The sequence below is a fragment of the Falco biarmicus genome, chromosome 7 (genome assembly GCF_023638135.1).
Source record: "Falco biarmicus isolate bFalBia1 chromosome 7, bFalBia1.pri, whole genome shotgun sequence".
In the NCBI taxonomy this organism is placed as follows: domain Eukaryota; kingdom Metazoa; phylum Chordata; class Aves; order Falconiformes; family Falconidae; genus Falco; species Falco biarmicus.
Window position 1 is genome coordinate 72,062,178 of NC_079294.1, and position 288,358 is coordinate 72,350,535.

The 288,358-nt window shown below is 42.4% G+C and overlaps 1 protein-coding gene and 1 long non-coding RNA gene across 10 annotated transcripts in view; both read right to left on the reverse strand.

The window, feature by feature from the left end:
• Positions 1-10,240: 10,240 nt before the first annotated feature.
• On the reverse strand, positions 10,241-222,359 carry NEO1 (neogenin 1). 9 transcript variants are annotated; one of them, XM_056345733.1, is made up of 29 exons: positions 221,942-222,359; positions 155,661-155,978; positions 134,909-135,184; positions 130,950-131,103; positions 121,550-121,686; positions 88,092-88,246; positions 87,131-87,251; positions 62,941-63,100; positions 56,956-57,110; positions 56,267-56,415; positions 55,110-55,248; positions 51,000-51,049; positions 49,971-50,115; positions 48,458-48,568; positions 44,215-44,409; positions 43,321-43,416; positions 42,026-42,201; positions 38,206-38,344; positions 35,372-35,479; positions 31,912-32,106; positions 31,155-31,187; positions 26,524-26,592; positions 25,553-25,700; positions 23,525-23,763; positions 22,755-22,847; positions 17,002-17,160; positions 15,426-15,680; positions 14,955-15,076; positions 10,241-12,267 (listed from the first exon to the last, which is right to left on the reverse strand). In XM_056345733.1, the coding sequence occupies exons 1-29, from the start codon at positions 222,054-222,056 to the stop codon at positions 12,184-12,186; spliced, it is 4,296 nt and encodes a 1,431-aa protein (XP_056201708.1). In that variant the 5' UTR covers positions 222,057-222,359; the 3' UTR covers positions 10,241-12,183. The 9 variants fall into 9 exon arrangements, with proteins under 9 accessions (XP_056201708.1, XP_056201705.1, XP_056201704.1 ...); XM_056345730.1 differs by having other exon boundaries at positions 42,026-42,249; XM_056345729.1 differs by having other exon boundaries at positions 62,941-63,160.
• A 39,632-nt stretch (positions 222,360-261,991) lies between these two features.
• The window catches only part of LOC130152672 (uncharacterized), a 75,650-nt gene continuing 49,283 nt past the window's right edge, over positions 261,992-288,358 (reverse strand). Inside the window, exons 6-9 of the long non-coding RNA XR_008823075.1 lie at positions 281,393-281,514; positions 269,796-269,872; positions 263,649-263,751; positions 261,992-263,042 (exon numbers count right to left, since the gene is read on the reverse strand). This is a non-coding gene — a long non-coding RNA (uncharacterized LOC130152672). The remainder of the gene's footprint in view (positions 263,043-263,648; positions 263,752-269,795; positions 269,873-281,392; positions 281,515-288,358) is intronic.

Below are 288,358 nucleotides of genomic sequence, written 5' to 3' on the forward strand. Positions count from 1 at the left end.
GGAGGCAACAGCTACTCTACAAAGTACTCCACTGAATGTCCAAAAGGGATTTGCACCTTTCTTCTCCTTGCTTAAGGGAGACAGTAAGTTAGGAATCACCACTTAAAAGATATGAATACATCATAGTGTATATTTCATTTAAAATAAGTTAATGGCAGCTTTCACTAATTCACTCCACCCAGCTCCATGGGCCAAGGTTGTACCTGCCAGCTAAAGGCACTAGTGTGGCAGTGGGACATGAGCTGCTGTGTGAGCCAGACTCTGCATCCCTGTTATCTTGTGGAAGAGGATCACTTTGGGATGTGGAAGGTAAGATCTGCACAAGGCAATGCCACCATTTGTGTGCAAACCACAGCATGTAAAAAGCAAATGAGAGTTACTCTAGGTCTGGCATGGCCTGTGCAGGGTCACCCACTGCTGCTCCTCCACCTGCAGGCAGAAGCAGGAGTAAATGGTGTTCAGGCAAAGAGGTGACATCTCACTGCTTACAGCCCTGTAGGACAGCAGAAGGCTTTTTCAACACCTTGTGGGTACCCTGCTGCCAAACCCGCAGCAGGTCACCTACGTGAGCTGCTCTACAGCCACCTCTGGCCAGACTGCCCATTACATCACACGTCACTGCAGAGAACATGAGTGCCTGAAGGGGCCCCAAAACCTCCCTGTGGGACTGGAGACATGGTGAGGGGGGAGGAAGGTGAGGGCACAGATAATAAGTTCATATTGTTCATATGTTCGTATTTTTCATATGTTCTGATGATGGGGTGCACAGAAATCCTTCCAGCCCAGCCCATGTCTGCCAGCAGGCCATGTGCCTCGCGGGGACAGCAGTACAGATCCCGGGGGAGGCACCAGGGTGGGAGCAAAGTCCTGCAGCTGAGAGAGCTGGAGCCCAGGGGGGGAAAGGAGAGGGGCCAGAGTTGGCTTCTCATCAGCCCTGACAGTGAGGTGCTGGGGAGCATGCTTGGGCTGAAAGGTTGACTGGGAGTTTCTGCTTCCTATAGGCAAGGGCAGTGTTACAGCTTCACCGCTACAGAACCAGACACAGCAGCTGGTGGCACCAGCCTGGGCCCAGCACCTGATGAGGCAGGATCCTTCTCCTTGAAGGTAGTTCTCCCTGCCCAGCATTGGTGAGTGGCAGCCACCTCTCCAAGCCCCTGAGAGGTTCAGCTGGGGCATCAGTACCATGTGAGTCCCAGGAGAAGGGAGGAAAGAGGCCAGCTCATGCCAGGACTCTGAGAACCCTGTGCTGGTGCTCTGCTCCAGTACTGACACCCTCTGCCAGGCTGGTGGGGCAGTGCTGCCGAAGAGCTGGACTACGGTGATGGCTGCAGGGATAAAAGCTCAGGATCTGGGATGTACTAGCACAAACAATCAGTCCATTTTTGCTGGTGGCACTTTTTAACACCATAGACTCCCTCCCCATCCACCATTACTCCCTTGCAGCCAGTATCCTGCCTCCCCATCCCTGGCTGAGGTGACTGATGGGGATGGTCTGTGAGCAGGGAAGTGGGTGGTCATTTCCACTACTGAACTAAAGCTGGGCTAAATAATCCCCCTCAGTGGGGAAGAGAAGCAGGGCAGGGAAAGATGCTGTTTGGGTTTGCCCTCAGTAGTCGGACGTGGTTTTGCAGCTCTTTCATCAGCTGTGCAGTTCCTTGGTCACATTTCTCCCTTTCCCCACAGAGAGAAATGCCCAGTTTCTGATGGCAGGTTTTGTGTGTGCATGTGGCCCCCCAGCCAGGGTGAGACTGGCAGCCAGTTTGGTTTCTAAGCTCAAGCCTCTGCTGAGACATCTGCAGAAATTAAATGGAGCCGCTTAGGCACATTGTGAGCTATACTCACCCGCTCCTTGCAGAGGCATAGGCTTGGCTGAACACTGCTTTTCTAGAACAAAGTGGAGAAGCTGGGACACACCAAAGTCTGGCTCCAAGTCACAGCTGAGAACCACCTAATTTTTCAATGCAGACCATCAGTGCTGAAGTCTGAGGTCCCAGATGTTTTCCCTCTTTAAGGAGTTGGGCTAGGAGACCTCACCGGACATGCAGGACCTTGTACATGAGCTGTGTGCTGTCGGTGCCACCCTCCCTGATGACCCTGTTAGCAACACCTCAGTGAATCTGTGGGGGAGCTGAGGGTCTGGCCTGCCCAGGGCTGTGCTGTGATCAGAGCCAGCACAGTGCTGGAATCTTTCCAATGTCCCTGGCCCTGGTCTGTCAGGCACTGTCCCTGTCCCTGCCTGTCTCTGCTCCCAGCAATCTGAGGGGACTGCTGTCTGGATTGGCAAGGTGTCTTCAAACAAAACCCCTCACTGCCTGCTTTCTCCCTGTTGATAAAAACGGGGTGAAATTTAACACATGAGTATATGCACATCAGTTTTGTCACATCATTTGCAGAGGCCTCAGACATTTTGTCTCACTAATTACAGCAACCTGAGCCTGTTCCTAAGCCCCACTTTGACTTCAGGCTCTGATTTTTTAATGGAGGTGAATATGGTACCATCTACTATTGGTAAATTAAGGGAAGAAAATCCTAACTTGCTTCTGCCACTTACAGTTGCAGGAAAGTAGATTGATTTTCTTTTAAGCAGGCATTGCAAAACAGCTGCTTTTCAGCCTCCAGCTACCAGCTGACCCTAATCACCAGCAGTGACTGTTCTGCTCAAGTCCACCTTTTAGCAGACACCTGATTAGAAAAGACATTGACTGAAGCCTTTCAGAAGATGTAGATGTTCATTTGTTTTAACAGAGGAGAAACAAGAGCTTGGTAGGTTAAAATTGAGCTTGGTAGGTTAAAATCGGAGCTTTAGCCCAGCAAATGCCAGGCCCTTTGTAGGACTTCCTCTGAGTGACCTTTTGTTGGCACGGATGCTGCAGAACCCAGCTCTCCTGCCCGGGGGAAGGGGGCAGCCACCTCCTCCAGAAATGCCCCCACCAAGGCAGCCATGCTGTGTGTGCCCTGCCCTGTCAGCTGGGCAGGGAATGGGAGCTCCCTGAAGCTGTCCTGCAGTGCTAGGCAGGAAGGTGTTAACAGCATCTCCCAGTGCCACATGTCTAAATGCCTTCACCTCTCTGGGAAGCTGACATTCCTGACTGTGCTGCAAATTAGAGAGCTCTTCAGGGTCATTTTTCCCCTCTTCCCTTTTATTTTGTTTTTATACACCCCCTTTCTTCAGATGTGATGGGAATGGCTGGGGCTCATCCACACACAGCTCACAGCAGCCTCTCTGGGGTCCACTTGTGCTTTCCCCCTCCAGCTCTGTCTGTGACAGCATGCAGGGCTAGTGGGGGTGGTCCATGGGAGGGCATGGCCAGCTGCCCTCCCCAGACCAGGTGCTGGCTTTCAGGTGTCCCATCTACCCACGCTGGCCGCCTGCTGTGGCCAAAGGATGCTGTCAGCTCTTGGCCTTGTGCATGCCCATCACTGTCAAATCCTCTCTGCAGAGGCTGAGTGCTGACATGCTCCTCTGCTGCGCTGTGTGGGCCACTACAGCCCCTGGGGTGGCTCACCAGAGAGTGGGGGAGCTGGAGATGGGAGCTGCTCTTTGCTGTTGCTGATGCTCCAGTTGGCCCAGCTGCCTCACCATCCTGGAAACAGCTGTCTAGGACAGAGGAGCTCACCCCTACTACCCAGCATGGGGTGGGGGGTACAGCACATCCTGGTGTTGCTGGAGCAAACCCACCAGAGTCAGAAGGGCCTAGCAGACTTGGGAGTGACTTCTTGCTTTTAGCAATGGAGGAAAGATGAAGGACAGGGCTTCAGTGCCGCTCCTTTATAAGCATTTCTACTTCCCTCCCTGGGATCAGCCTGAATGTGTAGCCAGGAGCACAGGACTCCCGGCCAGCCCGGGGAGGGAGGGTGTACTGTGTTGGAGGAAGGACATTGCTGACCAGCACGGCTGCACTGCCAGGCAGGAACACTGTCCCTGATTGATAGATTATTAACCTTTCCCTGGTGTCTCAGGCCCCTCTTGCAGCTCATGGTTTGTGGCAAAGATCATGTCTTTTTTACTTCATGTCACTGTAAGTCTTATGCTCCTGAAAAGGCTGTGGTGACTGAAGACATACATACTTGGCTCTAGAAAGATGCTTAACATGTAGCTTTTAATCAGCTCTACCATGAAGGCTTGAATGTCGCCCCAAGGGCCCCTGTAGGAGCTGCAGATACCCCGGGGATGAACAGGAAGACCTGGAGGCATTTGTGCATGGGCACAACATACACATTTTTTCCTCCCTGCCTCCAGCAAAATGGTCTCTAGAATCACAGGGTTTTGTTCAAGTAGTATGAAAACAGGCAGACACTAATCTTGGAGACTCAGGAATATCCTCCAAGAGCCCATCAATCACAGGCACTGGGGCCTCAGCATCCAGCTCTAGTTTGTCATGATGCTGTTGTTTTCGTGCTGGATTTGACTAGATCTCAATGGCTCATAGTATGTCTCACACAGCACCTAAAGCAGCCCTGGCTGGAAAAGGCTGTAAACCAGCCGGCTTGGCCTGCAAAACAAAGCCCAAACAGGTGGCCAGAACAAGCCCACAGCGAGGAGCAGCAGTTCAGTTGGGTACTCAGACTAATGCCCTACAGCTGGGAGGGGGCCCTGGCCCTGGGGTTGGAGATGAGACACACCTGAGGGGGGAGGGAGGGGCAGGTTCCACACGGTCCCTGGCTCACTCATAGTGAGCTTTTCCAGGTCTAGGTAAGAGGGGTGGTGGGGATTTTGGGGTGGTTTGCTGTCTGTGAGCTCATATTTTGTGGGATGCTGGTGGTCCTAATTTCCTGGTTTCTGGGAGCAACTGCTGGGGAAAGGTTGGCTCTGAGTCTGCACTGGGGACCCTGGCTGTGACTGCCCTTTGCTTAGAGGTGGGCCTGGCGTGGTTGGAACAAAAGGGTCTGGCAGGTGCCACATGCTGCAGCGTGTTGGTACCTGGGCTGTGTGCTCTGTCTTTAGGGTCCCCTCAGTGCTACCGGGTTTGGAGCTGGGACTGGGCAGCATTACCCCCCACTTCTGTGTTTAGGGGTGCCTTGTCCTTTCGGCTTCGCTGCCTTCCCCGTGCACCCAGCCCTGCTCCACCAGTACCAGCTGCAGCAGCATGTTTTTTCCCCTTCCAGCCATGGCTGATCCCACGTGGGGATGTGGTGGCCTCAGCTCAGTAACCCTGTACATTACAGCCCATCACAGCCTTTGGCTGCTGGAGCTTGCTGAAAAGGCAGCGCTAGGGGCTGGGTGAAATGCTGCAAGCCAGGTATTAGCTGCTTGGGGAGCCTGGGCAGGCTGGGCTGGGAAGAACCACCCTGGTTATCTGTGCTGGTGCCCAGAGCTGGGCACGGGAGGACAGCAAATGCTGTAGGGGTCTGGGGGGGATGCAGCCAAGGGAGCCCCTGTGAAGCAGCTCCTGGTGCTTCTGTGCCTCTAGCCTGGTCTCTAGGCAGGGGGATGTTGCAAGGGCTATCTCCTCCTCAGAAGAGGACAGGGAAACACCAGAACTTTTGGTTTGCTCCAGAGGAGCAAGAGCAGCTGGGTAGAGGCAGAGGGAGATGAAAGGGAGAGGGCCCAGGCTGGGGAGGGTAAGATATGGCCCAGCTGCTGGATGGATCCTGCTCCCTGGGCCTGGTAGGGTGGCTCTTCCTGGGGCACAGCAGTGACACCCCCACACAGGATAACACCAGAGCAGCCCTGGAGGTTGCGGGGTGCTGTCAGAGGGTTTACAGATGGCACTGGGGAAGCAGAGAGCCCCTGGGGAAGGTTTCCCTGGCAGCTGCTTACTGCCCATACCTCAGTGCCCTTCTGCAGTGATGGGGGGTTTTGGTCACAAGGCTCCAAATCTTCATGACAGTGACGAGATCGATAGGAGCAATGTGGGACTGGGGCTGTGCCTCATAGAACAGCAGAGCTGCTGGGGAAACCCCTGTGCAGGAGGGAAGCCTCCCCAGCCTCGCCATCCTCAGCAGCACAGAGCTTGGCCAGATTAAGTGGATGCTGTTACCATGGTGACGGTGCCCACAGAGGAGAAATGGGGTCTGGTGTTTTCCTCGCATACAAGGATGCGGGGACTGGGGATGATGCTGGCTGGGACAGAGCTGTCGGGGATGCAGCCATCCACAGTTCCCCTGTTCCACTGGGGAAACCCCTCTCCAAGCTCTCCCTGGCCAGGGCACATGTCTGATCACAGCCAGGCTCTGCTGAGCCAAAGGACAAACTTCCATGTCCTGCAACCCCCCCAGATTGTGCTGGGTCCCCAGAGTCCAGTGCCCCCACCCCGGTCCCCTGTCCTGCTACAAGAAGGGACCTGGATGTCTGTATTAGCAGTGCCCTTGGGAGGCTGAGGTCCCTCAGCAGTCTCATGCTCCTTGTGAAAGGGTCCTAAGAGGGGCCTGAATTCACATCAGAGCTTTCCAACACACACGAATGTCCCAGCTCTGTCTGCAAGGGCCCTGCCAGCCAGGGACAGTGACTGAGGTTACAAAGGGGTTGCTTCTCCTTTTCCTCTCAGGTTTGCAGCCCAGGACAGAAGACCTCAAGACCTCACCCCCTCTTCACAGAATGATGAAATCATAGGAGGTGGAGGCACTGACAGCCATCCTGAAATGAAAGAAAGCAAGGGACACAGCAAAGCCTCCAGGTAGAAGAGCTTGTGGCAGTCCAGTCTTCCCTTGCCTGGAGCCTGCTAAGCGTGAGTAATACTGATTTGGACTAAGTTAATGTGTGATGAGTTTATTGCTGCACCTCTAGCATGTCTCATTTAACTCTCCCAGCCTTCGCAGTGATGGGGTTGCTGCAGGATATTGTAAGCAGGGCTGTCTTGTGTCTGGTTCGGGTGGTGAGGGTTTGCAGGTACTAGAGCAGCACTACATGATGTTTGCAGGCCAGCAGCAGTGTTACTGGTGCACTTGTGTGCTGAACAAAAGGGTCGTGGTTAAACTGCTGTCGTGACCAACCTCCTACGGGCAGAGCATGCTGCAGCATCCCCTTAGCCAGTGGCCACCTGGCAGCTGACTGAAGGTGGGATGTTCTGAGACAGCCGGGTTGGGGAACAGAATTTCCTCCTAAGAGATTACCAAAGAAAAATGGTGTCTGCTCTAAATTGCAGCCCTATGGGAGCCAGCCGTTTGGGCCACTGTCCCTAAAGAGAGGAAGGCCTGGAGGAAAGGCAGTGTGTGGTAGGAGAAGGTTGGGGAAACAGGATCTGAAATTGGGAAGAACTGGAAAAAGTTGATTCTCAATTACTAAAAAACAGGGAATAGGTTATTGTCCTAGTGTAAGTGCTGCAGCCCCACCTGTGGAAATGAGTTGGGCACCTGTGCATGGAGGGAGTCCTGATCAGAGAATCTCTCTCAGCTGGTGGGGAATGCTCCCCCCGCAGCCAGGTGGCCCAGTAGCACTCAGAGTAGGCTGAATCCTTCTTTTGTCCCACTCATGGCATTTTAGTTTGTCTCCTGGCACTCTACCACACTCAGGCTTTTCCAAAGGGAGGTGTACAGTCTGGATCTGTGGGTGTTTGCCACCCTTTCACTCTTATGCTCATGTTCTTCTTGCCACTTCTACACATTGTGCCTGCCAAGGGTTGGCTTTCCTTTTCCGAACCCACTGGTGCTGTCTGCTGCCTCTGCCCTGTCAGCTCTGCATGTTTGCTTGCTAGGCTGATTGTCCCCTTGACTTCCAGGGTGTCCCATCACACTGAAGAGCTGGCACGCTTTTTTGGAGGCAGGAATTTTGCTGTGTCTGCTTATGGAAGGTTCTAGAGAGTCACACAGCAGTTCAAGATTTGGCTTTTAAGAGTCACAGGCTGCAGGGGTGTGAACTCACATGTAGTAAAGGGAGACATAACCTGGCTGAAGCCTATGCTGGATTAGGGGAGACCTGGCCCCACAGAAGAGCTGTAATGGTTGAATGTTTTAGGCAAGGGTAGTTTAGTTAAATCCAGCTGAGCCCCTACAGGAATGCTTTTGTTTGAGATGAACAGTCATTTGCTGTGAGTTAGTTTAAATCCAGTCTCAATTTGTCTTAAGACAGGCAGCTGTTCTTAATGGGAAAAAGCCTGGTAGTGTTGCGTTTGGGGCATCCTCTTGCTTCTGTGTCGGAAGCCAAAGTGCTCTCAAGGCAAGCCACGCTAGGCATGAAAACCCGCGAGTCTGCAGCTCGAGTTATTTACTGAGCTGCTACTAGCAAGGAAGCATCACTGATGTTAGTCTCTTTAACAGAGGCTGAAGAGAAACAATTTACTCGCTTCCAGGAGGATGCAAAGCTGGTGGCTGTGGGTTTGCGGTGCCGCTTGCCTTGCGGCGGGTCACCGCTGCCCTCTAGTGTCCCCGTCCCGCACTGCCCCCGCGCAGGGTGCGCGGCTCTCGGCAGGGGTTACTTCTGCCTGTCTTAAAATGGGCTACCCGATGAACACCTCGTTACACCCTCGCTTCCTCATCTGTCTTGATGTGCAAAGCAAGTAGCGCAGCAAATTATCTGGGCTAGCCTAGTAAGAAATGCTCCCTTTTCACGCTAGAGGTTAGTAAGCAGAGGGTAGGGTTTGGGTGTTTTCTGTATCCACTCTGCCTGTCTGCGTCTTGGATGTGCCTCGTGTGCCTTGTGACACTCTCAGCTTCATGGTTAACGCCCTGGTTCCCTACTTCTCTCCTGTATGCAGATGCATGTGCAGCCCAGTTCTAGCATGGCTAGGAAGTCCCTGAGCAGCCGCAGGGTCACGGCACTCCCTCAGGGTTCCCACCCCAGACCTCGGTGTGGCTGCAACAGGAGGATCTGACCAGCAAAATAGGGGGTGGGGGTGGAGCAGGGGCTGTAAGACAATGCAAGATCTTGTACTCCTGTTAGTAGAGGTCAGGACAGGACAAGGAGTGATCTAATGCACCCAAGAACATGGGACATAAGTAACTGGGGAAAGTGATGAAGAGGCTGATGACCAGTGTGAATCTCTAGTATTGAAAGTGTTTGGAGTTAGCATGAGGGTAACAGTAAGGGTATCAATTACTGCACTTTAAAATCCATACACAGAAAGGGCTATATTCAAAGAATGATAATATTATTTTTTTGTGATTTTACTGGTTTACTAAGGCTGTATTTCAGTGATTAAAAACCTTTCCTTCTGATGCTTGCTTGTTAGAAGGTGATACTTTTGCTACTGAGCTTTGAAATGGGAGGTGTTAGCCAGAAAGATACTGCATGCTCAGTGGTTGCGCAAGGGCAAGGTGGGCCAGACTCCCAAACCACAACAAAAAAGGAGCAAGTAAAATTCCAAGCCTGGTCACCATAGTGACTGGGGGGCGGGCAGGCCCCAAAAAGTATAGGATTAATTAAAAACAGAACAAACTCTCCAAGCAGACCAGAATTTGATTGGATTAAAAAAAGTGTATTGGATGTCCAATACAAAATAATAAACATGAAGGTATTAAAAAAAGCCATAGAGTATACAGCAAATACTACAGAAAAGCAAAAAAATTTGTACAGAAAGGTAGACATCTACAGCAGTCCTCAAAATTATTCTACATGAGAATCATAAAACAATATACAAGTTTGGTTTTTTCCCCAAAGGTCTCTGAGGGAAGCTGTCACTTAACAGCTTGACTATGACACTACAAGGATACACAATGTTCCAAATTTAAAATCACAGGATATGTAAGAAAACGTAGCATTAAAATGTGAAAAAGTGCAATACAGATTGTACACTGAATTGAATAAATGTTTTTTCTTTTAGTTTAACCTTAAAAAACCAACTTTGAACAGTTGTTTTATCATTAAAAATATTCCCCCTCCCCAATTTCAATGACAATATTAACATTCATGGTGTTATACATAAGTAATATTCACAAAGACCCACCAGTTAAGAATACTGTGTATGTATGATGGTATTTCTTTGGGTATAGGTAAAAAATAGGCAAAGGAAAACATGCACTCCCTCCTTTCAGGACAGGGTGCGTACTTTATTATTTAAATACATATTCTGTAGCTTATTTTGTCCTGAATTGTATTGATTAAAAGTCCAAACATCAATTATCCAGGTGGCCCACAGTGCTCCAATTCATTTGATTCCCTCCCCCCCTCAAATAAATAAACCCAGCAAATGTCCTAGAAATGACAACACAAAGAGTCCAGGAAAAGAAAGGAAGTAAAGCTACAACATAAACCCCTGCTGCTCTCCAGGATGATTCATCAGCTCTCCTTTCTCTCAGTGACAGGGACTACGAAAATGGGCTGAGCTCTAGTTTTAGTCAAATGGATAAAAGAAAATACATGAAGCAAAGTTTCTGGGTTTTTATTTAAATTTAAGAAGGTTACAGTATTTTCTCTTAATGTTCCTACAGGTACAGCCACCTAGCAGAGGCACTGTGGGCTACAGCAGCAGCGCCCCGCACCTGAAGTGCTTGGTACCTGCGTGTCCCCCATCGGTATCACTGAGCATCTGAGATCACAAACCCGACTGCTCAGAAGGAACAGATTCTCCATCTGAATCATCAGTAAGGTTTGAGTTTCCTTTCATCTTAAAAATGGAATTGCACACAAGTTTGTTAGGCAGCTGGGTACTGGGGGTTTTTTTCCTTCCTTTTTTTTCTTAAAATACTGTCCCTCTTTCTATGCCTTTCTATTCCTCCTTGTGGCGTTTGGCAGAACCAGGCAATCATACAAGGGGAAAAGAAAAAACCCTTTTCCTTCCCCTTCTATGGGAGCTCCCTTTTAACTTTCCTTCCTTTTTAGTCAGATATGTGATCAGCACCCGAGTCGCTAATACTGGTTTTCTTTTCAAATGGTTTCAAAAGTGTAAAAAATACATTTTTGCCTTGCTTACATCTCCGAAGAATCCTTAAGAGAAGGATTCTTGTTTAAATGGCCTGGGATACAGAAATTGCACTGGGGTTGGACTTGCGGCTGAAGGATCCTGTGGACATGTAGTGTTCTCAGAAGTAAGATATGGTATGTGCTGATGAGAAGAGGTTCACAGTTCTCTGCTTCTGGGAGGTCCAGGTAGCTCAAACCCAAGCACCACCAGCAGGGAAGTGTTGTGCACTGCTGTCTGTGCTAAGCTCTCCATGCTGAATGAGCGCTCAATCTGCACTTGAAAGTTTCATGATGTGATCTTTAAATTAACAACAAAATAGAGCACTGTTGCCAAAAGAAGCTGTAGTGTCATCTAAACATAAGGAACCCTACTTTACAGGAGGAATTTTTTAATGTTTCTAAATGAGACTCTCACTGCAATTCAGTAACCAGAGACACAGTATGCTGAAGTTACAAGGAAGGATGTTACAGAAGATGCTTTCATTTTCTTCAGTCTTTCAAATCAATGTAGAAAGACAGGAAAACAACAATTATGAAACCTCCCACTGGATCCCCTCCCCTTCCCCATCTACTTTTCCCCACTCAAAATATTGAAACTGCACAAAAAGCGACAAACAAGCCTTTCAAATTACATTTCAATTCAATTCAAACAGACTGGTAATCTCACAGTGATGAGAGGAGAAAGTCAGGCTTTTAATAATTATAATATAAAAAAATAAAAAAAAAAGCTTACAAATAGCAGTGCAGCATCCCAAAAGGCCATGGATTAACTGCCAGAAGGGGACATAATTATACGCAGAATAAAAAACAAAAACAGAACAACCCACGCTGGCAATGATTTTTCATACACAATAGAACAAGCAGTCAAACGTCAGTCTAGGCTGTGGAAAAACAACAGTTTCTCTTTTTTTTTAACAATATTTTTTTCTTTTTTATAAAAAAAGATAAAATAAAAACACAAATAAAATTGTACATAAATGCGAATGTCCAACACTGAAAAGGCAGGGCAATCACACCACTGAGACAAAACCTGATCAGAAAAAAAAAAAACCCAAACCAGTGAAGTCCACTTTTTTTCCTTTTATCTGGATGCTGGATTTCAGGCTGATGCGTCCCATCCTGCATGGTCTCAGCAGGTAAATGGAATTCCACTTGGCAATGACTTCATTGCAGGACAATGACAAGAAAGGTCATCTCTCTTTGACCAGCTGTAGCACAGATGCACTGGTTGGTTCGTTTGCTTTCTGTGTATGTTCTCATGTGCTGTCCCTCTTTCTGTTTTTTTGTTTGGTTTTTTTTGTTTGTTTTTTCTTTATTTTTTTTCTCCCTCTGTACAATTCCTTGTGTTCCAAGGCTGAGTCCTAAGACTTGTGAAGCTGTCTGGAGTCATGTCCTGGTGAAGGTGGTCATGCTGTAGTGATGGCATTAAGGTCCTTCATAAGTCCTTCCAGGTGGGCCATCTCTTTGGTCAGCTCATCCGGTTCATAATTCTGTGGCAGATGTAAAGAATTATTGACAAGATTACTTGCTTCCTTTAATAGACGGACAGAATAAGAAGAAATTGTCAGTGATTCTAGTGTAACTGTGACCCTGGCACATAAATAAGCAGAAGCAGATTTAGCAACAGTTGCAGGAATTAATAACTTGACTCTTATTTTAAGTGCAGACCTTTTTCATAGAATAGTTTGGTTGGAAGAGACCCTTAAGATCACAGAGTCCAACTGTTAACCTAATGCCGCCAAGTTACTTACGTCGGGTCACCCACTGACATCCCCACTTGGCCCCGGGGCAGCCCCCCAGCCTGGGTGCAGTGCTGCTGCAGGCCCCCACCTCCCCAGCCACACTGCCTGGTCCTGCCCACACTCCTTTGCAAGCTGAATGTCTTTGTTTCAGGTGTTTTGTTTTTTTTTTTTTTTTCCCCAATAGTGATTCATGATTTCACTGAAATTTAAGACTGTGATCATCTTATCTGTTTTCCTTGTATCAATTCCTGCTTCAAGATAACAGCCTCCTTTGAACAAAAGGAAGATATTTTTAAAAAACCTTCCCAATTTAATTGGAAAAAAGGTCAAAGCAAGCACTTCAGTAAAATGGTTTTGATAATCATTATGCTTGCTAAATTCATACTCCCTTTTCTAGCTCAACTGTCTGGCTTCAGCTACAGTGAACAGCTATCACTCTTATCTGTGCATCTACGTAGATAGATCACCATGGATTAGTTAATCTTAAAACATTTTCTAAGATGACCAAGTCTTTCCCAGTACTGTGCAGTTCCTGGAGCATTTCTCCAAACCCTCTTTGCTCTTCCAATGCCATTTTCACTGAAGGCAAGCTGGGCTGCCTGTGGTATTCCTGTACCAGCTCTGCTAATGCCGAATCAGAAGCAACACAACTCCTCTCCTGCTTGATAGTTTCTGCTCTATGTATTTAAGGTCCATTATTAGACCTTCTAGTACTGAAGCTACTGCTCAGCTGCCTGCGTACCATACACCTGAAGTCCTTCCCAGAGTAGAGCCCTCGACCCTGACTGCAATCTCACTTCCTTTGCTTTCAGATACAAACTTTTTTCTTTAATTTAAATAGAAATGAATGCAGCAGGCACTTTCCAGTTTACCAAGCAATCTAGACTGTACTAGAAAATTCATCTCTGTCCTGTGTCTAACACATTATCTGCCAACTACTGACAATGATAAATAGCAGCGAGCTGGAAGTACTCAGACTCATTCCTACAGGCTCTCATAAAACCAGAATCAATTCAAATCACTACCTCATCCTGATTTTTAAAACTCATACTTATAACTAATATTTAGTATACTGTGATGACTTTATCTTATAACAACTTATTAATGCCTATAATTAAATATTCCAGATTTGTTGATGAACAAACTAGTGACTGTATCTTTTGTACCAAGCAAAAGAAAGAATAAAGTAGAAGTGACAACCAGACAGAAGGGCAAAAGTGCACCAAATCAAGCATGCATACAGTTTCTAGACCAGCGCATACAGAAATAAAACCAAGAGGGTAACAAAACCAAAGGACAGTAAGGAAACAAGAAAAAAAGGAAAAAATAATTAAAACCAAGCATTTCCTGTAGCAGTAATACAATAGCTAATACAGTACTTCTTGGCTTGCAATTTGAAAGGAAAACAGCTCTTCCAGCATCTGACACCCAAAACATCCTTGCTTCTTAAAAGCTATTTCTAAAAGACCAACAGTTGGTTGTATTTTTCCCCCAGTCAGAACACTTTCATATGAGTATCTAAAAACATGTTTGGGATGATAGCTTTAAACATTTTGGCATTCGTGCTAAATTTCCATCTGCAATGACACTCTGGATGCTCTGCAGCAGCACAGGAAGCTGCAGCTGCGTGACTTTAATGGGATCCAAGCACAGTACGCTTGCAAAACAGACGGCAATAAATGACATCTCAACACGAGCATGAACACATCTTAAGCTGCACAGAAGAGCAAAAGGCACTGTTGGAGGCCTTCAGCTCCATGAACAAAGATGCTCTTTACATCAAGATAAGCAGGCAAAAAACAGATGTGCAGGGCACTTCTACAGCTCCAGTACGGAGGCCTGCATATAGAAGCCCAAGTCACAAACCAAAGCTCCATTAGGCACTATGTACTGCAGAGAACGAAAAGACTAGGGCTAGAGACGGCATCTGTCTTTCCTCTTGTAATTGCGAAAGGCTCACAGAAACCAGAGCAGTGAGCACGAGTCAAGAAAGGAGGTCCCAGAGAACATTACTCTGTGTTCAGCTAGTGGCATCAGCTCAGCCAAAATACTGTCAGAGGTTTTTCAGTGTTTGACTGAATGGGCTTTGTGGACTGGAATAGGTGGAAGCACTGCATCTGTTTTAGTGTTGTGTAATTAGGAAGGAAGGTACTGCTCTTCAGTAATTTTCAGATTTAGAAAGTACTACTAGTACTTGCCATTTAAGTGCTTATTCTCTGAATTTACTGCCTTGTGTAGAAGGTATTTGCACTAGATTTTTTTAATATCGGTTAACAGGCAATGGCACTTGGTGGAAGTCAGCAGCCTCATTATCCTCTGCCTTCGCAAGTCTCATGCAGACATTACTAAAGATTACAGGTATCACACAAGGAGAGATTTGCCACAGTTTGATAAGCACTGCCAAAGAAAGCCCCTGGCAGTGTAAGAGTACCTACGCTTTCTGAGTCCTCAAGCATCCTGGTGGTCTCCTGCACATCAGGGGCACTGGGGACTACCACTGGCATAGGAGGTCGGGTTCTTCCTAAAGTCCCAATCGATGCAGTCTTCACCGAGTGAACTGGATGGTTAGAAGCATAAAATAAATTGTTATATAGTCATGCCTCAGTTAATTAGTTCTTTTGCCTATTCAGAAAGCTCTTGAAAGTAGGAGAATAAAAAGGATTCTATTAGATGAAAAATAACACTTCAGATTACAGAGTGCTGAATTTGAATCTTTGCCTGGTTTATCTGTGTACATAAAAGGAAAGGGTCTTGAAAATTATACCAGCAAAATTCACTCCAGCCTCTGACATTTCCTTTGATGCCGAAGTCTACCCCCTGCCCCTTATGCAGCTTCTCTCATTTTCCTCTAAAATTGCCTTTTTCTCTTTTTGGCAAGTGTGTCTTGCCAGTTTTCCCCTGCTCACCTTGCTGAGTCAATAATGGTGTGCTTGGCAATGCAGGGTCGTACGTGGAACCAGCTGGTGGAACTGCTGGCACTGCAAAACTCTTCAGCGGGTGGGAAGGACGGACATGTGCCGTGGGGAGGTTCTGAGCCGAGTCCTCCTCTTGTGCATTAGCCAGGTAAGACCCTGTGGTGCCTTCAGGATCCTGGTGGTCAGCACAGGTCTGAGACGAGGAAGCTGGCATGGTGTCTGTGCTAGGTGTATTTCGAACAGATTCTACAAGAGACCAACAAATCAACAACAACAACAAAAAAGTTGTTTAACAGAAACTTTCTCTGTGGTCAGACGGAAACAAAACAGTAGTGTTTGCAAGCACCTTTTCCATAAGCCAAGAAGTGAATTCACAGATTCTGTTTTAAGTGAATTCACTGTCCTGTTTTAAGGTGAACGGCAACAGCTGTCTAATAACAAAATAAGCTTGAGCACTGAACGACTCCACAGGCATAATACCAAATCTATAGTTTTGCAATGAAACAGGTACATGTACTAAGACCCAGATAAACAGCATGGAACATAAATCTTCATTCTTCACTTCACCCTTGAGTATTTCACAGTATTGACATTCTTAAATAGGTATACATTAAGCATATATCACTGTAGTGCATACAGAAGAACCAAATTTTTTTCCCAGGTATGAGTTGAAATCCCTTTATTTGCTGAATGCTAAAATGAAACCACAGGGTTCATTTGTTTGTCTGCAGCAGGCTCCGCCCTGATCTCAGAGAACAATAAGACAGTATCTTGAGTTTAGGGCACTGTGACCCTACTTGGACAATATTCAGGAAAAGATCTGGCTTGTGAGATCTGTCACTTCAGCAGTATAAACAGAACAAGGGAAACCTCTGCCTCGAACATATCATCTGCCTGTGTAATTGCAGCCTTGTGAGTTGTTTTCATAAGAAAACAGGAAACAACGCTGTTGGCTGTGGCACCTCAATTAAAACATAGACCTTCAATTGGACAAGCTCAGAATTCACTTAATCTCAAGATGTTACCTACATGCAATTTAGCAATACTGTGCTCTGGAATTTTTCAGAGCACTGGAGACATTAAGAAACTATTGCAAATGATTGTGCTTCAAGCCTGAAAACACTGCACAGAAATCACTGCAATTTTCTGGGTGCTTCAGGAAGATTAACTAATGTCAGCTCTCAGTAGCAAAGTCTGGACTTTTGTCCTCTCTTGGTTTTAAACAAAACTGATTAGGGAAAAAGTTAGTTACCGTATTAAGTAGCTCAAATTAGATTAATTCTCATGTTTCAGGCTCCAGGGCTGAAGATTTCAGAACAAGAAATCTTGGTATTTTAAGTTGTATACAAAACATTAAACCTCCTTCTCCAAGGACATTGTCATGGATCTCAAAATCTGATCTACAGAAAACTCAACCTATCAAGGATTCTGCTGGTATTTAAACTGATCACTGCCTCTCATGGAACACACAATGGTGACTGACCAAGTTAAGCTTCAGGCTTTGATTTCACATGTTTCACTCATTGTTCCATTATAAGCAAAATCTATCTGATCATTTATATCTCACCTGTGGAATTGGCCCTGTCTGAATGGGACATGGATGTGCCAATCGGCCACGGGTTGACCTGGTGATGGAGATAGCTGCGAGTTGGAGAAGCGAGGCTGCCGGAGTGGAAATGATGGTGAGGGTTATCGAGTGAATGGATGGGATGAGCACTAATCACAGCTGTGAATGAACATAAGACAGAAAAATGCTTAACATACAGACAAGCATGCACATGTACTGAAATGCACCATATCCCTCCCTTCTCCCACAAAGCCACCGAACAGGGGAGCCAATGGCCCAGCAGGTTTACAGTGACACCAAGATGATGTATTTTAATATCAGTTTTCCAACTCTGCTCCAGCACTTTAGCTCCCTCCATACCAAGACACAAAACCCCCAAAAGAGGCAAGGCTCTCCGTTTTCCTGTGCAGAAAGTGCATCTCTCTTGGCTGTATCTTGCAGACACTTTCTGTTACACTTGAGAAAAATAAAATTAAGCTCCCTTTATAATTTCCATGTATTTCACACTGTGCCATAAATGTCAGAACTAAGGCAGAAGATAAAGGAGCTCACATTCCAAAATAATTTCTGGTTGTCTTTGAATTTCTTAACATTATAACCAGATGTGGCGTATTTAGTTAATTAAACAATGCAAGACAAACAATAAGAGTAGGGAAGACACCAAAGGCTCCACTTATTCCCTCTGTGCGGACTTTGTAAAGCTCTGCTCCAGTGTGCTCAAACCTAAAGCCTCTTTTTCTCCCCCCCCCCCCCCCCCCCCTTTTTTTTAAAATCTTTCTGTTTTCTTTTTCCTGTTTGAGACACATGAATTTTATACTTAATGTAAATCATCCTTTGCCCTCACAGCCAAACAAAACCTCACTACTCCCCAGCTGGGAGGAAAAACGTGCGCAGAATTTAGTTCATATGACTGACTAAAACACTGAACTGCTTAAAATCATACAGAAGAGTCACAACACAAAAAAGTCAGGACGGGAACACCGCCACTAGCACCATAAAAAACAAAAAGGTTGTGGTTGGTTATTTTCTTTTGAACCTTTTCTGGAAATTCTCCAGATGTGCTGCCTATGAAAGTTACTTTCTATGAATGACATGATGCAGAAATCCATCATTATAATCGCGAGTGCAGTTAAGACTTCTTGCACTGATGCATGCGGTCTGAACTCAGAGGCTGACTAAACAAATATGAACCCTCTGACTTCCTCGCTTCCTGGAAAACAGCCTGTCAGCAGGACAGGATATGTGAATTGATCAGTGGCAGCAATATACTTAGAGATTTTCAGCTATTGGTAATAAACAATTTCTCTCTCCCATTAAGTTACACCAACAGAAAGCTAATGCCATTACCTACCTCTTGTAAACAAAGAGCAACTTAACTCTAATACTGAGTAATCAGTAGGTTCTAGATTTAAGTCCTGTGAGACAGCTGTCAAGGGGATGTGAAAAGTCAGGTATTCTCACTAAGAGCTTCCAGCAAAATTAAACCACCACTTTGTCTTGCAGGGAACTGACATGGCAAAATAACCCATAAAAGCTTGGCAATCAGAAATCCAGAGGCAACAGTCAGAGACACTAGGAGCTCTTTTATGTGCCAGCAAGGTAGGAGGCGTAAAGATTGTAACGCATAAAATTTTACAGGCATAAACATTTTCATTACTTTATTTGTAGAAACCACTGGTCTACACCTGTGTTTTAGCCAGCATTTGAATCACTTTGAAATATAACGTACGTTAGTACAAAAGACTGCCTATATGCTTTTGCAACCTCAATAAAAAGTCATGCACATATACTAAACCTTTCAAGAAATTTCCTAAAAGCTTGGAGATGAGGAGAAAACCACAAAATCATAGTAGCTCTGAAACATGATCAAAGCAGCATCCAGTGAACAAGTGGGGAAAACCAATCCAGTGAGAATGCCAGAAGGTTTACCCTGCCACCTAGCCAGCCACCTTCCACTGCTGCATTTTGCTGACAGTTTGCTGGGTTATGAGACCTAAATCATGTATAGCTTTACAGGTCAAAAAGCAGCATGTTGTATCACCAGTTCTTAATGAAGATCATGGTGCATTATTTACTTCCAAGGAAGAGAAAAGTTCAGGTGAAGAACTGGATAAAGAGAAATTGTTAAAAAAGAAACAGCCCTTTGCTTCCCAATGTCCTTCCAGCATTTTTGTATTCCAGTTGTCAAAGAAGGAAACAACTAGGCACACCCCATTACTGTAAATTGTACTAAAATTGAACATACTAAATTATCCTAGTTTAGTATTTAAGAGGTAAATAACTAGGCTTGAATGCTACAGTGGGCAGAGGGAGAAAAAAGCCATAGGAAGGTGTCTGCAGGCACAGGCTTAAACACACTAAATGGCCCTGCCTTCTGCGTTGCTCACTGCAAAAGGGCCTCACACACCAGTGTCAGTTTTTCTGTGCAGCTTCTTCAAAAAGGTATCTAAAGACATTACATTAATGTTTCCACTTACTATAAAATAGAAGACTACAGCTGGAGGCCCTTAGAGCTTTTGCAAACAGGATGAAAAGTCAAACAAAGTCACAAAAACAATCTCAATCCCTAAGGCACCAGATGACCTTGCATATCCTTCCTGACATTTAGTGCATCATGCTAACCTGTCACACTGAGCCAGCTGTGTGTCTGGTTCATTCTTTCTGGGCAAGGCAATATCTAATAAAGAGAGGGAAAACAGAGAAGCTTTTCAAGTGAACACAGCAGGACTGGTATCAAAAAGAGATGTCAAAGCTGGGTTTAGTGCTGCCAGGAAATACCATATCCACAACTGTATCTGCTAGCATTATCACATCAGCTTGAATACAATCAAAAGGCAGAACTGGAATATACTACCTCCCTAAAATATGCATCACCGCTGTATGGCTTGTGTGGCCTGCATACCTTTTAGTCCTCTGTGGGACTGATCACATAAGTTGCTAAGTATCTTTCTCACTGAATGACACAGGACAAGGGATACTTCACTGCGCTCTTTCTGTGAGGCACCCTGCACAATTCAGCAGGGGCTCCTATACGAGTTTATCTTATGTGTGTCCAATACTGCGTTCCATTTAGAGAAAAAGCACTTAGAACTGAGTGCAAGGTACGACTTACTGTAGTGTGAATTTGTTACAGGGTCACACAAGTCTGAATTCATCACGTTCTAGCACTTGCCATGGGACATCATCAGGCAATCCTCAGAATCCAATAGCTGCAATGTCCCTTGCTAGACACCCATATATGACAGCATGCAAACTTCTAAGAAACTAATCAAGAGTAAAGATTATTAATATAAAACTATCCTCCACTCCTTCCTCATATGCGTAAAACTGGAGAAAACAAGGAGCATCAGGCTACTTACTTTAAAACCAAGAAAAAAGATACTGTCTTTTAAGAAGGTAGTAATACAAGGAAACAGTTGAAAATTCACAAACAGAGCCAATCAGGTTGTCAGGACACTTGAAAAAGCGCGTAAGGGGCCAAGAAAACCAAGCACTTGTTTCAGGTAAATAAAGTAAACAGTTAGAAAGTTGAAACGTAACTGACTAGTCTGAATTCGTTCCATAAAACACAGGAGGCTGTGGCAGCAATTACCTGGCTGCAGAGTGCTCAGGAAAGCCTACATCCCAGCCCCGGCAAGCACTGTAATTTTGCCTCACAGTTCTCACTGCATGTTGCCTTTTGTACTTTTTACTTAGGTTCTCAAGTCAGGGTTTCTGCCTAGTTGTTCAGAGGTTTAGCCAAGTCCCTTTCCATCTCAGAGTCATCGTTTGAAAACCTGATATATTAATTCTTAAAGTATTTTGTAATAGTAATTAAAACATATTACTACTGCCTCAACAAAATCTCAGTTCAGCACTATTGCTCAAATCGTCATTAACTAATAGTGAGATACACAGATAAGAAGCAACAAACCAGACATTCTCCTCATTTAGGAGTCTGCTCTGCCAGACTCGCGAAACCTCACCCTCTGTCAGTGGTCTGTCCACCTTCTGATAAATTTGTATAAAGGCCCATTGTGGAGGAAAGCTTCTCATGTACTGCAGGCTTTTGGTATCCTTTCCAAAAGATTCCAGTGTTGCTCCTTCAGGGCCATTCTGCTCAGTAAATCACGGGACAAGTTGGCACATGGGGACATCTTGCACTGAGACCTGTGGTGACCTTTTGCCCCAGCTCCCTAATTCTCTCCTACTGGAAGAGCAGCTGAGTTGTTTCTGAAGCTGCTTCTGAGCCACTACCATATTTTAGCATAAATCCATACTGATTTTGGTTTGCCATAGGAGGGTGGATTGTAAACTGCAGCTTGTCAAGAGCTGCTTCACAGAGCTGCCCATGCAGTGGGGACAGCAGTTACGGTTAGCGCTGTGGCAGAAGAGTACGATCACTGCAGATATGGGTGAACATGGTTGTTTAGAAAAGATTAAGCATGAGTCCTGTAAAAATAAATCCTGCCTCACTAATCTCAGAGCTTAAAGACAGTAAATATGTCAATAAAGGGAACCAGCAAATATAATACAGATAAATTTTTAAAAAGGCTCTGACAAGACTCCACTCCAAAGTTAAAACACTAAGTTGCTGCTGAGGGAAAGCTCTTTTATGGATTGAAAGATGGTTACAGATATGAAGCTAAGAGGGGCTTGACAGTCAATTTTCAAGACAGAGGAGAGGAAGCAGGAGATTCCCCAGGTATCAGTGCTGGGACTGGTTTTAACCAATTATCTTTTTCAGTGACCCAGACAAGGAAGCAATCAAAGACATCTTCAAGTTTGTCAATAATATTAAGGCCTTTGGGGTAGTCAAATGCTATTCTGATGTCAAGGAACTCCAGAAGGGCTTCACAAGAGTGCATGAGCGGGCAAAGAGGTGGCAGGTAAACTTCCACATCACCTGAATATACAGTAATACACTGAGGGATAAATAAATCCAAACAGTACTTATATGATGCGGGACCTCAGAGCTGCCAGTTACAATTCAGCAAAGAGATTTTGGAAATAGGGTTGACAGATCATTAGCTCAATATGCAACGGCAGTGAAAAAAGCCAACAGAATGTAGTACCTCACTGGGCAAGGAAGGTATTGAGAACAAGGCCTCTGCCTTATCATTCTGCTCTCTCATTCATCGTTCCCTGCTCCGTAAGAACTTGGTGGTACTGTGTGCAGCTCTGGCCTCTCTGAACCTCAAGCAGTTTAGCAAAGCTAGAGAAGGTTCTGAGAATGGTGACTAAAGTGATAAAGGGGATGATGAAGTAGTTGCCTCATGACGGGAGGCTAAAAAGGCTATGACTGTTTGGTCTAGGTAGGAGAAAACTAATAGTGGAGAAGAACGTGACAGATTTACCAGCTCTCTACAGTTCCTACGTAACAGCTGGATACTGGCAAGAGTGAAAAGGGCACGGACTATAACCAGCAGCCAGGCTCACAGGCTTGTCCTGGAAAGCACGTGCAGTTGCCACTGCTGGGGGCTGGGACAGACAGACTGCTGGGCACAGCCCCGACGTCCCCACTTCCACAGTGCGCCTCCTGCTCGCTCCGATACAGCTGCTCAGTTTTTCCTTTTAACTTGATCTAACTCTGCCTTCACGATAAGAAATTCAGGACGCCTTCTTTGAACTGTCTGCACTGCATGTATGACAGAATTACTTAGGAAAAGTAAGTAGGAAGGCAGCAAGTGTGTGCGCCTGTGCATACAGTATCAACATGGCTTGTTTGGGTGCTCCCAATTTCAAGCCAGCTAGTACGTGGGCTGTTGACTTACGCTGAGGTGGTTGAGAATCAAAAGGCATCATCATCTTGGGCCTCATCCCCCTTCTTCCTGCCAGGGTGGACATGCTATCCTCTGACTCATGCCCTGAAGGAAAAATACTGAAGGTTATTCACTACTGCAGCAAGCCTTGTGTGATACCATACCAGACTATTTCAGTCCTCAGTATTTCTGGGCTGTCCTGTTTGTAAGCAGTTCTGTGACTCGTAACTGATAAAACTAGCACTCTCATCCCTCACTAGAAGGCAGAAAAGACAGTTAGGGTAAAGATTATCAGGCACTGTAGAAACTCTTCCAGACCATCATGCAAAGACACACCTCTGGCAGTGCAGCTCTGGGCAGTGAGGGGCAGGCACGAAGAGTCACACGTGTGGGTCAGACATGCTGGACTAACGAGTTACCCACTCGCCAAATGAAAACTCACCCACACCAAAACCTGACTGTGTCTGTCCGCTGAAAGAATGTCATAAACATCTCTCAGCGGTTTCATGTGAAACACTTGTTGATCTTCTGATTACTAATCAGTATTTACCCAAGGGAAACGCATGCCTTAACTCCTGGGCACTCAATTTTCTCACTAAAACGTGTGATCCAGCCTTTTCAGAGAATCTTACAAACTAGGCACAAACCCCAATTCATTACTTGGAAAACAAGAACAAAAAAAGGTTAAGGGTAACTAAATAAAAGGTCAATAAAGCAATTTCACCAGAGTAAAATGCATTTGGTTTTAAACATCACAGTCAAAGTACTCGTTGATAGCTCACCTCTGTAGGAATTGCGCCTTTGATGGATATTGCTGTCCATGGAATTATCAACGGGGGTGATGTCTTGGGAGTTGCGAGGGATTGGGGTATCTGTCATGATTGGGTTGGGATCTGGAGATTTATCAATGGGTTTTAGCTCCAGTCTTTCATGATGGATCCACAGGTCAGGAGGCTTGACGTCTTTCGAGTTTCCTTTGTACTTATGGGACCCGTTCACTGATTTGCAGGCAGCTCGTTTCCTTGGGAAGGAAAACAAATGAAATGCTCTTAGATGTAGGCTTCCTTTCACTTGTTGAAGGAGGCAAATTTTCACTGAGATTTCCTTCAGATCTTGTATCCAGCTGAGCAAAAGCTACCCACTGGGCAGGAAGCTTTGAATTTTACATATAAGCACATCTGACATCTCAAAGCATATTCTGCAATTCTGACGCCATGAAATTTGTCTCAAATGCTACCACATGCTGTAGAACTGTGCTCTACAGTCTAGGCTTTCATTAACAAAAATTAAGTTTTCAGTACTTACGGTTATTAAGAGAATATTCTAAACATGAAGTGTACATACATCGTGCTGTGCCCTTACTCCAGGGCTTACAAACAGCCGCAAACAATAGCTGTAGGAGGAGTGTACAAATAGCCACTTATCCCCATAGGATGGTTAACTCTACAGATTAATGACATGAGCATTCATTTTCCCACCGCTCAGGTCAGACACATCTGATGATGGGCTTTTTCATCACTGCTGAACAGCAGCAGCCCGATTTTAAGGCAGACATTTGACATGACGGAATTTTGGAAAAGTAAACCGCAGAGTTCCGACACTGCCCTCCACACGTGCTCCAAGCTTTGGACCCTGGCAATGACGGAGGAAGGTGTCCTTTCTAGGTGGCAAGTTTCCTAGAACCGGCTAAGATATGACTAAATATGATTTTGAAAATACCAACGAACAGAACAGAGCTGTCTGATGTCGGTGATTCACAGCCAGACGTGCCCCCAGCATCCTGCCTGGAGCACTGTAGCTGAACCAGCACAACAGATCAGGTTATTCACTGGCTGTGGGTTGCTGCATGTAAGAGGTGGCATTTAGAAACTGGGAAAACAAAGGCAAGATTTCACAGGCTTATTTCTGCTCTTTGAAAATAAAATGTATCTCTTGGGTGCAGGCCCATGTATTTTGCCCTCTCCCAAGCACACCCCCAGCTGCTAGACCATATATCCTTGCTTGCCTCTCCTGAAGGACTTGCATTTTTACAGGATGGTTCAGCTTCAGCAAAACAAGTGCAAATTATCTTCTACGCCTGACTTTTAATAACTTTCTTAAAACTCTGTTTTGCATAACAGAGTCTTTTCAAATGTTAAAAAAAAGCTTTCAGCTCTGTTCAGTTCTTTCAAAGGACATGCAGGAACAACCTTCAGGAGCCTATAAATGGAAGCATGTAGTCTTAATTCAGATGGTCTAAATGAGGAAAGAATTCAGATACACACCTGTACTTTGAATTTTGGAGCACTTTTCTAAGGAGCCCAGCACCAGATTCAGATTCCACTCCAGTAATCTATCTAAAAATTGGATATTACCACGCACAGCTTGTAAACATACTCCACACAGTGAAGTACATGCTAAGAACAGAAGTGAGAATCTGCCTGAGCTGCTGAGCTCTCACAGCTCTAAACAGATGTATTGGCTCAGGTTTGGCAACAATTATTTAAACAATGAAAGGGGCAAGTGCAGGTATACATGAAAGCATTGCCACAGTTTGCCTGTAAACTCTGGACAGCTTGTAAACTCTGAAACACTGATTAAGAAAAACAGCACCTCATCACCACTGCAGGTAGGATCACGTAGCTGCACTGATGCATGTAGTCTTCTGAACACAGGAATCCAAACTGCATTACCCATCTGTTGTCAGGACGAGTATTTCTACAGCCCACAAGACTTAAAAGCAATAAACTTAAGCATCATAAAGAAAAGATTAAATCACAGAATTACACGAGAAAGGTAGGACAGGGCAAAGTGCCACCTGGACATCTTACTTTTTTTGGTGAGAAGTTGTACGACGAGTGCAGAAGACGGCGACTATCACCACTATCACAACGGTGATCACTCCAACAGACACTATGATTACAAGCAGCATGTTGCTGTCCAAGGGAGAAGTAGGACTTCCATGGGGACTGTTACTGCCTGTTGGAGATGGAAGAAAGGGGTTATTTATTATACAGAAAAAAACCCACCTAAAGCAAGCAGTGCCCATCAAAGGCTTCTAAAATCACTCCGATTAGCAGAATGAGAAAGATATTTGTCTGCTAGGACTTCAAGTGAAGTGCTTGCTTATGTTCTTGTCATTTGCTAACTGTGTTTCTGTACAACTACTAAATCTATAAAACGCTTTATAGATCCATTTCCAACTAACGGTCTATGAAAATGTATGTTCATCCTACTCAAATAGTTATCATAAAAAAAAGTTCAATAGTTTAGACTCTAAGGGGAGTTAACTTGGGACTTTGCTACAACTTTAGTACCACGGGCACTCCCTTGGACCCAATAATCACACGGGTCAGCATCAGTATTCTGTAGTGGTCACTCTCCTTCAAAAGAAACACACTTGCTGTAACACTAATGAGTGTTACCTTAGGGAAAGGCTTCCAGAATGCACAGTGCTAATAAGGAGGAGTTAGGATGATTTTTTTTTCCTTCCTAATATGTTCTTATGAATTAATTTTACACTTGTGCACTATAGCAGCCATTTAAACTGGGAACAAGATCTGCTTATCAAGACTGAAATGCAAATGCACACATTGATTATTTTTTCCATATACCCCACACAGCAGGCAAGAACGCTGTGACAGAAGTATGATACTATTTCTTGAGTGGAAAGAACTATCATCATGAAGAGAAAAGGTCACTGGAACAGATGTAATTGGTATTTTCAGTCGGATACAGCATCACTCTGTGAAACACCAAACGACTTTGCATTTAAATTGAAAAGCTTTGTAACACCACTTACCACCGAGAGGCGGTTTGTAATCCGGCCCTATGTCCACTGGGCGGCTGCCTTTCCCTGCAGATCCTGAAGCTGGAAAGGTCGTATATGTGGTAATTTTACATACATATATATACACACATAAACACACACTTTAGCATTTCTAAGGTAGCTCTTTTAGAATTTCTCTGACCCACTGTGTGCATTTTCCCCCTCCTTGTCTCTCCCCTACATCTATTTGGCTTTGAACAGCAACTGTGTATCTCCAAGAAGAGAACAACTTCTTCAAAAGACCTATTTAATAATTAGTTTATTGTGTTAGTATTTTCCTAAGTAAGCTTAGGAGCCTCTACTAGTATTAATTTTAAAAAAATACAATAAAAATTATTTGCAGTAATGCACAGATATATATTGAAGAAAATGGCTTTGCCACACTTGTACAGACAGTTAATCACCTTGAAACAGTGATTATACAGGTTTTTTTCCCTTCATACCTAATCACAGTAGGTGTGGAAGGCTAGAAGTGAAGGATCAAAAGCAGAGTAGACACCATACTAAGTCCCTGCCTATCCATAAAAAACTTGCTTTCAGCTTCTCCCTGTTCTTTTTCCATTTGTTTCACCTTCGCCGGAAGTGACATTGAAGTATTGCAAAAAACTTTTTGGTGAAACCTGGGATTCATTAGTTTCAAAGCTTTATAGGCTGACAATGGAAGTTAACGTATCTGTACCCCAGTCATCACCAACTGAGGCCAATGACACAGCCCTCCTGAACCTGGGCTGCTCCAGGGGGCTCCTAGGTGCTGAATGCCAGAGCCAACACCAGCTGCAATGCTGTCCTCCTTCCACTTAAAAAGTATTTCCCCTTGCATAATTCAGGTCTAATTTAGATTACTTGCTGCCAGAGCAAGACACATGAAGTCACAAGTTCACCTCTAATGTTAAGACCTCTCCTGAGTTAGCAGAATGCTTCCTGCAGATAAAGATACACAAAATCCTCGTTCTTTCACTTCTGTATTTTCATTAAAATGCACTAGTGCAATATGACCATGAATGATAAAAATACTATAGTAGGGGAAACATAAAGCAAGATGCAAAGAACATCCCTATTGGTACCCAAAATACTCCGCACATTTTTACCCGTTACGCACAAAAAGCCAAAACCACAAAAATCAGAAGTCTGCAAGTTCGGCAGTTTCACCGTCGGGAGAAGGATTTTCTCAGTTAAAAATCTACTCTAATCAAGAGGTAGTAAGCGTTAAAGGATGTGTAACAAATGGAAATTGTGAACTTGAAGTCAAAGTCTGTAAATTAATCACTGTGAAATAAAGACAACTGGTAAACCCAGCAGAAGTTTCCAGCAAAACTACTGATTTATGCCCCAAAAAGAAAATAAGAAGGAACGTTACATGTAATCAGTGAGGATTTAGATGCAGTCTGAAATTGCAGGAAAGATGTATTGCAGGACAAATCTATAATGAAAAAGACACACTGCCCCTGCAAGTCTAGAAAGGACACTGCAATCAGTGAAAACGTGTCCTTTTCTGGAAATACTGGACTACTAACTTTGCAGCCGCCATGAAATAATTTAACAGAATTTTAAACAGCTTGTATTTGATACATTTGTATCTGCATGACCAGATAACTTGCACTGGAAATATGTGAAAAAAAAAACAACCCAACCCGAGATGAATTGTCTGAATCACTGAATGTAGTGCAGAAGATGCACTGAAGCACCAGAGAAGCTGGGGGTGGTGGTGGTGGTTGTGGGAATAAAGGTGACTGACAGTATTTTAAAAGGACAACTAGACACCCTACACATTGTTAGTGCAGCAGCTGCAGCCTTAACATAGGCAGGATCACGGAAAAGGCGACAGACAGGCGATGGTGGCATACTTAATGCCCACCTTTCTGTTTTATTGAAAACAGGTATTTTCAAACAAACTAAATGTCAGACTATAAATTTGGTTGGCAACAGTCAGACATACTGAATTTAGACTTCCATAACACATTTTACCAAGTACTTTACAATGCTTTGTTAAAAATAACATCATAAAAAAAGCAATGTGGCACATATTAACAAGATTAACAACAAATTAACTTATAAGAATGAGAATTATAGTTGCCGAATCATTATTCACAAGGCATATTTCTAATGAGTTCTGCAAAGACTTGTGCTTGGCCAAGTGTAATTCAATATCCTTAATAACACCATGAATGAAAATTAAAATAATTGCTACTGAAGGTAGCAGGTGACATAAAATAATGGTGTAGATAAGATATACAAAATCACCTGCGCAGACCGACGGGGTCATGTGGTACATGTGAGCGTAATGCAGTGGTTTGCGGGGTGTGTGCGCTCCCTGAATGATGTATATACTCACACTGCCAACTGCAGATTTTATATACCCCCCCATACGTGTGTGGGTAAGTGACAAAGAGTATAAATCACATTTAGATGACAAAAAACATGGGAAGGCAGTGACACGGAGGAAGCAGTATTCTGGCAAGCTGCTCTAGAGGACGTAGCCATCCTTGGGAATAACTACCTACGCACGACCCCCACAGCGCGCGGCAGCTCAGGGACACCTGATACTGGCACTGACTGCGGTGACAGTGTCTGTACATTTCCAAAAATGCAAAGGTAACTAACTACAAGATGCAAAGTCCAGTTTTCAAAATAGTGTAATTTAGATACTTAACCAAGACGCTTCTCAGTATCTAATTCCTGAAACCAGGGATCAACAGTTCAGGCTCTAAACCCCGGGGAGTTCCTCTCTGAGGCAGTGCCTCGGGCTGACCCTCCGCTGCCGTTTATGCGGCCGTAAGGACTGTCCCTCACTGCCCCCCTTGGAAGCAGCGAGTCGTCCCCTCCGGAGCACACACCTTGCTTCTACCCCGCATGCTCTGAACAAGCACACACACGTGCTGCACCAGCTGTATAGACACTGGCCTGTTTTCCAGGATCTCATAAAGTTTGTTGTTGAGGTTTCCTGTTTCCTTCCATACGAAGGAACAGTTTAAGGTAACGTTTACTTGAAATTGTTATTTTATTGTTGAATTCTTTTTAGCTTGTCGGTCCCCATGTTACCCATTAGGTGTCTGCAGCCAGACCACACATTCTGTGTCACTTCAGGACAGTTTCACCGGGGTCAGACACCTCAACCTCTGCTTCTGTACTCGGCTGGTGCAGCTCCCTGAGGCCTGACAGCGACGGCCACTAACTTCTCATCCAAGCTCTGTGCTGTGGAAGTGTGTGGAAGAACGCTACAGTGTGCTTAATACAGAAGAAAAACATTAAATTGGGGGTCAGAACCAACCAGACAGAACCACCAAGGCCCGCTGCCCCTGTAGCTCTGTTCCTTCCCCGTGCCAAACAACTTGCCCACCATTTCCTGAAAGACGGCCTGCAGCTCAGGGACAGTCACAGCGGGCTGTCCTGCTCTTCTTCCTCTGCTCCCCTTCTACATTTAACGTACTGCCATGATTTTATGATCTCCGAGTGTTCTTATAGGAATTCTGAAACAAAACTCTCAGCTTTTATGATTTATAAATTATATAATTTGGTAAAAATTAATCAAATTGTTACTGGAAGAATGTGTTACTTTAGGGTGATAAGAACGGATGAGAAGATTTAGTTTTCTGCTGAAATGAGGTCAGAATAGTGCAGAACAGAAACCAGCAACTTTTACATTGCACCTGTTAATCTCCCCCTATTCCCTTCCACTTGCAGTTGAGCGCTGATGATGACACGTGAGCATCTGCTTACCCACAGACATCTCAGCTAGCATCTCTGTTACACAAGTCTGGATATGAATTTACTCCAGAGCCATCTATACCAGCATTATTTGGTACACAGAAGGTAAAAGCATATTTAATAAATTACTTCTAAGTAACAAGTTGAAAAGCAACCCCCCACCCCCCTCATTCTCAACCCCTTTAGGATCTATTTAATTGTATGTCTAAGCTGCTTGCCAATGTCCTTTTAAACTCATCCCTTTAGATTAATTCTTTCCCTTTTTATTGGGCTTGTAGGTTATTTGGAAGAAAGCAAAAATAGCCCTGGGACATCCACCTTATAATTCAATGTAGTAGACTCAAAGCTATCATTTTTCAAGCTAGTGTTTTAAAACCTTAAGGCTTTTAGTAGCTATTGCTGTGCTCTTCAGGAGTGTCTGGAGTCTAAATGAGCTGACGAGCAGAATCTCTCTTGCAAAAAAGCTATCTAGAGCAGGCATACTTCCCTTTATTATGAAAATAATTACCCTTTATTATGAAAATAATTATAGATGTAGAGCTCACAAAATGGTAACTGTTTGATCTTCCACCTCTATGTACTGAGATCTTGGATCAGTGGTCAGAGCCTGGCTGGAGTATCAATTAATCCAAACTCGTTCTGACAGAATGATTCAGCTCTGGCACAACCCGCTTGTCCCTTCATGCGACATCTGACTACAGAGATCACTTTATATTCCTAACACCCAAACCACAAATAGGGCTTCCAGTTCTTCCACTATTAAAAGCACAAGAAGAACCCACTCATTTACAGTTAGAGCAGCAGATACTGTTTCATTTAGGAAATGCAACAGCACATGGACAGGAAAAACAAAATGTGTGAAGGATGGAATAAAAGAGAAAGCATGGCTATTAATTTACCTTGATCATTAGGCATTTTATCTGAGGATTCAGCTAGCGAGACAAGCAAAGGGAAGGAAAAAACAAGAGAAAGATCACAAGGATTGAAGGAGTGAGAGACGGAATTTTAAGTTGCACATAGCGTAAGCAGACTAGCTAGAGCTCTCATTTCTAACCACCAATACTCACATGGAAAAAGTAACGTTAAAAACAGCTGCTCATAAATTTTTGTTTTTCACCACTCCTTACAGTACTTTTTTCCAGGCTATCATGCATTTGTGCTATTTCACTAGTTCCCCACCACTAAGCAGTTCTTTATATTTAAGAGCCTGTTGTGTCACAGTAGTTCCCATTATATCATCCAAGTCGCTGGCAAGCAGCTGTGCCGCTGGCTACCACCTCCAGAGCCTGCTGCCTGCTGCTGTTTCATCACGAGCAGCCGCGATGCACAAGACCCTGAATCTTAAAGCAACTAAAACCTGGTTTTCTAAAAAGCACATTTAGGACCCGGACCCACAGCATTAATAACTAGATGACCCGAGTGCCCACCACTAACTTTGAAACAACACAATTAATCAAACAGCTGAGCAACGTCTGTGTATGTATTAATATATATAACACAAGAGCAACCCAACAGAAAATTTTGTTCTAGTCAGACTCCACTGTCTTCTTGTCTTTTCCAGTTTAAATGTAATATTCACGCTACTGGTACCTTATCCTTGCAGGGGCTGCATTAAGAAAACAAGAGGAAGACATTTAGATACACGTGCTAGTTCACCTTTTGGGGTTCTGAACTGGACCGCCTCAGACATGGGCCCCATGCCCTTCGAGTTGCGGGCCTGAATTTTGAAATAATATGGTGTATCAAGGGTTAGTTCTTGTATTTGATGGGTCAGTCTGTTTCCCACGACGGGCTCAATAACCCAGTCATGTATTTCAGCATTCACATCCGTACTGTAGTAAATGATGTATCCTGTCCAAAGGAAAAAGCAAAAGAACTTCATACATAAAAGAACAGGATAGTCATAAGATCTCACAGAAAATGTTCTATTGACTTTTAATGACATTTGCACAGTTAAATGACTATGGCTTTTCTGAAAGTGTATTTTTTCTCTTTCAAAGACTAATTATTCAATTATTCAATTGCATTAAATTATTAGGCAGCCTTCCCATCTTAAATTTTAAGCTGATCAAAAGTGGATGTTAAGAGGAAAAAAGCAATTTAAAATATCAACATTATTTCCGACCACCATTCACTGAGTATGAAGAAACTCCTCATTTCCATCTCGTTACTGTTCACAGTCCAAATAATATAAAATAACATAAAGCTGTTATCAAAGCGTTGTCAAAGTATTAACATTTATAGAAAATAGATAACATTAAAACAACAGAACACTCCCATGCACAGCTAAAGAACATGTTCAGTAGTTTGTAATTATTTTATATTTTTCAGTTTATTAACAAAGATGACAATAATCTGAAGAGAACTGAAGTTATCTTGCACGTAATAGAAAAAAAGGCATGGGAAGAGTTTATGTTCTGTTACTAAAATATACTGCAATTACAAACCAATATGGAGTAAAAGCTTTATAACTTTTTTATATAAGAAACACAGAGCCCCAGCATGAAGTAAATACTTGTACCAAAGTAAAGCCCTGTACAGGGCTGGGTCATCAGCTGGTTCATGCACAAATTGCTTCTTCCCTTGTCCCACGGACCACCAGCCTGGGGGTAACAGTAAGGAAGGGGAGATGTTCCCCAGAGTGATTTCTACTTCCTTATAGCAATTGAAAATATTGCTGGTACCCCATATTCACAGAATTCACAGTAACCAGTACGGCACGGAGGGTGATGCTTGACAGGCCAATGCTTAATTTCTTCCCTTGATGGCACAGTTAACTGCTGGGGAGGAGACTGAATAATTTGCCACTTGTACAGGTCACAAAGCAACAGTATATATATGGTGACAGCTGAAAGCACTATATATAGTCTAGTGGCACAAGACTACTGTGTTAACTTACGACTGTACTAATTAGTCAGCAACTGCAATGATACACAAGCATCTGGAACCCAGACTAGCACGGCTCAGTACTCCGTATCCCTCCTGTGCTCTCAAAAGATTAGGGCTGAAAAGCCGAGTACTCCACAGACACGCCAGCCAGTGCATGGAATTACATCATCACTTTTTACTGCATGACTTAATACACAGAATGAACTGAGCCAAGTTAATGAGTAATTACTGGAGGATGAAGCTGCCCCTCCGGTGGGCAGGGGCTGGCCCAGCAGACAGCACTCGGCTGTGTGAGCTGCCCCTTCCCGGGCACGGGGCCGGCAGGAGAGGAGCCGCCAGGAGAGCGTGTGGCATCTCCCAGCACCTCACTGGGCACAGGCTGCTGGAGGGGGGCTCTGTGTAAAGGCCTCAGTGACAGGACAAAGGGGAACGACTCTAAGCTGGAAGAGGGTACATTTCGATTTATTAGGAGGAAATCCTTCCCCGTGCGGGCGGCGAGGCGCTGGCACAGGCTGCCCGGAGAGGCTGTGGGTGCCCCATCCCTGGCAGTGCCCAAGGCCAGGCTGGACGGGGCTGGGGGCAGCCTGGGCTGGGGGGGGTGTCCCTGCCCCTGGCACGGGTGGGACTGGGTGATCATTACGGTCCCCGACGACCCAAACCCTTCTGTGGTTCCTATGACACTGAACCTAACATGTTAGACTCAGACTTACCACAGAATGATTTATTTTATTTTATCTTTTAGCTGTTAACTGCTACATATGCAAAAGCTAATAAATACTATGTGTATTTACATTCAACATGTGTGAATGAATGTAAGATCCTCCTTCACACTTTAGACACTGCAAGGAGATTTTTTTTTTTTACCTGGAAAATTGAACATGTGCGATGATTTTGCTAACCACATTGTGTAAATGCCGATCTCATTGTACACTGTCTCCCCTTCTCATGGATACACCCAATTTAAGAGGACAGGCTTCTCTTTTCAGGAGCAGATATAACCTGGGCATACTCGTGCCTGTCTGAACGCCCCCCCTGACTGCTAGCAACCATGTCCTTTCACCTGCAGTTAAGATAAAGGCTCTTGTTTCTCCAGTCAAACCTTCTTTCCCACATAGAGGAAACATCTTGCTGATAATAAACTAATACAGAATTGGCTTTATAGTCAATATAAAAAAACATACAACATACAAAGAGCTGTGTGCATGCAGAGGCACACGTTCTGGTGCAGAGCAGGCTGTCCATGGCACCCTTACAGCCCCACCTCTGCGCCACACCTGGCACCCACCCACCCCTGCTGCCCTCCCTTCAGCACCCACAGCAGACAAAGACCTGGTGGAGCCTCTGGGCTGCGTGCTTAGCGCCTCTTTGCCTTGCAGGGGTCTTTCTTATGGCTTACTTAAAAGTTGACTGTAATTACTGAAGGTTAAGAGTCTGCACTATTCTGCCTTTTCAGAGGGATCTCAGTTTTATCTCCTGTCTGAAGCTGGCCGCAGCACTGCCTAGTCAGACGCCAGCTGGAGGTTTGATTCTGCACCATAGTTAATTCTGAGAACAAAAGCAGAATCGAACACTGCAAACTACACCCCAATAAAATCTGCTTTAAGCTTAAAGCTTGGTGTGAAAAAAGGAAAATTTAAGAGAATTATTTCAGAAAACCTTTAGAAATGGGCATCCATACAGAAATTATAGAAGGGACACAGTAGTTACTATTTGATGTAAAATGATTTATCCAACTTGGAAGTGATGCAATTACAAAGGCAAATAACAGTTTACTCCTAATGGTTATGTCAGGGGACTTAATAAACTGACTTTAAGTCTGTTCTGTGCCACAAAACTGACACAAAGATGACAAAGGGCACTGGGATGAACCCTTCTAAATAAAATACTGATGGGCCAGAGGCATTACAGACCTATTTCTGGAGGCATGCTATTAAAATAGCACAAGCTGATGAAGGCAAAGGTTATTGAGATATTTAAACTTTCAATTATATTTCTGGTTAGACTCCAATTTCACACTGCAGTTAGTTTGTATCTTACTACATTTTTACTAGGTACAGAAGTAAATAATTAATCTGGGCTACTAAAAAGATTGACAAAGAAGATAACAGACCTCTTGGCTAGCTCTAGGCTAAATGAAGCATGGAACACATTCACATAGTTATGCAGATTATATTCTGTTGTTAACCAGCCATCTTATATCTGCCTTTATTGCTCATGCAAACTGCACCTGTAATTTTGCCATTGGCTTCGGATGGAGGCTGCCAGTTAACAATTATTGTCCGAGGTTTTCCCTCCTTGCTCACCACAGTCACGTCTTTGGGAGGAGAAGTGGGAACTGCAAACAAACAAAAAACAGACTATCAGGAACAGGTCGCCCTGTTTCAGTGCACGTACAAGTAACCTCAGCACATTTGCTCTATTTGTTGTACCGCTGAAAAAGAGCATGTACAGTAACAAAACCGCTGAATATTCGATCTTCAAAGAAATCCGCCACCCCAGTGGTAGTGGTCTTACTGATTTACTTCATTCAACTGGTAAATGCCATCTGGTGTGCAGCATCTCCTTTCCATGAGGAGTTACCTGTTTCTAAAGCACTTCTGGCACCAGGTGCTGTGGTTCATGACTGAACGAGCCCACCTGTCTCCAAAACCACGGCATCTTTGTACAGCTCTTACAGCGGGGGTCAATGCCTTCTAACCTCTTCAGTCATCATAAAGATGACATGAACTTGTGAAATAAACACATTCTATATGCACAGGCATGTGAAATGTCTCTGCATTTTCAGGTTTATGGTGGGACTGAGACCTGGTAATGCCAATTAGCCATTTAAATCCAAGTTAGCAAAGTAAATCTTCCAGAGATTTCGAATCATAACCCATAGTTGCCGATTTACTTTACTAGAAGAATTATTTGTAATTTGCAAGGAAATCTGCACCACAGAAGCATTTGAAATCCAGAAACAGTTGCTGAACACAATTTTCCAGCCTTTTTCCTTGGGTTGCCAGAAGGCAAGAAAGGAGGAGAGAAAAAGAAAGGAGCAGAGAACACTTCCTTCTCCCATCAGCCTCCTCCTGGCCTAAAATTCAGGAAATGGCATAATTCGCTCCAGTGAAGGCCTGAAATCTGAGACCTCACTCCCGAGAACTAAAATAGCCAGCTGGGGCTTAGATTAATGGCTTTCAAATGCACAGAGCCAGCGTCTCCGAAGGTGCGTTAACCAGCCACAGCTTGCAATGCCACATTATGAAAAACATGAGACTTCTAATTAGGTAACTTTTAGCAAAGTAAATCCGCCTTGGATATTTAATACTATAATAGTAACATTTAGTGCTTTCTACATTTAAAGAGCTTTATGTATATTACCTATTAGAAATTAATCTGTACATCCTCCGAGATGGCTACCTATTAACCCTGGGCAGAATAGCTGGAAACCAGGGAAAGCAAAAGCTCAAAAGTTACTGGAACTGTTATCCCAAATACTCAAAAACAAGCTCAACAGAAATGTACAGATGTAAAGCACGATTCAAGGCCCTACAGCAAGCTTCAGAGAAAAAAAACAACCATTAAACCAGAACTAGCCCACAAGAAATTACTAATTCACAGACCAACACTGAACCCAGCATCCTGTATTTTTCTTCAGCATTAGCTGAGGAGCAAGTCCTATACAACGCTGCTACTCAAGAGTATTTGTAAATAATGAGTCGAACACTCAGGAATTTGGCGAGTAATATAAATCACAAGATCTGTTATGAGAAAATATATTTAGCCTTTTTTGTTCCTTTTCATTTGCTTCTTAGTTCCCAAGCTTTTAGGTCGTATCTGCAAATATTCTTTACAAGGAGCCTGACTAGAAATTTACTTTCTGTTTAAATGAAATGAGACCTCCTGTATCTCGCTCTTGCTCCTGTACTTTCTTGAGTTCCAAATTCTCTTTTAAGAATTTTATTTACGCAACTTTCACAGTCCCCACTTAGTGCAGAACTGTATGTGTGCCAGCAAAAATACCAAATTAAGTGTTTTAACGTGGGATGGGCAGAGTAATTGGGAAGGGAAAAGAGCCTTGGTCCAGACCTGTGCTGTCAGAAGGGTAGCTGGCTCCACATCATGGAATTCCCACCGAAAACTACAACAATGTTTTCAAAAGCAGCTGAAGCTCACTAAGGGTTTATGGGATTCAGAGTAAGCTTGGAGATTTCTGATTTTACTCTGGCTTTGCTTTTTCTTATGCCTCGTTATAGAATATTTGGATGATTTCACTAATTCTTTGCATGCTTTATTTTTCTGTTGCATTTTTATCTAGCATAAGAACTACGGGGTGATTTGGATAGGCTCTTTTTGGTCCTTACAGTTCATATAAAGGGAAACCTAAGCATAATAAGCAGTAAATTTAATTGCTCAAAAATCATTTAACACTGCAGGACAAAAAGAGCTAATGAGGGACAGGTCAGGGGGAAGAGAGGTTCTGAACCTCAAAGTTTCTCAGGGGGCTCAAGTTCCTCCCAGCAGCTACAAACACTTTTCTGTCCTGTATTCTGAGAGTGCATCCTTTCTACAGCACTGAGGACTGCAGTGGCAACTCCTGTGGAAGAACAAAAATTTAGGGCTAATTTGAATGTCTTAGTTTCCGCTAGGATTTTTTTTATTCATTTGCCTCACACACTTCCTCACTCTGTAATAATTATCATCATAATTATAGCAAAATTTAATTATTAATTGCTGAAGCATTTTCTTTGTATTTGCTATTAATGTACTCTTTCTGAGATGTTTCAGGCATACACTTCTTTATCCTCTCCTGTCCATGAGCCGTGGTACATTATTCATTACTTTTCTGTAATGTGATGTAAATTTTTCTGCATGCAATCATCCCTTTGAATTTTGAAGTATGTCGTTGTTTTTTAATCAGAATTTCTGACTAAACTATAAAGAAAAGAACCCCCCAGCAAGTATTCATCAGCATAAGCATTTTAAATACATGCTTTCCCTCCTCCAGAATTCTGACAGACTCTGCTTTATTAATCTTATCAGGAATGTTGGCCCTTCCAGAAAGCCACCAAGGAGTACCTAATTCAAAAGTTGTTCCATGTGCTGTCATACTCCAAGTACTTGATCTTCGACCTTTAGTCACCATCACGGAGAATTCATACAAGGTATTTGGTTTTAACCCAGTCACTAAATAGCTCAAAGTGGTTGCATTTGCAGTCTGAAAGAAAAACAAAGAGTCAGTAACTTCTGAACTGCAAACCATCAATCAGCTCTCAAACACCCGTGTCTCAGGTGTCTAATATATTTTAGCACTGCTACATTTTCACAACCACTGTCATTAATTCTGTAACATTTCTGCTCTGTCATGCAAATTCATTAATCAAGTATTAATGTGCAGTTGTTTTATCCTCAGCTAGAAGTTCTTTCTGCAATCAGCAAGACCATTTAGTAGTAATTATATTTTTTTTAAAAAAAGCAAGCAGTAATACAAGGTCCAAGGCACACCTGTTATGCAGCAGGCTAAATCACTTTATGGGGAGGGGTGGAGGTGGTTAATTTACAGCATCTCATTAAATGATCTGGCTAGGGGAAACAACGAAGCACAGCTAACAGTAACAGTCCTTCTTGAAATCTGTATCTGCCTTCCAAATTCTTGTTGGAGTTTTCAGTAAATTTTTAATATCCTTCAAAAAAAAAAAACCAACTGAAGGTACAGGTGCTGAGACTTGAAGATAATGAAGCTTTACCAATATGTAGATTTTTTTCAGAACAAATGGTTACCTAGGATTGCACTCTGAAACTACATATGGCTTACAGTGGAATTTGTAACTCAGACATTTAGCTAGAATTTTCAACCTTTTGGTTAAAATATCTGGTATTTGTTATACATGACTTGAATGTGAACAGAAGGTACTGGAGGCCTATGAAAACCACAAGAAGGATGTGTCTACACATGCGTATATTCCCTGCCTTGACCTACAGCAATCTAGAGCACAGAATCGGTTCTGTCAGTATTTGATGGCCATACAGCAACCGTATACAACCACTGCCTTCAGAAAACAGCTATTTTCAGCTAATTACAAAGAAAATGCACATTTCTTGAAGACTTTATGAACAATACAGTTCAAATTTGCTGCAAAGGAACCCCCTTATTTCTGAAGTATCAGTGACATCTTTTTTTCTTACACCAGGTGAAAGTGCAGAAAACTGTTAGCCAAGTGATACTTAGACTTGTACAACATTTTTTGCTTGTTCACATATGTGCTTTGCCCATTAAGACATCACAGGGGTGGACAAACAACGAAGACATCATAAAGCTAATTAAAATAAAATCCTCTGTTAACTTTAAACCTTTACCTGACACAAACTCAGTGTAGTTTCAAAGTAAATGCGATTGTGGAAAAATAGTTCAAACATTTAAGTGTAAAGCAGGACAGTTCTTACACTAGTTCAGTGACAAAGCTCAACTGAGCACAACCTCCCTGTAATGACACATCCAAAGGAGAAATCCTCTCCTGGCATCTTGCATCACAAGCTGACTTACCCCTGGAAACGCACACCATTTCTTCCTCTCCAGAATACCTATAGAAATTCCTTAACAGCATTTAGGCAATTGATTCTGTTTATATCACTTTACAGTACTTCTTAGCTCCTAGCTGCAGTCGTACGTGACAGTCCTTTTCACAGGTTAAAGTTGTATTTTTCGTTTATGGCTTTGAAACTTGGTATCTTTTCATCTCACTGCACATTATATTGAATGGAAATGACACATGAAAGGCTAAACTGGAGTGTTAGACTTCACTACTTTCTTCATTTTTTAACACCACTTACTGTTTTTAAGATCACAGCATATCCCATGGTACTAAAACCTGCTCACCTACTAGAAATAAACTTCATAAATTTTACCCTGTAAAAATCTATTTGCCTTTTATACAGCCCTGAAAGATCTAAGTTAAGATTTCATATTTTAGCTTATGCTTGAGAGCACACTCATAAGTCACGGGTAGCCCGCGAGTAGGACAACTCTGCTCCACCAACAAAGATTCTTTGAGAAACGCTCTCTGATCTGCGTTAGTGGAACTACACTGTTCAAAGCACAGTGGAGTCTTTTAGCTTCAGGAACTGTATCATATCTGTTCCTCTGGTTATATGCTCTAGATTGACACAACTCCTATACAAATCTAAGAAAAGAAGACTCCTTCAAGTAGAACCTCTTAACTTGTATTTACAGAGTGCAGCTTCTTCTTTAATAACAGTTTGTGACTGTCAGCATAGAAGCGGGGAGCAAATGTAGAAACTATGAATGAACTGTATCAACATCCAATTTACTGACGAGAGGGATGGACGGAACAATGCTGTGTTGAACAGATGCAGCTTTGGATGCTAGAGACCTGCCACAAAGATAAAGTTTCTGTGTGCAAGGCTGCGTACCGGAGAAGCTTCAATGCAACTGGGTGAACAGCCTCAAAACACGCAATAAATAACAAAGCTGCTAGAGATAGCAATTATCCTAGCTCATACTTAATAAAGTTACCAAAGACCTGACTGAAAGGCAGCAGCCTATTGAACAGCACGGCTGAAAAGAGGCTTCGCCTTTCTTAAAATTAGCAATTGTTATTGTCTGACAGAGTAGTACAGAGTTTATGATTGAAACAAAGAAGAGCAGGATGTGAGCTCCTCAGACATTATGGGCTAAAAATGATTAGAGCAAATGTTCTCAAAGTTACAACCTTTCAGGCAAATGCTTTTTACAATGAGTAATTTTTAACTATATTCCATCACCACATATTACTTTTGGTCCACAATAAAACTTCTTGACCACTGGCCGCCAGCACTGAGAACGGTGGGAGTATCTCATTTACCACTGAGGGTGGGTTTTTTAAAGCATTTAACTAATGAAACTGCAGCATTATATAAATCACTCCCAAGACATCCTCTGCACATGACTCAGGAATGTGGGTTCATAAATAACTTGTCTTTATAGAAAAAACACACACATATACAACTTTTCATTTCAATAATAAAAAAATATATCTGGTTTGTAACAAGATTGCTCTGCAAGAGCATAAAGGGAGCTCCACTAGCTGGATAGTTTAACAACCATTTCCTTTGAGTCTCATTTCAAATGCGAAATTTGCAGTCAGCATTTCTGAGGCCTTCAGATAACTCTGAAAATTAAAAAAAAAAATAATCCCACCAATCAACTAAAAAAATCCAAACCAATAAACTGGACCCCAAATCTAGTCTAAATCAAAACAGTAGATGAAAATCAAGGAAGGCAGGGATATCATAAAGTTGTTGCTGTATATTTTGCACCCATTCAGTTCCCAAAGGAAACGTTCACTATCAAGTTCAGATGAACAGAAAAGGTTGTAAAAGGAAACTTAAAACTGTCAGGGTAAATATTTTCCTTGCATGACTCACCCCAAAAGATTCAGATTCTTCTGCTAACTGGAGAGAAGCCAATAGTAACACACACCTTATTAAAGCATTATTGGCTCCTCTAAAGGGGAGCCCACATCTGTCGTACACAGCGAGTGTGTTGGGGTGAAGTACAGCATATAAAGCTGTCACCGTGCCCACGGTTGCACAGCAGCATGGATCTCTGGACGTGCTCGCCTGCCTGCCCCAGCCAGCCCTTCCAGCCACTCACACAGACACGGAAGAGACACAAAACCAACTACTTCACTGAGTCTAGAAGGATCTTTCAAGCAATGATTTAACGGAGCAGTACTGATCTGAACTCAGTCCAGGCAGCTCAAACAAAACCGGGCACACCTCTACACCACTTTCTAAGCACTTGTCGTTACTTTCGGCTTCCACTTAACCCTGGCTCGAACATGAAACATCTTCTTACTGAAGTAACGCAGCTGTGTTAGTGTTGTGGAAACTCCAATACCTTGTACTTCGTATTTGCGGGGATATTGGTTTTCCAGCGAACCGTGTAGTAGCGAGCGTCTGTGATCTTCTGGTTCTTCGGCAGAGAGTTGTCTGCCCAAGTGATCCGTATGGTGTCATGGCTCAGAATGGAAGCCTGAACCCCCACCGGTGGCATCATGGGAGACGGATCTGGCACTGGAGTGTATGGAGCATTAATAACAAACAAATCAACCTCGGAAGTGTCTAGGGAATTGATGGGTAAAATAGTGTATTATAATTAAAAAGGGAGAAGGTGGCATTTTAATGTAAACAAAAACAAAAAAGGGGAAATGCAGGGTAGTACAATGAAATGAAAGGTGAGAAATGGAGAAAGAGAGAGAAAAGCCAGAGTTAATAGGTGACATAAGACCGGCTAATCAAATTAATCTCGCATTGCGTTCTTCTTAAGACAGTAAGACAACATATATATGCCAATATATATCCACCTCATCATATTGGTGTCCAGCACATTCAACCATGGCCTAAGAACCCCAGACATACAGTAATTTTAACTTTGACTTCATCTGCCTCAGAATGTCCACTGATTCCTTTCCAGAACACAACAAGGAGGAAAAAGAGCAGGACTTCCTCTAGATGGGTAAATGCCACTTCGTAAAAATTACAGGGAACTCCCAGCACCTTTTAAAGAATGTTAATGGCAATCACGTTCCAAGTACCACACAAATTTGCAGTAACAGAAGAAACTGCAGTTCCAATGTCCCCTATAAAATCTATACGAATTCCTGCTCTTCAGAAGACTAGAACAAAGCGTTAACATCTACACACAACAACTAACATCAACAGTCTAGTAGTGAGCACGGTGAGCCATAGCACAGCAACAGCTCACTTGGAAACAAGTGTCTCTGCTTAAAATCTTCTATTAATGTATTACAAGACCAAAAAAAAACAACTGCCAAGAACTTGTGTAAGTGACAGCAGATTGAGACTTAGACAAAGAAAATGCAGGCATCATGTTCAAGATGTCAGGGTAGAAGACCAAAAAGAAATAAACTATACTTGTCCGTAAAAAACAAGGTAAGGGCCACGCCTTTAGAACTGCATCACACAGCCTGGCTCATGTAATGGCAACTGTTTGAATAAGAGCATCTCTAAGTAGTAGAAAGTTTTGTCATTTAAAAATGAAACTAGTTCTAGGTGGTTTAATAACTGGGTGAAACAGGCGAGGCCAGCCAGCTCAGAGGTGGAGTGTGCTTGATGCCACAGGTGAACACGGCCCCAGGTCCTCCCACCCCAGAGGCAGCCGCGGGCCTGTACCTGAGTGTGGCCTGGTCACCGCACTCTCGTAGAGGGGGATCCCTTCCCCCACGTTGTTAAATGCCTTCAGGGTTATCACGTAGTGGGAGCTTGGGTCTGAAGGGAAAAACAAACATCCTTTTAGGGCAAGCCGTTCGTGAATCCGATTTTCTGCTTTTCCATATTCTTTGTTCAGTATTTTGTTTTTTAACAGAAATACATGAAATAAGTAAACTAAACTGGAATTGCAAAGGTCTCCACACAGACCTGGTAGCGCTCAATAGCTCTCGTACAGCGGCAGTCCAGTCATAGAGCTACATTACGTACAGGCAAAAAAGCAGTGAGGAATTAAAGGAATGTTTTAAGCTGCTCTACTATAAAATTACTCAGAAGTTCCATTTAATGGAACTTCTCAGTAGGCTGGTACAGCAATATTTATTTTGCTGTCAGGATATTTTACCTGCCACAGAGAATTCTGTGGAGGGGTGAATCTGTATTTTTCTTTTAAAGCAGATGCCACTGCACCTTGGTAACATTTTAGTTTCTTTTTTGCCTGAAGCCAACTGTTCTGCAGCTCCAGCAGAAGAACAAGGGAATGCTACTCAGCGTGAAAGTTTTTGTGATAAGCACTGAAGGGAAAGCATTGGATCAAAGTGCTCTATGCTTCAAACTTGGGGACTGTAGGATTCTGGGTTTGGGGCTTTTTTTTTTTTTATTCCTCTGCCTCTTTCTCTATCATCAGAAAATTGAGTTTATTTGAAATTTATCAACAGTTTGGCATCCCGCATAATATCTGAATTAAGGAAAAATCCAAAAACTTGCATGTAGTTTCGTTTATTTGCAATACCATGATTAGCAAACAGTAACATAAATGAGAGGTAAAACTTGGCACTGATGTTAATTTGCTTTCCTTACCTAAGTTTTCAATGGTGTAGTATCTCTGTTTATAGTCCACCTTGATGGTCTGTGCATGAGGACTGCCAATGCCGTACCCTATCGCATAGCCTCTCACCACGATGTTCTGGTTTTCAGGTGGAGTCCAGCTCACTACAATACTGGTGACCAGCGGACGGACATGTAAGGAACTTGGAACTTCAGGAACACGAGTTTCTGTTAAAGAAAAATGATGGATTTAAAGGTCTTCTCTTAAATAAAGGTAATTACAAGAAGAGCTGTGAGCTAGTAAGGTCAAACGTAGCACTTCCACTCTGCGTCTGTATTCAAATGAGTACGCTGCGCAGGAGGGAGCTTTACTGTAAAGAGAGCACAAAGAATTCTAATAAGCAGAAGAAAATTAACATAGATTCATATACTAATATATTTTAATAGATCCTCTCTTTAAAAGAAAGGATAGTCGTACTGAGGAAAAGATCAAACCTGCTTCAAGGCAGACTCTTCTGATGCTTGTGCATGTTTTAACCAATTTGTAATTTTTCAAAATACGCACTACATTTATCACGTCCTTCACCTCCACAAAGAAATCTCCTTTTAGTTCCACCATATTACTTACTTGTGGGCATTAAAATAATTATAACTGAAAACACACTGATGATGAAAGAAAGGCTCCTGAGCTGCTTGTAGGATTAAAGAGAATATTCCAAATCTCTAAGAATTGTCAGTAAACTGTGCTGCAAAGTTTTCTTCTGATTTGTCCTACATTTGTTGCTATTTAAATCCTTGGGTTTCTTTAACTTAATTCACAAAATATATGCAGGGACTATACAACCATACCACAAGATAAAGAAATACTCAAAGAGTCCATATGAACTATTCAAACCCTACCCCACAAGCAACACAAATCTCATCACAACCCAACAGAGAAATGGAGCGTGGGTCCTTAGTAACAGCAGGACTTCCACAGCGTGTCCACTGATTCCACTGTAACGCCCTGATATTTTTACTGAAAGGTTTTTTCCCCACCGTTGATTAGAATTTAAAAGCAATCTAAAAGCACAACTGTAGTACCTACTAGTGTCCGTACCTTTGTTTTAACTTCTCAAAAATTAAATAAGTACTTTTGTCAGGCCACTGGAGCCTGCCATATGTTGACAGATTATAAATAATTCTATGCAATAGTAAGCTGAGTTCCCCAGTCTAAAATAAAATCAGCTCAGTGTTCTGCTTCCTGCAGGGATTTCATTTTAATGAAACATGCTACATTTATCTAAAAACATTTAATAAAGCACCACAACAGGATTATTTGGATCATAATATGCCACTGGCCTGCTAGCCCGGGGAGTTTATAGTCTCCAGCTGACACAGCTGATCAATTAAAGTTCACAACTATTAAATACAGAAAAGCTACATAATTGCAATAAGAAATGACATTTTTAACTGCACAGAAGTTAGTGCACTGGGGGATAAACTTTGTACAACTGGTTAACGCCTCTTGCATATGTGCTGCTGGGGAGACTTGCACCGACTCTGCAAAATGACACAGCCCTCCCAACATTAAGTTGTAACAGTCTGGCTCCTGTTTACCTTGATGACACTATAAAGTAAATTGTCTATTTAAATTCAAAAAGCAGCCATGGAATAAAAAGGAATGCCTTACATGTCTGTTGAACCAGAGAAACTGAAGAGTAGCTGTAAATACTTTTGCATGGTATTAAAATTACCCACGAGCTTACTAAAGAAAGAAAAGCATGGTTTTCTGTGATTGATATGAAGATGGCATGAATATCATGCCTGATCACACCAGGATTTATAGATTTTCAGGTCTGTGTTCCTGGAGGGGCTGGGGGTGCTCAGCCTGGAGAGGAGGGGGCTCGGGGGGACCTTCCCGCTCCCTGCAGCTGCCTGGCAGGGGCTGTAGGCAGGGGGGTCGGTCTCTGCTCCCAAGGAACAAGCAACAGGATGGGAGGGAGCGGCCCCAAGTTGCACCAGGGGAGGGTTAGATTGGATCTCAGGAAAAACTTCTTCCCCGACAGGGTTGTGAGCACTGGAACAGCCGCCCAGGGAAGCGGTTGGGTCACGTATCTCTGGAGGGATTTAAAAGACACGCAGCTGCGGTGCTCAGGGACATGGTTTAGTGTTGGGCTTGGCAGCGCTGGGTTAACGGCTGGGCTTGATGATCTCGGAGGTCTTCTCCAACCTAAACAATTCTATGATTCTATGTTCCACTGTCTTAGCTGTGAATTTTTATTACTTTATTAATTGTAAAGAATATGCATAAAGAAAAATTGCCTGCAAGGACTGCAACAGTCCAATTTGAAAAAAATTCAAATGAAAAAATCAACACAGAATGAAAAGGTTCTTTTCTTCTGCCCACTTCTGCCCTATTTAAATTTAATCCTGATGGTACCCTCCAGCCAAGTGTTGTTAACTCCAGCAATTCAAAAGCAATTCAAAATTCAAAAGCAGAGTTACATTTTCATTACCTTGTGTAAGTGCTGCCTATTTCACAGAGCTCTACTTCAGACTGGGGAACTAGTGGTTTCTTAAAGCTGCAAGGTTGTGTCATATCCAGTTAGAGGAAGACAGACACACAGATGAAAGTAATTTCAACTCTAAAATGTAATTTTAAATAACTACAAAACTGAACCCTACTGTTAACGCTGGGATTTTTGCTGTTCTTAAGCAATGGAGAGTAAGCAGTAAGAGGGCAAGTATTAAGTTGAGCATCAACTTCGCATAACACAAAGACTGAAGCACGGGCTCTCAAGGGCTTTGATCAGCTGACTGTTGAAGCAATCTTCCAGCAGTGTAGAACAAATACTGAAGCTGTTTCATTATTCTGTCTCCCAGCTGCCAGTACAACCGAATCTCAAGCCACACAGATGTGAAAGACATTACTGGGTCCTGTGGCATTAAGCTAGAATGCCCCTCCAGCGACTTTTAACACAGCCAAGAGGGAGACCAGCCTCCAAAAAGCATAAGGTAGGTGTGTGCAACAGCACCAATTAAATGCTCTTCTGAAATAGCAACAGTTCACCCAGAATCACTAGCTCCTTGTAGGCACTTCCAAAGGAGTCACCCCAGCCATCCTTCTAGAAAAAGCACTTTTCCCCCATTTTAGCTGCTCTCAGTCAGGTTCTGGGAGATGCTCACAAATTTGCTCATTTGAATTCTGCAAGCATCAGGCCCCTACTTACCAAACATCTGGACCAACTATGAAAGGTCAAAATTTTTCACAGAACACTTTCTACTGTTATTGTTGAACTCTGCATTGGAAAAACAAGATGCTAACATGGTTCTGTGTACCACACATCATGAATCTATGGATTTGGTGGAAGGGACTTAATTTCTGATGAAAGATAAGGTCCATACTAGTCTACCACTTCTGAAAATACAATGTATCCCCCTTTTCTTTTACAATGGCAAAATAACAATTACTTTAGACTCTTTAGAAAGAGTCTAAGCAAAAAACAAATTCCCCAAACCAACACCCAAACCCAATCAATTCAAAAAAGCCACAAAAACAAACAAACAAAAACCCACAAAAAAACCCAAGAAAAATATTTTATGAAAGCATGGCACCAGTTAAACACAGTGGAAAGATTGCAAAGGTCTACGGGCAACATTTCCCACTGTTTCTTTCCTGCTGTGGCATCTCTCTTGCACTTGGCAAAGTTTACAACTCAGAGGCTGCAGCCAGACCGCGTACTGCAGCCCGCAGGACTACACTCAGCCCGCCAGCACACAGAGAAGCCACCCTGAGCACACTGGGGTACACATCAGGGGCTTCATTAGCATAACTTAGGTGCTACAGAAATACATAATCACTATTTTACCTCCCCAAAGGAAAACAGTCCTCCTATCTCAGTTTCGTAGCACGTAACCCCCTGCATGATTAACCAGAGGAATTTTATCACAATATAAAAATTGAACCATTATTATTATGCCCTTTATGAAGTACTGAATCACTGACATTGGCATTCATGACTGGGTATTTCTTAGCAGAAAAAACATAGTGCCAACATACAGTACTAGAAAGTGTAAAAGCAGGGTTTAATTTCAAGCCACTTGGCAAGAATTTTATGTCGAAATAGAAATTAATTTCGCTTAATCATAAAGCAGATTGTACTATTAGAATACAGTAGAAACAACTGAAAACAATCAGGTTTGCCTTTAAAAAAGACAAATCAACTTTAGTGTGCCCTGCCCACAAAATCTAATGTTTTTGATGTCACAAATATGGTCACACTTGTGATCTTACCATCTAGATCACTCTCAAAGGTTTCTGCTGATACCCAGTCGGTAGCTGGTCCGGTACCATTAACAGTCAAGGCAGCTACTCGGAAGCTGTACTCTGTACCTCGTTCAAGACCTAAGAGACAAAGAGTACCCAAGATATCAAACCGGGAATTCCAGCTGTGATCCCAGGAGTCACAGCTCCTAATTAAAAGCCAGGTCTAACCTGACAGGAAGAAGCCTTTCACCCCACACTGCCCCTGGGCGTAACACGGGTCAGGAATGGAAGCAGCACCCACAGCGCAGCACCGTGAGGAAGCTGACGCCAATTAGGATGCAACAGCCAAACTGGGACCGGAGACAGCCGGGGCTGTGACACTCTGCAGGCTGTCCCTGTGGGCCACTGGAGGAGATTGTGAGGCACTCTTTGCAGCCAGCTCTAATTTCTGGCTATTAATTAGCTTTAAGTGCAGAAGCACCCGCATCCATAACTAAAGCTAGGTATAGACAGCAAGTGATCAAACTGTGCAAACAATTTGTTTACTGTATAGAAAACTGTACAATCAATAATCAAAGCACTATGAAAATGCACTCAAAATTTGATATATGGAACTTCTGTTGCTGGTAAAAACACACTCCGGTTCCAGGCACATATCAACTCCTGCTCTGTGAGAAACGGAAACTTACGGAGTCACAGCTGGAGTTTCAGAGCACAAATCAAAACATCTTGTTAAAAAGTGCATATTCATTTTCCAGAGAGGCACAATTTCTTCTCTTTTGACCAACTGTTCATTTACAGAGAGTTAAAGAAAATGAACAAAACATAGTCTTGCTCCTGTTCTCATGTACTCTTCATTTCTGCTAAAGCAAATTCTAGTTCTGGTAACAATATATAATCTATACTAAGTAATGTACTAGTCTGCATCTTTCAAGTGTACAAATAAAGAGAGAATGTAACACATTCATGCCAGAGAGAAGGAAAAAAGGCTGATGTCAGTGAAACTAGGAGGGATGGTTTGCACAGATGCCTGAGGCAAGAAGTCCACAGGACGCTGAGCTGGGCTTGGCGGTGAGCACTGCAGGGCAGAGCGTGCCTCCCGCGCACCCACACGCAGGCAGCGCAGTCTGCAGGACGCCTGCCCAGACTGCAGGGCTCGGGCATCCTTCTCCATACAGTTCTGACATTTGGGCAGACACCAGGAGCTCAGGACCACCTTCTGCATGCAACCCTGTGCCTTTTACAAAAGATTTTAAAAGGACTTGTCCAGTCCGCTTTGCAAACCAATGGCAAAACTAGGGCTAAACACCAGGTCACTGAACTCCAATTACCACCAGCCAGCCCAGAGTTACCGCCAGCCAGCCCAGAGTTACCGCCAGCCAGCCCAGAGTATCTCATTACCTACAAACACTCCTTTTAAGGGTTTTCATTTTTTCTTCCAAGGCAAGAACCCCACATAAACATGCCTCTGAGCCTGAGCCCACTAAAAGCACCTAAAAAACGCCCTTCTGATAACAAATGCTTGCAAATAATAGCTCACCTTCAATTAGCTGCAAGAGCTGGGTGCCACCGATGCTCTCTGTCACATCACTCTTGCGGGACACTTTACGGTAGCGAATTTTGTAGCCAGTGATTTGTCCACTGTGTGTCCCCGCAGGGGGAGGCTGCCAGTGCAGCATGATGCTCTGTGGAAGGCAGAAGGTCAGTACAAAGTCATCGCCACCCACACAGCCAGAAACTACTCTAGTGCTAATACTTCATGAAACAAGACAGAAAAACGCACATACAGAAAATACCGCATTTTTGTACAGTAAATCATAGGCTATTTGTAAAAAAATACCCCCCCTGTGATTCAGCAGCAGCCCAGGTCATACATGTGCCTACAGTTCATCTCTAAGCACTTCGATCTTATTAGCCCTTCTGATTCCAATCTCACAAATGGCCCCTGGGGTTTCCCTTTCCATTTCCTTCAAGTTATCTTGAGGTATGGTTTACCTGAGGATCTATCTTTAAGAACTGGTATTTTCTCTAAAGGGTACAAGTTATCTGAACTGTATGTAGTTTATGTGCATTTATTTTTAATCATACAAGTAGCAGAAGAAGGTAATCTGGAAAAGAGTTTTTGGAAAAGGCTTTTAAAAAATCTCCAATCGTAATCACTGAAGTCACAATGACGGAGTATATAATTTTCTCTTTTAAAGTGCCTGGGACACTATAAATGTGCGTATGTGTGCACACACACTGTAAACAATAGTTAATCAACAGGAACACATTCAAGCTCTGGCGCTTCAGGCCTTTGTGCCTGATTAAACCTCTTCCATAATTAGCCTCCATGCTTGTCATTGTCACAGTCTTTGCTGCATTCCATGATGTACGATCCACAACGGGCTGGAGCTTCTAATGCTTCGAGCCCCACATTCAGATACTCTCCTGCTGCGCAACTCATACACAAATAGCTGAAAAGCAGCATGGTAGAAAAGAGACCCAAAGCAGCTCTAAAATCTGATCGTTCTAAGACCTGCCAGCCTTTTATTTACCCATTAGGAACAGGAAATTCTCCACATCTTACCTTGGAATTCCGTACCTCCAGCGTTAGATTCTGTGGTGGAGCACTGGGGACTAGAAACGTTGAAGGAATTACAACTCCAAAATTTCCATATACTGTATCACACACTGTATTTCCATACACACCTACTCTCTGCTATCGTTCCGTCATGAAAGTACAAACCGTTCTGGTTTAAGGCACTATATAACTACGAAATTCTACCAGTGGTACTTTATGACATACAGTGACTAGCTTAGGAGTTTTACATATTTTTCATCACAAAGAACAAACTCACTTTTTATTCAGGTCTTATCACAGATACCTAAATAAAAAAATGTTCTATTTAAAGGTTCTTGCCATAAAATCTAAGAAGAGAGATCACATTCAGTAGTTTTCAAAAATCAGATCTTTAATTTATATTTTTGATTCTGGGAACCCACATTTAAAATTCTAGCCATGGTTTTTATTACCATGTTTTTCTGTAACAGAAAGACCCCTGAGTCAACATGTCTCTGTGCTACCGAAGAGGTGAAGTCCATCACAAAGTAAGTTTCTGCTTCTAAACTTCGTTCTTCATTAGTTCTTTACTACCTGTAGTAACCTGCTGGTCATGACTGAAACTCCATTAGACAAAAGGGCAAAGTAAGAGAGAACCCGAGACCAAGGAAACCCTGTCCAGCACTTCAGGCTCACACACGTCACCTGAGGGCAGAGATAAGGGTTCCCTGGCAGGAAGGTGAGGCCCCAGCAAAGCAGGAGGACAGAGAGGTAGCAGACTGGGGTAAAGATTGTTCCAGCCCAAATAATGTGTTTTCCAAGTAACTCCCAGGAGCCACAACAATAACTAAGAGAACAATCCTGAGTGCGTAAAGTGAAAGTAGCCCTGTGGTAAGCAGAAGGTACACCGGGGTGTGGTTAAATAAACACCCCTCTCCCACTATCCCACAACAGCAACGGAGACAAGCAGGATTTGGTTTTCCTTCTCTCTTGCCAGCTGAGCGAAGCCCGAAATCACCAGACCTAGGCATTACGTGCTAGGTCCCTTAAAAAGCCACAAGAGGAGGAAATGAAATGAAGCTTTTTTTGCTGTTTGTTTTACACAGTTGTTGCCTACTTTCAGAACAACCTGAAAAAGTAGTCTTGGGTTTCACATGGAGTGGTTAATAATTAATGCACATATTGCAAACTTGGTGAAAGACAATCAGCAGAACACAGGAGACACGCACGTAAATATGTCCATACGTACGTCTCACCACATGCACAGTTCATTTTACGTCAAGGTAAGCTCAGGCTCAGACCAGATTAAGAATTACCCAGGCCAACAAATACAATGGATTTCCCATGGGCCGATATTCCACGCTTTGATAGGAAAGGCACAGCCTACATCCACCTGCACCATACAGTAACCCCCGCAGGCAGGAGGCCCGCGACATGCCGATGGTTCAGAGCGGTGCCAGGAGCAGGGAAGGGAGCTGCCCTCCATCGGAGTGTGATGCAGAGCTGCATTCCTAGCTGTAGTACACCACTGCTTTCTGTGGATCAGGAAGGACCACGAGGAGAGAAACAATCCTTATGAGCAGCCCATAAACCTTGGTTCAAATAGTAACACCAGCAGAGCTATCCTGCAACAAACCACCGGAACAGATTAGGAGCAAAGATCCACATAAAAATGCAGAAGCTTGTTAAATAGAAGCTAAAGGAAGCTTAGAAAAAATCCCTGCAGGAAGCATGGAGATTGCTTCCAGATAGCACAATAAGCAAATGTGTATCGTTCATCCAGAAAAATTTGAGAGACTGAAGGGAGAGAACAGGTGTTAAGCACCAGCGTTATAAGATTGTAAGAAGCAAGGCAACATCCTTCAGAAAGCTTTAGAAAATAAATTTCTGTAGGTTAAATGTGAAAATATAAGTTGGGCCACAAAGAACTTCAGGAAAACTTGAAAATGACATTACAACTAATAGTAAATTCTTCCAGAAAATGAGCTGGAAGCCCTTTGGAGATGCTGTAGAGCTAGACAACGGTCAGGGTATGCCAGAACATGAAAATGGTAAGGACCACACAACGGTCTTCAACTTTGTGTCTGTGCTGAGGAAGGAAGAGGAGAGGCTTCCATAGCACCCTTTACACGGGACTTACGGGATCTCTCAAATGGAAACGTCAGTGTAGGGGATTATGGAAGAGTCAGACACAACAAACAGCAGCTTGCTGCCAGTCAGATGCCACTGATCCAGGGTTTCTCAAGGAACTTGGGAATGAAACGGTTGCATGACTTGACTTATAAGTAACTGGGAGATGGTAAAGTTGATGCCAGTATTTAGAAGGAGTTCCATTTGAGAAACTTCAAGTAGGAAATCAGAAACCTGTATTAGGCAAATTAACTGAAGCTACAAAAAGCACAAAATCCATAGATCCATGAAGTTATAAATATGTATTTGTCACTTTTTAAAGGGAAATCCCACATTGCAAACCTGCTGGAGAGCTCTTAAGAAACAAAGTGATGAGGGGAAAGAAATCCTTGCCTGAGAAAACAACTGGTTAAAAGAAAGAGAAGGTAGGAAGGTGGGTATGCACTGGGAGATGACCTGTGGAGCTCCACCCTGGCATGTGCTGTGACCCGTTTTGTTCAACACATTCCTAAGTGATGATAGGGGGATGAGCAGCGAGGTGACAAAAGTTAGTACAGACAAGATCTGATGGTGAAGAAGCACAGGAAGACCTCGGGACATTTTGTGCCTGGATATTAAAGGGGCAGATGAAATTCACAGTAGATAAATTTACACGCATGGGGAAAACGATCCTTCCTTTACATGCAAAATGGTGGCTCTAAGCAGACCAATGCCACCAAGATCTGTATATCCCAAAAATGTCACCTCAGTGTTCAGAATGAGCCAAACATGTCAGTCAAATGCTGGCGATTACACACTTGCATCTTCGATACAGTTTCAGTCCCTTCTACCTCCACTGTTAGAAGGATATAGGAGAAAAGAAACAGAAAAAAGTTCAGCAAAGGGCACTGAAGGTTGAAACAGCTTTCACAAAACAAACAGCTAACCATTTCTGTGGCTTTGGAACCTGGAAAAGCTGAATGAGGGAGAATGCAGCAAAGGGCTATAAAATGAGCAGTGGGACAGAGAGGGCTGGTGGACACTGGTTATTCCCTCTTCCAGGCAGTACAGCCATAGGCAACAAATGACACTGGCACACAGCAGCTTCAGAACAGAGAAAAAGGGGTGATTTTTCCACAGAAAACGTATTTGTAGAATCTCTGTCAACTTGATGCGGTGGATGATGAAAGCTGACATGGGTTTAAGAGGATGCCGGCAGGGTTTTATGGAAAAGAAACTGAACTAGTAAACACACAGAAACCACTGCAGAGTCAAGAAGTCCCACAGAAGCAAACTTGTGAACACTGAGAGCATTTAGGACAATACTCCTCTCTGCTCATCTGTTCCACTTTTGGTCACTCCTGGAGAGAGGATTCCAGGCTAGGCTCATTTTGGTCTGGCTGTTCTTTTATGTAAACAAACTTCTCTATAAAAAATAACAGTTAACATTAACTGGTCATTCTACAATTGTTTATATATCCATAGCTGCTCACATTACCAATTTATTTGCTTTATACAAAATACCATTACCACTTCCTGCTTTCATTATTATATGCAATTGATTTAGTAGTATCTGTGCTGGAGCCCAAAGACACGCACCGTTTTCCCATACGACCACAATGAAAATAAAAAGCTCCAAAAGCAAAAGTCTGCTTTATGTAAAATTAGTATAGAACCTAAAAAATAATTTGGAGTTGTTGCATTCAATATAGTTGTTTTTCTGTCTGCTCTTAATACTTTGTAAACTCAATAACCCATGAAGTAAACTCCTGACATTGAAATGAAGGACACTGTTGTTTCATAATCAGAATCCCAGGTACTTCTGCAGGTACAGTAATTTTCCTTCACCCAATCTGGAAAGCCTCCGGGGGAACATGCACCATGTGTGGCCATAGGCAACAACAACGTTATCAGTAAAATAGTGCAACAATGAGCAAAACCCAAGTCTGGTTAAAAATTCACTTTGAAGAAAATTACCAGATAATTCCTAACAAAAAAAAAAAAAAAAAATGGAATAAAGCAGCTCACCATCTGACAACGTTCGTACAACAACATCTTGGGTTGAGACACCAGGACCATGTTTATTGTAAGCTACCACTCGGAAACTATACTCTGTGTATTTCTTTAATCCATTAATGGTATAGGAGAGTCCTCCTACATCAACATCCTGTTCATAAAGAAACATACATACAAGCCAAGGTCAGAATCAGGTCTGCAACTATTATACATGTCTTAAGAATTTCAGTACAGTAATACTCAAAGCAGGAATGACATCTTTCTGTAGCACCTGTGGATCAAACCCACAGTTTATACAGCAAGGTCTTGTAAAGATGCTAACAGTGAGCTTGCAAGGGAAAATCCTACCTATCTGATTTAAATTGTAACATGGACTCTGGTTCTGTAAATGAAAAGAGATCTGGCCTATATAGTAAAAATTACTACTATATTTTGAACACTGGGATGCAGAATTAGAAAAGGTAATTTTACCTGAGCAATACAACATTCCTATTTAAAAACTGATGGAAGAATTATTTTGAAAGCTCACGAAGATATTCTTCCCTTAGCTTTTTACAGCTTGAATCGTATGTAATCAGATGGGAAATTAAATGATTGGGATTAATCCTCTCAAAGCTGTGATTATTCTCAAGTGGCAGCCTATACTTCTACAGAACATACTGGATTCTTCCAGTAAACTCCTAAGAAAATGTAATCAATTAGACACTCAGCAGTATCAAAAAACCAATCACTGGATCAAAGAACTCAAGTAACAACAGCTCAGATAAGGGATCTTGCTAAGATCAGTAGTTAGACTGCTTTACTGAAAAACAGCCAACCTATAAAACCTATGCCAGTCCGTTACATTACGTGAAGCAGAACTGTTAAATAATGACACAGCTGTTAAGTGCACTCTCTCGTTAGCACGATATAACAGACTTCCCCAAAAGGTACTTGATACTGATAAGTATCTAAATAAGCCATCACAAAAAACCCCTGTTTTAATTCTAGGATACATGCATTTCATGCTGTATCTTTAATTTTAAGTATTTTTTAGGCTAATGGATTCAGTCTATCAGAAAAATGAACACTTCACAAGGTGTTTCTAGAAATTTAAGGTAAAACCCTAATAAAAGAAAAAAGGCCATTACTGGCATTGTATCTGACATGGGAAGAGCCAAGCTCTGTACCTGCTCAGTGTCCTGCCCCTTCTCCATGTAATAGAGCTTGTAGTTCTGGATCTCTCCATTGCCAGACAAGGGTGTCTCCCAGGTGACAGTAACGGAGGTGGGTGAACTGGCGAACGCTCGGATATTGGGTGCTGGACCAGGAAGCTGAACTAAAATGTAAGCACAAAACTGCTCGTCACCAGGCCTAACCAACAGCGCTTTCAGCAGCTGATTATTGTAGCATCAACTTCACTATAAATCAACTCCGGTTAAAAGATGGGTATTTGGTCACATTTCAGCCTCTCACATGGATTCACTGGGGAGTATAAAAGTGGGACCAAATTTCTGGAGGAGCTCCTGCTCCCTGCTCCTTTTGTCCTGAATGATCCTACAAATGACAGACTTCACATTTTCTTGAAGTTCTCCTTTTTTCCTCTTTCAGTTAATGACAAATTAAAAGTACTCCTCTTACAATGGCAAGTTCAGAAAATTTAACAAGGAGTGTCTTATCAGTATTTCTTAATGGCAAAAATAAATCATGTAAGTTCACCAACTTGGAAAATAATTCTGAAACTATGGTCTGCAAGTGCAACTTCTAAGAGTATTGACTTCTTCTGGGAAAGGTCATGAATGGGGAAAAAAAAAAAAAAAAAAAAAAAAAGAATAAATCGATCCGAAAGTCAAGAAGACTCAAAATATTTACAGCTTACCCTCAGGCTGGGTGGCCACCTTGAGCGGCGCTGAGCTATCTCCAGGGCCGTGCCTGTTCTGAGCCACAACTCGAAACACATAAACTGTTTCTGGCATCAGGTTTTGGATTGTCACTTGTGTCTCTCCAGGACGACTCGTATTTTCAACGCGTTCCCTTTAGGAAACAAAAGGTTTGGGCACAGAAACAATCACCGATTAGTAACGGAGTTTTTCAGGGGTAAATAAAGGAATAGTTGCTACTAAGATGTGTCCCATCTGAATATATCCAGTGTGTTAATGACGTGGTTATTTATACTGTGATGACTACACAACAGAGCAATAATATGCCAAAATTGATGGTGATAAACAGCTTGTGCTTTTGTAACTTTTCTTCCGAAAAAAACCATGCACTGAAGTAGAAGAATAAGAGATACTCAACATCACAAAATTCAGAGTTGTTTCTTTGTTATTCTTGTAACAGCACATGGTAATTTGTAGTGACAGTTTGTCCTACTACTCTGAAGCCAGAGAAAAAAAAATATTTAAGCAGCATACAGAGAGTCTGGCAAGATTCAAGCCATTTTTGTTAATATTGTGGGGCTGGTTCTGCAGTATTTTTCAAAGAAACTGTTTTAATATAGTATTCTACCTCCAAACGGTACTTAGTTCCTCCCTAATATTTACACTTTTTGAGAACACCCACCAGCTCTGACGCCGCAGCCAGGCCGACAGCTGTGGCGCTTACACTACCATCGCACGAGGACTCGCGCCAACACAAGGCAGCGCCTGCCCGCGCTGCCTGCACTGCCCCCGCACCGCACGCTGGGAGCAGGCGCCGGGGGCTCAGCCGCACCCACGGGACATGACGCCACGCCAAGGGGGCACAACTGGGGCCCGGCCGGCTGCCAGCCCCTGAAGATTGGGCACACTCTGCGAAGCAGCACTGCTGGCAGGCTCAGCAAAAAGGGTAACATTTTGCAAGCTGAAAGCTGTGATCAAGTTGGAAGGATCCACTTTGTGTGCCGAGGCAACAGGAAGGATCACCGCCACTGCCGGCAGAGCCGGGGAACTCAGCCCTCCTCATCCGCCGGGTGCAAGCACATGAGAAGATTAATCATCAACTAACGCAGCCTTTATTTCCAAGACAATTGCTGCTGTCACGCAAAGGTTCACAGAGCTGCCCCTGGGTAATGACATCTACACCCTGTCCTTTCCCGAAAAAAAGCTCCCTACACCCTGCAAATACAAATACAAACAGTGTTACAAAAGAAGAAATCAAAAACTTCCCCACTGAGAAAATAAAGGGAAAATGCAACTGCTTACAACGCAATCGTCTCCCTTTTGTCTGCTAGACTTTGTTGAGCTGCACAGCAGAGGGCAGACAATTCTCATCCTGACGATTAGCTGCTATTAAATCATTTTTAATGCAGAAGCCCAAGCAAAATTATTTCAGTGTCCCCTTTCCTACCTTCCAGCCATTCGACTTCAGTCTATACCACAGAAGTATGATGCTAAAATTCCCATTTTTAATTTATTTCTTTTTAAATCAACTGATACAGATGATTTAGCATAACTTAGTTGAAAAACATTTTGAAATCCCTGTTTATTTCTTCACTATTACATTGTATCTATAGAGAGGGAAACAATACACTTACTGTAACTACAGACCTATTTAGATACATTTTCTAGAATGTTCTCCTTCATGAAAGTTGAGCTAAAATGGCATTCTGTAAACGGCTTATTTCAGATTATTAACTTCCATCATTACATGAGGAGCATCATTACAGCATATCTGAATCTAAAATGTTTACAGAAGATTTTTCTTCTTTTAATGTTTATAAAATATTTTTTTAAAGAAGGAAGCTGACAGAGAAGCGAGACACACACTAAACAAATATCACAGCCAATACAGAATGAAACTGGAAGGCGAGGGAAGAGATAGATACTCTCCCTCACTAACTTTTCCAGTTACAGCTAGTGCAAAATATCTGGTTGAAAATGCATTTTCAAATGGACAGTTTCCTTTAAGATGTGCCTTTGCTACCACAACGGTAACTGAAAACGCAGAATAAGCGCCAACTGATTCACAGCTGTGGAATAACATTCGTCTCCCACTGACATGCAAAATATATTGCATTTTCTGCCTCAAGTTTAAATGCACTCACTGATTTTTATCTAGAGAAAAACCCTCAGCAATCCAAGATTATTATTTAAATTTTTTTTAAAAAATAATAATCAGAATTATTTTAATGGAAAGACAACATTTCTCAAAAAATAGACATGTCAAAGTATTACAATTTTCAGTAATAACCAGGAACTGTGCCTGCCTTCCCTTGCAACAGTATGTTAAAAATATGTTGAGATTAATCTAATTAAGCGCTACATGAATCTCTCATTTATGCCCTTTCTAAGGGAGCCTTGAGCACCTTTTATGAGCTGTGATGTGTTTAGGTAGGCGTAATAGGTAACAAAACAGATGGTCTATATGAATAACTATATTACCCTACAGAACATTATGACTATTCTAACTCATTCCAGTTTAATCCCCAATTAAAGAGCTTTGTAAACTAGAGTTAAAGTTTAAAATAGCTATCAAGTACTTAAGGGAAAAAGCCTACAGTTCAAACCCAGAAACAAGCATTAATCTGGAAATGCGAAGTTTAAAGTTACACTTATACATGAAAATCAACCTACAGGGAATTATTAAGAAGTGAGTATCATCCGTGCCAGCCACGTCAGCTGCAGAGCCTGGCGGTGTGCTCAGAGAGGCGTTCCTGATTGTGATTACACACAACTGAACTCCATTCTGTGCTCGAAGTGCAGTGTTGAACTGAGGGTTTCATATTATTTGAATATCTCACAAGCGTAATTTACCCTCTTGGTAATCCCGGTTCATAGAATTACACCTCCCTTTGCCGCCCCAACACATCTGAATTTTCATACCTTTTTCAGGGCAACTGTCTTCAGTTTGGAACGCAAGGATGAAATAACTACGTAACTATACGATCTATAAGGAAGGCAGTAGTTTCCATCTGATGAGATTACTTTGTTTTTTCTAGAGGTGCAACAACAAAGCCATGAGGCACACACTCCATTTCACATGACTGCCTCAGTGGCACCTCTGACATCAGGACAGCATGGAGACGTGCCGCAGCCAGGGGCATCCCGCAGCCAGTGAAAGCAGCAGAAACAAGCTGCCCTCACGGCGGATTTCCATGCTTTGAAATGCTCCTCTTCCACGGATAGTTTTGATTTCTGTGGTGAGAGTAACCCCCAGGCTCTTCAGATCTCTATTGTCACTCACTCCTCAGCGGACCCTACGTACCATCAAACCCAGCTTTCATCATCTCAGAAGCAGTAAAAGCGGCCACTGCAACTTTGGCAGCACTTGCATTTTTGCTGTAATTCCTTGTTTGCTGCCACTTCCAACTCTGCCGGTACATTCAGCTCGGGGGCCAATGTTCTGCAAGCAGACAGCGAGTCCAAAACGTGCAGCCCAGGACTTCAGGGGGGCAGGCAACACCCTCCGGGCAGCTGAGGAGTCGGTGGCACGACGCTGCCATGGGGCACGGGAAGAGCCTTTCGCAGGGGCGCCCCGCGGTGACGGGGGAGTCGCGCTCCCACCCCCTTGCAGTACCCTACATTCCAGGGCACAGTTAAGGAAACCTCGTGTTTCTCTGTGCATCTCCTTTCCCTGCACAGGTACAGGGGGTGTAAATCAGCGGTGGCAGAGGCAGCCGGTCCCTCAGGAACCACACGGCTCACATACTGCAGTTAAGTGCTGCTGCAGTTCACGGTATGAAGATGACTCCCTACAGCCCTTTAAAAATGGTTCAGCAAGGTCAGAATATCCAGCTAACCCATGCCATACGATACGTCATTTTTTTTTTTTCATTTTTCACAAGCCTGATTTAACTTAAATAAATCAAATACCTGGTTTGATGACTGTTCAAATACAAGCGAGGAAGAGACAACAGTTAGGTTACTAAAGATCCAGTAATGCAGGCAATGAAAACGGTACATGTAGGCAAAAATATAACAGGATGAGAAGATGGCACATACGCACTTAAAACTGCAGCAAAGATATAGGATCATGCATAATTCAAGGGCGACAAAGCGATCCTTTAAGCAGTGTTTTACAATGCTGAGAAAGGAAGGAAGGTTGCACATCCAGCCATGACTTCCAAACTGACTGATCTCCAACGGCCTAGGTGTGCGACACGCTCATCTACGGTTTTATTCAGTAACCAAGCAGCATTTCCACAAGGCCACATTTGACCAACCCGTCAAAAAGTACCACATAACTGTTTGTTGGTTTGGGTTTTTTTTTTTTTTTTTTAATTGTATTGTTCTCATTCTTTAAATCCAGGTTGAAAGGCGTGATTTCACAGTATTTGAAAACCAGTCTGTGAGATGTGTTATATCAACTGTCTTTGTAAGACATTAAAAAAAAACAAACACTCAAAAAACAACAAAAAACCCACCAAAAAAAGGAAACACAAAACCCCCTTCAAAAATCCAAAGGAGTGGTAAAGTTGAGAAAATGGCGAGTATGTGCTAATGCAGGGCTTTCAGAGCCTGCTTTGAACCCTGATCCAGAAGGGGCTTAAGCAAACAAAGATCTCACTGAAGTCAGTGAAACCACCTGCTTACATATAAGCACCAGCTTAAGTGCTTTGCTGTGTAAACTTTCTGTGGACTGCATTAACCCCAGCCCGGAGCGCTGCGCTGCCAGAACTGAAAACAGCCGTTTCTGCAGATTGTCCTATAATTTCCTAATTTATTCACCACAAATTATGTGATTCCTCTTACCCTTTGTTCTGCTAATGCTTTTGGCCCAAGCGGAATGTTTTCTAGATTTCGATACTCTGGTACGTAGTGGAAAGGGATGCATTTTGTTCCCTCCAAAGCAGCACAGGGAGAGGCATGAAGCCGTCTCCAGCAAATCACTTTTTAAAAACCAGCGGGCAGAGTGGTTACAACCAGGAACGTGGAGGAGAAGCAGCACAAAGCAAGAGTGCCTGGCAAGATCCCACCTTTTCTCCTGTCTCACTTAAAATATTGCCAATATGAATGAATATTACCAAAGGAAAGAGAAAAACAACATTTGTGAGGCAAAGAATTTTATTAATTGCCTCAGCTAATCCTCGTGAGCCTGGACAAGATGTCTACCCACAGAATTAAGAAAGAGTGGCAATTCACCATACACAGTAGTGCGTTTTATGTTCTCTTCAAATGACTTTGAGTCTTACACTCTAGTCAGTAAGTAGATAGATAATTTTCTCTTGAGTAATAAATCTGATAAGCAAGCTAATTTGCAATTAATTAAGCATTGCTTAAAATTATTGTTAGCTTCAACTTCTTCCAACTTATCACAACAATTTGAAACTGCAGTTGCGAGTGGTAGATCCCATCAGCAAGAAAAAGGGGTAGATTGAACTAAACCTTTGGGATAATCTGTCAGAAACTTATGAATGCTTCACACTCAAGAATGCTTCACACTCATGAAATTTCAATTTATAGGGATTACTAGGAAAGAATCAACATTTAACTGACACCTACCACACGGTTCTCTCTAGAACAAGACTGCACTTACAGGGTTTTAAAGCAGGAGGTGACTGCTTGCTCTCAACAGCACATGGTTTGACTGGAGGACGTTTCCATGCCTGCTGTGGATGGCATTTATAGCAGTGTCAGTGCCCCTGAAGAGGTGTTACCTTCTGTGCTTGCTCTTACTTTCTAAGCAGCCTGCTGAAAGCAGGTAGCAACTGTCTCCAGTCAAAAACACGCACAACCATTGCCCCTACGAATACACATTATGCAGCAACAAAGCAAATCAAACTGCACTTCCTCTGATCAGGGTGCCGGAGGGAAGGGAACCCCTCGGACTCCACAGCCTGTACGACTGAGCATTAAAGCCTGAAGGTTTATAGTGCTTTAAGCAAAGCTAGCATGAAGAAGAGTCATGAAATAGCACGACCCATTTTGCACATCGAGATCTTTACCTGTTTATACCTTCCTTGGTGTAGAAGATTGAATAGGTGAGGTTGTCTCCTTGAGGGTCTGATACAGGTGTCCGCCACGTCAGTCTGATGAAGCGGGTGGAGACGAGGGTGGCCACGACGTCCCGCGGGGCTGAAGGCAGTGGTCCTGTTGTAGCTGGTGCTAGATGGTCATTAGTGGCACTGGTCAGTGAAGTGGGAGGTAATGTTGGGATGGCAACATCTTGTCATGTGCAAACATTGGGGAATATGAAGGGCAAACATCACCACGGTTTTAAAAAAAGAAAACAGAAAAAAACACAAAAGAAATAAACAAAACCACGATGGGAAACAAAAGAAAATGAACACACACAAAAAAGGCCATTAAACTGAAGGCTGACATGCAGGCAAAGGTAACTACTGAAAACTAATGGGAAGTATTAAAGGACACGTCACTTTCGAGCAAGCAGACCAGGTCTCCATTGTAATGGAAGTGGCAAGGGAACGGGAAGGGTGAAAACTGAGGATAAAATATGACCTCCTAAGAGGACATACCAGCAGCAAACAATATTTTCATTTCTTTGTAAAACAGATGCAATACCAAACGTTTACCAATCAAACCCCCCCAACTTATATTATTTATGCAAAAATACATCCGGACCCAATTTTCTACTTTATTTCAGTAACATGCAGAATTAATTTATAGTCTTCTCAATCATAAAAAAATGACAGACAGATACACAAAATTTACTTAAGAAGTGCAAACTCATCCAGGCTGTGCAATTAAGCACTGAAGTCAATTCACGCGGTAAGTGGTTTCTGAACTGGTTGGGTTCTACCACTGCCAATGGTAATGTGGTGACAAACTCGGCATGGCAGTGGAAATACGGACTTTTTCCTGACTTTCGCTAAGGTCACTGTTTTCTTTCCGTCAATGCTTCTCCTCCCTGTCGTAACATATATTACATCATTTCACAAAGACACTAACAAGCATAAACAAGTCTTGCTTTGTATTATATGAAGACTTTACAAACTTTTTTGTGGCAAGTCATGTATGTCTTCCCGTATTACTACTTTAAAGCGAGGACAAATCCCTGGGATTATTGCATTAAAAGGTTGGCATGTTAACAGCGCAAGCTGTAACGTACAAATAGCTGTTCTCCAAATCCTATTAAAGCAATCCATCCAGTAAATCTAACAGTAATATTCTGAGCAGCTGGACCCCAATTACCACAGAATATTACTGGAAGCACAGTTAGTAACAAAACCCTAAAGCTCAGGATGCCCTGAATTTGTCAGGATGCCCTGGATTCTGAACTATTTCCCAAGATTAAGCCATCCAATGCCATTTTCCACATGGGAATCTATGCTGCCAAATATATTTATTCGTTTATTAATTAGGGAAACTAACTCAAATGGCTCAGACTTTCCCCAGAATGAAGTTCAGGACTAGTACACTTTTTGGTGAGAGCAGCAGCATCTCCACCTAACGTACCAGCAGAACACAAGAACTTGTGCCTTGATAGACGAGGAGAAAACTGCGCACAAAAAACCTAAATAAACCAGAAATCTTTATCTGGATGACCACACCTTCAAGCAGACACACTAAGAACATCTCAGCCACACTGAGAAGTTCATCATCCACAACCAACCTGATTTTAAATTCTAAAAAAACCCTTGTCAAGCAAAGAATCATCTCACGTGCAGGTCTTGAATGGGCAGAACTGTCTCTTTTTCTGTTTCTATTTCTTAAGCAGCTGCTGACAGCGGTGGAAGAACATACCATTGGCTTTGATCAGATTTGCAGAATGCAGTGAAGCGTGTGGGCAGACATGTGAGACCCTCCATTGCTCCACGTGACCAGTACCGCCCCCAGCACCACAGGGACCAGGGGACTTCTTGGAACCAGCGACCACCACAGACGAGGCCCAGCTCCACAGGGACACTGGCCGCGTCCTCCCACCCTTCCCACGTCCCGGTGTGCCCATCACTGCTCTATCGCACCTTCCACCTTTCCTGAAGCTCTCGTTCACGTCTTGTCTCCTCTCCAAGATACTGTCCATGCTGTCAGCTGGGAAAGTTACACTCCCCCAACAAGTACACACAATCGTCAGTTTTATTTTAATTACACATTTCTTCTTGCTTTCATACTAACATCAAGACTTTTTACTTCAATACCCGTATCTTTATAGGACTCTGCAAGACTACCAGAGCCAGGTACATACATATTTTGGTCCTGAAATACAGATCACAGGAAGAGAAGTACTCAAGCATATCTTCCTAATTATCCTTTCCACGCTGTAATAGCCACAGACCACAATTAAGTATTCACCAGCACCACGCTCCTGATAAATAGACTACACCATTAATTTCACATTCACTGCAAAATCTGAACTATTTTTATGTTCCCTAATTAGATTTGCTGCAGAAATGCACCGCATTTTAGCTCTTCTGGCCGCAGACCGGGCCCCTGTGCCCCCAGGAACAGCCCCACTACTGCAGCCCGCTCAGCACAGGGCATGCACTGCGCAGCTCCATCCCTGCTCCCTGCTACAGGACAACATCCCAAGGAGCAGCAGCAGCAGCTCGGGGCAGAAACCGCTCTAGCTAGTCATCGGCACTTACAGTTACCACTATAACCTTACTCCAACCTGCAACATCACCATTTCTCCAAGCTTTGTGGACAACTTCTCAGCACCAGCACTGGGTGACCCAGCAGAAGGGATGCTCTCCTACGTTTGCTATTCATAAATAAGGAAAATGTCTTCAGAGATTTGACAGTCAGTGGCATCCGTAGCTGAAATGACCCTCAGATGGTAGAATCCAAGACCGTGAGGAACCTGAGGAAGGCATTTGGCTTAATCAAGACACTGAACTACAGGAAAAGAAAACTGAGCATGGTCACAGGACACATGCAATCCCGTGGGTGGCTGCACTCATGGATGACAAAGGTCAGGAGAGCTCGCTGGTCTTGAGGGGCAAAGCACTCACAACCCCAGAATGACCTGCTTCCCTGCATGCAAGAAAACAAATGGGCATGGCCAGACGGCAGCAGGTCTGCGAACTGCTGGCCTGGCTTAAGCACAGAAAACGTAAAGGAACCAAAGCCCGAGACCAGCGTGGCTGACCTAATGAAACACAGAAACGATCCAGGCATGCAGGCGTGGAATTGGGAAGGCTAAATCTGGGCTGGAGGGCGGGCGGTGGGGGTGAGCAGGGCGGGCCGGCCCAGCAGGCTCCCAGTGGTGCTGGTGGGGGGGCAGCCCAGTAACGGGTGGCACCACCTGGGGCTTCATGCTGCGACGGGAGGGGTCCTATCTTCATCGGTGACCGGGACGACAGGACAGAGATTATTCGTGGTGAGTTTGCGGGTTGTACTGGATCGGGAGGAGCAGCAGCTACACTGCGGAGAGAGGGACCCGGCGGGCTGGAGAAGCCGGTGGGAAGCTCAGAGCGCAGCCCTGGCAGACGTGCATTCCGGCACCAGGGTCATGGGATCTTCCCAACTATCGGCCCTCTGCCCCTAGATGACAATTAGTGCCAACTCAGTATCGCGTTTATGGTCCCAGTTACACCAGCCAGGCTTCTCGCGTTTTTCAATTTGAGCCCATGTCAACAGTTCCTTTGGACTGGAGATGTACTCGCTGCACCTATGGTTACTGCTCCCACATCACGCTTTCACTGAGGAACAAGGTACGGTATTCTGCACAAACCTCCTTGGTGCCTATGGTTCCCAGCATCTTTCTCAGAGTGTCTGCTTGATTGACTTCCATTTCATTTCAAATTTGTGTTCGCTTTACACTTCAACTGAATATTTTTCCCTTGCAGAGAGCTTTAATTTCCTACCCTTCTGTTAACTAATTACATTCATAAGATTATTTAAAACCATGAAACAGTTTGAGGAATAATCTGTAGGGAGGCTGTTATAAAAACAAACTTGTGTTTTACAGCTGCATCAGCCAAATGTCTTCTGAAGTAACATCTTCTGAACCATTCTGGTGAACTCTTTGATTGATTGCTTCACACATTTATTAAAACTACTTAACATATGAAGCGCCTCCATTTCTTAAAAAGACAGTTAATAAGACACTTCATATCCAGCACAACAGGCAGTTGCTACTTCAATACACAAATTCCTTATAACCATGTTACGTGTGTGTATATATATACACACACACACACACGTAACAATTCAGTTGTTTGTGTTAACTCCAGGAAGACTGCAGGAGACTGATTTCTACTGTATGGACTTAGAGAGAACCAAAGTCCAAAGAACAGCATCAGACTGCCATTCTTAGGTACAGTAGCAGAATTTTTAGAGCTTGAAATGCAAACCACATCTTCCATCACCTTACATTAATACTTTGCCTTCTCTCAAGTGTCTTGGTTATGTTGTCAGGTGATCTGCTTCAAATTACATGTTCTTGATGCAAAATTTGTACCTTTAACTATCTCTAAAAATCATTCTGTTTAGTTCAAGTGTAATTTTAAAAATATTTGTATTATTAAATCTAACAAAATGCTGAAATTTCTCTAAGGAAAAATACTCACCTGAAAAATTTTAAAAATTCATCTGCTTAATCTAATACACACCCCACATACTCCTGCATTTGTCTTCCCATACAATGAGACAGATCCACCTTTCACGTAAGTGGTCAGCACACACACAGTGCTTGAAGAACCGGCAGGCATCAAGATGAGGAGTCTGGAAGAGTTGCCAAGGTTTCCTAGGTTAACAGAAACCCAGTTCTATCCTCACACAAGACTCAAAACCAGAAATATTCCTTCTGACAGCATTATAAGTAGATTGGTCAAACAACAAAAAACTAGTGGTGTCTGAAAAATAAACTGTGAACCCAATGAAAGCACAAAGGACTTGTAAATCGTACAAGTAGGGTAAGCAATGAATAGGCAAGAAAACTCACCCACTGAAAGCTGCAATTAAATACCAGCTTGGTAGCAATTTGGTACTGCTGATAGCTGTGGATTGTATTTAGAAGACTAGGTTATTTCCTTTCCTTTCCCCCCATTCTTCCTCAAAATGCCTGGAGTGCCATTACAAACTGATTCGTACACAGCCATGTGAGCAGAATGCTCAGCAGTGCAGAGCTGTGTTAATGAGTAATTACACTAAAATTAGTTTTAATGCCAATAAGGGAGCAGCTTTATTACTTCAAGCTTTTAAGCATGATGTAACAAGTAACATGGAAAACAAGTCTCTTCCTTCTAACATATATTTAATGACTTTTTAAAAAGTAACTATACTCTGGAACATTCTTTGCAGGCCTACTCCTACACAGTTTCACATTAATCTTATTTAAAAAAAATATAAAATACGCGTACTCAGCAAATGACATGCTAAGAACATGGAAAAAGAATGACGTTGTTGCATGCCAGACACATATACAACAGATTTATCTTTTCAACTGCTGCTGATATATCGGGTTTTCTGAGCTTGTGTTTTTCTAAGGTCCTTGCTCAGTTTGGCATTACACAAAGGCTGTACAGTCGAGATAGAGCACATTGTCTTAAACAGCATTTGAAAGAAATCATTCAGCAAAACAGCTGACACAAAATTAATCACTCCTTAAACAGTGGCTCCACTGCAGTCAGGGGCTGAGAGGGGGAGGCCGAGGTTAAGTAAATGCTGCCAAGAGGAGACATGAAAACTGTCGCAATACGATTTCAATTCTGAATCAATAGACAAGGAAAGTCACTTGATTTATCTGTCTGCATCTAACAAAGTTAAAAGCTAATGAAAATCAGTTAAAAACAAAGGAAAATATTTCAAGCAGTCCTTTTTCTGCTTCGCACAATACTTTTTCTAATGCTTATGTAGTAACCCGGGCAACAGAATGTTGTCTCAGCTACTAAACAAACCCAGGTTGTGTTCACCTACTGAAACCCAGGCACTGCAGGACATCCAGCAATCCACCAACAGGATGAGGCAGGCAGAAAAAGTGAGAAAGTAGGATTTTCTTAACCTTCCACTAGAAGTCATTTTGACCCACGTTACATATACCTTATATGGGATTCCAACACATAACACTGCATTTGTGCTACTCAGGTGCAACACCGAGACTTCCAGCTAAGACAACCCTAAATCCCACTGATCCAGTGTAAGAGAAGACTCCTCCCTCTAGACCTGTGTTTTACAAACCGCTGAGATTCCCAGCTCATTTTGCTGTGCAGGACGAAGATCTGAGGACACATGTCTGGATTGCTAATTTCTCAAATCCCTTCTGTCAAAAGCTGCTCTTTCAAGGGTTTCTTCTGAGCAGACATCACCTATGGCAACAATTTTATCAAAATGTTATGTCAAGTATACAAACACCCACAAGGAGCTGGACTCAGACGAATGAATAACCATCAATGACTTCTATGAGTCCTTCACTGGCAAAAGCACAATGCTTTAATTTTACCAACATTAGGCTGGTAACATCAAAGAGGCAAAGGCTTACAGATGCCTATCAGTTTGATACGCTAATGTGATACCCAGCTTTTAATCGTGTAGGAAAAATGACCCCCACTGCTATTAGCGTAATTCACTGCGGCGAGGCAACAAACAATTTGAGTTTGTCTGTGGTGCTATTCTATCACCACCATTTCATGAGGCTGATGTGATCTTTTAAAAACAACTCTGTAAAATATTCCACACCTGAAAACCAGTAATTGAAATGCTCTCTTTGTTACCTAATTATTAAAAATATTTTCCATGTTGTCCAGCCCCTCCGGTTTAGATTTCCTTCTTCCTGCTTTTTTCCTCCTGTGGCACATTATTGGCATATTCACAGCTTCCTCCTGTTTCAGGCAATAACATTCCAATTATGCCATCGGACATACCACACAGGAATATTATCTGCTTTGGCTCTGCTGCTGTTATCTGAACAACCGAGGACAAGTCCAATTCCCTTGGCTACCTGGTACATATAATGAGAACGCCACTGCCACAACCTACCAGGTAGATACAAGGGAGTATTGAAATGTATGACATGAAGACGTGTAAACACTTTAAGAACTAGTTAGTGGCCACATTTAGACTATTCCTGGCCACATTCAAGTGCTCGCAAAGTCACAGTTACAACACCTGTCAAACAGGGGTGTCGGGGATTGCTGACCACGCTGGAAGGCAGTAGGAGAGGCACTGGTGAGTGAACCAGCTGTTCCCGAGAGCCCAGCACCTGCACTGTATGGACTCTACAGGTTTCACTTTGGACTAGCTCTTACTCTGAACAACCAACAGGGACCGGGGTGCATCTTCCAGCTCAATTTCATTCCAAAGACATTGCTATCCGAGACTACTCTGAAATGCAACTCAGCGCGCGAGGAGCAGGCAGGGGCCGGCAGTTTCGGGCGTGTGCTCCGGACGCGTAGAGATGCACCTCAGAGGACACAGATAATGCAGCAACTGGAGAACACAAGACAGACCTGGCCAACAGGAATCAGCTGTGGGGACAACTGAAGAGTCTGGGGCATCAGAGAGTGGTTAATCTATACTATTGCAGAAGAAAAGAAAGTCCTCTTTATAAGAACTTCAGAGTGGACTTTAAATGCTTTTAAACGTAAATAAATCCTTGATTTCATCAACAGAGACCTACTGCAACTAAAACCAGCAGATTACTATTTTGTCAAAAAAAGAACTGCTGGAAAAAACATGACCTAGGACATTCAGATCTCTAAACACCCCTAACATTTTAACTGTATCTTGTAAGAAAAAATACCTCAGAGGTACTGATAGGTTTAATTTTGACTTGGGGTATTTGGATAAAACTGTTTACTTGATAAATAATATTTGTCACATAAATCACAATTTAACTGATTCCAGAAAGGCAATAAAGACTTTTTTCTTACTTTTACCTAATGCACTGTTTTCCTAAAGTTGAGCTTGAGTGTGTGATACAACTGCTCCTGCTTTGGAACAGAATCAGAACGGTCAGGGTTGGAAGGGACCTCTGGAGATCATCTAGTCCAAACCAGAAGGATTCAAATCAGGATTAAGAAGCTGTGATACTTCAAAGAGTCATAGTCAAAAAAACACTGACTTTCTTTCGTATGCTTCCCCTCGTAGTATTAAAAAAATACAGCGGTATCTGGTTGCAATGTAGCAAGAAATAGTGTGTAAGTCCAAAGCTATATAGCTACCCTTTAAAATTTTGCTTTCTTTCCTATTTTTCCCCCGTGTTTTTACTCTTACCAAATTGTCATCCTTCTTCAAATGCACAACTCACAGACTTATGACAGAAGGGACCTCATCTTGTTATTCCTGGTAGTTCCCTGCATGATACCATAATCAAAGAAAAACACATTAACTGGCCCTAGTAAGTTCTTACAGGAGAAATGGCCACCATGCTGAAGTGGTACTTCATCTCAATAGATGAGTTGTAACAACTGAATTACTTCCTTCCCTTGGAAAAACTAATTAAAAGAAATCTATCAGACTGCTATTCTTCTACTAAGAGGCGCTTTCATGCGAAACTGAAAAAGTGAATAAGCAAACATGGAAAGAAGAGTGTATTAAACTAACTTCTGCTGCATATAATGAACATACATTTCCTGAATCTTTGGCAGTTCATAACAACGGTGACCAGCACTTCCATTTACCTGGTGTAAGACAGATCCATGTCTGCTTGACATGGCCACAAAAAGGTAACAAAATTTAGTAGTTCAGAGAAAATTCAGAATTATCTCAATAGTTGTATACAAAATTGCACTTGTTAAAGTAATTTAAAATGCAGAACTTTGTGTGTGACTTTTTTTTTTCTTATAGGAAATTTGTCAGGAAAAGAACACACATGAGAACACTTAGACCAACACCTACAAGAAAGCACAACTGTGGCCAGCTGGACATAAAGCCCACTAACCTTGAAATTACTCCTAGGATTAAAATTGCACAAACCATTCAGAAATGCGAAGCACATCTGAGGAGCTGACCCCATAAAGGCTGCCTCATGCCCAAACTGTGGGACGGTGGTATGTTACAGAGCAGGGACAACGGGCTCAGAAATTAAAACACAGATTTTTACATTTATATTTCAGTTTTATACAGTACTTGCTGTGATTAACTGTAAATCTGTTAGTAAAGCTTACCATTGTATATTAAAGACATTTGGTACCAAACCAGACAGAAAAATAGTAGAATCTTTGATGATGTTTTTTCCCAGTGACCTTAGTGTCTCTTTGTTTCACCACTCTACGTGGCCAAGGAAACATCCAGGTTGTCAACAGTTTCCAACCCCAGGCATTTTTTCTACGCACTTATATACCAGTGTTACTAAAGCCAGCGCTTTTAATTTCTGTAGTAGTTTAACTACTTTTGACTATAACAGATGATCACTGGCTGGTGGGAAAACGAGGTGATGCTGTCTGGGAGTTTGTCTGCCCCGTGGGAGAGTCCCCTCCCATGCTGCAGAACCGGCTGTACCTACATATACACACACATCCAGCCCCGTACCAGCTTTACAGCCAGACCCCAAAGCCAATGTGCCTTGTTAGTCCAGAAAAAAAGAGCGTACACCTTTCTGGGCAGGCTACAAGGTAGCTGAAGATATTGAAAGGGCATGACAGACACCAGAACTGTTCAAAGGAGGTGGCAGAGATACGGACCTTCCCTTTGGGGTGGTCTCAGCTGCACATGAAGCTGCTGCCTGAAACAAGGACGAGTGTCAGTGAGCTGCCCAGGGGCGCCCAGGCATCATCACCACCATGGGTACAGCTGGAGGACCGAGCCGGGCTAAGAGGAGCACCCAGCTCCCACCAGAGCATCTCTCACTCCTGCCTCGGTAGGTGGGCATTCACCTGAGCCTATGGGAAACCCACTTCATGGAGTTAAACCTGGACTTAACAACCCTCTTCTTCTCAGTACTATGAAACTTTCTGCTGCTTTATCATCCTGAATCAACTAACTGCTTTTTTCATACAAAAAAGTACGAAAACTTTTCATTAAAAAAAAGTATGAAATACACTCCCCTAGATGATCCTAAGGAAAGAAGATGACCGAGGACAAGAACCCTACACAGCTCTCTGAATCAGTTTGTCTCTAGCAGACTTAAAAAACCAAATGCAATCCTGCACCTGATGAACAGGCCCACCCCCAAACCAAAGCAACCCTCATTTTCTTCCTAAAATGAAATGGAGATGCCTCATTTATCTCTCAGTGGTGGCATCTTTTGCTAAAGCAGGCAGGCAAAATGTGCGGCCATTCCCACCCCCCCCACCCCTTGCCCCTTTTTAAAACTCCTTAGATTAATTTACAAGTACCACTGGGAATGAGAACGGTTATTCTTCACTGAATGCATACTACTTGCAAAAAGCTCAGCAAAAATACCTAAAAGCAAATGCCTAATACCCAGCGATTATGATTTTTAAGCATTTGGTTCTACATTCTAATGTAAAATTGACACTGATGGGCACTGAATAAATTGGGACTACATAAATATACTGATAAACACGTTCTGACCACGAGTCTGTTTTTTAAAGGAAGTCATAAAATCCATTCCGATAAAGAACACTCCTCCCATTTTCATTTCACGATGAAATGCTTTGGTGTAGAGGAAACAATTTATTTTTTTCCTGTCTCACAAAACAGCCATTAAAAAGGCGTGACAGTCCTCGCTGACGCATCACACAGAGGTGAGCCGGCAGAGCACAGCAGCCTCTCCTACAGACCTGAGCAGGAACCCCGCGGTTTAGATCAGATACCACAGTTTCAGGGGAGGATGTAAAGAAAAAAAGCCCGGCATGCATTCTGATCATGAGACTCACATAAAAAAGAAGGGAAAAAAGTCAAATATGTCTCTCCCTATCCCCGAGGAGTTTTAAACGGCTTTTAAACAGATTTTGTTATCGGAAAGAAATACTAACTGTAACTACATATGGCAAAATGATGGACATAATCTTAAAATTCAGTAGTGAATATTTCATCGTGCAAAAATATTTATTTTTTTAAAATGGACACTCCTTGAGAAAGGAGACTCGAACACACAGAGAGAACCCAAGGCAGTAAAAATGCATGTAAATGCACTGAAAGAGCCCTATACAGTTTATCCCCTTAATATAAATATTCATAAATTGAACTCTTAATGCAGAATAAAAAAAAAATATCTCTCGAGAACAGTAGAGCCTGCAACAATGTGTTGTAATTTGACTTTAATAATAACAGGAAAGCAATTATTTTATTTCAAAAGCAAATGTGTTATACTTGTGCAATACTCTTTATGGAGTAGTTCCTAATAAAAATACTGTGTATTTTTGGAAAGTGTTCATTTTTACAGCAGCCATTTGCATATTTGAAGAGCCAGGCAAGATTGCTCCCTCAGCCCAAAATTTCACTGGGACTCTGCCAATAACTCATTTTATCACCTTGAGCAAGTCACTTCCCCACGCCTTCATTTCCAATCTCACCTTTTGTGTTTTTCGCAGCGCTGTTCAGTTTTCCCTCACTGTTTGCATACGCGAGGTAACAGGGCCACAGTTGCTGTCAGCTCTGTACATGCTACAAATAATTAACAATAACAATTTCAACCAGCCAGGTTTAGGACTACATCACCGCTTTGATGGCAGAGCAGTACCAATACAGCACTACCATGATCAAACCACACCACTTGACTACTAAAGGATGTATTTTCAAAGGAACGCCGCAGGGTAATTCCTGTCTCTCCCTCTTTTCTCAGTAACAGCCTGAACTGAAATAAATTAACCCACCCCCAAGCTGCAGTTGTTTGTCCACCAGATGCAACTCCTGCTACTGTTCAACGCTGCTTCTTGTTGATAACTTTCATAATCCTTGATTTTAAGCTGAAATACTTTATTTAAATGATCATAATGCTCCCCAAATTTCCCTCTGGATAAAACATCCAACTCCCTGTGCAGCACACCTGCAGCCGATGTGTGCCACGCAGGGGCGGCTGCAGTGTGCGCAGGATTTCTCTGAGCGTTAGCCCACACTGTTTTCTCTGAGAAGTAACTTGGAAGTAAAAGATGATTTTGCTCAGTCTGGGATCTATTGAGACTTGAAACAACCCTGCAGCAAGAACTCTGGCAAGCTGAAGTTGCAACAGATGAGACTGAACAAGCTGTTTTTATGTCGAATTGTACTAATTTCTGCTAATCTCTTTATCAAACATCTACTTAACTTACATATCTATTTGTCTGTTATAGATACCTAGTGCACTCTTTTTTTCTTTTTTTTTAGCTTGAGACATGCAATGTTGTTTGGGTTTTTTCAAGAGAGAGAAGATCCCAGGCAAGCCCCAGCTCTCCTCTTTTCAGCCCCCACCGCGTACAAAGCAGCACTACTAGCTGTGGCACTGGGCTCGCACAGCCATTTCAGCGGCATTTGTGTTACCGATCCCACGTACCTGCCGCTCGCTGACCACTGACAGGCAACAGGAGAGAGGAAACAATCAAGAAAACGTGAAAATATCACCCCAGGACATTTCTAATGCAGTAAGAACAGTGACAATTTGCAGCTAGTTTCAACCCTGAATGCACATTATTAAAAATGAAATTTAATTTCTTTGTTAGATTAATTTTATTTCCTTATGGTATAAAACCAGCAGCATATTCAGGTTATCCTGGCAAGACTGCTGGGAAAATAATTGACATCAGAACTAAGACAGTCTTCTCCTAGATTCAGATATTCAGCTGTATGAATCCTATTACATATGCAACCAAACTGTAAACCAATCCTTTTTCCTTTTTCTCCAAATGGCATTTGGCTGTCTCTGGTATTACTGTATAATTTAGCAACTTTGAAATATAAGCAACCAATTAAAACCATATCCACACGTTTGTTCTCCCCTCTGGTGTGAGACTGACAAAATCTGATATTTTCCTTTACAACATGAGGCTAGGATCAATTACAAATTAAGGTTACTTCTGTCAATCTCCACAACCCTGTTTATGAATAATAAAGGCAGAGGAAATGCCTTCAGCAGTCACGACAGATATCAAGCTAAAGCTAATCCTGCCGCTATACTCTTCATCTAAACAAGAAAAAAAACAAACCACTGAAAACAAACACCCACTGTGATACAATGAATGCATCCTATACCCACAGCTAACGCTCTCCACCCTTATTTTTATTTTCACCTCTATCCAGAAGCTGTGTTTGGGCAGAGAAACAACCAACCGTCAACTCAACAACTGCAGCTGGTCACACCGAACACATTTGCATTTGCTTACTACTGTTCCACAGATGCACAGTTTGGGTTCCTGGTAACAGGCATTGCTGACCACGTATTGACTAGTAAGGCAGTAGCCAAACTGCCAGAAACAACAATTATAGAAAATATAAGAGGATAAATGGAAGGTGTAATTGGTGGATTTGGAAGTGATATTACAGTAAGCGTATGGGCTTTGATTAGCCTTCCTTGTGGCAGAGGGACTTCTATGGGACGGAGAAACTCTATTGGGAATCCAGGGTAATGCAGAAGGGATGACATAAAACAGGGACCCAAAGCCTTTGGGACTGTTTCACGGTCCTCGCACAGCGTATGCACATCCTAGTTCTTCTCACTTTTGCTATGGTACCACAAATATAGACTAAATATAGGTGAAGGATAGAAAACATGAATTAATGCATGCTGAAAGTTTCCTAAAATACATTGAAGCTTTTTGCTCCCACTGGTTCTTTCTATGCCTCCACCTAACATTCCTTATGTCTTATTCCTCTGTAAAATAAATAAGACATATAATTTCTTCAAATGCAAGTATCTCTAAACCATTAATTTCACTCACGAAAACCAAAATCAAACAGGTAACACAGTCCAAGTGTTTCAAAGTGTAACTGCAAAAGTAGAAATCACCGTAATGCATATTTGCTCTGAGCAGACTTAAAATCACGGTGCATGCAATCTGATATAAATACCTTCATGAGGTTTCAAATTTCTTTGCCAAGTCAACTGTAAATACAGTCATAAAACAAGAAATGAAAACTAATAAGCAAAATCAAAGCATCCTATAAATTTCGTTATGCCTTCCTGCAATTCACCGCACGCTGGCAAACATTAATCTATTACTAATTTTATCTAAATTAGAGCAATTTATTTAAAGTGCATGCCAACTTTAAACATGAATAGTCTATTGAATACAGAATATGAGAACTGTTTAGCTCCCAATTTCACAAAGTTAAAATTCTAGAAGTTTGAGATCTAGTGTGGCTTCGTTTAATCAGTTTGACTTCTCAGTAAGACTATATATAAAACAGGGGCCATAAAAAGGGAATAAATAAAGGCCATTTTTTAAACAGGCACTGAGTCAAGAAATGAAACTCACTGAATTAAAACAGCTTTCTGGCAATTTTGAACATACAAGCAGCCATGAGAAATACAAATGCTGACTTTCACTGATGAATAATAGCTAAGTAATGTAAATTAAAAAAAAAAAAGTCTTTCAGCATTAAAGAGCACACACTGTTATGTTTACAGAAAATTAGCAATGAAGTGTATACAACCAGTAACAAAATATTCACAGAGTTTGGCTTTGGTTTTACAAAACACTGTTTGAAGTCAGTTTGTGATTTCAGATGCTGTTTATGTTCCTAAAACACAATTTCCAAATGAGACCTACAAGCTGTTCATCTATCATTCATATGAAGCCGTTTTGATAAGTTTAAGACAGTGATTGAGACAGCAAGTCTGGAAAAGCTCTTGCCTACATGTAACAAAGCGCTGCCATTATTTTTTAAAAACTTCATTATGCCATCAGTATTAAGGTTGTATTTGTTACATTTGTTGCTTTTAAATTTTTTTGCAGAATTGTGGCATCTACAGCATCCTGAACGCTTTCATTTAAAAAGATGAGCATTTATGCACACAAAGCTTTTTATACATGTGAATATGTACAGAAGAGCACAAAGCTTATGTGCATGTACAGCAGTCAATGAGGAAATTACCTTGATTTTATAACACAGTAACTGCCCCAAACAGCCAAACTATTTTAAATGGCACGTATCATATAGAAGATACGTGGCTCAAACATCACAGTCCCATAACCTTCAATATTATTCCAAATCTCAGAAACAGTTTTGACATGAACTGTGACAAACACTGTATGAATAGCACGGTTTAATACAGCAACTGGTTGCTTACATTAAACAAAGCCTTAAGTCTGCTTAGTAAAAACCCCACGTGTTGATATACGACAGACAAAGGGGGGGAGATTTCTCAAGGGAAGAGGAAATTCCCCTGCTAGTCCTGTCTCTGAAGATACTTGTCATAGCAGATTTTCCATCTTCCCACTTTTGGATCCTCTGCCCGTATCAGACCAGATGGGATCTCTCACATGTCCCCAGGTTTTCAAATCCTAGCAGAGCTGGTGCCCCTTTGCACAGACCTGCTGTCAGGTTCATTACTATTCCTGCTCCCTTGAGATCCACCATTCATTTCTTTCGAGTATTTTTTCCTCTGTACAGATAATTTGAATTCTTGGCTGCAAGGGTTTGCAGCCTTACTAGTCAGTCTTAATCTACAGATCATTTTTTCTCTAGTAGACACTAAGACTTCTTGTGTCCTTTTCTGATTTTCCTTAAGACACATGAAATTGTATAAGACAGAAAGAATGCGAAGACACTTCTGTTTGAGTGAGGAAACAGAACAGTCTTCAGGAGGAATACCCAACAGAATCCTCTTTTAGTCATTTTTTTTTTTCATCTTGCTCTGACATTTCATCCGCAACACTGCATATTTTTCAAGTACTTCTATAGTGTCCAAGAACTCCATAGAATTCCATGAACTGAGAAAATATTTGCTTTATTACCTCAACACCACCACTAAATGTGCTTGATTCGCAGTATGTGACTGCACGCAAAATACTCTAAAAAAATTACCTCTCTAAGATGTGAGCGCCTGAGAAATTACATTTGATATCTGTGAAACTATCCAGAATAGGTCCTGGAGTATGAGTTGTCTGCCTCTCAGCTTAAACCAGACAAGGGTACAAGTTAAATTTATGTAATTCTTTACATATGGAAAATGCTCAAAAGTCCAACAGTTTTTTTCAAACCAGAGCACAAGCCTCTTGGTGCCAACTTTTGGATTTCTTTCAACAGAAGCCAAAATCTGTCAAAAATAACTCATATTTGCCTCCTACAACAGAATAATGGAACTTACAGATACAGAAAACACAAAGTATTTCATATATGTTGATTTAAATAAAGCTTTTGACAAGGCATGACATTTTCAAAAGCAAGCAAATATCTTCCAGACAAGGCTACTACAAAAGTGGATTCATAACTGGCTGAGTGAAGGCAATATTGAACTGGGGGACACTGGAGGGGATGCTGAGTTCTGTACGATTCTATGTATTTTTTTAACAATCCAGATGATGGAGCGGAGAAAAGGCTCGTGAAGTTTAAAACAAAAGCAACGTTAGGAGGGCTGCAAGCACACCAAAGGGTGCATTTAGAATTTCAGAGTGGGTTGTCAAAGTGGAGAAAAAGCCTGAAAAAAAGCAAAGGTTCGGCACTCTACAAGTTAAGCAAAAAGGGTCCAAGGTTTGACTAACAAGAAGTTGGAAACCCAGCTACATCTGGGAATTGTTTTGACTGGCGTCGGTCTAGGGGTGCTCAAATAGCTTCTAAGAGTGGGATCTGATCCGCTGAAATCTCCAAGTCTGTGTCAGCCTGAAGTAACCTCCAACAATTGAATACCACTTGCAATATAGAAATGACAGATTTTCATCACATTCTTAGCTGAAACGGGCTGACCCCAGAAAACTTTGATCAGGCTTCTGATGTTTCCCACCCTACCCTACCAGGAGTCCTGTCCACCTCATTTCCCTGCTCTAAGACCTGAGATACAGCTCACGGCCAAACTCTGGCAGAGAAGTACCAACATAAAATGAAATTATTCATGCAGCAATGGTCCTTGACAGTATTCAATTACACAAAGAAAGCCACAATTTAGGTCAATAAATGATGTCTTTAAAACTCGCTCAGATTTAGGATTCACATAATGCAATTCAGCAGAGGAATTAATACTGTACAGTGCAACTGAAGTGGTGTTATACTTTAATCAAATTTGGTTTGTAATGTCAAACTACCACTGATACCAGACATTTATGTTTCTCCTAAGGAGATCAGCAGGAAAATACACACCACAAGATTGTCATAATTTGACTGTTACTTTAAGACTATACACAAAGAGATAAATAAGGTCAATTCACACCTCTCAGGCCAACAGTCCTTCAGATTCCTGGAATACTGCCAGTTCAGAGGTATCTCTGGGGCTCATCTGTGCAACCCCTCACTTGTGCAGAGCCACCTCTGACCAGGCTGCTCAGGGCCTTGCCTAGGCGCATCTTGAGTTGCTCCAAGATTAACAGAGATTTCACAACCTCCCTGGACAGCCTGTTGCAACTCCAACTACCCTCACTGTGTAACTGCTTTCTCTTATCTGATCGGAAATTATCATAGAACCATGGAGCGGTTTGGGTTGGCAGGGACCTTAAAGATCACCCAGTCCCACCCGTGCCAGGGGCAGGGACACCCCCCCCAGCCCAGGCTGCCCCCAGCCCCGTCCAGCCTGGCCTTGGGCACTGCCAGGGATGGGGCACCCACAGCCTCTCCGGGCAGCCTGTGCCAGCGCCTCGCCGCCCGCACGGGGAAGGATTTCCTCCTAATACCTACCCTAAATCTACCCTCCTTTTCCTGTTACCTCCATCGGCTCTATGCTGTCCTGCTGGTTGAGCAGTAAGATATTGCTAGGCTTCCATTCGTCAGGATTAATCGAACGCATTTCTCTCACAGTCGCAGCACATCTCTCACCACGGGCTCCAGCTCCCTCATTACCTTGCTATGTCTCCACTGCAGTCCCACCATGCCAATGTCTTTCTTGTGTTGTGATGCTTGAAACTGTCTTAACGTGGTCTCCCCAGCGACAAGGAGGGGGAAACAATCCCATCCCCCGACCTCCTGCCTATCCCACCAAGGCTCTCTCTGCAAAGCTCCTTGCCTGTTTGGCAGGCAGCCTCTGCGCCGCATGGCGTCACCCTGACCCTGGTGCCGGAATGCACGTCTGCCAGGGCTGCGCTCTGAGCTTCCCACCGGCTTCTCCAGCCCGCCGGGTCCCTCTCTCCGCAGTGTAGCTGCTGCTCCTCCCGATCCAGTACAACCCGCAAACTCACCACGAATAATCTCTGTCCTGTCGTCCCGGTCACCGATGAAGATAGGACCCCTCCCGTCGCAGCATGAAGCCCCAGGTGGTGCCACCCGTTACTGGGCTGCCCCCCCACCAGCACCACTGGGAGCCTGCTGGGCCGGCCCGCCCTGCTCACCCCCACCGCCCGCCCTCCAGCCCAGATTTCCCCACTTCAGCTTCAGGGAAACTACTGCAGGTGGTGTCAAAGGCCTTGTAACAGGCAAGTAAACAATATCCACTTCTCTTCCCTCCTCTGGACCGCAGGGCCAACCATTTAATCTTAGAAGGCTACTGGGATAGCTGGACACAATTTGCCATTGGTGAATCCATGGCGGATTTTCCCCGTCATCATCACCCCTTTCATGTACCCATCACTTCGTTTCCAGGGGGCTTTGGTCCATAATTTTCCCCAAAAGGGTTCCAGCTCCGGCTGAGCTTTGTCTTCCCAAGCTCCATCCCTGCACATCCTGGCAACATCCCTCATACTTTCTTTTTGTGTTTGAGCCCAGTTAGGAGCACCTTCTTTACCCCTGCTGGTCTCCTGGACACACGTGCTCAAATTCCTGCACTCTGGAATAGACCACTCTTGTGCTTTGGGAAGACTGTCCTTCAGGATCAAATGGTTTGCCTCCTGCCCGTTAACACAATCTCCCATGGGAACCTGCCAAAAAGATCCCTGAACGAGTCAATCTCCTGTCTTGAAGTTCAAGGCTGTAATTCTGCTGTTTGTTTTGCTCAGTTCTCTTCGAAGCCTAAATTCAAGCATCTCACGATCACTGCTGCCGAAGCTGCTTTGACCCTTACCTGTCCTTGTTTGTTCCCGAACAGCAGGTCCAGCACACCTCCTCCACGAGACGTCCAGCCAGACACAGCCAGCCTGTGTCAAGACGTTCCCTGCAGCCCACCGCAGCACCTCACGGTATGAGCTCCCGCACCACACGGCCGCCATTCCAGCTCACACAGGTGGTTAAACCCCCACACAAATACCAGGGCCTGCAACCTCCAGCCCTGTGCAGAAAGCTTCATTGCTTCTCCCCCTCGGTTAGTTGGTCTCTAGCAGACACGCACGATCTCCATCCTCATGCATAAGCAAGCTCTCAGCTGGCTCATCACCCTTCCCAGGGTAAAGCTACAGACACTCGAGCCAGCCCCCTCATACAGCCTGACCCTCCTTCCCTGCCCCACTCCTCCAAAACGGCCTGTCCATCTCTTGCGCTATCCCGAGATGTCTTTGCAATCCCAAAGGATCTGCAACTACATGCAAGCTTCTAATTCCTCCTCCTTGGTTCCCATGCTGGTGATATCAATTCACATGCAGGATATCCCTGCTTGGATATAGACTATTTTCCATGAAAAAATTAAGTTTAAAGAAACAGATATTTCCACTACAAGAGATCTCGACGTGGTGTACTGCTTATACCTGCAGCACAGTCAATTCATTCCCACGAGGATCTCACTCCTGTACAACTCGCAGACACGGCACGGAAAGGCAGACACTAACTTCTGCAGTATAAAATTACAACCCTCATGCAGTATACACACCTACTGTGGAATTTTGAAGGTGATACAGTGCATCTCAAATAACATTTGGAAATTGTTCTCTAAATAATGTGGCATATTTGTTTACAGTCTACAATTTTTCTTTATACAGCATTCAAGAATCACTTTTTTTTTTTATGCCTGAGTACTTGTCAGATGCCTATCACACAGGGGTGACAGGGAACCATCTGCCTCGCTCCCCCAAAGGCACCTCCTTTCGCTCATTACCACCTGTTCTTTTTTCAGTCCCCAAATGGCAATTCTGAGCAACGCTAGATACACTGGAAAAGGCCAGGTTACAGGTCCTGGCTGAATTTTTCAGTCTTGTCACTAGCATTTAACCTCCATGAAGAAAACCCAAATGCATCCATTACAGAGGTTTTCAGAGACCACACAAAATAATGCTGTAAAAATGATTACAATAAACAGGTTTGTTGTAATTAAGCATATTATCTCTCTGATCCATAACTGAAACAGGCAGAGGCTGACCAATCAGGATCAAATTTTAAGTAAAAATGGTTGGTTTTGTGTAAAAAAGGAGGGCGCAAGATTTGAGGTTGCCAAGAAAGTCATTCCCAAGGCATGACTAAGGTTCTTCCTTCTCACTGGGATACGTCGGAGTCCTCCATGGTGGCATTTGCAGGACACAAGAAAAGACCACCCACGTCTTCTTCAATGAGGCAGAGAGGACCAGTGGGAGTGCCAAACGTGAGCAGAGGGCAAGTGCAGAGGAAGGTGGTAACTGAGGTACTTCCCTTTCTTTAGGCAGTTCTTAAACTCTCCCCCAAAGGCAGACCAGGCAGCAGAGCCACAACTACAGTGACATTCCCAAAGGTTCCTGGCCTCCAGGGGAAGGTCAGTATCTGAGAAACAGGGGCACAATTTCAAATCTCAAGGCATCTGGAAAGCAGATGGGATGCTTTAGAACTCTCTTGCAGAATTCTACACCTGAAGTTAAGTACAGGGGATATCGGTAGGAGAAGAGTATTTAACTCAGACCATTCACCTGAATCCTACTCCCTCTCCTGTTGTCAACCTTCTCAATTACAAAGAGTTCTCCTAAAAATCTCCTCTCTCAATACCACAATTCTTCTGTCTATCCAGAAAAAGCAAAACTTGGTGACTCTGTACAAACAATCCAAGTACAGTCTTCTTTTCTAAAGGTATACAGATAATTAGAATTGAAAATAAAAAGCCACTCCAATAAGCCTTCAAATTACCCTAACATTTTTAGCCAGTCAATTCTTTAAATGTTTTCCATAAATAACTTCTGTATATACTGCAAGCTTTTCAGAATTCTGTCCAAATACAAAAGAGACCAACCCAAAAGAAACTTATGTCTGATCGACAATTATTTTAAGCTTATTCCAGCAGACGAGAGCCTACATATACACTGGTCTGTAGGGCTAGGCACAGCGTACACTCACATACATTCATGCATCAAAACTGTCGTGCAGCAAAGTGAATCACCAAAATACTGCTACCTGCAAAGTCAGAAATCTATGTCCAAATACAAAACCCCTTTTGTTGTAGCACATAATGACATTGTATACTTTATGCCTATTGTATTTAATTAAAAATTATGCTGCCTTCTAAGACTGAAGAAAATACAGATGTGGTCTTTCACTTTCAGACCAGTCAGAAACCCTTACAGTACACACCTCAACAGAATTCTGGATGGAACAGTATCGTTCCAGGCAGCAAAACCCAACACACTGGAAAATTTCTATACAAAGGGTTTAGGTTGAAACAAGTTAGTGTACAGAAGAGCCAACCAAGTGCTGACATAATATGCAAAGTAGAGTTTTATTGGTTTATTTCTCTTTAACCTTTCTCAGTGTATCTCCCTCAAAGCCTGAGTAACTATGTCTTTTCCAACCACCCAAACTCATCTCTGACGGCAGCCAACTACCTCCTTCCTTGCTGTCAACTACCACAACCAGTGCTGTAGCCCATTTACAGATGCCCACAAAATAGTCTTGGTCCATTTCTTCAACACTGGCCCATAAAAAAATGTGTGTGCCCCCTCTGAGAAACTCATAGAGTCTTCTCAGAGAGAAACTCATAGAGTCTTCTCAGAGAGAAACTCATAGAGTCTTCTCAGAGAGAAACTCATAGAGTCTTCTCAGAGAGAAACTCATAGAGTCTTCTCAGAGAGAAACTCAGAGGCTTCTACTTTATAATTTAAATTTAATTTATTAAAGATCAATTTGATATGATAAGCAAAGGAGTTAATGGGAAATTGTTTGTAAATAGCCAGATGTTTGCCAGTTCCATTCAGGAAGGAGAAAACAGAACAGCAAGGGAAGGGACACACTGCTAACTGGGAAGAACTTTGATGAACACTTGACATTTTTTCACTGAAATTACTCTTCCAGTTGGCAAAGTAGGTATTTCTCATCAACAGGTATGAAATGGAAAAAAAAAAAAAAAAAGCTTTCTGAATTAATGTTCAGTGTTCAGAATAGGTTTTGCTCAAATTAGCATTTTTAAATTTTCATACCAAGTCAGATGTCATGAAAGAACTACTATATATGGTCACTTTTGCCCTCTTTCCCTGAATAGTTTCCTTCTTCACCGTCCATATAGTGTGAGAAGGTATCAAAATATCAATTATCTGTATTTTCTTCAACTGTGTATACCAGTTTTCATATATCACAACTAAAATAGAGCACATTCATTCCTAATTGCACTAGTTGTTATGCCACTACTCAACAATAACAAAAAAATGAAATGTACTTTCAGATGTACCATGTGGTTATCTTTACTGTTGGAAAATAACAACTAAAATGCATCAGTGTTACACAGGGAGTGCATTGTTAAAAACACTGCAGGCCATGTAACAGAACGATACGACTTCGGGGGTGTATCTTTACACCCGAAATGAGACTCCACCAACACTGCATCCACAATCCTTTGGCAGCATGCAAAAAAAAAAAAAAAAAAGGACAGCATTATAAGGCAAAGTCCTTTAGCATAACAGGACAGGTTGCCAGAGAAGAGCAGGAAGGAGAAACCACTGGGCAAACAACAGGGGAGGGAAAGGAAGAAGAGTGAGACCACAGGAACTAAAATAATAACAGTACTAGCAATTAATAAACCACTACTGGGAACTGGGTGAAAGTACAAACTTGGACAGGGCTTCAAAACCCAAATGCATTAATTATTCAGTATTTTTCAAACGTGGAAAACAAGGAATAATGCTTCCGCTTGAGAGATTTGGAAACTACTCAGGAGATTCATGCATATAGCAGAAATAAAATTACTTTTAATAATTTTTCTGGCAACCTGATGACAGTAGGCCATTGCTGGATCCAGGTGCTGAGGAGGCTGAAATCCTACAGCTCTGTAGTATTAAAGGTACTGAATCCAGTAGAGGGCACCTTCCATTCCCCATGTAATTCTAGGAAGCACATGCATCTCTTCAGCCAGCAATGAAACGTACCCATATCCAAACGAGAATTCAGAAGAATTTATAAGTGCACAACTACTCTACAAAACAATCAGAAAAGAAATGGGAAATCTCTCTCTTTAGAGCACGCTTGTAACAGTGTACCCTCTGTACAATGAACACCAAAACCAGGTCTAGCAGATTCACATCTGTTAAATGCAAGTGGGAAGTTACATCATGCCTCTGATCATACGTAAGACTGCTTCCCCTAAATTCTTTCCATCCAAATAAAAAAAAGATATTAGAATTTTGAAGCAATACCCCCCAAACAGACAGGCAACACAAAAGCCCCCAAAAGCACAGAACTAATATTTTCTTGTCTGACTTGTCTCTCTCCCTCATCTTTCTTACTATTGGTTTTCTTCCTTGTGCTCTTAGAAATTTTTTTTTAAGAACTGTGTGACCTGAGAGAGCAAAACAAGCTGATGCCTTAGTAACGATATTTGTACTACCTCTTTTTCAGGAAGATACTAAGTCTTTAATTGTACCACTAATTATTCTCTTTTAACATCCAAAATATGCAATGCAGGACATTGCAAGAAGGTGAGCATTGTTAGTAATTCCACTGACTGAAGCACAGGAACAAATATTTATCTTAAACTGCAGCTGTAACTAAAAAAAAAAATTTTACAGTTGCTGTTTGCAGAAATTACATAGCTTACTAGTTTTTAAATAGCAGAAAAAAAGCTTCTCACACAGGAATGACTTCAGTGTAAAATACTTCATTTGTGGTGCAATTCCTAAGTTCTTATTTTTCAGTTTTGTAATTTCAGTGATTGTTTTCATTTTGGCTATCCTGTTTTTTTAAAACTTCAGCATGCAACAGTATTTCAGATTTCTGCCTATGGTTTATTATTGCACTAAATATCTTCAAAATATTTTCCAGAATACAAGGTGAAACCTATAGAATTCCTTACTTTCCCCTAAGTAACTTTCAGTGTACAGAAGACAACACTGAATCACGCATATGATTTTAAAAACACATCCCACTCTAGCAGAGTTAAAGCTATAACACATGTGGTGGAAAAGGTCCCTTGAAATTGTTCCTCCCCATCTTTTGGCACTCTGCTGTCACAGTTTATCTTACCAAGGTCAAGTATTATCAGCTGGGCTCCAGCCTGTGCATTTCCAACATCATTTTCTGCAATGCACTGATAGAATCCTTCATCTGATTTCACCAGACCCAAAACTTGCAGATTATGTTCTTTCTGAAGAGTGAAGGAAAAACACAACACTGAAAAATGGGTTGCAACTGCAAAAACAATGGTGGTGTTATGGGACATTACTGTGACCGGAGAAACTTCTGAACAGTAACATGGAAAAGTGCATTTGGAGTTCCCATCAGCTTGCATCTCTCCCGCACTAAATCCTCCAATTATATGGTTTCAAAAAGCAGCAGCAGCTCTTACCAACGGCTATCATTTTCTAGCATCATGTATCACTGGCAAATCATAGAATTTCCACAGCCATTTTTACAATATTTTAAGCACAGAGTATAACTACACAGCTCATCGCTGCAATCCTACAACCTCAGGTATACCCAATTATACAACCATTAAGTTCTCAACCGTGTCTCAACAACAACTTCCCCTACATCTAGAATTTCCCTCTAGAAGTACTGCTGTGCCAAAACTCATGATCCACAACTCAGTTATGTTTATATTTCAGCTCCTGTTTGAAACAGTCATTTGCAAGACGGCTGCTGAAGACACAGCCCGGCAGTGCTCACGGCGAGCCCGCGCATTCACAGATTCAGCCAACAAAGTGCTTTTTGTCAGTGTTTGTGCCTCTGTCCCTTACGGAAAATCTAAGCTATAAAGAAATCAACTCATACCACATAAGCAACACGCGTTAGTGTTTCAGTAAAATGACTGAATTATGGAGCATTAAGGGTTTCAAGAAACCATTTCTCTCCCAGGGCCCGAAAATCAATAGTACAAAAATAGGAAGCTGGTCCTATAAAAGAACCTAGCTTCCATGCGTATGTGTCAGAGGATTAACAGACAGGCCAACAGCTTAAAAAATTGTGAAACGGACAATGTACTTACAACGATTTTGAAATAGTCACTTGGTATCACCATGTCTCCATTCTTGACCCATTTCACAGTAGGAGTAGGTTTGCCAGTCACCTCACACTCAAACACAATGTCCACAGACTCATGAGCGTAAATATTTGCAGGCCGCTTCAGAAATTCAGGAGGAACTTCAAATAAAATGGAAGAAAGACAAAAGATGGTGTCAGCATCCACAAAACCACATCAGTTGTGCTCATACTCCAACACGCAGTGAGACTCAACACAGACAAGCTGCCTGCAAGGGCTCACGCGCCCGCACAGTGATGTCGGCAGACGTTCTCAGATCAGGGTTTGACAGAAGCCGATACGAGCTCGGCACCGTTTCAACATGATATTTGGGCCAGTTAAACAGCCAGCCATTTTAACTTGAAACAACCTCTGGAGAATATGTGAAAGAAAAAATTGAACCGGGATGTATAAAGTGTAAAGTTAAGAAGTATTTTAAAACCAAGAGACATAGATATCATTTGGAAAAAAGAAATATTTCCATGGTCAAAGAACACGTTGCACTCTTATCTGCCATAGGCATGTTGCTGCACGCTGCAGTCCACAGCAGGCAGTGGATTTCAGACACCATTCACACTCTTCCTTCACCAACTCACAAGTTCATCTGAGCAAATCATTTAGTGCTTAGTTGTCCAACAGTTTTATGCCCCTTCCACAAATACAGAATCTTGTGGGCTAAGCTGCCCAGCAAGACCATGAAAGGTTATACAAATGCTTTCACCCCCTCCTGCAGCAAAGTTTATTAGTTTGTTAAATGGAAAGACTGTAACTTAGATTTGAAATTAAAAAACCAGGCTACGATGAAAAAGGCTATGTACAACTTTTTCTAAAAAGCTACACGTCGACGTATGGTAAGTCCAGCTGGAGCGCTGTAATCGGTGGTCATGCAGTCAGGCACTTAGAGCATGTAAGGGTGCACCATGATCAGCAACCAGTTACTTATTAGATAAAATCCTTCGGCTGATACACCATAGATTTTTCATGGAGTTCTTTGTACTCAATACTTAAGTCAGTAGGTAAACGAAAAGCTAAAATTGTATTAAAAAAGACTTCTTAAAAAATGAATGGACACAAAACTAAGATGAAAGTTTCCTAGGGTACCATTGCCTTGTGTTCCCCTGAAGAAATTCTGTTTATCAAATAGACAGTGATGTACTGACCCAAAGATTTTCTTCTCTGGTTTGTGTAAGCCCAAGAAACACTATGTACAGGACTACACACACCTTTCGTATTACAGGTATGTACACAAAGATGTGTATTTCATTGCACAGTAAGACAGACAGGTTCTTCATTTAAGACATGTACCGAAAGTGTTACCTCTGGGTCTTGGCCGCTTTTTTAAAAATGTCATGTCCTTAGAGTAAGATTAATTAAATTAAAGATATTTCAAATATGTAAAAACTCAGAAATAAAGATTTTTTTGGTAATACAAGCCACGAAATGTTCAATGCACAGACATATTAAAAAACTTCTGTGAGCAAATGTGCCACCAAGAAGCATCACGCTGCGTAAAAGGACTCTCCGCTTCTTCAGCTCAGTGCCAGGAAGAAGAGCTGCTCACAGGCACATACTATTTGAATATATTCTATTATGAGGAGCATTCACCTATTTATTTGTTTTTACTACACTCACCAACATAAGGGCAATTTACTTATGTTGGCAGGTCTGATTATTCAAGTTCCAGGAAATCAAAAGCAGCCTTTTGCCCTTTAATATTTATCCAAGAAAGTCAATATGGAAGGGATACAGAGTTTAGACAAACATCTTACACGCTTCACCTATCAATGGGATTTACCTCATGCTAGAGCATAAGGAATACTAAACCATGTTTTTACTTCTTCCTGTGAAATGACTGTACACATTTGTAGGTGGATTTAATATTTTTAAAACCAGACAGCTGGAGACAAGCAGCTCTCTAACACACCCCACACACACCCCAATTTTCTGATTATAAGTTAAATAAGAGAACATTAACTTATGGAAATATTTATTTATAGAGTAGGAGGATGGCTTAACTCACAGATAAGCCTGCAAATCTATACCAGAAACTACATAAACATGTACATAATATTAACTGCTCAAACTGTCTCACTTAGGAGCAAAAATCAGGATGGGGCTGAGTCCAGTTGCCTACGACTTCAGACATCCATTTCACATCAACTTTCCATAAATTTACTAAACACACCGTAAACTCCACATTAAAATGATTTAGAAATTTTTGTACTTACTATCTATATTAGATGACTATAATAACTGTATATAACTCTGACATTTGAAAACTGTCTTCTGTATTTATTTGTGGCCAAATTGCTATTACTTATTCTTTATGAAAACAGTGCCTTTCATTTTAGATTTGTATTCCTCCCTGGCATTTATCCTCAGCATTTCTATCTATTGTGAGCTGCACTATTTCTCCACTCCTTTCCCATATCCCAGCCTTGGTTTTGGCAGGCACACGTCATGTTTGCTTAGTTCTGGTATGTCAAGTCGCCCACACCCTCCTTGCAGACTCTCTGTATTTGCTCTAGTTTGAATTAATCTTTGCAGCCACTAGAGTTTCAATTATTTACATGCAATTTCAGATGTGTCTCACCACTGACTTGAAAAATGGCATAAATACAGTGTTATCACCACAGCAAATATCTTGCCCAATTCATTCTACTACCGTATTTGCCCTTCCCTAGATGCAACATCCTGATGTCAGCCTGTGATAGATCATTGCTCTCTCATCATTAGCCATTTTTAACTAATGACTGATTTTGTTCCAGTCTCCTTGCTCAATAGTGTATGTTCTCACTCCCTTTTAGTCTCTTTCTCCACATGTATACATATACACACACACACTGATACTTAGAAAGGTTACATAGTTGAAAAAAGGGAATGTAAAAATTTGAAACATGAAAGATTAGTTTTTCCATGACTGTACAATATTCCTATTTCCGTAACATTCATTACAGCCCAACATTTAATCCCTTAGCCACATACTACACAGGAATCTTAATAAACACAACCCAATAATATTCACTGTCAAAAGCACAAACCTTGTCTAAAAAAAATCATCTGATGACCTCAAGAATACATGCAAATTGCCATACTGAGTAGCTACACTGGAAAACTCAAGGATGAGAAACAGGATCTGTAAGAAAATTTCAGTAAAATCACAAGTGGCTCTTACAAAAAACCCAGCTGCTCTGGGGTTAAGACTGCCTTTGCCAAAGTTAGTTACTTTATCAAAAGAAGTATTATGATATGATTTACCTTTATTTAAACCACATTTTTATCCAGTTTTCTATTTCCTTCAATGTGTTCAATGCTTACCTCTTTCAAAAACATATTGAGACACCCTTTAATCTCTGAAACGATGAGCATAAAGCTCACGGAGGCAACACAGCAGCCCTTCCCTCAGGAAGAGGAGCATCAGAAAGGGCAAGCCCCTGCTCTCGGTATGCACACGCTGTCTGCCCAGCACAGACGGTACGGTGGGAGGATCCCATCACAAATTCTTGAAGACAGACATCTCTAGCAGTACTCTGTATTTTCCTCATTGAATACATTGCCAGCACTTTAGACCTCCCTCAACATCCACCTACCAAGAGACTTCCATCATACCTAGCAGAAAACAGGTATGTTTTTAAAAGCAAACCCAAAACTGAACACAGAAGAACGAACAGTAGTAGCCTGGGAACGGCCATCGCTAATCTGAAAGGTTGATGGACAAGGAGAGGGCAACAAGGAGGGAGCAGCACCATAAGGGAACAGATGGATCATCACATCTGAAACAAAATTAGTACAAAGTAAAGTTCTGGAATTATTTCCGTTTTCTCCACTAATGTTTAACTTGTAACAAAGACATTTGGAAAGTACTCAAGTATCATTAGCAACTTTACAGCTTTAACTTGCAGCATCATCCACCAGCAGGCATTAATATTGAATCATAAGATTCAGTATCTTTTTGCCACAAAAATGAAGGTTGAACTAGATACCCTATTATCTGCTCTCAAATATTTTTGATTTAGGAGATTAAGAATTTGAAACATACTCTTTTTTCAAAGTGACTTTGCTTTTCTGGGTTTTGGAGCAAATGCCAAACTGCTTACAAAGGGATAATAATACGAGAAGTGCTCACTTTATTATCAATTACATTCCAGTTAATGAATAAAAACCACTTTTAAAATACACTTTTATAGTTTAACTATGTCAGTGTTTAGCATTCACACAGATTAACACAATGCAAGTACAGATGTTTGTGGTAGAAAAGTTAAATTGATAACCAGAAAGCAAATGAACCAATTACCATATAAAATAAGATTTGTAATGGAAGATTATGTGTTCCGTTACCAAACAGACAATTAAACTTCAAAGAAGACTTGGCAGCTCAGCCCACTCTTCTATTCCTCTTAACGTTAGCACGCAAGTAACTATTTAAATTGCAAGATTCTTGCACAGAATTCCACATGCACTGTGGCACCATTAGAGAGTCCCTGTCCAAGAGTATCTTCCACCCTTTTGTAGATTTAAAAACAAAGTATTTTGATCATAACAGTGATAAAAAAAAGAAAACCCAGCAATCTACATCAGCAGTTGATTCAAACTTCTAAACTAAATCCCAGTAAAGATGAAATATTTGAAAAATATGTTTTTTTAAGCCAACAGCTGTAAAATAATGGAAAGAGCTGAGGAACGACACATATGCAAGAGGAATTGCACCAAGTTGAAGTGGAAATGGGAATGGATGCTGGGCACAGACCCCATTCCACTAGTTGAGGTGATCAGGAGGGAATGGAAACGAACTACCCCAACTCTGCAGCACAGTGCCATATGGGACCGAAGCAGAAAGCTCTGCTCTTCGTCCTCACACCTCAGCACAATCCAGTAGAGCAGATTCACAAGGAACAATGTCGGCTTAAGGACCCACATTGTCTGTGTGTTATGTTTTAAAAAGTCAAGGATTAGAAACCTTTGGATAGCTACGTGGAGAGTATTAAAGAGCACCATTTATTCTGAACTTTACAGAACAATTGTTTCTTCAAATGTCTTTTCAGTGGTCAGTAGCTCTTGCCTGTTCTCATTAAGAAAGAAATTTCGTGGCCTTCAGGGGCACAGTCGACAGAATATATTTTCCATTCAGCCATCTGTACTGCTTCAAATGAGAGAGAAATTAATTACATTCAATCCTCCTCTCCATCTCTTGAAGAGGAGCTTTCCTTCAATCTCACAATCACTGATGTAAGGACAAAGGTTTCTGGGTCCGCAATCCCATTTCCAACCTGAAACATCAAGCCAAGCTATAACTACACAAGAAAAGGAAAAAATCAAGTTCTGCACAATTAACTAATCAGAACTCTCTTGGTTACAAGCACAACGAACCTTCTCCCACAGTAACCCAATCAAAATGCTGCTATTCTAGCTAAGATCTCATTTTTATGCACATTAACCTCGCCCAAAAGTCAAATTTCCTCCACGTTGCTCCCCAGAAAGATGAAGAAAACCATAATGGTGGCAAAGCAGCGATTCCTGATAATCAGACTTGAGCGACAAAGAAAAACCTGCAGAGGCAGAAAAGCGACCTCAAGCAGGCAGGCCATTTAGACCACTGTAATGAGAAAAAAAATCTAAAATTAGTTTTAAAAAACATATCCAAAAGAGAAGTAGGCATTATGTCCAGTACTCCTCAAAGGTCAGGCAGCTGCAGCTGCACCATTAGCTCACTTCCTAATACATTTAAAACAGTGTCTGTCATACATGAAGCGCATAAAAATAATCTTATTTTGATGCAACAGAAACATAGACTGCAAACTGTACCTTAAAAAGATTTACTCTCTTTTTAAAAAGCATTAATAAATATACTGATGGTCCAAGCATAGCATCAGGCAAAAATAACATAAACGTGATCCACAGTAAAAGGTAGATATCATCTCTGTTACACTGTTCGGTTGTTTCCCCATGTCCTCTATCACCTTCCTCGTTCCGTGCAGATGAATTACTGTCTTTGCTCCCATCAATTCACCAAACTCCTGCAGACATGACTCTGCTGTTAACTCCAAGTCCCTCCAGCGATGTGACTATACAAGCATCCCATATGTATAACATGCTGGCTCACAGCACAGGTGCAACACCCACTTTGTGGTCCTCCCTACCCATAAGTTAAAACTCATCAGTACCATTAACTGAAGGAGCTTTTGACTAGTCTAAACAGGCCTCTGGTAAGTCTGGAGTGGTGAAAAGCATCACCTCTAAGACAGGAGAACTTCTTCCACCTGTTATTGCTGTCGTAGCCACGAGCAACTTGAAGCAAACCCCAAGATCTCACTCAGCATCGCAGCATCACAAACTGACAAAACAGCTCACACCAGGATTAAATTTCCTGATTAAGTATGATGCATTTTGTCACCTGCTGTTTTCTACAGCATGAACAAAGAATATGCATTAAACCCACTGCAGGCCCATTCCCTTTGCACACTGAATCAGTGTTATAATTTCCCCAACAGTCTAAGACAGCCAAAGGACTGAAATGCAATAACTGAATTTCTGAATAGAAATTATCTAAGACAAGACTGAAGTAGTCATTTCTGCTGCCTCAGCCACCTACAAATGCCCTCAATCCCCAAAAATTAGGAATGTGTTTTCTGAAGTCACACAATTAAATCATAGTTCTTGTCAACATCCCTTCATCCCCTTCCTTCCATACTTTTGTCCATGACAAATATTTCTTTAGCAATCAATGCTTACCATTCAAATACAAAAGTGTTTTCCAATTCCAAAAGTCCTCACGCACACCAAATAGCAGATATAAAACCTAAGCAGACCGCATACACTTTCATAGCATATCTCCAACTAATCGTGACTTAAGCATACTTGGTCAAATGACTTCTTCCACTTTATAACTACATTTCTGATGGACACTATGGGTAGAACCCCTACCTTGTATTTCAGTTAACAACCAGGATTACCAGTATTTAAACCGAGCATTTTACTATAAAAATCCTTCCACATCAGCCTAAAATGGTAAGCCCAGAAGATTTATTTTCTCCTCCATGGAGAACAAGATATTCCATTAGGATATGCTACAAATCCTATTAGAATCCTCATAAAGTTAAAAATTTTAACAACTGCAAGTTTGTTTCTAAGAAGGATGTAACTCCGCAGTATGATGATCACCCTGTTAATCCATTCCATCGCACCCTGAGTCAGTATTAACACATGCAGTGGTATCACTGCAACACATAAGACCTTCTCTAAATCTACCTGTCAAGTGACAAACTGTTCTATTTTAATAAGATGTTTGACAGGATTTAAAAATCTTCGAACTTTTTTTGTAAATCTGCCAAAGCGAAGGGTGTTTTCGTGGATAGTTGCATGGCCAAATCCCAGCACAGGACATAATTCTATTGCCTGGGATGAGCTCGCTTTTCAGTGCTCACTCCAGAGAAGACTGCATCACCTACGGCGTGCATTTTTATTTAAACTAAGAGTGATTTCCTTGCTCAGTTAGCCAAAACCAACTCATTTCTGTCAGGCAGCTAGCACAACACATAGGGCAGACTGATGAAAATGTTTGAAATTATTTGTGTTATCACAGGGGTCCCACGGAGCAGACCCACTAAGTGTTCAAGTACTGCAAGGCGGACAATGAAATCAAACAAAATCAGGATAAATTATAACATTGAACCATTAAGGTGAGAGCAACAGTTGCCAAATGTCACAGTTATGTCTGATATTCACCTAAGTCTATGAAAATGTTTTCTGCTTCATGGTATCAGTGTAATAACAAACTAGTCAGGAAGCTTACTTGCCTTCTGAAAACATGTTTTCCCAAATTTTTGCTTCTGCTTCAAAATGACATGACATCCTTCACCTCCTACCATTTGCACCAAAACACAGATAAAACACATAGATTGATGTTTGACAGCAGAACTTGCAAGTATCTTTTATTTCCATGCTATAGTTGTACAAATTAGCAGGTTTTCTTCAAATGTACCTTGGAAGAAAAGAAATGGAAATTACATTTGAAATGGAAATGGGGAATTAGAATGTTCTTCCTTAAAAATGGCAAAGGTATATGGATAAGTACTCTGAAAAAAAGAGATTTAAAAACCAAAACTATGTCGCAGGCAAGTCAAAAGTCTTCCCAACATCTGAGCAGGGCTGTCATGTCCTTAAAACACACTTAATATGCAGCTAGAAAATTTGCACAGCAAACAAAAGCTGACAAAAAGGAGTCTTTTTAGAAAAATATACACGGAATAGAAAACTGTCAAATAAAAGAAAAAAATCAGTGTACCAAGACACAAAAAGGTTATAAAAATGTAAACTACGACATGCACAGGATTTTTTATTGCACAAAAAGCAAAGTTCCAGTTTATGAACAGAAGCTGCAGATGAAAGTTTCAGTGCTAGTGACACTGTATCATTTTTCTTACCTAGTAAGGTAATGACTGCAGGTGTCTGTTTTTAACAAATAAATGACTTTTTTTTACATTTTAGAAAATCAAAAGCTAACGTGCCTATAGATAAATGGTTCCCTGTCTATGGCATCCTGACCAGCAGGAATGCTTCCCCACTTCTTTACCAGATGGAGCAGAGAAAGGGGCTAGTCTTGTGTCCTACTAGTGCTCTCTGGTAGCCTACGTCACACTCTGCTCACCAGGCAAAGGCCGAACGAGCACTTCATGTTCTGTGCTTTTGCTTCTGTGGACTGTCTGGCGCTTTACAGCTTCCCCCACAAATGCTGAAACATCTACACAGAGCTATTACTATTTCAGTGGTGGGAGAAGGGCAGGGGGTGACCAGAATGCATTCGAGTTGGTTTGAAAACAAATATTTTATATTTGCATTGAAAAACTTTCATTCAGCAACTGAAGTATGAACTATCTTTCAGAGGGCAGCCCCTAAATATGCATTTCAGAAGCAGAAAGGTCAAAAACCCCTAAACATTCAATGATACTACAACTACCAAGAAACCAGGTAAGGATGAATAGTACAGAACAATAATAACACATAATAATTAGAAAGATAGAATAAAAATGCCAGGATATAATTCAATGAAGGTGCATTTCTTTTTCAGGGAGCAATAATAAACTGCCCATTTACATAACAGGAAGGAATAGTGATAAACTTTGCAGAAAAAGGTCTGAAAAACAAGGACTTTATCAGAGATCAGAAATACAACCATGAATTAAACATGACTCCCAGTATCATACTGTTATGGAAAGAAGTGATCATATGAGGGAGGTGTAACAGTAGCTCCTGAGACTCCTCTTCCATCCAACACGCACTAATGCCTCAGCTGACCATGTTATTTGAGCACAACATTTCAAGGAAAACATGAACCCTGATTCACAAGAAAGCAATGAAAGTGATCAATGACTCAGAAAATTGGCTCCAAAAGAAAAAAAGGAAGTCCTGGATTCAGTTATTTGAGCAAAGGCAAGATTAAGCAGGCATGCAATCAGACACCTCAAATAGGTAAGAGAGCTTAATACAGAAATACTGCAATAGATAGAAAAACAGTGTGTGTGTGTGCATGTGTATATATATCTATCTCCACATATCATTCTTGCACAGGAAGAACTCCTACACAGGAGTAACATCTAGATTCTTGCCCTGTTCTTGAAAATATAATACTCTAAACAATTAATTTCTCACTCCTCATCTTTGATAAAGAAAATGGGTTCTTCTTTTCAGTACAAGCTTTAGTGAAACAAACCCCGTTTTCTAAAGCAACGGTTATGAACTACTAAATATGCAGGAGACTACATATTCAGCAAAAACTCTCATTAAAAGCTGTGAGCCATTAGTTTGGCACATGGATTTGGACTGCAGATAATTGGAGGTCATGTATGCATACCCACAAATTGAATTGTCTGGGAAGTTTTCCAGGTGCAGAAACATACAGCAAGTTCTCCGAGCACCCTATACACTAGCAGTATTTTTCTTTTCGTTTTTCATTTGTGGGGCACCTTAGCAGTTGCAGCCCAATTCAGTACACTAATTGCACACTGACATTAAGCCTTTGGCAAGATTGCAACATCATCCACACTGCCCTTAATCCTATCTATACAAAGGTAAGCGTAAATAATGTCCATTCTTGTCAGCCGATCTGTTCGGCAATAGTGAGAAGTGTTTAGAGAAACTACCTTATCTAACCAGTATCTGCTGAAGATGTAGTGTCTGCTTCACACGCTTTCACAGTAACACTACCCTGATAACTGGTGAACAAAGGTTGCTTATCAGCAGGACACATCCAGGAACATAAAAACACAGTGACAGTTGCACAGTGCCACACAGCAGCCAACTGCAGGTATCAAGGATAGAATGAAAAAAGCACAAAGCAATATGTCTCTATACATTCTCCCAGCGTCAAGCAATCACCGGACAAGGGACTTCCCAAGAAAGATAATATAGCTTCACATCTACTCATTCTGGTTAGATTTGGCTTTTAAAAACCAGTTCAGGCTGCTTTCTGGATCCAGGTAAGCCTGCAACATCCATAATGCTCACAGCAGTAAGATCCATGCATTGGTCCCCGAGAAAATTTACCATTTTTTGCATGTCTTTGAGTCAATCAACCACATGATGTCTCTTGGTTCTTGCAAGAGAAGAGGAACAAGCATTCATTTCCTATTTGCGTTCCCCATAGCACTCATGATTTTACAGAAAAGTACCATTTTCAACATTCTATACGTCTTCTATCATCCTTGTTAAAGTCTACAACTTCTTCGGCTTTACTACACCTAAGAGCTTTACTGCATTTAGGAGGGGAGGGAGCAAGAACTGCTCACAGCATTTGATGTATAGGACCATCACAATTTTGACAGTGCCATAATGATTTTTCTGTTTTGGTGCCTATTCCTTTCCTAAAAATTCTTAACATTTAATTTGGGTTTTTAAGATCTTGCATTTTCCAAAGACCTACGAATTATAACTTCAATATTTTATGCCCGTGCAAAACCTGGCAGCTCAGAGGCCACTACTATATAAATTTATAGAACTATGTTTAACTTTATATACCAATTTACAGTACATTGAACTTCACCTGTCATTTACCTGCTTAATTGTTTCTTGCACAACAAGGTGTTTCTGAAGCTCTTCCCAGACAGCAGTCAAACTCGCAGCCCCACTCAGCTCAGCAGCAAAGCAAACCGTCCCCTTACAATCCCCTTCTCCAGATAACCTAAAAATGCTGAGCAGTGCAGACTCTGCTCCATTTCTTAGTTCCACTCTAATTTTCTATCTGTTAAACAACTTATTTACTCTTTTTTATCTCCACAAGGTCACTCCCTCTGACTCCACAGCACCATCATTTGAGGCTCTTAGTGAGAGAAACAGCTAGAAATGTTCCGGGAATGGAAGAGTCCTCAACATTCTTCAAAAGGTTCTCAACAGTCAAGTGTGTTTTATTTCCCCACAAAACATACACAAACGGATTCCATACATGGTATTTCCCAAATGTCTAACACCACTATATTTTAAAGTAATTTCTGTCAATTCAGCTGGTCCAGACACCAGATTAACTCATGCACAGTTTCCCAGATTTCCCCCAAAAGACTTCTAAAAAACCTCATGTCACATTGACCAACTATCTTTAGTCTCATTTTTTTTATTGGATTAGCCAGTTGAAGTGATAGGTAACACACCACACTTGGTAACTCAGGATTTCACACTTAAACTCGTTGAGAAATTCTAAGTGAATACCATCTGGTCCTGATGAATACTTACTGTTCACTTTATGGATTTGTTTTGAAATACATTTTACTAGCTCTACAATTTCAGGTAGTACCCCCCCACCAACTCCCTCTATTTTAAGAAGGAAAATATATTTTTTTTTAAAAAAGAAGCCTCCAATTTTGCAGACAACATTGATATCAAGAATTCACTTTTCTGCTTCAGGCCATCTTCTCACCCCTTTCTCTTTATGTTCAATCATCTGCCAACCCTACAGTTTCTCCAACAGGCTTGGAAAAAAAATATTAGAAGACTATTATGTTATTAGCAAATGATTGAAAGCTTTGTATTATTTTATTTGCATATAAACATGAGAAAAATTTTCTTGACCTTGTTGTTAGGAGATTTTTGGTGGGGTTCTGGGGGTGGTGGTTTTTTTGTATTTCCAATATAACTTTTCACAGGTGTTAGGCATTTACTGTGATAGTTCCTTAAGCACCACACCACTTGCCAAGTATTTAACCATTTTGGCTGTGCCTTTGCATTTTCAGTAAGCTTTCTCCACATTATGTAATCCTCCTTTTAAAAGACTAAATGCTGATGGTGATGCTCAATGTCACCACCCTGGAGAGACCACCAGTTGTACAGCCCTAATGCTGTGGTTTTCAAATTTAAGTCTGGAATCTCAGTTTAAAGACATTCTATATTAAAAATTTCAAATATACACACTATACCACCACCTTCATGGAAACAAGGCATTATCTCCTCTGATCTGTGTGAACCTCTAGAATTTGGTCATGGGGGGAAGAATGAACACTCAGCAACATGATACAGCTAAGCTCAATTTCTTATGCAGAAGCAGCGGGAGAGAGGCTGTGGCTGGGAAACAGCAATGCTCATGCACACACCTACCACCTGCCCCAACCCACCCCGCTGAGTGGCTGCAGCAGAGCTCAGGGGAAACCCAGCTCTCCCTTGGACCAGTTTGTCTTGGGTTCTTCAGCAGCAGTTCAGCTCCAACACATACTGGCTGCTGCTTTGGCACTCCACTCTTCCCAGGCTCAACCGTACCACCTCAGTAGGCTGGTATTTGGAGTATGACTCAGCTGACAAGAAGCACATGCGAGTGCACATGAAATGCCTCCCCCAACATGGCCTACTCCTCATTTGGTCTGCTTAATAAATGGAGCTTGGCTGTATCACATTGTCTGGTGTTAGCTCCCCATCACCATCCATGATACAAATGGCTTAAAGCTGGTAAGCCTCGGAAGACTGTTGGGAGAGCCCCGCTGGAAGGATGCAAGTTAAGTGTGCTCATGGTGTCACGAGAGAACAGAAAGCACTGGTTTTCTTACAGGAAGAAGCGCTCGCTTATCCCTTGCTTGGTCCACTTAAAAAATCCAGCTTAGCAATATCATGCTGTTTGGTGTTCCTCCTTCTAACACAAAAATTGTTTCAAATTTTATGTACCTGTTTCAGACCAATACCGATGGGTTAGATTTTTATTTTTTTCCCTTCCTCCTATTTGAGTTTTGCACATTTCTGTTTCCTTTTATATGAGGACATGGAGGTTTTGCCTCAATACCTGCTGCATGTGTCATCTCCCCTCCACTGCTTGTAGTAAAACTCCCCTATTTATTTCCTTTTTATTAAGACGGAGCCCGCCCTTTATGTATGGACACTCTCTGTGAAAACTTCTGAAGGCACAGTCTGGGATTAACATGCTCTTATCGGGGTGAACTCCGCAATTAAGGAAGAACTCATGATACAGAACAGATGACAAAACACATTTCTGTATTAAAATGAGAAAACCAGATCATATGTAAAAACTTATCAGTCATAATAAACTAAAACAGAGCTCACTCACAACACTTATCAGTGAATATTACTGATTATTATTCAAAGCAAGCCTTTAAGCAATGTCTAGGATGAATTTTAGAAGGAAAAACCTTACTCTAAGCATCAGTAATGTAAAAATGTTACATTTATTATTTCTGTTTTACTAAGCCCTCCTTCCCCAGTCCTTCCAGGAGAAATCAAGCCTGTCTGACCCTGAGTCTACTCCAAGTACCATGGAAACATCTGAATAACAAGAACGCTCATCAAAATTTAAACTTCTTACAGCAGTGCCAAAGGCAATGAAAATTTTATTGGATTCCAGAGCCCTAATTCCCTACACAAAGAACACATGGTGAAGAGGCAGCAGCCACAGCCCTCCGCGAGGCACAGCCCCACAGCCTTTAGGCCCTTGTTTCCAATTTTCAGCACAAAGCTCCTTCCAACTGAACACCCCAGTTCCAGGTACTGCCCCACCACCTCTCGGAAGCAAAACTGCAAGAGCAGCCTGGGAGACAATTCTGTTTAGATCCCCTCTGCCGCTTCTAAAACACCACTGTATAAAGCAAAACACTAACACGGGTCCCTCATCTATACTGAGACGGTTTAATGACAGGATCTGCAGCACTGCTGCAATCACTGTGGAAAATAAAAAAAACATTACTTCTGGCATTTATGGATATTTATTCTAGATACAGAGATTTTTTCCTGGAAGGTACATCTAAAGCAACTGCCAGCACAGCAGGCATGTGTCATGACATACAAGTTCAAACATACCCACCAAAAAGTTTTAGTCCTCAGTAAAATATGCTATCACATTGTTTATCATCACTCATCTGTTATTGTATAAAGACTTTTTAAAGATGATTACCATGATTAATGCATTTGTAAACACTGCAGTGTTACCATGAAGCTGGTAAATCAGTTATGACAGCTAAGGATGAGCCTTTCCAGCAGACTAAAACAAAGGTTTAGTTATTTTCTGAATTACTTTTATAGGTAAGTCTGAGGCCTCCATCTACAGTGAATGACACCCAAGTGCACTGTTACAAAGAAGTTCATAACTTGCCAAAGTGGGAATATGGCAAATTTTCCACGTGTATTTTCTTCCTTGAATTGCGTTTTTCAGAAACTCAAATCATAAGTTTACAATTGTTCAGATCTTTTTGATCAGTGAAGAAAACACTGGGGTTTATTTTTAAATTTTTCATTTTGTCAAAGATGCATAAGAGAAGGAAGATGCCTGGAGAAAGGAGAGGGGACGGGAGAACAGCAGGACGGGGTGAGGAGGCTGGGACAAGAGGGGTAAATTCAGGCACAGGCAGATAGAGGTGGAGGGAGCAGCACAGTCAGGGGCATGGCACAGCCGGGCAAGGACGGTGAGAGTGCAGGGAGCGCTGACAGCACTACCATTCGCAGAAGATCTCAGGAAGGTAGAGGGACTAAGGAGACAAAAATGGCAAGAGATGGCAAAGGAAAAAGGGTAAAAAGGCATGAACTGACAGAACAGGCAGAGTAACAGGGATCAACTGAGCAAAGAGTAGGCATCTGAAGGGACCCGCAACCCAAAGAGTAGGATTTAGTAGGACACTAGAGAGAACAAGTACAGTAGAAAAAGACACTGATGAACGTGGCGTGTAAGTAGGCCAGGGCAGGCTGGAACATCAGAGAAGAGGACAACAGTGGAAGAAATTCTCCAAGTGCTGCCCCTTTAGAGGCTGGAGGCGCCTGGGAAGGCCAGCTGCCCACTCCCATGTCCTCAGCAAATGGACACAACCTTCCACTTCCATCTGCTCCCCACCCCGGCCCAGGGAAGACCCCCTCACAGCTGGGCACACCGGAGGGTGGCTGGTACCCAGCTCGAGAGGCAGAAATCAGCATGAAAGCCCTTGACTACAACACATCCACCGCCGGAGGCAAGCAGAGGCTGGTGAAGAAACCACAAAAAGGGAATGAACAGCCCTGTCTCTAACAGGGCCCTAGAAAATCAGATGCCTTCCCTGCCTCTGCCTCACTGCGGGGCCTGGGGAGGGTATTTAAAAAGCAAATCCAGTTTTTGACAGGTGACTGCAACCTGTCAGCCTGTGATCTGGGTCAACAGCCAGACAGAGCAGCAGAGCCGCTCACCCTTCTCCAATGCGTAACGCCAATCACAGCTCCAAAGGGACATATTAAGAGATGCATATTCTGAAAAATCAATGTTTAAGTGTCTCACACTGGGCACTAAAGCAGCTGGATACATTTCATCTTAATTTTTCCATGTCTCAGTCAATTTTTTAAATGGATTCAATACCACTTCATTTCAGCACAGTGCAAAAATACATTCATTAGTGTTTATGAATGATTCAGATTCCATGGTGCTGAATAGCAGAACAGAAATAAATATGGATTTGAACTGGGTATGATAAATAAGTCATGGTACTATCCCCTGAACAAGAAAAAAAAATACCAAATATCGAACATTTTTTCAATAAAGTAGTACCATGAAATTTGTGCACTGCACAAGGCAGTAAGATCCTGTGGAGAAACAGCAGAACATGTATTTTAAGATTTCTGTAACTTCATCCCATAACAACGGGGAAGTGACAAATTAAAGACAACTACCTTTGAAATTTCTTTATTTTGAATATTTGCCCGTGCAGCCTTTGCAACAGGGCAGTGCATTTTTATGCTGGAGACTGAGAAGCCACCAAAGGCCAAAAAGGGCACAGATTTTAAGATAATTCCAAATATCAAACCGTTTGTTCACTAAATACAGCTTGCCTCAGATCACTTGGGAATGAAACGAACTACGTCTGCAAACAGTAAAAGTAATTGATTGGATCCACTGCTCCACTAAGCCCCTCTCATCTTCACCAAAGCATGATGCGAACTTCCAACGGCACGCTACAGCAGAAACGAGGCATATCCCTACAGTCATCACCCGCTAGGAAAAAAACCATTTTTTCTGATCAACTCAAAAAAAGAGAGATGGAGAGTTTATGCTTTTCCATTTTTTTTTGGCTGTAATGACACAAATTCTGTAGGCTTGTTTTATGCATCAGTTAAGAGTTACCCAATCACTTTTATTTCCTGATCAATGAATGCAGGCCTATCTTCACATCAAAGTCCCTTCTAATTTACAAATCCCCAGAACAACTTTAATTACAATCCACTTGAGTAACAGCTTCCGTATAAGAAACAAGCAAACAAGCTAAGATTGCGCAGTCTAAAAAGAAACAACTGAAGAGGGGACAATAAAGGCCTATCAAATGGTGTCTGGTACAGTGGGGGAAAAAGGACGGCTTGCTTCAGCCTTTTCCCACACAAGCTAGTTAAAGAAAAGAAAAATCAAATCAATTTAAGAGAGATTGGGTCAAAACAAACAAAAAGGAGGTGCTGTTCCCCCCAGTGTCACGGGATGCTGCGAACACAAGATGTTTACATGGCGGGGGGAGGGGGACAGGAGCAGAAGACGGATTAATAGGAAAGAAATCTATTGAGGATTGCTAAATAATGTAGGAACTACATGTAGCTCAGAAAATCCCCAGTCTGCAAATGGCTGGAGAATGAGACATTACTCAAGGGAAGCAACAAATATTCTTGCCCCTTACTTACATTCTCTGAACCATCTGCTTTTGGACAAGACACCAAACATATGAGCCTTTTGCTTGGTCCAGCACAGCTACTGCTGCATTGCTGTGTTCGATTCACTCACAAAAATATGTGCATAGTAAGACCGAACTGTCACACACCTTTCTTTGCACAGCGTTATTGTTAAAATAAGAGGACTTCAAATGGAAAGCTGTCTTCTGACCCTGACAGCAGAGACTTGCTCAGCCTTCAGAGCCCCGTGACCAAAAGCCCCCATTCCTGCCCATCCCATGGGCTGCTCCACCACTTACCCCTTTCCTGGTCCTGCGTCAGCCGCGCTCCTTTATATCAGGACAACTCGGGAATCAGACCCGGTAGCAGCCACATCTTACAATAGGTGGTTTAACACACATATACAATACTGACGAAGGCACCAGCTGGTTAAGGCAAAGACTATGGTGCCTCCATCAGCAGGTTTTTACCACGGGAGTGCACTAGGAGAGCTCTTCAAGTGGCATTACAGTACACACGCTCCTAAAGTTAGTCTGTCACTAAAGGGAATAGGCCCTTTTGCATCTTGGACGGCCTGCATTATATTTGAGCTGGCGTGGCAAACCTTAAAAAACATTTCCCTGTGCTGAAAGATCAAAGGTCTTAAAAATTTAAATACAAGTTGAGTTAGAGGCAGGATGGATTTGGAATATACTTCCACTTCTCTGTGGCTGAACAGAAACACCACGCCACGAGAACCTTGCACTGTACCAAAATATGTTCGTTCTTCCTTTTAAAAAAATCTAAAAATTTAAAAAAAAATAAAATCATCATAGTAACTTAAATATATAAAGACACAAAATGAACTTAAGGAAATCTTTGTAAATTGTATGGCAAGTTGCACAAAAGCACAACTTCTAATTAATCCTTCAGCTTTCTAGAATGACTGAAGTTGGAATTTCAGGATGTGTTTCTCACCACACTGCACGAATCAGTCTCAAACTGGCAGCTTAAGTGAATATAGAGAAGTTCTACTGTGCGTTACAGCGCTTCCCTGCCCTGCCAGGGGTTAGCTGAGAGATGGCCACAGCTTGCATCAAGTCCTCTACTAAGCCTGCAGTCTGTTAGGCTTAAACTTAAACAAAAATAACTAAGTCACTTGCTCTGTTTCTGCAGTCTAAGGAACAACAAAAACAAAACACCACAAAAGTAAAGCAGAAAACCAGCATGATTTCCAAGCACAGTTACAAATTTGCCAGGCTGTTTTGCCTTTACAGGTTGCTTATCTTGAAATACTACCTGGTGCAAGAGTCATTGCTTTTCAGTTACAGGAGCTCACAGGAAGCAACTGGAATTCAGGGAAACACATACCTCAGCCAAGTTCTTTTTTCTTAAGGTAGATAAATCAAGGCAGATATTATGGACAAGGAGCATATCTCAAATCCATCAAATAAACTTTCTAAGTTTGCAATAGTTTAGAAAATAATTCTTCCTAGCAAACAGAAAAAACAGACCATGGAGCATTCCCACAATACTGATACAAACTAATGACTGTTAATAGATTAGGAAGAGATTTCAACTTAGTATATTAAACAGCAACCACTTTCACATAAATACAGCACTAGAACTCCAGAAAAAAGCTGGCATATAATTCTAAAGAATATCTCACAACAACACTTACTATTTTTGTAAGGTGGTACAATAATGGATCACTTGTTTAATAAAAAGGGAAGAATGTTCTTTCAAATAAAGTTTTACATATCTGAGCTACTGTAGGCAAAGAAAAAAATTAAAACTATTCTTCATATGTAACATTTTTCTGTACCTTAAAGAAAATTCTTTTACTTTGAAAACAATGATCAACAATTATAATCCAATGTCAAACTAAAGAAACCAAGTTTAAGTTTTGCAAGAGAACCAGCTTAGGATTTGAAGCCACAGTATTTTGCCAAAGTACTCAAAATACTTATTTAACATTACCATAAGATTAACATGATGATGCAGAGCAGTGATACAGAGAAAACTGTCAACGGAAACGATATAAGAGGCTTCATAAAAGCTTTACTCCTTGTGTTCTATTGCACTTGCTTACAATCCAGCTAAATTTTACGTAAATTAATAGGTTTATTATTTAATTCCTCAGTTCTCTTGCTTGTAACCCTCGGAGTTGATGTCTATACTATTCCAGTTATAATCAAAACATAATCAAAAGTAGCAGGGACTCTTTGCAACTCTGCAAAGAGTAGCAGATTAGCAACTCTGAAAATCACTCCTATAATGGATAATTACACTAATGATAATTTAAGCAAATTAGTAGAGCAATAACCATGCAACATTCAAATTAAGTATATGACTGGAAGGAAATGTACAGTCAGTGCCATGGATAGATACACTACACTTCATGAAACCTCAGAAGCCTGATCTTGCATAACAAAATGTCCTTTTTCTCTCACAAAGCCTCCAGTGGCTATTTTCCCTTCCCACTCCATGCAAATTCTTGGACAGCTGTCCAAAACAAGTTTTCAACTAATTATTTAAAGGACAATGACTTGGGCCTCATGGTTTTTTCTGCATCAAAGAGAACATAACAAGGTAGTGCTCACGCACTCTGCTTTTCTATTATCTCAACAAAACCACCTTCATAAGAAACGGTTTATTCTGTCTATGGCATTTCATGATGTGCTAGACAGGAAGTAAACAAGCAAAAGATAAATGCTGTAAATCAGAGCTATGTTATTTTTGACACTGTCAGTAAACAAAGTTATTAATTTTAAGTGTACTAAAAAAGCAGAAGAAAAATTATTTGCCCAAAGGGGATAGGAAAGGCAAAAATTAATTTCAAAAATTCTCCCCAAAGCATCACTCATAGCTTAGAGTAAAACATTTGAATTTACTAAAATGTATGCTTAACAGCATCAACTTAACTCTCAGAAGCTATGAGCTGCTAAACTCATCTCAAAAGAGATTTTCATTACCGAAGACTGACATATTTCAAATTGCACTTCTGGCCTCTTTGCTTCATCGCTATGCGCAACACCTGCCTTCAGCTTCTCAAAAGACAGTATGCAGACTTGCAAACCTGAAGGGCTTCAACCATTTCATAGAATCACAGAAGGGTTTGGGTTGGTGGGGACCGTAATGATCACCCAGTCCCACCCGTGCCAGGGGCAGGGACACCCCCCCCAGCCCAGGCTGCCCCCAGCCCCGTCCAGCCTGGCCTTGGGCACTGCCAGGGATGGGGCACCCACAGCCTCTCCGGGCAGCCTGTGCCAGCGCCTCGCCGCCCGCACGGGGAAGGATTTCTTCCTGATATCTAATCGAAATCCATCCTCTCTCAGCTGAAAGCCATTCCCCCCTGTCCTATCACTACCCTTGTAAAACACCCCCCTCCAGCTTTCCCGTCGCCCCCCTTGGGTGCTGGAAGGTGCTGGAAGGTCTCCCGGAGCCTTCCCTTCTCCAGGCTGAACAGCCCCAGCTCCCTCAGCCTGGAGAGGCAGATGGCATCCCGGTCCTCCAGTGTCGACCACACCACTTGGCATCGCTGGGCAACTTGCTGAGGGTGCACTCAATCCCACAGTCCACATCCCTGACAAAGACATTAAACAGTGCTAGGCCCAGCATGGACCCCTGAGGAATGCCACCCATCACCGGTCTGCACTTGGACGTTGAGCTGTTGACTGCAACTCTTCGAGTGCGACCACCCAGACAATTCCTTCTCCACTAAGTGGTCCAGCTGTCAAATCCATGCCCTTCCAATCCAGAGACACGGATGTCGTGTGGGACAGTGCCAAATGCTTGCACAAGACCAGGCAGATGACATCAGTTGCTTCTCCCATACCCACCAAGGCTGTACCCCCATCCATCACAGAGGGCCACCAAACTGGTCAGGCACGATCTGCCCTTAGTGAAGCCATGTTGGCTGTCACCAACCACCTCCTTATTTTCCATGTGCCTTAGCACAGTTTCCAGGAGGATCTGCTCCATGATCTTGTTGGGCACAGAGGTGAGACTGACTGGCCTGTAGTGCTCTGGGTATTTTGTGAAAGGTATTGCATTAAAATAAAAAAAAGAAAGTTAATTTGAAGTTGAAGCTCCAAAATACTATTGAGCTTGATGAGTTATACAGTGTGAAGCATGATTATTTTTGAAGACTGCTAAAACTTTCATATCTCCTTCAAATACAATTCCACACTGCAACATGCCTATGCAAGAAATACCTTGTCCTACTTAAGTGAACTGCTCCTTGTGTTTACAGATCCAGAGCTTTACTGATAAAAAGTACTTTCGGGTAAGATTTCGCAACTTGCATGCCTACCATCACTGCAGGCAATACATTTATTCTTTCATAAAGAGAAATATTTAGTAAGCCTACATTGTGTGTATTAGCTTAATAGTGATGGCAAGGTTACAGTAGGCCTTTCAAGGCCCCCTACCTTGGACCTTTCAAGTATTGTAACTTACGAGGAACAAAACAAAAAAACCCTTGTACTGAACTTGTATTTACAGAACAAAATACTTTACTGAAACTAAAACCATCTGATGTGAGTCAGAGGCACGTAACCTGTGGAATGCCACTTCTAGAGCACAAGGGTGCTTTGAATTACCATACAGTAGAGCAATTTATGTCCTCACTTGTAAAATGCTTTGTTTAACACTATACTGAGGCTATATCCAACCTCCTGAGAATGCAAAAAAGAAAAAACATAGAATAAATCTTTGAGTTAGCACTTGAAAACAAGCAAGCCTAGCAGAGATGCAGAAATCAGGACTGTTTAGAAAAATATTCAATTAAAAAAATTATCTTTCTGCCATTTACTAACCATCAACTAGCCTCCTGTGAGCCCAGTTTCCTTTATCTATTTTCAGTTCACATTTTCTTATAGGCCTCCTTCCAACACATTTCTGAAGAGAGAGCCTCAGAACTGTCACTGAGGAGCATATAACAACTTTATCACGCAGATCACACCTGTCTCAAAGTTCTTTGCTACTACAAAACAGTACATTGAACTTAAACTGACACTGTAACTAAAGAAACTGTTTACTTCAGGAATCAAAACTCCATGGTGTTTTTCTTTTCAATTATTCTCATCATGAAGACTAATTAACTGCAAGACTGCGTAGGGAGTAAGTCACTACAGATAACGGACCACCTTCTTACAACAAATTACTGAATTGTTCATCTTTTTAACTTTGGAATAAACTTCCCTGCCAAGGACTACAGTTTTTATAATGAGACACCTAGCAACTGCAATAATCTAGCTCCCATTAGAGAAATAAATCATCTGGTGGCGTAAGAGTCAGCTTAACTACCATAAAAATTTAACTTGAAAGAAAGTATATGTATACTTTATGGTACGGTCTCTCTCTCGAGACATTTTAAGTAATGCATGGTGTTCTTCAGCATTTCCATTTTAACATCACCCTCAGATTTCATCACAAATTTGATGGTGCAAAAACAAAGCAAAAGTCTCTGTTGAAATGGAAAAAAACTTAAACCCCATAAATCCAAGAATCAAACTTAAAGCTTGATTCAACCAATTAAACATGGAAGGATGACCCTGATATATAGAGAAAAATACTTGCCATTTAGGGCACAATTTCTATAAAAAGAGTTCTCACTTCAAGGAAGAAGGCATTTTAATGAGCTTCTGAGTTCACACATTCACATTTCTTGGAAGTCACTGGCATATGCAACTTAAAAATCACTACTGAATCTTTCAGCTTTTTTTTTAAAAAAAATATTTTTAATTGAAATTCTGTCATCTCTTTTTTATAGGGACTAAAATCAATAATGAAAAACCTATAGCCTATCTGTAGTTAACGACTGTATCTACCATGCCCTTCACTCTTTAACAATTACTCAAGAGCACCTGGAGCAATGAACCAGCTGGGCTACCCGACCAGCTTACCTTTCCTACAGCACTGCATGAAAACCAGGGGCCATTTATAATATCATGTCAGTTGTGCAGAGGATGAACTGTCCACCCAGAAATAAGTATACCTCCTGCCTAACTCACAAGGAACCTAATGGAATGCTTCATATAACGTACCATGTATATTCACGCATAACATAGATGGTATGACAAAATTCATGGAATTGGTGTTTTGTTCCAAACAATCTAAAGGAAAACACACTATCAAGAAACAAGCTGAAACTAGGTATAGAAAACAGGATGGCAGGCATCATTGCATGTCTTCCCAAAACTAGAAAATCATTTCAACAGTATTAGTTCAGATGAGCATTTTAGCTCAAGGAAGCAGCGCAATGAAAGGAAACCTGGGAAAGGGGTGGAAGCCTGACTGGTGCAGGACTGACCGCCCCACACTGCAGCATGCCTCTCCTTCCCTATCTGCAGCGCTACGTACTTCATCAGGTAACTGACTTCAGAATCAAGGTAGTAAGTCCCGTGTCAGGCAAACCCTGCTCCAACTAAAAAGTACATTTTTAGTTTGGAGACTAGACAAATACATCTAAATATGAGACTTGGGCAAAACCGTGCATTTTCTGTAACTGACTGTCTAGGCCAAAGGTATTGATAGCAACCACAGCTTATTGTTTTAAAAACCATTTGGTGGGAAAAAGTATTTCTTTCCATAAAGCAGCAGCTGGTTCAAAACCCCATTAATATGATCTTAATTTATTAGAAATTCTAGCTGAAAGAGAAAACAGCTTTTACAATTCCCTTAGTTCAATATCAGTTTCTACACTGTAGATATTTAAGACACTGCTGCTTAATTTAGTAACATTTTCATTATCCCCAAGGATTACTCAAGAACATTTACAAGGAAAACCATTTGCATGAATTGTACAGGTTACTGATAATTTGGTTTTGTCTTTCTTAATGGTATTTTTTATATGTGTGTGTAAAATAAATCACAAAGCTTTTTTTAAATTGAAAGTGTATCTCATCTTCCTTGCACGTACAGCTCTGGAGACACTACCCCCCAACCCCAGTGCAATTCAGTTACGGGCACTTAGCCAAAAGGATCTAATCTTTGTCCTCATTAACATCTAACCATTTCAGGCTTTTGCAATCCATTTTTTGGCACCAAAAAAATGTGTTTGAAAACTATGCAGCACCTACATGACACAAAAAACTTTTCCAAATACAATCAAACTGTTGAGTGAATTACAGATGGTTCACATAAAAGAACCTCATGGTTAATGGTTGTCAGGTACTCAGGAAAGAGACTCTGAAGGGGAAAAGCCTGCCTTGCAACACTATTGTCTACAGACCACTGCAGCTTCACCTGCATTGCTCTGTTACCGCCCGTCGGTTGCTCCAGACAGCTTGCCCCCAGGACGGTGTCCAAACCCAGAGAACTGCCACATCCATGGTCCTTCCTGCCGGTTAGCGGGAAGTCACCACTGCTGGAAAGAGCACGTGCTGTGAGCCGATGTTTCTGGATGCAGCAGGGGCATAACATTTGCAGTCACAGCACGATCAAAGAGTGGGATTGATTTCAGTTGACAAATGTAGCTTTTCACATCCTGTGCCAGAAGCTTCAGAGACACAGTACACCCATTTCCAGTTCCTCACCCCAGTCTGTCAGTGGGTGAATATCACGCTCTGACAGTTGAACGTACCACACTCATACCTCTGCAGCACAGTTCAAACCAAACCACATCTGTTATTGTAATGAGTGCCTGGTCTGTGAAGCCTCCACACCACCTTGTCGACCTGTGGATGGCTCATACCAAAGGGGATGCACCTCTACGAGGCACACACATAACCCTTGTCTTCACTATCAGGTTTCAATAATCATCCTGTACTTGCCCTGACCACAGAAGTTGAGACCCTGCTCACATGTGCAGCACAAGGCACAGACAGCAGCTGTCTCTGCTCAGCCCTGACCCCAGGAAAGGTCAGCAAACCATCCCAGCCCTAAGCTTCACGGAGGGTTTGCACACTTTGAACACTGAAAACCAGGAGTATGCAGCAAGGCAGAGATCATTGCTTGTGAAGGCTCCCCAATGCTTCTTGTTACAACATTCAGTTCTCATTGTTCTGTAATACCGCTGAATTTTAAACATTTGCGCTGCTACAAGGGAATCCTCCTTCAAAGTTCTAGAAAAGCTCATTCATAATTTTTGGAAACACAATTAAAGAAAACAAATTTTTGTGCCCCTATTAATAATTGTGGCAAGCTTTCTTCAAGAAGCTTTACTGTCCTGTGCTTCTGAAATATGGCAAGAACTGGACAAATGTTCCTTGTGGTCTTAGAAAAACATTAAGACATAAAAAAAATTTACAATGGTTCACCAACTACAGAGCAAGACTTGGAAAGTGAGTAGGTACAGGCAGAGGCAATCTGAGGTTCTGCTGAGCCCAAGTCCGCGTGACAGTAGCGGGCAACAGAAATCAGATCACAGTATCTTTAAACACAACAGAAGTGTGATGTTCTGCATGATGCAAAGAACGATTCATTTTTGTGGAAGTTTACATTTAGTATTAAAAATTATGCATCTCACACAGATGGGCATTCTTGGTCTCCAGGTAAAGCCTGAGCAAGTGAGGTCTTAAAATAATGCTACCATCTCCTCCCTCCCCATTCCATGTGTGCTTCTGAGTATTTGTTCGCAACTTTATCACTAGTAACATTGTCTTTGAACACGATTGTGACAGAGACAAAAATTACTCAAATGGTATCTCTAGACATATTTAATTGAATTCACAACTAAATTATACAACTGCATAAACATTAAACTATACTTAAGAGCAGCAGCAAGGAATTTTTTTTTTTTTAAATTTTCAGATAATCAAGTACAATGCTACTGACCAAAATTACAGTGAGTTCTGCTTATACATCCTCCCCACATCAGACTTCTCTGACTTACTGCGTTTCTTTTGTATCATGGAACAAAGATCATTAATGGAAGTCACATTAGTTTCAAGGGAAAGAAAAAACATGCATGAAGCAGAGATATTCTTTTTATCATTAACAGCTTCCCCCAACCAGAGTAGTTCCAATATAACCTAAAAAACTGGTACTTTGTCTCAAGTACAAGCCTTTGACAGTACCAGGTTTAGTGTACTATCTTCTGAATCTAAAATTGAAGTGCAGTCTATTATCAAGATACAGCACTGAGCATAATTAGAGACAGAAATCGATAAAGATAATCTAGAAGGTATGAGAAAGTTTTTAGCAATTTTCAGTGTTGGTTCAAATTTCTTCCCTAGAATTGCTTTCAGTAATAATGAAAGCTAAGTGCAAAAATAAGAGTTACCCAGACATATTATTCTGTTGCTGCAGGATTTAATAGTCTTTTCAAACTTCTACAATTTTTTGAGAAGGATGGCATTATCTTTTATCAAAGCATTTGCCACAGATGAAGAACTGGTCATATGTACCCTTGGAAGAGAAGTCTAAGATTCTTTACATTAGGGCTCTTCCTTCTACAACTGTTTTGTTTTGATTTTAAAGAAAGTCTTTACAAGTTTAACTCAGGTTAGTTAGTAAAACAAAGTGAATAAAACAGCTCTTTGTGCAAGACAAGGAAACCAAACAGACAGACAGGAGTGAATGCTCCCTCTTTGCAGCTGCAATGGTAAATAAGACAACTGTCACCAATAGCCCATTTCCTATGCAATAAGTTTAGAAACAATTCTTTTTCAACAGTTTTTGAGATATTAAAAAAAAACCAAACCAAACACATTTAAAATTACATGTTTAAAATAAAGCTATGGGGAAAGAGCCACACATTTTGACTTACCTCACACTTCCCGGTACATTTTCATCTTATTTTAATGACACGAGGGGAGCTATTTGACCAAAGTCTTGTTTCTCAATAAGTGTAAATGGGAGCAATTTTTCAAGCTATTTTTAAAGCCTCATCAACAGCCTTAGACTATGCAATTCCCAAATATAAAGAGCAGTAAACAAAAATAGAGAATTCTTATTAACACAAGTATAATCACAGCTAGTTTTTAAGCCAGTATCTTCAAATACAAAACCTTAAAATAACTACCTGCCATCAATAACAATGTGTTTCCTGTACTAGAAACACTATTACACCAACAGCAAATACAACCGCTGTATGAAAAGTAAAGCAGAACCACAGAGGTGATAGATTGCTTCTCAGAAAGCCTGACCTACGCACCCTTGCACAGATTTGTGAAAGCCAAGTTTCTTTCCTTTCGAGCGTGCCAAACCTTGCTCCAAGTGTTCACGATCCTAAATTTCACTATCTCAAACGTTTTTGCATGTGACAATGCTACACTAACAAAGGAGTGTTTTAGTTGGTTTAGTCTTGACTCCCAATCAACTACAGTTCAGCTGTGTTGTAATAACATCATCTTTTCAAATCTGATTTGTGTCACGGACTATTAATTGAAAATCTATTGGGTAGACAAAATATCACTACCGAACTCTTGCATAGAAAGCAAAAATATCGTTTTCTTACACTGCAGGACCAACATTGCAATACACATATCTTTTGCTAGAATAAGGATTTTCCATTAGCATAATGCTTTTCAGCTATACTGAAAATATTTCCAGCATTTCCTCCCAAAGCACAAAACTGCTAATTCTATCAAAACACTTCTGCATTTGTTTTTTCCGTACAATTTGCTCTGGCAGCACAAATGAGGTATTGATCAGCCTATTGCCATGTGCAACCTCTAATTTATCACTACAGATACCCAAAAATAAACTTTCCTTTTTTGATGTTTAATTTTAGTACGTTAACACAGCAAAGTATTTAATGCCTAGATGTAAGATATGTTATCAGACACTGAATGCTGTCCTAGATGACTCAAGTCAACCGTCTGCTATCCCAAAAAACCCACTGAAAGGTAATAACACAGACAACTAAAAAAAAAAGAGCATTTCTGACTTCTCTCACACAAATGCAGTGATTCATTTATTTTAAAGACATCAGACCTGTTATATCAATTTTACAAGGAAAATGAAAATGGAATTTGTTTAGTTTATTATTTTCTGGTTCATTATTAACTGCAGTAAATATTTCAACAGAAAGAGAAAACTCCCTCTAAACTCGTTATCTACAGCATAAGTACCAAGACAGGCGACAGGAAGCTCATGCAGTGATCTAACTCGAGTCACAGTATTTGCAGAAATCCCAGGGGTGCTGGGCACAGTAATAAATTTGAAATATTTCCCAGATGAAGAATGAACTTATAACCTTCTCAGTATTTAACTGCCACTATGGGTCTTCCAGGCCACAGGTTTTAGACTGAACAGAAGCCAGCCAACTGCATTTTAAATACATTTACTACTTGTTTCCCCAGCTTTACTTTCATCACTTTCCACTCTTATCTCATAGAAATACTACAGATTCTTTCATTGCTGGTGAGAGCAAAACAAATTTTTCCAGTGCTCTCAATTCATTACATGTGATGTAAATAAATCTGGTACCCAGCACCATTCCTCCTGCTGACAGTAAGGGGAAGAACACTGTCAACACGGCTAAAAGATATTTGACTTTCTATCAAAGATTTTCGGACACCAAATTATCACCTCCCTTCATGGGAGGTAATCTGCCCTGGGAATGGCACCTTCTAGGTGCTGGCTTGAGACCGCGCTGACATACGCTTTTTACACCCAAGGTTAACTCAGGGAAAAGTGAGCAGGTACAAAGCTGTACACACATTTATCCATCAGATACTTTTCCCTAAAGACTATCTTAAATGTGGATGGGATTCAGAAATGTTAAGCTTTAGGGGCTGGAACCCTCTCAGTTGCAGGTCTTCCCCCAGGAAATTTCGTGTTCTCTTCCACACTCAAACCACTTCTCGAACTTGCAAGTCAAAAATTTGGTGCGTGACACAAGGACACGTGAAATCTCTAATTTGCACACACATTACTAGAAACTTTTATTTTCTGTAACTCCTTGATGCAGAGCAGTCTTCTGAGTTTGCTTCCAAGTGTCTCCTCACTTTGTGGCAAAGTGCATCTTCCCTTTTTCAAGGAAAAGGCCTGAAAATTGCACTTCCAACAGAGCCACCGCTGAGCTGTTCAGGCAGCTGCTCCCCCACCCATTTTGACTGAAATGATCTAACACAGCTCAAACCAGTCTGAAAAAGCCTGGTTTAACTGGTTTAAGTTAACTAAAGTGCCTTAGAGCTCACAAAAAGCAGCTGGGCCTACAGACAAGAGGGGCTGTGGGGATAAGTGGGGACAGTGCCCACCCTTCCAGTGGGCACAGCCACACTGAGAGGAGGGCAGGAACAGCTGTGTCACCCAGCACTACGGACAGAATTAAATCCAGGTGGTTGATAGAACCTACACCAAAAATCATTGTCTTCCAAGATGTACTCCAGATTTTTAGCATTTTCAATTCCCTGTGAATTTTGCAAAAAAATCCCCTGGTACCATATCAAAGAATAACAAGGCTTCACAAAGGGCTGGAATTCAGATGTTTCACGAGTAAAGGTACAAAGAATGTTACTAATGGCAAAACAGGTATTATTTTATAATAATTGATGATTCTTTCGTCTTCCTCAAAAATGCAGGCTACTTAAAAAACACTTTCTTCTCTCCAAACCCACCTAAAATTTAAATTTCTCAAGTAAACACTTTTAACACTGCTATTTACCTTCATCAGTACTGAAATAGCACTTTTCCTGTACTCTCAGGATCTGTACGTGCATACTCTTAGAACCGCCTTCACCAAAATATTCCATTAATTTTCCATCATCCTCTGAATAAAATGAAATTCTTGTAACTCTAGCTTCAAGATACGTGTTGTAGACAAAGAGACTGAGGAAACAAATTTGTGTAATATTCTTCTGGACCCTCGAGTACCTTTCTAGTCAAGAACTTCTTTATAGCTCAAGTCATTTTTCCAGATTCAGTCCTCCTGTAATGTATGTAGGGAAATGAAATAATTTTTTAAAACCAAGCATTAAGGACAACAGAAGGCTCCTCTAACATACTTTTTTTAAAAAAATGACACAGGGTAGCCTATGTCTACTTCTGCTACAGACTACTTCCAGGTATCTGAAACAGATGATATCTTTAAGCGCCACCTATAGCATCTCAGTAAACTGCATTAGTTTAAGGTACTGTTGATCTGAACTGAAAATAGAGCCAAATTTCACAGAAAAAAAACGCACCAACTCCCAAGGCTTGACCACTTTATATGCTGTATGCAGCTGGAATAAGCTATCTTCAATTACCTCCCATGTACCTTACACATACACAGCAGCAGCACAGCAAAATGTCGGCATTTCTTGCCAGCTGAGCACAGCACACACCTCAGGGTGGGACACTTCACAGCACCCTGCCCTTTAATGATGAAGGTCAGCAATTCCATCCTTACCGCCATGGAAGGACAAGCTTCCAGTGATCAGCCCAGTGCAGCAGATGCATGGCAGCTTGCTGCCACTGGTATCACATCACAGAGAAAGCATGCTAGCTTCCAGGTTTTTATATCCCTGTTAAAGGATATAGAAAAGCTGGTCTTGGAGCAAAGCAATGCTTAATGAGCATTCTTTTTATTCTGTGCACAATTTAAGCTTACAACTGGATAAACCCGGTTGCTTCTAACTACCTGCGAATTTCAGTCAATTCCTACCTGGTGCTGCAGGGAAATCTCAGTTAAGAGGCATCAACAGGAACACCTTTTCACTTTAACTGTCCTAACACTGTCAAACAATGCCATCTTAACCACACTTCAGCAGAGATTCACAAATGTCTCACTGAATTGCCATCATGAAATGTTAATACAAGAAAAAAAGACTGATTGCCTTGGAACAATGACTAGTATGCTACTGAAATCTCCAAACAAAAAACCTCAGGTGCTTCAAGAGGTGCAGAAAACAGATGAGACATAGAAATCAAATAAAAAATAAAAAAAAATTAAAAATAAGGATTTCTTGTAAGAATTTCTGCCAGGCTAATTTCTAAGAATGACAGAAGCAGCTTAAATTAAGCAAAATCATGCAGTTATTAGGTGGGATGAGATGACAATTTTTCTACTGTGATACAATAGAAATGATACAGTGATCAGATAACAGTTACTCAAACTATTCAAACCTTCACCAAATTATAGTAATGCAGAAATACAATTACTCTCTACAGTGACCCCTCAAAGGAAAGTAGAATTAAGATTAGAACCAAGTAAAATCATAAATTCAGCTTTCCAAAATGCATTCTGTATAATCTTTAATATATTTTAATACTCAAGCCTTGCAAGAAATCTTCTTTTTTTTTTTCCCTTGGTGGTGCCAGGCATCTATGTAAAATTCAGCATAAAAGAACTGGCAGAACATATTCTAAATTTTTACAAGCAAATAAAGAAATAATTGACATTAGTTTAGATAAAGAGCAAAAGAGTTATCTCAAGATCACTTTCATCCCTGAAGTGACCTGGCTGTATATCCTATATTAAGGCTATAATTTCAGTCTTCTCTATGGCATGTTTAGCTTAATTGCATATCATTAATATTATTAATTTCTGTCATTGCCCATGAAACTCAAAGCCTCATGCCAATTCTGCAAAATATATAGGTTGGAACTGAATTAAACACAGCACACAGTGGGTTGCATAAAACCATCGTAAAGTGCTATGAAGCATCAAGCATGTAAGTATTTCAAAAGACAGGGTGCAATCTTTATCCTTTTGGCCCAAGAAATAAGGTAAGAAAGATGTGAGGGATTTTGTGCATGACCAGAATTTGTTGGTTTTCAAAATACTTCGAGCCAAAGTAGAGCTATACTGCACTTCAACAGGCCTTGCAGAAAATGCATTTTTCAGATCTTCTTCCCCAACTTTTAACAAAGGGCAGAGAAGCTAAAATGTCTCTGTACCAGTAATGTGCTGAAAGCAAAAGACACGCTCAGAAAGCTAGTGCCAAGACCAGCAGAGAATAAAACGCGACATGAAGCATAAGGTACCGGTGGGCAGGTAACAGGGCAAAGTGAGCACTGACAACGTAGTCTCAGGAGCATATTCCCCCCATATGTTCATTAACAAGGTACAGCATTGTTTATGTTCAGTTTTACATAGACAAGGTTAAATACAGCTGCGGCATCAAGCAGAAATGCTGCAGATGCCAGTATAAACCTTCTTTCATACTCCACTTCCTGAAGAGAAAGACTTTAGCTGTTAATATTAATATTATTATGTTAATAATAATATGTTTATAATGTTTATATGTTAATTATATAATATATAGTATATTAACAATTGAATGTTAATAATAAATACTGAGCAACTCTTGTTGTCCCTTGTCATACATAATTTTTTAAAACTCAACTGATCTTCTGTAGCTCTTCTATACCAGAATCACAGCCGTGTTTCAGATGTTCCAAGAGACAGACTGCATCACCTTAAATACACATGCCTTGAGTACTAAAATTTGTCCAACTTGCATGCATTTTGTTGATAGAGAAGCAAGAACTCTGCTCACATGCCCTTACATAACATTTCATGGTACAAGAATAATTATCACACAATGTAAAACAATTTTTTTTGGTCATAAAGGTTTCACCTATAGATAAACCTTCCTTTAGGGCTGTTCAGTGATTAAATGTATCCCATCAAACATGCTTTTAAGACAAACTTTCTACTGCTACAATCCATTGTAAAACAAAGTCAGTTAAGCTTTTACAAGGATATTGCATATATGAACCACTCTTACATATCATTACCTCCTAGCAGGAGAATTTTAAACCAATATTAAGATCAAATTAATAAAAGATATCCCTGAAAAATGTAAGAAAGGTGAAAAAGCCAAACTTCTTTTCCTGCTCCTTAACAAGTGTACTTCATTTGCACAGGTTATGTCAGATGTTTTTAAAACAACATTAACATTTCAGTGCCGTTTCTAGTAAAAATAGCTTTCCAGAATAAGCAAGGAAGTTATATGCACGTTAAATGAAGAGCATTACTAAATACGTATCTCAGCTTTTACCTACTGTCAAGCTTCTTGAAAACAACAAAATATTTAAAGGATTATGAAAAACACTTTATATATTTCCTTTTCAAAGTAGACCGTAGTAGTAGTAGTATAGGCCAATTTTCAGATGTGATTATCCACAGTGACCTTTGTCCTCCATTTAAAAAGTATGGCACTGACCATGTTGAATAATATCTGAGCATGTACAACAGCTTTTAACCACGCTCAAGATGCATTATATAAGCAAATTAATCATTTCAATATTTACAAAATTATGAGCAGTTTGAACAACAAATCAGAGTAACACGTAACACAGTATTTATAACAGAATTGTGGGGGTGGTAGGCTTTTTTTTGTTGGGGGGTTGTTTGTTTTTTTTTTTTTTCCCAAACAGGGCACAAAACACAACCAGGTTTTTAACTATTCACACAATATAGGTCTTGTGAAAAGTCATTTGGAGATACATTCTCTCTGAAAATTAAGTGCTTGACCTACCTTGAACTGTAAGTTCTGCTTGAGCTTCAATCGTCTCATTTCCATTATCTGCTGTGCAGGTGTATGTGCCAGCGTCCTCCTCCGTAACCTCGCTGACCTCCAGACTGCCCCCCGCAAGCAGCAGCAATCTCCCATGGCTGTGCAAAACAGGACACACAGGTGACTCGATGGACACACAGAATTAAGCGGAGTGTCACCAGAGAAGTGCTGCCCTGGTTTCACCTGGGACAGTTCATTTTCTTCTTAGCAGCTGGTGCAGCACTGAGTTTGGGATTTGGTGTGATGACAGTGCTGATAGCACACTGATGGTTGTACTTGTTGCTGGGTAAATTTTATACTAAAGTCAAGGACTTTTCAGTTTCCCAGGCCGTGCCAGCAAGAAGGTGAAAGGGCACAAGAAATTGGGAGGAGGGACAGCCGGCCCGAACTAGCCAAAGGGATATTCCATACCATAAGGATGTCATGCTCAGTGTATGAATGGGGTGGGGTGGGGAGTGTTGGCTGGGGCCTCTCGATCCCTGCTTGGGGACTGGCAGGGCATTGATCAGTGGATGGTGAGCAAATGTATCATGCATCAACCTGTTTTCTTTTCTCCCTTCCCTTTGGATTTCATTCCTCTCCTCTTCTCCCTCTTTTTCATTGTTTTTGTTATTATTATCATTACTGTTTATATTGTTACTGTTGTCATTATTATTATTGTTGTTATTATTAATTTAATTTCATTTTATTGCATTTTTATTGTTTTTGTTGTTATCATTACTGTTTATATTGTTATTGTAATTATTATTATTGTTGTTATTAATTTCATTTCATTTCATTTCAATTATTAAATTGTTCTTATCTCAACCCTCTGGTTTTACATTCCTCCTGATTCTTCTCTCCATCCCTTGCGGGGGGTTGCGGGGAGTGAGCAAGCAGCTGCGTGGGGTACTTAGGTTACCACCTGGGGTTAAACCACAACCAACGCTCACAAGTCCTCTGCCTAAAATGTCTACATAAACTAAAGAAGTGTTTACACATAATGCTTCTGAGTGCCATTTACAGGGAACCATGTTAGAGAGAGGAATTTTTCAATAGATGACCAAATTCCATATTGTGGCTTTACATTTAAAATTAAGTTCAACTATATCAAATCCACAAGTGTAGCTCATCTTCCTGCACTTTCAGCTTCAGTTGTTCTTAATTAAATATGATTCAAGGTATTGAGACAATAGCAACTAGAACTTAAGAATGAAAATGAAATAACCTAACCACATCATTAAAAAAAAACAAACCAACCCACGCTTGCAGATACAGCTGGAATGACTTACTGCTTGAAAAGTTAAGTGAACCATAAAATGACAGACTTACGCCTGTACAACATAAGGAACAGTAACGTACATTTCATAATGTGTAGCAATTGGATCTTTGTAAAAAGATGGCCATTTCTGTCAGATGTAAGAATTCAGGATGGGAAAGCAGTTAAAAAAAAAAACTTCAAACACAAATCCATTGAAGTGACAAAGTTTTGGTACAGAATTTTCCCCCTCTGACTTGTAAAGGGGGTGTGTGTGTGTGTGTGTGTGTGTGTGTGTTTGTAATTCAGCCCATATAAACTAGCTGCTTTTTATGCCAAATGCAGTAGATGAACATAGCATTTTATGCTAAATGTAGTACCCCCAGCCTCCAGCCACATTCTCCTCCCATTGCAACCAGCGTTCCCCTTTATGTGATACAGGTTTGTACAAGAGGTTTCCAAGGTCCTTCATCACTCCAAGCGTCCACAACAAAATGCCAGTACCAGTACCAAAACCCCCAAGCTGAGACAACAAATCATGACTGGGTGCTGATCCAGCACCATTCTTATTCACAGCTGAAAAAAGAAAAGAAAAAAAAAAGTATACCTGATGGCTTCCTTTCTGGCATTACCAAGCAATGGCTTAGCAGGCAGGAACGGATTGCATTCTTTCAAAATATTAACTAAAAAGCACATTACAACAATTAACTTTTTTGGTCTCTACAGAGTGGCCAAGGTACAAAAATCAACCTAATTCCTTTCTCCACTTGAAATCTTAAGAGTAATTATGTTAGTAGAACCAATGCTTTTACCTGTTTAGAAAGGTAAATTGTTAGGACACAAACACTTTTGACTCACCTAATTACCACTAACATTGATTTACGATACTACTATAATTGTTGATCAAATTTCGGATGCAATACATTTAAAAGCAGAGCAAACAAAATCATTATTGGAATTAAGTGAAACAAACTAGTCTTAAAAGCATTCAGAGAGATGGTATCCAGGTATACCATAAGGAAAGGCATCCTGTTTCCATGATCTAGTAAAAGGAAGACTACAAAAACTTTGTTTTGCAAGAAGTGTAGGGAATCTGAGTGAAGATAGCAGTAAGTTTGAAAAAATGTATTAGGTACTTTAAAAGGAGGAATGCCTGAAAAAATAGTAGAGGAGTATGTGGACAGCACTGCCAACAGGTTCTAGGCTAAGAGAAAAACAACAAGAAGTTTGTCATTATAATCTGATTTAGAAACACGTAATAGTGGTTCAAGGACAGAAAGTAAGGCAACAAGAAAATACATCTCGGATTATCTAGATATGTATTTTATTGTCACTGCAGCCAAAAAAAGGCAGAAGCCTCTTATCACGGATAAGATAAAAATTAGTATGTAGAAAAAATAGGAGCTTTAGTAGTAACCAAAGATAGTGAAGGATGATCCACCTCCTATCTTCAGCAAGAAAAATTTGTACTAAGATGTGAACAGGACCTGCCAAAATTGTATCACTCTCCCCCTGCCTTGTATTCTACTTACCTGTATTCCGTCCAGGTAAATTAATTACATTTAAACCACACAAGTCTGTTGAAGTTAGCACAAAGAAACGGAACCTAGAAGCGTTGGACTATACCACCTCCAAGGCAAATCTGACCATCTGAGAAAGTTCTAAGACCATGTAACAAGATCTAAGAAAACGATGCTCTTCCCGAGTCTTGAACCTCTGTGACTGCACCTGGACACCGACAGCCCACGAACAAAGCAGAGCTTCACAAACACCGGCAAAGCAAACAGGAACAATGTCACTGAAGCGTATTTGTGAGAACGGCGTGTTAAATGTGTTAAGGCTGCACTAAAACCAGTCTGGAACTTGACACATCCATATATGCAGTTCCGTGTCTTCTTTTATTATGTAAAATAGCTTCTTTGATTATTTTTTGAGCATTCATGGTGAATTAAATTAATCTGAGTAGCATATAATCTGCTGAAGGCTAAGATGAAAGCAGAAAGAAATGGAGCCTATTCATGAATGTGCTAGAGCTATGAGAGACAGTCAGGGTACAGAACGGGGAGGAAGGCTGTGCAGGAAGAACTGACTGGATGCAAGAGGCCGAGACAAACAAAACTGCAGAGGAATGACAGAAGGCTATACACAGAATGTTGGTGTCATTTTGATGACATATAGTGCCTTTTTCTGGATATCCACCAGCTTCCATCATTAACCTTTTAAAAGCCACACGTGCCTTATTGATGCTCTTTTTCCCATTGCCAACCTCTGGGGAAGTGAAGCAACATCTGCATGGCCAGGCAGCAGACTATTATGGTTATTAACTAGCAATTAAGATGTTTACTAAAACTATTAAAAATTACTGGACATTGTCAAATTAGGCAACAAGAGTTTGTCATAAAGGATCTCACAAACTACTTGCAACATGGTAGCATTTGCATGAATTCTCCTTTTTGTCAAGAAACAAGGTTATACAGTTTTCAGCCATCTAAACTGTGTGCCGTGCTTTTATTCTCTTTGATTCTTTTCCTTAAGAAAACCTAGAGTTGAGTCCAGAGTTTACCAATATGTGATCCAACACAAGCTCATCACAGTTAAAAACATGGAAGAAAACAATCTGTCAGACTCCTTGGCGATTGCTTCTGTATGCATTAGCTGTGAAAGAGGTCTGGGCTTAAAGCAACAACTGCTTCTGTGATAAAGTAAAAACATCTTATTTTTGGAAGGACAATGAAGCACTGCCACATGAGTGAAGCAATCAGATTTCAGACACTGGAGACAAAGAATCAGCTTAATGTAAAAGGGATAACATAATTTAAAGTGTCATTAAAAACAAGAAAGATTGATCATTCAAATGTCAGGGAACAGGAAAATCAAATTCAAGCCTTTTATATGCATTCCATACAGCCCTCAGTTACACACTCATAATATACAATTACTTCAGCTACTTTGGATACCTAACTCGCATGCTTTTTTGTGTTTCATTATCACAAAATATAGCGAGCCTTTATTAATTTACTGCATTCAAACAGCCAGTTATACCCTGAGGTTTTGGCTTTTTCTTTCTCTTCTAAATTACTCTTCCCAAAACATCTTATAATCTATTTGCAGTCTTGGTAAAGTAAAGCAGATAAAATCAGACACTAAATTAGATTATTTTGTGGAATCTATTACCAGAAAAATCTCCATAATTACTCTGCTATGTTTAACCTTTACAGAATTGGGCAAGTGTAATTCACTTAATACAAATCGCTCAGACTGCCTTACAAACAGCAATATGCAATAATGAAAAATATCACACATTTGTGCAAAGTATTAAAGAAAAAACCCCCGCACTAAGAGTATGCATGTGATTGTACAATTAAGGACTTCATTTGAACGCATACAGCAACAGCATAAAATTAATGCTGCACATGCAGCCTCAGCTTTATGATCTCCTCACTTTAGAAAATGAATAGCCATACAACCACAATAGTTTTCAGTAGGTGTTTTTCAATGGCATAAAACTCTGCTATATGGAACAGCCCAAACGCACGAAGTTAGCTGTACTTCAATAGCCTTATTAAAATATAATGTTATCATTCAGAATCCTTTCAATTGTTTTTCAGATTTAGAATTTTTACAGATTTACTGTAGCTTTTTAAAGAATTTGTGGTACATGTATTTGTAACTTCTTCCATCTAAGTGTCCAAATAGAAATTGAGGTACAGAATATATGCTGTTTGAGCACATACTGATCCACACACTGGAAAGGTTTCAAAGCAGGACATCATCTTCCAAACATTTGAAACTGTACCTCCCCCCCTAAGCTCTTGAAAATCCATCTTGGCAGCCACCTCACCTGAAACTTCACTTTTCAATTTCAGAATTATCAAAAGCACAAAATTACTCCTGCGTTTGCTAAACAACAGACTCTCATGCAGTAGGATCCTTAGCCAGACAAGGCATTAAAAAAAAAAAAAAGAAAAAAAAAGTATGAAAGGCTCTAAGTTAGCAAAACCATTCAACCTGTATATAACATTTCCATTATAGCCTTTTATATCAGGTAATATTGACAATACAGTAGATTTTACTTTATAAGGTTTTCTGTAAAGGACATAAGATTTATTCCAATAGCTTCATACTTCAGTGGCTTTCCCCACTTCCTTCGATTTCTCTCAGTATTTCCTACATTCCTGGCAGAGATATTACTCATTGTGAGTTTACAGAGGAAATCCAGCTGAAAAAGTAGAATGTATATTCGCATTGCTGAACCACGTGTATGACGGGGTGGGTGTCCGTTCAGAGAGCCAGTCTTAAAGAACTGTATGAGCAGAGCAGTACACCCTGTATCACAAGATTGTACACACAAACACGTATGAGCCTAGGGGCTTGCCTCCTATTTGAAGTTCTAGTTTGGAGCTATAAGAACAGGCATCATAAATCTCATCCTAGAACAGGGTTTAAGCCTTTTCCTTCCTTTTCAAACAACGTATTTCTGAGAAAACTATTATATATCATAGAGATTACCAGCTTGACTAGTAAGCTGATCCAATGAAATGCTTTCATCATAAGTCAAATGTTTCTCTCAGTGACAGGCTATCGGGTCCAATTTTCAACTTTGAGATTTTTTTTTTAATCTCTGAAATTGTGAATATGCTAAAAAGGCATCAAAGGAGCAGACCGAAGCCAGGCAGCAATGCCGAAAGAAGGGCAGACCCATGGTGGAAGCGTGCAGAGACACTTTCCTCCAAACACTCTTACTCTTCGCAGGACTGAGACTTCCCCAAGTTCTGGTAGAACCTGGGTATTCATAGTCTTTGATGGACGACTTTATAACAAAAAAAAAAGTCAGCAGCGTAACTATCACATTTCTTCAAAATCTTTAACTTAACAACTCTGAAAGGATTCCTTCAAGTTCTAACAGTTTTACTATAATGGAAACATTTAGCATTGCATTAATGTCACCATTTTCTCACTCAACAATCAAAGCTCCCTGCTCTTTCACTCAAATTAGTTTGGAAAATATTTTATCACAGCAAACTGATTTCACAACATATTGCATTACAGGTTGCTTGTTTCAACAACTGCCAAGACTGCCACCATTAAAGTTTATTCATATTTATCTATTAACATAAATTTATTGCAGACTTTGACAAATACTCCATCAAATTTAAACACCTTCCCTTTTTTCAGGTCTTACAACAAACATTTAATTCCAAAACTCCACCAATCCCAATCCTTAATAATAATCTATTTTTCCTATAAATACAGATTCCTATACATATTCTCCTTTGCAATACGGCCTGAAAGGAAAATACTTAATTTTGTATTAGATTAATTGCCACAGTTAAAAAGACAAAAGTAAAAATAAGGTTGCATGCCTAAATCACTTAACAAGGGGTAAAAATTAGAGACCCACCTGACCATGCTATCTGAGTTTTGTTTCCTAACCCCATACATACACACAGCCATGTATCAATACATATGTATATACATGTGTGTACATCTACACATATGTATGTTACTGTCTGCAGTGTGTGCACAGAGACAAAACCCATGACATTTAAGAGCTTTTCCCAGGCACAAGGTACATTAAAACCTGTTCAGTTGAAAGGATCATTGGGGGGGGTGGGGGGGTTTAAAAGAAAAGCCATGCTAATAAGAGAAGTCTTACTTTTATATCAAAAAGGGATTTTAAAACAAATTAAATGTGATTTAATTTGTAATTACATTAACAGACCATGCATAACAAGCTGAGGCACTTATTTTGGAACAGTCTAACTGCAGGCTTTACTCCAACAAAGAATCTTAATTTTTAGTTCTAGAGATTTTCCAGTTCCTATTCAAAAGAATAATATGATAGGTGTCAAGGTAAAAGGAGTTTAAGAACTTTTTCTTGCCTGCTGCTTGAATCTCTTCTCTGTTAAGTCATAGTCATGAGCAGCAGACAGATTTTGGTGATTTAACAACAATGAAGGAATATTACTCTTACATAGTGAAAAAGAAATCAGATTTTCTCCTTTACCTACGTTAAAATTAAACTCTATAATGAGCACACATTTCACTAAGAAATCCATTTCATCAGCAAGGTAACTTTACTCACTCATCTTCAGCCAGACCAGAAAGGTTCTGTACTGTAGTAAGTCAAAACAAATAAAATTTTCATTGTTCAAAACTCTTACCTACTCCTTTTTGGTCTGCTTTTGAGCAGAAGAAAACAGTTATTTCAAATGGAAGAGGAATATTTCTTTGTCTTTTCAACTTTATCCTCCCTAGTGAATACACACCCAGAGGGTGCAACAACCAGCCAACTCCAGGACCAGAGGCCCCTGCAGCCCCACGCTGGCGAGAGGCTTTCCTGGGCTCGGCAGAGAACACGCACAGCTCATTTGGTGCCAGAGCAGAGAAGTGTTTACTAAAACGATGTTTGGGGACAACTGTCAGCCTTTTGGCTCCTGCTGCTGCCTCAGCGCAGTGTCCATGTGATGACAGAACGATGCTCAAGTAAGAGTGGCTTCAAGCAAGGAGCTGGTGACAGCAGAGAGGAACCGCTCAGAGCTCTGACTGCCCACACAGACACCCCGGCACGCGGCTCACAGAGCGAGTTGTACAGCTGGAACCCCTTCTTGTAACAAAGGGACGTACTGCTAAAAACTAATGTTAAATATTCTGAAAAATCAGGTCTACATGGTTCAAACTGTGCACATAAAAATATCAAATATGTTTACTAATGTTATGCCTCAGGTCCCCAATAAAATTTCTCACTCTGAATTTTGAAATGAAAAATATTTGTGAAGTCCTCTGAGATTATCACGACAGCCTGCACAGCTGTATTCAGAGCAGGATTTGAAAATTTACGGTCTATATATATTAAAAAAAAAAAAAAAAAAAAAAGAAACAAATAAAAAGGAGACCTCTTTAGTAACTAAGCTTAAAGCCCACATAAAGCACTGAATGGGACATAACCTACAGAAGGATGGAGCAAGGGGGGGCAAAGCAGCAAAAATGTATAAAAATATGGACATGACATCATTTTACATACAAGAAAAACAAATTAGGATCTTACCAGGCACATTTATTCTGACATTTCTTCAGATTTGATTGTGCAACTCTAATGAGTCTGTACCATCCTTTGTATGTGAGCGATTTCTTATATTTACAAAATAATATGAATCTAAATCATATGCCATCAGATTGACATCAACACAATTTCTCAGTGGTATTAGAACTGTTAGTCATTACCCACGGAAGTTTGTATTCTCAAAAAAAGACAGTTCAAATTACAAGCCCCTAGATTTCTTTAATTTAAGAACTGACAAAAGAAAGATATATTACTATTACTGGTCCTGTTGAGAGACCTGCACATTCCTTTAGCCGTTTTCTGTTTCAGCCATGCCACAATATAATTTACCTCTCATTGCTTCACAATTAACTTCTTCCTGCATTAATCTCACCACTGACTTTGAGGGACATTGAGAACATTCAAGTATCTGTTTGTAGCTGGACCAAAATTTTCTTGGTAAGATTTGTTCTGCTTTCTTATACATACCATCTACCACACTATTTTGAATTAATACACAATGACAATGTGTGATAGAGCAGTTTTCACTTAATGCATTCCTGAAAGACCACAATTTTTTTTTAATCATGCCTAACACTTTAATATTTTCTTTTAATGACAAATTATGAAATTCTGCTTTAAACACTTATTATTAAATTCTTATGGAACACTTAGACTCATACTGGCCATTTTCATTGCAGAAAGAGTAATACAAGTGCAGGGCTTTGGACACGTAATATGCCAACATGAAGAAGTCTTAGCTTTTCTGCAGCGTCCTTATTCCCTTAATTGCTTCTTTTACTCCAGCAGCAATCTAAAACTAGTACATTTTTAATAACCCTTCTGCTTCAAATAAGATTTCTTGGTTTCAATGTCTGCAAAAAAAAAATACGAGATTGTTCCGCAAGTGTCATGAGCTAGCATACGTGTCATAACAGTCTAGAAGCTCTCCAGCATTTGAAAACTAGCTTCTATTTTCCTGGTTTAAAATTCAGTAGAAAGCAAGTTCTGCACCGATCTGAAATCATAACTGGCTGGATTCCTGCCATTATATTAAGATATATGTGTTAGCCATTACTCACCCTTCTGTTACAAGCTCTTCTTCGTTTCTTGTCCACTTGATATATGGAGCTGGAAATCCTACAGCAACACATGGAAAAACTGCACTTTGCCCAGTCAGTTTAGTGAGTGAAGAGGGCTGCCTCACAAACATCAAGTTCTGTGGCACCTCTGGATCTGCAAATATTTTGTAAAGGACAAAGTTGTTACCAGACGCAAAATCAGAAGGTGATCATATTAATAAAAAAAACCCTCACACATGAAACATCCAATTTCTTTCCTGCTTCTTCACAGGACTGAGTCACCATCTTACCTACACAAATGGTTTTCTGTAAGAGACTCTCCCAGCCTCCCGCATGAACAGCTTTTTATCATTTCCTCCAGACATGCCAAATGGTACACCACCATCAGGATTCTGACTCTTCAAACTCCCTGGGAAACAATTTTTGCTAAAAGCTACAGCCCTGAAACTGGAACTTCCACCAGCTAGTAAAGACTTATAAAAGAAAGGTACAGGCTTGACTTTGTCTAGCCAACCTCGGGCAATCTCCTGACTTCATCAGGTAGCTGCCTGAGAAAGTGCTTTTACACACTGGAAAATGAAATTAATGCAGCAGAAAGCCAACACAAAGCGAAATAAAGTTAACTAGATAACTTGCTTGCTGAAGCAACAACACAAGCTTTATATTAAAACAAAAATCCACTACTGTCTTTAAACCTTATGGAAACAGTGAACCCTCTGAATTAGTTTTGGTTTTGCTTTGAATGGACGCTTTTGTTTCTTTGTTCCTCCCTTAAGAACAAGCACCACCAAAGTGCATATTTACTCATTTATTTACTACAAGAAAAGGCCATTTTGATTGTGAGAATTGAAAACATATACCCACCCAGTAAAGGCTGTCCAGCAATCTACTCTGAACTACCACAAGTAAACACTCAGAAAGGGCTATTTTTCTACTTTCCTAAAAATATCCATGACTCTTCAAAAAGTAACATTGGGAAAAAGGTTCTAAAATCAATTTTAACTAGAACTGTGAGCAATTCATCAAGGGGCCTCAGCAACAGCTGGACAAAAGATGCAGTTTGTACCCTTTGTCACTGCAGTAACTTCAGCATGTGCTTTGCACCATAACTGGAGTAAATGAGTTCCTACATACCAGCTACAGCCTTTCTGCTGTTAGTTATCCCAACTCTTTCTGCCAACTTCTCAAAACACCCCACTGTTTACATTGCATTAATTGCTGTCTTCTCTGTACTCAGATGTGCACTTACACGTTTGATGACAGCTAAGCTCTAGAACTGGACAAGCGCTCAAACTATTTTTGGCCACCTCATCAGGGCAGGCTATTCTGTACCTACGCAATTTTTGCTCTCTGAGGCTCATTTGGTGTCTTATCACAGACATATCTGGCCCCTGTCTCACCCAGGACCTATGCAATAGTTGCAGGAATTTCTGAAAATTGTTGGGTTTGGTTTTCTTCAGCTCAAAATGCTAAAAATAATAACCAAGCATTTATGGCAATAAGCTAAGGGCATGCACATGCCCCAAGGTGTAACACGATGAGGTTGCCAAGGTATTTGTGAGAACCAGGCCTGGAGACAACCTTAGAGCGATCCTGGATCCCGCCATCTGCCTCAGGCCCACACACAAACGATCACAGCGGCCCTGCCCATATTCCCTGTTAGAAGGAACTCGTCTGCTTGCTCCAGAAATAAGACCATGTGTGAACAACAGGTGGGTAACGCAGTGGGAGTGACCTGGAGTAGCATATGGAGCAAGCCAAGTTGCAAAAAATGGGTAACAGATTGCCAGCAAGCAATCATTACACTAGGGAGAGGAGTCAGTATGAATCACTTGAACTCATTAATGCTCTATAGCTCCCCAAAACACGCTCGGTTTTCAGGTCAACAGGAACTGGATTCAAAAATTAAGTGATTTTCTTCCTTGCATTCCTGTATGTGAAAGTACCTGCTATTAAATAGCAGGGCTCAGAAATGCATCCTCCTGCTCGGGGGCAGATGAAGGGCAGACTGAACACTCTATGGAAGCTTGCTATCAGAGAAAGTAAAGCATTGTCTGTGGACACAAATCTGTGCGATGCAAACGCACATTGGGTGTATTTCAAACATTTAGAGGCAGAGCAGTGGGGTCGCTGTTCGACACACTATTTAAAAAGGGAATAAAATGAATGAAGAACAGATTAATTCAAATCCTTCCTTCAAAACCATCTCAGACCAAACAATCAATTATGGGGCCACTCAAGATTAATACAGCTTTCTGTTCAACAGTTTAATCCCACTTAAAAAAAAAAAATGCCTGCTGGGAGGGATTTCAGAAAACTTCACTATCGACACTTTCAGACTCATGACCAAGCAAGAAAACAGCATTACTTGTACTCCCTAATAGAGTTATATTTAATTACTTTTAGCAAAACATTACAAAAGCAAGTAAGCTATATCTAGAGCCAAAAGAATTTGAAATATCAACACAATATGGAAGTTTATCAGGAAATCTTCAATTGCCAAAAATCAGAAAAGTCTTAAGTGTTCACCTGAGAGGCCACAAAAACACGAAGGCAAACCAAAATAAAATAATTCAATTAAGTATCTTTTCCAAAAGCGCTATTCTTCAAAAAACACATCTTTAGTTGAAGAAAATATAAGGCTTTCATTTCAGAAAGGCTATAGAACTCAATGAAACAAATTTCTACTTTAAGCAGGATTAATTTGTAAAGATAGCAAACACATCAGTTTCAAAGAGCATTGCCATTGTAGAATTTGGGTATTTAAAAGTATATTTTGGCATTTTAAGTAGAAATGTGACATAGTCATGAAAAACAGAAATACTCATTGATAGAGATCTCTGAAGAAGCCACCACCTGCTTGAAGTTGCCAACACTAGGTCAGGCCAACCATGACATTGCCCAACCTAGCCCTGAAAGCCTCCAAAGGTGAAAGTTCAGCAGCCCTCTCTGGCAGTTCTCCAAGCAGTAAAAATTGAATCAGAATTCCAACATGAAGACTAATTCAGAGAGACAGCATAAAGTTCTGCAAATAATTAAGAAAACCCATACAAAACACAGGTCATATTTCCCTAGTTTGGGAAAGTGCAATTCACATTCTTGTTGGCTTCTTGGTCAATTTCCAAAAAATTTTGTTAGAACATCTGGTGACCACGGCTCTGTGCAATAGTGTCATTTGAAACAGAACACACCAAATGTACAAACAGTTTACATCAGGACTGATCTTTTCTTACTAAAAAAAATCTAAACATTTCAGAACAATAGGCATAGCTAAACCTTTCAGAATAAAGTCATTCCCCTTTTGAGGGTCTGGAGACTTCCCAAAAGGGTCCAGTGCTTAAGGACTCAGAACTTCCTAAATATTGGGACAATTTAAAGTGCCTCAGCTTAAGCATCCCAAGAACAACAGACTAAGCAACAATTTATTTTGTAAATTTCAACAGTATTTTAAATATAGGATTCAAGCCTGAGAAACTTCAAAATCCCCAAACGTTTGTAATCAAAGAAACAGGCAATTCCCTCTTCATAACATGTCACAATGGAAGCGTATTACTAGTGACTTTTTAAAAGCAGTCTTTTCCAGAAAGTCCTTAAAAGCTACATTATTAAGTATGGCAAAAAACTATGTGCATGTCTCCGACCTATCTCCAACCACTGCAAAAACCTCAGACACTGGTAACCAATTTTGCTTTTGTTTGCCAAGTGCAAGATACAGGCTGGTCTTCCCAAGGGCCAAAATCCTTTAGCTGAAGTGCCTACACTCATTTTAAGCTACTTTGAAAAAAACCCAACCACTAGCTTCCACAACACACATCATGCTTAGTTCAACAAAAAGTACACAAAAATGCAACAGCGCGGATTCTCACATGTTCCCATTTGTAAGTACTCATTAGGTTTTTCCTCCTATCGGTCAATTAATTTTTTAATTATTAATTTTAAAAAGAAAAATAGCTCAACACCTGGAAGAATTTTGAGCTCTGCTTCGTCACTGTATTTGGGGGTCCCACCACTTTCAATGATGCAGCGATAGAGTCCTCCATCTGTATCAGTAGCATTGCTAATAATTAGAGCTCCACTTGGTAACTTAAATACACGGTCATCCAGAAAGACTGGCTGGCGATCCTGCTCCCACCTCACGAACGGTGCAAGGTCAACATTGACTTCACAGTTAAGGATTGCACTGTTGCCTTTATAGACAGATGATGATTCTGGCTGACTGGTGAACCTGGGAAGGCCTGCAAATACAAAATAGAAAAGTTAAATAAGTACTGAATTAGAGATATTCTGAAGTTGACACCAAAGCTGTGAAGTCCAAGTCAAGATTTATGAATGTAGCTTAAAAACAATTAAGCTGTTCTCCAACTCTAAAAATCTTAACATTTGATAGTACAATGCTAAACACAGCTGGTGTAAAGGCAAATAAAGCCAATACTAAAAGTACTGATTTAAAAACAGAAGTCATTTTAGAAGCAAGCAATTGTTGACAACGAAACAAAAGTCCTCTAAATTGGGAGGAGACATGCAAGTAACCTCTGCTGCCTTCGCCAGTGCTGCTGCTATCCTTATGGAGTGTATCGCACAGAAGTGGCAAAACCCAGGCGCGTGCCTGCCTGGTACCCCCAGTAAGCACCCTCGGAACTGCATCCTGCGACTGCTGCTGATCCACCGCAGCGGCATGCAGATGCCCTCTAGCACTCACTCAGCAGACAGGAACAAGGAGAGAGCTCGGATGGCTACAGTCACCCAGCTTACCACCCACAGCTACACAACGCCTTAAGGTAAAGCTGCATTTGTTTGTGTGCTAATACTTATCCTTCTCCTGTTAGTGTACCTGAGAACCAAGTTTCTCCACAGCATAACACAAAGCTACCACTGCCATGAGGACCCAGCAGCTCTGCACAGCGAATATGTCACCTTTTGAGTAAAAAAGTTCTCCAGAAATGCCCGAAGTCCACTGAACGGCTTCAGGTCTGGGCTGGGTGGCCATGTCGCAGTGTTGGCAGTGGCGGAGCTGCCAAGGTGGCCTCTGTGAGAACTGTCTGGAGCTCCCCATGCCAGCCGTGGCTGGGGCTGGTTCCAGCCCTTTCCACAGCAGCCCCACGGAAGCCACAGCTGAGCCAGCCAGCACAGCTGGCAGCACCTCTGGGGGAGCTGTCCAAGAGGCATGAGGGAAGTGTGAGAAACAGCCCCGGCAACAGGCAGGGCACGACAGGAGGCAGGAGAGGAGGAGGAGGGCAGCTCCAGGTGCCACCCGGGGGAAACCAGGGTGGACCAGGAAGCAGAAGAACTGGGAATGAAGGCGGGAAGTTGAACCTGGGAAATGGGAAGAGGGCAGGGAGAGGTATTTTAGGTTTTGCCTTTGTTTTCTTACATCCAACATTATTTTAATTAGCAAGAAATTAAATTAGTTTTCCCCAAGTCGAGGCTGTTTTTAACTGCTGAGTGAGCTCCCTGTCTCGACTCACAAACTTTTAAATCTTCTTTCCTCTCCCTCCACCTTGCTGAGAAGCAGAGAGAGAGAGCAGCCGGGTGGGCAGCCAGCAGCCAGCCAAGGCCAACTCACCACAAGTATTTTGCACAACTTCCCATAAAGGGGAAATGGGACAGGAAAATGAAAAGCCTCCTCACTCTCCATTTCCCATGGTGGTGAGCTGTATTATCAGCTCTCCCTTCCGTAATCTGCGCAGAGGTGGTTGTGTGGTCAACACTGACATGGGGCAAGGCACAGCTTGCTTGCTGCAGTAATGAAGTAAAAGTTTCATTCTTTTTTATGCTCACACTGAAAACTATTATTGCCACAGAAACAGCCTGTCAGTACTCTTAACATCTTACCTTTCCCTCTCAATAGCACACAGCTTCAAGTACGTACTATGATTTTTTCTTTAAATTTATCATAAACTGTATGCCTTCAATATAAAAGAAGAAAGGTAGGACTCCAGGTTGCACAAATTAAACCATCCTAGTACAACTATTCAAGCATGAGAATGGAACCTGGCTGGGAAGCAGCAGGCTCTGGTAACCTCTAATTCAATGCTGCTACACATAGCCAAGACCTCAGGTAAGAAAGCACAAACACAAGCTCTCTTCACAGGTGGTACCTCATACTCATGATTATACATGAATGAGGCTGGGACAGTTTAGGTCAGCTCTCACCTTTCCCACTTGTTTTAGTAAGCCTAAAGGTGAAGTCCCTTATTCACTATCTTCCATGTTCAAAAGCTTGACCTAACTGGAACAATTCTCACTTATCTCTTGTCAAGATGATTCTTCTATATTGTTTTAAACACTCAACTCATTTCCAAACAGTTCAACTCAACATTTTTATAAGTCTCACTTAACACCCATCAAGAACGCACTGAGATTTTAACAGCACTAAGACCCATTTTTCTGTATTTATCAATTTATTTCTTAAATACCTAGTTCAGTGTTTTGCAAATCTTTCTTCCTTTAAAAAGGGATAATAAATAACCACTCGATCAGGGACTTTAATTTGATGGTGAAGTATGCAAAATACCCATGGATGAAAAACACTTCATGGCTCTTCAATATGAAGGGGCAGAAAAGGGGCGGGCGAGTTCTCTACCTCTTGTGCCTCCGTTTTCTAGTGAAGTGCTCCTTATCAGTTACATAGCGGTGCCAGAACTCCCATCTCCTGCAGTCTTCCCTGTCCATATGCAGTATATTTGACTGCCTAAGAAAGAATCTGTAACATATATTTCTTCAGTTAAATGGTACTTTCTGTTGTTTCCAGCTTGAATCCCTATGTACTTTCAAGGAAAACCCACAGGTTTTTTGGTTTGCTTGTTATTTAAACTGTCTGATCTCGCTCTCCAAATTTTGCACAAATCTTTGGAGAAGCAGCACGAAGAAGCAGCTGGTATCACATGTTCAGGCTTTTCTCACTTGAATGAAAAACATCTTTACTTGGACTGTAGAACTGTTCACTAGTAGCACCCACTTAAGTACAAACTTTAATACATACTTTTCATAAAACTTTTATATATATTTCTCCCATAGAAAAGTAAGTCTGAACCAAGCCAACAGCACCAACTCTGGTGCTCTACAATCAAAGCCAACCACAGAACAGAGTTATTTGAGCAAACCCATGAAACACTATCTTCACATCCCGTATTAAACATAAGATCTATAATAAAAGACCAAAATCCACAAACTCTCATGTGCTGCCATGTGAAAAATCAAAAATGTTAATGCAATGAGAAGCAGCAGCGTATGTGCTCTCCAGCTGTGGCTAGCCTGATGTTATAGAGGGAAAACAAACTGAATGTAAGACATATATATAATTGGGGAGGAGCTACAAAACCAGAGACTTTCACAATCCTTCAGAATAGCTGTGCTGCCTGGCACGTTACATTTCAAACATACAGATCACTTCTGTGTTGTCAAGTAATTCCTTCCATAACCTTCTACGGGTCCATCTCCAAGCATTAACATACTTTCTCCCCTCTTGAAATACTACCTGGAGGCTCTTTCCACAACTTCATTCCTCTGAGAAGAAAGGTTCTAGTTTCCCCTTCCAGTGTATTTACAACCAACTTCTAAGTCCTTTGATCGTGACCTTGTTTTGGTATCATTTTGCATCTTTGATATTTATCTATTACTCCTTCCCCCTAAGGTATTAATAGGAAGAAAAATCATAGCTTCTTTCAACTTTCCTTCTGCTTAATGAAGCTACAATCTTTAGTTTCTTTTCCTCATTCCCCTAAACATTCTATCCATCTTTAAGACTCATAATTGTGGAATCATGTGGTTGGGAAGGGACCCACTCAGTGCAGTCAGCTACAAGGTCAGAGCTGGTTAGTCAGGGATTTGCCCAGTCAAATCTCAAAAATCCCTCTGGATGGAAACAGCGCAACCTCTTGGGCAACTTGTTCTACCACATGATTGTCTTCACAGTGAAGAACTTTCTCCTTAAACCTAGTCAGAAACTCTTTTGCTTCAATTGATATCCAATGCCTCTTACTCTACCACCATGCACCACTGGCAGAATGACAATGAGACAGCGGAAAAATTGAAGTGTCTATTGTAATTTAATATCACAAACATCCACGGAAATGTAACAAAATTGCTTCTCTGTCTCTACTGAAAAGATCTTCCCAAAAGACTTATCAATCACATTAGCTCTCTGCACCCTGGCAGGTTACACTCAATCCCACAGTCCACCAAACAGCCTTCTTTTCTCTCATAAACTCACCAATCCCTCTGTCCCAGCTTCGCAGAATACCAAGAGTATCACTGTATCTGCTCGACTTTGCACACTACGCTAATGTTTCACCATTATTCTGCCTACAGCACCATTTAATTCTTCAGACCACCCAGGCCACAACGAGAGTATCAAGATCTCCTAAATTTGCCACACTTGCTAATTCTGCAGGTAAACACTTCGTTCTTACAGCAAAATGACTGATGAGGATGTTAAACAAAATCCTTCTACACTCTAGTCTCTGAGGCATCTTTCCATTCTGAAAATCTCCCTCTCTATAGAACCCATTAAATTTTCATAATTATCTCAGATTCTTATCAATCTCAATATTCTCATTTAAATTTCTATCATTTTTACTTTTAATAATTTCTAACGGGATAGCGTATCAAAAGGCTGTGTTGTGGCATGCCCACTTATTAGAGTGCTCTAACACATCAACTGCTCCATCAAGAAACTCAGATGCAAACCACAGACATAAGTCAAGCTACAGTTTAGCCTTCTTTCCACTTTCCTGTCTTAATGACACTGATTCAAAATCCCTTTAAAAGGGCACAGTGTTGAGATCAGACTAATTGGTCTATGATCACCCCTTGCCTTTTTGGACAGACATTCCATATCAGTTATTCTTCAAGAAAAACGTACTAGCCCTTGGATTCACAATTCACGAGAAATCTTTACTAAGAGACCTGCATATTAAGCCATTTCTTTCACCAGCCTGGAACAGAGTCCTGGACCTCCTTGTTTTGCCAGATGAGCACCATGACTCCTGTTTTCACCTCAGCTGTTGCAATCTCTTTACCCTGTACAATCACTACACTGGCAACCTATGCTACAAGCAAGAATGTAATCGGAAGAGTAAAGCCCTGCAGTTTCTAACAGAAAGCTCAACTATGCCTTATTTTAAATCCCTTACTAGTACCACTAACTTTTTGGACAAGACAGGCATTGTGTATTCTGTTGTGTGCAGGTGCTCCATTAAGGTTAAATATGCTTTATTTAAGATGGTTTCATTACTCACTAGTAATGAAATTACAGTTCATTTTCTAGGTCATCTTAAAAGCCACTAAAACGCTTATTTGATCAGTCCTGTGTGTTTTTAAAACATGTATTTTCACCTAGGCTATAATTTTGTCCTAAAGAGTAATTTTGTCTTATTCTACAATTATTTGCAATTTGCACTACTTAAAACTTCCACTGTGCAGGGGGACCCTTTTGCTTTAGCCAACAGACAACCACAAAACAATAATGAAGTATTACAAAAGGTGCTCTAAATATAAGCCTTAATTGCTATTAATTCTGAGAGCTGTTTATACAGAGAGTAACAGGCCCCAGAGTGCTGGCCTACCTTCTGCAGCAGCAGACTACTAGAAAATACCCTTTCATCTACTAGTCCAGAAACTTTCCGTTACAGAGTTTCTCTTTTCCTCCTCAAAACATCAATCGACTTATAAGCCTGTATTTCCTTAAACTTTCTATAATAATTTTCAAATGCATTACCATGTAAGTGAATTGTCTTTCTATTTAAACCACAAACACATTTAAAACTATTTTTGAAGCAAATTTTAAAAACATATTTTTCTCAATGGTTTCTATTTTCCAATCACTTTGATCAACAAGACTAAGCAAGAGGATTTAATGAAAATTAGTTACATTTCTAATGAGCAAGCAGCACTCACTCCTCACCCACATGTTGCAAGGCATTCAGTTGAAGATATTACCCTGTCTTTTGCCAAATGAAGGTAATGATAAATGATACATTGAGGTTCTGATATTAAACACATTTTTTTCATGTTTGTACATAAATTAATCATTCTGTGGCAGTACACATACACTATGGATTGATTTTAGGACACCAAAGGAAAAATACTACTGACCTAGTTTATTAACCTGTGTTCCTGCTATTTAAGAAGGATGATTTTCCACTGGGAATGTTCTCTAAACACTGGTAGGAGAACACATAAGCAACAGTGCCATTCTCACAGGCATACGATAGGAATTAGATACACCACAAACTTTAAATTTTCTGCTAGGACAAAGCAAGGGGGGGTGGGGGGGGTGTCGGTGAGGCAACTCAGTCCCTAATTTCTCCTTCCCTTTTGTCTCTCCCCTCCCCCTCATCAAAAGGCCAGAGCAATGGCAGGAATGTGAGAGAACAATCTACTTAATGCAAATTTGTTCCATTCAGCCGGCATTCCCAGTCTAAGCATTACTGAGATTTGTGGCCCATTGTCTTGATTTCTGAAAAAGATGTGCCTAGAAGAGCAATTAACTCCCACGTCCCTGGAAAACACAGATGGTAAAAATTCTGGCTGTAGTCTGCTGCCTTCAACGGAGCCAGTATTTCATCTCCTGCACTTTCCAGAAGAGGAATTCAATGCACTGAGCCAGATGCTAATCCAGTTCAGTAGCCTCTCTGAGACCTGGGCCAGTGCCAATCATTTTCAAGGAGGCTGAAAGAACAACTTCCATAATTAACAATTACCAAATAACTCGCTCATATGACATTGTCCTAACTAACTTCAGAGTAAATGCTTGCCACCTCCTTTAAATACTGTCAGCAGTCACTGTAAATGCTCAATTTTATTTAACGCAGATGCTATCACCATACACGTTTAATCTTCTTTAGAACCCCACTAACCTTTTCGCATCAATCTTGCCAAATCAAGACTGCAAAAGTAAAAATAAGAAAAGACCATAACCTCCTCATCTCTAGGGCAACAGAAGGCTGCACAGGAATTCACTTTTCTTCTGCCTATGGCAGGGCTGTGCACCCTCACAATGTGGTCGCAAGCCTGTCAGATAAAGCCTTTGCGAGCTTCTTTGTCATGTGCCTGAGTCTCCTCTATTACTACTCCACAGTCTGGAATTTAACATAATACTTTGTATAAGCATTAAACAGCTCTAAACACACAGGCATATTGTGTGTTTATGCAATTAACAGTTTACCAAAGCTGGTTTCAGGCTTTTTTGTGGCATCTCAATGTGCTCAGCAAATGTTTTCCTATCATTTCTACTGCAGTATGAAAAAAGTAAAACACTGGACTAGCTCACTGTTTTTCCAAACCTATTACCTCCCGTAACCAGCTATGAAAACCCTCTGTAGCCCAATGTTACTCTTACACAAGTTTCTCGTAACTTACCCAAGTCTAAGGTTACTTCAGTAGTATCTACAAACTTTGCCACCCTACCACTTTTACCTTCCAGTCCTTCTGCATTAAACTGTTCTGTTCAAACACGGACTGTGAATGATTACACAAACTGCTGATAATTCTAAGACACTTGCATTCCCCCCCCCCCCCCCCCCCGTTTCTGTTTGCTTTATAGATTTGAACTTATGACAAATCCGTAACTCTATTAAAACTTTATTAAAATAGCCTCTTGGGAAGTGTGAAGATTTTAGCAATGCAAGTAAGTAAAGGAATACAGAAACATGATATCTTATTGTTAAAATAACTACAACATCTGTTATCCTTCAGTGAAGCAGCAGATCTTTAAGATGACACTGTTTTGTTAGCACATCAGCTTCTCACTCGAACCCTGTTAAAAAAATTACGGAGTCCAGCCATCTGTGGACACTTCATTAACTTATTGCAGCTCCTTTTCTTCTCCTTTGCTTTAACATTATTCAGCATCATTTGTCTGAGCGGCAGAGGTGTGAAACGCGTTTTAAAATACAATTTTGTTAGTAAGACATATTTCATGAATCTCACTAGCAAATAGATTAGATTTTGTAATTACAAAACATTCATGGAGAACAGAAGTCTGGCATTACCTGAATTAAGTTAAGGCTAGATGCTTCTAGTCCTTTCTACAAAGAAGCACCACCACTTTCTACAAATAAGAAGCACCAACTATTACTTAATTCCCTACCCCACCCCTCACTTAGACAAACTAGACAGGAGAGAATGCAACCCGGCTGAAAATCTGGGCAGGGACCCCTAGAGTCAGGGGAGATAAGTGTTCTTAGAAGGATTGTAACACAGATTAAAATCTACCAAATGTCCTTGCAGGCTAAACTAAAGTGGGAAGTACATGGAATGAATACACAACACTAATGAGAAATTTCAGTACATAATCAAAATCCTGACTTTGTTAAACACAGCCTTGATAGCATAATTAACATGGCATATACTGATTTTAAAAGGTATCCCTTGATCAGAAATAAGAAACAGGAAAAGGGAAAGGATGTCATGTACGTACCACTAATGCACACGTTGACATGTCTACCTATACACATATAATTAACACACACAGAGTAACCTGGTGTGACCTCAGAGCTGTTTTGAACTGGCAACTAACTGAAGATCTCCTGAGGCCCCTTCCAAGCTCAGTTATCCAATGACACTATGATTTGGGGAAGCTATACAGAAAACTATGGAGAGAGAGAGAGAGAACAAAACCCTCATGCAAAGAGAACAGAATTACACCTCTCAAAACAAGCTTCTAACAGGGAAAGTCAGAGCAAAATTGATCATGCCCTGGCACAGAGGGTTAGAGTACACAAATTTGAGGATGCCATCATCCCCTCTCAGGCTTGGATGTGAGCTTTGCCACAGAACCACAAATAAAACCACAAAATTAAGAAACCACACATAAAAAAAATTTAAGAGGGTGTCTGGACTAGTAAAACATACCAGACTATTCTAAAGTTTTACACAGCGAAAGAGTTTCTCTCAGAATTTATTTTAAACAGTGTTTATATAGTTGTGCTTTACATACCATGGTAGATTTTGCAAAGCTAATATCCTGGAAGCCCAAACTGAAATACAACAGCGTAAGAACACAGCCACATAGATGTCAGAAAATACTCACAAATTGATGTGATCAAATCTGATAAGAGTTATTTCAGATTAATTCTGGTCTTGAACCAGGACACAGAAAGCTCAGAGTACCTGTTGAACTCAGTCCATCAACAGAAATATACAGAGAGATCCTGACTCCCCAGGAAACTTTGCTTAGCCTGGAACAGGGCTTTATACCCAAACCAGGACATGAGCTTCTCTTGCAAAAGCTTGATGAAGTGAGACCAAAGTCAGTAAGATAATGCTGGTGAAACCACTAGACTTGTGACTGACAGTACAATATTGAACAAGAGAGAAGTCAAACATCTAGAAATAACTTTATGATGCCACTTTGCCAAGTAGGACCTTTAACAGAAGTCCCAAGGATAACAAAGTGTTAAGACCAAGAAAAAAACCAAACAGACACGACCTGCATCCTAATATTGTATCAACTGGGGTATGGGTCCCTTACAAAAAACAAAACAAAAACACACAAAAAACCCCCGAACCCCTGAGTGTGTGCTTGCTATGCTCTGCAACACCCCAAGTCTGCAGCAATGATCCAGGCTCACAGTCTGACCAGCTGCATCTCCAGGAGAAGCAGCAGAGGAATTTTAAGAATAAGATCAGCTCAGAGCAGGGATGCATGTCTGGTGCCTGGCAACTTCAAGTGAAAGATAGTTCCTCTGCAACTGCAGAACGTGTCCTGGCAAAATTTCTGATGAAGATAATGGAATACGTGTAGCTGCTTAAGTTAGGAGCGAAGCACTTACAGAAACCCCTAGCATAATAAAGTTTAGCTATGCCTCAAAAAACTAGTAATACAGAAGGAAGAAATGCTAACCAAGAAGTTAATCCAGCCTTCCTTGATGGAAGTAGCTCAGAAACCCTTTGGAGGAAACAAAAGAGATCAGAAATGATGAACTGATCTTTGATAAGCTACTGAAAATGTTGAAAAGCAAGGACAACAACAGTAGAGAATAGACCAAGGCTAAAAAAACAAATCCAAGTTCTAGTCAGGTGTTATGAAAAAGAGATTGATAAATTATTCCAGGAATTAAACAGGAACAAGAAAGGAGATTCAAGGATTATCTTCAGAAACATCAGTGACCAGAAACATCAGAGGTCACCGATGACAACCATAAACTACAGGAAAGGCAATGGGGGGTGATGGGCGGGGTGTCAGTCCATGGCACAGCGGAAGGTCAGGCTCAGAAAGTGCTGCAAGAAATGGCACAGGAATATGGAAAAAATAATTCTACTAATGGAGTAGGTGAAATAATAGTACCATTAAAATCAGAGACAGCACTGGCAATTACCGGGTCAAAGAACAGAAAAGCTCCAGCGTCAGCATCAGGAAAAGCTGCAGCAGCCACAATGAACAAGATACAGGCACTGAGAAACATGTAAGCAGACATTTCTAATACAGCAGAAAAATGAACTGAGGGTGTGCAAACTATGGAATAATTTATTTTGTACTGTTGGAGATCATTCTAATAGTGAGGACAATGAAGAAAGCACTGTGGAATTTTAAGAGAAGACCTCAAGATAAGATATGCAGATTGCCTCATCATTTAAGAAACCTCAGGGTTTGATCAATAGACAGCCTTAAAAAAAGTACAGGCTCACAATTACTCTTTCTAAAACAAAATCAATAGCCGTAACAAAAGAAGAATAAGATTCGAGTATTCTGGTGAAAGAAAAGAGCCTGACAGGTTAAATAATTTTAGATTCAGGCGAGGCTATCAATTACGAAAGCTCATGTGAACAAGCTATTCAGAGAAGATGAATGCACAGAGAAGACTGTCATGATAAATTTACCAAGAAACTGGAAGAGAGGAAAGATCAGAAAAACTTTTGCAGGCAACTTGATAGACAGTGACAAAGACAGCTGGTATCTGTCAGTAGACATTTAAAGATAGGAAATAACCTAAACAATTTCACAGAGAAATACTCAGAATCTATGAATAGCAATGAAACCCTCAAAACCAGAGTACTTGAAGACTGACATAACAGGAGACATAAATACAAAGGAGAAAGAACTTCTATAGATACTAACATCCAGCTGAAAAACATGATGTCTAGAGACAACAAGGATGTATGGCAGAAAGGAGGAGAAACACTAAAAGGAGTATAACGAGCAAATCACTCAACAAAACTGTGGTTCACTCAAAGGGATCTGGAGAATAACAGCTAAGATGCGGATCATCATACCACTGACCCCTGAATCACGGGCAGTTGCTAGCAATTAAGCTCATCATATCACAGATAGTGAAGCCTTTCTTTGCTTTATTATTAATGTGTTCTATTTAAGAACAGTCACAAAAGAGCAGACCTAATCCAGAAGTGTGACTTCAGAAGCTATTAGAGAAGGAAAAGCAACACATTACAGAAACCTATAAATTACATAGAGACATCTCCCCATGCTCCCCCCAAAATAGGGGTTTATATATGCAAATACGTAGTATTTGCAGGGGTTTTTTTAATGATTTTTAAACATTTTTATTTCTAGTGTACTTGTGTGAATGAAGACATCATTCCTACACTTTTAAGAATGTTACCAAGAAATAACCTCACTGAAATCAACCATAGTAAGTTTCATAACTTTATTTTTCCTTATTAAAAATAATTTTCCTCCATTTTGTTTCCTTTTCAGTGTCATCAAACTTCCTCTTGAATTCCTGTTCTGAAGAAAAAAAAAAAAAAAAAAGAAAAAAAAGACCTAATGATACACACACTTCTGCCATGGTATTTCTTACCTTTACTGCTTGATTTGGGTAGGTGTGATATTCCATTCTTATCATTTCCAAAATGCACTATTCAGTTGATAAAAAAAAAATCTGTATAATTTTACACGGCACACTTTTACACTGTCTAATTAAAGCTGAAACATCTTGTTGAATACCACACTAGAAAACACAGCAAGTTAAGAATATGAGCTGCATATGCAACTATCACTTGCCTGACAGTTTGGGATTGACTGAGCAATCTATGCGAAAACTTGTCAAGCTAAATTACAAAAGAGATTGCCGGTGCTCACATGCAGAACATAAATAAGGAGAAAAAACATATCTGAGTGAAAATATTAACAAATAAGAAAGCTAATCCAAACAAAGTTCATCCAGCTTTCTTGTTTAAGGGTGTTAATGCATCACCAATATGCTCCCACTTTCTACTTTTGAATTGCCATCTAGAATCAACAGATCTACTATAAACCCAAGTGATTTTTGACATTTTGCGCTGAAGCTCCCTTTCACAGAATCCACACTTCTCCAGAGAGTAACTATATTGCCTTTCATATTTTCAAAACCAAAGGTCAAGAGTTGACTGTACACTGCAGAGAGCTTTGATTTTTTATGATTTACAGCAAGCTTATTTTTTGAAACACATGAACATAAAAACAACTTTGACCATTAACCAAATGCACAAATTATACTTCCTTTGCTAATTACAAACCTTAACAATTTAAATTGTAAACTGATAAAACCTAATCTTTTTGGTTTAAAATGATGTGGAACATTGCACCTAAGATAATGTCTAATTAAGAAAATCATAACTTAATGAATGACCACAGAATTTAAACATTGTGTGCTGTGTATTTAAGAATCAAGATTAGCTACCATAATCACCTTAAGACATTCAGCAAGAAAGGAGATTTCCACTACACATAAATGGAATGGTTTGTAATGGACATCAGAGGTTTCACCAACTTGGATTTTTTTTTTCTTTCATCTACCCACCTGAGAAAAGGATACATAATCACACACACACACCCTTTTCTGACTGGCCTTAGTAAGAGATCTCCCATTGCATTAAACATAACTCCATTCTAGAAAATGCATACTTTTTTTAAAACAGTAATATTAATTTGTTACTAAAGTGGAAAGTTAAGGCACAAGTACTACAGATCTATTTGCACCCACCCACTATAGCTACAGGAGGAGGATTCACTACCCTCCAATAAGCACAAACAAGCTTTAACTAGCTCACTGACCCACACAATTAGGGGCAGGGACAGTATTAGTCAACATAGGCTGTTTGATTTTATTTGGTATTAGGTGTAATTAACTTTAAATACAAAAGCTTAAGAAACCCTGCATTTTTACATAGAAACAATGATTTCAATATCATTCCACTAGCAAATTAGAATCTCTTCACCTAGGCTATATATTGATCATAAGATATGAATGAAGAGTTTAAAAACAAGCAGATCTAAAATTCTCCTGCTGTGGGCTTTCACACAGGATTAAAATAATCAATTCGGCTGCAGACAAATTGTACAGCTATCTCCTTTGGATGTGGCAACATGCTGTCTGATATTAAATTGTAACTTGGTATACTGCTTTCATAAGAGTTGCTGGAAAGAACACAGCACCCTAAAAAGCAGGACATTAACTGGGCAGACAAGGACTTGAAATGCTACAGGACACAAACCCTGGCATGCACACCAGCAAACTACGGGAGACACACCAACTGCTGCCCAAGGGAGAACACACCTTGGGTAAGGAGCACCACTTCTTCCTCTAAGTCTAGAGAAGTTACTACATTGATACCCTGCTGATGCCTCCAGCACTTTCAGTTCACATATGAAATGACACTGATTTAGTCTGACTGAATTTCTACTAATGCATTTTAAAGGAATTGTTTCAGTCATGAGCAACTCCAAGTCCTCTCCTGCCACAGACCCTAAAAAGAATTAAATTCAACCAAAGACTGGAAGAAAAATTGTACCCTAACTCTCTAACACCACGTGACAGGTGTTATAAGTCATTCAAGATCGGAGTAAAACATCAACATCATTTTGGTTTGGCACTTGTTTGGGTTTTGTTGGAAAGGAAGAAGGCAAGGGAATAGACGGTATGCTAGCAGTCTCTCAAAAGCAAACCTTTCCACACTGCATACCCAAAAAGTGAAGCACTCAAAATCACAAATTATTTCAATCATTTTGGTTCCCATCTCTCAAATGTATGCAGTTACTATTAAAAAAAAAAAAAAAAAAAACAAAAACAAAAACCCAACCAAAAAAGAGACAACAAAGTCGACAAATTCTTTTTTCCCAACCTTACGCTGAAAATATTCATTATAGTTCTGAAGCTGGACCTCTGCTTTCAGTCCAAGGGCTCACATAGATTTTTGTTTCCTACTCTAACTGGACAAATGTGTATTATAAGAATTTAGAATGACATAAAAGCAGAACATTTATTATCTTAAATGTCTAAACTCTCACATTTTTAGTAACAGCTGACAGATACTGTACAAACTGCAGTTTTGTTAAAACCACCTTTCCCATTTACCTGTCATTGACAAGAAATGCATTTTGATCTAAGCCCATTTATGAAAAATGCAGATGCTTTTTTCATAGAAAATGTGTTTTTGCCAGGATAATTTATCACCCATGTCACTCTTACTGGTTAAGTGCTCTTAAGTACCCTCCACTGAATATCTATGCTCTTACATTTTTTCCAATTCCAAGGTACAGAAAGCTCTTTATTCATGAAGATCAGATCAAGATTTCCCCCACACACTCTTAAAGGAAATATGCAATACTGAGTAAAAAACATGCTGTTATTTCTAACCTAACTGCATCTCCAAAGAGCTGGTATATGCATGGAGTTTGTTCCTCTCGGCCACTAAGTTAAGCTTCTCTCTTCCTTTAGAGACGTCACAGACACCCACAAGGTCCAGTGAGAAATAAAATGCTGTTCAGTTGTAATCTTCAAATTTTGGCAAACTTTCCAAAAGGCATGCGATTCCACAACCATACAACCTGGCCAATTCTATACAGTTCTTAGCAGTTATGGCAAAAAGCAGAGATAAAATTTCAACCCAAATCAATGTTTGAGCAAAATTCTTAACTATTCACCATTGTTTACACATAAGTGATTTTGATATGAAATAGCTAAATACTGTAACATACCAGAAATTAAGGTCTCACAACCATGACATACTACTTCGATGATGTGCTTTGCAGAGATCTAGCTTTAATTGAGAGAACACATCCATCCAGGCCCTCCTCTTTCCCACAAGCTGCACTCAGGGAATGTCCTGGATAATCATTTCTGGGCCACAACTTTACCTACTGCATATCATCCCAAAACTGTAATGGATACAGAATTACTTATTTCTACATGGTGCTCTCTCAGTGCACTCATTTACAGCATCTTGGTATATTATAAAAGTAATACTCTAAATTTATTGAAGAGAAATTCTTTATTAGCCCATTGAGAAAAAGGCAAAGCATGGAGATCTTCTTGAGATTATAAGCCTGCAACAGAAGCAGGAGTAGACCTTAGCATCTCTTGGCTCATTACTCAATTAATTCCTCCAAGCCACATTACATTGAATACCACAGCAGCTGCTCATCCAGGCCTCCTATAATTTCAGTGGCAGTTATACAGACAGCTCTCCTAGCCATCAGTTTGGAAACCCAAAGCTAGATATATTCAAGATTAAAATAAACCTTAAAAAGTCCACCTAGTCAGCTAAAAATTGGAACAATTCCTTCTCTAGTTCTGATGTGCTGACATCAAGTCAATCACATTGGTGAATCACAACTCAAGGGCCTAACACCCTCGTTAGGTCTATGCAATGCTATGCAGCACGTTAGACAACACACTTGAAGGCTTTCCTCCTCCGGTCTGATGCCCTGTGCTCACTAAGGAATCATCTTTGCTTTTTGCAATCCGCTAACAAAGGGGTTATGTATCTTTCAAGCAGTATGAGACCCGACAGAGCAAAATCATGGAGCGTTTCTTTCACTGCACAGCCCTACCCCATCTCCCAGCCGGTGAGTGTGATTCTCTGTCTATGGACAGGTGAGCAGAAGGAAAGTGAGCAAGTACTGCACATCGTGTAGACACGACCATACCATACACAAAGGGACAGGTAATTTTGCACAGCCAACACATTCTGACATCTTGCCTTCCAATACTTGATTGCACAGACAAAAATATTACTACAGAAGTTTTAAACCAAGTTCTGGAAAGAAAAACAGTGAAGACAAAATTTATTAATGAAACTGCAACAATCCCTCCACCATGCCACAGAAGTAGGATCCAAAGCCAGAGGCTTCAGCAGTCCGGTAGAGTCCAAGCTACACCATTAGCTGAACCAACTAGCAAGAGCAGGAGGATTTACTCAGGTCAGAAAAGCAGGCAATCACAGAGAACACCATGCCAAGGAGCACAAACTGCTTGGAATTAAACCCGAATTCTTCCAAGTGTGTACATGACGTGCCTCAACCCACACAAGTCACTCAAGTCTTACTAGCTGCAAACATTAAAATGGGAAGTCTATCAAGGTTTCACCACAATAGTTTTCAGAATTACTTTTCAGGAAGAAACAATGCTCATTCCGGACAGTGCTGCACCTGCAGTATTTTCAGATGATTTCAAAAGCAACATTACATTTTTACTAAACACAAACCTGCCTTTTCTGACTATTGAACCCTTTTAGATTTTGATACTACATGGCAAGAATATTTCTTAACAGACAATCTGTACTTTGTCTAAAAGTAATTACAAAATGAAGGTTTAAAAATAAAATCTCTATAAATACTTAAATGAGAAATAATAATATAAGGAGGCAATTTAATTGAGGTGGCAGAAAAAAGGTCATAACTTATTGCGGAGTGCTTTCTGAATTAATGAAACTTGGACATATCTGAGGTCAGTGTCAAGGCAGCGATACAGCTACTTCATCACAACCAAGCAAATTACGTATAAAGCTCACAGCAAGTATTATCAAATGCAAAGATAAGTGGAGGAAGAAGAATAAAAACAGATGGATTTACTTGGGGAAAATAGATGTTAAGAGGTGAAATAAATAATTTAGTGAACAGTCTTCAAATGGATACATAGAACTGATACATCCGTATGATGAAACTCAATCCTACTGTCACGCTTCAAGCCTTTTAGATCTTTGCATATCTGTTCCCCCAATAAGAACTTCATGAAAGCTTTAACTAAGTAGTAGTAAACAGTAGCTGGGAAAAAGAGATCATCGCAGGGATATTTTTAAGCTACTATCATTGTATTTTTTACTAAAATACATGCAATTTTATTTTTCCCAGGTAAGTTACAGATACAGTTTCCAAAAATTTTGTAGATTTGTTTTAATCTATGTTTTGTAAGAGGTATTCCAATCCGTTTTAACATCTAACTGGCACTTAAGTATCAAAGACAGATTTGCATTTCAAAAGCCAATTAAAAAAACCACTCAGTAGTAAGGCACTGATTAAGCATCGGTGTGGCTTTACATAAATTAGGCAGTTCCTTTGACTTTCCCTAGTTCAAATCCATCATAATAATGGAAAAAACCATACATTATATGGACTATATGACCACCATACCATCTCCTTCCACTACCCTGATGTTGGTGTGGTCATATTCTGGTTTCAAAGAAAGGAAGCAAAACCACTCTTAAAAATAAATTAATTACTTCACAGATCCAGTTTAGAGTATGATAGCAGGCTTAGGTTTGCACAGCGAGAGGAAGCGAAGGAGGAGGAAACACAGGCAATGACAATCTCAACCTTCATTTGCTACAAGGAACCAAAACGTGGAAGCACACACTTAAGGGGGAAAAAAATAGATAGGTGTATCCTGAAACTACTGATCATTAAAGAAAACTAACAAATTTCTTGCTGTTTGCAATTTCTAACAACTTACTATATCAAGGTGCAGTAGCACACAATTCCAAGTCATAGACTAATCATGCTAAATTAAAATATTCTTCATAATATTTTATCATAACTTCTGACTTGTTTTTTAAATCACATGAGAAACGGGATTAAAGAAGAAGAAGATCAATTTCTACAGGAGTCTCAGTTGCCACAGAAACTTTGATTCTCACACCTCAAAAATCCGAAGAGTAAAGGCTTCTCATCTACTATCATGTATGGGAAAGGTTCTTTAAAAGCACATTGTCAAATGCACTACAAACTTGCCAATCCACGCCTTCATCAATTTTTCCCTGCTGTGACACATTTATAGCACTGTGTCAAAAACATAAATTGAAGCAAGAAGCCAAGCAAGCAGGTCTCTAACATAAAGCATTCAGTCATTGTCCGAGCAGTCCACACTCAGTTATTGAGTGCGTGTTTTGGTTTAATTTTTTCATACAGTGGTTTACTAAGCTCCTCTGTCACCTTGCAACACCTTGTGTTATCAATACCTGTCACCCTATGGCAATAAAAGAGTTTCAGTTTCTCATGTTCAAAAATTTTAGCTCCATCAAGCTATAATATATAAAGTCCTTTAAATAATCTGAGAAATTTATCAAAATTTATCAGCCTGTTAGAACTTTATGCAAGACTCACAACAGGTAGATTGCTCAGCATTATCCATTAGCGTTAGGGAAAACAGTGCAGTTAGGAAACCAAAAACTCAAAGCCTGTATTTATTCACATATATGATAGAACACTAGATGTTTTTACAGGATTTTCTTCGCCCTGGCCTACATTACTCAGAAGAAGTTAAAACATGCAAGCTACGTTTCATAATATTCTTTTTTTAAAGAGATCAGGTGCATCACAGTACAACATTCAGACACACAATATGAATTCAACATAGCACTGCTCAATTAAGAAGCAAATTAGATGCCTCCCACTGTTATCTTGAGGCCGAGGAGGGACCTTACTATGCTAACTATGCCCACACTTACCACAGCCTGAAAGCTTCCAATTAAAAGAAAGAGAGGGGAGACTAAATATTAAAAATCACTGATAAAACTGAGGCATTCAAATGAGGTCAAGAAAAGCACTATAATTAAACTAGAATTTAAATATTCCATCTCTTACTCCAAAGCCTTCAACAACCAAAGCTACTCTTCCTCCCAACTACAGGATTAAACTCAGAGTAGTCTTCCACAACTCTTAGCACTTAAGCGAGTTAGTAAATAGGTTTTCACACACCTACAGCTGACAAATCTTTTGGAACAGCAGGACAACTTACACTGCAGCCAGAGGATGCCCTTGTGCACACTGCTAACTTAACAGGGTGGCACAACGCAGCACAAGGGTGAAGAGCACTTCCTCTAGCACTGAATAAATAATAAAATTTGTATTGCAGTTTTTATTGATCAATAATCTTCCAATACAGCCGTTAGTCTCCTTTGTCTCATGTTGGCCTATTTGTGCGGTAAACATTCGTATTTGCTTGGGTTAGACTGTTATTTGTTCAGTTTTCTAACAAAGATATTCTGAAAACAAAACTCACCAGAACTTCATTGTGGTGTTTTCTAATACTAAAAGACTCTTCAAGACTCCATTGTTTTAAAAACTATCAATTAAAATAGTATCTTCTACATCAATACAGGAAAATTGAATGGAGATTTTGAAGACATTTTGCATTACCTTCATTTTTAACCCCATTAACCTTAGCTAATGATCATATAGACCAGAATGATAACAGAAGCAAGACACTGAATGATCTCATGTGGAAAGCAGCAGAATTAATCACGACAGCAGCAATACAAGAAGGTGGTAATTGCCTGAGATAAGTATGTGAGAACTGCTTTTATTGTCCTCATTGCCAAGAAACTTAGAAATGTATTTCTCATTCAGAGACACTGAAAGTCACTCCTTTAAGATATAAAACCCCAAATTTTTTTATTCCTGACGTTTCTGATGTTTCACACCAATGCTACAAGCTAACTGAATCGAAATAACATCAGAATATAAATGACAGTAAGCAGCAGCTCTGGGAGATGCTGTAGCACTAGTCAGGAAGAATTCATTACCTTGAGACATTTATTAAGAAAAAAAAAAAAAACTGTTTGAAAAGGCCTGGCAAACATCATTAGAGAAACAAAAGAAAATTGCTTCATAGGCTTTTTTCCTAGTTACATTGCCTTAGTTTAGCTTTTTTTTTTCAGTTGGTTTTTGAAATCTCACAAATTCTAAGTCTCTTTCAGCTACACTGTTTCCAAGACACACACAGTCTGACACTCCCAAGCCCAAAGATACAAACAGATGATGTTCTGAAAACAGGTCACTTTCCCCAATCAGAGTCTTTATTTTTACATGCAAACTTCACTTACTGCTCTCTACAACCTACATAAAAGCTATTACTATGTCATGTCTAATGGACACTCAAACATCAAAGGTGAGGTTATGACTTTGGTTTCTTCATGTCTGTCAGGAAAGCTTTAAGCAATTTGTTCTTTGTGACTTTTCAAACTTCCTTGTTCATACTTGGTAAGAAACAGAAAAATACAAAACCCCAACACTCCTGCCTTCTCTACCAGTCTTCCAGTTCTTTAGAGACTCTACACACTGCTAACTTTTAGGAGCTTCCCAAATGATTCGTGACAGAGGGCAGATAAATCTCAACATGGAAGCAGGCAGAGAAAGTTATTTTAAAGGGTATTTATACATAAAGAAAGTAGAACCTTGTTCTTTTTTTTCCCCTTCTAAGCCATGGTAAGTCTATATTGTCATTACATGCACCTGACACTGTTTAATACATTCATTTCAGCATTCCTGATCTTCAGCATTTTCCAAGGAATACCACCACATTAAGACGCTTAGATGAACAGAATATAGGACAACTTTCAGCCAGTAAAATGAGAGATACAGTCCCAGTTTCCCTGATAACTGATGAAATAATCCTTCCTTTCTTGGAAAGCGCCCTTCTCTTTTCACAACGGCAGAGTGCATATCTACATTATCATGCTGTTAGTTATACTTAACAACAAAAAGAGACTTACCAGCTACCGTGAGCTTTGCTGTTCTGCTGACAATGGTCCCCAGGCTTTCCACAGTTGCCACACACTGATAATATCCTTCATCAGGTTTATTATGCTTGGAATGCACCACACTGTTTATTAATAAAGATCCATCTGGTAGCAACTGGCGACGGTCATCTGACACCAAGTTTAGAAAAGTCCCATCTTTTTTCCATTCAATTTTTGGAGAAGTTTCACAATAAGCTGAACAGTTCATTATAACAGAAGCTCCGCGAACTGACAGAACGTCCATTGGTTCCACCAGAAAGTAAAAAGGAGTGAAGGTTCTCACAAGGGATCCTGTAAAACACAAATCACATCACACAATTTTTGGGTTAGCCTTCTACATTTCTTAAGCATAAACTGCATCCTCATTTCAAAATACTGTAATGTGCACAAGAGCCATCACTACTTGCAATATCGTCTTCCTGTACAAATTAGAAATAGCTTGGTCTGTATGACAAGACCTTTGTCTGATTTGGCTATTTACACCTATGGACTAGTAAATACACCTAAGTTTTCATCCCAAAAACATATTTGTCTGCTTATATGGCAATCAATATGGGTTTAACAGTTCTGAACAAGCCATTGCAGACAGAATTCTGCCTCATCAAAACTTACGCAAAGTAATATATGTGCTCAAGTACCACATTTATAACAAATGATACATACTCTTATGGCTCTTTCCTTGGCCTTCCGTGGTATGGGTGCCGTACCACAGCAGTGCAGTATTTTTTTTTGTATAACAAAGATTAAGAAACGTGAAGAATAATTCAGCCCTCGAGAAAAAAAAAAGTTTCCAACTCCTGAGTTTAAAACATCTTGCAAGTGCCATAAAACATATTTTTACCTTGGTTCTAGTTCAGGATAAACATCATTACTTTTCCATTTTAAATATTCCCCAAAGAGTTCTATAATTAACATCTATTTGCATTAAGAAATTAATTTTAATTACTGTATTTCTGGTGTATTTGGTCAAGCAGAAAGACTGTGTCAATATCACTTTGACTTGTCTTAGCTTAACCATCCACAGAAGAAAGCATAAAAATTCATCCAGGAAAGATTTTCCAAATCAGCACAGCGTTGTGTTGGGAGAGAATGGCATCTTTGTTTTTAAAGGTAACTTGGAAATAGTATCAAGGCTCCCCACATGTACTCTGACAAACTCCACTCTTCTGCCACTCAGGGACTAGGCGTGGGATTCATGTACAAACCACCTGGCAATATAAACTGAAATATCACTAGCTGTCTACCAGCAAAGCAAACCTGAACACGCACAGACTAAAAGGTCAACAGGGCTTTTGAAGCAAGTCAGTTGAACCCAGAGCTGCAGGGATTCCTCCTACCTTTATACAAAGAAAGCAAGCTGCAAAAGGAAACGCTTAAAATGCCAGCTGAAAACAGACACAGCCAAACTTACAAGGTCTTTTTGCAAGGCCTAGAAAATAACTTTTATACAAATGCAACAACTAAATTACAATCCTAATTAATAAAGCATATTTTACAAGCACTGTGTCTAGCAATATATTCTCAGCACGCAGCAGCAGACCTAGACCACCCTTCTCTAAACATTTTTAAAATAACTTTTTAAAGTCACAGGTTGTCTAGAGACCAGAAGAGATTCCACCAGTAACACTTTCTAAGATTAAAAAAAATAATATATATATACTTCAAGTGGTTTCTGTCATTAAGCTGTCAGTTAGCGTGTGGTCCAGAGCAAACACAGGAAAAAATGGTTGGTCTTTAAGGTCTGTATATAGTCCTTAACAGGAGGGGGGTGGGGGAAGGAGTCCTGAACTTGGGGGGTGTGGGTGTTACCTCCCAGTTACATATAGTCTTTAAGGCGTATGTTCAATGTAACAAAGCAGTGAAAAAAGACCTGTTCTCCATTGTTCTTCGTAGGTAAGTTACATCATTGTTGTCTGACACTGGTGTAGCAAACCTAGCCATAAACCAGTTTCCTCGATCTGGCAGTAGGCAATATGTAACACAGTAAGAATGTGGTTTCCCTTTTAGGCACCTCTAAAAATTTGAAGGCAATCTCTAACACCTGGGAAAGGTATTGTTAGAAAAGGGTTAAAATGCATTCACAAATAGAAAATTAAGCCTTTACTACACACACTAGACCCATCAGAAAGGATGATAAAAACACTCATCTCAAAACTACTTAAATCTTTCACGGTAAGGTCAATAATGAAATGCCAAAGTATGTCAAGGCCACCTTGAAGAGGAATATGCATTTAATAACCAGATTTGCTTCATTCAATCACAGAATAATTATGAAGCCTGTGTTTTTAGAAAAAGTACAAATATGAAGGAGACCTTTACGTGTAAAGAAAGTATGTCCTGTAAGCATTTAGCTTCTTCAATTGCTTGACTGTTTGTTGGGCTTTTTTAAGCCGGATTTACTTTCTAAAATAGCCTTAATTAACGAATTGATATGATCCCCTGTATCAATGAATTGCACAGAAAGTCTCCCGTCTCCAAAGAGACTTCAGCTTCCCCCTGGAGAGGGACTCCAGCCTTCCTGCACAAAGTCTATTTACTACTTGGAATTCACCGAAACCTGAAGATAAGGCAGAAGGAGTAGTGTGAAAGAAACAACAGATAACCTACGAAAGTGTAATTTATATCATTCAAATGTTCTTCTACCTTCCAGAATTCAAAGAGGGAATAAGGGGGAAAAGTATAGAAAGCCTGAAGTTTCCCTAGTGATAGTAAGTCTCAGACTGGAGACCTGTTACACTGGTAACCGAATCCATGAGATTATGTCTTTCCTGAGATAAAAAGACAACCAAAAAAGACCCCAAACATACACAACAAGAAAAACCCAAAACAATACAAAATTTCTAGGGCTGCTTATGTTACTTAGGTTTGTATAATCACACCTACATGCAGATATACTTGATCCTCTGCATGTGGAGTACCAAGTTTCAGTTCTAATATACCAAATGGCAGAAAAGCCCAGAGGCATGAAAATACCTTAACCTGTTTATCAGTATGATCGCCTCCATTGCTCCATAAAACTAAAGGTCTTTTTTTAAAAAAAAATTAAAGATTTGGCTTTATTGTCTCTAGATTTTCCAAGAGAAAGCATTCTATCCAAGCTATCAGCCTTTCCCCCCCTCATTTACAAGCTCCTGTGCATTATTCCAGTATAGATCCAGACCCTTACCAGAACAAAATACAAATACCCTTGAGTTTTGTTGCTCACTGCCCTTCTTCTCTGGCTTTTCAAACAAAAACTAGGAAACCTCTGCAAAGGGGAGGCCAGCTTCTTGTTTGCTTTGTCTGGCTTTGATGCAGATTAGAGCAGATCAAATCCACTGATGGGATAAGATTGTTCTTATCCTGGAAGCAACAAGGTGCCCAAGGAAACAGTATTGTAGAATATAGAGCTGAGGATGTCAAAAAAAGTGCATGCCAAGGAGAAATAGCAGCACAGAAGGGGTTAGAGACTTTCAGGAATAATGAGAAGCAAATTCTCAGCTGGGTTTCAGAGATAACATAAAAAAAAAAGCTCTTGCCAAGAGCCCTGTGAAGACACAGCACAGCCTGCTTCAACTCGGGATACTACCATGCTCCTGCACAGAAGGCGGGGGATAAAAAAAAAATAAAAGGGTTGGTAAATAACTATGTCCCATCTTGAAGGACATTAAACTAGAATTGGGACCTTTCTAGCCCACAGTCTCAGAGAGGTTTTGCAATTTAGAGTTAGGGGCACTCAGGACAAGTGCTGGTGGGCTGCATTCACACCCCTGCCAACTCAGTTCATACCTCATTTAAGCCTTGATTCAGCCTGAAAAGGCTTTGTACATACAAGACCTTAATAAACTTCTATTTCTGTCAACAAGCCATTTCTCCCACTCCATCAACCTATTGATTAGTCAGTTAAAGGAAACCACATTATTTAGGACAGAATTTGTGTACTTTGTGGAGGGAGCCCTTCCTCTTTCCACATACTTGGCTGGCGTTTGTGTACGTACATACTGACCCTATGATCTTAAAGGTCTTTTCCAACCTAAACGATTCCATTACTCTATAGGTATGTACACATCAGTGGCTTGATTTGCATAATGCTGGCCCAAGAAACTTACATAAAAAGCAAGACAAGTTTATCTTACTTTATTTTCCTTATCACGGAAACAGGAACAGCTAAATCTTGCTCATTCCCAACAGATACTCCACACACACCCCACACCCCAGAACTGCTCTTGAACACCAGTGATAGAGACCCGGCACTTCCCACAGGCATTCAGTTCCAGTACTTCACGCTCTGTATTAGGACTATCAAGCAGTACTGCTAGGATTTAAGCGTAGTTCTTTTTGCCAATGCGGGTACGGGGCACAGGCTGTTAATCTTTCCCAGCAGTCTTCTACATATTCAAGGACTTAAAACCTTCTCTACCCTTTCCTTTAGGCTTAGCATATCTAATTTAGTACTAGGCAAACAGTAGGGCGCCGACTATTAACTCTGTGAACCCCCTCCAACCAGCCCACGTTCCTCCCCAAAGCGCTGAGCCCAAACCACAACAGGGTGCTCCAGCAGAGACAATATCAGTGTTGGGTGCAGGTACGGTGTCATTTCACATGTTTTGGAAGCTCTGCAACTCCTTTCTTCATCCCTCCCAAAATACAGGCAATTCAGTTTTAGTGCAGAAGCATAACACGGCTGACTACATCGATCCATAATCCCTTCACCACTGTAATCCCTAGATCCTTTTCTCAGAAACTGCCATAAGGTTTGTTCTTTTCCATTTAATGTTTGACTAGCTGATTACTCCTGCCTAACTGTATTAACTTTCACTTGGCTCCTCTAAATTCTTCCTCCTTCCAAAAAAGTTTACTGATGTTGAACTCTAACCTTGTCCTACCTCTTTGAGCTTTAAATTGTGTGAAAATTTAACAAACATAGCTTACTCTGTCCTCCAGCTGCAAGTGAAAGACATGTAATAGAAGTTTACTCAGAATACACAAGTGCAAAATCCCCCACAACGCAGCTTCAGTATCATTGTCCTTACTACTTCTCTCAACACTTATCCATCCTTTTTCATAGCTATCCTATGTAAGTTAAGACCATGTTTCCGTTTCCTTACAAAAGCGTAATTGGATGGTGGTTGCTGAGGAAAGAATAAGGGAATTTATTTTTTTTCTATGAAACATTTTAAGCTATTAAGGAAATCAGAATGGTCTGGAAAATATTTCCTTGACAATTCTACATCAATTAACCCTCCTAGCCACATTACCTTCCAGAAGAAGTCAGAAAAAAAGTTTGCTCACTCACCCCTCAGGAACCAAAGCCAAGCTGACTACTTTTATACATCGCAAGCTCCTCCACTCCTCCCATTTAAAATATTTTGAGCTTTTCTAGTCCTTCTTCAAGCTCATGTCTCAAGTTGTCAAAATTAACCAAGAGTTCTGAAATTGTTTCAGCCAAGATAAAACTCATCACAGAAAAATTATTTGAAAATATTTAACAATGAATCACTTTTAGCCTTCCTTTGCTAAGCCTAGTTGATCTCTTATCCTCTCAGTATTAGGACAAAGGACCAGAGCATGCAACCCTTCTCACCTGAAAAGGATCAAAAAGAGCATATTTGAGATATGACGGAAGTTCGCAAAGTTAAGATGAATCTGCCTGAACTTCTCCTTACAGCATGCTTCCCCAAAGACCACGAAAAGGTTTTTAAACTCAAAAGAACAGTTTTAACATAACACTTTCCAGCCACAGGAAATGTGAAGGCAGCTAGGTAAGACAGAAAGAGCTCATCGATTGCTCTTTCCAAATGCTGCATTTTCAAAGGGCAGTATACCTCAGTGGGACAAAGAAATCCAAGCCTTCCTTTAGCTTTCTTTTCACTGCTACCACACCTACAGAAGGATTACTTTCATTTTTTTGTATGTTCTGCTAGCTGCATCACATTTTGTGCAGCAGAACATCTTTAACAAAGCTGCAGGTGAGGAAATGCCTACAACAGTAAATACAAAGTGCCTGCTCAAGTGGGAAGAAGCTTTCCTTTGTTACCCAGTTAATTTCTGAAAGACACCAGCATTCCAATATCAAACATAAATCATTTAAATGTGTGCTTTAAAAACTGCCTGACACAAGGTCTTCAGAAATTATGGAATTTACAAAAATAACTTCAGACAAAACCACTTTGATCTTAGTTCTACATAGTACATATAAATTACCTCAAACTGGTGCTCGGCAATGTATTTCAGAAGATTTCCCCACTACCAGTGCTATAGATTTAACTTTAATCCACTGCTGCCACCAAAACTATTTGGTTGTGATTTTTTTCCTGATGTTGACCAGCTGCATTCAAAGCAGAGGACTGTAATACCAGATTTCACATAACTTGTGGAAGGGAACTGCATTCCATTTTTCAAGGACCATCCACAAAGAAAATGTGAAGCACAGGTATAACCACTTTTTCCAAACAGGATGATAAATTAAGGCAACCAAACCCATCTTTCATCAAAAATACCTGACATGAGATTAGTAGTACACAAGGATTTGGTCACTGGAAAGAGTCATATAGGGCTTTGATGAAGAAAGATTACTTACTTTTACCTGTTGAGTAAAGACATGTCAATGGGGGGGGGATGATACTCATCCTTTTAAGTTAGATTCCAAAGCAGTTTAAGACTACGTAACACCCTTGAAAACTGACGTTTAAAATAGAAGCATTTGACAAAATCCTAATCAGACTGGCAGGAACTATTATAAAGCCCCTTTTTATGTACTGCAAGGACATGATAAAATATCCAAGCTCTTGCTGCAGGACTGAGCTTTTAAAAGGCTTTTCACCAGAATTTAATTAACATTCCCAATGGCCCTTGTAATCCTAAAAACAGTATGTCATGCCCTTCCTAACCTAGATCATTAAAAAAAAAAAGCTGTCTTCAAGAATTAGCCAAACGTATTTTAACTGAAGGTGTTACAAACACTATTCTTTGCAAGCTGCCAGCAGGAGCTCACAATAAACTCGTTTTTGTGGTTTTGTGAAAATAGTCATTACTAAGAAGCACATTATCTATATGGACAAATTGCTCCATGCATTGATCTCTAAATAAAATTTAAGTATTAGCATGTTGGTAACTTTTTTTTGTTACAAATGTCAACATTTAAAAAATTGTGTACTACCCAATAAGCAAAATTCATACATGGCATTACAATATACCACAGCAGACTGAATGTTTAGGCCAGGGGTCCTCAAATTTTTTAACCAGGGGGCTGGCGTGTGGATGAAGGGGCAGGCAGTCATCTGCAGCTGCTTGATCCCGTGTCCCGTCCCCCCCCCAAACTCCCGGGGGGGGGCGGGGGCAGGGGGGTCTGTAAATACCAGGAGCCCGATTGAGGACCCGGGAGGGCTGTATCTGGCCCATGGGCCATAGTTTGACGACCCCTGGTTTAGGCAAAGGTAGACTTTCTGCTTAATATTACATTTTCCCCTCATAGGGAATATACAGTATAGACTACCTGATCAAATTACACTGCATATGATGGCAACATACATCAGGCAACTAAAGATCATTATGACTATTTTTTTTAAAAGCACATCCAAAGCAAAACTGTATACATGGTGGTTGGCAAGTTCACTTATACTGAAAAACCAAGGTCAAATTCTCTAAACTGCATTTTGTAAACGTCATTTCATTTATTTCTTTGCAAAGACTCCACAATCCATAAATTATGAGACAAAAATGGTATTGCACTTAAGTATCAAGAAAAAAAGGAAAAAGCATAAAGAGCTATCCCTGACTGCAGATGTACAATATAAATCCTGCTGGTACTTTAATAATTCCAGTGATAGGCTGACAGTGGAACCTAGGACAGCAAGTGATGTAACATTTTAAGGTAAGTAATGCCATGTATAAATCTAGATTTTCTCAGACTTAGTAGATTCCTTTCTCCTTCAGCACAGGCAGATTTTCTCTTTTTATGATTTAATAGACTTTAATAAAGATATTCATCAAAAAGTATGATTCATCTTTGCCCCAGCACCATTAAGCATTGTGGGCTAGCAATGACATCTGAAGAATGCCACGCGGCCTCAGATTTGCCCTAGCCCACCAGAGAAGGGGCTGCGATCCGTAAGGGAGACATACCCTTTTTTTTGTGACGGGGAAACAATCCATACAGAGCTTTTTTAGTAGAACGGCTTATTCTGTGCTGCAGAAAGACAGGAAGAAAACTGCTTTTCCAAGCAAATTCTCCTGAAAGAGAGCAGCATTAACACTGGATGGCTTTGTCCTCTTCTCTTTAGTTGTCAGTCCTGTGTGCAGGTGCCTTCTTACAATACAGACCAAGTGGACAATACTGAGCAAACACTAACAGCCTAGGATACCACCAGAAGACCTGTGCCCTCAATCATTCTCCTCAATACAATGGTAAGTTTAGAGAAATTTTCTTTATGGTCCACTGTGAAGAGCACCTACCTGAATACCAACAGGCCCAGGTGCAGGCTGTCATCCACACACAGATGGCAGCTTTTACTTAGAAGGAACTCTGCCTTTCTGCTCCTGTGCTTTTCAAAAGGCATCCATCTAAAAGCTGCAAAAAAGGCAACACATCTACGAAGTTGTGAAAACCTAAGTATTTTTGCGTATTAGATTCTCTTAACGGTTTAATTACTGAGTTGAGAAGGTTTTTGACAGCATGTACTAACAAGAACACGAAAGTCAAAATAGTCACCATCAGCAGCAGAATTACTGTAACATATAGAAATAATGTATGTTTCAAGACTTTGCCTTCAGTAACTTAGGAGCACCTTGGCCCTTCAGACAGCAGTCAATAAACAAAGAACGAATTCAAACAAAGCAAGCTACATTTTGAAACAATGCTTTTTACAGCTTTGTCTATACTTCCAGTTACCTTTCACTTGTTAATAACAAATTATTGCTCAGTCTTAACTGACCTTCATGACAGACCTCAAGCACAAAATTATATTAAAAAAACCCATTTAAAAAAAGTATGGAGAAAATAGAATTAAGAAAAAAGTATCCGAATAGTGTACAGTGTGCCTGCAGCAAAACACTGAAAAGTAAGCATCCATGCATTTACTCTAACTACTCTTTCTGTAAGTGATACCATCTCCTCATATATTATTAAATAATGGGAAGGAAAACAAGATAATGATCAGCAGCAAAATCCAAACATAGATTGTAATCTCAAATATCAAACATCTTAAGAGATGCATTTATGTCTGGTGTTTAGTTGCATGGCCTTTCTAACACCTCTAGGGAGTTAGAAATTTTTATCTGGATTTTGAACACATGGAAGCAACTTTATTATTTACAGCACTGCTGCTCAATTGTCAGTTCTGTGACAACAGCACCCTTAAACAGCCAGCTAATAAGCTGCCACGCAACCATTACAGCCCCTTTACTAAGGGGCTACAGTTCCATTAAGCTTGGAAAACTGAAGGAGAACAAATGGCACAAACTCCTCTTGCAGCAGTTTCCCCTAAAGCACGATTCGCTATAACCACTTCTACTGGTACTCTTGTGCAACTTGTCCCAAAAGAAATCCCCACTGCGGACATTTCCCTCTCTTGTCTAGTCCGGAGTGCCACTGTTAGACACTTACTGTCTTGCAAGGATTTCTACATCTGCCTCAAACCTACACTGAAACCCAGAAAACTGTCTACCAGCCCTATTTCAAAACCAAATTCTATTCCTCCTCATTTTTATTCCTCCAAATTTTTATTCCTCCTCATGTGCAAGGAAAAAGAATCCTTTATAACACCTGCGACCCGAAATCTGGATTTCTTTCCAGTTGCTAAAAAACAACCCTTAGGTTTTATGGAACACATCTAGGAACAAACACCCATGAACTTCTCAACTTCTGCAAGGAACATCCTTTCAAAGAGATTTTGCTTTTCCAAATCAAAGGAAAAGCAAACCAGACCACCTAATGCCACATATTCGAGTTAAGCCAATGAAGAAAATGCTCTGAATATCCTAATTGCAGATTTCTTTTCATAACTATTTCAGAAGGAGAGCTTAAAGGATTTTATCCACCTTTTCCTTTTTTTGTGGCATTACTAAAGTAATTTCTCTCATTTCAGAAAATGATCAGCTTTCATTCAAATAGCCAATCTCTTTAACTAGTACATCCTTTTAAGCTTGCACAGGATTTAAAAATGGTACCATGTTTCACTTGACACAAAGGACAAAACATTCTTGCATATGATATCCCTTTTCTATTGCTACTAATAACAGAAATAAGCTAGAATGATAATAAGGTATAACCTTTTTGACTTAAACCCCAGGCACAGAAGCTACCCTAATCAAAATCTCTTGGGATTAGTTGTTCAATATATGATCTAACAGCAGAACTAAGATGCTTTCAGGGTGATGACTGTCATCAGGGTAAGCAAGCACTACAAAAACCAATGTGCACTCTACCCCCTAACAAAGCCTTCATCCAATGTCAAACTTCTCTGTCAAAATAAGCCAAAGTGATTACCTTTCATATGAAATTAACACTATGCCAGGAGAATTTTTTTTGCCCATTTTTGAATGCTTTGTATGGCTCTTATTCCCCTGCGATTTTCTTCCCCATACTTCAAGCAAAAAGATCAAATTAGTTTCTTTGTTTGTAACTTCACAGCCCTGGCTGAAACCCCATTACTGAAATGCCCCATTTATAGTCGTCAGCTCTGGTAGCTTTTAGAGTAATCTGACTTCAGAGTGCTTATAGTTTTCATACTCCTCCTGATCAAGGATGAAAAAGAAAAGAATGGCAAGCAATTTTTAATATCAGTAGTGCTTCCTTCAGAAAGCACATCAGTTATAGGGGACCAGATTTCAATTAGTTGTTGTTTTTTTTAATTCCTCCAGTGACCATTTTCATTACTTTATCAAATTGGTCTGAGAAAGGATACATCTAGCATTTCTACAGAAGATTACTAGAGGGCACTGTAAAGACACCTACAAAAGGAAGAAAATGTACTTCTGTTCATCATCATGAACAATAGTACTTTGCCTTTTCCACAGAAATGGTTACCATATGTTTAGCTACTGACAATACTACATTTGTTATCGTAGGTGAACACAATTTCCATTTTTTCCTGGAGTAATAGATTTCTTTTCCTAGAGTTCCCATCTTCTGGAACGTAATTTACCTCTTCAGGTATGTACAACATTAAAAACAAACAGTGGCTTTCAAAGAGTTAAAAAGCCAGAAAACCCATTTGTAAGACTCAAAATACATATTATTACGCACAATGCAGGCAAGATGCTAACCACTTAGCAAGAGATTCCTCCACCTTCCCCTACTTACACCCTGTTTGGACCCAGGGCTTCAGGTCTTCAGACTTGAGTAACTGGTTCGCCCAAACCCTCACCAGGGCTAGACAAGCAGTTTAGCTCCCCATGGAGATTTCCCTGCTGGTTTCCAAACCAAGCCCAGGTACTCAGGGAGCAGATTCGCTGCCTCAGGTTTGTTGTTTTTTGAGGGTTTTTTTGCCAGACTTGTAATTCAAAAATGGTTTAGAATATAAATACAGATAAAAGTCCCCATACATCACAAGAGGATTATTTGCTGAAACCAATTACTTAAATATTTTCCAAGTACTAAACACACTGGAGTATCCAAGATCTCTGCACAAAGGGTAAAGCAGTATTACGATTTCTCAGATGCCAACAAGGTTAGGGGGCATGCAACAGAACATATTTGATGTAGCAAATTCATTTAAAGATGCGCTTTAAGTGAGACAAGAGTGGCACTTCAGTGAACAATCTCCCTGCTTGCAGTGGATTTCCTCCAGCCCACCTATTCAATTCATCCAGTCAGGGCGATTACAGAGATTACAAAGGATGCTTGCAGGAGAAGTGTGAAGGGCAAGGGGGAATGCTGTTATAAAGTCAGGTGTGTTCCAATCACAGCCAACGGTCAAAAGTGGCATACAGGAAGATACATGAAGAGGAAAAGAAGAAACCCAGTTTCTATAGGAAGCTTAAAGTGGGAAAAGGATTGAACATTAAAAAAATAATATGCAAGCAAGAACCAAATTGAAAGCTGCTGAAAATCATTTCCAGTGTCTCTCTAAAGAGAGACCTCTGTCATGCTTCATAAAAGAGGAAAAAAATCTTAACAAATACCTTTAATGTTAGATCAAGCAAGGACTATCTAAGAGGGCCTAGAAACAGAAGAACAGCCACATCAGATCACAGCAAAAAGAATCCTTTTAACTCAGTGTCTTGTCACAGTAGTCGACAGCAGATGCTAGGGAGCACCTAAGAGCAGAACAAACATACAGCAAAACTTTCTCCAGTTCAGGCTCTGAGCATCCTGCCACTCACAGCTGAGGCATGTCCGCAGCCACGAGTGGGTTTTGTTCTTCAGCCCAACAGCTCTGGGAGGACAACGACCAGCAACGTCGGCAGGCCCCTTGCAGCGGCCTTGCACAAGGGGGAAAGGGAGAGGGCAAAAGAGCTCAAGCGTTAGCATTCACTTTGACGGTCCCTACCTTGGGGGACTAATCTGACAGATTACCGGTTAATTCTCTACACAGCACAGCTAATTGTACAGCCGCTCTCACTCCCCTGGTCTCCTACACTAGTAAAGCAACCACTTCCAATCACACTATTGATTCACAATATATAAAAATATAATAACCTCATTTACAAATGAGGATTTTATTGATCTTTGAGGACACTAGTGAAAGAAATGAGAACAGTGGAAAGGTAAGGAAAAGACACACATAACGCAGTGTTTTCAGGGATCTTATTTTAAAAACATATTCACACAAGTTTTTCTATCCCATGAAATTCAACATTTGTGGCAGAGTTCATTACACATGTAAATTAAGTTGCAATAAAACTGACCCTTCACAAATTTAAGTCATAATGCTACTCTTGGAAAAGCAAGCTGACCAACTATAGAGTTAAAAATTGAGACTTAGCAGAAAGGTATATAGCCAGATGATAGGCACATCATCAGTCACATGGAAAGGACAGAGATGCAGCATATGCCCTCAAGTGACATGGAAAACTGCAGTCCATTCCAGCTACACCAGCACCAAGATAAATAATGCATCAGGGAACTGGAGGAAATAACAGAAAACCCAGTAGTATCACCAGTTTGCTTAGATTTGCTATTGAGATGAAGGATTTGCTGTATTTGTTGTTTGAGGAGCCCAAAATAAAAGCTGTACAGTCTAAAGATAAACACCTTAAGAGACATCCAGTTTTGTTCCAGCTAGTGAAATACAAGTCTCTGGCACAGAGTCTCTCTGGACCGCTGCACAGCACCAGGACACCTGCACTAACTGAACACTATGCAAAGCCTTCCTCGGATCCTACGTACTCTGAGCTCTCAGCGTTTTTACCCCACCACCACCATTGCTTTATTTTTAAATTGAGGGTTGACTGTTCATGTTTCAAGACTCAGGGAGCATTCTAATAACTGAGGCAGACAAATGCCTTGGGGTACAGCATTTGATGGTCACTGAAGAAAAGCTACTACGTATAGATTTAAATTAATTTCTGTAGCAAGAGCAAAAAAAAAACACACACTCAACACTAACTGAACTACAGAAAAATAAGCAAGGCACTTTACACTAGAGAAAAAGAAGATTAGACATTTGCCTGGTTATGACCCCTCGGAAAATGTAAGGATGAACCTTGTGATTTTAAAAAGTTGTCTTTCAATCAAATGGAGAATGGAGGCAAAAAATGTCTGGATTCTGTATCACAGTAAAGTAACATGCCCCTATGCCCAGGTACACCCACTCACACATCTGCAGCCACAGGCTGCATCAACAAATCACACAAGTGAGAAGAGCTTGCCACGCATAAATCACTGCTGAGAGAAAATAGGAAACTGGCAAAGAGCAGAGAAGGAAAGGCAACTTTAGTTATTACACCCAATGTGTCTCAAATGCACAGTTAAATAGTAGCAGTACTTCTCAAATAAGCAGTTATGATTTATTTTTATATTACTGTACTGCTCAGTAACAGCACTGTACAGAAAGACAACACGTAAACATAGTGAACAGCCACACCATGCCCTCGTACGGACACTGCACAATGCTGTCTGTGGGTGGGGGGTACATCGCGCCAGCCCATGCACATGAATGTTCCGGTGGTAACACTCTTTGGCAAAGGTCTTTTAAAGTTGAACATATATAGCCATAATACAGTAGCATCATCTGGAAGCCTGCATGGACTACCTTGGTGAATTTTAAGCAAAAAATCATTAATGCAACAAATACATAATGCAAACTAAAGGCAACAAATACATGCTTTTTAATAGTTTTAAATTTATATATACCCCACATATATATATATTTAGCCATAAACACAACTTACAAAAGTTATACACATACACACCCTATAGTCATGTACACTTACCACTGTCCTCTATAACAGACTACTATAAAAAACTCAATTATTTATTCAAGACAAGCCTTTAAAAATTATAAAAATCATCAAAAACATCAACCAAACACATCTTATTAGTACCATTGACGAATTCACTGTATTAAAAAAAAAAAGTATATATAACATGGCTTACAAAAGCAGAATTCTTCTGAACTAGATTTCAGGAAAACTTGGCAGATCCAGGGCTGGTAACAAATGTAGAGGTATTTGCTGATGCAGAAATTAAAGTCTGACACCTAGACCAGCTCCAATATTAAAAAAAGGATAACTAGCCACAAGTGAACAATATTCTAACTGTGGCCAAGAATAAGGCAAGAAACAACTCTCGGCTACATCACAGACCAGTGCCCACCAGGAAAACAGTTTAAGCAGAAACTCAAACACATGTCACTGAGTTAACAACTCCTCCTTTTTAGTTATTTATTTATTTACTCTGAGCAGTGGATAAAACTCTCCATATGTCATCTCAACAACACACCTGGTTTACAAGTTTCAAACATTTTTTGCATCCTCTCCATTGTGAATTCTGCATATTGATCCTGGAAACATTTAATACCTTTTATACAATTTGCCTGGGTCTGGATCAATAACACTTAGAGAGTGTCGTTGTGTTTGAGAAGTGGTGTAAGGCTCTGGCTGGCCTAGCACCCCCTTCCCAACTGGGAATAGCCATCTATGACAAAACTGCTTTACAGCAGACTTGAGCTACGGCTTTGCACCAGTGACTCCGGACTACCTTCAAGGATCAAACAAGCCATCCCAGAACAGTACAGCTACCTCAGAAGCTTTATCATTATAAATTAACCTTGCTTCATACCCCAAGCCAGAACATGACAGAAATATTTGCAACTCTTACTGAACTATTATCATGAAATGCACCGACATGATCTGGAATAAAAAAGAAATTCCCATGCCCTTCTTACTGCAACTTAATTATTTCAAGTACGCTGAACACACACAGAGTAGAGCAAATCATTGGATTTTTGTTTATTACTTTTTTATGTATGAAATCAAAGATCTATACTTCAGGAAGGCAACTGCAGCCTATGAACAACTTATTTGTATTCAAAACAGATCTATAAAAAAATCTAATTGCACTAATTCTTTATTACAACTTTGCAGGCATCTTATTTTACTCAGTTGACATTTTTACGTAAGAGATTCTCACTAAACTATTTGTGAGCTCTTTATAAGCCAAGAAAAGCTAACAGACAAACAGCCAAACGCCTCAATTTAACTCCCGATTGTTGGGGTCTCCTTTTGAAAAAGGGGAGCAGGCAGTATGTGGTTCTCTCCACTTCCCTATGAGGGAAAAGGGAGAAGCGGAGCTCTGGGGTGAGCTTCTGTGCCTTCCCGGAAAGCAGTACTTGTATGTCTGACATGAACTGAGAATATAAACCACGGGGTGTTAACAGAGGATGTCTAACTGCCATAGCTTTCCCTATTTGATCTGTTGAAAGTAAAATGAACTGAAAGACCAGTTTTAAAAGCTTTACACAGATTCTTGTCTCTTCTGAAAGTGTATTAATGAAACTGCTTCCTGTTTCATTTTCTAAAGACAAACAAAAGCTTTCATCTAGCTTGTTTACTGATACAACCTCCTAAATTCCCATGAAGCACTATAGCTTTGATTGGTGCAGTTTTTGTCAGAATATAAAAGCATAACTGTAGCTTTGCAAATATATTAGCAAAAATATTTGCAAATATTAGCTTTGCAAATGTTATATAGATGTGCAAGGAAAAAATGATTTTATCTCTTCATTTATAATACAGATTATTTCATCAAAGTGGTAAAGTAAGCATGTTTAGAAAGAACTTACATAAGAGTGGGAATTCAAATATTGCATATATTAACAAAATTATCATATAGATATGGGTATTACCTGAATTACTAAGTTAGTCAGAAATACTTCAGAAAAGCAAATTTGTAGGTCACCATGACAAGGTACTTGCTTATTTGCTTTTATCCCAATTGCCCCATGGCTGTGGAAGTTCTCATCCCACTCTCAGTAAATACGTAAAACCTCCTGAAAAGTTGACTAAAGAGTGCAAGATGGGTTTAGCGCACAATTTCTCCTTAGATTCAGCAGAGAGATGTCTCCCTTTAGTTATATTTGTCCTACCCACTAAAAAAAGGCCGTAAACAGAAAAGCTAGCACTGGTCACCTGTTGTTACAGATGCTACAGACTACTGGCAGGATCAGACTGTTCATAAAGATGCGCTTCCCAGGTTTCAATTCAGGTCGTTGTCACTTGTCCTTCTGCCATGCATCACTGTGAGAAGCCTGTCTCCATGACTTTGATAACCTCCCTTCAGGTACTGGTGGGCTGCTAGGGGGTCCATCCCCTGGCCCTGAGACTTCTTTGGGCCAAACAAGCCTCTCCTAAGGCACATGCTTCATCTCCTAGCCATGCTGGTAGAGGGCCAGGCAAGCTCGTCTCAGTCTAATAAAGTCTTTGACAGTGACATACTGGGGAGCTCAAACCTGGATGTGGTGCTCTGGATGCAGCCCACCACGCATCCAGCTCACTGTCCTCAACCTGCTGGCTCTGCTCCGGCTAATGGCCGTTTGTGCTACGAACTGGCACGCACAGACCACGCTCCAGAGTCCGACAGCTACCTAGCTGGCTGTTTGAAAGGTTCCAGTTCAAGACTTTTCGCTGCTTAATACAAAGCATAATTTTTCAGCTCAAATAACATTAAAACAAGACCCAGATCTGAACTCTGTATATCACATTGGGGGACAGTACTCTATTCACACAACATTTTTAAGCTGTTAAACAAATAGACAGACCTGATGAAATATTAATTTGACTAATTATGGCAACAGAACCCCAGAAGGAACTAACAACTCCACAGAAAGAGAGCAATACCTGTTTCCAGCACTGACAACTGCACAAGTTTCAGACATGTAACAGATGGCTCAAAAAACCTGTGCAGACTGTGTTGATATCAGCTTTTGCTTTGACTCTGTCTCCTCAGTTTTTAAGATGCAAAAGCTTACCTGATTAAGGAGAGCTAAAGCGTGAGCTACTGAAGAGAACTTTTAAGTAAAGACAGGACATGAAGTATTTACACTTAACATTTATCCCAATTTGTACTCTGTAACCAAATTTAAAGTGTTCTCGCAAGAGAAACCTTTACCTTCATGTGACAAAAAGCTTTTCAACCTGCTTGGACAGCAGAATCAAACCAGCTGCCAACTTATGGCCCAAAATAAAATTCCAGCTGATAATACTTCATAAAAGATAATATGAATGCAGTTCTTTGTGGAAGGGACCTCTGTAGGTCATCTGGCCCAGCCACCTGCTCCAAGCAGGTCTAGATCAGATTGCTCAGGGATCTGGGCAGCCAAGCTTTAAGCTTCCCCAAGGACACAGAACAACAGAAGGCAAGCAAGCAAGAGGTGTACAAGCATCCAAAGCAGGAAAGCATGGCAAGAAATATGCCCCCAAACTGGCTTTCTGTTACTTCATTTCTGATACATCACAACAGTGAGTTTTGGTTAAATATCTTCTAATTAAAACCACAAAAATCACAGGAAGCAGAACATAAAGCCATGATAATGGCAACATTAGGAAAAATCTTTTTTGATAAATCCAGCAATAAAAGCTACACAAAGTGCCTGATCTGTTACCATACTTAGAAACAACGAGAAGCACACAGTATACCAATACACTGAAAATCTACATTCACACCTTCTAGGTATTCAGACTGGCAGCAGGAAGCACAGACCTGGTTCTCAGCAGAATATCACCCAAACCCACCATTCATCCCAGAAGTAGGATTTTGCAAAACCTACCTGAAAAAAAGCAACACAGTATTGGAGGAACCATGAGGCTGCAACACAACCTCACCTAACCTGAACACAATCACCTGACTGTTGAGCTTGTTGACACTGTAATTACGGTTTTGCTTACACTACCGATGATGCTAAGTGCGCTGTTTTGGCACAAAAAACAGAGCACACAAGTCCAATGACCAAGAGACTCAGTGATGACTTCAAGCCTGACACAGAACCGTTAAGCACCGTAATGTCCTTCAGGGTCCTCGAACACCTCTTCACATCAGTTCTCGACTCCAACCAAGCTCCAAACTGCACACGTTGATCCGTTAATCTACGGTGCAAATTGGTTTGGATGTTTGTGACTGCCTATCTATCTATCAGCTGCACTGCACTTACCATAACTAAAGCACAGAGTAAGCTGTCACCACCTGTCAGCTGCAGATCTGTGAGGACAGTCTGATACATCTCAGATGTGACTGCTCTCTCCAAGGTCAGCAGTGATTGCCACCACCAGCATAAGCGTGGAACACAAGGATCTAAACACCTTTCAACTGCAGTCTTTTTTTTTCATCCTCTTTCAGCTACAACCTTCTATATACTGCCAGGTCTAGTTTTCTCCTCTATTTCAGGTCTCTAGCTAGCATTAAGGTAAGGTTTTTGGCATATCCTTCATATTTTCATCATGGTCAATGCCTGCTGCAACAAGCTTTCTATTTTAAATAATACATGTTGATAGAACTGCATTAAAATATAAAGCAATTCACACAAATAAGTTAGCTCAAGCATCGCAGCATAAAACAAGTTCCAAAAGATGTTACAGCAAAGCTTTTTCCCAGATTCTTTAATTTAAATGTTCCTGCTGTTATTTGTCCCAGTCAACAAAATACTAGCTTTAAGATAAAACCACAAACATTTTCAGCTGAAGGGCAGATCTGCTCCACAAAGGCATCCACCACTGACCACCATCAGGCACTGTTAAAAAGCTAAAAATTCCTTTCGTCTCCTTTTCCCTGTTTGTTCTGAGGTTTTATGTAAATAGCCTCTACAACCTGCTCCTGAGAAACTTTCCTAACCCAAACATACCTTAATCACAGTATAATCAGATAATTAGATTGCAATCCTTGGTGAGTCTACTATTAACACTTACAAGCTATGTTTAAGGGGAAAAAAAGCTTTTCAATCAATTCACAACACTTGATGACTACCACAAATGGGAACCTGTATTTTCTAGCAGAGTAATATGCACTGTTTTTAAACAAAAGTTTCCAAGAAAAAAAATTGTCAAATAATATGGGGGGTGGGGGGGGGTGGGGGTGTTTATAGAACCAGAAAACAAAACTACTGAACCACCTACTTTCACTCATAAGATGGATGGAACACAGCTTTCCAGGAGAGCCAGGCACTCGTGACACTGTTAACTACCAAAAAGTCCCAGACAAAAGCATGCAAAATCGTTGTACCAGCTCCATAACAGAAACATCCGCTGCTACAGAACAGATTATAAGAGGAAGTGGGCAAACTTAAGTCTGGAACTGGTCAAAAGAAGCATATGTGGGGTGATGCACTTTACAAACGCACCATTCTGCATATACAAATAAAACATTAGTATGTTCACTTTTTCTTTAAATCAAAAAATATTATTTATTTTTTGTTTATTTCAGATTTTCTGGCTTTGAATCGCCCAGTAACATGCATTACTGAGGTCCTCCTTCACTTACCACCCTATTGCCTTGCTTGTACCTGAGAGGAGATATAAATCACATAGTATTAAGTAAGATGCTTTGCTCTTATTTCACTAGGGTTTCTATGCAGCTGAGATTTCTTAGAGCCAATATTAAAATGTAATTAGTTTGTCCCTCAAAGTTTTCAAATACATAGCTTGCATGTATTAAAAGTTGGATTTATCTTTGTAAACCTGAAGTATAAAAGGGAGGGGCAAGCTATTCACATTTTCACACTTCAGTTTCAGTTCTAACAGCACCCATTTCCCAGACCAGTACATCCAGCCACTGGAATCCATGCAAGACTTCCTCCCCACATGGGCTGAATGTGAGGGGGATGAAGGGACATAAATATTTGGCACAAGAGTTTGTGCCAGTAACAAAAGTGACTTGGCTGCTGGGGGGAACCACAACCAGGGCAGGCAGATGGGCCAGTGCTCAGTGAGCCACAAGCTGAAGTGTGTCAGGAATGGGATGAAACAAGGCATTATCTAACAACACCCAACCTGAGTGCCCAGAGCTAGGTCACCTGCGTTTCATCGTCTGCAACAACACAGGCAACCCAAACAGAAGCATATAAAAATCTTATACTGACTTATTTTTATATATTCTTATATATAAAAACATAGACATCAGCAAAGCTGGACAAATTATATACATAATGATTTCTAAAGCAAAAATTCAGCTAGATCTATCAATAGGACAGATGATAAATCCATAGTTTTTGATAAAGCATACAACAGATCTCAAATTAGATCAGTCGAGACTTAACCAATAATGGCATTAGATCTACTTCGGCATTCAAATTAATTTCTTTGCTAAAGCAGTCTAAGTGCTCTTCATAAATACGTTCGGTGAAGCAGATGGTGCACTAGCCAAGAGCATCTCGTACACAAACTATCACTTTTTGCATATTTGCAGTCCCATGCAATTTGGGGAAATGAACCTGGGCTTCATCTCACCAGTTTAACTGTTAAATATGCACAGAGAAAAAGGTAACCCTGGATATTGGTGCTACCTATTTTAAATTGGTAATCTAGGCAAACTATTTTTACCAGAATGTATTTAATCAGAGAAATCTCCTTGGAAACTATAATTACTTAAGGATTTCAGAAAATCTGGGGACTGCATGATGGAAAAAGACCAAAAAATATAAAAGGACACTGTCTAATGAGAGGGGAAATGATGACCGTGGAAAGAAGAGCATCTTTTGGTGAGCTGTTAGTAATGTTCACACAGATACGAGTCAACTTTTCAACAAGAAATGAGTGTGCACAAAACCAAATAAACAAACTAGAAAACCCCAGTTAACCTGATGGTTTACCACCTGACTGGGACTCCAGCTAAGTGTAATGGCTGGGGAAACCTGCAACGCCACTTCCCAGGTCTGCAGAACAAAGCACTGGCTGTCACAAGTTCCTCCTCACCAAATAAAGGGCTGGTGACTGAAAACCACCCCACCAAACCAAAAATCACATGCAAAGTGCACATCCAAACAGCAAGCCAAGAAGAACATTACAAGAAGTTACATTAAGTTTGCATCACTTGGCTTTTAGTTCGTATGGAAAAAATTAGCATTAACATGATCAAAACATTATTATACTAAGGTGTCTCTGATATCGCATTGATTAAATTAAATATCATTAATTTTGCATGCAACTCATAGATCATTCTCCAAGTGCTATGCCAAAAATATAACTGAGTCTTCATTAAGTGATCAGATGGGAAATGGGAGCTCTTTCCCCACTGTACAATTCAAGGTTAAACTACTGCTCAGCAAGGATTGTTAAGAACTGCCACAGACCCTCACCTTCAGTAACCACACACAAAAAAGGTCTGCATTTTATTCACTCCGGATTCCCCTCATCACCTGGCTCCTCCCTCCAGCTTACCAGTAACCTTGAAAGAATGAGAGAGGTGGAGCTACTAAATAGACACACATTTTTCTATGTAGTCAAAGGGGCTTAAGAAAAAGGAAATTATTTCAAGCTACAATTAGAGTATGCCACCTGCCTACGCTACACTATTTTAAAGTTTAAATTAAACTCAAAATAAAGCAAGCTGCATTTTCAGCCACTTCATCTTGGTGATACCAGTGTCAGAACAAAAAAATTTCTAGCCTTACCTAACAACACAGTACCATAGCTATATTTGGCCACACTTCTGTTATTTGTGTCTGGTGTTGGAACAAACGTACTTTCTAGTTAGTTCACAGCTAATGACTAGGCTTAGAAAAAAAATATGGGTTATTTAATACATAAAAGACAACAACACTGGTGCAAGAGTAAAACAGCAAAGTAGAAGAGGCACTGGAGATTATCACTGCAAAGGTGATAACACTACTACTTGGCAAAGTACACTTGGAAAACAATTCTGCTGACAGTCATGATCTGAAGTTAATTTTTCTAAAATACAGAATCAATAAAACCCTCAGCTACTGCCAGGCAACAAAGCGAGATTGCCAGGCGATGCAGGAGGTCAGAAAGGAATACGGGCAGGCTCCTCGTTGGCAGAGGGATACTGCTGGCTGCCTGCCGCAAAGATCCAAGTGGCAAGGACTGGAGCAAGCGGAACAAGAGCAACTAAGAACATCACTCGGGGTTTTCTGAAAGCTTTTAAAAATTGGTCTGGTGCTTTGGTTGAATAAGATCACTGCTCAGGGGCATGAACAACTGACCTCTCAAACATGGACATTCTTGGTGGTTAATGCCATGCTTTTTTTAATTTTATTTAAACATTAAATTCCAGAAATTAACACCTGTCCTTCAAAAATATCCAAACTCTACACGGCTTACAAATTGCATCTTTGTCATGACAGCTACACTGTCTCCTTCATTCAATCTTTTTAAGTATGACCTTGGATTTTTGCACCAGTTCCAAACTGTGTTCTCTTTTGTGTTACGCTACAGAAGGAATATGAACAAAATATAAGTCATAATTTTTCTCCTCATCACTCCAAAGCTGTATGTTTAAGATCCAGATTTCATCATCCTCTCCTGCAATTATGCCTCTAGATCACAAGTTTCTTATTAAATCATACTTTCAGCATAATTGGTTCAGCCATAAATACATTTTTTCCCATGAGAAATAATTTGTACAGGTGGTATTTTAAGTCTCCCCCAAATCACAGATCCAATACTGAGCTAAGCTGAAAATACACTATCAATTTTTCACTGAACTATTGCTCAAACTAGGTCAACTCTAGCAAGCCATCCACAGCACTAGAAACCTAGTAAACCAGTAAACAGCTGGAATGAGCGATGGTATTTCCAATCCCATACAAGGAAAAGAACTTAGAAAACAGTATTTAAGCAGCTTGCTGGACTGCAGACTACTTGTGGGAGGGCTTCCGCAGAGCACGTACTGATTACAGTGAAAGAATGTGATCACCATTTGCAGAAAACAGAATGATCTTTTGAAAATTGTTTCTTGAGAAGTAGGCAACTTCCCCTAGCTACAGCAAACAAACAGCCTTTTTTAACTCAGGTATATGTATCTGACGACACTTTCTCTTATGATACGCTCACCAAAACCAGGTGGTACACTAGGGCTGACTGATCAAATCTAGGTGTTTTAAACCGCTCCATTCAAAAACATGATATCTTTTTCTTAAATAATTACTACCTCTTACTGTCCTACAATTTCTTTTGTTTTAATTCCAAGTATCCTAGTAAATCTGCTTGCAAGATACGAAAGCAAGCCAGCATGATTAACAGATTTCCAGCATGCTGCACTCCCCCAGCCTACCCACAGCTCACAAAGTAGGAAGCACTGCTTTTCCATTTTTTGCCTGTACACAAAAATCGCTTTACTTGGAAGCCTTCTAACGCCAAGGGTGGGTTTGCCGGAGCAGTTGGGCACCAGCATCCCACAACCCTGGCCCAGGGGTCAGGAGCGGGGATGGGACACCCTGGGAGCCCATCCTGCCGTCTCCATGGCTACACCAGTTGAAGAGGAGCCTTTCGCAACAACCAGGCTGCCAGGATGCTCCACAGCCACTCTCAGGAGGAAGCGCTGATGGAGCCTACGCAGGAATAAATGTGCTGGGGTCAGGCAAATCCCCGCTGGAGCTGAAACAAGCTTTGAGCCTTGCACACATATTTCCATCACCTGAATAGAAAAGAACAATACACGTGGGTTATCTCAATTAAGGTGAGCCACAGAGAGTGGTATGAGTTGCAGGAAGCCAGAGGCATTTAAATATTACAGGTAAGTGTAAAATATCACTGTGCTTTGCCAGTAAGGCATTTTCATTGGCTTTGGCAGGAGCAGTAAAGAACCATTTTATACACACTTTTGCGTTCCTAAAAACTGATATTCACAAAAGTTACAATGAAGTTTTAATAAAGAACACACGTACAGGCATGCTGATCACTAACGGCTGTGTACAGAGCATACCCTGGCTCCAATCTGTGGCATGCAGTATTTGAATTACCCAGCCACTCCCTGAAAAAGCTTCTATTTTTTTCATTTTCTCATTCCCTACAGTCTAGTTAGTGACATGAAAATAAAAAAAAGAATAACTTACTCTCCTTAGAATCTCGGAGATATAATTTTGGCTATTGGTTACCTTTTGAGATGTTGGCATCTGACTAGTTTTCTGCTACACTTCTTTAAAAAAAGACTATTATGAGATTTGTATTAAAAATCAATCACTAAGAGCTGCAGGTAGTCCTGGCCTCCTTTTATGTTACAAAGCACATCACTCATTCTGAAATAAAGCATTATCATTTGACTTGCAGCCCGCGCCATGTAAATTCTGGATGCGTTGTGCTGCAAGTCCCAAAGACAACGACATCACTCGTCTCTGTGGGATTTGTTGAAGGTAAAAAGCATTATGATTCCTTTTAATTATTATTTCAGGAACTCCAGCTATAACATAAGTGTTGTCCTCACAGCAATTATGAAGTAAAAAGAATAACGGGAAGAAGAATAAATTTTCAGTCATGCCACTCCAGCAGTAATGTTTTTTCCAACTAAGCTTTCAGCAGTCAAAAATGGGAAAGATTATAGACACAGAGCCTGCAATTCAATTCAATTCAATTCAAAGAGATCTTTGTTAACAGCAGCAACAAAAAGATGAAAAAAGCCCACAAAATTCTTACACTTAAAGCACAATCTCAAAACACATGTGTACAATCCTGGAAATCTTTGAGAGATTCAGCATGTTAAACAGCTGCAGCTGAGCTTAGAATGAGCATTGCAAATAAATGCTAATGAGATGCTTATAGATAGATCCTGAACAAATTGATTTACTGAGATCTTGTCAAGAGTCTCCTATCAAGGGTTTGTCAGAGTAAACAACCAAATCCTTATAAACAGAAGTGACTCATTCATTACAACTGGGAAAAAAATGAAATAATAATCTGAGCTTTAGTTCAGGAAGATGATAAAATAAGCTATATACACATATATGAACATGTTATTAAAAAAATACTGTACTTTTTAAATCACAATTAGATTTTCGTGCCTCTGAAGAAATCTGTGAGCAAGGGAAGTCGTGAAGGGTATCAGTAAAAACTTGCATTGCATAGTTCAGCTCACCAGGAAGTTACTGATCAGTTTGCAATGCCAAGACTACATTTGATTACTCAAGAAACAGTTATCAATGTAAGACATGCCTATACTAAAAAAATGCTTACATAAAGCTTTAGAATAAACCCATGTAAACCAGATGTATGATGAGTTCATATTCATGTGTTAAATTGTTTTATTGGACATTGTTTTACTATAACCTGTGTGTGTAACCAACACCTGGGAAATCAATTGGGTAGTAAAACCATTCTCTCCGAAAGAATCCTATTGTTCGTAAGACTACATGCGATTATGAACAACATTAGGTAGGAAGAGAAGTGAGGTAAACCAGCAGCTATATATCAGAACAAGAAAAAATAAAATAAAACTTAGATGATTGCACAGTACTACAACTGGTCAGCATGGAAAAGCTAGGATGTCTTTGTGGCCAGCCACTTATAAAATATGAACCTTTAATAATTTTATTATGGTAGGCAGGGAAGGTGGTAACACGTACCCTCTGACTGAGTACAGCCAAACTGTTTCTCTTCCAATATGTAAGACTGAGAAAGTGAAATTCTCAGAACTGTGACAAAAAGTAAGAGCCAGTTTATAAACACTAATGGTCTTTAGGGAGGTTGCCCAAAAAAAATACTTAATAGAAAAAGCAAAGAAATGCAAGAAAAATTAATCCCTTCACCCTTTTTTTCTCCACAACTCCACTTAATGAAATCCCACCAGCTTTTCAGGGAAATCAAATTCACCAGTCTCAGCCTCCTACTCAAGCAGAAACACCCACAGTCCTACATCCATGGCTGCGCCTGGAAGGTGATTTGCAGAAGATCCTCATGAAAGGCTGATGTACTCTACTGCTGCTAGATACACTCTGAGCTGCCTGCAGCTGTTCACAGAACAAGGCATTCACAGGGAAGCATCCCCTTCCTATTAGTGGAAGGGCAGGACTGTGGGGTTTGGGTCCCCCACCACCACCACCACAGCTGTACCACAGATCTCCATTGCTGACATCTCTGTCACTTGCACAAAGCAGAACATCAGCTGACATTTAGAGAGCGAGTTCCCTTTGAACAAAACAAAACCGGCTCCTCCAAGGTTTCAGATTCTCCATTAGGACAGGAAAGCAGACCCAAAACCATATACAAGTCTCCAGATATTCTATGATCCTCGTTTTAACCATAATAAAGTGATTTCAATACTTCTCACAGCAACATTATAGAGCCATAGAACCATTTAGGTTGGAGAAGACCTCTGAGATCATCAAGCCCAGCCGTTAACCCAGCGCTGCCAAGCCCAACACTAAACCATGTCCCTGAGCACCGCAGCTGCGTGTCTTTTAAATCCCTCCAGAGATACGTGACCCAACCGCTTCCCTGGGCGGCTGTTCCAGTGCTCACAACCCTGTCGGGGAAGAAGTTTTTCCTGAGATCCAATCTAACCCTCCCCTGGTGCAACTTGGGGCCGCTCCCTCCCATCCTGTTGCTTGTTCCTTGGGAGCAGAGACCGACCCCCCTGCCTACAGCCCCTGCCAGGCAGCTGCAGGGAGCGGGAAGGTCCCCCCGAGCCCCCTCCTCTCCAGGCTGAGCACCCCGAGCTCCCCCAGCCACCCCCCATCAGACTGGTGGCCCAGCCCCTTCCCCAGCTCCCTGTCCCATCGCTGGACACGCTCCAGCCCCTCCATGTCCCTCCTGCAGTGAGGGGCCCAAAGCCGAACCCAGGATTCCAGATGGGGCCCCACCAGCGCCCAGTATGGGGGGGACGATCCCTGCCTGGCCCTGCTGGCCACGCTGGTTTGGACACAAGCCAGGGTGCTGCTGGCCGCCTTGGCCACCTGGGCACACTGGGGGCTCGTGCCCCGCCAGCCCAGCCTCCTCCCTGCCCTTCTTGTAGATTGGTATCACGCTGGCTAACCCCCAGCCTGCTGGGACCTCTCGACTTTGCCAAGACTGTTGATAAATGATGGAGAGCAGATCGGCGAGCTCTTCCACCAGCTCCCTCAGTACCCTCGGAGGAGAGGACCCCTTCAGACTCAAGCCTCCCAAGTGAATGGCAAATGCAGTTCTAGCAACCGCAAGCTGCCAAGAGGAAAAAGGAGATCTATCATAGGAATTCTCTTCTAGGGAAAATAGAAAGTTCCTACTTTCTGAGAGCAACAGAATTCTTGTCACGAAAGTTCGTGTTGACATTCAGTCACGTTCCTGTGAAGGTGCACCACTGTCATGTTATGACTGGCTTCTGCATGCCCTGTTCTCCTTTTTGCTAGTGTTTAAGTACAGACTACCATAAGTCAGTAACAGCCTGCCCTCTTACAGAGATAGTGATCGATGGAAAATAAATGAATCTTTTTAAACTTGAGCCATTTACGGAACCAGTGCAAGGATGCTGAAATGATCAGGAAGCTCTTCTATCTTCCTTCAACCACTTAACAAGCCAAAAGTACAATGCAGCAATACATTACAATAGGATGTGCCCTTTCTGAGAAACACTCATATTTCTGCAAAACAGCTCGGGGGGGGGGGGGGAGCAGAAATACTATCATGACTGACACCCCCATCCCCCAACTGCGGAGCTTAAAAACAAATCAGCTCACTGTTACAGACACAGGGCAACCTACAATTTCTGTGCCTTGACCAGACTGATGTTGTTTTACTATTTTTTTGGACTCCTATAAGCTGAAAAACATATGGGAACGGGGTTTACACAGATACACACTTTCCAAAACATTCAAGACAACAACAAAAAAAAACCCCACAACTATCTTCAGGCAGTGGCTCTCATCATCTCTTGCCAGGCAGGTCTCCCAGAAGTAATCCTATTTTGGAGAAAGGCAAGTATAAGTGAACAAGGAGACAGAGGATAGTGTCAAAACAGGACAAAATATTTAAGTAGTTTACCACATTCCCATCTCTCTCAACTTGTAGTCAAAATTAAAACCAATTTGCTCAGAATTTTATAAGATGTCAAAGGAAACCCAAAGCCGCTTGCTCTAACAAAGTTGCAGTCCTCCATATGAAAACTGACAACAGTTCAGAGCACGCCTCTACCTCCAAGAAAGTTAACAAAATAAGGTCCACAACACGAAGAGAATGCACTCAGACAGTAAAGGCATTAAGAGAAAAGTTTGCTGTATGAATTCAAGGTATCCACAAAACCATTTCATTTTAGAACTAATTACTCTTCCCTGTTCTTGGCTATGAGTTGTCTCAGCATGCACCAGGGCCAGTAAGATATATAAACTCATGAGATGCATCCTAATTACCATTAGAAAAGGCTACTACTTTAAGCTGTTTAAAATAATCAGTCTTCCCTTCCTAATGCTGGACAATAACCTCCTATTTTTCCAAGGTGTGAGCAGAAACAGAAGAGGCTGTAAAGAGAGGCAGAACTTTGTACTCATTGTTGACACTGTTGCCTACCTGCAGCTACCAACCTAAACTGTCCATGTTTGCTTGTATCAGTTTTTCCACTTCGCCTGCTTTATCATTAATTTTTCTGTTCCTCCATCATCACATTTTCACAGCACAGATTGAATGGACCAGATTTGAAGGTACACAGCATAAGCAACAGCTGGAACATTGCAACTGCCTTAGTCTGTCTTCAACTGTGATCAAAGACAAGAGGTAAGAGATGGTGGCTTGGAAAACAGCAGAAACTTCAAAACACATTAAAAGTAAGCAAGCAAGCCTACCCTCTACCTTTCAACAATCCATATACTATTAACTGAAATAACTATCCAAAAAAGCACTGACTAATTTTTCAAATGTATTTATACACTCTGGAAAAACACTAGGCCACTAACAGCTAAAAAAAAGACCAGAGGAAATTACAAGATGATCCCAAAACAAATAATTGGGTTTGGCTTTTGGTTTTGGGTTTGTTGTGCGTTTTCTTTTCTTTTCTAATTATTATTTTTTAAAAGCTCTGGGAAAGATACTAAGATTAAAACATAAAGAGGTGTTAACTATAGTAAGAAGACATTCTTGAAGAAAAGATAAAGCTTAGAGAGGTTTCCATTTTAAGTTACTAGCATTTATAATGATACCTAGCAAGTTCAACAGGTTTTTATAATTTAAATAGTATTTTATAAAACAGGGTTAAACTGTACAATTTCAAAAAATGAAAGAGCATACAGAATAGGAGATAGCAGCAGTAACCTTTTGGCAGCAGGATTTTCAATAATGATGTTTTGGATACTTCCATCCTCCACAGAACAGTAATGGGATTTTAACCACATACCAAAGAGAACTGCCAGCCCTGGATTAACAATGCCACAACTCACCCAAAGGAAAGCTATTTCCTGACTCCTGGATGCAAACGGAAGGCTACTGTGAACTGCCCCTTTCCCCATGATGCCATTTTGCCTTTAAGAAAAAGTCTCACTGAAAAAGCTGAAGCTATTATTTAACCAATTGTAACCAATGGGTTATTTAAAAATAAAAATTAACCAAACATGCAAGTGTTCTTAAACAAGCAAGCAATCTGGGAAGATGGGGATCACAGATAAAAACAGCATTAGTTTTCCATATTCAGGAAATACTTATTCTTCAAGGTTAAGCATTCTGCAAAATAAAGTAGCTTTGCAATGCAACAGTTGAAAAGTTAACCCACTATCAGCTAGAAAAACATGGCTGGAAGTCACATGATTTCAGCTGTTTCCAAAGCCAAGTTTTCCTTCCCCAGGAGAAAACATGTTCTCTAAACTCAGCTAAACACGTACCTGAAAGGCATGTTTGCATTAGAGTCCCCCACACCAAACCAGAACTTTAAACCCCATTTAACTTATAACTCCTTTTCCATCATTTGAACCACTTTGCTATGTTGCTTGGTCCCTTAAGCAGACTAGAATAAATATTGTCCCATACCAGAATAGAAGTGCTTGATATTGAAAGTACACTTCTAATCCCACAAGTCTACTTCTTTTGTTAGAAGTATAGTGCAATTGCATACAGCTCCAACTTTCCCTCATGCATCTCAAATTTTCCACTCTTTTTTTCCTGTAAGAAAAGAATTCACAAAAGCCAAATAACTAGCTCTTCAAGAGCACCGCTCCACAGCAATAAGCAGCGTAGAAATGAAGTTTCTTTTTTCATTTTAATTTGCATCTTCAGGAAAAATTTAAATAAAAGCAACAAATGCAATATCTATGAAGCTGCAACAGCAAAGACAGAACATCCAGATGTTTGTTTACTCATCCCACAAAAACATCGGTGTTTTTCTAAATACAGAAGGAAAATATTTTGGGGTTTAGCCTACGCTAAAACTTTATTATACAGCTTCAATGCCTTTCCCATGTCCTATCCTTTCCATATTTAATTCTTTAGAAGTAAACCATAAACTCTTTGGCAGAGGTATGATGTGTCTGTATACAAGACCATATCTAACACGACCCAAGCATTAACTGTAATTCCTATACGTTACTTCAAAACAAGTACATCAATTGGTTTTCCTGAAAAGGAGACTGCACAAACATCAAAGTGGTGGTATTTCAGGAAGGTTCAACAACAGGTAATCCCGACATTCAGACTCACCTTCTGCCTTGTAAAACAGCATTCACGGAGCTTCAGATGATTTACAGCTGAAGTGTTTGCAGGTAATGCGCTGCCCATCATTCAGTCATTTTGTAAAGCATCTGTGTATACAGCATGCTAGTACTTCCTGAAAACAAGTTTCCTTTCATCCTAGTCTAGATTTAGAAGCTCCATTTCAAATCCACCATGTTGTTACCACCAATCACTTGAAACTTATCTCATGCTTTTAAAGACACTGTATACTAAGCACTGCTTCAAGCCTGAAAGGTTCAGATGAAACAGAATAATTTCAGACCTACCAAACATCAATCTCCTGTGATACACACTCAACACAACCGTCACACTTCCACGCCTCCTAAGAAAAATGTTACAATGGGCACTTCAGCCTAAGGAAATACACAATCTGCTGGCATAAGAGGTGATCACATATTCTGATGCCAGCATTTCCACTAACTTTAGCTGATAACCCTACTCATTTTATTGCTCTGGCTAATGAATTTCTCATTCCTTATAGATGGGAGTTATCTCTGATCCACTCAGCAGTGAAAGACTCCAGACACCTCAAAAAGGGCACAAAATAAAAGATTTATTTGCAATTAAGACAAATCCAGGTTTCAAAATTGTTAATGAAAAACATGGCAAACACATTCCATGTCTGTCCTATCACATTAATGTTGAGAACACTGCATTATTCTGCTAAAGCTCAAGAAAATTCAAATCCTGAGCAATCATAAAATCACAGAATCATTTAGGTTGGAAAAGACATTTATGATAATCCAGTCCATCCATTAACCTAAAACAGCCAAGTCCACCATCAAATCATGTTCTGAACTGCCACATACTCCAAATGCCAGTACAAATGGAAAAGCGTGTGCCGTAACTCTCTCTACAGTCGGAACATCACACAAATTTAATATGAAGTATGAATTCTGCCATTGATAGGGGTAAGAACTTCTTAGAAATCCACATTCAGATCCAACACCTACAGAACAGGCCAAACTTACAAACTGAGAAGACAGCTAAAGTAGAAGCCTACAAAAGTAAGCAACGTAGAAAGTCCTCCAGAGGACCTAACTTTTACTGAGGAAATTAGAAGACAGTAATTATTTGTACATAAAAATGCCATAAAACATTAGAACATATTTCAATTCCTTCTGTTGCCTCTGTCCACAAGCTTTAATTAGAGATGTCATGTTTTTAAGACAAGTAATTGACCACTTGGCTGGATGAACAACAAGTGTGAAAAGCTGCCCATCACTCAAGACTCTTCTGATCAAACCTGAAAGACTCTCCAGTATGTACATGCCACCACAGAACACCTTGCATTGTACACACAAACATTTATTTGAATTTTTTGAAGAAGCAGTCATATAAATCCCATAATTGGTACTGAATGTAAAGATTGTAAACTTGGTAGCATATCAACAGTTCATATTTCTAGCCATGAAAATGAAGGAGTGACACTCCTGTTTTCTAACTGATATGGCACAGTGGTGTACTAATAAAAAAGAAAACATTCCTTGCAGCAGAGAACCTGCACAGTGTGTTACAAGAGCTCCAGGATTTGCAAAAGACAAGACTCCATGAATGGAGAGGTGTACAAGCAGTATCATAAAAGGAGGCAGAGAAATGCATGTCAACCAGCTGGAAGTTGAAGTAGGATGCATTTCCTAGAGTTGTCTCCACTTTGGTTAAGGAAACATACATAATACCACACTGGGCCAGACTTACAGTTCAGTTTCCAGCAACAGCAGCATTTTTTTTTTAATTTTTTTTATTTTATTTTTTTTTTTAGTGAAAACACCAAAGCCTGACCATTCTCTGTAACCCATTTGCCTTGTACCCCTCCAGTATCTACAGCTGTTACACAGAAACTGTTTGGGGCAAACCGCAGCTCAGACTTTCACTACCCCATTATTGGCCTGTCATTCAACACACCGAACCCCTTTCTGAATTCAATGCTTACCTCTAGCCTCCTGTGGCATCAAGTTCCAGATGTTCAGCCCCCGCTGTGTAATGTCATTCCCTCTGTAGGTTGTTCTTAACTAAGCTACTGGTTTCATAGAGCAGCGTATTGTTCTCGTACTTCAGGGTCCGGTGAAGAGATGCACTCACCTCACCCACTGCCTTACCAAGTTGGCAGCCCTCAGAGGTTTCTCCAGCCTCAGCCTTCCCTGCCCCAGGCCAAGCACTCTTAGCTTTTCACTTTCTCCCCTCTGCATCTCAGGAAAGAAGTAGTGAAGTCAGAGACCAGAGCTGCACATACCACCAGCATCTTACATAGCAGCAAATAATGTTCTCAACGCTCTGCCTCCCTCCTGAATGGGGTACTACACTTCAACAACTTGTTTGGCTGTCACTGCATACTGAGCTAATGACATCAGAGAAATGTCAGCCATGAGTCCACAAGCTGCCAGCACTGAGCATAGCAGTGGGTAGGTTCAGTTTTGATTTCTTCTCCTCTCAAAGCTTTACATATGCTGAAACTACACTGATACTCACCTGCTGTCTTTTCCACACTTGCTCCATGCTCTGAGGTCCTTCTGAAGCTCCTCACCATCAGCACAGCCCATGACTACCCTCATCCACAACCTGGCACATTTCACTACACAAGAACACAGCAGAAGAAAATGCTTAACTGTATTTTCCTGTACCACATTTTTACAGCAGCTAAATATACTCATCTCGAAACACTTATATTGGTTTACACTGGATGCTGCATGGGAAAAGAAATACAGCACAATTTTACATCCGAGTATTTCTTATTATGTACCCCAACATGTGCAAATCCAATACTGATGCCCACCTTGACCAAGTTTTCTGCCACCCAGTCACTAAGGAAATAGGTTTAAAAGTGCTACAGTGAATTACATGTTATGCCCAAGGCAAAAAAACCTTAAGACAAAAGCTTTCAAATCACAGCAACGGCCTTTAAAGACCATCACAGCAATTAAGTATTGACGTTATTTTCTTTTCTACAATTTCAAGCAAACTAGAATAACAAGGTGTAGCAACACTGAAAAATAAAAGTTATATTGTCTCAGATAAAGTCTGCAATGTTGCGAAGTGCTCATTTAGTAAGTAGCTAGGAATCCCTAACACTTCGTTATTTCCCATCAGCAAGGCCAATATTGCTTCTCCTCATTTGCTGTCCTAAAAGCATAGAAGCTTTTAAACTTCTTTACTATCTTTTCAAAGACATACATTCCCCATGTACCCTCATCCTGTGTTCTTCTCTGTGTTTCAGTGCTTGAAATAAAACATCTATGGAATAAATTTGGACATTTTCATGAACTACATCTGTGACCTAAAGAAAAGGGCTTATTTCCCATAACAAGTCCAGTCCAAGATTTAACAAAACAAAAAAAAAAACAAAAAAAACAAAAAAACAAAAAAAAACACACCACCAAAAAACAGACAAGGTGGAGAGTAACATTATTACAGAATTAACCTATTCATATATATATATACACACATATGTCTTTGCCTCTCAGATAGTTGCTAAAATGACAGAAAGACCATAATTTCACACTTTCTTCAAATTACAAAGAAAACACATTCTTAAAAAATAACGTGACATAAATGTGATAGAAGCAATCAACACCAGAAGCTTGGGGGATTTAGTGGTTTAGGTGTTTGGCTTGTGGGTTTTGTTTTGTTGTTCAATAGAACCAACATCTTCTAACTTCAGAATTAGCTAGTTTGAAGCTACTGCTTCATAAATGTTTTAAAGTATCACAAACTATATCTTATAAACAGCACAAAACTTCACTTTATATAAGTGACTGTATAAAAAACCAGCCTTCATTACCAAAGTACACACTGTGAATCCTTTAAAATAGGACCTACCTAAAGTATTCAACATTACAGTGGGAGTTTTTATGCAACTTAATATTTTTTTTAAACGACCTGTTCTAAAATGCAAAATAATTTATTGAAAATTAAGACGTAACTTAGTATGCAGCAATTTTACTCTATTTCAGCCATGGAAGAGAATTTTGAAGTGAAGCTGCATTAATTCCTAAACATAGAAAATGAACAGCATATGAATAATTTATTGATGGCTTTTGCTTCATGTCAGCAGCTTTGCTGGAAGAAGTGATATTTATGAAGTCCCCCAGGACAGAAGATGTTAAAGATGGGCAAAGAAACTGTAGGATAACATTACTACCTCTGTAAAATGCTACTTCAGGTATGTAGGTGTCATGGGTGGTTTCCAAACATGAGAGTTCTACAATGCCAAAATTCACAGAGCTCAGAGAGGAGATCCATGAGCTTATCCCAAGAAAGTATGAAGACAGGCAGTAGCAGTTCCCAACAGACATTCACCTCCTCTTTGCACTTTATGGCTGAAACTTATATTTTTCCCCTCACGTCTCCATCCCCAGCCAGTTTCTCCCCATGGTGTTCCCTGTCCAACCAGCAGCACCTCCTCAGCATCACGCCTCCTACCAGGCAAGTTCTTTGCCCTTTGAGTTTAAGAACCTATTCAAGCATCTGCAAACAGTAACGCATAGCTCTCTTCCCTAAGGTACCCACCAGTTTTGTATTATGCATCTAATTTTACAAAGAACTGAAATAGTGGAAATATCAGTAAGACCAAAAAATGGTTTTCCCTAATCTGTCCAAATCCTTTTAAAAGTTCTAATGAAGAATATGGAGTATACTCTCATGACAGCCTCTGTAAATTTCATCTTACCAGATGTGGACTAGATGCTAAGAAATACCTTACATGAAACAAGGGAACCCTCTGAAATTCATACATAAACAGAAATATCCTGCTGTTCATCAAAAACAACAGGTGAAAGTTCTGTAGCAATTCTTATGAAGACAACTGAAGTGACTCACCAGTTTATTCTGTATCCTGTACTGGTGGCAACTTTTTACTGAAAATGAAGGGCCACATTAGCAATGAATCAAGAAGTTGTGGGGGCAGGAAGTAAATTAAAAAGTCAGTGAGAGGATAACTGCTTCAGTGATACAAATCAAGTGTTTTAAAGCTATTGAGACTCGGAAACCTAAATAGCAGAGCTCAACAGAAAAAAAAGCAAGGCAATGCAACCTTCAAAACAATTAACCATTTCTCCTGAAGTGCTGATCACTGAAAATTTGAGTACTACTACATTTATTAATTACCAATACATAATTTAATTTCAAATTTAGTCTGCAGTAGATTCTCTAAACTTCTTCACCATACCTTATGCAAAATCAGGGGTCCTTAAACTACAGCCCGCGGGCCAGATATGGCCCCCCAGGGTCCTCAATCCAGCCCCCGGTATTTACAGAACCCCCCTGCCCCCCCCCCCCCCCCCCGGGGGGTTGGTGGGGGGGGAAACCAAGCAGCCGCAGATGACTGCCTGCCCCTTCATCCACACGCCCGCCCCCTAGTTAAAAAGTTTGAGGACCCCTGTGCAAAATGGCTGTTGGCCATAAAGATGGCTCTTCAGTAATCACAAAATAGTTCCCTGCCAGAGGCAGGACACTGAGAACACATGAACAAATGGAGACACTGAAATACAGATTTCATCTCATACCTCAACATCCGAAATGACTGAAAATCCATTCTATATGCAGAGCTTTACCACTGTTTTCAGAATGACAGTTTTCATTTAAAAGAAAACCCACATTTGTACCTGAATTTTGCTATGCACACAACACTTCATCATATCCTTAGCCTACCACCCTTATCTATTTTTACAAATCAAGCAATGTTTCTGACTTCAAGAATATGGTTGACATATAAAGAAATTATTTTTTTCCCCTACATAAAGGAGGCTGTGGGGTAAATTAACACCACTGACTGCAGTGACTGTGGATTAGGCTATTTCCACTATGACACCAGCTTTTTTTACCCACATTGAATACGCATACACAAGACTTAAAAAAGGGCAAGATTATTTATGACCTTAATGTAAAAGTTCTGAACATTGGGGGAGGGGTTGTCCTCCTTTCATTTAAAGAAATGCTTTAAAAAAAACATTTTTATTCTAACAACTCAATAAATTGAAAACATAGCCAATATTATGATCTTTAAACTGACCTCAAAAACTTATCCAAGATCTTATTCACGGACATTCTTTTCAAATCTTGGGGATTTCAGAATCCTAATGCAACAAATAAAAAGCAATGAACGAAGTCAGCAACAATGCTATTCCATCAGCTTGGGCATTGTGATCCATCATCCTCAAAAGCAACAGATGAAGTAATAAGAGACCCTCTGTATATAAGCTTCAGCAGTCATCATTCATGGGAAATTATCCATTCCACTAAAACAGTTATGAATGACAAAACTTGCACTAAAGTTTGAATTGTGACTTGTTAAGAGATCGATATGGTAAGCCACAGACAGCATTTTTAAAATCACACTGTCCTCTCTCTGTAATTTTATATTGCTATAACTGCAAAACTGAAGTACTGAAGTTATTAAATCTGCAAAAGGCTGGAAAGTGAAAAAAATCAGTTTGCAAATTAGCACATCATTAAAAAAATTGTATTAACAATTCTAAATATCAAACAATGAAATAAAAGAGAAATCTAATCAGTTGTAGCCTAAATTAATTTCTTTGTTAAGAACATTTTTCTTAAGTAAAAAAACCTCTCCTATATAATCCTAGATTTCAGCTGTTTTGTTCATTATGCAATCTTAACAAGGGCACTGGTACTGAAGGACATGATCTGGTTTCTTCTGAGGTCAATGGTTATCAGCAGAATTCCGACACTACGAATTTCTATTCTGAAACTCAAGAAAAGGACTGAATCTGCATGCTTTTTGTGACTTTTCAAATCTGACACTTCGTTCTGCCAGGAAGTTCTTCAATTCACAAAGCCCTCAATTTTTGCGTTATGGGAAGCAGTTGCATTTGGTCGATGTCCAAATATTGATTTTGGAAAAGATGCCTGCAGCTTCAAGGACTGTAAGAGATGCTGCATGTTAGACACAAACCATTCAACTGTTAAAGTGATACATAAATGTCCACTTTTTTGTCTTCTTCAAAGCAGGTGGTTCAGGGTGTTTTTATTTTCCTAGACAAAGGCGACCTTTTTTGTGAAGAGCAGAACAAATTTAGATAATGATAGAGTTCTGGTACTTGTGGCTGGGCAACAGAAGTATTAACTTTATTACTCAACTCACATATTTAAATAAACACCAGTTTAAACACATTTATGTTATAATCCCTAAAACTGTAAAGTGACAGATTACATAACTCGAGCTATCCTTCTAAACACGTTATCCATTCCCTCAGTCAGTGACTACTACACTCCATCACCACTCTAAGCCAAGGTTTTCGTCCCCTTAGCAGCACCTACAAGAGCAAGATGCAAGCCTGGACCTCTTTGTACAGCATGCACCTGGTAATGATAAAGGATGAACCAATTCTTCTTGATTAGACTCAGGTGAACTGAACTCCAATAGTGCAGACAGTAGTAAGGTTGAAGACTGTTAAAGGCAAATAAATCATGTTCTTCAGTCAAGCAACTGTACACAATTCCACACAAAATAAGGGTGATTAAAAACTGTACTTATGAATAAGTAGTACTCATATGTAACCTGAAAGAAAGCCATTATTTCAAGGTAAATCACAGGACAGACCCTTTAAAAAAGTTGCATCACTTCTGGACATTTTAGTCAGTGAAGTATGTTGTAAATAAACAGTTTAAAGTACCTGAATACATCTGCCTTTGGTACAGTTCAGAGGAAGCTACTGCTGTTGCTCAAGGTTTCACAAAACACATCTTTAAAGGGGAAGGGTTCCCTGTTGATCCCAATGCATACATTAAGTGTAACAGTACAGTTTGAGGAGTCTCTTGGACCTTTCTGACATGGAGATAGAAAACCATGAGGTCCTAATGAGAATCCCCAATATTTTCAAACAGAAACTACAACAAGCATTAGAGGGGCTCCCAGAGCAACAGCATAAAGCTTAGAGAAAAACAGCAGGCTAAACTCTTACACAGAAACAGGTAGAAATTAGAAGCTACTTGGGCACCTCATGGAAAGTCTGCAATGAAAGTCACTGATGCTGGCACTGTTGGGATCTCTGCGCGTGGCAAACCTTAAGCACAGTGGTAATTTATAATAAATTCTGCATAGCAGCTAGTTCTACCCAGTATCACTGGAGTCTTTGCTTAAACACAGCTAGATCCTACATTTAAAATTTCCCTTTAGGCTGAAATTTGTCTTGTCATTCAAAAGCCTTACCCCAAACTGCATTCAGTCAACATTTATTAGACTTACATACTTTTTATATGTAATATAATATGTAATAAAATATGTTTAATAAATCAAATTCTTTTTTCTTGTCCATTTGCTTACACATACAGAACTTTTACCAACAAAATCTGCTATAACATTGGTTCATGCAAGCTTTAAGCCAGAGGAGCCAGTATTGCTGAAAAAAAAAATTCAATTCTTAACCACAAGGGCCACATCAAAGTAATTTAGCATATCCAGAAAACATACTAAGTCAAATTAAACTCCAATCCTTTCATTAGTGGATGGAGAAGTCTATTTATGTTCAGGCATTCTCTACTTAAAAATTATCAAAAATAGCCCTTAAAAAGTTTGCTGCCCATTTCCTTAGAACTTGACTAACATCAGCATGCTGTTACAGTACCTGATGTATCTTGTGCCTGTAATACAGCCAAGATGTAAGTCACATAAGGACACCAGAACCAGCATGGACCAACAGTTTGCACTGCCAGGGTCAAAAGAAGAAAAGTGTTTTCATGAAGCACAGCTTTCTACACAAGTCCTCCTCAAGAGGGTTAACAAGCACATATCAGCTCCTATAGAAAACACAACTGAAATATTTCAAGAAACAATTACAGTTAAGAACCTTCTCACTTTTAGGCTATAGTATTGCTAATGTGCTGATATTACAACAGAAGCGCCTAGCATTTGTAATCAATGGAATAACACAGCAGCTGGATAAAACTTGTAAATGCCATCAAGGAGAAGGCTAAGCAAGAGACATCGATACATGATATGGACTAAAAAAAAGGGCAGATGGGTTTTGATAAATACAAGACTTCTAGTTAGAAGTTTCACCTTTTCTGTTACACCATAATTACCTTTTCTGAGGATTATATTGCAGGAATAACAGCAAAATTCTGAAGTAGAAGACCAGCATTTGCAGTGGTAACAGAAAGAACCGGAATTGATAGGAACATGCAGAACTCTTTCTAATTGAATTCTTTCCAAAACTTTTATTGAGGACTACACATTTCTTGCAGCTTTAAGAGATTATTAGAAATGTGAATTTTAAACTGTCCTCATGAGGCTGTTCTAAGCCTTGCACAGCAGATAGCTATCAACATTGGATCAAATTGTAGCACCACTTCTTAAATTATTAATTCTAGAATAAAATAGCTCTCAAAGTTCTTTTCCTTTATCAAATTACTTTCTAAACCTGGAAGAGGGGCAGGGAGGGATGAGATGAACCCTGCACATTTATGCTTAAGTACTACTTATATTGCACTGTGTCTGAAGGTCTCAAAAGTTTGGATATCACTAAATGAGGTGCTGCCCAAACATACTTTACTACAAGTCCTGCAAAGTTTCCACTTCATACAGAAAGACATGTAGAAGGAAAGAAAAGAAATAAGTTAAATGGCCTTCTGGAGTTCATTAATGATGTACATAGATTTCTGTTCTCTTCAGAATTAAATGAGTTTAATCACACCCCAATTAGCTCAGTTTAAGCAAGCATGGCCAGCTACTATGAAACTGCACAGAAAAACATTGAGTTTTGCTAACTCATTCTACAAGCTGCTAAAACATCTAAACCCACTGAAAGGCCAAAACAAAAAAAAAGTGCTCAAAATATAATTAGTTGAGCAGTGAAAACTGCATGTCAGAGATGGAAATAGCAAGCAAGTCCAAAATACTGCTGTCCACCAAACATCAGCCATACTCACATCATCATTTCTAGCTGCTTTTAAGTAAACAAGGCTAATTTTGCACAGGTGCGTATATATGTACATATGGGCACACACAGTCCCTACAGACTCAGGAATTTCTGCAAGTATTTCCAAATTGTAACCAAACGTGACAGAGTTGATTTCGAAGAGGTCCCACAAAATTAATAAAACCACAATCAAAACAAGCAGGAAGATTTATTGCTCTCAACATAAAAAAAGGCCACATCAAACTACTCTGACCACCAAAAAATTTGCATAGTACTTCAGTGCTAATTACAAATATATTGAAAGAATTATTCATTACATTGCTAGGAGAATCATTAATTATCTCCTGCCTTCCTCCCAGATTTGTGTTACAGAAACAAAACAAAAGCAACAGAAACACTGAATACTACTCTTTGAGACTGCGAAAACACTTGTAGTTACAAGACACTGATTACAAGTGCACAGTACATGGAGATACAGTGCTTATGTGAAGTGTATCATCTGTTCCCTGCTGAGCTGGACAGCCAGTCTGCACCTAGCTAGGACAGCTTCTTCCCTTTCCTTCAGATAAGGGGCTGAACCCCAGCACACTCCCATATCCCTGTTTGAGGTGTCATCTGTATCTCACCACATTTACAACTGAACTTGAATAAAATCTTTAATAAACATCAAACACTGCTGTCCTCTCACTCCCAAAGCAGAAGGTGGCAAAGTAAAACAGCAATTGACTACAAATTCTTTCACCAGCTCAGCCAGCTTCCAGCATCAGTCTGTGAACTGGTTCTGATTTTCAAAGCAACTACCAGATAAAGCCCTCGCTACAAAGACAGAATTTCAATTTGTGAAGCAACATTCCTCTGGGATAATGCAGGTCTTGCAGCATGACTGCACCAGATGCACAGTATCCTCTCTCAAAGAGTAGTTACAGAATTACTTCTAGGAGGAGAATACACAAACTAATGCTGACCACACTTACAGATAGTCTGTCTTACTTTACATGGCCCACCACAGACTTTGCTCTTTCTGTATACTGGTGTCTCATGGAGCCAGGCTAAGCTTTAGGAAAGGAAAGGGAAGATGAAGCAGCTGGATAGGGTTCTTAGTGGCATGGTCTGTGCAGCAGCAAAGGGCAGCAATACACAACCCTGAAACAACTACAAAATTAACATGACAAATACAGCACTTTGCAACTTCAAAAATATGTTTCAGCTGTCTCAATAAGCTTCTGCTGGAGTCTTTCAGTAAAACAAGTTAACAGCATCTGTGACAAATGGTAAAAGTACTTCCACAAAATATACATTACATTACATGTTAATGTTTTTCCTTCACACCCTGGAAACCAGAGAAATTTCGCAAGTTTTTCAGCTATCCTCAAGAACATTCTCAAATTCAAGAGATACTTTTACATGCTATCAGATTTAGGAAAAATCTGAACTTGAACTTGCTCAAGTTTCAAAATGGTTGCGTTCAAATACAAAAAAAAAGCTATTCCTCATCTACATTACCATAAGAGGATAGACTGATTTTATATTTTTGTAACACTTGCAGTTAACTAACTAATCATTATTCCACCTGGGACTATGTACTTGCATGCTGCAAGTTCTGATTTACATTAATAAGACAAAGCCAAAGAAACCATGCCTATTACGGCAGCCCAAGAACACAATCATCTACAATTTTATTTATCCAAATAGACTTCAGTTCTGCATAAAACAAGGCAAAACAAACAGGCAAAAAAAAAAAATCAAAACCATAAAAGGTGTTTAATCGCATGAAGATGATCCTCCTTTCTTTTAAGATCAATCTAATCTAGCGAGGATAAAACACACTGGAACAGCAGTGCAGCAGCAGCGCAGCCAGGAGGGCCTCTATCAGGCTAGAAGGCAACACAGAGAAATTCATCTTCTATGCCTCCCTTTTCAGGTCTGCCTCTCTTGTTACACTTCCCTTGTCATTTGTTTTGTTTTGGGTTTTTGCCTGTTTTTCCCAGACAGAAGTACAGTGTGAAGTTGACAAGCTGTTACTCAAAAATAAAACTGGATCAACAATAATGAAAATGAGATCCATTTCTATCAGCAGGGCAGAGTACTGAACACTGAAGAACTGCCACGAACCCTTTTTCTCAGGGTGGCTAGGAACCTTTATAAAAGCCCCAGCTTTAACAGTACTTGATGTCACATTTCTGACATCTAGTCAATAAAAAAGTTTCCCATTACTGAAGAACAAGTCCATTTTTTTCAATGGACTTCATGCTCCACCGCATGAAGTCAGACCACTTCATATAGTTAGCAGACAGGAGCAGAAGTTCGCATTTCCTAATAACTTCCTGGATATTTTATAATTGCTTCCTCTCAGGAAGTTTATTCAGTCTTTGCAGCTCCAACACCAACAATTCTTGTTGAGAGGTAAGTTATCCAAGACTATTAAAAGCACATTCCTAAAATGCAGACACAGGCCTGTTTCTGACTCACTAACAATAGGTTTTTCTTTTGGCCAAACCTACCACCGTACGGAAGGAGAGTAAGAATGAACTGATCAGGTAATGCCCAATGTCTTAGGCTTTTTAGAATTCACCTGTAAGCAGCACACCTTCCAATCACAAATAGAAAACCAAGCTGGGGGGCAAGTCTGAAAGAAAAAAAGTAGTATGTAGTAAAGCACCACAAGCATTGTGAGGGGAAGAAAAGCATTTCTTTCATGATGCATTTAACCTGATGCTTCTTCATGCTCCAAACCCCTATTTTTCCATTACCTTTGACGCAACAAAGAATTCCTTCCAAAACAGTAATGTGTCTGCACATGCAACAGATCCTTTTTGTTCCATTTTAACGTAATAAAATTTTACCTGCAACTGATCTTAATGTGTAATACACTAGTTACTTACTAAAATTGCATCAGACTTATCTTCCATAGAAGTGCTGTACTTGCAGCTAAAAAATATTAAGTCAACAGAACTTTTAAGTCAGGATTTTGTCGGGTGGTGTCCTTTCAGTGCTTAGTCAGAACACAGGATAAGAAAAAAAAGAAAGATACACAATTTATTAATGCTATTACTCTGCAAGAACAAGAAAAGAGTTTTATTGTGTCATCCCATCCCCCACTTGTTCTAAAAATCATGATTTTCATTCTTCTAAATCTTTCCCCCTCAAAGCCAGGCTGGTAATTTTCAAGATGATACCCTGTAATCATACTATAATTTTTGGACTGAGAAAGCTATTTTATGTGTATCAGCAATCGTACTGCCTAAACCCCATCTGTACTACTCTTACATGTTACTACATAGAAAGAAATACTTATTACATAAAATTACTTAATATCAGCATCAAGCTGCTTTTCTAGAGAATCAACTTGAATGCTGTAAACACCGGGAAAAGTTATTTGGGTGTTGGAGTTTTTTTGTGGGTTTTTTTTTAAACAATAAACATTAAATGGTTTTGATTTACAAACCTACCATGTTTCACACATTTAAGATCTATTGACAAAAGTCTCTCTAGTCATTAAGCTGAACAGCTTTGATCACAAGGTCCTGTGATCTCTGTTTCTCACACGTGCTTCTTAATTTACAGACTGGAGCAGAAGACACAGTTGCCCTGATTCTTCTGTTCCTTATTAATATTTTCAGGTTCTGTGAAGTATCTACTGAATTTCCATCAAAGTGACTGTTTCTTGCACTAGCATGAAGCCTGATGTCTGTCAGAATCCAGCTGATCACTTAAACTCTACTTCCAGTGCTCACTGAGTGACTTCCCCTGCCTACTCACATTAATTTATTTTAAATGTCAGGCTTGTACTGCCAGAATATTTAGTTATGCATTAATATAAATGTTGATTATAAAGTGGGCAAAATTTTAAATATTTAGCTTTCTCAAAAGAAAAAACATCAGCTTTAAGTGACACACTATGTTTAAATAATATTTTAACCACCTTGCCAGAAAATATTCAGATAGGATTAGACAAAACGTACAGGAGTTAACAAGCCAGGAATTGCTTGAAAATGACATCTCTGATTTTGTAAAAAGGGAGAAGAGTGATAATTAATAATTTTTTCCAACTTGTTATTAGTAACCAAATCCACAAGAGAAAAACACTGTAACTAAAAGTATTTCAGTAACTATAACCTATTCTGCCACAGATGTTACCCATATCTGCAGTCTCCTCTGCATGTTCCATCAGTTTGATTAACTCTACCTCAGGATGAAGACTGCATATCACTTTTGCAGCACCTGACATCTTCAAAGCTCTAACAACCTCCACTAGTTAGCAGTAACAAGATTATCCTCTAGTTCCAAGTCCGAGCAATACGAACGTGGTAGTTCCGCAATCAGGTTTTCATAAAAGACAAGCTGTTGCAAACGTGGACAGCAGAAAAACTCTACTAAAAAAGCATTAGGAAGGATACACATTATTACTGTGTCCCACTTGCAATTATGAAACAGCAGAGACACACTAACTTACAACCCTGTTCTCCCCTCAAAATAATTAAGACATAAGTCTTGATGCAGCTGGCTAACTGAAACACACCGAGTACACCTGAACAAGAAACCGGGGAAACCGGGACAGAGGCAACTGGGAGAAAATGAGATTTTAAGAGAATGCCCATGAAAAAGTTCTGTGCCCAGAGCTCTTAACGTTAAATAGATTAATGGAAACTACCTAAGTTGCACTGTAAGCCTGGATGTGGCTAAGTAAGGAGCAGAGGGATCATTAGTGCCAGGTTTCAGTAATTGATTGTGTATGCTTGCACACTGTATCTTTCCCCTCAAACTACATTTTGCCTGCATATGGTTTCTCTTTCTGCCACTTTTAAAGTGATTTATTCTCTTCAGAAGGGGAATTATGTCTTATTTTGATCAAATATTTAGGACCTTTTAGACATTAAAAGCCACAGATTACAAAGAAGGAAGGTCAAAAGAGTAAAGTAAGATTAAAATTGAAGATAAGCCAAAAACACTGAAGTAAGGAATGAACAACTAGCACAAGATTCAAAGGACTAAAAGGCCTATCCGCTCTCCTTGCAATTTCTGACTCCTTACTGCTAGATAACTACTATGAAGATCTTAACCACACAGGAGCTGATGAAAGGGGTCTGAATATAGGTCAGCAAAAGGCTTCTGGATCCAGCTACAGACACTAATTAGCTCACTTTCCGTTATTAAGAAAAAAAAAAAAAGAGAGAGAGAAAAGAAAAAGCCTCCAAAACAAAGGGTTTACCCTACAAAACTTTTTTCCTTTTTCTTTTCTCTAATTGTCAGTGGCTTTTGGTTTCAAAGCAGCTGGTTGCTGCCCCAGATCTGAAATTGTCACCAGAACACACAAAACACAACAGTGACCATACTATGCAAGAACCTCCCGCAAAAGTTAGACTGAACAATCTTTGCAGTAAGGCACAAAGACCAGGGGGGGTCTTTAAATATGTTTTCAAGATATAAAAGAATTTTTTAGTTTTTCTAGAACACTGACTGTTTTGTTTGACCTTGCCAAAACCCACAAGGAAAAAAAAAATCATCAGGATTGCCCCCCCTCCTTGAAGTATACAGTATAGCTCAGTTCATACAGGGTTCCTTGTACCAGCTTGTTTATGCCTCCTCTTCTGTGAAACAAGCCTTTATGTCTCCATAGTGGAAAAACCCACTGCTTTATATCCTTTTTGAGATGTATGCAGCCAATTAAATTGTAAAGTAATACCTGTTTCAAAGTCTAACTCAAAGAAACTATACATTCCTGGACTGGGACCAGAGCCAAGGAGGTCACCTTACACCCTGCGGTCACAGGAGAATATTCAAGGTTTGGAATTTTGTATCTTGATTTCCATATAAAATAAAATTGGAGATTGAAATGATGAAATACTGTGTATTCTTTGCACACAAATTGTGCTCCTTTCTTAAGTGATAAAGTTAATATTCCAAGGAACAAGAAACGACAGTTCAAGAGTTCATAGTGATTTCAAGCCATTCAGAAAGACTCAGGAAAGTGACAACTGCTAGCAGCTCTGCACTTCTCCAAAATAATTTTTAGTCACGAATAAACTATAATGTGACCAGACTATATGCATAAGAATGGTGTAATCTGCACAAAACAACAGTGAAACAGCACATTACAATAAAATTCACTTGTCAAAGTAACAAGCCAAGTAGCTTTATTTCCATATGAAAACTGTTCGGAAAAGACTGACACATTTTATTTTAATTTCTAGTTTTCTTCAAAACAAACAGCATGCATGCAAAGTGCCTAGTTCCACGAGAAACAGCTACTGGAGACAGGGCGCACACAGCGGAGTACAGTGCCCAGCCAATTGCTAATGTCATTTCATGTCTATAGAATTCCTTTAGGTTCACACAGCAGCTGAAATACGTAAAGATCTACAGGAAAAAAATATACTACCAAGGTAGCAAAAACCTGCTAAGGAAAACAAGAAGTGTATACAAGTATAAATCAATGGAGATTTGCCAGTGTGAGAGAACGTGTAGCTTAGTCTCACCATCAGGTCCTCATCATTAACAGGGACCAGCTCCTGGGACAAAGCAGTACTGAAGCCCCGATGGGCAGCCACTGCTTCCGCTTCCATTACCTGTGTCACACACCTGCAGACAACACTCGGCAACTACACCTTTACACAAAATTCAAAGAACCCAAGAATGCCTAAAATAACTTCTGTATTTCAGAGAGTAAGAGAGCAGTACAGCACAAACAATGGAATTGCTATTACCAGCACACACCACCACCTCAATTCACAAGCTTATGAAATGGTGCAACAAAGGAATCAGATTAGCACCTTCTTACCCACCCTGTATCAGTTGCTTCAGTACAACGATCGTATTTTAACAATTTAGGTTGTGCTGCGCTGCTCTTTAACCTCTGGTCAGTAACAGCCACCAGCCTTTCAGCACTGTGGGCCCCATACACATGCCCTTCCAGCAGACCTTTGTTTCACTGGGAGAACTGCCTTTGAGATTACGAGGAGGTTCGCCATTTGCTAAGTCCCCACAAGGTGAGCTTGTCTGTACTGCTCTATAGCAAGAGAGAAGTACACTTCTCAAACTATTTTCAAGCAGGTCTTTCAGCTAATATTATGCTTTACGTCTAAATTTAGCAGCATAGATCTGTATGCATGGTACCCTTTATCTCCAACTATGCAAATTAAAAACGTATCCTGAAGTTCTCATGCCATAGAGATTCAAATGTCAAGTCAAATTCACAGGTTGTATTCTTCTGAATTAGTGAAGTGAACATAATTACAGTGCTTTCTTTGGAGCTTTCAAGACACAAGGCAGCCGTGTTGTATTCCCACAAACCTCACTGTTTTAATGTTTAGAAACTATATTGTTTAGCCCACATGAAAAATCCTTGCAATGACTACATACATTTAATAAGTTTAATTCCTTTGCCAGATCCGTACCATGCCACAAAACTAATACCCATATAAAAGACACTTCTCTACCTGTTTCTTAAAACAACGTCTCGAGAACCCAGGGAGGCTAGAGACAGATAAGTAGTATTAAAATCAATTTCTGGCACTCACACAAAAAAATATCTGTATATTGATCAGCTACTCAGTTTTCACAGAAAGAATTGACTTAATATTAGCATCATTAAGATCAGTGAGATTCATAACAATTCTCAAGCAAAGGATGCATCAAAGGGCTACAACGTTGACTAATATTTGGATAAACGTCAAGAATGCACAGCTACATTTCCATGTAACTTGTCCATACATCAGTGTTCTGTAATGTTCCAGAGCAACATTTTAACTGTTTAACCTCAGACATCAAAAGAGTAATTTTTTATGTTTAATTCATATATGAAATCAATTGTGGTGACAGAAATATAATTTGAATATATATTTACTTCTTAGCGGCTCTTCTGCATTTGTCTTTGGGATAATGAAATCCATTTAGCTCTCATAGTATATGTATTGTCCTTGCCAAGATGTAAAACTCAGGAGTTCTCTCTCTGTATAAATCCACAAAACAGCTTTTCACCATGAAAATGCTTCCAGTGCAAGAGTGAATTAAGAACAATAACCAAACTGCCACAACAGATTATGAAAAGCTTTGGCTTTAATAGCCATCACGTTGGAAGCAATGTTTTAAGTTCTTAGTCTTTCTATACTTTATCGCCACTAAAAATCTTTGTGATACAACCATTAGCCAAAGCTGGTGCCAGAGAGGCATGGCACAGCAAGAGTCGCTTCAGGTATAAAGCAAATGGTTGTAATCCTGGTCCTTGGTGCTCACAGTTACAAAATGGCATTTAATTTCTCGAGCAAATAAAGCTGCATAAATGCAGCCTTCATCTCTTCCCACACCATAAGGCAAGCGTGCTGCGCCGTGTGTGAATTACTCCTCCTGGTCCTGGGAAGGAAAATCTGCTGGGCTCTAGCCACTGCTTTTCAAACACAGGGGAGCGCAGAGCCTTTCCCCCATCACGGCTCAACCCTTGCTGCCATTGATGGCTAACAGCTTTCTCCAGCCCCCTGCTGCGGCCTCAGACATTCCTCTGCTCTGTCAAGCAATGAAAATATCAGCAACAGGATTAGAGCGAGCCTCAGAAAAAAAGACTAGCTCTCTAACATCCAAAGTCTAGGAAAGAACACAGATGTCTTTTGGGGTTCACAATACTGGTAATGACTCTCAATTACAACTGTTAATGGCATTTTTTAAGCTTCAGAAAAATTAAGACTTCTAAAAATTCTGTGATACTTCTGCACCATTAAAAGGCCTTACACTCCTGCAGGATGCAACCAAAGTCTGTAAGTGTTTATTAAGCGAGGCAGGCTTCTACTCCTGCACTGATGTGCTACGTACCAGAAAAAGAGAACAAGCAAAATTAGAAAGCAAGACCTCTCCTTCCTATTTCACATCTTGGTACAGGCACTGCCAGCTACTCTATTCTTCTTCTATTCAGCTTCATACCAAAGTGGTCAAGGGTTAAAGTGGTTTAAAAAAAAGCATTAAGAAAGGAAAAATATTTCTTCTACAGTAAGGAAGAAGAGGAACACTTGAGAAAGGCTCCAAGCACCACACTAATTGAAAGAAAACAATCCTGAGGAAGGAGGCCCTCACTATAGTATTCAGGTTTGGATTTTACATTCACCTACTTAGCCAAGTAAATATATCTAAATAAAATTACTCAATCCCAGTGTGGCTTCCAGGCCACATTAAGGTAGTAAGGTTCTCATAATTATACTCCTCTTCACATACTTAAAAACCTTTTCCATGTTTACTTAAAAAGCTAATTGTTGACAGCTATGAAGAGTGTAAACGCTGGACCTTCCAGCTCGGGGGGGAAGGGGAGATATTCTCCCCCTCCCCACCTCAGTCCTCCGGAGCCCTATTCACCTCGCAGCTTTGCTGAGCAGCGTCAATACCCTCACAGAGCCTCAGAGCTTTATAGCAAGTCACAAAGTAAATACAACAATCTCCCTATGAAACCAAATTATATTTCTGTAACTTTATCAAATGAAATCCTACTTCTACAAAGTATGTAGGCGTTTATGCATTACATTAGCATTAAAGATGCATGAATTTCAATTTTTAAAAAAATTATAGGTAACTACCTCAATTTGCAAATCCAGCAAAAGTGTAAGGGACTTGCGTACAAACACATTACTCAACCACATAAAATCCAAACCTCAGCACATGTAACTCATTCCCACTCCAAGGTGGATTTGCACAGAAAAAAGGAAGATAGTAAAAGATCTGTCAAACTCTTTTACTATCGTCATCTGATACACTATGCATGTCAGTGCTGCTGCCTAACAAGCGTCTGCGTTACTCTCTAGCTCAGCTCACCACCTTCTGCCTCCCTTACACAGCCACGTTGCATCCAACTCAATTTTTCTTGTACTGTATGTATCTCCCTTCCTTACCTTTATCATTATCCATTACTGATTTTTCAGGTAGGCAGCGATAAAGCTGCAACAAGAAATCCAAGGGCAATCAAGAGATTTCAAGGCCTTGTGCTCCTGATCTCTTAATCAGTCATCCCAAGCAGTCTTCTCCTCTGTCCTTCCAGCTGCAGGGAATGATGAAGGAAGAACCAGGAAGAGCCAGCAGATCAATACTCAGTGGTGACAACAGGGTTGAGTGTTTATGGGCAAGAATCAGGAGGAAGGCCAACAAGGCAGGTAACATGGTGGGAGTCTGTTATAGACCACCCAACCAGCACAAAAAGCAGCTGGGTCTCATGATCACCCGCCCTTGTTCTTGTAGGGGACTTCAACTTCCCAGATGTCTGCTGGAAACACAATCCAGCACAGAGGAAACAATCTAGGAGTTTCCTGGAGCATGTGGAAGAGACCTTCCTGACACAGCTGGTGAGGGAGTCAGCGAGGGAAGGCACCCCACTGAAAATGTTATTTGTGAACAGAGGTCTTGCAGGTGACGTGATGGTTTGAGGCCATCTTGGGCACAGCAATCACAAAATGGTAGGTTTTGATTCTTGGAGGAGGAGATGGGGGTCAGCAGAACTTCCACCCTGGGCTTCTGGAGGGCAGATTTTGACCAGCTGAGGAGCCTGGTTTACAGAGTCCCTTGGGAAGCAGCCCTGAAGGGCGAAGGGGCCCAGGAAAGCTGGACATCCTTCAAGAAGGAAGTCTTAAAGGCAGAGGAGCAAGACAGCTGCATATGCCAAAAGATGAGCTGTCACGGAAAAAGACCATCCTGACTGAACACAGAGCTGTGGCTGGAACTCAGGGAAAAAAAGAATTTATGATCTTTGGAAGAAGAGGCAGGCAACTCAGGAGGAATACAAGGACGTCATGAGGTTATGCAGAGAGAAAATCAGAAGGGCCAAAGCCCAACTAGAACTTAATCTGGCTACTGCCATAAAAGACAATAAAAAATGTTTCTATGAATATATTAGCAACAAAAAGGAGGACTAAGGAGAATCTCCACCCCTTATTGGATGTGGAGGGAAACATAGTGCCAAAGGAGGAGGAAAAGGCTGAGGTACTTAACACCTTCTTTCCCTCAGCTTTTAATAGCAAGACCAGTTGTTCTCTGGGTACCCAGCCCCCTGAACTGGAAGACAGGGAGCAGAATGAAGCCCCCATAATCCAAGGGGAAATGGTCAGTGACCTGCTACACCACTCTGACGCACATGTCTATGTGGTCAGATAGGCTCCACCTGAGGGTACTAAGGGAGCTGGCAGAAGCACTCACTAAGCCACTTCCAATCATTCACCAGCACTCCCAGCAAACCAGGGAGGTCCCAGCAGATGAGGGGTTAGCCAGCATGACACCCATCTATAAGGGCAGGGAGGAGGATCTGGGGAGCTACAGACCTGTCAGCCTGACCTCAGTGCTGGGGAAGGTTATGGAGCAGACCACCCTGAGTGCCATCATGCAGCACATACCAGACAACCAGACACAAACACAGCCAAGTCAGCACGGGTCTGTGAGAGGCAGGTCCTGCTTGACGGACCTGATCTTCTCCAGTGACAAGGTGACCCGCTTAGCAGATGAGGGAAAGGCTGTGGATAGTATCTACTTAGGCTTGAGTAAAGCCTCTGACACAGCCTCCCACCGCATTCTCCTGGAGACACTGGCTGCTCACAGCTGGGATGCCTGTACCGTACGCTGACCAAAAATCTGGCTGGATGCAAAGACTGGTGGTGAATGGAGCTGCCGGGCACACATGCTGCTCCTCAGGGCTGTCTGTATCGAGGATCTGGGCAAGGGGTTGGGTGCCCCTTTGGTCAGGTCACAGACAACACCCAGCTGGGGGGTTGATCTGCCCAGGGGCAGGGGGCTCTGCAGGGGGGGGCTGGGCAGGCCAGGCCCCAGGGCCGAGGCCGCTGTCTGAGGGCCCCCGGGGCTCCGTGCCAGGCCCTGCCCGCAGGTCACACCAGCCCCAGGCAGCTGCGGGCCAGGGCACCGGGCTGGGGAGCTGCCAGGGGGGAAGGGCCCGGGTGGGCGGCGGGGCACGAGCCCCCAGTGTGCCCAGGTGGCCAAGGCGGCCAGCAGCACCCTGGCTTGTGTCCAAACCAGCGTGGCCAGCAGGGCCAGGCAGGGATCATCCCCCCATACTGGGCGCTGGTGGGGCCCCATCTGGAATCCTGGGTTCGGCTTTGGGCCCCTCACTGCAGGAGGGACATGGAGGGGCTGGAGCGTGTCCAGGGATGGGCAGCGGGGCTGGGGCACCAGTCTGATGGGGGAGCTGGGGGGGGTCAGCCTGGAGAGGAGGATGGCTCAGGGGGGACGTTACTGTTCTTTACAACTGCCTGAAAGGAGGGTGTAGGGGAGGTGGGTGTCAGCCTCTGCTCCCACTACATTATCCGTTGCATACAACTTCCCACAGACAGCTGTGGAGTGGGGGCATGCAAAAGAAAACCTAGGATTTTTTCAGGGTTGAAAAAGCCATCAGCAAACAGATCCATAATTTTTTTATTCAAATTCTAACAGGGATTTTACCTATGTGACTTAATTAGGAAACTGTATGTAAGTTTAGCCTTGTGGATGCCACAAACCAGGTTATGTTTGAATTCCAGAATACAGTCTGAAAATCTACACTTTTGTACACCAAAAATCATGAAGCAACTTGAGAAAGATCTTACATGCTATTACAGCTGTGCTCAAAAGTATCTCCAAGTCATCAGGACAGTTTCTCAAAAATTTACCAGCTTAATCTAAAAAGACTGACCTACTGACCAGCGCAACTTCCATCTTCTGTGATAGTTCTGATCACCAGATTTCTTTTTTAGTCTAGTATCATAAGGTGATGATGCCAGATGTCACAAACAGTTTTACAGACTTCCATGATAAACAATTTTTTATGACTGTTTTCTGTAAATCAAAGTTTGAAAATGCAAAAACATGTATGAAGAAAATCATATCAGGTCCAGGTCTATCTTTATAGGCAAAAAAGTTAAGACATAGGGATGACAAAGCCACGGCAAATAAATGTGTTGCAGAACATGTTTCTGATTTTATCAGAAAGTTGTGAAATCCAGCTTAGTAGTAACTTTGGAGGCAATTGCTGAGAAAATGCACTACAGAGTTTACACAAAGGGGAGGGGTGGGAGGAGCTAACCTGAAAGAAACAGCAACCACACTCCCAGAACTGTTTATTAAAGGTGAAGTGCACGACAAATAATTAACATGTAATGCCTTTGCGGTAAATTACTGAACTTATTCTTTCTGTGGGAAGAATGATTGTTTCATTGCTCTTTTCCTGCATCAAAAGCCTGCTAAAGAAAGGACACGCAGACTACATTTACAAACAATTTTTGTCAGATATTTACACCATCTTAAATTGGCTTTGAGTCTTGATATGCTCACTGGTGTACTAAAATGCATGTCAGTTACAATCACAAAACAGACATTTTGGGATTTCTGAAAGTTTGGTTTTCCCCAACTGGCCTACTCAAGCTCATGCTTTCATTTTCACCTCTTTTATAGTGAGCAGTAATGCCCCTGCAGAATACATTATGGCTGCTTTCTTCACTCTATCTTACCCGCACATGCAAATCCGAAGACCTGAAAACAAGTCATATTTTTTTCTACAAACATTTAGGAAATGGCACCTCAAACTGAAATTACTTCTACACAGACACCACTGAAGGCTGTGTGGAAGAATATATAAGCAATTACAGAACAAGCACGGATGTTCAGACTGCTATAAAAGATTGCATAAATGTAACAATTATTATCATAAAACATAGAAGAATGAATCAAATGTGAATCTGCTTTTACAGTGATACCCAGATATCATTTGGTCAACATCTAAATCCCTTCTATTAATCTGTTAGAAAACTGCCTGATGAGTTATTTTCCAAATGATGAAGCAAAAGGTGTTCTTGTTACTAGAATTCCAAAATGCTACCTAAAAAACCCACAACAGCTTCCACAATCAAAAAACGGCACAGCACTAATAACAGAAATATTTCTGCTTATTTGCAGAGAATAGGTAACAATTCCCCACCTACACAGCACCTCTGGAAGCCCTGAAAGATTAAGTTCTGTTTCTGAAACTACTAATAAGTTATTTAAAAAAAAAAAGTCAGCAAAAAACATCCATAACAATTTGCTGGACCCTAAAAAACAGATTATGACCCCATCCTACCATTACCTTTCAGGTGTTTCAGGTAACGACATGACCTTTACCCTTCAGTCTTCCGAAGACCTGTGCTAACAGCTAATGCCAGACAATAACCACACAGCTAGGAGAAAGGCATTAGGACACATGTATCAACTTCTCCCTAGCTGAAACCACGCTCTACCTTCTTTCTGACACTGTAGGTTAAAGTTAAATCTGTCTGAACTCCTCAACTGCATTTCATATGTTAAAACCATTTCTTGATTTTGTTCTGTGAAAAGCTGCACATTTTTTTAAAAAATACATAAATTTTCAGTCTTTGGGTGACTGATACAAGCCATCAACTCAACCTGCAACCCACCTTCCCTTCTTAATACAACTGACAGACAGCAAGACTGCAAAAATTACAAGAAATTAGATGCTAGCAACACAGGTAGTTCACTGAATGTGTTGTGATTTGAGGTTCAGTTTACCAACTCACTCCAGCTGCTTTGTATCCCAAGGGAATCACAGTCAAGATAGGCCAGTGAATCTAGATTTGCATTTGGTAATAATTCAGCAAGACACTTGATACCACCAGTAGCTGTAAGGCAGAATCTACAAAGGCCCTTTTTTTTTTTTTTGGTTGTTTTTTAAATGTACACCATCACCCCATCACACCCTCTCCTCCACTCAGTGCAAGCACTCAAAATAAGCAAGTGTCCTTCAGCATGCAAGTTAAGAATAATAAACTTACCCATGTAACAGGAGCTAAACTAGATTTAAGCAATCAATATGCTCCACTGATGAATCTGTAATAACAGAAACAATCAGTTGATAATCTTCCAAAGCCTCCTGCAGAAAAAAGAATGACAACTGTATAGGCTAAACTTGAGAAAAGATAAAAACAAAGGCAAAAATCTGTTTCTTACAGGTCCTTTTAATTTTAATAAGCAAAGGACATGCATGAAAATGCTATGCTAAAGTAATAAAGCCTGTGCATGAGGAATGGGAAGGCAAAGATGAAACTCCAAAGCATAGGCTCAACCTCTGCTACAGAGCCGTGACCAGTGGTACCTCCCAGGTAAGTTCCAGAGAGAACAAACAACAGGACAGATCAAAACGCACACATAGACCAGATGTGGTATAGACAAGATATCTTCAGCTACCATGAATGCTGGCTTTTTCCTTTAGATTGATTTCCTCGGTAAAATGAAAAGCTGGCAACAATCAGTAAAGAAAGAAAACTGGAAAAAAACTACTTAAGAAAAATAACACTTCAGATTTTGGGGCTGATCATGCTATTACCATGAGCACAAGATTTTCCAATCAATCTGAACCAGAAACAGCCTTTAACTAGCACTACCTAGAAGTCAGAATATATCATATCCTGTTTTGGATGCATTTGGTGTCTGGCTTCTCCCTCCACGTTCAGAAACAGACTTCTCTACCCTCCAGAACCCTCAAATTTGAAATATTAAAACCTCTGCTCATATGCTGTGGTGTTACCTTGCAGATTCTGCCTCATTATTTTAGGCTAGACCTACAATATTTACATCACTTACAAAGATTATTACTTGCGTGTACTCAAAGACCACAAATTGAAAGGTGAAGAACACTGATTTACACTCAATAGCACAACTGAAAAAAACTCAGTAGTTCAAATATGACACTATGCTTCCTGTAGCTATGATTTGCGTTTTTCTTTCATCCACATCTCAAAAAAGTTACATAAAACCACAACATCAAAATGGTTACTAAATCACTGCAGATATCCAAGCTGTTTCTGATCTCTTAGTATTCAGATATTTTTTAAAAAACGACTGTAAATACTATTATTTATTACTGTAAATACTAAATATTAAAAACTTCAAATAAGGATGTAAGTAAAAAGAATCCATAGCAACAAAAGAAAAACTACAGAACTTAAAATTAAGGCTCCGAAGACCTGAAATAGCTATAAACAACTACATGAGAAGATTAGGATAAACAAGCTATTTTACACTTCAAACAGATAACAAGCCATGTCAGATTCTATAAAAGGAAGCAACTTGGGAAAATTACAGAAGAGCACTGTCCCACCCAAAATTTGCTGTATGTTCTCTAATAGTACTTACTGCTAATAAAAATAGTGTGTCCCATAAAATGCGTTTAAATTGGCCCTTGCAAAGAAATAAGAACATACTCCTGTAATTTCAGGTGTAATCCTTGAGATTATCCCTTCATCAGCATCTAAACAAGTCACAACAGGTTGCACTGTTCGGTTGATTGGTAGAGGCAGGTCTATCAGCATAAAGACTTCTACCTCTGCATTACCATCATCTCCTTAAGCAACAAGGATTAAATCATTTCAAGAACCCTCCCCTGAACTGCTCTGCAGAACCACCAAAAATATACAGATAGGCAACAGTGAAGGAAGGGGGCAGTTTTCCATCCCCTCACCTGCCCCCAGCTATACAGCCCAAATACACCTCACCTTCACACCAGCCTCCCAGTATGTGCACATCCCTGACACTTAATTTCTACAAATCTTTTCCTGTGAAAACCTGGATAATGTCATCCTTAACCATTCAATTGGCTGGAAGTCTCCATAAATTGGTTTGGTTTGTTTCCCATGCACCTTCACTATCATACTGTCCCATCATAGGACATCTATAAGCTTTTCTTAACACTCCCAACCAGGTTTCAACTCAGCATTATCCTTACAGGATTTCACTACTGGTACAAGGATGATTTTGAAAGTCCTGGCCTCACAAAGCTACAACACAGCTGTTAGTACGTGACAGATTCAAAGTGACACCTGAAATGATGCTATGCAAGGTAATCGTCATCAAATGATTTCCTCTGGACTTCAAGCAAGCAAACAGCTACTGCACTCAAAAAATTACTAGGCCACTATCCTTTTCTGAAAGTGTAACCTATTTATATATAGTTTTACATTTCTTTTCTACAAGGCTATGTATTTTAAGATGAAACTTGTAACTTTATTCCCACTTTAGAACTAGTCAAACAAATGGGATTTCAGTGCAGGGAAAAAAGTAACAAACCAAAGCCGTAATTAAAGCGAAATTGAGAATTCATTATCAATCTAAAGATGAATTTTTATGAAACATTTTATCAAAGTAATTTAAAAACAATAATGCACACTTCAACGAAGTTTTAATCTCTAGATCTGAAATCAATATGCGATAATATGTCATAACATTAGACTAATACAGCGACATAAGACATGCAGTATATTTTGTTCACAGTGCTTTTCACGTTCACATACTAAGCCAATCTCTACCCCCCACCAGAAAAAGCAGCCTCGCCTTCCCACGACACCATTCCAACAGGCTCGTGTCACCCTCTCCCTTCTGCTCACACAAGCACCCATGCAGGCACATGGCACAGCACATCAGGGAGCTGATCCAATTCCCTACATCCTTCACAAATGCTCGTGAAAGCAAATCGAAGGGCGTAGTATGCAGGTCCTCCTCCCCCTTTTAATGGCACTGCCAGCCTGAAATGCTGAAACTGAACACATGAAAACAGGATTAACATTTGGCAATGACTTCATACATGCTGTGTTTCATATCTGCCCAAACACATTTCTAATAAAAGATTCACAAACTGATTAACAAAATACCTGGATTTCCTGCAACGTGAGCGCTCACAGTACAACACTGAAAATTCCAATTCCCGCTGCACAGGAGTACACTACAAACTGTTTAGGTGTCCCAACACATCAGAAAATGTTTCTGGATGAAGTTTTCCTCTATTTCTAGTTCTTTTATACTTCTTTCCCCATCTGCTTTCAAACAGGAGCATCTGGCTTTATAAATTACTTTTGGAAATATTTCATCATCTTGTTAATACCCAGCTTTCCTCTCTGCTATATAAAACACTGCTTGAAACCAATGGCTGTTACAATTATTCATTTTTTAACCACTGTGACAGTAACCCCTTAAAATTTAGAAAGCAAGCTATACTCCGCTTCTCAATACACTCTCAAGAGATTTTAAAAGTCATGACAGGTCTAATGACTTAAATGACTTTTGGCAGCCTGTTCTACTTCTTGAAAGAATATCCAAAGCCTCTGTTTGTGGTTCTCCCTTTCTCACTACATTTACATTATAGGGTTTCAATGCATGAACTGCAGAGCAGTGTTAAAAAGAGATGTTCAGGTTTATTAACTACAGAGGAAACCTGAGAAAAATGAAGCTTATACAGAAGGACTTGACTCCACCTCAACCCAAGTGGCAGCAAGCTGCTTGGACCATCAGACTGAAAACTGAGCTGAAAAAAAGATGGAAGTTGCCTCTGAGTGCTCAGGCCGGTTAGTGATGTCAGAATACAAAGGGGTCTCTGCCAACAGTAAGATAAAAGAGAAATCAATGGGGCCAAAATGATCAGAGATACAGTTTTTACTGCCAAAACAACGCAGTGGGAATTGCTATGCTACAGACATAAAAATATTATATGTATTCATAGTCACATAAATATGAAGACAAGTTAAGATTTTCTACAGCTCAAAACATCATTGCAAAGAAAACATTAAATAAAGCAAAACTTTTATAGAAAAGCACTCAATAATACCTGGCCAGAAACTACATACAGAACATTAAATAGATGGAAGCTATAGAAAAGCACAAAGTCCCTTCAAAACTATGTGAAGTCTAACTTCAAAATTTTAATATGCAAGGAACACCGGTTAAGCCTGTGTTGGTACAAACCTCAAAAGCAGCAGCACTGCGTTGTTTTCCTCTAGGTCAACATCAACATTAGACATGTGTCAAAGAAGTAAAAAGCACATCAAACAAGATAAATTTATCAAAGTATAGTAATAATAATGGAAGACAACTGTGCTGCTACTGACATATGCTTTGACCCAGTGCCACAAAATGTGACAGCTTCAAAACAAAAAAAAAAAAAAAAAAAAGAGACATCAAATAAAAACAAAGGTAAAATATTAAGAGCCCACATATATGTAAGGGCAGAAAGCTAGAATCAAAAAAACTCAGAAGTTGGCCCTATGTCCAAGCCAAAGAGAAAGATTAGAAAAGATCAGTAGGTGGCAAAGTTCAGCAGAGCTATACCAATCAAGCAGAAATATAACCCCCCTGAAACCCAGAAGGATATAAAGCACATTATGATCAGAAAACTAGACAACATGAAGTGAATTTTTAAGGGAGCATAAGTACAAAGACACATGAACTACTAACCATAGTAAACAAGACAACAAAGACATTCAGGCATTTGGTGGCAGTCACACCTTCGGATAGCTCTCCCATCATCACCAAGTAAAAACACACCGGGTGATCCGAAGGGCTGAAACATCGACGGACTGCTAAGTGGCTCAGCTACTTTCAAAAACTAACACATTTTCTAAGCTTGTATAGTAGACAAATGAAAATAAAACAAAATCCAGCAAGTATAGTTTTTTTAAGGTAATAGTAAAAAGAAAATTTAATAGAAACACAGTAAAATTCATTCCTGTATGGCTAACAATTAAAATCTTGCCTAACTTCACTACAAAGGACAGTAGTATCTTCAAATTCTTTGAACAAAGGAATGAAGTAGTGAGCAATTTTGTCACAGAACAGGTTTTCCACATCTTTTAGGAAATGTCTGGACAAAACTATACAACTAGAGGATACCAAAAAATATCAAACTACTACACTTTGATGACACACAAAATAACTGAACCACCAAAAATTATATTATAAAAAGTAATTCGTATGAGCCAACACCTATGCAACGCACCAAGATCAATAGATTAAAATTGCAAATGAAGAAATTCAGCACAAGCTGAGCACCTGACTCTTCAATGGAAACCAGTACCAAGTCAGCTCCACAAACCACTTCACAGCAAAGAAAATTCACTGCTAATGTATGCAGAATGATGCATTTTGAAGGAAAAAAAGCTGTCTCCAACATGTAATTCACTGTTCCTACATCAACTTATCAAGACAAGATTTCTTACTGAATAACTATGAAAACTAGAATGCAAAAGGAACAGGAAGAATAAAACACTGTCACATCATAGATTTACCAGTACATTCCTTGCTAAAAATGCCATACTCTGTCCTGGTCATGTCACAACTACAAACCAAAGCTGAACCAAGAAAGTTCAAAGACTGGCAATGAGAATCAGCAAACACCTAAAAAAATATGTAAGTTTACATATTCAGAGCCCAGCAAGTTCTCGAGTTTGACAGCCCTTTCTGAGCAGCACCTTTAGGGATGCTAGTAAGAAAAAAAAAAAATAAATCACAACCACATGTCCAATCACTTACAAGTATCCCAAAACATCCAGAAGCAATGAGTAGAGTGATACTGTCTAGTCACAATGTAAAAAAAAAAAAAACCCAAAAATCTCCTTTTGCTTTGCAGTGATCAGATTTTAAAGGGACATTAAATGTTTTTCATTGAAATTAAACATTAAATCACTTTCCACAAAAAGGGTTTATCATAAATTGATAGTCTGCTTCTTTTGTAAAATCAAGATAATCTTTTCAGCATGAATACTAAATAGTAAAAAAAAAAAACACACCAAAAAAACAACAAACATTTAAAATTAAAGCACCCAAAAGACCATATAAAGTTAGGGTTTCAGTTTTCCTAAAGAGCTCTGCAGCTATACACATACAAATTGTGCTTATGTATTTAGATGGAATTAATTGGGATTACCACTTTCATTTTGGCAATTTAACTGGAGAACTAGATCAATAGCATCCAATCAGTAAAATATGACTGTTGTTTCCACAGTGCTGAGACATTTTCTCTATTAAGAGCTGGTTTGCTTTTTTTTTTTTTTAACAAGATCAATAGCCTCAAAGCAATTACATTTAACTATTCAAGGGACAGAGATCTGTTGCAGCGAACAGCCTGAAGCAGCACCCCTCAATACCTGGGGCAGCACCTCTCCACCCCAAGCCCAGCACACAGGCCAGGCAAGCAGAGCGCTGCCTCAGCTGCCATTTCCAAACACATACTGTGACTTTGGGTTTTTCAGGGGTTGAACAACCAGTTCTTAACATTCATAGGAAAGTAATTCAACTTCAATACTGGTTACAAAATAGGTTTATCGCATGAGAAGCTGCAATCTTGGCCCTGTAGCCAGCTTAATTCTAATAGTGCAGCCCCTGAAATCCCTAAAATGCAAACTGGTTAAACAGAAGCGGCATGAAGCCTCCCTTCCACTGACTGACATCTCTTGACACTAGGACAGATTCCTTATGGGAAGCTGGTATTAATCAGTTATTACCAAGAATTTCAGTTATACCACCTCACAGACAATGCAAAGTGAAACTTCACAGAACTTGCATATATAAAAACATTTCATGTTTAGAAAAGTTAGCTACAAACATAATCAGCATGTTTTATACATTAAATTATTTCCATGCCAAACTAGTGATAGTACAAAGATTTGCTTTCAAACCCTTTATCATACTCAAGCTGGTGCTGCACAAGTTACATTCTGAAAGTAAAGGTTAAGAAACATAGCATATTGCTCTTTGTGTAGTTTTCTTAAACTCCCACTCCATTTCCATGCTCACTTCTTATCAACCTCCTCTACTTGGCAATGCAGAAAACTTCAGTTAGGTGCCTACATAGTTTTCAGATTTCTCTGAAAATCTCTGGTTGAAGGTTAGTGCCTTAAAAAAAAAAAAAATCACAAAAACATTTTATCATCAGGAATAATCAAGTATTCTTATTTATATAAAGAAAAATATACCTTATGTATTTACTTAAATTGCACTGATAAGTTAGCAGGAGGTAACTTGACCAAGTTGGGGTTTTTTTCCCCAAAAATGACAATTTTTGTTTGCTGTTTTTCATTGTGGTAAATATTAGGCACAGGTGTGTACACACATCTTACAATTTTTAAATTGAAACACTAGTTTATTACTCTTCATAAGCAAGTCAAACCCATTTCTTAGATGACTAATAAAGTAAATAAATACATGCCATAAAAGCCGTATGCAACTTAGGCAGTTATTGGTGAGGACAAGCAACAATGCATCACCCCAGCCCCGGGGAAAGGCACCTTGATACACAGTTTATTAGAACAATAGTTCACCCTCACAAGAGCTACACTCCAGCATCAACAGACCTTTCCACCGTTGCTATTTATACGTGCGTATAAGCAGTGGTACTAGTCTCTGCACATCACAGGGGCTCTGAGCAATCAAATTGCTTCTATCAGATCATCTGCAACACCCAGAATACACAAGGCTGACATATACCGTATTTATACGACACAGGAATATCAACCGCAGACCTATGCTTAAGTGCCTTGGGATGTAACCGAGACCTGAATACTTCTACTCTATTTTTAACTTGTGATATATTTAGAAATAATCAAGAAGTGCACACAAAACAGAAACAAATTAAGACCTTATGTTTCTAAGGAACCCAGGTGATTTATGCTCCCATCTTCTTTAGCTATCTGCACACTACTCTCACACCCCAGAAGGAGCATCCCATACAGCAGCACATACTGCACCAATTATCCATAATCAACATGTCACTAAAAAGACCTGTTCAGTTCTGGGAGGCTTGTGCAGCTTCCATGCCCACCAATTTCTCATTTCATTTGACTGTCAACTTCCAAAACTGCCAGTTTACCCTTTAACAAAAGATACTTCCAAGGACTTCAAGAATACCAGGGAGAGACAGAACAAATTTCCTGCTTCTGAATAATCTAATTCAGAATCTTAATGGTGTATATAGGTTATCACAGCTTTTCTATTAAAAATTAAAAGGGACACCAACTTCAATTTTATTCTTAATAACGCAATCCAGTATAGATCAAAGTTTTCACATTAATCTCAAGTCAGTTTCAAACAGTTACAAGAGGTAGATGCCTGTTCCTTACTACTGATTTATTTGGTTTTATTCCCTTAGCTCAGTAAAATATTGTCCTAATTCTAAAGTTAGTAGCTCATTTTACCTTACTTGCAAAACAAATAGACTAGAAAATATACTAAGGTTCATAGATACACAAATAAATGAAGTTACACAGTTTTTTCCTAAAATAATTCAGCTACACTCTTTTCTTCTTCACAGTGTAATGACTGGCTATTTATAGATGGGATCAAATGTCACTCAAACATACACGACTACAAAGAATACAGGCTTCCAAATCTCTTCACTTCTGCTCATTTATATCATATTTATCAACACCAAAAAGTAAGTTTGTTGGGGGGTTTTTTTCCCCCTCCATTAAAAACCCGCTGTTCTGGACACAGCAAGTAGCACTTCAGACTTGACAAGCAGAGTTGCAGTTCTCACAGCTAAAGCCCCATCTGGACCTACAAACTAGGTGCTCCTCGGCCTCTTTGGCCCCTTACACCAATGTAACAAGCCTCTTACGAGCATTCTAGAGGTCAAGCTGCACACAAAACACGGGACAGAAGATGGTACTGCCATCCTTGCATCTAAAACACAAAGGGGAGCACTTTCATGCATGAGGTGGAGCATCTGCACCAGACTCCCCTCCTGCGAGCAGTGAGGGACTTTTGGATGTCCCTCTCCCACTTGCTAAATATGAAAGTATGTGGAACATCCCCTATTTAAGAAAAAATAGTAATAATCAGGTGGAAAAGAGCGTGAATTAAGATGAACTCCCACTATGCATAAAGTATCTTATCTTCATCGAGACAAAGAACCAAGAAAGCCTCTCCCTCCTCAGTCACTGGCTCCCTCTAAATAACCTGCAAACAACACCCTCAGGGTTAGGGAAAGCCAGGCTCCTGATCCTTACCAGGGATGAAATGGGACAGTACCCCTTGCTATGGCATAAACGCACTTTCCACAAAAAGAGAAAGAGGAGAGAGTAGGAGTTCACCTGAACTTCCAAGATTTCCATAACGATACTTCTAAATTCCAGCTCTGATAAACAGTTTCAATTAAGGTTTTATTTTGCATGTTTGAGCACATCACTCCCCCTTTGCTGACTTAATTCACACATTTGGTTTCAACAGATAGATTTCACCTATCAACTTGATTTCCTCAAACCATAAAAGTTTTTAAAGTAGCAAAGAGCAACCAACACAACCATAACTGCAGTGAGCAGATCAGTAAATACCGAAAAAGAATTGTCACGTGGTAAGATTTTAGACATCAAAAAAGTGACTTATCTATTACACATACTCTGTAGATCTTTGAATCCAAGTACAGTATTTTTCAAAAGCAAAAAGAAATTTTTATCTGCTTCAGACCTGGAATCTGCAAAGCTTCCAAATCTGTGCAAGAGAATACATGAATGAATATATTCCCTGTCAACAGGAGTCGGCATACATGGCTACACAAGTAGTATCTAAGATGAGAGCTACTGCGGACGTTATTGCCTAACATGATTCGAAACAGGGCAATTACACCATTTAATATCAGAGTTTAATTCCCTCTTTTCCAAGATGCTAAAAACCACTTTATTTAACCAGCAGTTCGGGTTTTTTCCCAAATTCCACTTGCACAGAGCTTTCTTTTAATGTATCAGGACTCAACGTACAGAGGAGTATTTGAAAAAAAAGCAACAACAACCAGCATTCAACATTCACGTCCAGATTTCCTTTCAAGCTTTCTACTACTTTGTTGCTGACAAGGAAAGGGAAAAAAGTTACTTTTTAAAGCCAGCATTTTGCAAAACGAGCAGATAACATTACTGCAAAACTAGGGAGCCTTCTACAGTATTAACGGTCTTTTGCAAGGGCCTTTTTAGAAAGGCTTCTCACAGGCACGCGAGGCTTCACCTGGATGAGGTTACGTTTTTCATGGCCTATAAAGAATCGGGATTCAATCAGGGATCATTAACGGTAACAATGGTAAAAGGTGTGAGAAATACAGCGACTGAAACGCTGCCAGATCGCTCGTTTCTGGGCTACCGCGGCACGGCTGTGAGGCACGTTCCTCTCCCGCCGCAGGCTGCCCGCCACCCCTCCGCGGTGCGCAGCCCCCACGGCCCCAGCCAGCCTGCCGGCTCCCCCAGGCACGGCGGGGCCGCTCGCGCCCCAGCTCGCTTCACGTGCGCTCCGGCGGCGGGCGGGCGCGAGGCGCAGCTGACGGACCGGCGGCAGCGCCGAGCGGCGGGGAGGGGACCCAGGTGCGCGGCTGCCCCCCCCCCCGCCAGGCGCCGACGACCGCCCGCGCAGGTGTGCAGTGGCCTCTGCCGGCGCGCGCCACTCTCCGCGGCCGTGCCGCTGGCGCGCGAGGGGAGCGCAGGGACCGACCTCGCGGCCCCCCCCCGCCCGCGGCCCCCGGCGCGCGCCCCCTCAGCGCCGCCCGCCGCCCCCCTCACAGCCCCGGGCCCGCCGGGCGCCCCCTGCCCCGCGCCGCCGCCTTCGCCGCCCCCTCGCCCCCCGCCGCCGCTGTCAGGCTCTCGTCCGGCTCCCTACCTGTGGGGAGGTTCTGGGAGCCGCTCCGAGCGGCGGCAGCGGCCGGGTCCGGCTGCCCGAGGAGAAGGGCGATCCAGAGGGAGCCGAGGAGCCGCCCGGCTCTCCCCGCCGCCATCGCTCCGCTCCCCGCGCCCGGCAGCCGGGCACCCAGCGCCAGCCCCTCCCCCGGGGGGGCTCCTCCTGCCTGCCTGCCGGCCGGGGCGCGCTCCCCGCTCGTCCGCCGCCGGGCTGCGCCCCTGCGGCACCCCGAGGCGGCGGCCCTCAGCCGGGCGGCAGGGCTCGCAGCGCGGCCGGTAGGGCGGGCGGGAGCGGCCGGGGCTCACTCCATCGCGGGCCGGTCCCAGCGCCGGGCTCCGCTGCTCCCTCACACGGAGCCGGAGGGGCGCTTGCCGCGCGCTCCTCCCCTCGCTCCCTCCCGCTCCCGCCCCCCCCCCCCCACACCCCCCGGGCCCGCCCCCCTCCTCCGCGCGCATGCGCCCGCGCGCCCCTCCCTCCCTCCCCCGGCCGGTCGCGCGGAGGCACAGGCGCACGCGCGCTTTCCCGCCCCCACACACCCCCCGCGCGCCAGGTTTGCGCGCGCCCGCCCTCCCGCCCGCTCCCGCGCCTGCGCGCGCGCGCGAGCCTGCGCCGCCCGGGCCGGAGGGGCGCGCGCGGAGGGGAGCCTGTCAGCCCGCGCTGCCGGGTTCCCGCCTCAGCGAAGCCACCCGGCGGGGTCCCGCGGGCGCCGCTGCAGAGCCCGTGCGCAGCCCTGCGGCACGGCACGGCACGGCACGGACCCGGACCCGGAGCGCCACTGCCGCCGCTCTCGCCGCGCTGGGCCGGGGCCGTTCCAGCTCCCGCCGCAGTGACCAGGGAAGTTGCTCCCTGCGGGCCCCGCTGCTGCCCAGTTGGGCTGCCGCATTTTGCGGCAAGCCTGTGCCTCAGCAAGCCAGAGGATAAATAAATGTGGAAAAAAAGCTCGAACCTACTCCGCAAAGGCCCATGAACTGTATTTTCGTCCTCTTGGGGGTAATCAGTTTTACACAGCATTTGCCATTCAAATCCAAATCATTTGAATGCTGCATCGTTACCAGCCGGCTTTAGCCTGGCTGCTGGATCCGGTATCCTTACAAAGGGGACAATGAGAGCTATAAATATACATTCCTCCTTCGTTAATCATGTGAAGTGTACTCTTATATTTTTTCCATCTCAGCTTGTTACCCAGTAAATTATATTTTTACTATGTGCACGCTATCCTTGCTCATTTTATTATTAACTAATTGAATTGTCTCTTTCAGTATATAAATTATGTAGTACCAGGGCTCAAGAAGTGGTAACCCTGAGATAACCGCACCCCTGGGGCACTGCCAGACGTGAAACACGGGTACATCCCCCTGAAAAGTCTGATTCTGTTGCAAAAATGTTTTAAAACTAGTTTTAAAAAAATTGTTCCAGAAAAAAACAGGCTTTTGCAATGCTAGCAGCACTCCTGCTGAGGAACCCAGGACTGGTTTCAGGGACGTTTGCCCTGGTAACCTTCCTGCACGGGGCAAGGGTGTCCCCCTTGATGCAGGCACCGCTGGCTCCCCGAGAAATTATCCCTGATCCAGCGGGATTTGCAGATTTGTTTATTTAAAGGCTTTTTGGAGAGGCAGACGCTGACACATTTTGCAGTACACCAAAACGCAGGTGTGCATTTTGCTGTACATGCGGATGTAGAGATGTGCATGACTAATTAAATGTTGACATGACTACAACGTACCAGCTGATACAGGTGTCTGAAGTGTTTCTCATTGTGAAACTTGCTTCATTATTTTACAATTTTGTTTGGTGTTTCTGTCAAGAAACAGGAGTTTCATCCTCCACTAAAAATATCCTGAAGCATTTTCACAATGATGAATAATTACCTCCTGAGAGAAGGATGTTTGGGTTTCTCCACATCATGCTTTCAGAGTTACGCTGATATCTGATATGCCAGAAGGATTACCAGCAACGAACTGCAATTTATACTGAACATGGAAGCACTGATTAATAGGCAGGACTGGTCATATAACTCCTATTAAAGCTGGTTAGCAGTTCCCATCATAAAATCCTACCTTCAGTCACTTTTAATAGTGCCAGACTAACCACTATGCTGAAATTTAGGCATCTTAAGTTCATACCTCAGGTTAAATTATACACATTTCTTCTTTCGTTCCTTCTGTCAGGGATCTTTGAATCTGAAAACAAGGATGGTCACCTTGTCAGAGGTGCTCTCTCAACGCCCACCCTGACAAACCCCACTGCGAACCCTCTTTGCGCTTGGTGGGGGCCGAGCACCCCTCGCAGCATGGTCCTGCAGCAGCTCCCTGCGCACCCAGCACATCACAGGCTGTGGGAGTCAGAGCTGGACCCGCAGTTCCAGTTCCCGGCTGCTTTGGACCATGCCAAGTCTGAAGGTAGGAAGGGTGAGCAGGGAACCTGTCCTTCCAGTCCTCTTGGGAAATGCGGAGTAGGAAGCTCCTCGAATAACAGGTGGTGGGGATGAGAACTGGATCCAGGACAAATGAATTGGCAGGCACAAAGAGTCTGGAGAAAAGACAGGTTCTCCGGGGCAGTGGAAGGGAACTAGGACTTGGAAGGGGAAACTGGGTCTGCCTGGAGGCAGGGATAAAGCAAAGCTCACAAGCAAGAGTCTGGAAGCCAGCCTGTTGGGAGAAGACTGGTAATGGGAGAAAATTGCCCCGAGAAGGACGTGCAGCCCTGGAGGAATGGGGCAATCAAGACCAGCACGTTACCTGGCTAAGAGCTGAAGGAGAACTTGCCTGGCAAAAGGGATCAGAGGGGAGAGCTGGAGCAGAGTGTGGGAGCAGGACATGCAACCCCAAGGCTGAGTGTGAGATGCAGCAGCGGGAAGAGGGAATTCACTAAGGACAGGGATGTAGAAATGGGTATGACAGAGACTGAGGAAGGCAGATCAGAAACGTGAGGGTTTAGGAACAGGAATGAAGACCACCTGGAAAACTGTCGTCTCTCTACTGGCAGCAAGTATGTGAAATACACTGAGACTGTACCTCGTGCCCTGCAAGAGCTGGACCGCAGGCAAACTACTACACTCCTCATACAGGGTAAGCTGCCGCATTGCTGATGGCCTGCATTGATGTCAGCGCAGGATTAAATCGCTGAGGGATTTTTTAGGTTATCTCTAAATGGAAGAGAAATACACATATATTAAAAAAGTAGTTAGGCGGCAAAGTAAACCACTCCCAAACTATGAAATACCAGAATAAAGGCTGCCAGTGCAAGAGGATAAGCCTGGCTCAGGTGCTGAACCAAGGTTAAGGAACCAAGGTAAGTGCCTAAACAATTTACACTTAATTTACTATAAAAATCAGATATAGGTATTTTGTATCCCTTGCAAGGAACCGTGGGGAAAGCAAGCCCAGCGCGGTGGCTAGGGTGGGCAACTGCTGCCCCGGGAAAGGGCTGCAGCCTCCGGACGGGCTCCTGTGGGATGCAAAGCACAGTGCTTAAACCAGGCTTCACAGCAATGCACTAATTGTGCAGTCTTTGGTTCCTAGCTGCCTGATTTGACATTTTGAAGTCTGATTTGCAGAACTGAAGAGCACTTGCAGGTGTATCTGCAGTAAATGAGAATTTATTCAACTTTTGACTAAATTAGATGCTTTGCCATGTTATATTTTCTGACAAAATCAGGCCATGAGTATTTCTAATTGGGTATCTAAAATTAAAAATTATTTTTACTCTTTTTTTACTATTCTGTCTGTATGCCTAAGTTACTTATCTGTAATATAAGGGCAACCAGTTCTCACAACAGTGCTGAGAAAATGAATTAGTTTGTGAAGCGCCTGGATACCATAGCAATGAGTACCACGGAAAAGCCCAGGAGGAAATGAATAAATCTGTCTTCAGAACAATATTTGAATAGCATGCAGTAAATAAAGCATGGGCCACACAGTGAACAGCAAGGAGAAAATAAAATTATTACTTAGTTAGCACAGTCTATTCTGTACAATGAGTGAGGCCGGGAACCTGTCGAAAGAACAGCGTGTGAGCTAATTATAGTTAAATAGTGTATCATAGTGCAAATGCACAAAAGGGACAAATTACAGTTGCACAGGCCACCTTAATGCTGGTACTTCTAAACTCTTAAACCGCTGAATTAAAAAAAAAAATCACCCTTAGGCTGCCAACGTGTAATATACGTGTATAAATTATTTGCTCAGCCTTTAATAGTCAGAGACAATATATTTACCTCATCTACCTCACACACTGCTGCGTGGTTCAGTGGAAAAAGTGGTTTTATCCTCTTGGAGGTATCTTAGCCTTACAGCCAAGTTTCAATGCTGCCACTCATGCATTGATGTAGAGTTTTAAATTCAAAATTTACCTTCTTTGGAAGTCTGTGCAGGATCATTGGAGACAGGCAGTGTTCTCCAGAGAGGGATCCAGAGGAGGACCTTTATTCCAGGGATTAAAATTTTGTCTTTTGCTTGAGTTGCTTCATATTTCAAACCAGCCTACTGGGGTTTTTTTTGGTGCAGAAGCAAGGTTATGTTACAACAACAGCTTCAGTGATCTTTTGCGATTCCTCGGTCCCGAGACTAGCACTGAGCCTTTCTGACTCCTGCTGAGATTTGGAACCACTTCAGAGCTGCTGTAAATTGCATTGGGTTATCTGTTGCCCACAAGAAGGGTGATGAAATTAGGATTGGACTGTTCAGTGGCCCTCTGGTTGTATCCGTTCTTCTGATCATGATTTCTCTATTTCTTAGCAGGATGCGAGGTGACACTGAATTGTTACACCAATTTATTGTTACCCAGAGAATTTTCCATTACTGGGCATCCTCTAGCAGCTGGTTAAGGCAATTTTGGGATAAGAAGGGGCTGCAGCAGAAATAAAGACCTGGCTCATTAAGTTTAAGACTTACAGCCATGAGATACCTTCAGTCTAATCTGCTGTGCTGCCTCCCGTGTGTAGGAGGCATCAGCTACATCCACAGACAACTCCTGGCAATGACGACCTGTCTGCTTATTCCTGCGCAGGTCTCCATACCGGCTCCAGCACCACAGTGCCCAGCGAGGTATGCTGTCTTTCATCACTCAGGAGGGACTATATATTTTTTTTTTTCATATTTATTGGTCACAGATGTGGGTTTGCAAACTGCTCAGAGGTTAAAAGTCATTCTTCTGACTTTGCAAAGCAAATTTTAGGTTACCAGGCCATTTGACAGAAACCCTCTAACCCCAGCAAATATTTATGTCATTCCTGATGTCAACAGCTAAACAATTCCAACTCCTCACTGGAGTCGGGTCATAAATGGAGGCAGGCCTTCCAATAACTAAGGTTAGTTCCCTGGGAAGTTTGAGAGGAAGATGGAGCCCCTTCGCTTGAGTCGGTGTTTAACAGAGTCTGAAATCCAAGCAGAGCAGTTGGTGTGAAATGCTTTCAAAGGCTTCAGTTGCTGAGCAGAGGGAGCTGTTGAGGTCTAATTCAATGTTTGTTTATTTATGGATTTCAGGTGTAGATAGAGGGAACATAGAATCCCAAATGCAGGGTTTACTGAATTCAATCCACACTTTAAAGGAAAAGAGTAATTTATTTGTTATCAGAATGTGCATAATGATGTGGGATATGGCTGGCTGGGCATTCAGGAGAGAAATCCAGGTAACCCTCAAGGGGAAAAAAGCCTGATGTTATCGCAGTCAACGGGATTTTTGCCATGCATTCAACCAGAGCGAGATTTAATCTCTGGAAGCCTGTCATGGGATGACACCCTGCCACAGGCATTCACAATGTTATCAGTGACACTTAGTCTGGTATTTTTCTCTGTTTGGCTGTTTGTCATATAGTCTTTGTTCTCAGATGTTCTCATTACCCGAGACACGCTGATAATTGAGTCTCCATTCTTCTTCCCCACTGGCAGTGCCCTCACCTTCCCGGTGTCCCACTTCTCACTGAGGTACTGTAACTCATCTTTGGACGGAAAGGCTTTTTGCACATCCAGTAAGAGAAGAGACAGATGGTCCATGCCCTCTCCTGTGAACAGGATCAGCCTCCTCTGCAGCTTAAAAACCACATAAACCAGACGAGGATTCCAGGTGGTGTTTATCCCAAAGCATTTCCAACAATCCCACAAGAATGTTAATTACTGACACCAACAATCTTATTCTCATTCATATAATGGGAGTGCCTAGAGGTCCTACCTGAGGTTGGGTCCTATTGTGTGAGACACCGTAGGATCACACAACAAAAGCAAGTCCTTTCCCCAGAGATTAGCCTAGAAGGTTAGCCTGGCAGGGAGCTGGAAGGAAAGCAGAACCATGGAAAGGAAAGGCGGTGTGAGTCACCAAAGGTAGTGCAGCAGGTCCACCTCTCACATCTCCTGGGTCCTAGTGCTTCAGTGCTACATAAACTGTCACATTCTCTCCTGGTGTCTGTGCCAGTGAAGGCAGGGAAGTGAGACTGCAGCAGTCTGAGAGCAATTCAAAACGGAGAGGAAAAACGTGGAGAAAGGCTAAAGACAAAAGGAAGAGAACTGATACTTGGCACATAGAAACAGTCGTTTGCCTCTGGGCTTGGGGAATCAAAGAATCTCAGATCAGCAACAGAGGATGCCTAGAAAATATAGTCCATTGCTCCTGGTGATCTCAGCACACTTTACAGATACTAAATAAACCTCACCTCTGCCCAGTGTGGCAGGTTACCTGCCCCAGCACAGCACAGCCCCATCACTTTTTTTTTTCTTTTTCTTTTTTTTTTTTTTTTTTTTTTGTTACCTGATAGGTACACCTGATGTGTAGGGTCATGTGGCTGGAATCTTTCATTCCCCTTGTTCCTGGCACATGACAGTGCTCACCAGTTTGCCGCAACACAGAGCCCACACATGCTGTGCCAGGTGACACCAGAGGCTAAGGCACGCTTCCCGGCGGCTACACAGCACTGTCCCCCTCTGCAGCTCTGGGACCCTCACGCTGGTCAGTGGGCTGGTCAGCTGCGCTCCTGGAGTCCTGGGAGTGGGAAGAAAAAGGCACATTACCTGCGTGAGATACAAATGGATCAGCCAGAGTTAGACAAGCAAGTCTCATGTATAAAACTTGAGAGCAGACAGATTCGACTGTTGCACCATCACCTACAGCTCCCAGAAGTGTCCTTTGCCATTGGCGGTCAGTCACGGCTGGCTGGTATCTCAGGCTACCACTTTAAATGTTTAAATCTGCATTTACATATACAATGATTCCAGGAGCCCCTGTTTGAAAATAGTGGCTGAAGTACCCCTCTGCTTTAAACTGACAGGTTTGGAATCCTGTGACAGCAGAGTAAATATGAACAACATCACCTTAGTCCACTAGTTTACAGTTCAAAACCAGCAGCGCCATTGTTACTGTGACATACTGAGGACAGGGACGATAATCTGCCAAAATGGGAAAGCATACTGACATGGGACAACAGGTCAGGACAGGGACGGAGTCCTGTTTGCTGTAATGAGCAGCTACCCAGTGCCTACACGTCTCAAGCAGTCCTTTAAAGTGAGAGTTTGGGGTCAGCTTCCTCCTGCTGGAATGCTCCTCAACACCTTGTCACCCTTTCAAATGCTGTGAAGGAATTTCCTATAAATATCATGAATCGTTCCTGGGAGAAATACTGGCCTTCTTCAGTTTTATCCTGTCATCTGAAAAAGGGACACACTCAAACAGTTGTAAAATTAAATTTTTCAGAACAGAACTTCATGTTCATGTATCATACTTTGAAGACCTCACTGTGCAGTGTTAGATGTAAATTTATCTATGCATAAAAGTGCAGAGACCTGATTTGACTCTATCCCGCAAGTTACATAGCTTGTTACCAATGCCATAAAGCAAGAGATCCAAGACGTCATTCAGACAGGGTTTCCACTCCCCAAACTCCTCAGGTGTCACTGAAGGATACCTGGAGTCCTGGAGGACTTGTCCTTTCCCAGTGACCTCCTGCCATGTGATCTGTGCATCATGAGTGCGGTGCCTCTCAAAGCACCTTCCTGCCAGGAAAGGCAGCAGGTCACGATGCCGCGCCTGGGCATGCTGTGAAAGTCCGGGCAAGACCTTGGCTACGGAGTGTCAGGGGAGAGCACGGAGGTCTCTCTCCAGAAAGCAGCAAGTGATGCAGTCCTGATTTGCTTAGGAGAGGAACAAGCTTCTGTTCCCAGCAGTTTCTAGTCTGAAAGCAGAGCTACGCCTTGAATCATTCTGCATAAATTTTATTTTGAATCCTTTCTAGCCTCTTGCAAATTTTAAGCATCTCCAAAACCAGGGCAAATTTGCCAACATTTCTTCCTAGTTTTCAGCAGTCCAACTTCGTATCCCTATTAGTGCTGTCTGAATCTTCCTCAGATGCAGGACTGAGCAATGTGGAAACACAAGGACAGTTTAAAAAGAAAAGAATACATTTCATGCTGAGGAATGGTACAGCGCTGACAGCTCTAGCAGATAAAACGTGGGTAGCCTTCAAATACGCAAAATGTTTTACTTGCTAAAGCTGTCAATCTGGCACTTTTCACAGACATTAATTTTACTTTCTTTTTTTGTTTAAACATCCCTTCAGGGCAACAGTTCTGGAAAAATACCACCATTCTCCCACCTTTCCATGCTCCTCTCAGGGGACTGGTGATCAAAGCCAGGAGAGCAACACATGCAACTCCAATGGGATATGAAATGCGGGTGATCACACCGTGAACCCTTGTATCTTCCTGACAGGTACGCTGCACATTGAGCACACCAGGATCTATATGTCTGCTGTCACGATGTGGTCTTACCACATATTTTTATTTCCTTAGTACCTGAATGGCAGCTTTAGAAATCAAATTACAGTCTGAGTGCTACAGGCTGCAGCCCCCTGACTGAGCCACTAAATCAGACTAATTGAAACAACAAATATGCCTGAATAGCAGTTCCTTAAGAAAATGTTGCCCTTACAACAAACTGCTTTTACTTCTAACATAACTTGACTGGACTTATTGACTGCTTGGTATTTCTGCTACTGCATTTGAAGTTTATTGATTCTAAGAAATATGAAATGAGTTTCAAAGAGGTCAGAATGTGACTTTGTGTCCAAGTGAGTCACAAAGACATTCAGAGATTCTGAATGGAGCAGAGGGAATTGCAGGAAACTAAAGGTTGCTAGTTCATACCAACAGAGATCAGTGCTTTTTGAACACCACTGCCCAAAGAGCATCCTGGCCTGAAGCAAGAGAAGGCGCTTATTCACCTCCCAGCCAAGGTACCACCACACTGCAGATGTTGCCCAGGCTGTTGCTCCACCTGCTTCCCCCTCCACTAATGCACATTTTTGGGGGGATGCTCTTAGAAGGACCAAAGGTTGAAATGGCATATCCTCCTTCAGTGTAGTGGGAGGCACATGCTGGCAAGGAAATCTGGGAGGAAAATACTACGCTATACAGGCAAATAATATGCTATACAGGCAATGGACTTCTTGCATAAAAGCAAGATACCTTTCATTCCCAAAGGAATTCAGCTAAAAAGGATAACTACCAAAAACTGGAGAGAATTTAGATGGCTAGAACAGATTTACATTGCTAAACGAGAAAGAGGTTAAGGCTATCAGCATCACCCTTCATTCCTCAAAGTACAGGAGTGCATATATTCAACAAGAAATCCATTTCTCAAAAAGACTCTCATTCCATGTTCAAAAACTTACAGTGAGGGCTGAGAAGAAATTGAGGTTTACGTCTATATCATCTAGAATGAACATTTACATTCTATGAAGAAAAGAAATGGCATTTTTCAGCTGTGAGCCCTCTGAGGCAGGTAACAAATAAGATATATTTGACAGAGGAAGAAAAGCTTTCTCACAAATCTAATGTTTTTCTAGCCCCAAATGGCTGCAGTCTGCCTCTAAAATCCTCTTTCAGGCTGATGCTTGCTTCATGATCTGTTACTTTTGTCTAAACCATCCTTTCAAACGGTTGCCCAGCTTTTTCCTTCTGACCTCTAGCCCACTCACCAGACACCAGGTAGCGCTGACCTGGCCCTTCTGGACTTGTCAGCACAGTATCTGCAGTGAGCCACTACTTCTCATGCTGCCAGGTCATTCCAAGAAGTACTGCTTTGGGAGAAGGCAGCACAGGGAAGGCAAGGAATAGTATTACTGACATGCTTTTGATGTTTATTGCTACTACTGCTGTTAATGTGTGTTTTTACTGAAGAGCAGAACTCATGTATTATGCTTAGCCTAAAAAGAAAGCTGTAAAAAAGTTGCAGTGAAAGACATCAGGAAGAAAACCCTCCTATAACACTCCTATTCTCTTATTCATTTTTGTTGTTGTTGTTGTTCTTGAAGTGTTGCATCCAATTTCTGGCAAAGGTAGTGGTCTGTGGGGTACGGTGCCTGCAGATGACTCCCGAGGAAGCACCTGCTGTGCGCAGGCTGCTGCTGCAGGAGGTGAGAGCTCTGGCCCCGAGCAAGGCAAGCACCGCACGTGGCAATTCCCACACCAGGAAGATGAAGACGGCAGTCTTGTTCCTGGCTACAGTCAGTTCTGACGTATGAGAGGTTTCACTAAACTTCAATTGATGCAGATGAATGATGCCTACTGTGTTAGAAGTGACCAAGCTAAGATATCTTGCACTTCACCTAAAAATGACAGATACGTACAAAGGACTAAGCACAGAAAGCGCTGTGATTCTCTCCCCTGAATAGTTTATTTGCAATGTTGAAAGGCTAAGTGAACTCAGGTAAGAGAACGGATCCTGATTAGATTTTGGAACAAACCACTCAAAAGTGGATTTTTTTACTCACAGTTAACATGGGCATCAATGAGTCCAGTACTGGATCTGCTGCACCGCAGCAGTTGCCTTGGAGACCGCCTCCAGGCTGAGGGTCTGAGGTCAGTGAACCAACCTGTTAAAACAGCACTGGAAAGTCACCATGTCTATACTAAAGCTGACTGACAGAAGAGAGATCCAATAACCCAAGAACCTACAACAGAAGGGAGTCGGGTAGAGATCTGTAGTGTTCCGCAGTCTGCAAAAATGCACAATGGAACTGAACAGTGGGGCGAGCAACAGAACCAGTCCCCACCTTTGGGAAAAGACAGGGTAACTCAAGGGGCGATAACAAGGATGTGTGAACATCAGCACAGTGGTCAATGTCGACAAAATCCCCCTTTGAAGTACTTCATGGGCCTGGGGTGGGTGGGATGATGCTGCAGCAGGTGAGCAAACCACAGCCTGAAAGATAAATGGATATTAATTCATTGCGAGTTGCACACCAACTTATGCAGTGCTAGGAACTTAATTCACACTCCCAAAAAAGCTACAAGCAGACTCTTGAAATTGAGCAGCGGGTGAAACTACTCTAAGTCAGCACTTACAGGGGCGATTTTCTCTCTGACCAAAGGAATCCACTGATCAATGTATGGGAAAACAACAGACAGCAAAAGAGACGGTCTGGAAAATTAGCAGCACATATACTTGTGTTGAAAAGCCTTGTCCACATTAGAACATCTTCACCAGGGTATCTGAACAAGAGAATGAGGATTAAAAAATAGGAAAGCCTGCACAGGGTGCTAAGTAAACCTGAATAGAGCACACCCACCTTAAAGCTCATCTCCTACAGCAAATTGTTATGTGGCATACAGCGGACACCAGAGGAAGGGGTGAAAAGCCTGACAGTTCTGGAAAGATAAGAGGAAATGCAGGACAGCAAGTAGACATTCATAGGTCACCAGAGAAAGGGGAAAAAATGCAACCCTTTGTGATTACAGTTAAGCACAAATAAATATGTAGGAAAAGAACATTTTCTGTTTCCTGCAAGGAGTAGTTTGCAGGGAAATGGCCTATGCCAAATATTTCTCTCTGCTGGAGGCATCAGCAGGGTTCTGACAGGCACGTTAGGAAAACAGACCATACGTCTGTGCATATTCAACAGCCCCTATGGGAGACATAATTTTCTCAGGCTGCCGTTTGGGTTGTCTTTGGCACTTGAACTGCTTCATGGGCTTTGATAGCCTAAGATTGGTGTAGATGATGTTTTGTTCTGAGGGAAAAGAGTAGAAGCACATGACCAGAAGCTCTGATCAGCTTTTGAAAGACCCAGACCAGCAGAACTCACCCAACAAAACTCCTTTGTAATGGAAATGTCATACCTAGGCATGAAATTAGAAAAGCAAAGTGTACAAGCAGATTACAACAAGATTGAAGTCATCCCCAGTATTCCTGCCCCAGCAGAAAAGGATGCGAAGTCAAGATTCCTTTGAGTAGTGAACCATCTGCCAAATTTAGCTGCCCAAGCAATCAATGACACACATCTTTATGTGCAAGACAGTTCAGTAGACCTAACATAACAGATCTTCACAAGGAAACTGAAAGGAGCTAATTAATAGTCCCAGATAAACAGAATTAAATGCAAAACTGGACATGTACCTTTACAGACCGGTGCTAACTGAGCTGAATTCTCTTCTTGCACTCTCACTAGCGCTTACAACCCTTGTGAGGCATAAACGCTTACCCGAAAAGCATTTGCTTTCCACTTTTTGTAAAGCACTTGTAGGCTGTCTGCTTGAATGTTTCATCAGATTTCAATTAGAGATAGTATTAGACTTTAATTACAGTCTTCACTGTTTTGGTTTTGGTCTCCCTGTCCCATTCCAGAGGAGCCCAAAGTGACACCTTCCTATCCTTCCTGCTACGATTGCTAGGAAGTGAATTCGACAGTAAGTCAGACTCTGCTTACACTGCAAATTGGCCAGCTCTGTTCCTGACAGCAGGGTTGCCCTGTTCACAGTGGTTTGAAACCCTCTGGTGCTCTGAACACCAGAGAGGTAATGACTGTTGTTCAAAGTTAACACACAAATCACTGGGCAGGGGGAGAGAGACGCTGAAAAGCCATGCAAATGTTCTTTGTTCCCAGGAGGCGCAGCATAAGTGACCTCACAGGAGCTTAAGGAGGCGTTTCAAGGCTACCCTGGAACATGGGATGCTTTCTGGGGCATCACAAACTCCAAAGAAACTTCTTTCTTTAACTGCTTTGCTAATTACCACCGCTGTGGTATGCAAAGGGGACACCAAAGGGCAGAGCCTCTGCCATGAAGGCAAACACTTCGGTAAGCTGAATATACTGAACAGCCCAAAAGAGCCAAGCTGCACAGGCCAGGTGGGTGTGCAAGCAGTGAGCCTGTGAAGGTGTGTATGCTGAGACAACACCTAGAAGGGCAGCATCTTCCCCTTTGAGCCTGCTCACTTTCTCAATTATCCTTCTGTAAGCATAGAATCATAGAGTCATTATACAGCAATAGTAAAAATCTTGCTCCCTTTGGAGAAATACCACTGCAGAGCAGAAGTGGATAATGTGTATTTTCCACCAAGGCCTATATAATAGCAGGAAGGGTACCCCAACCATCAGCATATACCCACAGGAGCTAAGGGCAATTTGGCCTTTTCTAGAAAAGGTAAAAAGACATGAATTTACTTTGAGGACTGGACGGCACATGGCGTTCTGCAGTCATGCACTGGGTATCTACCAGCACAGATGGCCAGGCCAGTGGAAGCACCTACTGACCTACTGTCCTCCTCCACCAGACCAGTTCATTTTGACCCAAATAATTCAGGAAGAAATGCCAGTCAGTTTTGCCAGCCGGTCAGCAGGAAAGGTCTGTCTGGGAAGACATACTCCCAAGTGCCTGTGAGAAGACAAGGAAGAAGCTGAACATTGAATATTCAGAGTCTGCCATGCATAGGCAGCTCCTGCAGCAGGGAGAGCTGAGAGCAGGTTTTTCACGATCATGACTTTGGACTAAGGTGCCTAAATTTTGTGTGGATTTCACTTCAGACATCCACTTGGATATAGCCTTAAATGTCCCTTTATTCCTGTGGAGAACAGCAATACTTCCACGGTGTTCCACAGTGTCACTGTTACACTCGGTAATCCCTCTTCAAGACTGAGGGGTGGAAGGTACTGCACAAAAAAGCTTTTATTTTGTGAGTAAAAGTAAGGTAAAAGGGGACATCAAATAACAAAGCCAGCCTGAAGACACTGAGAGGGTTCAGAGAGATGCAATATGCTTCAGAAAGGTAAATCTTGGGCTTGAGGGCTGCCACTGTCTGGGGCCCCTCAGCAGACACAACTGCCTTGGCGCTGCACAGCTCCGCGTGCTGCTCCTCAAGCAAGGTCTCTTGGCTCCAGTTCTCTGAGGTGCCAGTCTATGTGCAAGCTAAAGAGCATTAAAATCTTCCAGAGGACAACCGTGAGACCCAGCCAACATTCCTCTCTTCAATAAATAAGTTTCTAGCATAGGCGGCTCTGTGAATTATTGCGAAGCACATAATAGGCCCTGTATTTGCCTACACAATCACTGCGCTCCCCAGATCTAACTCATTACTGTGCTTAGCCAAGCGCTTTGAACTGCCTCAAGCATGAAAAGCACCATATAAGAACAGATTTTATTCTCATAAAAAGGTATTAAGGCAAGTTAGAGGCACTATTGACGCACATGATATGTTATAATTGGCAAATGTTCACAACGGCAAAATCCAGCTTTGTGCCTCCAGCTGGAGGGTACCTGTGTGCCGAACCTGAGCGCGTCCTCCCCGCCCGACAGCGCTCCCAGCTCCCACAGGCACCCCGGCTGCCCGAACCCCCCAGCCTCCTAAACACAGCCCTTCTGCTTAGGAGGAGAAGCAGGGCTGCTTGATTTTAAAGGGAGACATGAACCCCTGGCCAGTATCTGGCATTATCCAGTTGCACCTCAGTCTTCCCTGACCATCATTCCCCCACCATCACTTCGGTCACCGTCGCAAGACAACCGACATCCCGACAAGGGATCACAGCTGCATCCCTTGCACCTGAACTGGAGCATGTGGCACCCTTTGCACAGCTGTCACGCCAGCTGCGCTGTGACCTACAGCACCCTCTGTTGTCCCCGTGCTGGAGCTCACCCAGCTCCTCCTCCCTGCCAGCATTATGCCTTTCCCATCTCATTTACTGTCTTCGGAAAAGCTGTCAGGCCACCACGGTGGCACCAGCCTGTCCTGGTCTGGGCTCTCGCTCCCTGCTTGCTGGTCTGCCAGATTCGTTTATTTCCATCTGTGAAATGGAGGGACACTGTAGGTATAGAACTGAGATAGCTGAATTCCTTCTTGAGAGGAATAGGTAGAACTCAAATAGCTTCTCCTGACCCAGAAGTCCTGGAAAATAAATAATCTTTGGAAGTGTCAGGTCATTCATCTACACAGGAGTCTTTGTATCGGTGCTGTGCTTAAGGATGTTATCAGAGAAACTAGGAATGTTCTTGGGGTTGCCGGGTAGTGGGCAGAACATTTTTCACAAGCCCACACAAAAATGTTGGGTTGTCCCAAGCCAATATCATGTCCCAAAAGGACATCAGAGTCAGCACTTTCCCTGCTGTAATTACCAGCAACCAAGATAAATACATTAAATATTAATGGGAATATTGAGAAATAACAAAAAGTAACACAGAAACCACAATGGTATGTGCTCGCAGGCACATGGGCATGCACATGTGTACAGTCTGTCCAAGGGACATCCCAGATCCTTGCTCACAAGCTACATTCAACTCCTGAAACTTTCCTCTGTCTTGAATTCCTTCTGTAAAAAGGCAGCCTTGAGACTTAGAGACAAGAGCAGGTGATGGAAAGAGCGAGCAGAAACCTCTGAAAAGCTGAAGCACTCAAGGCTTCCTACACCACAGGACCGAGGAAGGGGGAAGGCACGTGCGCTGGTACCTTCCCCAAAGGCCGCACACCAAGATCCCAGACCACTTCTTTGAGCACTCAGGAACTCAGTGGAGTCAGAGCCTCGGGATTTACCTCACAATGAACCTACACATAAAAGATCCACCCATAAGGAGAGGTCACCAGGGCTTGCAAGAACCTGACTATAGATGCAACATGGGGCGCCACTGCAGCAGCTGTGTCGAGGGCGAACATTTCTGGAGAAAGGACCTGGTGAGTGCAGCGTCTCCGTGGCCCAGCGTACAGCAAATATTGCCTGAGAGCTTTCGCTTCAAGTGCACACTAAAAGGGTTTTTATATTTCTCAATCTGGTTAAATTTTCTTGGCTGCCTTCCACTCTACCCACAAAGTGCTGCTGGAAAAGGAGGAAACTCTTATTTGTATGCACCAAGATCGGCAGTTTTCTTCCTCCATGCAATGACGACCTGTTCCATGGAATTTTAATCCAGCAGGTCCCTTGCTGTGTCCGGTGGCCTGATCACCACTGCTTTAGCTGAGCATGAATCCAGCGGAGTGAGCGTGGTGTTAGTAAGTAGGAAGAGACCTGGACTGGCGATGTGTCACACAGCTTCATCTTTAGGTCCTTCCTGACGGGAGAACTTGAGAATCAAAGATGTTCCACCAAACCTACTCATCCAACTACTGGAGCACTTTGGAAATGTGATATGGATCAGGCTAACACCCCAAGCTTCTCCCAGAACAGAACATGAGTGTGCAGACATGGCACTTTTGGGAAGCATCAAGAACCAGACAGATTAGCTTTGTGGCTTTTGTTAGTTGGTCCTGACTTGCTTTTGACTACTTGCCTGCTCACTATTAACACCCCACGGTGCAGTTGTGTCTGACATCCCTATAACAAACCCTGATTTATATGGCCTCACACAATTCCTCCTCCTTTGCATGGCCTTGAGAAGAGTGTAACAAGCATAATAAAATGGAACCCATTTAAATCAGTCACTACCAAAGGAGCAGACATCTTCAAAGAGTGTTATCTTTGTGGATCAACCTTCACCCTTCCTGAATAATCAGGGTTTTTTAATGAAACATAGCTTTTTGGGGTTTGGCAGAGGCAGACAAATACTTACTCCAGTGAGCAGACTTAAAAAAAAGGTGAAAGCATGACTGAAATTCACAGAGCTACAGAATAAAGGAGAAAAGATCCAGAGAAAAATCAAATGTGCTACATTCATCACTCAATCATTCAATTACACATACTTGAGCAGCTGTCCAGTGAAAGGAATTCAAGCTCCCTATTTTACAGCACGTTTCTGAACATCTCTGATGCTTTTCCATATGGCAATGCAGCAGATGAGCTGTACTCCTTTCTATACCTATTGCCCATAGAAAATCTGCAAACCATCAGCATTGATGCTCACAGCTTTAGGCTCCATGTCATAATACACTCTGCCTCCAAAGCATGTCCACTACTTAATGCATGGTTTGCTGTAGGAATGTGGTTTTTCTTTGGTACAATGTGAACACTACAATTATGTGCTGCATGTGCCAAATAGGCAGGGCTGGGTGGGGAAAGAGAAGGGAGGCTTCAGCTCAGAAATGATAGTACCTATTTTTGGATCCCGAAGCCAAGCTGTGCAGCTCCCACTCTGTTCTGATGATCCAACACGTATCATTCTAGATGTCACCAATCCCAGGCAGTCACAACGGTTTGGCGTGCTGTGCTTCAGCATCCTGGGGGAGGGAAGAAAAGCAGTGATTTTTCTGAAGTCTATGGCAGGAACAAACTGTATCATGGTAACTGTTACTTTATTATTAATATTTAGATCAGGTTATCTTTCAGTCTGCACATATCATGACAACATAGGAGATACATACCTGGCTCTTCCCTGTCTGACAGCCCTCCACCAGAATGCAGCAGGACGTCCCCTTCTTTGAAACATCTACCTGTTGGGCAACCATGGTGTTTTTTTAAGATCGGTTAAACACATCACAGGACCAAATGCCCTCTGCTCCCTGCTGCCTGGGACACATAGAATATGATCTAGCTGGAGTAAATCATGTCCCATGTCTGTTTTACATAACTACAGTGTTTACTGGGGGTTGCACTGTATTTTCACAGCACTCCAAGTGCTACGGTCCCCACTTACCCTAAAGATCTGGCCCACAAGCAGTTGACCACACATCTGCTGTGCAGCAAGAGCTCTCTGCATGCTTTTAACCTGCAACAAGCGTAAGACAGGGTTAGCTTAGTCCTCCCTCAACAGCCCCCCAGTGACAACTTATTCATGTACCAGAATCCTCAGACAGCACAAGCCAAAGTCTCTGCTCACGCCACCTGCTGCAGGTAGCCTCAGGATGTTCTCACAGCCTCATGGCTGTGCTGAGAGGCAGTGCAGGGCAGCCCTGTGAAGGAGACAGTCCAAATCCTCTCCTGAAACTCAACACAGCCTGGGCACCTTTCTTCACAGCTGAAGGGGCTCCCCACAGCCACACCACCTTCTCCCTCCTGCCACCACCCATTCAGTCCTGGACACACAACTGTTACTGGAGTGGTGTGACAAATCCAGATGGGAAACTGTCTGGCATATGGCCCCACAGCTATCTGCACAGAGAGGGAAGACAAGGTGGAGGGGGAAGAAGGGCAGCTTACCTTAGCAAAGCAGCTGCTGCTGAACACAGCCTCACTTGGGCTTCTCTGATGGGCAGCACCTATGGCAGCTGGAGCCATGCCAGCACTCTTTGGGAAAGCAGGGAACCAAAACACAGTCTTGCCGGTTTTCTGCTCACCTACCCGCAGCAACATCTTTTCTTTCTTCAGCTGCTTGTCTTTGTTACATTATCCTGCAGTGCAGTCTGCTATCAAGTAATCAGAAACACACACATAACAGTTTCTCAAAATGCCAGAGCATTCATCTTTAGAAATGTAACAGTGAAAGGAAATGACACCATGTAGGCACCGTAAAAAAAAACGGTTCACTATATTTAAAAAAAAAAAAAAGTTACATTCTCAGTCAAGGAACAAACCAATATGAATAATCACAATCACATTTTGCAGCCACGTAAGTATTTTTATCTTTGTCTCTCCCAAACATCTTAAGAATATGAATGGACATCTGAATCCTTCACATGAGAATAGCTCAACCTAGCACTGAGAGAAAACACGCAGCCATGTATTGATCTGAAAGGACAGAGCGAGTTCAAACCTGAGTTAATGGTCCCTGATCTCGGACGGGGCTTGGCAGAGCTCCCTAGCCTCAGGACCAGCCCCATCCTGGGTCACTGGTGCAGCCTGCGAGGACTGCAGCTCAGTGCTTTTAAGCAAAGATTGGCCAAAGGAGCACAGCACCATTTCATTTAATCACAGTGGAGTTTTGGTATCCACAGGAAAAAATCCTGGAACCGGAGTGTATTTTATTGATCAGTGACTACAGAGTGGTATAAAATGTCTGCACTGCTTCTTTCCATTCCAGCCTGTGCCTTTGAAGTCATGGCAACAGCTTTTGGATTCGAATCCTCTGATGAGACTCCTTGATTTATTAGGTAAAACATCTGGAAAAAATGAAGACTTGTGGCAGTGTAAATCCTCCAGAAGGAGCGGAGAGAGGTTTCATCTGAGCAGTACTCCTGTCAAAAAGCAAGGAAACCTGAGCCCTGGCGACTAGAGGCTGCAAAGCTGTGCCCAGTGGCCCAGCCAGCGGCAGGCAGGCTTGGCGCAGCCCGCGGGCAGAGGAATGCACATCAGCCAGCAGCCCGGTGCCCCAGCTAACTACACAGGTTTCATACGCTCTTGCAGCTCCAATGTCGGTAGCAATTCTGCCCTTGACATTAATAAGGTAGCACCTGTTATAAATCACGGCGTACTGTGGGAGCAGTATGAAATGTAAAATACCTGCCTCTCTCCCTCAAAGAACAAGGCAACGGCGAAATGCAGATGGGCCAGAAACAGGGGGCTCAGGTCACCCACGCTGCATTGCTGTGATGAAGAGGGGTGTCAGGGTGCCTGTTCCCCAGTTACAGCAGTCCATGTGAGTAAAGGAATGCAGGAGAAGGGAATTACCAGCCTTGGATAGCGCTGATTTGAAAGGAATAAAACCTGTACAGGTGACACACAAGGAGACAGGCATTTTATGAGGCAGATTTCTTTTTTTCTTTGGAACCAGCCCTGAAGTAAGGCCAAAAAAAATAAAAAGAGAGAAGAAAGGGAACAGCAGGAACAGCTTGCTGTGCTTTGGAGTTTTTTTAGCCATTTGCTAATGGCTTCTTCTATGGAACGTGTGTGCCGGGGCACATGTGTGTGTGCATCTGTGCGTATCTGTGTAAGGTATTTGTTAGATGAGGGCAAAGCTAGAAATCGTGGAGGTACTTGACTCAGAATTATTCACTCTCTCTGCCTCTGCCATACAACAACCCATGTTCCAAATTTCAGAGCTCACGCTCCAGGGAAAATCCCCAGAGAGCCATCTTTTGACAGTTATTTTCCCATCTAAATCCCCCTTCCAGCCATTTGAATAATACAGTTCAAACACTAGCCCGAATGCCAATGTTCTTTTTGGAGGGGGCGTAGGATCAGCAGAGGAGGGGGAGTTTGGGGAGTATTTTTTTAATCAGATAAATTATTGCTGGGAAACCAGCCACTTCTCTCCATTCAATTTATACTCTGTGGGGAATCCATCTAATACCCCTTCTCTTAGTGTGAAGCAGGACCTGCGAGATGCTGCATCCAGCCAGGGAGGCAGGCAAAAGATGGGATGGAGTACAGGGAACGAACGAGCAACGGGAGGAAGGGGCTGTGCAGAAGCCAGCGGACAAGAACAGTCAAAGGGACGTGAACGCACCTCCGCAGACAAGGGAGGAAAGGAGAAAATGGTTTTGCTCGTTTCTCCGCTGGCAAATTGGAGTAGGCTCAAGCACGGGCAGCGTGGGCTGGGAGTGGGACGAGATGGCTCTGAGCTTCAGGGCTGACGTCAGGAGCTGTCACCTGCAGGGAAGTGGCGCAGCTCCAGGCAGGTCCGTAGCTGCGAGGGATGGAGGTTCCTATCAGGTGCTGCTTCAGTTTGCAAAATGAGTTCAGTGATTTCACACCAGTTCCCAGCGGAACTGGGAACGTGCCAGTTCACCTCCCCATTGTAATTGGAACTGGTTAATGCTTTGCTGGCTGGCTGAGCGAAGCCAAGGTCTGGGAATGGAGACAGCTCCCAGTACATCGGGTTTCAGACGTGCTTGCAGGGCAGCATGTCTGGGAAGCCTGCCTTGCTGTCTGGGCACAGCTTTTATTCTTGTTTGCATTACCTGAACACCTAAGGCCCCAACCAAGACAAGGCTGCATTGTGCTGAGGCGCTGCACCTACACGCAGCCAGACAGGCTGTGTCCTGAAGAGCTCCCAGGCCAAGCAGGGAGACAATTAGAGCTGGGGAGTGGAAACAGGTGCACAGAGGAGGGAAATGACTCCCCAGGCTCACCAAGTCAGCGTTCAAACCAAACCCGAACCTGGTGCCTGATACCAGGCCACAGCGCTGGCTTCTCTTTCACCTGCTAACACCACCCGGCCGCAGGCTTCCCACTGTGGAGCTTCTCAGCCACTGTAAACGCACACGGAGTTTTTAAAGAATTACAGGGTAATGGCACCTGACTGGGTGTCACAGCACACTTCTCTGGCCTTTTATTCATCTTTATAATGAAGAATTAAAAGCTTTATGGGAGAGCTGGCAGTAAGCTCCGGAGACAAGGAGACTTCTGAGGAAGATTTCCCAGATTCTGGGAGTGACTACAGTACTGGTGGAAAATAAAGGAACTGACTCAGCAGGAGGCAAAGGGGAACAAGTGGAAGAGTAACTCTGCTTTGGGAAGTTGCAAGGAGAATATGACACACAAAGCAGAAAAGAGAAATAAGGCAAAGAAAATAATTGAGGCATATATAGTCTGCCTTGCGGACAGCTTCCTTCTGACAGCCTGACTGTCAAAAAACTGCTGAGCACCCATTCTCAGGGAACTAGCCCTTGCCCTGAGTCCAGTTATTTTTGGCCCAAAATAAACAAAAGAGATTTTTTTTAATTCAGAGCTCATTTCCACCTGCCATAAGAGGCTGTGGGCTTTCACCAGTCCCCACTGATTTTCCATCTCCACATCTGAGCTGTATGAAGGTGTCATTCATGATTCGTCTTCCCTTCCCAGGAAAAATTAATGTTTAAAGCAACACCAATCTAAACACATAATTAACACCCCCTCTAGCCCACCTACGAAATAAACTGATTTTCAGACTTAACCTCCGAGGTTATTCTTTGGAATTACACCTCTCCCTAGAAATGCTAGAACTACCTGTGCCAGGATGAAGTGAGCCCACTTGTTCTGCAAGTGTCAGGTTATGGGGATCATCTTAACCTGTGGTGGTTCTTGTCCAGCTGAGACATTCTCAGGAAAAAGATTGGAAACTTTTTGGCATTTTCAAAATTAGAAACTTTTTGGAATTTTCTCTCTTTCTAAGAGACAGAGAAAGTGTTATCTCTTCCTCCTCATTATTTTTTCTCGTATTTTGAGTCCCTGAACATATGGATTTTATTAAAACTTTGCCCACTTCAGAGGCGTCATCCAAAACTGGATGAACTCTAGTGGTGGGTATATTGAAGCTGCTTTGTGCATTTAGCTGTCCCTAAATGTCTTTTCTGGAATCCGTTCCAGATCTAATCATTTTGCATTATGACTCAGGGACTCAGTAATCTCTCCCCTCCCAATCTCCAAGAAAAATAGAAACATCATCTCTTCAACACTAGTTCAAGCACAAACTTCTCTAAAATCCCAACCTGGAACCATCTTTCATAGGTCTCTTTTCTCCGTGACTCTTGCACTCCACAGGATCTGCAGCAGTCTCCCTAGCCAAGGAAAGAAAACACATGACATGAATCAGGACCTCTTCTTGACAGGAACAAGGTGGAGGGGCTGCTCTTTGCCAGCAGGTACACATTAAATTGCTGTTTAAGCCTCTCCAACATTTCTGGAGACTCACTGGCCTGTGGGAGTTTTGGGCTGCTCCATTCTTCCACATCGGTTATCATCTTTCATTCCTTTTACACCTGATACCATGTGGTTTATAGAAATCTCAGTGGGCTCAATAAAATATGGCAGTGAGCCTCCCTATTCTGGTTGGGTTTTTTTTTCCTTTTTTCTGCCCTTCCTCATTCATTTCCTGGCTCTAAAGCTAAGCAGCCAAATCCCCCTGGGTTCACTGTTAAGCAAAGGGTCGATAGAAATAGCAGGAAAAAGAGTCCTGCCCAAGCATGAAGGAAAAGCAAGGAGGAGTCCCCAGCCCTCCAACGGGGGAAGGTACCTGCCTGGGTGCTTCACTCTCAGGCTCTACAACACAGAGGGTAAGGAAAGGACAAGAAAACACAGAATTTATATAGTCGGGGATCCGCGTCCCTTCAGGCAACGGTTCACGTGCTGCTTCTTGGGGGTGGCGCGATGTACGTGGAGGTTTGCCAGCGCCCAGTCTGAAGGCCCTGACAAGCTGTGTCAGCACTGGGCTTTTCTCCCCATGCCCCCGTGGTGTCCCCTTGGTGGGACAGACCAGCCACCTGCCCACACCCCACGCACGAGGCTGATGCCCTGTGGCTCTCTGCACTGTCACCCCACTCATGAAACACGTGCGGCAGCAAGCAGACCCCTGAGAAGCCGAAGTACCCAGGCTGGGTTACTGGGGCATTAGACCCCACAGATCAGCATTCCCGCTCACTCCCACATCCTACAGGTGCTTGGCTGGCCCCAGGGCAGCGCACCCTCCCTTGGAGCAGCAGTGCACCACCTGGCCAGCTGGCTGCTGCTGCTGCTGCTCGGCGCGGGTGCACAGCTGAGGTTTGTTCCACCAGTGGAGACCCCACTTTGGGTTTCTTTTTCCTCCGTACAGCTGCAAACCTTCAGGTAACTGGTGGGAACTTTGTCAGCAATGAAGTTAGTCACAACCCTGACTGACTGACAGTTTCAGAAGTCATCCAAGGGGAGGGAAGAATGACAGAAAGACAGCAGGATACCTCTTTGGAAACCAAGACTAAAATGCTAGTGCAAAAAGGCTGCTGGAAATCTTGTTTTCATCACCCACAAATTCCCTGATGCTGGAAAACGCACACCCCTTTCCCATATTCTCCAATTTGCTGCAAGTTCTAACAGGAACAGCTTCTGCTGGGAATAGCTGATTGTGCCAGAATGCGATAGCTGCTGTTCCTACGCTGTCCTCCCCTCCCCAGATTATCACATTTCAGCCCAGAAAATGAAAGTTGCTCAGTGTTTACTAACCATTCTGCTCCTTTCCACTCCGCAAGGACCTCTGTGGGAGAGCCAGATCTCTGCTGTTTACAAGCCCATCTGCTTCTGTTGCTTTTCCTCACCTGAAGTTAGAATGCTCTGTTCAGGATATTGCTTGCAGTTGTGCTGGGAACTGCAAAGAGCAGATGAGGATTTCAGGTGGTAAGCGAGCAGCGTGAAGAGAAGAATACAAATCTGTTCTCATCTAAAGAGCCCTAAAAATAATTACAAAAAAAAAAAAAAAAAAAGAAAAAAAAAGAAAGAGGAACTTCCAAAAAGCCAATGATGATTCCAGCAGCACAATCATTCCACGGAGATTTTTTTCTCATATTTTTATGAGAATTTGAACATTTAGAACCAGAAGGGAAAAAGCACAAGCGCTCCAATGACTGTTTCCCTGAAATTACACTGATCCCTCTGGTCTCTGCATTTTAAAGTCTCTATAGGTACAGCTACAAGACTCTACTTTGCCCAAACCTGTACTGCTGCTGTGAGCTGTTTAGTCGAGAGCTCTCCATGTAGTTTAATTCAAGGCCACATGTTTCCAGGAGTAAAGGGGGAGACCCTTAGGAGTCAGAAAGAGATTGGAGATGTCTGGCGGCCCCAAGGCCTTCAGTGGGGTGCCCAGAGACTACCCTCAAACCCAGAGCTGCTGTCCTTACAGCCCGAGCTTGCAAGTGCAGCTGCAGGGGGGACCAGAGGGGACCCGCCAGCCTCATGCACTCAGCACTCCCCGCAGCCCCGCGTGCCGCTAGCCAAAGCGCTCTGCATGGCGTGCCCGGGCAGGCTGCTGCCGGCACCCATGGGCTCTGCGAGAGGCGGCTGCATGGACGGGCAGCCAGGCTGGGCAGCACGCGGCGCTTACAGACACCAGTGTAGATGGAGTCAATACCTGTGGGCCCCGTGGCCGTCGGGCCACAGCCACTGTGCTGCCGTGCCTGGGCGCTGCTGCTGCCGCCGTGGATCCGCAGGCTGTGGCACACACTCTGCTCCCAGCTGCAGGCTTCCAGTCCACAGCGCCAGAGCCTGGCTTGGAAGAGAAAACAGAAATGATCGCTGTTGTGGGCCCTTCTTGAGTGTTAGTGAAAATTAGGACCAGAAAACATCGGTGGCCAAAGTATCTTTGCTCCAGGCCCCTCTGCATTGTACACCTGGAGTTGTTAATTCAGGCCAAGCGCTGGCTAAAGGGGGGGGAGGGGGGCAGCAGCATTTGGAACAGCCTCTGTGCTGTGCCGTCAGCTTTAGGTGGTCAGCCTGTCTGCAGACACTTGCCATTCTGTGTGGCAGGGCAGATGTGGCACTTTACACAACAAACATACGCTGAAAGTTCACACTTTGTGTACAGAGAAAGACTGAGAAGGAGCAGTAAGTACTGGGAGGTGGAGAGGATGCAAGATCTCAGGGAGGGAGGAGCAGCCCACTACAGGTTCCTTCTAACTGTCCCTCTGTGCCATCAGGTCACAGTTTAGCCGCTGCACCAGTCCGTGGCCGGAAATTTGCCCGGTTTGGAGAGGAACATGATGTCCCACTTGGCAGCTCCCTGGCCCTGCCCTCCCAGCTCAGCACAACTGGCACAGATCACGCCCCAAGTCTCGAGGCTGTTGAGAAAGGAGGATGCAGGCACCCGGGACGGGAGGAGTTTGCCAAGGCAGCCACTCTGCTCGCATATGCAACATTTCCTTGCCTCTGCAACACCAATATCCCTTCCCCAAAAGATGTGTGGGATTGGACTACTTCCTTCTGAGGACTCCATTGTAACCGAGCCCAGTGCAGAGTGAGATCTGAAGACTTCAGACCTGCCCAACAGTACCAAACCAAATGGCCGTTCAGCTTCCCCTGATTTACACCCTGCACGCTGCCAAAGCTCCAGCAGAGCTCAGCTCTTCAGTGGGCACTAAAGCAAACGGCTTGATTTACAAAGACACTCACATTGGTGCTGGCAAGGTGCTGGGATGTTCTGAAAATGTAATGCTAAGTGGGTGAGGTCTCCTTCACTCCCAAGGAATATTCTCTTTCAGCCAAACTGTTCCTCAGAATACCTAGGTATAACACCCAGGCAGAAAACAGTGCCTTTAGCAATGCCGCGGCTCTCAGGGCCTGGATCAGGACCTCTCCAGCACACGTGCTCTTCATTAATGCTAATCCAGGAGCAGAAATGATCCGAGAGCAAAACCTCCGAGAGGATTAAGTACACAGATACTGCCTCATCAAGCTGTGATGCAGGGAGGGATCCAACCTGAACTTCCTCCAAATCACGCAGTCAGATCTGGTTGCTCTGGTTTGGACCCGACTCTGGCAAGATGGAAAGCGGTTCAGCGAGATGTGGAAAGAGAGGAGCAGAAAGAAAGGAAAACAGTCCACTCCCTCTTCTCCCCCCAAATGCAGTGTTTCGTTTCTGGGGCTGTAAGTGTGCACAATAAACTTGTCTCCCTTCCCTCACTCCAGCTTACATTGTTCGCTTTCCTGCAAATTGTTTCCACATTCTGTATAAATAACCCCAGTGCCAGCGAGGGGGAGGGGGAGAGCGCAGGGGCGCACGGAGAAGGGGTGGGAGGAAATCAAATGTCTTTGTTATTTTGAAAAAGAAGGTGGAGGATGCCGAGAAGCAGTTTGGAGCTGGAGCCTTGGCAGACCAAAGAGTTGCCATTGAGCTTGCGTTCAGACCTGGAGGAAGAAGAGTAAACAAGGGAGAGATTATATATAATTATAGACAATCATGTTGCTGGGGATAAACAAGAATCAAAAGCACGGAGGCACTGAAGTCTGGCACATCCCCAAGCACAGAACAGAAGCCAGCCAGCGAGAGGCAATGCGGCTGGAAAGCGCTTCCCTTTGGGCCTGTTTTCAGTTAGCTCAGGGGCTGGGGTTTTTTTCCTCTCTTTTTGGCTTGAGGCATTCCCCCATAAAGAGGAGCCCATCCAATGGGAAACAGAAGCCAAACTGAAGTCAGCAGAATCCTTGTCTGCGACATTAATAGATTACTCTGTGAAAAACATCAGAAACGTTTGGAAAAGATACAGCCCGCTTAGGTCAGCAAAAACAACAACAACAGGGATTTCTGAACAAAAATGGCTTTAGAAAGGCCCCAGAAGCCATGCCTGCCCTGTCCTGTGGGCAGATACTCCTTGGCAGGCTGCAAAAGGTGAGCTGCAGCGAAGGGTGGCTCAGGGGTCCTGCTCACAGACCCCAGGTTTATCACAAAAAGGTGCTGAGGCCTCTCAGCCACCTCTCCTGTGCCGGCGTGCGGCGCTGAGCCCGTCCGGGAGCCGTCCCTTTGCCAAAGCTCTCTCCTCCATCTGCTGCACAGCAAAAGCGAAAGGATGGGCTGTCAGCCCCTACCGCAGGACACCCCTGCGCTCCCCCCACCTGTCTCTACCTCTGCAGAGGGAATAAGTGGGAATCCGAGCGTGACGGGACCCTCCCCATGCCACCTGCCTGCCCGGCGGGTGCGAAGGAGCCACGGGAGGCCCTGCATGCAGCGGGCAGCGAGGCCCACCTGCCCCCACCTGCCCGCCTTCGCTGGCCGCAGCAGGGGCAAGCAGCGGGGTGCCCGCCTGGCTCAGCCTCGCTCCCTGGCAGAGCAGCCACAGCTTTGCTTTTGCAGATCCTGGGAGAGGGAAGAAAAGACTCTTTGGGCAGCAGAGATGGCTCTGGCTGTAGGCAGACGAGCAGGCTCCGATGCTCCAAGTGCTGTAGCTGAGAGCAGGGATGCTGAGCTGCCGCTGCACACCTCTCTCCGAGTGCTCAGTGGTGCCCGGCAAAGGGGCAAGGAGGGGGAAATGATGAAGAAACAAAGCCAAGCACAACTAAAGCAAAGGCATATGGCCCATAAAGGTTGGGGTTTTTTGAAGGACTTGGGAGGATTTAAAAAAGAAAAAGAAGTCTCATTCGTCCTTCGTTTCCTTTCCTTGAAGGCTCTGGAGAGTTAGAGGGACGGCAACATCATGATGAACAAAGGATGGCAACTTCAGATGGTGACAGAAGGAGGATTGTCTAGCAAGGCGGTGCAAAAAGCTCTCTCCCAGGCACTATTTTAAATCCAAATAGCTTACAGCACGCTGAAGTCTTAAGCCATTTTCCTGATCTCTCAGCTGTTCTTCGTTGAGAACTTAAGCCGGTATTTCAAAGCAAAAAATCAGAGAGGAAAAATATACATATGTAAGAAAAAACCAAACCTGTGTTTAGAATCTGCATAATGCCACAGGAAGCAGGGCAAGCTCATGGGCTCTTCGACCTTCTCCCTTTCAGTACAGGTGCTCTACACGCCCTTTCTCCTAAGGAAAAAAATGGATTTTTAAAGGAAAATTACATTTACACTATGAGAACAGTGTCACAGTTTGGTGAATGATATGACCTGGCTATCTGGGTATACAGTATTTTGTGTATTTTCCATGAATTCATCACTGCAGGCATTTTTGCTCCAGGATTTCTTACACTGATGAATCCTTCACCGGTGGTGGGTACCTGTTGGTGTGTGCATGTGCATAAGCGCAAGATCTCTCTGCTGGCCCTGTAGAAACTGTTCAAGTATCACAGATGAGGTTGATCTAAGCACAGAACAGGAGTCACGTTCATCTCAAAACTGCTGGAAATAGATCTGAAAGAGCAGAGGAAATGGAATTGGAAAAAAGACAGTAATGGGTTAAAAATGGCATCTGGGGTCCAAGTCTTATCTGCTATAAATTTACATTGACTCTGTGAGGTAATATTTAAGTAATCTATTCCCATGCCAAGTTACAGAGCTACTTCCAAATATCCCAGATGTTAGTGTACAGAACCAAGAATAAAAACAAGATAACAGAATGATACCAAAAATAAGCTAACCATGTCCTTTAAACACGTGCCTATATGCCACGCTGGACAGAAACAGTGTCAGAAGTTTAGCAATACAGTGAGAGAGTACAAGTGAGCCCAGCTGACAGATCTGGACAGATTATGTCCGCTTTACTTTCTCTTTCATTTATACATGAACAAGCAGGGAGAAGGATACAGGGTGCTTGTCCTGATGTTCTGTCAAAACCAAAATGAGGTTATTGGTCTCCCGCAAGCACAGATGAACATCAATCACAAAACCCTCATACAGGCATAAAGCACAGTCCCTCAGTGTTATTAGAAAGCAAGAATTAAAAGTTTATCAAGATGGAAAGAGCAGATCCTCAAGGGAGAATGGATTTCATAAGCAATCAGCAAATCCCTCTCCAGGCACCTCAGTGTGACTTGCAAGGCAGTGAGAAAATCAAAAGAGCTACTACCTAAAGAGAAACACAGTGAGTGTTCCCAGCAGGCATCTTAGAAAAAGCCCTCAGTGGGACAAAGTGTCAATCCTTTCTTGCCTCTTCCTGCTTTCCTGAAGCAAAGGGGGAAAAAAGACAAGGGGGAAAAGAAGAAAAAAAAAAGAAAAAGAAAAAGAAGAGTATGATATTTGCATTACTGCTTATTTTTGCTTTGCAAAACATATGCGTATGTGCTGGAGGAAAGGTTTGCATCAGTTTATCACAGAACATCTGCAGCTGGGTAGGTTAGCTGGCCATCTCAGCTTAGGACAGGCTTAAAGCCGGAATATCAGACTGACACGTCAGGATGGAGGTGCATCCCCAGAGCTCTCCAGGGACCCAGGGCTGGCACAGCAGCTGCTGAAGGTCAGCAGAGGAAAACTCAACTGCATTTCACTTCTCGTAATCCCTTTTTGGATATTGGAACTTGGCCACGGGGAATGAAAACATGACTGAAGTATTTCTTTATTCCATGTCTGCCTGGCTGCTGAAGCAATGCTTTGGAGCACTGGCTGGCAAGTCCCACTTCTGGCAAATCCAACAATTGAAGGGACACAGTGCAACGTTTCCCCCCAGCTCCTTGCTGGTGGTGCTGGAAATTCTTGTGTTCCCAGCCCTAGAGACCACCAGAATTTCCTAAAATGTCCAAGTGCATAAGCAACTGCACAGAGGCAGCTGACAGAGAGGGGGGACTTCTCACAGGTTGGGGTTAAGACCACTGGCTAGAGGGAGACCAGGGGCGGGGGGGGAAGGGCTTCACCCATCATCAGCTACAGGCTTAATCACCAGGAACCTCTCCCAAGTCGCCCCCTCCCTGCTTAGAAGCTCAGGAGGCAGACGTATAAAAGAGCCACCAAGAAAATGTGCTTCCCCCTTTGCTGTTCCTCACACCTCTGATGTTGCTGTCACCCCTTCTGCATCCACTTTTGAAATAAGTATTTCCATCGCTTATGAAATAACTTACGGCATTGACAGAGATGGGTGAGAGCAGCCCCCCAGGCCAGAACTGCTGGGCACAGGCACCTTCCGATATGCTGCCTGTAATGAATGCAGCAGGGGGGACACAACATTTTGTTTAATGAAAAAAAAAAATACCCTGCTTCAAGCTTCTGAAGGACTGTTATAAGCTGCGGCACGATGAAACTCAAGACATAAGCCTCTTTATATTTACTAATACATATTATAGTTTTTTTCCTGCGGAGAAACTTCAATGAACAACTTTCTTCCTTTAAATCTTCTGTTGCGAATGTTGATTATTCATTGGAAATCTAAACCCCAAAGATCTGACCAAATGATTTTACAAAACATTCAGATTTCTGCACCAAAGCAGACGATTCCAAAAAGTTACAACCATTTTGCTGTAGAGCGCTTGTTAGCAGAAAAGCAGTTCTGATGGTGAGTTTTTAATTAGCCCACACAAATGTGTATGCAAATGTACATAACTGCATTTCAGTTGAAACTGCTTATCCCCTAAAACAAAAACACTTCTACAGTAGGAGCTACAGAAAAGCAGCAAGCAAAAGTATTCTGATTTAGCACATAATAAAAGCAGATTAAGAAAGTCAATGTATCTCATCCTGCCACACAAGGGTTCCCAAACTGCCCAGAAAAAAGCTGCCCACAACAACACACTCCAAGAGCTGTGACATCCAAGCCATGTCTGCTGAAGGGGCACTGTTCCCTGAGTTCACTATTAAATTGCTTTCCCAAAGAGAAGATACACGAGTTAATCTGACTCAGACATGTATTTTTATAGCGGACCCAACATGAAAGTATCAACATTTAAAACATGTATTCACACTTCTTTAAAATACCAGATCACCTCCTGAATACTGGCTGTAATGCATGTCTCATTGGCTTTATTCTCCAAATCGGAGGGGGGCTGGGAGGGGAGGTGAAGCCACCAGCAGGTGATTGAGATGCACACGAGACATAAGGAAGGCAAAGGGAAAGAAGGAAGATCAATTAACGATCTGGTCCCGGTGAGAAAACAAGTACAAATGTGGTCCCTAAAGTTAACAGTGCTGGTTGCAGCGCGGAGCCTGATCGATAGATGTTAGCGATGGCGTGGGGAGGAATGCAGTGCTGTGTGGCAGGAGCCCCGCGCCGGGTTACAGCGGACAGGGCAAAAGTCCCCAGATTACAATAAAGCAGCTTGAAGGTGACAGATTTCATTGTTGAAGGTGATAAAATTGCATGTGGCGTGCTGCAAAACAAGGGCTGGAGCTCCACGCACAGAAAGGGAGGCAGCGCCCAGACGGTGCAGTGGGAGGTTTCTCCTCCTCTCCTAGTCCTGGGAACCAGCAGAGAAACGCTCGGGTGCCTGAGGTAGGCGACAGGTCTCCTCTTGCCTGACACATGCCAGGTGGAGCTGCGGGTTCTGAACGAACCCCCAGTACTTCCACCTGTGTGGTGCAAGTGCAGCGGTGCTGCTGCCGAGCGGCGTCTCCCGTGGGTGGGCACTGCGGCACGTGGCACGCAGCAGGGAAAAGTAAGGGCTGTCGCCTACAGAGACAGTCCTGCAGCAGGCAGGAGCCTGCAGGACATGTGCCAGCATCAGCAAACCTCCTCCTGTTCGTGCTTCGTGTAACTGGTCTCCCTCCATTCACTAAGAAGATTGCTGGTGAGGGTCACATCAGCACAGAACCATCATGAACAAAGTGTCCCAAAAGCTGCAGGCTTTGTTTTCCAAAATAACCCCCGATGCTGTTACACAGGCAAAACATCCAGCCAGCAGAAGTCTGACCTTCAGTGCCTTTAACTCATGCCCACTTTGCTGCAAACGCTTTGTGGAAGGGTTCAGCAGGGACAGCTATCGTCTCTTTCGGTCTAGCAGAGGTTCAGCTTGGTCTGGACGCTGCCCCTGCTCAGGCTGCTTGAAATGCAGGAAAGAATCAGCAGCAGAGATGTGAAAGCAACAGGAAAATCAAAGCCTGAGACTAAACTAGCAATTAGACCAGCCTTTGGAATATATTTAAGTCAAATCAATCCATACAAGAATTTCAGTCACGGTGTGCTTGTGCCCACACCTCCCTCCCTCTCTTCCTCTCCTGCAACCCAGGACTGAGATCCAGCATTACTGTCTGCTTCATCAGAATATGCAAGAAGTGTAGTGACAACGTGTCTCCTAAGATGCTTTATCAGTTTTGCAAAGTCCCAGTTCATCCTCCTCTTGTGGATCTATTTACATATTGATGTATTTACTCGACTCTCTCCACCAGGCATGCCCCATGAGATTAAACTATTTTATTTACAAAGACATTGGGGTTGCAGCTCCTAACAATTAAAGTCAGCCAAGATATAACTTTGCATGTGCTTTCAGATGGATGTGTGAACAGACAAATCAGCCTTGTCAGCGATTCAGGAGCAACCAGGGGGGAGGACTGGTTAAACCCCATCTATATAAACCAGTCAATAGCTGCTGCAACTGGGGAAAATGAATTGGGGTGGTGGGAGGCACAAATATGCAGAAGGGAAAGATAATGAGCTGGCAGAAGGAGTAATGGATAAAACCTGGAGGAGGAACTTTGCCAACAGGGCTCACCTTAAAAGGTTAGTGCTTCAAAGTAGTTTCTGCTTCAAGGGACCTTGGAGGCTCTTGGGAGTTGCCCCTGCTCCATCTCACTCGTCAAAGTCACCTGTTAAAAAAGAGCTAAGCTGTCCCTCACTGAGGGGTATGCTTGGAGGAAGAGGAGGATGGGGGGAGAAGAGAGAAATACCTTGTGAGATGAAAGTCAGCAGAAGTTGATTTGAGAGAGGCAAACTGCAGCCTGGCTGCTGACGTGATGCTCCAGGAAAGGTGCTAAAGCCCTTTCCACAGAGAGCTTTCCCCCAGGCAGCGGAACACCTCTCGTCCTTCTTCCCTCCATCAGCATCTGATCAGGCTGCGTTTGCCAACGCCTTCTTCTCCGTACCCTCGCCCTTCTCATTCACACTCGGTGGTATCTCTGGGAAGGAAGCATGGCAGTGACATTTGTATGCTGATGTCGTTCGCAGTGTGCCAGGCTGTGGATGGGGGGAAGCATCATCACAGGGAACGACATACTAGGTTCTGCTTAAAGCCCCGCAAGTCCGGCCCCGCTCCCCTGTAGCCATCACGCCTACGCCCTGGTGCTTGCCCACCCCGTCGGGCACGGCGAGAACAGCTTTCATCCAAGCCTGCTGCCCGCAGGCATCAGCCACGGACACCTACAGGTGACAGATCCATAGCACGTGTTGCTGTGGGTTTCGCTGCCTCCCACCAGATGAAGTATGTCCATCAGAGCACTTCGGCTCCCTTAAACACAATCGCTGAAAAGTCACCTGCGTCTTTAGACCAGTATAAATCTGGCACGCTATTGCCTCTTCCTGACAGCAATCTCATCCGGTGCCAGCATTCTTCTTAGCATCTCTGACATTTCAAAATTATATTTAGAGACCTGAATGGGAATTTAATTTTGAAGTTTTCTATTGAACACTGCTATATAAATATTCCATACCACCTGCCTATGGGTCTATCATTGCATAGCAAGCCTGTGCCATTGCCTTTAACTAAACAGGCAGAGGCAACCCAAGGAAGGAGCACTAAACAGTAGTCTAACCATCTTAAGAGTCAGCACTTGTATCCCTATTAATTCTCACCCTGATCTTTTGCATACCGCTATCACCAGACTAATTAATCACAGGTGCAAGCTCAAGCATTAATTGCAACAATGAATCATTTTTTTTGTCTGTGCCTTGCCATTTCTAGCCTATAGGAATGCAGCTACTCCCGTTACTTTTATAATTATTATAAATATAAAGCCAGCAACATGCACCACATTTTGTAGGCATTAAAAAAGACATGGTATTTGGCCTGGAGCATTAACAATCTGGTGCATATTCAGGGGAGTGACGAATGCATCGCACTGACAGTCTAAAAATGTGTTTCCTGAATCATTTTAATTCTGGGAACTTTATGAAGGTGCTAGGTAAAGCACAGGTTTTAGGAATTCAGTATCTGCAGCTCTCCTGGTCAACGTGCTTCAGCAGGTCCTGGCCACTCATGGCTTGTCAGGACTTCCAAGGCACACAGCTGTCTCCACTTCACGATGCCCAGCCTGCATATACAAGACAGGATGACTCTTGATTGCAGATGGTTGGGGGGAAAAAAGCTCTGTAACCTCTGTGCCTCCAAGCTCAGACTCATCTTGAGCGAGATCGACAGAAAACCTTGATGTCTGGATGAAAAGAAGGGATGCCGTGAACTTTCAACGGCAAGGCACAAGCTGGAGCCTCCCAGTACAGCTGGAGCTGTCAGGTGGACACTCTCAGGTCTGACCCTGGTGAAGAAGCCACGGGCTCCAGGGACCCACAGGACAGACAGTCAGTCTTTAAGATATGGGTCCTGTCTCGCCAGGGCAGGCAGAGGCGCAGGGCAGGCAGCACGGGGGAGCCGATGCTGCTAGCCTTTGCTGAAGGGAATTCGCAGCCATCTACCCTGGTGCTGGGTGAGCTAGTACCTCCTCCTGGCACGGGCACAGGGATGGAAACGCATCTGGTGTATGGCACAAGGGGTAAGAGCAACTGCTGACGATGTTGTTCTGAGAGATTAGATTATAAATTTATTAAATGACTAGCGTGCATTATGTGTCCTTCCCTGGCCAAACCACCTGCATACACAATGCATGGCTCTGAAGTGGGGTTGACAGGTTCAGGCACATGGTTCAGGGCTCCTCTTCAGTGTCAGGCTGGCAGAATGCACTCCAGGCAGAGGCTTTCGATGCTGGGGAAGACAAAGCCAAAGCTATGAAAACAGAGCTTTTTGGGGGAAACAAAAGCTACAATTCGAACAGCTACAAAAACATAATTTGTCATCCAAACTACAGTAAATATTTCCTTTCTTTGCCAGCACAGAGGCTGGGGAGAAGTGGCTGAAGGAGAGCTCAAGGTGAGCACCCGTTATTTACTGCTGCTGATGAATAAGCAAAACCCCACACTGTGTTTTCCTACAGGACAGCAAAAGCTCCGGACTGCTTAACAGTCTGCTTGGTTGTTATTTTTTCCCCTCCTGGGGTGCGTTTTACACGCTCTTGCAGTGAAACGCGGTACCACTATTAATTGTTCACAAACACATAAAACACATGGTATTTTCCTTCGCCACCACTGCAGTCCCAGCAGATCAAATGGGGGAGAGCTGGAAAAGTCACCTAACAAGACAGAGGTTGGGAGAATAATGCAAAAAAGAAGCAAAAGGATTTGTGTTGTTCTTTTAAAAAAATAATAATGTAGTTCTCTTGGCTGGTTTAAAAGCATAGGCTTGTTTGAAATTCCCCGGGAAGCAGGGAGCATTGAAGAGAATTGGCAGGCTCCAATCTGGCTGCTTTTCCTTATTATGAGAAAATACACTCTCGTCTCCTTGTCTAAGGGTATGAATTCTTCATCTCATATTGTGTTTGCACAGAAGCGTGAAATGTATCCTGAACATTGGTCTTCGTCCACACTTCACAATGCGAGAACAACGAGGGCAGTGAGACATGCAATGAGAACAGGGATGCCACAAAAGTGGGGGAGCGGGTGGCTGCTTCTGTTCCAAGGCCTGGACTCTGGGCTGCATTCACCATATCCATGGCATTTACAGGGAAAACCCGAGGCACGTATTTCCTCTGGGATGCTTGGGGGCCCAGGTTTGTGAGCTGTCGTCCCTGTGGGAAGCTCCCGCCTCCCTTTCCGTAAATGTTCCCCCTGCTGCCGCTGAATCGCCAAATAATCTGGAGACCCGTGGGAAGGGAATTAAATGGTGGTTATCACGCTGCCATGTTCTGCTCACTTTATTTGTTTTAAATGACCATGAAAGCAAAGGGGGGAAAAAGAAAACACACAAGTGGAAACTTAATTGAGCTGCTGAAATGTCTTTAAAGGAGCATTATGGGCTGGATTATGATGCCTCAGCTCCCACTGGTGGCATTTGCTCACATCAGTGGGCATCTGATTAGGCAGTTCAGCCAGGACCCTTGCTCTAAATGATCTCTCACTGCGGATTTGGAGCTGAGGACAACCAAAGACACCCAGCTCTGGGGACCTGACGGGGCGCTTGAGAAGACTGCATGCTCCAAAAATGGCCAGGATGGGACCAGGCTGCAGGCCCCCCATATCGCTGAGGGCTACATGGCAGGGCTTCCTACTCCAAGGAGAGTAGCCAAGACCAAGAGGGCAGCTGGCCCAGCTGGGCTGAGGCACCAGGACAGAGCTGTACCCCATCTGCCCTGGCTGCCTGCTCCCCCAGGAGTTCTGCTTCTGGGCAGGAGGAGGGGGGAACCCCCTCTGCTCTCTTCATGGGCACCAAAGTGCAAAGGCCCCTCCGGCACTAGGTGACAAAAACTGCTGAAGCCACAGAGTGGCCTTGGTTAGACACTGTCCTGGGTCAGAGGGGCCGCAGAGCCCCAGGAGGATGTGTGGGCAGAAGAGCATATAACAGAGCAGGGCAGCAGCCGGTCTGGGGGAGGAGAGCAACCCGAGGGGCAAGAGTGCTGCAGGAACAGGAGGGAACATCCCATGGAGGCGGTCAGCAAAAGAAGACCAAAATGTGGGGAGAAGCCTCCAGCAGAGAAGAGGGAGGAACTGCCCTGACCGACTGGCTGGAGCTTGAATCTAGGAGGTAGGGAGCAAAGAAACCCCAGGATGTGGAAAGGCAGGTACCAAAAATCACCACAAACCAAGCCACCCACACCTGAGGGAGAAGTCAGGGCTGGATTGTGTGGGAAAGGGGGCTCAAGAGATCCACTGTGGGAGCCCAGGGATCTGACGGGGAACCTGTTGGACCTGCTGGAGCAGCTGTGCACAGGCTAATCTCCAAATAGAACAGAACTTGCCTCTGGCTTGTTACACCTGAATTTTGTTATGAGTTCAATATGCACAAAAGTAAATATAAATGTGTTCCTCTATTCAATCTTCTGCTAGATCTTAAAATCCTCTTACCTGCAGGAAACTATCAAAAACCATTCAGGAAGGATCCCTAAATTTCTATGCATAAGTTCTGAGTGCTGTGCAAATCCCACAAAGGCATATGGGAGGAGGGAGAGCTGAGCTCCTCCGCCCTGCCATGTGTGTCCCTCACACTAGCCGGGCGCTGCACATGGTCCACAGCTCCTCTCTGAGCTATTTGTCAAACCTCCTCCCCATGCAGTGGCCTACCCCAGCCCTGGGAAAGGATGCAGCCCCTCACTATCGGTTCTGTGGATCCAGGAGCAGTTTTCAGGATGCCCTCCCTGTCTCCCGCTTAGCTCCTCCTGCCCCTATTCTCCATGTTTTCACAGGTGCCTTCCAACCACAGGAGCCCCTATGGTAGCAAGGGTGAGGTGGGGTACACATCCTACTTTGGCTGGCAAGGCAATGGAAAGGAGTCAGGGATAGGAGGAGGGTGGAGACCTTCCTCCACACCTCCTGCTCCACTGGGTCTCACTAGGTCAGCACTTTCTGGGAACTGCTGTATTACCAGATGTTGACTGGGCATCTGACAGGAGAGGAATAAAGCCAATAAAGTTCTTATTTCTGGCTATAAAAATAATAATGAAAAGCAGACAGAGATGGGGGATAGGCTGCCCAAAGCTTTCCCAGGTTGCACTGAGCTGAATGTAGCAGGGGCTCCCTTCAGTTGCCTTCCCTTCTTATTTTCTCCTGCCTGTATACCATAAGCGATAGGCCTGAAATTAAGCAGTTGGATGATATTTGTGTACAAAAGCATTCCTCAAATCCTGTCAAAGGGACTCCCTTTTATTTATTTTGCATGACCTTTCCTGACTGGCAGTGCCAGAGCATCCCAACCATAACCCTCCTTCAGAGTCTGCTGTGCCAAGCCAACCCCGCTGTGAGTTCAGGACTCAAGACCCAGGGATCTGTAAACCAGAGCAGCTCAAACGTCTCCCTGAAGCCCAAGTCACCTTCTTTGAATAATGACTACTCTGCCTCTAGCTCTGTGAGGGAGAGCTCCTGTCACCGCACCAAAGGCTGCCCTGCTTCTTCATACCTCTCTGCCCAGAGGTACAAATGTGCCCATGCTTGCAGGCCCATGGTAGCTAAAGACCAAGTCCTAAACAGCAACGATTTCATGAGGGCTCTGCTGTACCAGCCTGGGCATATGTGGCTGGGGTGCTCTGAGCAGTTCTGGGATTCTGAGATGCATTTCTATCGAGCGTTTTGCTATGCAGCTGCTGTCAGAAGAGCCGCCTTTGTCCCCACCTGCAACAGCGACACTGCTTCTCTCAGAAAGCTCTGCAAAAGGTGCAGGTCCTACCTCACCAACACCTGCCAAAGCCAGGCAACAGCTGCTCTTTGGGATTTAGAGGGCGAAGGAGACACTTACATTTTCGTGGGTTTACAACCCTCATAATCTGGGATCTAAATGAGCTCCTGGGCTGCATCCATTAGAGGTCCTGAACAACCCACAAAACTTGTGGGAGGGCAAAGGTGTCTTTCAGTTGCACTGGTGCCTTCCCTGCCCACCGCTGGTATGGAGTCTGAAATCCCCTTCGCTTCAGAGACAGCCTGAGCTCTGCCCAACGGGTCCTGTGCTGCTGGGCACCTACCCGTGGGCACCCCAGCTGGCTCTGGGTAAGCCTGCAGACCCAGCTCACTCCACGGCAATCGGAGCACCCCTGTTCCCGGCTGAGATCCAGGCTGGCAACTGAAAAGAAACAGGCAAAATGTGTAATAATACTCTTTTTACAGAGTGGGCACCACTGCAAGGAGAATGCCCAGCATGGCTGTCACTTCCTCTCCAGAAAACTCGTTTCTTGGTCTTTTCATCAGGTAGAGAGAGGGAACTCTATTTTCCCATCAATACGTCCTGGCCTAATTAAAGCTGGGTCCAGTGTTTCTATTCTGTTCGCAGCCATGATAACTTTAACATCTCCCCGAGAGTCAAACCCATCCAGTTGTTTCATGGCATGAAGCAAAGCTGCATTATTGTGGTGAGCTTCAACCCAGAAGCCTGCTCCTAGGCTTCTCATAATGCCAGCAACAAAAGTTCTTCTGAAACAATAATGCCTTCAGCCCAGAGACTGCTGCATGGGAAAACCTCCTGCTGGACCTCTGAAGGCCGAAGAGTTAATTGCTGATCTTAAAACTAGCAAGATGCCCAGATACCACAGGGCATGATCTGGTTACACTTGTGCAAACAATCTGGCACCAGGCAGTGACACACACACCTATGCATTTAATATTTCTATTTTCCCAAGCCTTAACCTCAGCTGCTGACATAATGGACAAGGAATATATGTTTGAGGTGGAAAGCATTCCTGGAAACTGGCTACTCTTCAAAGGCATATTTACTGGATGTTCCAATAGCCACAATTCAATAAATGTACGGCAATATTACACTGCATAAAAAGATCTGGGATAAAAGAAGAGTGAAACTCCAATTACCGTTCTATTCAATATTTTTATCAATGATCTAAATGATGTTATATAAATCCTTGTTGTGGTGAAGTTTGCAGATTCCAACAAGATTGGCAGTAGGGAAACAAGAAGCAGGACTGGACTATCAAAAAAGCTTGCCAGAGAACTAGGTGGAATGACGAGTTTAGCTGTTTTTCAGAAGGTGATCTTTAATGCACCTTCTGGGAGAAATTATATAGGCAGTTAGACTAAACATGGCTGGTTTAGCCCCTAGATTACTAGACTGGAGTCTAGCTCTTGCAGAAACTGTTGGAAGCAGGCATTTCTCTGTATTTGATGGAACGGAGGAAGCACTGGAAAGGCTCGGGTGGCCTGAAACACTTTTCCTAGCTGCCTTGAACTCCGCGCTGAGCTCAGGGGGATACTTCCACTGCTTAAGCTTTACATACTGTAAGTTATATGACTGTCTCTTCCCAAATTAAGCAAACACAGATTCCCTCCTGCTGAGCTGAAAATCTCAGTATCAGTTTCTCCAGTCCTCACCAAATCCTCACCAGTCTGGCTCTGGAGAAAATGCATAAAGAGTGCCTGTCTGCCCCGAGTTACAGCTGGGGAGCTGTGCAGATATCAGTGAGGTTTCAGGGTGTAACAGAGCAGAAACCAGCTCAGCATGCTCATCTTCTCAAGCTAAGTCTGTCCTTCTGTTTCGATAGATTAGCTCTTCGTCTGCATTTCCCCTTGCACAGTGATGCCAGCCTGGCCACGGCAACAGTGAGCAGCAAACAGCGGGAGGCCCCGCTTCATCCAACACCAACTCCCAGATCTCTTAACAGTGGCGGCTTTTGTTCTGGTTCCTGTCTGATCTCTCCAGCCCTGTCTTACAGTGCTCTACATTCCTCCTTCAGGGCCTCCTCCTAAAGTAACTCCATAAAATAGCACACTACTTTTCTATTTCAAATCCAGACCTGGCATCTGAGCAAAAATAAAAAGTGATCAATCACCACACTGACACAGGAGGGTCTTTTTTCCATCTCCCTTGATTTTGCAAGGTGAACTGTCAGAAGTGAAAATTCATCTTCTGTTTGAATATGTAGGGAACAGATAGACTTGGGCAGTGTGATACAAGGAGTGTATTTTCTAGATAAAAAAATGAATGCATTGCAGAGAATAAACTGATAAAGCTAATCTTACCTGTACATCTTCCTGCCAAACTTGGGCTGGAAACTCATCACAGCTAGGAGGTGAACTTCACGTCCCACCACTCTCATCTGATGCTGTGCCTCACACAGCACACCATCTCTTGGCTCCTAAATCCAAAGATGTCAGCGGGAGCCAGGCAACTTCTCCACTTGCAGACTGGATCCTGGGTGGAGTTTACCAGATGCCACTTTTCTTGGTGGATTCAAAATCTGTCCAGACAGTGTGATCCCTTCCCCCAGGAGCAACAGAGATGCTAATCATGAAACAAGCAACTTCCCGATGGCAAAGTATTGCTTCCCTGGAACAAAAGCACTTCAGAGTGAACAGTTATAAAAACAATAAAACAGGCTGTGCATGTTCAGATTAACTTTCATTAGCTGCTTCCGGGAATGAGAGGCCAGTCTGACCAGCTTCCTGCTGGCTCTTCTACAGCTGTACTGTCATTTGTTTTGGAGCAGGACAGCCCTTTTGCCATGACTCTCCTGACCTTCCCCACTTAGAACATTTAGGTCCACGTTGCAGAACTGGATTCCTTTTAGACAAAACTAAACAACAAGATGAGCTCCAGAGACCCACACAACATGTCCCAGCCACTACTGAATCCTCCACATCAGACCTATCCAAAGTAAATCTCCCAAAACGCATATGGGGGACCAGCACCACAAGTTTCACTCTCCAGACCTACGCCTACCATGTCTTGCTGTTTCCCAGTGCTGGTGTAACCGCTAGGAAGCCTCTGCCCCCTGCTCCCTGCAAGGCCTCACGACGCTTCCCCGAGAGCCCTTTGCAGTGCACAGCCCCTCTGCAAGAATTAGCCAAAATTTGCCCCATTCCACTCTGTTCTGGTTTAGCCAAAGAAGAGTTCCTCTATCAGGAGACAGGAGGTGGTACGCTCGGAGCTCACCTCTTACCCTGTTGTCTTGTGAATGCAGCCTTGAGAGGGCTTTTCCCTGGAAGCCTGGCTTGGCCTGGCGAACCCTCGGGCTCCTCTAACTCGGTGGCAGGCTCTGAATGAAAAAAAAGCCAGGGCTGAGGTTCGGGTAGGGAACCATATGTCCTCACGCTAGAGACACTGAAGGAAACAGAAGGTCAGGTGAATTCCCATAAAGAAATTAGCAGGATCGTTAAGGATTAATAAAGACTTCTGCATTTGATAAGTTGTTGTAGTGTTAACTTCCTGCAACAGTTTTTTTTTCTTACCTGTTGTGCATATGACCAAATTCTTTGCAAATCACCTCTGGTACGTTACCTGACATGCTCAGATGACAGCTTGTTTAAGACATGTTCATTCCCTAGTTATTTTCCAATTAGCATGTAGCTGTGGTGTGATGAGTAATCTTGTACAGAGAGAGGGAACCTTAATTTGCCTGCCCTTAAAACAGGTTACTATGATTTCTAATGAGTGTCAAACAATTGCAAATCCTAACCAACCAAAATAAAAGGTAACTGGCTAGTGTCAAATCTAATTTCACTAAACAATGGTATCATTAAATTCTCCTGCTATGGTTGATTTTCAGCTGGCAGTAAGAATGAGTTATATCTGCTACACAGGGATTTCAGATTTCTTCTTCAGTTCTATCTTTGATTTATTTAACAGATTTATTTTGTGGTTTACATTTTAATATTTTTGCCCTTCTGTTAATGATAACAGCTGTCTGAAGATTTGCAGTTCAGCTTCTCAATGGTGAAGAAATTAGGCAAGTGGCATGTGGGTATGCTGTAAGCGTAACTGGCCGCCTTTAAGCAGCTATGCTAACTCTGAAATACGGTGTTCGCTACCCCAGAAGATTGCTCCTGTTGCAGAAATCTCAATCCAAAAGCATCACTTTTCTCCCAGAAATGAACGCTGCTTCAGAAGCTGATTTAAATCAGAAACCAAAATAGAGGAAAAACCACTCTCCTGTTATTTTCACTCTTCCCCTATTCAGAGTCTCGTGTGACAAATCAGCCACTAGTTATAGTACATCTTCCAAAGACTGAACATTTTTTTCACAGAGTGGCAGAAAGAGGAGTGAATGTAATACCGTCACTGGAGTAGCGCAGTCGTCACATCACTCTTAAAAATTGGTAGAAAAGCTGCCGGGGAGCATCGCACATTGCCTGCCGGACAGCTCAGCCGTCTGGCGCCTGACGGGAGCGGGAGGAAGCCAAGGAAGTGCCTTTCTTGCCTGGACTGGCAAGATGTTGCCCAGACGTTGTGTAATGAAGAGTACCTAAACCCAGGAGCCCAGACGAAGGTGAAGTTCGGTAGCTCAGATGACAGGTATGATAAGAGCAGTGTTCACACAGCTACCGGGGCTAGGACACAGCTATGCTTCGGCATTGCTGTGTGCTGTGACAGGGCAGGGGCTAGAAGCATGGCCTCTGCTCCAGCCAGCTCTTCATCAACAAAGAGTGCGGGCACGCCACTGTGTGCGGACACGCAAGGCCAGGAACGCGCTGTTCCCAGCCAGCTCCCCCTCCCTCCACCGCAGCTATCAGGAACAGGGGAGTCCTGACTCACAGACACAAATACAAGCTCTCTCAGATATAACTGCTACAACAGCTACACACAGAATATCTATTTTATATACTATAATAAAACATGGTCAAACAGAATATATAATACTTGATACACTATAACAAAACATGACCACTCCCAGTAATTTTTATCAAACACTGCTGTGCAAATGTTTATGGTGAGAGTGTACTAAGGACTCAACGAACTAAAAATGAAGGAAAAATACCTCCCTGCCATCCTGCTGTGATTCCTCTCAACCCCATACCTCCACACACCTTACGGGGCAAACCTCCCCATCTCACTGAAAAGGCTTCAGCTGGTACCTCCAGTTCTTGGCCGCAGGTGCTGCAACTGCCACGGAGCACCATGGTCCAGTTGAGATCCTAGTGCAGTTCTGAGTCTCCTTACATAATTTAGCAAGATTATACTGCCAAAAAAGCAATTTCTCTGTGAGGAAAGACCAGTAAGTCTTGCCTGATCCCTCTAGCTCTGCATCATCTGCAAATTTAATGATCCTACGTGCTGTGGCGTTGCATAAATCTTTAATAAAAATATTAAAGAGCCCTGGCAGAGGATCTGCTGCTCAGTCACCTCCTCATTGACACTCACCCTTAGCTTCAAGCCATGACTCTGCCTTCTTGCCCATATTTTACCCTTTTCAGTAATAGATTATTTTAGCCTACATTTAGGGAGTTTGTACTACAATCCATCATGCAAAATTTTCTTAAAACCTTCTGGGCACCCAGATAGATGCATACTATCTAGACTGATAGTTATTTCATTAGCATAAGTGATCAAATGAGTCTGACATCATTTACCTGCAATGTATCCATGCATTAAATTTATTCTTTCTAAAAAAAAACATTTGCAAACTAACTGTAAATGAAGATTTCATAGGAACAACGCTCATCTTGAATCTTTGCCTCCTGTTGTTACTTCTGTTGTGATGGATCGCGCCCATTTTTGTGCCACTTTGAGAAGGGGCCAGACTAAAAGAGAGCCAGAGGGTACAGGAACAAGCATAGGGGCAAAAGAATTAACCCTCCAGAGAGGGCTGCTGCAGACAAGGGCACTTGACTCCTTTGACAGAGAGACACAGCACAAGGAATTAAGCCTGGCACGAGACACTCAAAATAGGATTTCATCTGATCTGATTTTCTATGGAACCTGATGAAGCACCTTGGGTAAGAGAGTGAGTGGAGCAGGAGCAGTAATGTCTGTCTTGGCAGCTTCCAACCACAGACAGCATCACTACCTTCTACATCTAATAAATCTACTTCAAAAAAGTCAACTAAAAAAAGCTGTTGCATGGCCAAACTATCCTCACCAAAGGAAGAATGTACTGACATGTAACCTAAATCCTTCCCACCACAATGCAAATCCATTATTTCTCATCCTACCCCAGCCTGACAGGAGAGTCGGGTCCAGTGAAGCTGTTTTCGGAGACCAGGCAGAAAGACCTGTTGTTCTTCCCTCAGGGCAACCGAGAGCTTTCTCTCAAACGGAACACTGCATTTCCCTCGCTCCACTGTCTGGTTGGGACCTGCACACTGGACAGACATTACAATCACGGTGAGAGATCTTTCTCCAGTGAAACAGGGCTTTGGGGGAATTTGCTAGCTTGGGGTTTTGGGCAGGAAAGATTGCCTTGCAAGAACAAAGCTGAAGTCCAGAGAACTAAAGTCCACCAATGTATTCAGTCAAAACATGCTTTCTTTATTTTTCATGACCACCCTGCCCCAGCCCACAGCTGTCAGCTCCCTGCCTCTTCCAGGTACCTCCTCTCCCGACCTGCAGAGAAGCCCAGGAGGCCTCCTCAGTTACTCTGGGTATGTAAAATGGCTTCTTACAGTTTCTTTACCCACCATGACAGCTTGTAGACACTAATGTCCTTCCATATAGGATTTGCCCACATCTGAATGCAGTTGGCAAACCTCAAGGAGCAGCCAAATCCTGCAAGGACTGGTGCTGACACCCTGCACAGGTGCTGCACTGGGGGCCTGGGGTCCATCCCAGCTCTGCTACTGTCCTCTTGTGCCACCTTTAGGCATGTCACCTTCCCCTCGGGGCCAGCTTCCCCTCCCACCTCCAGTCTGACTTGTATGTTTAAACCCTGAACTCTTCAGAGCAGAGACCAGCTCCTGTATTTCCCAGGATCCACCATGCAAAGCCATCGAAATCCACTTCCCAACTCTTCTTGCTAAAGGAGAGAACTGTCCTTCATTTTCCTGTTGGCTAAACATTCAGTAGAGGTTTTTCACATGGGATTTAAAGACTGCACAGGACACGACTTGGGAACTCCCCGCATAACACCTGTAAGTTAATTTTTGTCTAGGGAAGCACTCTTGCATAGAAGGATGCTTACAAAGGTCCACTCCACAGGCAGGCTACTGGGTAAGCTGCCTGTTACCAGCTGAATAATTAAATTACATTTTTAATTTTGACTGTGCTCTTCAACACAGCGAAGCTATGTGCAACATCCTGCTGAGGGCAAAGTGAGTCGAGTAGTTATTAAATGGTCACAGTTAAAAGGTAGAACAAAGGTCCAGTCATTAAAGCACGCACAGAACACCAAGCCTTTTCCACTATACAGTAATCCTCTGCAACGCTTCCCTACCACTTGGTGTGATAAAATAATATAGCCAGAAATGATATTTTTTTCCTTCTACGTATATTCTCGTTTGGTTTCTCATGGAAAGAAGTTTTCAAGCTCTTACGGGTTTGTCTATTGTGTTTAAAAAGAAATAAAAGTTAACGGTGACAGTCACCAAGGTGTTTCAAGCCTTCTGTGTTGGACCGGTCAATCAAGGGGATAAGATGTGTCCTTGGGGAAGAGCAGGTACCAGTGCAGCTTCATCCTGAGCCAGCCAGGGGCCTCGATTCAGCAAAACCCTCCAGTGTGCAACCAAAGCTGAAACACATACTTAAGCATCATTTACTTAAAAAAGTTTTAAGCACATATTTAAAATAAGCAGAGGCTTTGATAACTTGGGACCTCAGTCATATCTAAGGATCTCTAGGAAATAAAGAGGTACTGCCTATGTTCAAGGTATGTGTCCAAGCACAGGATACACGTCACTCCATGTAAACCCCTCAATTAGCACATAATCTGTAGACTACCAGGAAATCTTAAGTCTTTTCTCAATCAGCACCATCAAAGTCATGACAGTGCTGCAGAAACCATTCTCCTTGAATTATGTGTGATCATTCAAGCTAACCATGTACTGTACAATTAGTAAGAAAAATGAATAAAGTAACTTGCATTTAACAAATAGTACTGCCATTCTGATTGCAATTCAGTATTAAGTCACCATAAAATACATTCTGTATTTTGAGATTTTTTCCAGGCTTTTCAAACATAAAGTCTGATGCCCTTGCAGAGATTTGAGGGTCAGCAGCAACCAGGTAGCTTATCGGGTAGACTGACCTCTGGAGCAGGTTCCTAGCTGGATTAAGCACAGCTGTGCACTACTGTGAATGGAGAAAAACAAACAAAAAAATAATGGGGAAAATGATAGCCTTTCTCTCATTTGACAGAGATCTTGCTTTTCCCTCTTTTTTTTCCTTGCACATTTTCATAGTTTCGTAGACAGGTAATTACATGTCTGATGTAAAGACCAACCTTCATAGTTCATGCTTCAGAGCTGACAGAATTTGGTTGCAGCTTTATCACAGTAATCACAGATTCAGTAGAAATGCAGCTGGGATGCAGCTGGGCCGGAGGGGGAAGAAGAGCTCACTTGACCACCTCTTTGAGGTTTTCAAATGGGAGACCTGGAATCAGACATGGAATTACTGCCCTTACCTTTAGCTTCCTCCTCTAAGCATGGGAGAGAGACCTGAAGTAATGCAGAGCTGGGCTAAGCTCTCACAACATGACAGGGTTGCAAGGCCACCCCAGCTCGCTCTCAGGAGCGGGTTAGCACACCTGAGCAGAACTGCACCCAAGCCAGTCAATCTGTTCTCTCAGAAAGGCTAATTAAGTGGGGTGAACCGAGGCAGTCCTAAACTTGAGGCAGTTTTCTACCAGCCAACTCAGCATCTCAGCTCTGCAGTTCTGGCAGTTCCATTCCGACAGCAGCAATGGCAGAGCCAGCTCAATCTGCCTGTTGTCCCTGCCCAGGCATGCCCCTCATCTCCCACAGAGCCCTACAGCTACCCTCGCTTGGACTGAAAAACTTAAACCAGCTAATGGCTGGTAGCCATGTGGACTAGTGAGCACATGTCATTTGTGGAGGACAGGAGCAAGAAACATCTCTCTGAATTTATGGCATCATAGCCCAATCTTGCAGCTTCCTCTGAAGCATGGGGTGGACTCTGCTGGGGAAGAGAGGTGAGGACGCTGGTGTAGAAGGACTACATGGACATTTTCATAAGGACACTGGCCCAGAGGCTCTGCTCCACTGTCACTAGCTGGTCTGGGGAGGCCAGACTCAGCGGAACACTGCCAAAGGCTGCCAAGATCAGGTGTAAATGAACAAATGAAACAACGAGAGAAATAAGCAGGAGTGAAGTGAACAAACATTTGGTTTAACAGCAGCTTCCACTCACCTGGCACAGGATCTTGTTAAAACATCTTTATCTCGTCACCAGCACTGCTTGGCAACAGCACCATGCCATCCATAGGCCTGTAGGGCAAATCAACCTTTTTGTAAGATGTGAAGAAAAAAGAAAGGGCGGAAACAGCTTTGCTGGTTTTCTAGTAGAGAAAGCTGATCTCCCATGTACAGAACCCAGTGTTAAAGACTGGAGACGAAAAGAGTCCTGAAATCACCATCAAACATTTCCCTGTCTAACACACGCTTGTTCCTGAGTTCTTCAGTCATTATTTCTACAGGGTTGTGCCTGAAAGCACCTCTTTCTGACACATACGCTCACAGAATGACACGTATCCAAAACTGCTCCTGAGAAGCTCCAGCACTGGAGACTCTCACTCGCCAGCCCAGGAAATTTGCTCCCACTATTACTATTCCTACAACCTTCCTGTGACGATACTGAACATCCCTTGTTGTACATTAAGTCCATTCTTGCCCTCCCATTACCTTGCAAATATGCATAACAGATCTGACCCTCCCTCTCTGCCAGAGCATGACCAGGTGTATCTCCGTTGTCTCTTGCCCCAACGCTGCCAGTTCCTTCAGCCTGCTCCCTGGGCAAGCGTTCTCTAGATTTATGAACACTCTGGTCTGCTGCTCATCTCTCCTCGGTATGTGCCCCTCCTATCTTCCCACTGGGCTTTGCCTACACTCACAATCAGAGATGGTTTTACATATCTTGCAGGTGCAATTTCTATTTCATAGAGGGGGTAAGACATGAAAAGATCTGGTCAATCAGAGATCTGGGAAAAACCCACAAGAGTCGTACCTCTGCTCAAACCACGAGCCTAGACCCACTCAGAGAGTAACAGTCTAAACTACACTTTGGACAAGAAGATAAAATCAGGAGTATCGCAACTAAATTGGGATGTCTGGTCCCTTTAGCCATGTCACAACTGTGCTCTGCTGGTGCTATTGAACTCCCTTAAGCTGCCCTTTAGCAGCACGTCCCTTTCTAAAGCTGCCAGCGCCTTTGTTCTGCTCAAGAATAGCTGCCCGCTCGTGCACACAGAGGCAGGGGAAGGTTGGACACTGTGTGTTGCATTGTACTGTCAGGCTAAATAGAAGCTGATGGGATAATAATTAATTGCAGTCTCCCTGTAATAAAAGACAAGACAAAGCAAGAGATATAAATAAAATCATCAAAGGAACACACAGAATAGGAGCTGTGTCTGCATTTTGTGGGCAATTTACAAGCCAAAGGAAGGTTGGGAATCCAAGGACTGAAAAGCAATAAAAATCTATGGAGCCCTCACAAAACGGTGACAGCATCTCACTGATCTGTCTTGTTACCAGGCAGAGGTATAAATTCACTCAACACCTTTGTTGTTTAAGGAGCTGCAAAGGGAAGAAAAAAAAAAAAAAGGCTTGAAGTGTGAGTGACCCACCGCTCACTCAGACCCGAACAGCAGGGAGGTGCCCTCGGAGAGAACAGAGGAGACAGAATGGACAGAAGGCACCCAGCTCTGCTGTGAGGGCAACAGGCTGCCAGCAAGTGCCGCCAGCCTGAAAATATGGTCTGGAGAGCTCTGGGCAGCCAGGAACGCTTTCATGGAGACGTTTTTAACTGTCTTTGTACCAGGAGGGCTCCTTTCCTTATGGCCCACACAAAAGCAAACCCTGCCCTGAGCTATAATTTGCCAAACCCCAGCTGCCTGTCCCTGCTCTCTGGCTGTTGTCATGACCGTCACCTTCCAGCTTGGGGGAAGGAGCGGTGGTGAGGCAGAGGCAGAGCTGGGAGCCCCCTGCGCACCCCAGCCTCCCGAGCAGCTGCGACCTGGGGACACAGCAGGGGACACAGGGGATCCTCCCCTGCTCCCTCTCCACGGGGCTGTGGGAGAGGAAAATGGATATAAATGAGGGGGGATAGGAAGAGCGGGTGGGAATCAACTCCTATTCAATGCCCAGTTTGCACTCAAGTCAGATAAACAGGTGCCTACTCTCACAGCAACAGCCAGTTACACGGCACACCCCTCTGCGCGGCAGCCTGCCCGGCTCCGGGAGCATCGCATTCAGCTCCCCTCAAGGGCAGAAGAGCTGAAAGAAAATTATCGGGTGCTCTCATGAAGAGACACAGCCCTCAGACATATGGGCCAAACTGCTGCTGGTAGAGGCCGCTTCTCCTGGGAAATGGGCCATTATACATTCAGCTCATCTCCACATCACCATTATCCCACCATAGAGATACAGAGACTTCCCTTATTCATTCCCTATGTGAATGGAGAGGCTAGAAAGAGAGGGAAAGCAATGAGGCACATTCCCTGCCTCTATGGTAAAAAATTTTTCTTTTTAAGTGTATACATCAGGGACAAGCTGGAAGCACAGATCCCAAACCCCAGCCCCATTCTGGGCTTTGTTTTGTGGGTATTTTTTCTCACCCTCTCTTTTCAGAATTCTCCTTTCAGAATTTTCTTCTCTGGTTAAATGAAGCCAAGGCAAAGAAAGAGCAACTAATTAAAATGAACTATTGCACAATATACCCCCCAGAGGCAAACACAACCTTCTTCCCCAAAAGAACAAACAAGCCCTCAGCTAAACAATAACTTCCTTAATGCAGCCGGCAACGTCTTTCTTCCACCTGTTACCTAAACAACGAACAGAGCAACGAAGAGGAAAAAAGTCACCTCCTTTTCCCCACGCCTGCCTTGCCAGAACTTTCCATCTCTGCAGAGCAGCGGTGCCAGCCAGGAAGGGGTCACCTCCTCCCCCCCTTGCAGGGCTCTGCCTCGCACCGGGCAGTGTCTGTCAGCAGGAGCTGGGGGCCTGGGGGTGGTCACCAGGGACAGGGGACCATTACAGATCACTCCCTGCCTTGTGTCTCCTTGCAGACCAGGCTGGTTGGGAAGAAGAAGTGACATGGCCCTAGCTAGCCCGCGGGCAGCAGAGCTCTTGCCAGCCCAGGAGCTCTGGTCTGCCAGGAGGGCTACAACCTGCACCCGTGCTTCTGTGCAGGCCACAGGACCCCTGCGGGGCTGGCTGCCTTTAGGGACAAAGTCTGGGATCTGAAAGGAGGAGCTGGGGCTGTCTGAGCTAAGGGTCAGCTACAGCTCACCCGTCTTCGGGTGATCAGCTCTCCCTGTGCTCCAGCCAGTGGGCGAGGAGAGCCCAGCGTGTGCAGATGGAGCAGCTCTCCCTTCCTAGCGGTGGGGGTGAGCCAAGGATGTGGAGGCGCGATGCTCAGCAGTGCAGTATCCCCCAGCTGGCTCAAGAGAACTGAAAATGGACAAATGTTTCTATCACCAAAAAGGCCCGAGAAGGCTCCTGTCACCCTGCAGGTAACCTGCACTTACTGCTTAAGTTCAGCACATCTCAGGCCACAGAGCCAGAGTGTAGCTAATGCGCTGCATGGGAGAAAGAGACAGTGAGTTAATGTATGCCCTCGACTTCAAGCAAGTTGAGAGCTGCTCCAGAGAGTAGGAGAGATCTGGAAAACACCCAGATGTTTGTGGGGGCTGCTACCAGATCCTCCCTCTAGTTTGCAAGCAAGCCTGCGGGTAGGGAGAAGGGATGTAGGCTCCCAGCCGCTGCCAAGGGAAGGGTGTACTGCAGGGCAAATGAGCAGGGAAACCACAGCTCAGCTGAAGCTGTGCCAGCTCTGGCTGGGACTGCTTCTCATGCCTTGTCACCGTCCCACTCCATGAGACCACCCTTGTGCAGATCTGCCAGCTGGGGTACGCTTCCCATCACCCCCCAATCCAGTTCGGTCAGGATGAGCTGTCTTTTTCCATAGTCTGAACGTGTACAAACACTCTGTATCTGCCTCCTTGTCCCTCCATGGAAGGGATGGATGTATCAGGATAATATGTGATTACCAGGCGTATGGCTGGTGTTTCACATTTCACATCCACGGTCCCCACAGGTTTCAGAAGACAGCCACAGCCCAGCTCACTCCTCACAAGCACTCCCAATCCAGACCTGTGTCAAACATAACTTAGCCCAGGACATTTTTAGAGGGATTCACCTAGTACTCTTTAGGGCGGTCTTGTAGTGCCAGATTACACAACAGAGCTGCAGGACAAAGGCATCCTGGACCCATAAAGTCACTGGAGATTGCAGCTTGATGAGGAAGGTTGGGACAATCCTTATTTCCTCACCCCAGGAGTCCTCAAGTCTGAGTTCACTCTCTGATACATGAAACGCATCAGGAATCTTGGAAGCGGCGAAGAGCATTTGGCCCAGGTCTCTGGCACCTGACAGCCCCCAAAATGATGTGCAGCCTGCTCTCTGCCCTAGGAGGGTACGGGCCTGCTCCAAGCAGCCCCCCAGCTCTGACACCAGCCATGTGTAGCAGCACTCGGCTAGGAACAGAGCCTCCTCGCCCAAGAGGGACAAGGTCCAAAAGCCTCTTCCGTCCAGTGCACAGTCCTGGTTGTGATCTCTGACCTGAAAATCAACATTCTTCCTAAGGTTAATGCACAAAACCTGGGGCTCACCCGCCAAAACCCCCACTAACCTCATCCTTTCATGCCAGCTACAGTCGACTGGATGGACAGAAGTGCCCACTGAGGCTGGGAGTGTCACGGGGCAACTGTTGTGACCACAGGGCATGCATGGTAAAGCTGACTCCTGCGAAAGATCAGATCCCCAACGTCAGCACATTCAGAATAAAAAGATCCTGTCAGCAGGGCTTCCACACAAATCTGTTCTACTTTGTGCTGTACAGAACAGAAGCACAAACAGTTACTTACCTGAGCTGCAGGAAGAGACCCGACAGCAGAGGGACAGTAACCTTTAGCTGAAATATAGTAACTTAAAAAACCCCAAAATTCTAAAGATGGAACAGATGCTCATCTATCACATCTTCAGCTGGAAGAGATCCCCTTCCTACTAGCAGCCTGGGGTTTTTTTTTTACCTGCATCCAGGCAACAGGGACCATGTTCACTGATACAGTCATTATTACACACACCGCTATGACCTGCTCGAGATAATTCCTGCTCATGGGCAGTGGAGAAGGAAAGCAACGGTATTTGGAACAGCTCCTGTTCAATTGTCTGGAAGGTGATTGAACGCTGTAGTGCTCAGATCCATACTGGCAGTCAGGCAGGAACAGGTCAGAGGTGACAGAGAGGATTGTGCCATGTGAATATAGAATTTAAAGAGTAATATCTCACTGTGATCCCATGTAAAGCCCCTTGTGCAGTGTGAGCAGTAGGAACAGGTCCGAAGGGAAGCTGTCTGTGCTGTGCTGCCACCCACAGCAGCATCCAGAAAGGAGATGATTTGGTCCCAAGCTTAGAAACTACTCCAGCCTTTGCACAGGAGGAGGGAAAGGGTGCAGGCATCTCCTCTGCCCACCCTGAACATGGATCCCACACTATTGCTCCTTTGATCTCAGCTGCTGGCTTGCAGCCTCAGGTGGCTGAGCAGCCAGATGCAAGATAATGCCAGGACCTTGAACTCCTGCATTTATTGTATCTGAACCATCTTGCCTGCCATGCAATTTAGGAAATATGACAAAGATTCAACATGGGTGTGAGCATGCTCACACACAGAACCAAAAGCAGTTCAAGCTTTTTTATCAGTAAGTGATAACACCTGGACTTTGAGTATATATTCAGATTAGTTTAGTAATTAGTAGTCAATATCCTTGGCAACAGGACATATGAAATGCAAGCAAGAGGCTCTTGTGATCTTCTGTCCTCATGCTCTTGGATCCTGGACTACATGGCACAAGGAACCAAGTGACTACAGCCACGGTAAGTGGCTGCTCCTGTCCCAGGAAGAATGCTGCAGTCCCGTCTTCGTGCTTTGCACTCCAAGATCTGCAGCCTTGTTAGAGGCTTGCTAGGATATTTGGAAGGAGGCACTTGGGTGAGACTCATGGATTTTGCATGAAAACAAAGGTCATGTCAGAGATCCTGTTGGATACGACATACATACACATGGGGGCCCAGCCCACTCTGAAGGCTGGGCAGGTTCTTGAGCCTTGTGAGAAGCTGAAGAATACAAGAACTGGAGGCATTCAAACTGCTTGGGACAACTGCACCGCAGTGACAGGCTTGGGTTGGGCAGATGCTTCCAGCACGTGGTGCTCAAAGACACCAGTTCCCTGCCCCTCAGACTGCAACACACTTGTCTGCACCTGCAGACCCATCCAGGGAAAGAAGAGCCAGAGACAAAGCATACAGGATGGCCGTGATGATCTAATCAAGCTGTACTGCTAATGCTAAGAGGAAAGAAACGCTGTACCCTGTAGTTTATTTCTGCTTTGCTTTACTGTATGTGCCCTAAGAGAAAAACCAGACATCAGCCGCTGTCACTGCTGTAGGATTCTCAGAAAAGAAAACACTCCATCCAGCCAAGTTCCCAGCAGGCTGAGCTCCTGCAGACAAGTGTGCACTGGATCAGGACTGAGCAGGTGTAGTAAAACTCTCCCTCCACTGGAGTTTTTACAGCACCCAAGGAGCTGCAGGCCTTATACTAATGCTCCACTTGACTTTCCAAGCTTTCTCCTTCACTCACGTCCTCTTGTGATTGATGCAGAGCTGAACGCCCCATTCCTACAGCAGCATGCAGAAGGCAAAAAGCCATTTTCTTGAACTTCCCCTTTCAGGTAGATCAGATTTACCTGCTGCAGCCACGAAGCAGCTCAGAGATAGCAACGGCATCCTAACAGGCTGTTCAAGGGCAGGATGGCAGAGAGCTGCTAAGTCCTGAGGGGACTTGTCAGCTTAAACTTTATCTGCTCGAGACCTGCAAGCCCTGAGCTAGTGCTTGCAGAGTGTCATGCTTGCAGAACAGCTCCAGCACTTCTACAGTAGTTTCTCTGTTTTTCACAGGAGTTTTCTTCCTTCACAAAGGTTTTGGTTTACAAGCATCTTCTTTCTTGTGAAGTCTCTGCTGCAGCGTGTCTGTGGTGCTGCTGAGCTGATGTGTGAACACGCCACATCTTCCTGGCCGTGGTCCTGTGAACTGGTTAAGGAAAACAGCCACATGCTCTGAACCCAAGGGAACCTCCAGGGTGGCAGGGTTGGACAAAACTCATCATACCAAGGCCTGGATGCTCCATAAACCTGGTGCATCATGGTGCGACCATGCAGCCACCTGAAACAGAGCTGCGTGGGAGGCACGGGACTGCCATCAAGAACTGTAGGAGCAGAGCTACTTGGTTTGCTCACTAAAAGATTGAAGTTGCACCAACTCTAAGGACCCTACTCCAGGGTCTAGGACAAACCTTTTATCAAGGCCGAACATGAGGATGACGGCCAGGGAGCCATGGCTCCAGCTCAGCAGTGCCGTTCTTCTCTGACTTGATCTTCATCCCTCAGCTGTACTGAAATGAAGTTTGTCCGAGACAAACGCGTACGGCACACAATGTCAGCTTCAGAGCAAGCTGTGAGGAAACAGATTGCGTTCTCTGTGCAAACCAAGACAAAACCATTCCTCGGTGGCTTCTCTTGTGGGACACTTCAAAGGCACCACGCATCCACAGTGCTGCTGCTGCCCTGGGGAAGTAGTCGTTGAATACCCTCCATGAATGAGAAGTAAAAATTAAGCAGTTAAATTTGGCAAGTGCATCACAATAAAGATCCGTGAATGCTCAGCTTCTTATTGAACCTAAGGCGGGCTGTTAATTCGTTATTCACTTCCCAGCCTGGAAGGAAAAGCATGTTATACCCGAGGGCCAGAACTGATGAACAGAGCCATAAATCAAGCAGTTTACAAGACCAGCAATTAGGAAACAAGCCGACAGAAGGGAGAACTCTGTCAGTAATAAAGCAGACACACCACAGGATCTGCTGTGTGCTCAAAGCAACTGGGGACACCCAGTCCTTCTCACACTCCCATCTCTAATTCTTCGAGTCATTTGCTGCCTTTTCCCTCTTCCTTCTACTTCCCTTTATTTCCTCTACCCCCCCTCCAGTTTCTCCTCTGTTCTCTTCCCCCTCTCTTCTGAAAACCCTGTTCTTCCAGAGAATGCAAGAACACACCTGCTGAGCAAATGGATTTACCAGCTGTTAGCGAGGAGCACCAGCAGCCACGGAACGACGGATACGCACAGCCCTGCGAGTGCAGGTGGTGCGGGGGGGAGCGGCACCCTGCTCCCCAGCCGAGGGGCTCCAGCAGTACCTCAGCAGCCCCTTGGTAGGGGGCAGCCCTGTAGGTCCCAGGACAGTGTTGCTGGGGGAGTAAGTGGCAATGGGCAGAGCTGCTCGAGTAAGGAAGGGCTGGGATGACTCTAACCACCTGCCTTCTGCCCTAGTCATCTCCTCCGATCTCTTGTCCAGCACCAGTCAGATCCAGCTCCTTCGACTTTGACAGCAACTCCCAGCACCCTTCCAACACCTCCTGCTTGATTTCTCGTTCCCTCTCCTTAGTCATCACTGCAAATCCTGTCCTTGCCTTCCTTACACACAATGATAGAATCACAGAATCATGATCTCCTGGAGCTGAGTCACCGGGTAGCCAAGCGGGTTTAGACACCCTTGCTGGTCCCAGTTCCATACGCAGCTCAGCACCACGTTGCCCTCATCCAGTCCCTCCCAGGAAGGCAGGCTGTGCCTGGGGCCCCCAACACTCATTTCTAGATGCTGTGTTGCTGTTGCTGCAGGGCTCCGTGCAGCTCAGGACACTGGCAAAGCCACTGTTCTCCGCATACCATGCAGGCACACGCACATGAAATCTGAGTGCAGGACATGGGTATTTAACCAGGCTCTCCCACTCTCTCACGTATTGAGAGAGTATTGAGCTGGAGGGCCAGCTCAGCACACTACCACCTCTCCAGGACACCATATATTTGGGAAATCACAGCCAGCAGTGATATATTTTGTCTACATTAGTCTTTGGCACCCGGTATGTGCATCAGTCTCCCTGCCACAAGAGGAGTATGGCTATTTATGAGCCTTATTTTTCCAAGGTAGGAGAGAGACCAGACACTCCTGCAGTCATCCCAAAATTGAATGGGTCCAGCTATGCCAAGAATTAAGTGTGTGATATTCCAGTGCAGCCTGGAGGAATCTTTTGTAAAGTCCACTCTGTGGAAACACTCCCTATTATCACCTCTCAAACACCTTCACAGCAGCAGAATCCTGGGGTAAAGGCAAAAGAAACAATATCAGCGGAGTTATGGAGCCCCACAGCACATGTTCAGCCTCCAGCACTCCCGCACGTCTCAGCTCACTACACCAACGCTTTCCATGAGGTGGAGTCTTCCAAAGTAACAAAACGACCTCAGCTGCCAAAGCCTTTTCCTTTCGACACTTATCCTCCCTAAAGCCAAGGGTGACTCTTGCACGACACTAGGCATAAGCACACCCTCTGGAAGAGCTGTGAGCTGCCCCTTGTGCAGGCAGGCACAGGCAGAGGTGACCCAGCAAAGGTCCCACCAGCCCCCTGCTGGGGAGGGCATGAGGAATGTGGGTGCCCCGGGGTTCCCAAGCCAAGGCCACATGTCACCAGTGACCACAGCCACTTCCCAGCCAGGCTGCTCTCTGCTCTGGCCCAAGGTGTGGGGCAGCAGGGTGAAGTCAGTTTGCCTTCAGCACATCAGAGGCAGGGCTGACAGTCACTTAAAGGGAGCAAAGTGCTGCCTTTGAATGAGCGTTACTCTAATGCCCTCCAGCTGCCTGCAGTTTTGATCTTGAATGGAGAGGCTAAAGATTTGTCTGGAAGAGTTGCTAGCCCACAACAGGAGGAAACATCTCCTCTAACCTTGAACACTGAGAGGCTAATAATCCGCCTCCCCCAGCGCCAGGGCAGGCAGGCTTTGATGAGCTCTTTGGCAAGTGCTGTAGGAAGAGGCTGCAATAGAAAGTTAACTAATTAGGTCGTTGCAGAGCAAAAGGAAATAAAGTAGAAATTTTTTCTCTGCAATGCAGAGTCCAGAGAAGGAGCAAACAGCCACATTGCTGGAGACCGGCTGCACTCCATGAGGAGCTGGGGAGTGGAATGGGTTTTAAGGTCTTGAGAAAAGCAAATCCCAGACACCAGGCCACAGCACAAAGCAAACTCAGCAGCGGGGGACTCCCTGGGAGAAGACAGGAAACCCTCTTCAAATGAAGGTTTTTCCTACCCAGATCTGGGCAATCCGCTGTGAGCAGTTACATTTTGCTTATCCAAGTTCCCTCCCAGGCCAGCCAGCCACAGCTTGCACAGCCAGCACGGCTGGACAGTTTCTGAACAACCGTGCCTCACCCCAGACATGCTGTTCTGTTTGATGACAGGTGAGATCCCAACTGGCTGCGTGTGTGGCTTGCAGAAGTGTGCCCTCAGGTATCCCAATCCACCATCTTGCAGTCCCCTGAATTCACAGAGCCATGCAAGGGGCACCCACGGCCAGCAGGCCCCTGTCAGAGAGCATCCGTGGAACTATGCTGCTGTTCACCACCTTGGAGCACTGAGCCCCGCAAAGATTTCATAGGTGGTCTTCTACTGCACCGTCAAAAGTTCCTTAGCTGTCCATGTTGTATAGTAAGGAAGAACATGAGAGAACAACAGCTGCTGGGACTTTGCCCTTGGGTTTATTTTTCCAGAAATGACACAGAGGCTTTCCATGGCATCAGGAGGGCTTTTGAGTGGTACTTGATGGAAATTCCAGCCCCTTGGCTCTGCCCCACTCTGGGAAGGTCAGAGCTCTACAATAAGCCATATGTTCAGTCTTGGCTTCCCCTCACAATGCCAAGATGTGTCTGCAAGGAATAAAGCCAGAGGGAAAGTTAACTGATGGCCACTGAAACAGAGCCTCTCCTTGGCTTTCACCCTAATTAACTATCAAGAGGCGGTGCCGGAAGGCCCCTGCATTGCCAATAAAGAATGTGGGGTTGGTAATTAATTAGTGGCCTATCGGGATCCCAGCACCTCTTGCCCACAGCCAAGCTCTATAGATTGATACAAAGGGGATTTAATGGAAACACAGTAGTTTCCCCATTATGGCCTTAAGCAAAATAGAAGTAGTTTTTGAAGGAACCTCATTTACAGTCCTCTCATATGAATGATGCTTGACACCTAACCCTGCAGGTACAGGATTATATTGGAGAGGAACCTGTCTGCAGAATACAGGAATAAGACAGAGAGCCCCTTAAGTAATTTGGTGAGCTATTTATGTTCACCATCCTCCATGCATAAGAAAACAGCAAGAGGAGAAGGAAGACAGAGAAAGGCCTTGCACATCGTTGTACAGCTGACAGCACTCCTGGAGCCTCGGACCTGGCAACTCATACCTCTGCCTAGAAAATGAGACAGCCCCACTAAACCATGACCCAAGCGTCAAGATGGCCTGTTTGGAGAGGGCAGGAAGGGGTTGGGATTGAGCAGGGCACAGGCATCTGGCCAGGGGCTCAGCTAGGATCTAGTCTGAAACCCCTCCAAGAAGCAGCTAGGGCTCCCAAATCACCTCTGATGTAACTAGCTTGAGTAACTAACCAGTGCAGTTATGTCAGTTAATCTTCCTGGTAATCCTAGATTTGCCACATACCCCATGTAATCTTGGCCAGGTAACTTAGCTTCTGTACGTCATTCCATCCTTCCATCCCAGCAGCTGCTCTCCCTTTCAGACAGGACTAGCAGAGGGCAATGGAAGTTTTCTCCTGTCAATGGGAATTAGACTTGGTTACCTTAGTTGTGGGTGATTCTTGCTTTCTGGCTAATAGACAGTTTTGCTGGGCTGGTAACCATGAGGCCAAATACCACAATTCCTTCCTGCAGTAGGAAGCTGGAGATGAAAGATGTCCAAGAGCTGGAACAGAGACAGCAAGCAAAAAATCAGGTGGTCAGGTGGCTCTTTTCACTGCTCATGTAGGGAGCAGTGATAATAGGTGACATCTAAGCACCAAGTTGTCAGGCCCAGGGAAAAGAGGAAGGTCAAAAAGGGCATTAGGAAATCACATCAAGGCAGTCTGAGATATCCTTAAAAGATGCTTAGAAGACAAGACAAGGAACAGCTGCCAGACGTCAAGGGATGATCTTTGTGGCTTGGGATGGAATAAGACTTTTCTAAGGGTACTGAGCGTCTGGCACCACATTATGAATACCCACTCTGCCCACATCCCACACTGTCACAGCACAGACAAAGCAGTCACCTGGCTGAGAACCAGGTATTCCCGGGTACGAGAGTCTGAGCTATCACAGTATCTCACTGGCAGCAGAAAGGAGCTAGAGCACGGGCTGACATACAAAGAGGAAGCCACTTGGACTTAAGTTCTCCCTATGAAGGGAAAAGATGCCCCATACACAGCCAAAAGGTGCCAGAATAACATAAACAATTTCCCTGGACCTTTTTATTCCCTTATTCTAAAAAGTTGAACAGGCCGCTTGCAGGTTATCACCTCCTGGTCTTCCTCCAGCTCTAGCCACTGTTCCTGCAGGCTTCACCCCTCTGTGTCGACTATGTTTATCCTATACAGCAAATATATCAGCATTAAGCCTGTTCCTTTCATCCACCAAATGCTATGCTTTCTTCACTGCTCTTACCCTCCAAGAAGTTCTACAGACCAAATCTTCCCTCTTGGACTCCCAGGCCGGGGTGAGCAAAGCAGTCTGATCAAAAGCTTGACTTAGCAACCAGGGATGCTGCTGCTCCTTCTGCGCAGCGCACTGTATTGCAACCCCTAAATGAGACCCCCTCACAGATGTTGCTGTACATCTTCTGCCCAAACTTTCAGTTGCCTCAACTTCCTAACAAGTTCTCTGGCTCATTAACCTTTCATTTTGCTTCTCTTCATCTCCTCTGTTCAAGCTGGAGCCTTTCCAGCTCCCTCTCCTGGCTTGATTTTCCTCTCCCTTGTCGTCTTGCTCAGAGAGGTCTGCCATGCTTGCTCTTATATGTCTATTGGCAAGTTATAGCATCTTCTTGACACCATCAACTTCATGTTGGCTGCTCTCCCAGGTGGCCTCCATACTGGGAGCTATTGTAACCTCTCCTTTCAAATTCCTGTGATATTCCTTGTCCAAACAATCTCATCTTGAAAGGATCAGGATTTTCCTCTCCAAGAGACATCATTTTCACTCCTCTCAGTAGGCCCTCATTTTTCCACATAAAGCTGTCAGTTCCATGAAAATGTCAACTTAATGCTCAGAAACCATCAAGAAACAGATCAAGTGGTATGAATCATTTGGAAAGAAAAAAAAGAACAGAACAGAAAAATCTATGAATCATCCACACCTTGGATACTGCGTGCACTTGTGGTCCCTTCATCTCAAAAGGGGATATCAGAACTGAAACAGATTCTGAAAAGAGCACAACAGATGGTCAAAGACACAGAGCATAATTAAAAGCACAATTACTGAAGCACAATGAAGTAGGCTCAGACTCATTAGTGTGCAAGAGAAAAGGCTTGCGGGGAAAAAGTAGGGGTGTGAAGTCATTATCAGTCTGAAGGGGGGTTGGTGCTTCACCTTCTCTTCCAAAACAAGAGCTCAGGGCCACTGATGAAGCTAGGAAGAGGTAGACCTACCCTCCCTAAGACCAGGGAGACCATTCTCTCTCTCTGCTCTTGAAGCTGGTCATTGCTTCAAGTGTCTCAGGAACAGAGGACCGACCAGATTCATCTCTGCAATTCCCAGTATTTCATTACTCTCAGTCAAATGTCCTCTCTTTTCTCTTTCATATTAGGAAAAAAGCCCATCCCAATGTTCTCAGAAGCAAGTTGATTATACTAGTGCTGAAGGCCCTTCCTCGCCTTTCCCCATCTGTCATCTCTCATTCATTATGAAGGCATCAGCCCCCATCTTCTATCAGCTCATAGCACCAGTCCACCCACCAGATTTTCAAGGAAGCACTGTCGCACTTTTCTTTATTCATGCTTCTAGAAATGAAAAACACCCACAAAGCTCCCTACTTGTCTTCTTCAAAATCTTCTTTCACTGTGATTCCTACAGCAAGTTTGACAGTGCAGCACCAAGACCTCAGTCAGAATCACTTCACTCTTCTCTGTTCACCTCCACCAGTTTCGCTCTTTGGTAAGGAGCTCTTTGGGGCAAGCCTCCTCCCTCTAGCTTGTACAGTTCCATACCACAAAGCTTTGTTTTGCAGCTCTCATGCTGAGAGTCTGCCACAGGAGCTTCCCCAGCTGCATCACTCATTCATCATCTTCCTCTTTTGCTCCATTTCTTCCTCTGAAGGACCATGGGAGGGACATTCAGCCCCCTTGCTATACAGGTCCCACTCTCTTCCTAGACTGGTTGAGCTGAAGCATAAAGGCCCAGAGGTTCTGCCCTACTGCTCCAAAACTTCCCCATTCCAGCCAGCAGCAGCCTTCAGCCCTGCAGGGGTAACCCACAGGAGCCAGCTATCATCCCCAAGCCAAGGAGACCCCAGCCCAAAATCTGTTTCAGAACATGACTCTGCTTCTACTCAGAAGTGTAAAACATAGGCGAACACACCACCAAAGCAACTCTGCTACCCAACCGGGGTCACTGCTTTCTAGTCTCCTTCCCTTCACTGTCCTGCTCCAGGCTCTGCAGCTACAGCAGAAGCCCCTGCTTGGCTCCCATAGTCTCCTCTTCCTTCCACCGCCTGGGCCAGGGGATCCAACGGGCCAGGCTGGCCCGAAGTCCTCTCTGCCAGTAACAGAACAGTCACCCTGGGTACACACTGCGATGTCCTGCCTGTACTTGCAAGTCCATGAAGAGGCTGGAGGAGCTTTAAGAGCACAGGGGAAACCCAGCAGGTATTAAGCTAGTGATAAACGCGCTTTGCAAGCAGAGAAAAGGCAAAGATTTTGAAAAAGATTTCACACTCAGCTACTGAGCACTCAGCTCCAGGAAAACCCAGGGACAGGGATGCAGAGTGGCAGAAGAATCCCTGTGCTTGAAGACAGATGAAAGCTGACTGGGTGATGCCCTGACCAACTGGACCTCACTTCGAAACCAGCTGTGCTTTGAGCAGGGACCTGAACTGAGACCCAACATTACCCTCTGGCTATAGGACTATACATCCCTGAAACAACAGGCACAGTCGATTGCATAGCTTACAGCAGGGCTCTTCTGACCAGGCATGCAGCATGCAACGGAGCGCAGCTCTCCTCGGCTCACTGGCAGAACATACCCATGCAACAGGAGTACCTGGCTCAGTCCCTAAGCTGGTTGCCCTTTAGATATAGGAGGACGGCTCCTGTCTCGACCACATTCCCACAGTCTTGCCAATAAGCCAGGAGAGGGTGCCCCTGGAAAAAATCTAAAGGAAAATTGAAGTGCTGGAGTGAAATTCTGATTGATTTGCATTTGAATTTTAGTAAAAAAGCACTTACATCAATGTCTGGCTCGAAAATAACCCTTCCAGGTCTGAAAGTAGTTCATAAGAGCCTTGCTAAAGCACAGTTCTTGGCAGTGGGTGGTGTCTGTGGGAGAAACACCAGTTCCCACTGACAAATACTGAGAGGATGAGAAATATCCCTCCTTCGCTCACAGAGACACCTCAGGATTGGCATCCTGTAAGGAGGGATTTTACATCCTCATCTGGAGATCATAATGGAAAACAAGGGTTTCAGAAAGCCCCTTTATAACCCAGAACATCAGAGTAAGTAAATGTGTAACATCTCAGATGTTTTGCTGAAGATGAGGTGCCATAGGCTTTTGATGGGATTCCAATTAATTCCACTACACATAGAAATCTGGCTTTAACTCTTCTTGTGCTCTTAGCTTTAAGACCTTTTACTTCCAAGCAGACTGTTATGAAGACTTTCCACCAAACGGCTAAATGCAGCAGTTGACGGTACTCATTTTGGCCAAGACTTTCCTTGGCCCTTTCTCCCTTGCTGCCAAGCTTGGCTCTCCCTGACAGTGCAGCATGTGGAGAAGGAGGACTAAGCTGCAAGGATATGGGTTGAAGAATGTTGGGTTTTGTTAACGGCAAATGTTTTCAGGGACCCCTTCTGAATGGAGGTCACTCGAATTTGCTTGGAGCTTTCTAGCCCCGCACCCTCAGTGTGGTGGAGAACAGTCCTGCCAGCAGGGAACTCAGACCTGAAGTCCTTGTTCAGGGTTATGTATTTCAGGACTGGCAGGAAAGTAGGGAGGAGCAGAGAGACACAATGGGAAACATCAGAGAGTTCCCTTGGAATAATCCCTTCCATGGAGAGGGGTTCAAGCAGCTATGGGCTCTTCCCAACCATACCTTCCAGATCCCCAGGATCAGTCAGAAAGGGGCTGAGTTGTAATTTCCACAGCCTGTCTCTGGAAACTACACCCATTAACACTTGAACAGAGAAGGGTTCAGCACTGGATATACCCTTGTTTTCCACATATGTAATAAACAGGCACACTTGCAGTCCAGAGAACCCCCCACTGCACTGTTCAGAGCTGGCTAGTATCTTTTTAAATAATCAGTGAGTCCTCTAACAATACTGCTTGCATTCTGTGTTCCTGAAAGCAGCCCGCTAGAAGTGCTTATGTGCTATTAGACTCTGTGTGATGATTATAGATGATCAAGATAATTATTTTGGGTCCTGATTGCCTCTGTTTTCTTCATTCTCAATCTTGGAGTTATCACTACGATATGGGCGGAAAAGTGTGAGGATACAGACTTCCTCCTGAAGGAAGAGCAAACCTTCAGGGAAACGAAACACCCGAAGCACAAAGCTGCAGCTGTGACAGACTCCTGCCTCTTGAAACATGGAGTCTTTAAGATGCACCTGAACACTCTGCAAAACCAAGGTCAGAGAGCAATGGGAAGTGGGCTGCATTATCCAGCTGTAAAACTGGCAGACAGGAAAGCATTAGTGATGAACCAGGGTGACTGACTTCCGTGCAAAGCAGTGCTGTCATGCAGATATCACAGAACTCAAGATTTTAGGAAGCTGAATAAAATCAAGTCTTCTAAAGCAGCAAAACAGGCCATTAGACCTGCCAGTACCATGTGTGAGGCTGGGGGTGGGGGAACCCTTCCCCACACCCACCAGGAGTTGACTGCCTTCCAATTAAAAGGAGCAGCAGATGCCTCAGGTTGGGATCCAGAACACAGAACTCTTGACCTTTGTTTTAAAACACTTACCAATTCCTTATCCAGACAAGTGCAGTTGCTTGCCAGCCATGCGAATAAACAGAAAACGCTAACCCCTATGGGGAGGGTGCTATTGTCCCTCACAGAGGATGGGCAAGGCCACTGAAAGTCTCCAGCCTCACCCAGTCTTTCCCTTCACCTTGGCCACAGTAAGGTCCTTTCCTCCTTTCTATCTCCCTTTCTGATATCTCCAGTCAAGAGCTCACTCCCATAATCACCCTCACTTCCCTCTGCTGCCCGCTCACTGCCTGCCTCTCCTCCCCATGATGCTGGGTTCTCTCCCATCATGATCTCCTTGCACAATCTCAGTACTGGGGGACTCTGCTGGCTGGGAGAACAAGCATCCAGTCCCACAAATACGACATGAGACTCTCACGTTGGACTCCCACTGGGACAGAACACACCAGCAGCACCGTGCAGGAAGGCTCTGGAGCTGCACAGCCAGACCGGGGTTCTGGGAGACCCCCAGTGTGCTGAGCAGCCACACTCAAACATGGGCCCATGGAGTGGGTGAGAGACAGCAAGCATGCGCTGTGACACCTGGTAGGGACCTGCCCGGGAGAAATAACTGATGGAAGGCCCACTCCCTGTCTTCTGTCACCTTCCCTCTACTGTCATACTGTCCTGTTTGTAGCCCTGGGCTGTGAACTCCCTTTTACATGGTCACTACCACGTCCTGAGCGAGATGAACTGGGCAGGGTGTGGACAGCCTGCACAGCACCATAAACTATCCTGTCAGGGCCGGAGGAAGGGGTGTCCTGGGAGAGGGCTGAGAGGCAGAAGGCACAGTGGGGCTGGCAGAGCTGAGATTCACCGTGCAGCCCTGTCTCCCTCCCCACTAACCCCATCACAACCTGGCTCCTCAGAGACAGCCACTGCCTGGGATGGAGCAATCTAGAAAACAACCAGTTCTTTAAGTTTTATTATTAAATAAATTCATCAATCCAGCTATCACAAGGCCCTGAAGCCGAAGTGGCCAAACAAAGGATAGGAGAAGCCAGAAAAGCTTCAGTGAGAACAGGTAACAAGAAACGTGTTTACCACAGAAGAGAGACAAGGCTTCTAATACAAGCAGGCTGCTGCACCACAAACATTCCCTATGGCCTGGTATGGCTGTACAGAGATATTTACACGTACAGGCAGGGAGACGCCGATCCCTGGCTGGTAAACAATTGACTTTTATTCTCTATAGACCAGCAAAGCCAAGATTTTAGTAAACACGCAAACCCAAAAATGTGCCTGTGGATTGGGTAGAGCAGAGCCTGTGCTCTCCCTGCCAAACAACAAAGCCGTTCTCCTGTGGGTGGTTTCATGGTGAGGTTTCTGTGGGGAGGAAGTGATTCTAGTGGTCAAGGCAGAGAACGGGGGTTCAGGAGACCTGGATCCTATCCCTGGCTTCAGAAATCAGGAAAGCTCTGATTGTGGTGAATGTGCAGGGGACTCCAGCGTTCTGTTCATCTCTCCTTGTTCGGGTGCAAATTGTTCCCCTGAGGAACAGCACAGAGACACAGACTTCTCCTCCATCTGATAACACTTACTGACCTTGCAGGGTTATTGCTGCGTTTGTGTGATTGATGCCTGA

Excerpts from the sequence above, each read along its gene's own strand:
- NEO1 (XM_056345727.1), bottom strand. The coding sequence starts at position 222,056 with ATGGCGGCGGGGAGAGCCGGGCGGCTCCTCGGCTCCCTCTGGATCGCC. Across the intron at positions 51,050-55,109 it reads TGTACGAACGTTGTCAGATG|TCCCCAGTGCTCCACCACAG; the intron begins GTGAGCTGCTTT and ends CAACGTTTCTAG. Across the intron at positions 23,764-25,552 it reads ACAACTTCTCACCAAAAAAA|GAAACGAGCTGCCTGCAAAT; the intron begins GTAAGATGTCCA and ends TTCCTTCCCAAG.